The sequence below is a fragment of the Oncorhynchus gorbuscha genome, linkage group LG05 (assembly GCF_021184085.1).
Source record: "Oncorhynchus gorbuscha isolate QuinsamMale2020 ecotype Even-year linkage group LG05, OgorEven_v1.0, whole genome shotgun sequence".
Taxonomy (NCBI): domain Eukaryota; kingdom Metazoa; phylum Chordata; class Actinopteri; order Salmoniformes; family Salmonidae; genus Oncorhynchus; species Oncorhynchus gorbuscha.
The window spans coordinates 20,702,821-20,991,178 of NC_060177.1; the positions used below are offsets into that span (position 1 = coordinate 20,702,821).

The 288,358-nt window shown below is 44.1% G+C and overlaps 1 protein-coding gene and 1 pseudogene across 1 annotated transcript; both read left to right on the plus strand.

Annotated features, from left to right (window-relative positions):
• Positions 1 to 51,557: 51,557 nt before the first annotated feature.
• LOC124035655 lies at positions 51,558 to 182,951 on the plus strand (annotated as a pseudogene).
• Positions 182,952 to 224,550: 41,599 nt separating this feature from the next.
• On the plus strand, positions 224,551 to 277,799 carry LOC124035031 (synaptotagmin-9-like). The gene is made up of 7 exons (XM_046348435.1): positions 224,551 to 225,135; positions 252,210 to 252,714; positions 254,426 to 254,984; positions 271,535 to 271,655; positions 271,903 to 272,074; positions 273,700 to 273,829; positions 275,532 to 277,799. Exons 1-7 carry the CDS (start codon positions 224,988 to 224,990, stop codon positions 275,598 to 275,600), a joined length of 1,704 nt encoding a protein of 567 aa, XP_046204391.1. The 5' UTR covers positions 224,551 to 224,987; the 3' UTR covers positions 275,601 to 277,799.
• The last annotated feature ends 10,559 nt before the right edge of the window (positions 277,800 to 288,358 follow it).

Below are 288,358 nucleotides of genomic sequence, written 5' to 3' on the forward strand. Positions count from 1 at the left end.
GTCAAGTGTTTTTGAAGTGTTGTGGTTGCAGTTGCACTTGGCCTTTTCATTTGGGGTGTTGCTTTAGGCCACCAAGTGCTAACAGTCAGTATCTAAATAATTTGTGTGAAATGCTTGATATTGTATGTGATGTAAACAGAGGTCTACTTTCTTGGGGACCTGAATATTGACTGGTTTTCAACAAGCTGTCCGCTCAAGAGGAAGCTTCTTACTGTAACCAGTGCCTGTAATCTGGTTCAGGTTATTAATCAACCTACCAGGGTGTTTACAAACAATACAGGAACAAGATCATCCACATGTATCGATCACATCTTTACTAATGCTGTAGAACTTTGTTCTAAAGCTATATCCATTCCCATTGGATGCAGTGATCACAATATTGTGGCTATATATAGGAAAGCCAAAGTTCCAACAGCTGGGGCTAAAATAATGTATAAGAGATCATACAAAATATTTTGCTGTGACTCTTATGTGGATGATGTTAAAAATATTTGTTGGTCTGATTTGATTAATGACGAGCATCCAGACGCTGCACTTGATACATTTATGAAATTGCTTCTTCCAATTAACTGATAAACATGCACATGTTAAGAAACTGGCTGTTAAGGCTCCATGAATTGATAAGGAATTGAAAAACTGTATGGTTGAAAGAGATGGGGCAGAAGGAGTGGCTAAGTCTGGCTGTACATCTGACTGGCTTATTTACTGTAAATTAAGAAATGATGTGACTAAACAACAAAAAGAAGAATAAACTTTATTATGAAGCCAAGATCAGTGATATAAAAATGATTGAAAATAAACTTTCGAGTACCTTAAGTTCAATTATGGGCAGAAGACATTCTTTCATCGAATCACAAAATCATTTGATGTTGCCAATTATTTTAATGATTATTTCATTGCCAAACATAGGCAGGAAATGCCCACGACAAACGGTGAGCAATTATGTTCATGCATAAAAAAACAAATAATGAAATAAAAGAAGGGCAAGTTTGAATTTTGTAACGTTAGTGTGGGAGAGGTGGAAAAACTATAGTTTACGATCAATAATGACAAACCTGGCATTGACAACTCAGATTGAAAGCTACTGAGGATGATGGCTGACTCTATAGCCACTCCTATCTGTCATATTTTTAATCTGAGCCTGGAGGAAAGTCTTTGTCCTCAGGTTTGTAGGGAAGCCAAAGTAATTCCGCTACCCAAGAGTGGTAAAGCGAACATTCCTGGTTCTAACCGCAGACCTATAAGCTTGCTGCCAGCTCTTAGCTTGTATTTGACCAAATACAATGCTATATCTCTGTAAACAAATTAACAGACTTTCAGCATGCTTATGGAGAAGGGCACTCAACATGTACTGCACTGATGCAAATGACTAATGATTGGTTGAAAGAAATTGATAATATGAAGATTGAGTGAGCTGTGGTGATAGATTTCAGTGCAGCCTTTGATATTATCGACCATAACCTGTTGTTGAGAACTTAAGTGCTATGGGTTCTCAGCCTCTGCCATATAGTAGATTCAGAGCTATCTAATAGAACTCAAAGGGTTTTCTTTAATGGAAGCGTGTCTAATGGAAGCGTCTCTAACATGTAAAGTCTGGTGTACCGCATGGTAGCTCTCTAGGCCATCTACTCTTTTCTATTTTTTACCAATGACCTGCCACTGGCATTACAAAAAGCATGTGTGTCCATGTATGTTGATGATTCAACCATATACACATCAGCAACCACAGCTAATGAAGTCACTGAAATCCTTACCAAAGATTTGCAGTCTGTTTTGGAATGGGTGGCCAGTAAAAACTGGTCCTGAACATCACTAAAACTAAGAGCATTGTATTGGGTACAAATCATTCCTTAAGTTCTAGACCTAGGCTGAATCTGGTAATGAATGGTGTGGCGGTTAAACAAGTTGATAAATTACTTGAACCAAGATGGTGTAGCAGTGGTTTGTTGTTCTCTCATGTACTACTTGTATTTTGTATTTTTTTTTGTATATTTTTAATTTTATTTTTTAATCTCCTTTCCATTTTTAAATGAAATATACCTTCCGGTAGCCAGCCTCACCCAATGTGATACGGATCCATCGGAAGCTAGATGTCAGAAGCTAATGAGTGAATTATCTACTAGCTATTTAGTCATTGTCAGCCACTGCTAGCGGTCTTCACTTTCCCCACAGACACCAGCCATTTTATAGCCTGGATAATACTTGCCAGCCTGCCACTATCAGACTGTTTTCTCCACTACAACGCCGGATTCCAGCCGTAAAGCCCTGGACCATTACTCCTGATCATCACAGCTAGCTAGCTGCCACCGAGTTACCCAGCCCCGAAGCTAGCTCTGAGCCAGGCCTTCCTCCCGACTCTACCCCAAAACTGCTAGAACCCACTACTCCACCGGATCCTTGCCGTAAGCTCTTGACCTTTGCATCGGATCATCACTGCTAGCTAGCTGCTACCGAGTCGCCATATTGGCTTATTATGCCTCTGCCCCTGAAGCTCGCACCATTTAGTCGCGAGCCAAGCGCATCTCCCGACTAGCAAACAAAATTACTATAACTACAATACCTCTTTCGCCATCTGACCTGGACTCTTTAACACGGCACCCCGCCATACCACCACGACTGGTCTGCCGACAGAACTCCATCCGCAGTGCCCTCAACCAGTCTTTGCCGGACGTATGCGCAGACGCTTCTACTAACCTCGGCCTGCTATCTTTAAACGCTAACTTTAAATCTCCCACGTGCTAGCATAGTAATGACTACCCCGCGGCTTCCCTGTTCCATCTATTGCTGTTCACTGGACCCTATGATCACTTGGCTACATAGCTGATGCCTGCTGGACTGTTCATTAATCTATTTTAGTTTAGTTTTTTGTTCTTGTCAACCCCAGCCTCAAACTCAGGCCCTGTGTGTAGTTAACCGACCCTCACTTCCCATTCATTACCGTTTTACCTGTTGTTGTCTTATCTGATTAGCTGTTGTTGTCTTAGCTTGCTCTCCCAATCAGCACCTGTGATTGCTTTGTCTCAAATCTCCACAACGCACTAGACAAGTATTGATAGCCTTTAGCTGTACCCTCCTCCTCCTCTGTTCCTCGGGTGATGTGGAGGTTAACCCAGGCCCTGCTTATCCCCAGGCACTCTCAGTTGTTGACTACTGTAATTGGAAAAAGCCTTGGTTTCATGCATGTTAACATCCGAAGCCTCCTTCCTACTTTTTTTTGCTCACTGCTTAAGCACCCTCCACCAACCCTGATGTCCCCGCTGTGTCTGAATCCTGGCTTAGGAAGACCAACAAAAATTTGGAGATTTCCATCCAACTACAACTTTTTCCATCACGATAGAACTGCCAAAAGGGGAGGAGGTGCAATCTACTCCAGAAATTGACAGAACTTTGCAGACTAACTTTCCAGGTCTATGCCCAAACAGTTCGAGCTTGTAATTTAAAAAATAAATCTCTCCAGAAATAAGTCTCTCACTGTTGAAGGCTGTTACAGTGGGGCAAAAATGTATTTAGTCAGCCACCAATTGTGCAAGTTCTCCCACTTAAAAATATGAGGCCAATAATTTCCATCATAGGTAAACTTCAACTATGACAGACAAAATGGAGAATTTTTTTTCCCAGAAAATCACATTGTAGGATTTTTAATTAATTAATTAGCAAATTATGGTGAATAAGTATTTGGTCACCTACAAGCAAGCAAGATTTCTGGCTCTCACAGACCTGTAACTTCTTTAAGAGGCTCCTCTGTCCTCTACTCGTTACCTGTATTAATAGCACCTGTTTGAACTTGTTATCAGTATAAAAGACACCTGTCCACAACCTCACAGTCACACTCCAAACTCCACTATGGCCAAGACCAAAGAGCTGTCAAAGGACACCAGAAACAAAATTGTAGACCTGCACCAGGCTGGGAAGACTGAATCTGCAATAGGTAGGCAGCTTGGTTTGAAGAAATCAACTGTGGGAGCAATTATTAGGAAATGGAAGCCATACAAGACCACTGATAATCTCCCTCGATCTGGGGCTCCACGCAAGATCTCACCCCGTGGGGTCAAAATGATCACAAGAACGGTGAGACAAAATCCCAGAACCACACGGGGGGACCTAGTGAATGACCTGCAGAGCTGGGACAAAAGTAACAAAGCCTACCATCAGTAACACACTACGCTGCCAGGGACTCAAATCATGCAGTGCCAGACGTGTCCGCCTGCTTAAGCCAGTACATGTCCAGGCCCGTCTAAAGTTTGGTAGAGAGCATTTGGATGATCCAGAAGAAGATTGGGAGAATGTCATATGGTCAGATGAAACCAAAATAGAACTTTTTGGTAAAAACTCAACTCGTTGTGTTTGGAGGACAAAGAATGCTGAGTTGCATCCAAAGAACACCATGCCTACTGTGAAGCATGGGGGTGGAAACATCATGCTTTGGGGCTGTTTTTCTGCAAAGGGACCAGGACGACTGATCCGTGTAAAGGAAAGAATGAATGGGGCCATGTATCGTGAGATTGAGTGAAAACCTCCTTCCATCAGCAAGGGTATTGAAGATGAAACGTGGCTGGGTCTTTCAGCATGACAATGATCCCAAACACACTGCCCCGCAACGAAGGAGTGGCTTCGTAAGAAGCATTTCAAGGTCCTGGAGTGGCCTAGCCAGTCTCCAGATCTCAACCCCATAGAAAATCTTTGGAGGGAGTTGAAAGTCCGTGTTGCCCAGCAACAGCCCCAAAACATCACTGCTCTAGAAGAGATCTGCATGGAGGAATGGGCCAAAATACCAGCAACAGTGTGTGAAAACTTTGAAGACTTACAGAAAACGTTTGACCTCTGTCATTGCCAACAAAGGGTATATAACAAAGTACTGAGAAACTTGTTATTGACCAAATGCTTATATTCCACCATAATTTGCAAATTAATTAATAAAATAATCCTACAATGTGATTTTCTGGACTTTCTTTTTTCATTTTGTCTGTCATAGTTGAAGTGTACCTATGATGAAAATTACAGGCCTCATCTTATTCTTATTCTTATTCCTCATCTCATCTATTATTATAGACCTGATAGATCTACTGTCTCATTTATATTATGACAGACCAGCTAGATCTCCTGTCTCTATTATATTATGACATTTCAGCTCGATCTACTGTCTCTATTATATTATGACAGACCAGCTAGATCTACTGTCTCCATTTCACTTTGGTCATTGTTGTGGGCCTGCCCTCCGCTCAACAGCCTCAAATAGGCTATTTCATTTCACAAATAATAATTTATATTATTAATTTCAAACAATGGTAATTGGCATGAGAAAAACTTAGCAGTCCAAAAACGATGTCCTCTCCGTTCAAAAAAGATTCCTCTCTTTGGGAATCGCTAAATGAATCGTCCTCCAACAATCTGTCTCATTTTCCCGATCAATTTCTTCTAAAATTGTGTGTACATCTGTATATCAAGACTTAGATTTAGCTTTGCCTGACTTAGTCACCATACTGATTGATATATAAACAGCTGAAGATGCGTTTTACCAAACCAACTCTGCGTAACTCTGCGTTACTCCTTCCGACATGAAACTTCAATGGCGAATGACCCTCTTTATGCCGGAGTTTACTACATGGGTTGGTCTTCCAAAACATAAACATTACATATTGCCGTTTACCTCAACTCATTGGCTATCTATCCAGCTAGATTTCAAGACGATCTGTGGTCATTGGGTTAAAATATAGTCAATCAACGAAACAGCGGTCATATCATTGGTACACAATGATGTCATTACTTGTTGTCTTCAAATCGGTTTCTTTCAGTCAATACGTCCCATGAAATGACCCATCACGTTTGGTTGTGTTACAAACAAACCAGTTGATTGTAATGAAACCAAACATGACTGGAAAAGTCACGTTTCGTGTGTGTATTTACATCGAATGTGTCGTCAAATGGAATGAGACTGAATTCACAATGCAAGCGGTTCACAAAATGTTTTGTGTTAGGCTATAAAAATGGATTTTATCAAACAAAGACCATTCATTGTGTAACAATGAGCATTGGGATTGCAAACAGAGGAAGATTGTCAAAGGTAAACTATTTTATTGCAGTTTGATTTTGTTACGCCTGTGCTGGTTGAAATAGTTGATTTTTTATGGGGCTCTATCCTCAGATAATCGCATCGTATTCTTTCACAGTAAATCCTTTGAATCTGACAATCCAGTTGGATTAGCAAGATTCTAGGCTTTCAAAACATGTGAGACATTTCATGAATGTTTAATATGACTTTATGTAGCGATCACCGTATGTTTGTCAAATTTCATCCTGCTAACGGGTTCTGTGCGCAAAGAAGTTAAAAGTAATTTCCTCACCATCTTAAATAAGCATGCCCCTTTCAAAAAATGTAGAACTAAGAACAGATATAGCCCTTGGTTCACTCTAGACCTGACTCCCTCGACCAGCACAAACATCCTGTGGCGGACTACACTAGCATCGAATAGTCCCCGCGATATGCAACTTTTCAGGGAAGTCAGGAACCAATACCATTACAGTCAGGAAAACAAAGACTAGCTTTTTCAAACAGAAATTTTCATCCTGTAGCTCTAACTCCAAAACGTTTAGGGACACTGTAATGTCCATGGAGAATAAGAGCACCTCCTCCCAGCTGCCAAATCTACTGAGGTAACACTTTCACCACTGATAAATCCACGATAATCAAGAATTTCAACAAGCATTTCTCCAAGGCTGGCCATGCTTTCCTCCTGGCTTCCCCAACCCCGGCCAATAGCTCCACACCCCCCGCAGCTACTTGTCCAAGCCTCCCCAGCTTCTCCTTCACCCCAACCCGGTGAGCAGATGTTCTGAAAGATCTGCAAAACATGGACTCCTACATATCAGCTGGGCTAGACAATCTGGACCCTCTCTTTCTAAAATTATCCGCCGCCATTGTTGCAACCCCTATTACCAGTCTGTTCAACCTCTTTTTTGTATCGTGCGAGATACCTACAGATTGGAAAGCTGCCGCGGTCATCCCCCTCTTCGGAGGTGACACTCTAGACCCAACCTGTTATATACCTATATCCATCCTGCCCTGCATTTCCAAAATCTTCCTAAGCCAAGTGAAAAAACTGATCACTGACCACTTTGAATCACACCGTACATTCTCTGCTGTGCAATCCAGTTACCGAGCTGGTCACGGGTGCACCTCAGCCACGCTCAAGGTACAAACGATATCATAACCGCCATCGATAAAAGACAGCACTGTGCAGCTGTCTTCATCGACCTGGCCAAGGCTTTCGACTCAGTCAATCACCACATTCTTATCGGCAGACTCGACATCTTTGGTTTCTCAAATGACTGCCTCGGCTGGTTCACTAACTACTTCTCAGAGTTCAGTGTGTCAAATCGGAAGGCCTGTTGTCTGGACCTCTGGCAGTCTCTGAGGGTACCACAGGGTTCAATTCTTGGGCCGACTCTTTTCTCTGTATACATCAATGATGTCGCTCTTGCTGCGGGTGATTCCCGTATCCACCTCTACGCAGACAACATCTGTATACATCTGGCCCTGTATACATCTGGCCATTCTTTGGACACTGTATTAACTAACCTCCAAATGAGCTTCAATGCCATACAACACTCCTTCCGTGGCCTCCAACTGCTCTTAAACACTAGTAAAACCAAATGCATGCTTTTCAACCGTTTTCACCCGCCCAAATAGCATCACTACTCTGGAGTGTTCTGACTATGTAGACCACTACAAATCCCTAGGTGTCGGGCTAGACTATTAAACATCTCCAATCCAAAATTAAATCTAGAATCGGCTTCCTATTTCGCAACAACGCCTCCTGCACTCACGTCTCCAAACATTCCCTCGTAAAACTGACTATTCTACTGATCCTCGACTTCGGCGATGTCATTTACAAAATAGCTTCCAGTACTTTAATCAGCAAACTGGATGCAGTCTATCACAGTGCCATCCATTCTGTCACCAAAGCCCCTTATGCCACCCACCACTGCGACCTGTATTCTCTCGTCGGCTGGCCCTCGTTTCATACTCGTCGCCCAAACCCACTGGCTTCAGGTCATCTACAAGACCCTGATAGGTAAAGCCCCGCCTTATCTCTGCTCACCGGTCACCATAGCTGCACCCAGCCGTAGCACGCGTTCCAGCAGGTATAGCTCACTTGGCAACCCCAAAGCCAATTCCTCCCTTGGCCGCCTCTCCTTCCAGTTCTCTGCTGCCAATGACTGGAACAAACTACAAAAATCTCTGAAACTGGAAACGCTTGTCTCCCTCACTAGCTTTAAGCACCAGCTGTCAGAGCAGCTCCCAGATCACTGCACCTGTACATATCCCATCTATAAATAGCCCAAACAACTACCTCTTCCCCTAATGCAGTTATTTATCTCGTTTGCACCCCAGTATTTCTACTTTGCACACTCATCTACTGCTCACACTGTATATATACTTATTTTTCTACTGTATTATTGACTGTATATGTTTTACTCCATGTGTAACTCTGTTGTATGTGTCAAACTGCTTTGCTTTAGCTTGGCCAGGTCGCAGTTGTAAATAAATTAAATATAAAAATCTTACATACAAAAGAAGGCTGTGGAACTATAGTAGTTACAAACACACAGTGCTTCTAACATACAATGATTTCTGCTGAAATATTTTACAAATGTTGATATAGTTGAAGTCGGAAGTTTAAGTACACCTTAGCCAAATACATTTAAACTGTTTTTCACAATTCCCAACATTTAATCCTAGATAAAAATATATGTCTTAGGTCAGTTAGGATCACCACTCTACTTTAAGAATGTGAAATGTCAGAATACGAGTAGAAAGAATGATTTATTTCAGCTTATATTACTTTCATCACATTTCCAGTGGATCAGACATATACTCAATTTGAAATTTTGTAGCATTGCCTTTAACCTTTCTGAACCACCCATCCCAGATCCGTTATATTTGTCACAGCAACGTTGAATAGCATAGTGCCACAGTCAAATAATATTACTAGAAAATATTCATGAAATCACAAGTGCAATATTGCAAAACACAGTTTACCCTTTTCTTAATCCACCTGTCGTCTTAGATTTTGAAATTATGCTTTACAGCGAAAGCAATACAAGCATTTCTGTAAGTTTATTGATCGCTAGACAAAACACAGTAAGTACACTTAGCATCAGGTAACTTGGTCACGAAAAGCAATCAAATGAATAGTTTACCTTTGATTTTTGGATGTTTTCACTTACAAGACTCCCAGTGAGACAACAAATGTTCCTTTTGTTTGGCCCAGCATCGTCCTGGTTAGGGGAGGGTTTGGCCAGCAGGGATGTCCTTGTCCCATCACAGCACCTGCGACTCCTGTGGCTGGCCAGGAGCAGTGCATGCTGACACGGTCGTCGAGTCTACGGTGTTTCCTCCAACACATTGGTGCGGCTGGCTTCCAGGTTAAGAGGGCATTGTGTCGAGAAGCAGTGCGACTTGGTTGGGTTGTGTTTCGGTAGATGCACGGCTCTCGACCGTAGCCTTTCCCAAGTCCGTACGGGAGTTGCAGCTATGAGACAAGACTGTAACTACCAATTCGATACCAAGAAATTGGGGAGAAAAATGGGTAATAATAATAATAACAAGCCATTTAGCAGATGCTTTTATCCAAAGCGACTTACAGTCATGTGTGCATACATTCTACGTATGGGTGGTCCCAGGAATCGAACCCACTACCCTGGCGTTACAAGCACCATGCTCTACCAACTGAGCTACAGAAGGACCACGGGTAAAAATATATATATTTAAGTTGAAACCATCGTATGTTGTGCTCCCGAGTGACACAGCGGTCTAAGGCACTGCATCTCGGTGCAAGAGGAATCACTACAGTCCCTGGTTTGATTCCAGACTGTATCACATCTGGCCGTGATTGGGAGTCCCATAGGGTGCCGCTCAATTCGCCCAGTGCTGTCTGGTGTAGGCAGTCATTGTCAATAAGAATTTGTTATTTTACTGACATGCCTAGATAAAGGATAAATGCATAAATAAAAATTAAAAATGTATGTTTTTGTACCAAGTTGCACAGCCATTTTTAGTTAAGATGCCCAATTAAAGTTAAATGAACACGTAGAGAAACTATTTTAAATGGACTTCATTTTAATTTTTCTCAAGTTGGAGCTAAGTTTGGGCCAACCATTTTTTTTGTTTAGTTCAGGTAACACTTGGACCGAAATATTTAGTAAACACTTACTTCATACAGTTCCTTAATATAAGTAACTGGAACCAGTTAATACAAATGAGTAAAAACAACTCAATTTTGGGGTGTTGTTTTTACAGTGCTGACATTGCACAGAATGGTTAGTGTCTTGCCATTTCTCGCCACTCATAACATCCATATTCTTAATGAAGTTTCCACAAGTGATCATGACCTTTCTCTGTGCCCCTGTATAACCCCTGTACAACGACTGTGGATCTTTAACGTAGCATATGATGACACGCTTTAAGGTATGTTCATGATATAGGAGCCATTGTGTGTTCGTGTGTGTAATACTGGTCACTCATTCATTTCACCTGTTGATAAATAATGAGAGGTCCCTGTTACTAAAATTGCATGGGTGAATGTTGTCAACTGTAGGTTGATCTGTTTCTTAGTAAGGTTCACAGTAAAGGTTATGATGGACTGTATTGTTGGTGTAGAGACACTGAGGGTGGTTTTAATGCATCTGATTTGCTGAATCCTATTGATTTAAGTATGGTTGAGCGGACAGGGAGAGCATGCCATTGATTCTGCTACTGGAACGCTGGAACACTGGCGAGGGTTGAGTGAGTGGGAGAGCTAGAAAGCATGTGGAACAATCTCCATGCACACCAAGAAACCATGCTCAAAGAGACACCGCCTGGCCAGTTTCCAAGCCACACAGACTAAACCATGGAGTGGGTGACGAGTGTTCTGCCCACTTCACCCTTAGACAATTCCCTGTGACCCTCCATTTTTTGCATTTCTAGCTACGCAACATATCCAGTAGTCTCCGTGGAACCCCACACCCCTAGCTTTAAGGGCCATAACTAAACCCTGCACTTCCAGTTCAGCGCTGAGCTGTTCCTCCATTTCCATTCTTTCATTTTTCTGGAAACTTTGTAGTATTTAGATGTACTGAGTATACTAAATATTAGGAACACCTTCATAATAGTGAGTTTTTTTGCACTCAGAACAGCATCAATTCGTCGGGGCATGGACTCTACAAGGTTTCACAGGGATGCTTCCCCATGTTGACTCCAATGCATCCCACAGTTTTGTTTAGTTGGCTGGATGTCCTGTGGGTGGTTCACCATTCTTGATACACACGGGAAACTGAGTGTGAAAAACCCATCAGCGTTGCAGTCCTTGACAGAAACCGGTGCACATGACACTACCATACCCCTTTTTATTAAAGGCATGTAAGTAGTTTGTCTTGGCCATTCACCCTCTGAATGGCACACATACACAATCGAAGTCTCAATTGTCTCAAGGCTAAAAATAATTATTTAACCTCTCTCCTCCCCTTCATTTACACTGATTTAAAGTGGATTTGGCAAGTTTCAAGGGATCATGGCTTTCACCTGGATTCTACTGGTCAGTCTATGTCATGGAAAGAGCGGGTGTTCTTAATGAGTTGTATACTGAGTGTATGTTAACTAATTGTGAAAGTGGAGCTGATAGCTTTCAATTAGGACTAAAGAGAGAAGGATGAAAAGAGGGAGAGGGAGAGAGAAACAGAGAGAAGGCAAGAGAAAGAGGAATAAAGCCGTAGATGAGAACCAGCTCACTTTGGTCCTGTGCCCCTTCAACTCACACACTGTTTTCCTTTCCACACACCTCATCACCTCCTTCCTCCCCTCTGGCACTCTGTTTACTCTCCCTCTGTTACCACTCAGACGGCCCTGTGTCCCTCTCTCTCCACCCTCTCTCCATCCTTCCATCTGAAGCCTGTAGAGCACTAGACGTCTCGCGCTCTGCTCTGAAGCCAAATTCAGGAGATTAAAACCCAACACTCTTCATTGTTATTCAGTGCTGGCAGGGCTCTATGGAGCTAAGTGGCCCTCCACTCTTTGTACCCAATGCCCAGCAGAAACAGAGAGTGATTGAGACCCCTTTGTTTGTGATGGGCCTCCATGGAATTCACTCAGTATGGATATCTGTCTAAGAGTGTGATAGTTATGAATTCTGCATATGCTTTGTACTCCACAGGTTTTCACACTGCTTTGATGCTATAGGCTGGAACTAGCATCCCATACAGCCATACAGCATGACTGTACATATTTCCCCCATTGGTGTGTGTATATGTATCTGTGTATGTGTGATTTTTTTATCAGTGCATCATGAAAACATGAGGCTAATGTAGTCATTAACTCCTTCAGAAATTGTGCCCCTTCAAGACACCCTCTCATCCTCTCTCACACTGGCATTCTTCATTGATCAAAAAGAACAAACTATCTATTTCTCTCTCTCCATCGGACTCATTCCCAATGATCTGGAATAACTGTATATTACGTTTTCACCCTCTCTGGTTTCCCAGATTATTGCCTGTCATTTTTCTTCCGAGCTCACTCCTCCATCCCTGTTTCTGTGGAGATGGGTGGTCTGGGTGTGGGGAGAGTGAACTGATTCAGAGTGTATTAACACATAAATCACCAACTACCATCTGCTGCCATCTAATAAAACAGACTTTTGGTCTCTCTTCAGCTCTCTGAGATTCGCTTTCTCTCTCACTCATCTCTCCCTCTCACTATCTCCCTTTCATTCTATTTTACTTCTGTACAGCCATTTCATATTAATCATCCTTAGTATTGGAATTTAGTTTGAAGGCGTGCCTCAAAGTATGCCTTTTCATTTTCCCTCTTCTTTTTACGATGATTCAGAAACAGTGTCTTGAAAGACATGACCTTAAGAAGAAGTATCCCTGTTCTACTAGATTTATATCTATAGGGCAGAGCAGTGCTTTAAAACATCGATTGGTACACTCTCTGCACTGCAGGCTTCACGCAGCTTACATGACAGGGCTGTACTCAGGACCTGGTGTGTCTGCCTTATATGGTAAGAAGAATGAGACAACCTGTACTCTTTGTCATGTTGGTAGAGGGTAGTGGAGGGTCTACACTCTTAGAAAAAAGGGCTCCCAAAGGGTTCTTCGGCTGTCCCCATAGGATAACCCTTTTTGATTCCAAGTAAAACTATTTTTGGGTCCAGGTAAAACCCCTTTTGGTTCCATGTAGAACCCTATGTATGGAACCCAAAGGGGTTCTACCTGTATCCACAAAAAGGGTTTTAAAAAAGGAGAGTGTACCCTGCCTTGACTAATATTCCCTCTATTCCCTCTATTAGGAGAGATAACATACTTTGTTCAGACCTCCAATTGTATTTCTGAACTAAACAGGAAATAGCATGTAAAGTGGTGGTATGGAATAAAATAAATGTTAGAACATGTGACAGTCTTATACAGTCGTGACAAAGTTTTGAGGATGACACAAATATTAATTTTCAGTCTGCTGCCTCAGTTTGTATGATGGCAATTTGCATATACTCCGGAATGAAATGAAGAGTGATCAGATGAATTGCAATTAATTGCAAACTCCTTCTTTACCATGCAAATGAACTGAATCCCCAAAAAACATTTCCACTGCATTTCAGCCCTGCCACAAAAGGACCAGCTGACATGTCAGCGATTCTCTCATTAACACAGATGTGAGTGTTGACGAGGACAAGGCTGGAGATCACTGTCAAGCTGATTGAGATTGAATAACAGACTGGAAGCTTCAAAAGGAGGTTGGTGCTTGGAATCATTGTTCTTCCTCCGTCAACCATTGTTAGCTGCAAGGAAACACGTGCTGTCATCATTGCTTTGCACAAAAAGGACTTTACAGGCAAGGATATTGTTGCCAGTAAGATTGCGCCTAAATCAACCATTTTATCAGATCATCAAGAACTTCAAGGAGAGTGGTTCAATTGTTGTGAAGAAGGCTTCAGGGCGCCCAAGCAAATCCAGCAAGCGCCAGGACCGTCTCCTAAAGTTGATTCAGCTGCGGGATCGGGGCACCACCAGTACAGAGCTTGCTCAGGAATGGCAGGTGTGAGTGCATCTGCACACATAGGGAGGTGAAGACTTTTGGAGGATGGCCTGGTGTCAAGAAGGGCAGCAAAGAAGCCACTTCTCTCCAGGAAAAACATCAGGGACATACTGATATTCTGCAAAAGATACAGGGATTGGACTGGGGTAAAATCATTTTCTCTGAATCTCTTTTCCGATTGTTTGGGGCATCCGTAAAAATGCTTGTCCCAAGAAGACAAGGTGAGCGCTGTGTCATGCCAACAGTAAACCATCCTGAGACCATTCATGTGTTGGGTTGCTTCTCATCCAAAGGAGTGGTCTCACTCACAATTTTGCCTAAGAAAACAGCCATGAATAAAGAATGGTACCAACACATCCTCTGAAAGCAACTTCTCCCAACCATCCAGAAACAGTTTGGTGATGAACAATACCTTCACCACCATTATGGACCACCTTGCCATAAGGCAAAAGTGATAACTAAGTGGCTCGGGGAACAAAACATTGATTTTACGGGTCCATGGCCAGGAAACTCCCCAGACCTTAATCCCATTGAGAACTTGTGGTCAATCCTCAAGAGGCAGGTGGACAAACAAACAACCCACAAATTCTGACAAACTCCAAGCATCGATTATGCAAGAATGGGCTTCCATCAGTCAGGATGTGGCCCAGAAGTTAATTGACAGCATGCCATGACGTCTTGAAAAAGGGTCAACACTGCAAAAATTGACTCTTTGCATCAACTTCATGTAATTGTCAATAAAAGCCGTTGACCGGTATGAAATGCTTTTAAATATACTTCAGTATTCCATAGTAACATCTGACAATATCTAAATACACTGAAGAAGCAAACTTAGGAAATGAATGTTTGTGTCATTCTCAAACCTTTTGGCCATGACTGTACAGTATCATGTGATTGCTGTTGAACTAATACATCTGTGTGGACAGAGCAGAGTAGAGTCTATACTATACTGCCTTGTCAGTATCTCCTACCGCCTTTATACGTCACACAACCTCCAGCTCACGGTTCTATCAGACACACATCCCTGTGTTCCCCCCATCCCTGTTACTGGGGAGCCCACCTCCCATCCAGCCTGGCGGGGATGAGTAAAGACTCCAGAGGCAGTTACAGCAGGAGGGGAGAGCGGAGGATGTGGAGGACAAGAAAGCTGGTATGGAGAAATAAAGAGGTTGGATGGAAGAGGAGGGAAGGAGAGGGGGTTGTATAGTTGTACTGGTGGATTTATGAGACACACAGAGCTCTCATACACCCCAGAGACCTGAGTACTTACATGTAGGGAAGAGATGGATCTATTAAATCCCCATGATGTCTGAGTGCTGGTGCGTCTGGCATTCAGGAGAGGAAAGTGTCTCTTCAAAAACATCCCCTCCAGTTGGACTTTTGGAGTGCATGGTGAAGCATCAGCCGTAATAAACACAATTATGCCAGGATGTGTCAGTTGGTGCTGAGCGTTGAAGGAAATGTAACATTTTTGTTTAGATTATGTTCATGAACACCACAGAGAGATAATAGTAAGAGATGTTATGCTGAGATTTGGGGTAAGACACTCAAGTCCAGTAGGCCTAGTCCCAAAACTCGTTCCCCACTCCAATACATAAAATATAAAGAAAAACCCCTAACTCTCACACTATAGATGGACGACGATTACTTTCTGTTTCTCTTTTTTATGATCTGTTGTCCCAAGATCTATTTTAAGTGAGATAGGAAAATAATTGACAGTGTGTCTATTTGGAATTCATTACATATGTGTTCTTGAGATGGGCCCAATGTAATTTTGGAGCGACGGTGATGGCGGTGGGAAATTGTGTGGCTCTGCCAGGAGATAAGGAATGTAATTACAGAAGCAGCGAGGCGGAGAGCGTGAAGGTCCGTGTGTCAACACACACCCAAAGCCTGTACTTACTACCTCTCATCATCTCAGCCGATGGGGAACGGACGAGAGGGCAGTGGTAAGGATAAAAGGAAGATGAAGAACGAGAAAGGAATGAGAATGAGAGAGGTGTGTGTGTGTGTGTGCTTGCCTTCCTGCGGGTGTGTGCTTGCCTTCCTGCGGGTGTGTGTGTTTGAAAAGCACCACACAATAACCCACGCCACCTAACATCTCCTTATCTCATTCTTTTAATGAATCTCTGTGTGAGAGGATGCTTGTTTCAGACCACTCACACCACTCTCCACATTGAGCATGCCTGCTCCATATCAAGATGATATCCTGCTGATTTCAGCAGAGCCGCTTGTCGTTGGCACTTCAAATTGGGCCCAAACCTCATTAACCTGGGCAAGGCTCATTATTTTGGCCAAGGGAGCTCGACAGAGACATATGCTGTGTGAGCGGTCCATGACATGGGAAGACATTAGACTTCAATTAGCAAGAGGCCTGGCCACCCACTGTCTGTCAGAGCTGCAATCTACCTGACCCCAATGTCCTGATTACAACGCTTCACGAGAGGAGAGGAGAGGAGAGGAGAGGAGAGGAGAGGAGAGGAGAGGAGAGGAGAGGAGAGGAGAGGAGAGGAGAGGAGAGGAGAGGAGAGGAGAGGAGAGGAGAGGAGAGGAGAGGAGAGGAGAGGAGAGGAGAGGAAAACATGTCCTGTAGTACTCTGGCCTTCATGCACCCACACTTACCACTCACTCTCACAATCTCTCCTGTATTAAAATGAAACTCTGTTCTGTGTATTATTGGACTGACCTTCTCAAAAGCCTGTTCAGAGAGAAAGCACATCAACATTATCTCACTCAAAGTGATGCCTGTGTTAATTAAAAATGAATGTTGTCTGGCACTCCAGGTTCATGGCTGTAATGCCTGCTTTCTACCTCCGCTTTTGATCTCCGAGAGGGTTTGCATGTGTTTTTGTAATTGCAGAGCCAAGCCTTTTGTAGGACGCTTGGAAAGTGGAGACACAAATCGCAATAATGTAAACAAAACTGGAGACACCTTGGCTGTTTTGGAGACGGCCTTCTTTTGCTGGCAAAGAGTGTACACCGCTAACTAATGGGGAAATAACTGACTTGTTCCCCCCACACTTAGCCAAGATGGTTCGCTACAGTTAGCTAGCAATTAATCTACCAATTCCTCTATAGTAGAGTGGGTAATTGGGTAAGGAGTTGTTCACGTATATAACTTTTTTCAGGGTTTATGGAGAGTGATGGATCACTATTCTTCTGTTTAAGTACTTCCCTCTCAGCCTCATCTCACAAACCAAGTATAAAAATGATCATATCAACATTGTCCATCGCTTGATATGACTTCCTTTCAGTAAGTCCTGCATGGAAAACACAACAGATGTAAGCTCTCTCATCCTTCCTGTTTCAACTCCAATCTCCACTTGACTTTATCTCGGCATTGTACACTCAAAGAGAGTGAGTTTTTTTGTTCTGTCATCTTCTTGTTACCTCAAGTGGTATCACTGAACCAAATCACGTTTAACTTAACCAATCACCTTGACAATTTCAATGAGGACTTAGTATTTGTATTGTTTGATATTACCATTTTTTACGTCTTTCATATTTCACTGGGCTGTTGACAGGTAGCTCACAGGTAAGCATTTAATTGCACTGTTTACACCCTGCTGTGTCCTGTGTGTATGAGGCATAAACAATATTCAATTGTGTGCTGGGCAGGGTCAGAATAAATATTATATAGGCCGATAATACATCATGTATCCGAATATGTTTATTTTCTTTCGGATATCATTCTGAATCAGGTGACAATCTTAGGAAATACATACTTTAAATGCATACATGTATTTCACCAGATCTGATGCAGGTAGATTGCTAGGTCACCCTCTGAAAAGAGGTTTTCAGCCTCAATGGGTCTTACAGCCCCTACAGCAAATACCCTTTTATGATTGGAATACATTTTCCAGAGCCGGGGTGGAATACACTAACAAATCCAATGAAAAATACGAGCTTTCTTTTATAATCATTTCAATTAGCTGAGGAAGGAACAGGAGCAGAATTTTGAGTGCAGCATATAGAACCCCCAGCTGCAGCTCTCAATGTGGAGCGTAAAGCTGCAGGATAATGTCACCATACAAATCAGATTCCTGTGCGAGCCTGAACTGCTATTAGACGTTATTGCCACTTAATGTATCCCCAGCTAATCGTCCTCTTTCCACCAACCATGGCTGATTGATAGCGTTTAAAGAGCGTCACCTCTTTAGCCCCATGTGGGATTGGGAGAGGATTTCACCATTACTCGGTTCGCGCTGGAACAAGAGAGATTTAGTTTGGAGATGGAAATGTTGTCAAACTGTGGCAGTGAATTTCACCCTCTGTGTTGCTCTGTTTTTCTCCTGAATGTTCTAGTCATCTCTAAAAAAGTAAACATCAAGCATTGAGTGTATAGCATTTACATTGTTTCAAAGACCATGACTCGCTTTTCAGTTTGTCACTACAGTTAGCATATCCAACCCTCACAAGAAAATAACCTTGATGTTGAGTACAGTGGCTTGCGAATGTATTCACCCCCCTTGACATTTTTTTTATTTTGTTGCCTTACAACCTGGAAGTAAAATGAGGTTTTGGGGGGGTTTATATCATTTGATTTACACAACATGCCTTCCACTTTGAAGATGCAAAATATGTTTTATTGTGAAACAAACAAGAAATAACTTGACCCCTTCCCCCCAAAGTACATACTTTGTAGTGCCACTTTTTGCAGCATTTACAGCTGCAAGTCTCTTGGGGTATGTCTTTATAAGCTTGGCACATCTAGCTGGATGGCTTCTGCTGGTGTACAGTAATATTTAAGTCATACCACAGTTTCTCAATTGGAGTGAGGCCTGGGCTTTGACTAGGCCATTCAAAAACATTGTTGTGTTTTCCCTTAAACCACTCGAGTGTTGCTTTAGCAGTATGCTTAGGGTCATTAAGGCTGAAACAGCTTTTCCTCAAGAATTTCCCTGTATTTAGCGCCATCCATCATTCCCTCAATTCTGACCAGTTTCCCAGTCCATGCTGATGAAAAACATCCCTGCAGCATGATGCTACCACCGCCATGCTTCCCTGTGTGGATGGTGTTCTCGGGGTGATGCGATGTTGGATTTGCGCCAGACATAGCATTTTCCTTGATGTCCAAAAAGCTACGTTTTAGTCTCATCTCACCAGAGTACCTTCTTCCATATGTTTGGGGAGTCTCCCACATGCCTTTTGGCGAACACCAAACGTGTTTGCTTATTTTTTCTTTAAGCAATGGCTTTTTTTCTGGCCACTGTTCCATAAAGCCCAGCTCTTTGGAGTGTTTGGCTTGGTGGTCCTATGGACAGATACTCCAATCTCCGCTGTGTAGCTTTGCAGCTCCTTCAGGGTTATCTTTGGTCTCTCAGCTGCCTCTCTAATTAATACCCTCCTTGCCTGGTCTGAGTTTTGGTGAGCGGCCCTCTCTAGGCAGGTTTGTTGTGGTGCCATATTCTTTCCATTTTTTATAACAGATTTAATGGCGCTTCATGGGATGTTCAAAGTTTCTGATATTTTTTTATAACCCAACCTTGATCTGTACTTCTCCACAACTTTGTCCCTGACCTGTTTGGAGAGCTCCTTGGTCTCCGTGGTGCCGCTTGCTTGGTGGTGCCTCTTGCTTAGTTGGGTTGCAGACTCTGGGACCTTTCAGAACAGTTTCTGAGATCAGAACATGTACTGAGATCATGGGACTCTGACATTGCACACTGGTGGACTTTATTTAACTAATTATATGTGACTTCTGAAGCTAATTGGTTGCACCAGATCTTATTTAGGGTCTTCATAGCAAAGGGGTTGAATACATGTGCACGCAGCACTTTTTCATTTCATTCACCTTTTTAGACTAATTTGTGTATGTCTGTGACATGAAATCCAAATAAAAATCCATTTCAATTACAGGTTGTAATGCAACAAAATAGGAAAAATGCCAAGGGGGACGAATGCTTTTGCAAGGCACGGTATGTTCTATGGTACTGCTGGGTATAAAGACATGCATAGTGCATTCCAAGATCTACCTACTACTACATCAATGGTCTGGTCTGCTGCACTGGTTCTGCTTTATACATAAATGATTCCCCAGCTCGCATCCACTTTATGTTCAGCCGTCTTACTTTGGCCAAACATGGGAGTGGAGGTGCTCCATGTTCTTTACATGACTACTGAGCTGCGGAACGCCACACCTGCCCTGATAAAGGTTCCTGTCAGACGCATTCCACCCCTCCACTGGATAAAGGTTCCTGTAGGACCCATTCCACCCATCTCCACTGGATAAAGGTTCCTGTCGGACCCATTCCACCCATCTCCACTGGATAAAGGTTCCTGTAGGACCCATTCCACCCATCTCCACTGGATAAAGGTTCCTGTAGGACCCATTCCACCCATCTCCACTGGATAAAGGTTCCTGTCGGACCCATTCCATCCCTCTCCACTGGATAAAGGTTCCTGTAGGATCCATTCCACCCCTCTCCACTGGATAAAGGTTCCTGTAGGACCCATTCCACCCCTCTCCACTGGATAAAGGTTCCTGTAGGACCCATTCCACCCCTCTCCACTGGTTAAAGGATCCTGTAGGACCCATTCCATCCCTCTCCACTGGATAAAGGTTCCTGTAGGACCCATTCCACCCCTCTCCACTGGATAAAGGTTCCTGTAGGACCCATTCCACCCCTCTCCATTGCCTGCTTGTCCTGGCTGAGGATTAAGGCTCACAGAGATTGGGGCTTAGACTAGTCCAGGGAGGGGACGTCCACACGTTTAACTAGGCTCACACAGATCTCCCTGAGTACCTCGTTCAAAGCCAGACCCAAAAGCACAGGGTTATTGATCTACTTACTGCTAAACTGCTTCAATAATGGCTGGGTCTGAGACACTAAGGGCTGGTGAATATCATTATACAACAATGAGAATACTTGGGAAAGACAGAGGTGGAGATTACATGACTATTACTATTAGGCAACACAATGTAAATCCACCTGGATGTGGACAGAGGATAGGAGACATGTTAGTTTTACTCTCCCTTTGTGTAGTGCATACCCATACATTAAGGATTTGCAAACAGTGGTAGAGGACTAATTTAGCTTCATTCTGGACAACTTGCTATACACTTTCAACGCATATATTAAAACAAGGGTATGGGTAGAGGTATGGTTTACCATGGCTAATGTGCACACCTTGCTAATAGCATGTACAGCCCCCTCACACGTATTGGCTATTAGCACACATAGATATTAGCATCGGAAGTCCGCACAGTCTGCTGATGGCACGGACACAGGCGTCCTACTCAGCGTGCTATTAGCCTGGATACCCTGCACAGCTGGGCTAGCGCAGCATCCATATCTTACAGCTGGCCCTTGGCACGGTTATAAGTCAGTCAACCAATAACATGGAAGCGCGGCTCCACGCTTGGCTAATTACACTGGAGCTCCCTCGGTGCCACGCTATTCTAGCAGACGGCAAGACCTCATTGCGGCCCTGACCCTGAAATACTTACCCATGACCACTTCCCCGGACGACGGCCAGAGAAACCAGCCATCATCCATCATGGAGCTAACGCTGCAGAGGAGAGAGGGAAGGAGAGAGAGAGAGCGAGGGAAGGAGGAGAGCGGGAAGGAAGGGGGAGTAAAGGGGGGAGAGGAGAGGGGCTGAAGGGAAGGTTTAAGTGAGGGGGGAATGAAGGAAGGAAAGGCGGTAGAGCAAGCAAAGAGAATGTCAAAAGAAGGAAGAGAGGAAGGGGGAGGAGGAAACGATTGGAGGTGGGCTTGTGGAACACTGCCTTGCACTACCTTGCATCTTGGTTCCCAGTAGGCATTACACAAGCACATTGTGAAAAGCACAGCATTGTGAAAAGCACAGTGTATTCTCATCATTGCATCAGCACAAAAATCCAACAGAACAGCTACATCTGTAATTGATTATTTTGAAACGTGTAATTTGTTGCTTGCTCTCTTATCCCCTCCTTATAGCCTGCTCTCTCCATTCTTATTTTCTCTCACTCCCCAGCCTATATTTCCCTCTTATATACGCTCATCTCATATCACTCTCTGACTTCCGTTCTCTCTCCCTCCCTCTCTCTCTCCACGTTTACTCTATATCCCTCACTCCTTCCCTGTGGGAAAATCTCAATTGCATTTTCCTCGTGTCCCCTCTCCTTGTCTCCTTCTCAAAACCCATTGGAAGAGAAGGTTAGAGGGGCAGGACATCTGGCTTTCTCATCCAATGGGATTTGAGAAAGAGACAAGGAGAGAGGACACGAGGAGTGTGAAATTGTGATCTTCCCACAGTTTCTATACTGAATGTAATGAGGTGAGTGTATATACACTGAGTGTACAAAGCATTATGAACACCTGCATTCCATTATATAGACTGACCAGGTGAATACTATGATGCCTTATTCATGTCCACTTCAATCAGTGTAGATGAAGGAGTGGAGACAGGTTAAAGACAGATGTTTAATTATTGAGACAATTGAGACATGGATTGTGTGTGTGCCATTCAGAGGGTGAATGGGCAAGACAAAATAGTTAAGTGCCTTTGAACTGGGCATGATAGTAGGAGCCAGGTGCACCGGTTTGTGTCAAGAACTGCAACGCTGCTGAGTTTTTCACACTCAACAGTTTCCCGTGTGTATCAAGAATGGTCCACCACCCAAAGGACATCCAGCCAACTTGACACAACTGTGGGAAGCATTGGAGTCAACATGGGACAGCACCCCTGTGGAACACTTTCGACACCTTGTAGAGACCATGCCCCCACGAATTGAAGCTGTTCTGAGGTCAAAAGATGCTCAGAAAGATGTAATGGGCTTTTAGCCCTCCATTACACCACAGCTCCTTGTCAGCGAGTAACAAGAAAACAGCCACCCACCCCTCATCTTCCTTCTCTCGGTCATGACAGTCTTGAGAGGAAGACTAGGAGTCGTTTTTCGCTCTCTCCAGTTCACCAGAACTATAAACAAGGCATAGCGTGAGATATGAGTTAAGGTTCAAATGATGTGACCGCTCGTCTTGGTTTGGGTACTCATGCTCAGCGCACTGATTGAGTCAGCCGCCTTAGAGGCTCGCTTCAGGAAAGACTGCAAGGATGGTAGTGGTATTGTGCTGGATGTGGTCCTCGCATTGCACCACCTGCGAATGCTTATTGGAAAGGAGATATTCTAAACATGAATTCTGATTATATTGAATGTGCCTGCATTATTTCAGTACCACCTGAACTGAGAAACTCAGAAAAGTAAAATCCCAGCCACACCAGGTAAAGCAGGGTAGGCAGATGCAATTGGAGTCAATAAACAGTATGTTCACTTGCAGAAACACAGCAAATATTCAGCCCTATACACACATGCCACATTATCTCCCATTGGCACACACACACAAACACACACGACATTAACTCCCAGTGGAAGACACATTACTCAGGTAAGGACAGCGTTGTAGCTTTACCTCCCACACACCCGTCTCACTCAATGGGCTCTGACCGCAGGGTGGAAACACATCCCATGGGCCCGTTATGATAGTAATTATGAAGAGTGAGGTGGTTTACCTGTTTACCTTGAGCCACAAGTACTCTGAATTATAAATATATAAGATTTACTTTGCATCATTGGAAATCTATAATAAATAAATCAATACATTTCTGGTTTGAAAAGTGAAACATTTTTTTCAAGTCTCTGTGCTTATATCACTTATTCTCTCTCTCGAACACAGGTAAGATCCTGCATCCAGAGCCCAAGTGGCTGTGGGTGTTTTGCCTCAAATGTCAAGGAATTCATTAAAAAGCCCATAACGAACGCAACTCACCTGCACAAAGGCAAAAGCAGAGGGATGTAGGGAGAGACGGGGAGAGAGTCTGTGCTCAAAGCAAACCAACTCACCTCTGTGCTTCACTTCTGTGCCATTGGCACCCCCAGGCTACCACGGGCGATCACTGTTGTGGTTGCCGATGGCAATTTACAGATTTATTTATTTGAAATTTTGCAGGACGAAATCTCGTTTTCAAGTCTCCAAACGAAAAAAGCTAAACAAACAAACAATACTTAGTAACAACAATAATATGGCAACTTTTACATTATCATCGACGGGGCAGGCAATATCAACACTGTGCGTTGCAGGGAAGACATCCTCCTCCCTCGTGGTACCCTTCCTGCAGGCTCATTCTGACATGACCCACCAGCATGACAATGCCACCAGTCATACTGCTCGTTCTGTGTGTGATTTCCTACAAGACAGGAATGTCCGTGTTCTGCCATTGCCAGCGAAGAGCCCGGATCTCAATTCCATTGGATCAGAGGGCTTGGGCCATTTCCCCCCAGAAATGTCCGGGATCTTGCAGGTGCCTTGGTGAAAGAGTGGGGTAAGATCTCACAGCAAGAATGGGCAAATTGTCATGTTTTGTCATTTATTATCTTGTCTTGTCCCTGTGCTTCCCATTCTATTCGTTTCCCTCTGCTGGTCTTATTAGGTTCTTTCCCTCTTTCTATCCCTCTCTCTCCCCCTCCCTCTCTCGCTCTCTCTTCTCTCTATCGTTCCGTTCCTGCTCCCAGCTGTTCCTATTCCCCTAATCAATCATTTAGTCTTCCCACACCTGTTCCCGATCCTTTCCCCTGATTAGAGTCCCTATTTCTTCCTTTGTGTTCCGTTCCTGTCCTGTCGGTTCCTTGTCTAGAATTCTCCGTGCTGTGTTTGTGTATCGCCCTGTCGTGTCGTGTTTTCCTCAGATGCTGCGTGGTGAGCAGGTGTCTGAGTCTGTCTGGTTCAAGTGCCTTCCCGAGGCAACCTGCTGTTCACCTGCTGTTCAAGATCGAGTCTCCAGTTTGTCCTCGTCATTTCGAGTGAAAGTTGTGTTTTTTGTTTGTATTTACTTTACTGGATTAAAGACTCTGTTTTCGCCAAGTCGCTTTTGGGTCCTCTTTCACCTGCATGACAGAAGGAACCGACCAAGGAATGGACCCAGCGACTTCAGACGCTCGTTACACTGCCGTCGAGATCCAAGGAGCCATGCTCGGCAGACACGAGCAGGAATTGTCTGCTGCTCGCCATGCCGTGGAGAACCTGGCCGCTCAGGTTTCCGACCTCTCTGGACAGTTCCAGAGTCTACGTCTCGTGCCACCTGTTACTTCCTGGCCTGCCGAGCCTCCAGAACCTAGGGTTAATAACCCACCTTGCTACTCCGGGCAGCCCACTGAGTGCCGCTCCTTTCTCACGCAGTGTGAGATTGTGTTCTCTCTCCAACCCAACACATACTCTAGAGAGAGCTCGGGTTGCTTACGTCATTTCACTCCTTACTGGCCGGGCTCGAGAATGGGGCACAGCTATCTGGGAGGCAAGGGCTGATTGCTCTAACAAGTTCCAGAACTTTAAAGAGGAGATGATTCGGGTTTTTGACCGTTCAGTTTTTGGTAGGGAGGCTTCTAGGGCCCTGGCTTCCTTATGCCAAGGTGAACGGTCCATAACGGATTATTCTATTGAGTTTCGCACTCTTGCTGCCTCTAGTGAGTGGAACGAGCCGGCGCTGCTCGCTCGTTTTCTGGAGGGACTCCACGCAGTGGTTAAGGATGAGATTCTCTCCCGGGAGGTTCCTTCAGATGTGGACTCTTTGATTGCTCTCGCCATCCGCATAGAACGACGGGTAGATCTTCGTCACCGGGCTCGTGGAAGAGAGCTCGCATCAACGGTGTTTCCCTGCTCCGCATCGCAACCATCTCCCTCCTCTGGCTCAGAGTCTGAGCCCATGCAGCTGGGAGGGATTCGCATCTCGACTAAGGAGAGGGAACGGAGGATCACCAACCGCCTGTGCCTCTATTGCGGAGTTGCTGGACATTTTGTTAATTCATGTCCAGTAAAAGCCAGAGCTCATCTGTAAGCGGAGGGCTACAGGTGAGCGCAACTACTCAAGTCTCTCCATCAAGATCCTGTACTACTTTGTCGGTCCATCTACGCTGGACCGGTTCGGGTGCTACATGTAGTGCCTTGATAGACTCTGGGGCTGAGGGTTGTTTCATGGACGAAGCATGGGTTCGGAAACATGACATTCCTTTCAGAGAGTTAGAGAAGCCTACGCCCATGTTCGCCTTAGATGGTAGTCATCTTCCCAGTATCAGATTTGAGACACTACCTTTAACCCTCACAGTATCTGGTAACCACAGTGAGACTATTTCTTTTTTGATTTTTCGTTCACCGTTTACACCTGTTGTTTTGGGTCATCCCTGGCTAGTATGTCATAATCCTTCTATTAATTGGTCTAGTAATTCTATCCTATCCTGGAACGTTTCTTGTCATGTGAAGTGTTTAATGTCTGCCATCCCTCCCGTTTCTTCTGTCCCTACTTCTCAGGAGGAACCTGGCGATTTGACAGGAGTGCCGGAGGAATATCATGATCTGCGCACGGTCTTCAGTCGGTCCCGAGCCAACTCCCTTCCTCCTCACCGGTCGTATGATTGTAGTATTGATCTCCTTCCGGGGACCACTCCTCCTCGGGGTAGACTATACTCTCTGTCGGCTCCCGAACGTAAGGCTCTCGAGGATTATTTGTCTGTGTCTCTTGACGCCGGTACCATAGTGCCTTCTTCCTCTCCGGCCGGGGCGGGGTTCTTTTTGTTAAGAAGAAGGACGGTACTCTGCGCCCCTGCGTGGATTATCGAGGCTGAATGACATAACGGTTAAGAATCGTTATCCGCTTCCCCTTATGTCATCAGCCTTCGAGATTCTGCAGGGAGCCAGGTGCTTTACTAAGTTGGACCTTCGTAACGCTTACCATCTCGTGCGCATCAGAGAGGGGGACGAGTGGAAAACGGCGTTTAACACTCCGTTAGGGCATTTTGAGTACCGGGTTCTGCCGTTTGGTCTCGCCAATGCGCCAGCTGTTTTTCAGGCATTAGTTAATGATGTTCTGAGAGACATGCTGAACATCTTTGTTTTTGTCTATCTTGACGATATCCTGATTTTTTCTCCGTCACTCGAGATTCATGTTCAGCACGTTCGACGTGTTCTACAGCGCCTTTTAGAGAATTGTCTCTACGTAAAGTCTGAGAAGTGCTCTTTTCATGTCTCCTCCGTTACTTTTCTCGGTTCCGTTATTTCCGCTGAAGGCATTCAGATGGATTCCGCTAAGGTCCAAGCTGTCAGTGATTGGCCCGTTCCAAGGTCACGTGTCGAGTTGCAGCGCTTTTTAGGTTTCGCTAATTTCTATCGGCGTTTCATTCGTAATTTCGGTCAAGTTGCTGCCCCTCTCACAGCTCTTACTTCTGTCAAGACGTGTTTTAAGTGGTCCGGTTCCGCCCAGGGAGCTTTTGATCTTCTAAAAGAACGTTTTACGTCCGCTCCTATCCTCGTTACTCCTGACGTCACTAGACAATTCATTGTCGAGGTTGACGCTTCAGAGGTAGGCGTGGGAGCCATTCTATCCCAGCGCTTCCAGTCTGACGATAAGGTTCATCCTTGCGCTTATTTTTCTCATCGCCTGTCGCCATCTGAGCGCAACTATGATGTGGGTAACCGTGAACTGCTCGCCATCCGCTTAGCCCTAGGCGAATGGCGACAGTGGTTGGAGGGGCGACCGTTCCTTTTGTCGTTTGGACAGACCATAAGAACCTTGAGTACATCCGTTCTGCCAAACGACTTAATGCCCGTCAAGCTCGTTGGGCATTGTTTTTCGCTCGTTTCGAGTTTGTGATTTCTTACCGTCCGGGTAGCAAGAACACCAAGCCTGATGCCTTATCCCGTCTGTTTAGTTCTTCTGTGGCTTCTACTGATCCCGAGGGGATTCTTCCTTATGGGCGTGTTGTCGGGTTAACAGTCTGGGGAATTGAAAGACAGGTTAAGCAAGCACTCACGCACACTGCGTCGCCGCGCGCTGTCCTAGTAACCTCCTTTTTCGTTCCTGTTTCCACTCGTCTGGCTGTTCTTCAGTGGGCTCACTCTGCCAAGTTAGCTGGTCATCCCGGTGTTCGAGGCACTCTTGCGTCTATTCGCCAGCGCTTTTGGTGGCCGACTCAGGAGCGTGACACGCGCCGTTTCGTGGCTGCTTGTTCGGACTGCGCGCAGACTAAGTCGGGTAACTCTCCTCCTGCCGGTCGTCTCAGACCGCTCCCCATTCCTTCTCGACCATGGTCTCACATCGCCCTAGACTTCATTACCGGTCTGCCTTTGTCTGCGGGGAGGACTGTGATTCTTACGGTTGTCGATAGGTTCTCTAAGGCGGCACATTTCATTCCCCTCGCTAAACTTCCTTCCGCTAAGGAGACGGCACAAATCATTATCGAGAATGTATTCAGAATTCATGGCCTCCCGTTAGACGCCGTTTCAGACAGAGGCCCGCAATTCACGTCACAGTTTTGGAGGGAGTTCTGTCGTTTGATTGGTGCGTCCGTCAGTCTCTCTTCCGGGTTTCATCCCCAGTCTAACGGGCAAGCAGAGAGGGCCAATCAGACGATTGGTCGCATACTACGCAGCCTTTCTTTCAGAAACCCTGCGTCTTGGGCAGAACAGCTCCCCTGGGCAGAATACGCTCACAATTCGCTTCCTTCGTCTGCTACCGGGTTATCTCCGTTTCAGAGTAGTCTGGGTTACCAGCCTCCTCTGTTCTCATCCCAGCTTGCCGAGTCCAGCGTTCCCTCCGCTCAAGCGTTTGTCCAACGTTGTGAGCGCACCTGGAGGAGGGTGAGGTCTGCACTTTGCCGTTACAGGGCACAGACTGTGAGAGCCGCCAATAAACGCAGGATTAAGAGTCCAAGGTATTGTTGCGGCCAGAGAGTGTGGCTTTCCACTCGCAACCTTCCTCTTACGACAGCTTCTCGTAAGTTGACTCCGCGGTTCATTGGTCCGTTCCGTGTCTCCCAGGTCGTCAATCCTGTCGCTGTGCGACTGCTTCTTCCGCGACATCTTCGTCGCGTCCATCCTGTCTTCCATGTCTCCTGTGTTAAGCCCTTTCTTCGCACCCCGTTCGTCTTCCCTCCCCCCTCCCGTCCTTGTCGAGAGCGCACCTATTTACAAGGTACATAAGATCATGGACATGCGTTCTCGGGGACGGGGTCACCAATACTTAGTGGATTGGGAGGGTTACGGTCCTGAGGAGAGGAGTTGGGTTCCGTCTCGGGACGTGCTGGACCGTTCACTCATTGATGATTTCCTCCGTTGCCGCCAGGATTCCTCCTCGAGTGCGCCAGGAGGCGCTCGGTGAGTGGGGGGTACTGTCATGTTTTGTCATTTATTATCTTGTCTTGTCCCTGTGCTTCCCATTCTATTCGTTTCCCTCTGCTGGTCTTATTAGGTTCTTTCCCTCTTTCTATCCCTCTCTCTCCCCCTCCCTCTCTCACTCTCTCGCTCTCTCTTCTCTCTATCGTTCCGTTCCTGCTCCCAGCTGTTCCTATTCCCCTAATCAATCATTTAGTCTTCCCACACCTGTTCCCGATCCTTTCCCCTGATTAGAGTCCCTATTTCTTCCTTTGTGTTCCGTTCCTGTCCTGTCGGTTCCTTGTCTAGAATTCTCCGTGCTGTGTTTGTGTATCGCCCTGTCGTGTCGTGTTTTCCTCAGATGCTGCGTGGTGAGCAGGTGTCTGAGTCTGTCTGGTTCAAGTGCCTTCCCGAGGCAACCTGCTGTTCACCTGCTGTTCAAGATCGAGTCTCCAGTTTGTCCTCGTCATTTCGAGTGAAAGTTGTGTTTTTTTGTTTGTATTTACTTTACTGGATTAAAGACTCTGTTTTCGCCAAGTCGCTTTTGGGTCCTCTTTCACCTGCATGACACAAATCTGCTGCAGTCCATGAGGAGGAGATGAACTTTATGCAGCTGGTGGCCACACCAGATACTGACTGTTACTTTTGATTTTGACTCACTCCTTTGTTCAGGGACACATTATTCCATTTCTGTTAGTCACATGTCTGTGGAACTTGTTCAGTTTATGTCTCAAGTTGTTGAATCTTGTTATGTTCATGCAAATATTTACACATGTTAAGTTTGCTGAAAATAAACGCAGTTGACATTGAGGACATTTCTTTTACATACATACATACAGGTGAAGTCGGAAATATACATACACCTTTAGCTAAATGCATTTGAACTCAGTTTTTCACATTTTCTGACATTTAATCCTAGTAAAACTTCCCTGTCTTCGGTCAGTTAGGATCACCACCTATTTTAAGGATGTGAAATATAATCAATAGTACACAGAATGATTTATTTCAGCTTTTATGTCTTTCATCATATTCCCAGTGGGTCAGAAGTTTACATACACTCGATTAGTATTTGGTAGCATTACCTTAAACAATTTCAACTTGGGTCAAACGTTTCAGGTAGCCTTCCACAAGTTTCCACAATAAGTTGGGTGAATTGTGGCCCATTCCTCCTGACAGAGCTGGTGTAACTGAGTCAGGTTTGTAGGCCTCCTTGCTTGCACACCATTTTTCAGTTCTGCCCACAGATTTTCTATAGGATTGAGGTCAGGGCTTTGTGATGGCCACTCCATTATCTTGACTTTGTTGTCCTTGAGCCATTTTGCCACAACTTTGGAAGTAGTCTTGGGGTCATTGTCCATTTGGAAGACCCATTTGTGACCAAGCTTTAAGTTCCTGACTAATGTCTTGAGCTGTTGCTTCAATATATACACATAACATTTCCATCGTCATGATAGCATCTATTTTGTGACGTGCACCAGTCCCTCCTTCAGCAAAGAACCCCCACAACATGATGATGCCACCCCCGTGCTTCACGTTTGGGATGGTGTTCTTCAACTTGCAAGCCTCCCCCTTTTTCCTCCAAATATAACAATGACCAAACAGTTATATTTTTGTTTCATCAGACCAGAGGGCATTTCTCCAAGAAGTACGGTCTTTGTCCCCATGTGCAGTTGCAAACCAGTCTGGCTTTTTTTAATGGTGGTTTTGGAGCTGTGGCTTCTTCCTTGCTGAGCGGCCTTTCAGGTTATGTCTATATCGGACTCGTTTTACTGTGGATATAGATACTTTTGTACCTGTTTCCTCCCTGTTCACATGGTCCTTTGCTGTTGTTCTGGGATTGATTTGCACTTTTCGCACCAAAGTAGGTTGATCTCTAGGAGACAGAACGCATCTCCTTCCTGAGCGGTATGTCAGTTGCATGGTCCCATGGTGTTTATACTTGCGTACTATTGTTTGTACAGATGGACGTGGTACCTTCAGGAATTTGGAAATTGCTGCCAAGGATGAACCAGACTTGTGGAGGTCTACAATTTTTGGCTGATTTCTATTGATTTCCCCATGATGTCAAGCAAAGAGGCACTGAGTTTGAAGGTAGGCCTTGAAATACATCCACAGGTACACCACCAATTGACTCAAATTATGTCAATTAGCTTCTAAAGCTTCTAAAGTCATGACATATTTTTCTGGAATTTTCCAAGTTGTTTAAAGGCACAGTCAACTTGGTGTATGTAGACTTCTGACCCACTGGAATTGTGATATAGTGAATTATAAGTGAAATGGTCTGTCTGTAAACAATTGTTGGACAAATTACTTGTATCGTGCACAAAGTAGATGTCCTAACCGACTTTTCAAAACTATACTTTGTTAACAAGAAATTTATGGAGTGGTTGAAAAACGAGTTTCAATGACTCCAACCTAAGTGTATGTAAACTTCTGACTTCAACTATACATACATACATACATGTAAATTTACAAATATCTTCACATGGTGATGTTTCTATTAGTTAAACAGATTGAAACAATAGGGCGTCTTAAAATTCACTGTGTGGTTGTAATGCCCTGATTTCTATTTGTAAATTATTCCAGTAAGTTGGGCCTTTGTATCTGAAAGGTCTTACTCAAACCTCATGATGTATTTTGTAATTTCTGTTGTTGAAAATAGTAGTGTGAGTTTTGCAATGTTAGGTGTTCCTTAATATGTACAGAGAAATGTGAATTGACACATTTCAACATTTAAATATTATGCAGTAGCTACATCAAAATCAGTTTTTTCAATGTGAATGAAATCCGAGACTCCAAGAAAGGAACTTGTGGTCAGAGTTTATGGTACAATGGCATAATCCACAATAAGAGGCAATAGGTGGAATCGTAAGTTAAAGTATTTTTGGGGGTATTTGGTGTTTTATTAGGATAAAAGCAAAAGCAGCAGCTACTCTTCCTGGGGTCCACACAAAACACAATACAGAAAGACGTAATACAGAACATCAATAGACAAGAACAGCTCAAGGACAGAACTACATACATACAAAGTCAAGGTCAGTATTAGCATAGGCAATAGCATTACAAAAGTCCCTTGGCCAACCGCAGCATATAATGTAACAAAGTCCAGTGTGCATGTCATATTCAAGTGTTTTTTTCTGTATTTATATCTCTCTGTAAATGTACCTTGACTTTCAACTTAATCTGAATAAATATAAAAATGTATTATTATAATGACAGATGTTTTACTACAATGTATGTGTGAGGGCTAGGGGGTTTCTTTTTAGAATATAAATGTCATACTGACTGAAAATCTCCAACTGTGCAATTGGATTTTCTTTAGATAGCATTGTGGTATTGTCCTTGTGTTATATAAGCCAGGCTTCGGGCTAGAGAGATCTCTCCGCTATAACACACGCCATGGTTTCTTACTTTTATTTGTGTGGATACATGTGGAGATAAGCATAATATCTTGCATAGCCCAAAACAGTACTGAAACTATAAACATATTTGTATGCTTAATAATTTATTAAGCTATATGACAGATTTTCTTCTCAGTTCTGTGTAACTCTTTATTTACCCACCAGTACGTCCAGTATATGTGCATAAAAACAAGTTTGCAGTCAGCACTCCATCAATTGGGGTGGCGAGGCAGCCTAGTGGTTAGAGTGTTGGGCTCATAACTGGAAAGTTGCAAGTTCAAATCCCCGAGCTGACAAGGTACAAATCTGTCGTTCTACCCCTGAACAGGCAGTTGACCCACTGTTCCTAGGCCGTCATTGAAAATAAGAATTTGTTCTTAACTGACTTGCCTGGTTAAATAAAGGTTAAAAAAAAGCTGTGTGTGTGTGGTAAGGAAAGACACTGTATCACTGACCTTTGTGACATCATTCCCTTATTCAAGGTGAAATTAGGCCTTTGATAAATGTTTGTCTTTTCAAGCAACATTTCTCTTACATTAGTCAGGCCATTTTTGTGAGCATTTAGCTGCTGATTTAATAACAGCATAACAGCTTGAATGGTGATAAAGTGAGATGCCTGTAGATGAGCTACAGAGCACTGTTGCGCCTCCAGGCATGACATTCAGGAAGGGAAAACACGAGTGCGTCTTCACATTAACAAACTCGCCTTCCCAGCGAAAGGTCAGCAACCGAGTGGAAGGCCCAGTTGTGGAGAAAAGGTCAGAGTTGCTTGGAGGGGGTTGTAAACAAAATGGTTGACATTGTGAACAAGTTAAATGCATTAGGACTGATTAGTGATGATCGTGTAGTATGTGCAGTAGGCTGTGAATAATGACATACTGTTTGTTCAATCTGGGTAACAGCGTTATAAAGGGACTGATATGATCCGTGTCACTGAGTTACAGTTTTTCTTAATCATGTACAATAATTTTTGTGAACAATTTTGGCGATTTTAAAAACTGAGTCCACAACACACAGAACTCTGGCCTTTTGCAAAACAGTAAATGCATTTTCAAATTGTAGTTGCCTTCTCAAAACATAAATACATACATCAAAACTATATTATACTCTTAAAATTGCAATTACATTCATCAAAAGAACCCCCATAATTAGGCAATCTCTTGAGTACAAGTAGAAAGTTAGTATGCCTTTAAAAAATCTCAGAATTATGGGCAATTATTCTCCTTTTATGCATATTTCACCAAACAATTTCATACACACACAATCTAATATTATCCCTGATGAAAAATGTAATAAAAAAATAAGCACCTTGTGTGCAGGATTTATTCACACAATCCAATTCCATGTATTTAAAACATAGGTTGGTTTTCTTATAGTTTTGTAGACTTTCTATTGGCCCACAGAAACACAATCCACTATAGTCATAAGGAAAGGTGACCACAATAGAGGAACACAACTAAATCCACACCAAAGCAAAGCTCTAATGGAAGGTCACAATGTTGGAGATGATGACTTAAAAGTAACCCAACTTCATTCTCTGCATCTCTGCAATATTGTAAAAAGAATAATTACACAGTCCCCATTGCCTATATTGTACATGTTCAAATCCTATCCAAAGTACAACAGGTGTGGACTTTACAGTGAAATGCTTACTTAGATGCCCTTTCCCAACAATGCAGAGTAAAAAAAAAACATTTAGAAATTTAGTGCAAGAGAGTCAGTGCCCCCAAAAAAGGGGGGTCAATGCAGATAGTCCGGGTAGCCATTTTATTAACTGTTCAGCAGTCTTATGGCTTAGGGGTAGAAGCTGTTCAGGAGTCTTCTGGTCCCGGACTTGGTGCTCCGGACCTGCTTGCCGTGTGGTAGCAGAGACAAAATTTGACACCGCCTGGTATAGAGGTCCTGGATGGCTGGGTGCTCAGCCCCAGTGATGTACAGTGCCTTGCAAAATAATTCATCCCCCTTGGCATTTTTCCTATGTTGCTGCATTACAACCTGTAATTTAAACGGATTTCTATTTAGATTTCATGTAACGGACATACACAAAATAGTCCAAATTGGTGAAGTGAAATGAAAAAAACCAAGGTGGATGAATACTTTTGCAAGGCACTGTATCATCGGAAGCAGAGTACGCTCTGTATATTGATGTTCGTCTTGCTGAGCTGGCCACAGTGCTTGTGGAAGTGTCCGGAGTGCAAGAGAAGTTCATCTCAACTACCGTATTGCACAACTGCAAGGAGGAGGGAAGTTGCTCATTCACAGAGACAGCTAGCTCGAAATCAGGAAAAGAATGGTCAATCAGGTTGGCTGATGGAATGTGTCGAGATATCGTAACATCTCCTTGGATCGAATTCTTCACCAAGAGGTTTCAAAATGTATTTTTCCCAAGTGGTGCTCCTGACAGATACCCCTCATGAATGACTGTGTTGCAGCTAGCATTAGGGGAAGACAGTGTGGTCAGTGGAGGAGGCACTGTGGCCTGTGACCATACATGGTTAGTTTTCCAATCCATTAGTGGGAGTAACCGATCCATCAAGTCTGCTCCAAGAAGCAGGGCTTCAGATTCGAGGCTGGTAACATACACAGGGTGAACGAGCAATACTTCCTGGAAGTGTAGTTTCAGCATGACTCTCAATGTGAGAGGTGAGGTAGTCTGAGTGAAACCTCAGTGTAGTGTCGCATCATTCCACTTTTTAACCAACGTTTAGTTGGTTTCAAAGCGCTTTTGATATCATCGAACAATGTTTGAGAGATGAGCGATATTTTCACGCCCGAAACAATTACACGGAACCCAAACTGGCTGCGCGGTGTGCCATCATGCGTTATCGTGAATAAATGTATCCCCCCCCCCCCCCACACACCAAGTACTCGTCTTTCAATCACCCACGTGGGTATAACCAATGAGGAGATGGTACCTGCTTCTATAAACCAATGGGAGAGGCAGGACTTGCAGCGCGATCTGCGTCACAAATAGGAATGAGTTCTATTTTAGCCCTTGGCAACGCAAACGCTCGATCAAATCAAATCAAATGTATTTATATAGCCCTTCGTACATCAGCTGATATCTCAAAGTGCTGTACAGAAACCCAGCCTAAACCCCCAAACACCAAGCAATGCAGGTGTAGAAGCACGGTGGCTAGGAAAAACTCCCTAGAAAGGCCAAAACCTAGGAAGAAACCTAGAGAGGAACCAGGCTATGTGGGGTGCAGTCCTCTTCTGGCTGTGCTGGGTGGAGATAACAGAACATGGCCAAGATGTTCAAATGTTCATAAATGACCAGCATGGTCGAAGAATAACAAGGCAGAACAGTTGAAACTGGAGCAGCAGCTCAGTCAGGTGGACTGGGGACTTCAAGGAGTCATCATGTCAGGTCGTCCTGGGGCACGGTCCTTGGGCTCAGGTCCTCAGAGAGAGAGAAAGAAAGAGAGAATTAGAGAGAGCATATGTGGGGTGGCCAGTCCTCTTCTGGCTGTGCCAGGTGGAGATTATAACAGAACATGGCCAAGATGTTCAAATGTTCATAAATGACCAGCATGGTCAAATAATAGTAAGGCAGAAAAGTTGAAACTGGAGCAGCAGCATGGCCAGGTGGACTGGGGACAGCAAGGAGTTATCATGTCAGGTAGTCCTGGGACATGGTCCTAGGGCTCAGGTCCTCCGAGAGAGAGAAAGAAAGAAGGAGGGAATTAGAGAACGCACACTTAGATTCACACAGGACACCGAATAGGATAGGAGAAGTACTCCAGATATAACAAACTGACCCTAGCCCCCCGACACAAACTACTGCAGCATAAATACTGGAGGCTGAGACAGGAGGGGTCAGGAGACACTGTGGCCCCATCTGAGGACACCCCCGGACAGGGCCAAACAGGAAGGATATAACCCCACCCACTTTGCCAAAGCACAGCCCCCACACCACTAGAGGGATATCTTCAACCACCAACTTACCATCCTGAGACAAGGCTGAGTATAGCCCACAAAGATCCCCGCCACGGCACAACCCAAGGGGGGGGGGGCGCAAACCCAGACAGGATGACCACAACAGTGAATCAACCCACTCAGGTGACGCACCCCCTGCAGGGACGGCATGAGAGAGCCCCAGTAAGCCAGTGACTCAGCCCATGTAATAGGGTTAGAGGCAGAGAATCCCAGTGGAAAGAGGGGAACCGGCCAGGCAGAGACAGCAAGGGCGGTTCGTTGCTCCAGAGCCTTTCCGTTCACCTTCTCACTCCTGGGCCAGACTACACTCAATCATATGACCCACTGAAGAGATGAGTCTTCAGTAAAGACTTAAAGGTTGAGACCGAGTTTGCGTCTCTGACATGGGTAGGCAGACCGTTCAATAAAAATGGAGCTCTATAGGAGAAAGCCCTGCCTCCAGCTGTTTGCTTAGAAATTCTAGGGACAATTAGGAGGCCTGCGTCTTGTGACCGTAGCGTACGTGTAGGTATGTACGGCAGGACCAAATCAGAGAGATAGGTAGGAGCAAGTCCATGTAATGCTTTGTAGGTTAGCAGTAAAACCTTGAAATCAGCCCTTGCTTTGACAGGAAGCCAGTGTAGAGAGGCTAGCACTGGAGTAATATGATCAAATTTTTTGGTTCTAGTCAGGATTCTAGCAGCCGTATTTAGCACTAACTGAAGTTTATTTAGTGCTTTATCCAGGTAGCCGGAAAGTAGAGCATTGCAGTAGTCTAACCTAGAAGTGACAAAAGCATGGATTAATTTTTCTGCATCATTTTTGGACAGAAAGTGTCTGTTTTTTGCAATATTACTTGGATGGAAAAAAGCTGTCCTCGAAATGGTCTTAATATAATAATAATATATGCCATTTAGCAGACGCTTTTATCCAAAGCGACTTACAGTCATGTGTGCATACATTCTACGATAACAACATTAGACCATTAGACCATAACAACATTAGACCATTAGACCATAACAACATTAGACCATAACAACATTAGACCATTAGACCATAACAGCATTAGACCATAACAACATTAGACCATAACAACATTAGACCATAACAACATTAGACCATTAGACCATAACAACATTAGACCATAACAACATTATACCATAACAACATTAGACCATAACAACATTAGACCATAACAACATTAGACCATTAGATCATAACAACATTAGACCATAACAACATTAGACAACATTAGTCTTGATATGTTCTTCAAAAGAGAGATCGGGGTCCAGAGTAACGCCGAGGTCCTTCACAGTTTTATTTGAGACGACTGTACAACCATTAAGATTAATTGTCAGATTCAACAGAAGATCTCTTTGTTTCTTGGGACCTAGAACAAGCATCTCTGTTTTGTCCGAGTTTAATAGTAGAAAGTTTGCAGCCATCCACTTCCTTATGTCTGAAACACATGCTTCTAGCGAGGGCAATTTTGGGGCTTCACCATGTTTCATTGAAATGTACAGCTGTGTGTCATCCGCATAGCAGTGAAAGTTAACATTATGTTTTCGAATAACATCCCCAAGAGGCGCGCGCAATAATTTAATAACATGGATTTCTATTATTATTTTGTATATTATTATTATTGTTTTTATTTTGCGATGACAAGTTAAAAGTTCTTTGGGCTAGGCCCCTTTTTTCTCCACTTCCTGTCTGAATGAAGTGCCCAAAGTAAACTGCCTGTAGCTCAGGCCCTGAAGCCAGGATATGCATATAAGTGGTACCATTGGAAAGAAAACACTTTGAAGTTTGTGAAATGTTAAAATAATGTAGGATAATGTAACACCATAGATATGGTAGGAGAAAATCCAAAGGAAAAACCAACCGGAATATCTTTTTTTGAGAGGGACCATTCTCTTAGAAATGCAAGAGAAAGGTCATATTGAACATTAGCTCCCTGGATGCAATTTATATGGCTTCCACAGGGTGTCAGCAGTCTGTGTTCAGGGTTTCAGGCTTGTAACTTCAAAAATGTATAAGAAATATCAGTTTTAGTAGGACACAGTCTTGGAAATTCATGTTTGCATGCGCCATGAAGACATTACGCACCTGCTAAATCGGTTTCCTATTGAACATACTTCTTTCCGAAATATTATAGTTTGAAACAAAGTTTAGGGGTAGATTTTCAGATTCCTTTCTTTGCAAGTTGAATGAGTGGATTACTCAAATCGATGGCGCCAACTAAACTCACCTTTTGGGATATAAAATAATGATTTTTTTTCCAACAAAACGACACTACATGTTATAGCAGGGACCCTTTGGATGACAAATCAGATGAACATTTTCAAAAAGTGAATATTTAATCTTTATATGCAATTGTATGAAACCTGTGCGGTGGATTTTTTTTATGTGGGGTGCCTTCCTCAAACAATTGCATGGCATGTTTTCGCTGTAATAGCGAATGTAAATTGGACAGTGCAGTTAGATTAACAATTTATTTAATTCGATATAAGATACTTATATGTACCTAAATGTTTAAAATCCATAATATTTATGATTATTTATTTGAATTGCGTGCCCTCCAGTTTCACCGGAAGTTGTCCCGCTAGCAGGACACCGATTCTTATTAAGCTTATTAAGCTAGATTCAGTCCTACTCGACTGTTTCCAGGTTTAGATTGGTGTTCAGTGGTCGTTCGCAACGACCTGATGTGCCATTTCTGTTCAAGGTGGAAGCAGATCGACTTTTCAGATTTTGAGTGAGCTTGGCTTTAATGAAGCTTTTGACAATTTTCTTCGCAACCTTTGTATCAGAGTCTATAGGCAAAGTCTGTGGGCTTCTTTCTTGATCAAGCGGGCCCTGGATAGGGTCTCGAGTGAGAGCGGGAGAAATTTGAATTTTAACGTCCTTGCTATGAGTGTTAATTCCTGCGGACCTGGTGTCCGGTAATTCCCTTTCTAGTCCTTCTTGTCTTTTACGCTTTTTCTCAAAATGTTCTCGCTTTAGTGGAACTAGAGTAGTGGAACTTCGGGACTACCCTTGTTACCCTTGTACTCTGACACTTTGTGTGGGTTGGTTGCAGGAAGGTAGCGAACAGGTTGATTGTAGCTGTAGTCGTTTCGATGGCAACGTACTTTACAGTTATTTTTGATAGTGGAGGTTATTGGACTCATGGTTCCGTGGTCGAAACCGTTGTTGTGCTCCATCTCTTAACGCACCAATACTTGATAATGCACCCTCTAACTGGAGTGAGTGCTCCTGGTCAAACTTCAAAACCGAGTGGACAGGGCTCTTAGCGTTGTGAACTTTTGATGCGTCAAAAGCTGTGCTTGCAAGCTCTCTGAGTTGTAAGATAGAAATTCTTATCAAGGTATTCCGCGTCAAGTGGGTGGAGAGGGTTGGCTTCCTCCTGTGGAGAATTTGGGGCCGAAAGTCCAAGAGGATAAGCCAAGCTTTGGCTTTGTTGGCCAAGAGGCGCAATATTACTCAGTGCCAAATGGCCAATAGGAGAAGACTGAGGAAAACATGAGCGAGGCAAAGTCTCAAACCTATCGTCTTTACTCCTTTGAGTACCGGGCTCCGATTGCTTGGATGGGAAGACACGTTGTTATGCGTGATCATTCTGGATTTTTTTCCAGATGGTAACTAAGGGTGTTATTCTGCTGCATTGCAGAGTCCACTTGAGCTCTTACAGTACTAAATTTGGATACGTGAGTGTCGCACTTGCTCCTTTTGGTCTCAAACTTAACTGTCATTGTTTGCAGATAGAGTTCTTGAGTTGAACGAGAGATTCATTGGTGAGATTTCCTCCGCTTGCTTAGAAATCAATATTTTAGTTAAATTCAATGAGACATCAATATCCAGTCAATTGCGATTGGCTGGATATCTTAACCTGATCCACGTTCGGGTGTTACCTAATTTATTTTGAAGAAAATGTACTGGTGATTCTTCACTACCAGGGGGTCACTGATCACAGAAAGTTGAAATCAACAGAAATATAAATGGTGGGACTTCCATCGCGTAAGGTGGAGGGATTTCAACGTGACACAGGAAAAATAAAATGCTGTTTTCCATTTGTAAGCTTAGTATCTCGTGCAAGCTAATCCTACTTTGTACAGAAATCTCACTTCCAAGCAGAAAATAGTGTCCCCTTCACCATGGAAAGGGGGGTTTACTAGTGACATCTCACATTAACCCATTCGGCATACTATTTGCTGGTATTGTATTACCGGGGCCCACGGTACATAAAAACAGATATGCCTGTGGCCTACCCACACTGGTTTAGCGCGGTAGGCGGACAGATAATACTTCGGCTTGGTTACCAAACAGATATATTCTATCATTTCTAACCTTGCTGGTTCTATGCTCTTGCTCTAGAAATTAATATTGACCGACAGAAATAGTACCGTTTGGCCTGGACTAAATCTGGAATTTACAACTCATTGCGCTGACGCTATCAACACACGACCGGAGGCACTTCCAAATAGCTTGTTCAAATGGAAACACACATGCAACCAATAACTTTCTCTATTCGCATACAAACAATTCTGTTTCCACAATTGATAAATACGTAATTCAACAGCAAAGTCTCGTGTAATCTCAGATGCCTCACACGGGGCACAATAATATGTTGTGTCTTTGGCATCATTAACCTCTAGTGACTCCCCATCCCGAGTGCGGGAGTGTAATCATCGACTGACACTAATTAGCATAACGCAACAGACATAAATATTCCTAGAAAATATTCCTATTTATGAAAATCACAAGTGAAATATCTTGATACACAGCTTAGCCTTTTGTTAATCACCTTGTCATCTCAGATTTTCAAAATATGCTTTACAGCCAAAGCTAGACAAGCATTTGTGTAAGTTTATCGATAAGCTAGCATAGCATTTTGTCCAGCTAGCAGCAGGTAACTTTGTCACGGAAATCAGAAAAGCTATCAAATTATATCGTTTACCTTTGAGCTTCGGATGTTTTCACTCACGCGTCTCCCAGTTAGATAGCCAATGTTCCTTTTTTCCAAAAATATTATTTTTGTAGGCGAAATAGCTCCGTTTGTTCTTCACATTTGGCTGAGAAATCGCCTGGAAATTGCAGTCACGAAAATGCCAAATATTCCAAATTAGCTCCATAATATCGACAGAAACATGGCAAACGTTGTTTATAATCAAGCCTCAAGGTGTTTTTCAAGTATCTATTCGATAATATATCCACCGGGACAATTGTTTTTTTCAGTAGGACCGATTGGAATAATGGCTACTTCTTTATTTTACGAGATAATCACTCTGGGAGCCATCAGGTGACCACTTGCGCAATGTAGCCGCTTACGGGTATTCTTCAACATATATGCGTAAAACTGTCACAATGATGTAGACACCTTGGGGAATACGGAGAAAAAGTAATCTGGTTGATAGCCCATTCACTGCTCGATAGGGACGCATTGGAACGCAGAGCTTTCAAAAGATGAGTCACTTCCGGATTGGATTTTTCTCAGGCTTTCGCCTGCAATATCAGTTCTGTTATACTCACAGACAATATTTTTACAGTTTTGGAAACTTTAGAGTGTTTTCCATCCTAAGGTGTCAATTATATGCATATTCTAGCATCTTGTCCTGACAAAATATCCTGTTTACTACGGGAATGTTATTTTTCCAAAAATGAAAAAGGTTGAAGGTGAACCCTGTTATATGATCAAATCAATTCTCTGTAATTATTATTACGTGATTAAATTAATCATGTAAATGTAATTAATTAGGAAGTCGGGGCACCATGGAAAATCTTCAGATTACAAAGTGACAATTGTCCGAATATAACTCTTCAGATATTTAAATATCTGATCAATTAGTAACTAAGATTGCTCTTATTCTGTAGGGATCGATAGTCACAGAGTTGAAACCTTTCCAGCCGTGTAGCCAATGCTCCACGTGGTATGGCTTTCTAGTGTTGGTACTCAAACCTGTGCCACCTCGGCTTACACTGAGGTATGCGTGGTCTGAAGAGGATTTATCTCTTAGCTTATATCCTTCCTGTTTGGCCCTGTCCGGGGGTGTCCTCGGATGGGGCCACAGTGTCTCCTGACCCCTCCTGTCTCAGCCTCCAGTATTTATGCTGCAGTAGTTTATGTGTCGGGGGGCTAGGGTCAGTTTGTTTATCTGGAGTACTTCTCCTGTCCTATTCGGTGTCCTGTGTAAATCTAAGTGTGCGTTCTCTAATTCTCTCCTTCTCTCTTTCTTTCTCTCTCTCGGAGGACCTGAGCCCTAGAACCATGCCCCAGGACTACCTGACATGATGACTCCTTGCTGTCCCCAGTCCACCTGGCCATGCTGCTGCTCCAGTTTCAACTGGCCTGGGCCCTAGGACCATGTCCCAGGACTACCTGACATGAGGACTCCTTGCTGTCCCCAGTCCACCTGGCCATGCTCCTGCTCCAGTTTCAACTGTTCTGCCTTACTATTATTCAACCATGCTGATCATTTATGAACATTTGAACATCTTGGCCACGTTCTGTTATAATCTCCACCTGGCACAGCCAGAAGAGGACTGGCCACCCCACATATGCTCTCTCTAATTCTCTCTTTCTTTCTCTCTCTCGGAGGACCTGAGCCCTAGGACTGTGCCCCAGGACTACCTGACATGATGGCTCCTTGCTGTCCCCAGTCCATCTGACTGTGCTGCTGCTCCAGTTTCAACTGTTCTGCCTTATTATTATTTGACCATGCTGGTCATTTATGAACATTTGAACATCTTGGTCATGTTCTGTTATAATCTCTACCCGGCACAGCCAGAAGAGGACTGGCCACCCCACATAGCCCGGTTCCTCTCTAGGTTTCTTCCTAGGTTTTGGCCTTTCTAGGGAGTTTTTCCTAGCCACCGTGCTTTTACACCTGCATTGTTTGCTGTTTGGGGTTTTAGGCTGGGTTTCTGTACAGCACTTTGAGATATCAGCTGATGTACGAAGGGCTATATAAATACATTTGATTTGATTTGATTTGATTTCCTCAGGAGGGTTTTTTATTTGTAACAATAGAAAAGGCGGTTCCATGATGCCAGATCATGCCTGTGCTCATGGGGGCGTGGCTGGTGACTAGTTCAACTTTACAGGCAATTCAATTCTATCAAAATTAAAGTTTAACATCTCATTACATCATTTCACATTTCAATAGTTTAATCTTTACTCATTAATTTTATACAAGAATTAGATGCAAACCACCATTTATTGAGAAATGTACACATTCAGAGATATAGTTATGTGTGTTTCCTGTCCTTCGGGGGGTCATCAAATGAAACACACTCAACATAACTGTCCCTTAAGTGTCCATAGACCCTTCCCATATCCTCACAAATCCTTTGTTCACTCTGTGGTCTCTCTCTCTGCATGAAAAGGGGAAGAGAGTCTCCGCCAGGAATTTACAACCTGAGATAATAGAACTTGGGTGTAGGAGAGAGTGAGAGAGGGGGAAGCCATGATATACACCCAGAAACACTTGCTTCCTCCAAAGCTCTGACTGATTGAATCTTGATTAGCAACATTAGACGTGCCAACACCAGGGTTAGGCTTAATTATTTTTACATTTCTGTTAATTCAGGAAGTACACTGAAATTCCTATTTGAATTATCTTTAATGCTTTTCAGTTAGGAAAATGTGTATTTGGAATTTATTGTACTTTCGGAATTGAGTGGAATTCAAATGGAATTGATCCCAATCCTGTCCAACACACATTCTCCCTCACACACAGGCACACAAACCCAGACACATACACGCACGCACACACACACACACACACAAACCTATTCCCCCTAAGCTCCTTCTTGCTGTCAAACTGGTAAACAGTGCTTGAAGCTGTCAGTTCAGAGTGTGTGTATCAGTCTGTATTGATCCCTGTCTTCATGTTGTCGCATTCTATCTAACAGAGTGCAGTTCAAGGGCCTATAATGGTGGCTGACGTCCGTGCTGAGCAGAGCTGAGTGTTATGTCTATCTAAATAGCCCAGTCTGATTCCTCTTATCGGCCCCTTTTGTTCAGATAAGTCCTACTCAGGTTGACGTGTGGAGCAGATGGGTGTCTGGGGGAACTCAAAGAGAGCTTAGCCAGAGCTACAGGTTTATAATCTTAATTTGATTACACTGTTACAGGGGTAATCAAATTATAATCCACATAATAATAATTCACATTTCCTGTTGCTACAGGATTATTTTCCTGATGTAGCAAACTGGCTCAAATTAAGATACTATATCTGTTTTTACAACTACGCTGGATGCAGGGAATTGACATTAAAGGTTAAAAATGTCTGGCTGCTTGAAAAATCATGCAGGAGGAATCAAACCTGCTACTTATATCAAGGCTGTCAAACAGATTCCTACAATCCACTCACAGGCTTGGATATAACTTGGTTTAGCCAGCCCCTTTATCACTGCCCAACACTCTCCTTCTCATTTCTCTTTCTTAGCAAACGTTGGCTGACCCTGGCTGCATCTCTGGCGGGGGCTCAATAGCTTCTGACAGGGTGTATGATTTCCTTAGAGTCACTCGGAGACGCCCGAGCCCCTCCGGAGCGGGAGACAGGACCCAATGAGTGACGCCTTAGCGACTTCCCGTACCTGGGGATGTGGGTCCCCCAAATCCCCTCCCCCTGTTCAGCTCCGTCCACCCAACTGACTCTAATCACTTCTGAAGGACCCCATAAACTACCAGCCCTCGAGTGCACACGTTTCACTCAGGCATTTAGACGGACATCAAAACGCATTACCTCAGAGATCAGGAGACGTGTGTGCGTGTGTGTGTCTGTGTGTGAGGCAGGGTGTGGAAATGAAAACATTAACTCTGTCTGCTGACTCGGAGGAACCTGTGTACAGTTCCTGAGTGGCAGAAAAGAGAAGGTTGGTTATGTGTTTATCCTACCAGGGTTATTGAGTACAGCCTGTAGGGAGGTCAGGTAAAAGTAGGCTATAGTTATGATTAAAACATCCTATTGTATCAATCTCTATTTTCATCAACCTTCTGCCTGTCTGTCTGCTGGCATTTCCGTCTAGATTGACATTATTTAAGTCCATAAGTTTCCATAAGTCACATTTACATAGATTTTCTTGGGGTTTATACAGTGGAAGTCAGAAGTTTACATGCACTTAAGTTGTCATTACAACTTGTTTTTCAAACACTCCACACATTTCTTGTTAACAAAGTATAGTTTTGGCAAATCGATTAGGACATCTACTTTGTGCATGACACAAGTAATGTTTCCAACAATTGTTTACAGACAAATTATTTCACTTATAATTAATTCACTGTATCACAATTTCAGTGGGTCAGAAGTCTACATACACTAAATTGACTGTACCTTTAAACAGCTTGGAAAATTCCAGAAAATTATGTCATGGCTTTAGAAGCTTCTGATAGGCTAATTGACATCATTTGAGTCAATCGGAGGTGTACTTGTGGATGCATTTCAAGGCCAAGACCTCAGAAAAAAATTGTAGAACTCCACAAGTCTGGTTCATCCTTGGGAGCAATTTCCAAACGCCTGAAGTTTCCATGTTCATCTGTACAAACAATAGTATGTAAGTATAAACACGATGGGACCATGCAGCCGTCATACCGCTCAGGAAGGAGACGCGTTCTGTCTCCTAGAGATGAGCGTACTTTGGTGTGAAAGTGCAAATCAATCCCAGAACAACAGCAAAAGACCTTGTGAAGATGCTGGAGGAAACCGGTACAAACGTATCTATATCCACAGTAAAACGAGTCCTATATCGACATAAGCTGAAAGGCCTCTCAGCAAGGAAGAAGCCACTGCTCCAAAGCCGCCATAAAAAAGCCAGACTACGGTTTGCAACTGCACATGGGGACAAAGATCGTCATTTTTGGAGAAATGTCCTCTGGTCTGACAAAGGCCCACAGAGAGAGACCGAGGAAATCAAAAAGAAAAGAGAGAGGGAAGGGAAAGATGCAGAGATAAAGAAACTTTAATCAGATTATAACTTTTTTGAAGATAAACTTTTCATAGTGGCAACATTATCTACATTAAGATAAAAACGTTTGATAGTGGCAACATTATCTACATTAAGCGCACACAAGCACATACAAACACACACACACATATTGTACACCTACATAGAGACATACAAACACACATACACACACATACACACATACTGTACATGCGCATACACATGCACACACATACACTCACATTCAGGCATACGCACATACAAACGCACACATTCACACACAGACAAACACACACAGACGCATACACACACACATACACACATACACACACATACACACACATACAGGCATACACTTAATGGGTTAAAACAACAACATAGTCATTAAACAGCAACTAGAAGAACACATATGTCATACATATGGAGATATGTTTCTATAGACAGGCAACACACACAGTCAGTCCTGTCATTAGATGAGCTGCTTCCTTCAGGAGTGGATACCATTGCGACCACTTCATAACCAACCCTGTGACAGTGTTGTGACCGCGGCGTCACCAGCTAGGAAAACACAACACGAGTGTCTGGACCGGAGGCGACCGCGTCGCGTGCCGGTGCAACCACATCCAGAGGCCACATGTGCATTCTCAGAATGATGTCATTTATGGTGAGGAAGGATTACCACCTCCTCCCTCTCTTTTCCTCTCGCTCTCACCACTCTTCATGTTTCGCATCTCCTCTCTCCTTTTTATCTCTCGCTTCATGTTGCACCTCTCCTCTCTCCTTTTCATCTCTCTCTCCATGTTGCGCCTCTCCTCTCTCCCCATCCTCTCTCCTTTTTATCTCTCGCTTCATGTTGCACCTCTCCTCTCTCCTTTTCATCTCTCTCTCCATGTTGCGCCTCTCCTCTCTCCCCATCCTCTCTCCTTTTCATCTCTCTTCATGTTGCACCTCTACTCTGTCCCCAGCATCTCTCCTTTTCATCTATCTCTCCATGTTGCACCTCTCCTCTCTCCCCATCCTCTCCTTTTCATCTATCTCTCCATGTTGCACCTCTCCTCTCTCCCCATCCTCTCCTTTTCATCTCTATCCCCATTATGTTATTTTCTGCCTTTCCCCATCCCTGCAGCGTATGTTACTCAATCACTCTCATCTCTTCTTTCCCCTGCTGACCTCTCTCCTTTCCTTTTCCAATTATCTCCCCTTTCCCTCTCTTTCCCTTTCCAATTAACAGCTGACCACCTCCCACCCGTTCATACCCATGGGATCTTGGTGAACTTTCATCTCTATATGGAGGTGCATCTAACTGGAGGAGATTGAGCTTCCATCTGGCTATATGAGATCCACCCATGATATGAGTTTTCAAAATCAGATCCTGCATGCTACTCCTCTTTCACAATTTTGCTCCCTTCTTCTGTGCCCTCCATCTCTATTGCCTTGCTATTTCATTCCCTCTCACCATTTTCTCTTTATCTTCCTCCCTCCCCCCTTCCACTCTTAGGAAAAAGGCCATCAAACTGTGTGCCATCAGACATTATGTGTCTCCATCCATATCACTGAGTGGAGTCATTCCTAGTAAACAGAAGAAACAGACTAAGCAAAAATAAAAATAAATCATGACTGAATTATGAAATTGAACCATTTTTTTACTGCCCTTGCAACAGTCCCCTGGCTCCTAAAAATAAGCACAGGCTTTGCTGTAGGCTACCATTAACTAGAGACTAGAGGGAGGCTGAGGCAGGGTAAGGCAGTCTAACATATGTGTGGTTGCACTCCCCTGTGTAAAAGCCTATACATGATAATTACAAACACAAACCCGTTGGATCGTAAATAATTTTATTATGCAAGTCTGTTGAGTCACTGCTGTGAGCTGGCGGGGAATGAGTCAATTTGCTTCTCTGAAAAATAATAGATGTGATTGTGTTTGTTCACTTTCATATGCAAACATCAGTAGGCCTACACGTCAGGAAATGCTATGAGGAACACGTTCAGTGTGTTGTCTTTTCTATATGCAAAATGTATGTGTTGTAGTTCTATGCTTTGGACAGGAAAAGTTAGACCTAGACCTACAGTCAGGTCCATAATTATTGGCACCGTTGACAAAGATTGTATGAAATAAATTATACAAATACTGAGCTATATTGCATGCAATTATGTATTATTTTATACTACAAGAACTGCTCAGAGAAATATATTTTGTTTAATAAGTCATATTAAACAAAAACAGGGGTCAATTATTGGTACCCCTGTTTTCAGTACTCCGCATCCTACCCTTGTGAGGATAACGCCACTGAGCCTTTTTCAAAAATGTTTTCTGAAATTGGAGAACACATTGGGAGGGATCTTCGACCCTTCCCTCATTCAGAATCTTTCCAGATCTTTGGATCTTTTCAAACCATAGGTTTTCAATGGGGTTTAAGTCCGAAGTTTGAGATGGCCATTACAAAATGTGGATTTTGCGGTCAATTAATAATTTATTTGTGGATTTTGATGTGTGCTGATGTGCGTGGCCAAAGAGGTCTACTTTCATGTCATCTGACCAGTGCTATGGTCAGATGACATGAAAGTAGACCTCTTTGGCCATGCACACCAGTTGTGGGTTTGCCGTTGGAAAAACAGAAGCATATGCAGAACAGTACCTAATACCTACGGTAAAATATGGTGGTGGATCTTTTTATGGGGCTATTTTACTTCCACTAGACCTGGGGTACTTGTTAAGGTCAACGGAAGCAATATCTTTACCAAGTACCAGGACATTTTAGCCAAAATCCTGGTTGCCTCTGCAAGGAGGCTGACACTTGGCCGGAATTGAATCTTCCAGCAAGACAATAACCCCAAGCACACTTTAAAATCCACAAATAAATTGTTCATTTTCTACAAAATCAACATTTTGCAATGGCCATTGCAGTCTCCAGACTGAACTGAACTGAAAACCTGTGGTTTGAATTGAAGAGGGAAGTCCATAAGTCCATACGAAGGATATCAAGGTTCTGGAAAGATTCTATATGGAGTAATGGAGGTCTAAGAACCTTCCCAATGTGTTCTCCAATCTTTTAACATTTTTAATACTAAATGTCATTATCCTTGCAAAAGAGGAGGGTGCTGTAGTATTGAAAACTGGGGTGCAAATTAATTTGACCCGTTTACCTCTTTCTCTAAGCAACTGTATTAGTATAAAATAATATAATTTCCCAATTTTAGCATATTATACAGCTCAGCATGTGTATAATTTATGTGATAGTCTTCTTTGCTCATCTTTATGATCTTCATCAAGGGTGCCAATAATTATGGACCTGCCTGTAGGCTACATATAGGATCAAAGGAGAGATAAATAAATGTACGTATTGCTTTGAATTGCCTTCTTCAAATATCTCTGAACACAGCACTTTTAGTCGAGGAAAATGTGCATGATATGACCACAGCCTATGTACAAACTATAGGCTGAATCATTATTAGTTTCCTTGTTGAGATAAATGAAGTCATTTTCCCAGCCAGTGTCAAACCTTCCCATCGCAAACGAGAAGGAACAGGAGCAGAGACAAGCATGCTGATAAAAAACTGAAACGTCATTTTCAGCACAGTAAATGCCTGACTGCTATGCTTATCCCCTCGATGCTGCCTTTTATCTGCAGTTTTATATAGTCTACTCTGTGGTTGTGTTGTAGGAGGACGAGCTGGGACCGCAGTGGAGCCTTTCATGACACCTGCTGGTGTTTTGCCCAGCTATCCCTGGCCTTCCCCTCTCCGCTTGCATCTTCTCCGCGTAGAGCACCGCGTACGACCGCATCCATTGGACGGATCGGCAGGCTTCTATATATTCACATCTTACTCCTACGTATTCCTTTGAAGACTGAAATAAACTGCGGGAGATCTTTGAAACAATGTTGCAGAAGATGAAGTAGAATATGTCTCACAGAGTTTATATAACGTTCAATGAAAACGTGTGATTGCTCCAACACTTCCCGTTTATCGATTTGTAGCGTACTTGTTTCTTGTTACACATCTGAGAAAACAACTTCCGCACCTGTTTCAAAAGGCTAATCGAAAATACGCAATTCTTTGACTTTTTTTGTAAACCTCATTAAGATGTATTTAATCCAATCAATGATGTAATCAAATCATGATAGATAATAAAGTGCTGAGATAAATATAGGTCTACAGCATCACTAGCACACCCTGTCCCATGTCCAAGCAAGGCTATTCTTCTCAAAATTTCCAATGGCTCTGAAGCAAGGGAACTAGAGAGGAAAAGGCAGAGGTACAAAGAAATGGGGAAACAAGAGACTATACAGTGTGTGTGTGTGTGGAGGAGGCTGAGGGGGTGAGTGAGATCATTTTAATTTCAAATAAAATCATTTTAAAGCTGGATTACAGTATGCCTACCATAGGAACTATTGACCTATATGGAAGATGAAAGTTCACTGAGGCCCCAAGGGTATTGTGGGTGATACTGAGTAGAATGCATGACAGGGCATCATTACTCATATTGTTGCTATAACAAAGACAGTCCACATATATGATTTCTGGTGTTTTATTCATTGTTGTTTTTCAAGGTCTGTTGTGGTCAGTTATACAGTTGAAGTCGGAAGTTTACATACACCTTAGCCAAATACATTTGAACTCAGTTTTTCACAATTCCTGAAATGTAAAAAAACCCACAAAAAACAACTGTAACATAGACTGCCCCCAACTTGTGAGCATTGTTGATTCATCATTCAAGACAGATTAAAACAATAGTTTATTGATTATTGTGACCATTCTCCTTCTCTGTCAGTGACCATTCTCTGTCAGTGGCAACAGCTGGACAGTGGCTGAAAGAAGCCAATATGAGGTTAAGAATAAAGTCCCTGGAAGCTCGGTCCACATTCCATATTTCTTTAACTTCATTCCCTCTAAATGAAGGGCTTATCGGCCCTGTCTCTCTCTTTCAAACACAGACACACACACACACAATAGACTGTGCAGAAGGGGGGGGGGGGGCATAAAGGAAACCGTTTAGCATACATTATTAATTACTATTTGAAAAACTGTCTGTGTCTGTGCGGTCAGCTTTGGGGGCGGGGGGATCCGCTGCTGAGCAAACACACAGGCAGGTTCCAGCTAGAGCGTCAAACGCGTCCCTCCATCACTGCAGCCATTGGTAGAAATGTCTGTTTCCAGTCTGTTGGCTTGGGTCGTTGGGCTCATAGCCTGCGTCAATGCCTTGGAGACAGCAGCGCTACACTGCTCCACTATTTCCCCTGACCCTGAGTAGGCTCTCACGCTCAGTTAAGCAAACACTAGACCCTCTGATCATCAGACGCTCTTCAACAAATCAGTGTGCGATTCTGCGAGAGCGAGTCCACATCGTAAACTATTCTTTCTTTACGCTCTATATTTCTCCATGATGGATTTACCTTTAGCGGTGACAGCTACCTCGTACCCCGAGTGAGGGGAGTCTTATCAATTGCCAAGTTTCGTCAATTCCTGGAGTTTTGAGTGGGGAAGTAAGCGTTTTTTCCTCTCTTTATCCTCACTCGTATTTCACCACCGCATCAGCTGGAGCGATAGCTGCCGCTTCACGATGGCAGGAGCGGGAATATTTCTGTGCATTCTGCTATTACAGTTTTTTATCTCCACTGCGCTGTGCAACGCCGGATTCATCTTCACGGAGGAGCCCTCGGAGAGAGCTGGGAAGTCAGACGGGTATTGTAGTCGGATATTACGGGCCCAGGGCACTCGGAATGAAGGCTACAACGAGTTTCGGCTCCGAGTCGAGGGGGACCCAGAAAATTATCAGCCTGGGAGCACTTACAGAGGTACTGTATTCCGTCCTATTGCGCGCACATTGTCTGACACCCAATAGGGTATTTTTTGCCTTTACACTATTTCTCTTTTGTGTTCAACTCATGTGAAGATGCAGTGTTGTGGTAATTTATAAGGAAGTGATATAAGTCTAGAAGTCAGAGCTGTGTTATGACAAGTCAAACTCTTGTGGAAAGAGGAGTTGGGCACAGATCAGAATGCCCTCATACTGTAACATCATTGGCGTCTGTTTATGGCTGAAATATTTGGAACTTGTAATGCTCTAACTTCATTTTTGGTGACTCCACCTGCAAACTCATTGGTTATTATAGTTAACATTTTGATTCATTAGTCTAACAAAAGTCCCATTTTGGCTCAATCACTCATCACATCACAGTTTTATTCGAACACATTGTTTCAGGGCAGCTAGTGTATATCAATACAGTAATGACAATGACACGAGTAATGGCAGCAATTGCCAGTTGTTTCAGCAAGTGAAGAGCTAATTTCCCTTCTGATTGATATAGCCTATAAAGATCTCATTCCTATGAGGTACGAATCCAGACGGGTTAGTACTTTAGGATTTTGCAAACCTTTATTAAACCTATCAATCTGTTCCCCATTTGTTTTCTTCACTGACTGTGTGTTTGTGATCCCCAGTGACTCTGTATGCATCCAGTCCCGCTTACTTCAGAGGTTTCACCCTCATCGCTCTGAGGGAGGGCAGGGAAGGAGACAAAGAAGAGGACTATGCTGGCAATTTCCAGGTAAGACAACAATTCAACTTGTCATTATATGTCATTGAAATGATACAAAATGAAAATGTAGATATTACAACATGCATATTTTTTAAAATTGTAAATGACCTTCAGTTATTCAGGTGAAAGTAATGTTATTTCAAGATGCAGTCAGTCATCAGAAGCTAGCAGATTCATTACTTAATGTACCAACAACAGCTGCAAATTCCAATAACACTACATCACGTTTTGAAGTTCACCTTCCTCGCTTTGTCTATCATGAATCTAGCAAATAAGTTTTGTAGGTCAGATTGCAGTATTTATTTGATTTCATAGCACAAACGTTTGTTAGAACATTTCTCACACATGCTTTAGCCAGGTATAGAGCAGGCCTGCCCAGGCAAGTGCAGGGGGTTGCCTAGTAAGATGTGCCTCAGAGGGAGACAATGTCTTCACAGTGCGGCAAATACCCTTGATTTGTGAATCTTTTCGGCCTGAACAGCTAGCCAACAGCTAAAATGTCTTTGAAAAATAAGATTTCAGCTCATAGAAAGAAGTTTATACTAAATAACTATATTAACTACATTATGGCGTTCACTAATCATAAACTATTAACAAATAATATAAATATGGGTACATTTGTGGACATAATTCCTACCTACTCAACCTTTAACTTGTTATGCCTGAGATCCTGTTACCGGGAGCAATATAACAACAACCATTGATAGTACAGGGCGCCATATTCAAAAGAACAGAAATCTCATAATTAAAATTCCTCAAACATACATGTATCTTATATCGTTTTCAAGGTTGTCTTGTTGTTAATCTCACCACAGTGTCCGATTTCAAATAGGATTTACGGGGAAAGCACCACAAATGATTATGTTAGCTCACCAACAACTCACTAAAATACACTGCCAATTTTACCAGCCAAAGAGAGAGAGAGAAAAAGCACATATAGAGATAAAATTAATCACTAACCTTTGATAATCTTCCTCAGATGACACTCATAGGACTTCATGTTACACAATACATCCATGTTTTGTTTGATAAAGTTCATATTTATATCAGAAAATCTGAGTTTACATTGGAGCATTACATTCACTAGTTCCAAAAACATCCAGTGATTTTGCATAGCCACATCATTCAACAGAAATACTCATCATAAATGTAGATGATAATACAAGTTATACACATGGAATTATAGATATACCTCTCCTTAATGCAACCGCTGTGTCAGATTTTAAAAAAAAGAAACCCATGCAATAATCTGAGACGGCGCTCAGAACAAAAGTGAAATTAGCCGCCATGTTGGAGTCAACAGAAACCAGACAATACATGAGAAATGTTTCCTTACCTTTGATGAACTTCATAAGAATGCAGTCCTAGGAATCCCAGGTCCACAATAAATGCTTGATTTGTTCAATAAATTCCGTTAGCTACTTTGGTTAGCGCGTTTGGTAAACAATTCCAAAGTCACAAAGCGTGTCTACGATAACGTGACGAAATGTCCAAAAGTTCCGTAACAGTCAGTAGAAACATGTCAAACGATGTATTGAATCAATCTTAAGAATGTTGTTAACGTACATCTTGAATAACGTTCCAACCGGAGAATTACATTGACTTCAAATGAGCGATGGAACCAAGCTGCCTCTCACGTGAACGAGCGTGGTCACCTCATGGCAGTGGTTACTCATTCCTGTCTCCTTCGGCCCCCCTTCACATTATTCATCAGACAAAGTTCTATTGACTGTTGACATCTAGTGGAAGCCCTAGGAAGTGAAAACTCATCCATATCTCGCTGTATTTTCAATGGGAGCTTATTTGAAAATCTACCAGCCTCAGACAAAATCCAAACAGGAAGTGGAACTTCTCAGGTTTTTGCCTGCCATATGAGTTCTGTTATACTCAAAGACATAATTCAAATAGTTTTAGACACTTCAGAGTGTTTTCTATCCAATACTAATAATAATATGCATATATTAGTAACTATGACTGAAGAGCAGGCAGTTTACTCTGGGCACCTCTTCATCCAAGCTACTCAATACTGCCCCTGCAGCCATAAAAAGTTAATACATTTATCCACAGTGTAAGCACTTCTCAACGGCTGGCCATGCCTTCCGCCTGGCTACTCCAACCTCGGCCAACAGCTCCGCCCCCCCCGTAGCTCCTCACCCAAGCCTCTCCAGGTTCTCCTTTACCCAAATCCAGATAGCAGATGTTCTGAAAGAGCTGCAAAACCTGGACCCGTACAAATCAGCTGGGCTTGACAATCTGGACCCGCTATTTCTGAAACTATCTGCCGCCATTGTCGCAACCCCTATTACCAGCCTGTTCAACCTCTCTTTCATATCGTCTGAGATCCCCAAGGATTGGAAAGCTGCCGCAGTCATCCCCCTCTTCAAAGGGGGAGACACCCTGGACCCAAACTGTTACAGACCTATATCCATCCTGCCCTGCCTATCTAAGGTCTTCGAAAGCCAAGTCAACAAACAGGTCACTGACCATCTCGAATCCCACCGTACCTTCTCCGCTGTGCAATCTGGTTTCCGAGCCGGTCACGGGTGCACCTCAGCCACACTCAAGGTACTAAACGATATCATAACCGCCATCGATAAAAGACAGTACTGTGCAGCCGTCTTCATCGACCTCGCCAAGGCTTTCGACTCTGTCAATCACCATATTCTTATCGGCAGACTCAACAGCCTCGGTTTTTCGGATGACTGCCTTGCCTGGTTCACCAATTACTTTGCAGACAGAGTTCAGTGTGTCAAATCGGAGGGCATGCTGTCCGGTCCTCTGGCAGTCTCTATGGGGGTGCCACAGGGTTCAATTCTCGGGCCGACTCTTTTCTTTGTGTATATCAATGATGTTGCTCTTGCTGCGGGCGATTCCCTGATCCACCTCTACGCAGACGACACCATTCTATATACTTTTGGCCCGTCATTGGACACTGTGCTATCTAACCTCCAAACGAGCTTCAATGCCATACAACACTCCTTCCGTGGCCTCCAACTGCTCTTAAACGCGAGTAAAACCAAATGCATGCTTTTCAACCGATCGCTGCCTGCACCCGCATGCCCGACTAGCATCACCACCCTGGATGGTTCCGACCTTGAATATGTGGACATCTATAAGTACCTAGGTGTCTGGCTAGACTGCAAACTCTCCTTCCAGACCCACATCAAACATCTCCAATCGAAAATCAAATCAAGAGTCGGCTTTCTATTCCGCAACAAAGCCTCCTTCACTCACGCTGCCAAGCTTACCCTAGTAAAACTGACTATCCTACCGATCCTCGACTTCGGCGATGTCATCTACAAAATGGCTTCCAACACTCTACTCAGCAAACTGGATGCAGTCTATCACAGTGCCATCCGTTTTGTCACTAAAGCACCTTATACCACCCACCACTGCGACTTGTATGCTCTAGTCGGCTGCCCTCACTACATATTCGTCGCCAGACCCTCTGGCTCCAGGTCATCTACAAGTCCATGCTAGGTAAAGCTCCGCCTTATCTCAGTTCACTGGTCACGATGGCAACACCCATCCGTAGCACGCGCTCCAGCAGGTGTATCTCACTGATCATCCCTAAAGCCAACACATCATTTGGCCGCCTTTCGTTCCAGTACTCTGCTGCCTGTGACTGGAACGAATTGCAAAAATCGCTGAAGTTGGAGACTTTTATCTCCCTCACCAACTTCAAACATCAGCTATCCGAGCAGCTAACCGATCGCTGCAGCTGTACATAGTCTATAGGAAAATAGCCCACCCATTTTCACCTACCTCATTCCCATACTGTTTTTTATACTGTTTTTATTTATTTATTTTTCTGCTCTTTTGCACACCAATATCTCTACCTGTACATGACCATCTGATCATTTATCACTCCAGTGTTAATCTGCAAAACTGTATTATTCGCCTACCTCCTCATGCGTTTTGCACACATTGTATATAGACTGCCCATTTTTTTCTACTGTGTTATTGACTTGTTAATTGTTTATTCCATGTGTAACTCTGTGTTGTCTGTTCACACTGCTATGCTTTATCTTGGCCAGGTCGCAGTTGCAAATGAGAACTTGTTCTCAACTAGCCTACCTGGTTAAATAAAGGTGAAAAAAAAAAAAAAAGCCAGACATTTTGATTATACTGTATTTCAAGTTTGCATGATACAGGAACAAAAGAAGGCTGCACTCAAAGTTCACAAAAGTAGTGTAGGTTTTTATACCCTATTCGTATTATGGAGTCAGTCAGTCGCTAGGGGCACAGCAGTCCCAGCGAATAGGGAGTGTATTGATGCAGTCATGCGATATACAGGTGCAAGGATATCCTCTCTCCCAGAGCAGAGCAGAGCCAACACACTTAACCACACCTGGCAGAACACTTACATCAACACCATATGCTGCCTGTGCTGGCACTCACCCTCTCCGCTCTGTGTGAGAGAGAACTCCCAACATAATCTGTCCCCTCTCAGACCCCTCATGCCAGAGTCGTTCTGTTTCACGCATCATCTTGGAGGAAGCGCAATTACTTTCACCTCGTTTCCTCTAATACCTCTATTTATGGCCCCCTCTTTATTCCTTGTGTGTGTGTGTGTGTGTGTGTGTGTGTGTGTGTGTGTGTGTGTGTGTGTGTGTGTGTGTGTGTGTGTGTGTGTGTGTGTGTGTGTGTGTGTGTGTGTGTGTGTGTGTGTGTGTGTGTGTGTGTGTGTGTGTGTGTGAAAATGGGAAAAGGAGCCTTGTGCCAGTCAGGGAGAGCCCAGGTGTGTGAAATTGGCAATGCATGCATGTACGGTGCGCACACACAAATCTAGCCAGGTTTAGAGCAAAGATCGTTCCCAGCCTACACAGACAGCTCCAACTGGACTGGAAAAGGGAGGGAGCGAGAGAGGGGGAAGGAGGGATGGGGGAAGTGTTTTCACACTTAGATGTCAGGGGATATTGTAGGACATGTCCCCAGCTCTGATGAGGCCCTCCGGGTTCTAGTGTGGTGAGACATGGGCTGGGGGAGACAGAGGTTTCAGGCCAAGGACACACAGCAGGTGAATTGGCCAATAATATGTTGTGTATAGGTTTTATAACCAGATTGCTGGGCCAGAGGACTGATACTCCTCCCTTACAAACACTATTTTAAACAAATAATGTTATGAAGCCATTTGTTAAACTAGTCACGCACAATCTGACTGAAATCTTTGAGTGATATGAATAAATTAATGAAAACTGAGCTCCTATAATGCTTCGGGAAAGAAAATCTTCTAACAAGGTGGAACTTCCACAATATATATTATATTTATGACCTTATTATAAATCATTTTCGCACCTTGTAACAACGATAAATGTAATAACACTTGTAAGTGTAATAACTCACCTTTTAGACTCTCCAATCCAAAATTAAACCTAGAATCGGCTTCCTATTTTGCAACAAAGCCTCCTTCACTCATGCTGCCTAACATACCCTCGTAAAACAGACTATCCTACCGATCCTTGACTTCAGCGATGTCATTTACAAAATAGCCAATACTCTACTCAGCAAATTGGATGCAGTATATCACAGTGCCATCCGTTTTGTCACCAAAGCCCCATATACTACCCACCACTGCGACCTGTACGCTCTCGTTGGCTGGTCCTCGCTACATATTCGTCGCCAAACCCACTGGCTCCAGGTCAACTATAAGTCTTTGCTAGGTAAAGCTCTGCCTTATCTCAGCTCACTGGTCACCATAGCAACACCCACCCTTAGCACGCGCTCCAGCAGGTATATTTCACTGGTCATCCCCAAAGCCAAATTCTCCTTTGGCTGACCTTTCCTTCCAGTTCTCTGCTGCCAATGACTGGAACGAACTGCATAAATCACTGAACTTGGAGACTTATATCTCCCTCACTAACTTTAAGCATCAGCTGTCAGAGCAGCTTACCGATCGCTGCAACTGTACACACCCCATCTGTAAATAGCCCATCCAATCAACTACCTCATCCCATATTTGTTTCTGTCTTTCTGCTCTATTGCACACCAGTATTTCTACTTGCACATCCTCATCTGCACATCTATCACTCCAGTGTTAATTGCTAAATTGTAATTACTTTGCCACTATGGCTTATTTATTGCCTTACCTCCATACTTAATTTGCACACACTGTATACAGATGTTTCTGTTGTGTTATTGACTGTATGCTTGTTTATTACATGTGTAACTCTGTGTTGTTGTTTTTGTCACACTGCTTTGCTTTATCTTGGCCAGGTCACAGTTGTAAATGAGAACTTGTTTTCAACTGGCCTACCTGGTTAAATAAAAGCAAAACATTTTTTTTTAAATGAACGTTCTATTTGAATAACTTTTCTAAAATTTGGTAACACCCCCGGTACAGTTTATAACTTGCCGATAAACATAATTTTCCTGCTAAATGGAGTAAGTTATTACATTAACCGGTGGTTATTATGTTAACTGGTGGTTTCATGAATAATGTAATGACTTCATCCAATCATGTAATAACATACCAAAATATATATACTTTTGATGTAATACTTCAGTAAATGTGATGCACATACAGTACCACCACCCACTGCCAATTACAACACTAACAAACTCTTGCACATCATACATGAATAGTCATACATAGACACCCACAAGCACACATTGAAATGTACACACACACACACACACACACACACACACACACACACACACACACACACACACACACACACACACACACACACACACACACACACACACACACACACACACACACACACACACACACACACACACACACACACACACACACACACACACACACACACACACACACACACACACACACACACACACACACAGATACAACATACCTGAATGAATCTGTAGGCCCTGGTATTAAACATGTCATCTGCAATATTTCCCCGCAAACAATAATGAATCATTAGGAGGTCACAAAAGTCACCTAAAGTCGCCAGGATGTTGTGTCATGGTCCCTGGAGTTTTTTTTTCTAGATTCCAGTTGGTCCTGGGGATGTTCTTGGAACATTGTGTCATGGTCCCCTCAAGATTTTTTCTAGTTCACAATTTGACCTGGAGACGTCCCAAAGGACGTTGTGTCATGGTTCCCTGGAGCTTTTGTCAAGTTCCCAGTATGTCCCGAGGACAATTTTATTTTGGGACATTGTGTCATAGTCTCCTGGAGGTTTTGTCTAGTTTCCGGTTTGTCTCGAGGACGGTTTTGGGACATTGTATCATGGTCTCCTGGACGTTTTGTTTAGTTTCCGGGTTTGTCTCGAGGACGATTTTAGGGACTTTGTGTCATGGTCTCCTGCAGGTTTTGTCTACTTCCCAGTTTGTTCCGAGGACAATTAATGTAATAACCAAGGATTAATGTAATAACTTTTTGCATTTAGCGTAAAAAGTTATTACATTTACCATGTTTCTTAAATAAAAAATAAAAAATGTATTACATTTAGAAAAGTGCTAACATTTACTGGTGTTATTACATTTACAGTTGTTACACACCTCTCCACCTTACTCTGCTTCACTACACTCCCCTTTGGCACCACATGTTCTTTCACATCACTCTTTTGTTTTTAGACCTTTGAAAAGAAGATTGCAGTTAGTTCAACACATCTCCATTCACTGGTTAAGTGATAAAGGATTAGTGGATGAAGGGCGAAATCTAACTTCATCAATGTGAAGGAAACAGGAGGGTGAGGGAATGCCTCTGTCCCTGATCCATCCCAACTACTGCCAACCAACCTCACTGTGAGACTCTCAGCAGTCAAGTCAATCGCCCCCGGCGCCTTTTGCTTCCCGACTCATCTCCCCTTTTCACCTCCCAAACTTGCTTCTCTGTTTGCACACCAGTCTTGTCTCGCTGTATTTCCTTACCTTACGTCTCTCACCATCCTCCTTTAGGGGAATATTATTCACTCTTCCACTCAACCTCACTCCTTACCACCTGCCCGAGGTCGTATACAGTGATCCAATCAGCAAGGGCTGAATGTACGTGTACAAGCCAGACCTCATCAATTAGAGCCTGTTACATTGGTTTTAAGAGCAACCATAACTGTAGCAGAACTATCACTCTCGTGGACCTTTTGGTTTCATTCCCTTTCCACATAAAGCTGTAGTGGCGACAGCACGGCGTGACAGAGCATCGTAAATGTCACAGGGTGAAACAGGGAAAATGTATCATCCAGTCAGTTCCAATCACTCAGCTCTACACACACTGACAATGCTGCTGTATCTTCTGTGAGATACAAAGGGTAAACTGAAATATCTGCTGTGGTGATACGAGGGGTAAACTGTATCTTCTGTGAGATACAAATATCTGGGGTGATAAAAACTGAAATGAAATATCTGCTGTGGTGATACGAGGGGTAAACTGAAATATCTGCTGTGGGATGATACTGCTGTGGGATACAAGGGATAGGGGGGTAAACTGAAATATCTGCTGTGGGATACGAGGGGTAAACTGAAATATCTGCTGTGGTGATACGAGGGGTAAACTGGCTGTGGGATAAACTGAAATATCTGCTGTGGGATACAAAAACTGGCTGTGGGATAAACTGAAATATCTGCTGTGGGATACGAGGGGTAAACTGAAATATCTGCTGTGGGATACGAGGGGTGAACTGAAATATCTGCTGTGGGATACGAGAGGTAAACTGAAATATCTGCTGTGGTGATACGAGGGGTAAACTGAAATATCTGCTGTGGTGATACGAGGGGTAAACTGAAATATCTGCTGTGGTGATACTAGGGGTAAACTGAAATACCTGCTGTGGGATACGAGGGGTAAACTGAAATATCTGCTTTAGGAATATGAGGGGGAATTTGATTGTTAGTGCTCTTGTAGAGGTCTTGACAAGCACAAGTGCTAAGGCGTAATTAATGACTGTGTTGTGTTTATGTTGATACTAACGTATTTAACAATTTAAATGGGTGTTTATTGTTGTATTTATAGGTTCACAGAATGTAATTATTCAAAACACGCAAACACACTAATACAGTACCAATACCCACTACTATGTGTGGTACGGCACACGGTACACACAGAGTACAATATTGCTCCTCCCCTTTCTTCTTCCCGTCCTCTCTTCCTCCCCCCATTCCTCTGCTGCTCTAGAAGTGTTCCTTTCACTGTCAACCTCAACTACATGCAAACAATCCATATACACACTCACACAAACATGCATGTACACACACACACACACACACACACACACACACACACACACACACACACACACACACACACACACACACACACACACACACACACACACACACACACACACACACACACACACACACACACACACACACACACAGTTCTAATATGTTAGAGCGCCCCTCATCAACAAAGTCCCATTTCTATGTCTTTCTCTGTAGTGTCTTCCCATCATCAGCTAGTCATATTGGAGATTTGACGCACAGCCCCTTTCAAACACAACTATCTGCTCCTGCCTGGTAGGACAGAAACTGTAACGTGTAACAGCACCTGCACAGGATCGGTACATCCGAACATCACACCTGCGGGACAGGTATAGGATGGCAACAACAACTGCCGAGTTAAACCAGGAACACACAATCCTTTCATCAGTGCCCAGGCTGTCCGCAATAGGCTGAGAGAGGCAGGCCTGTTGTAAGGCAGGTCCTCACCAGACATCACCGGCAACAACTTCACCTATGGGCACAAACCCACTTTCTCTGGACCAGATAGGACTGGCAAAAAGTGCTCTTCACTGACGAGTTGTGGTTTTGTCTCACCAGGAGTGATGTTCGGATTCGCTATTATCGGCGAAGGAATGAGCATTATACCGAGACTTGTACTCAGGAGCGGGATCGATTTGGAGGTGGAGGGTCCATCATGGTCTGGGGCAGTATGTCACAGCATCATCGGACTGAGCTTGTTGTCATTGCAGGCAATCTCAATGCTGTGATTTACAGGGAAGACAACCTCCTCCCTCATGTGGTACCCTTCCTTCAGGCTGGTCCTGACATGACCCTCCAGCATGATAATGCCACCAGCCATACTGCTAGTTTTGTGTGTGATTTCCTGCAAGACAGGAATGTCAGTATTCTGCCATGGCCAGCGAAGTGCCTTGATCTCAATCCCATTGAGCACATCTGGGACCTGTTGGATCAGAGGGTGAAGGCTAGGGCCGTCCCCCCTAGAAATGTCTGGGAACTTGCAGGTGCCTTGGTGGAAGAGTGGGGTAACATCTCACGGCAAGAACTGGCAAATCTGGTGCAGTCTGAGCAGGAGATGCACTGCAGTACTTAATGCAGCTGGTGGCCACACCAAATACTGACTGTTAGTTTTTTTTTGACTCCCCTTTGTTCGTGGACACATTATTTCATTTCTGTTAGTCACATGTCTGTGGATCTTGTTCAGTTTATGTCTCAGTTGTTGAATCTTGTTATGTTCATACAAATATTTACACATGTTAAGTTTTCTAAAAATAAACACAGTTGACAGTGAGAGGACATTTCTTTTTTTTGCTGAGTTTATCTGCCTCACTTTCCTGACATCCCCACTTGTTTTGTCATCTCACCCTGCTGTGAAGTGATGTGTAGTCAGAAATCCATTTCCCTTGAAAGTATTGTTGGCAAATCGTGCACACACACACACACACACACACACTTCTAGCTGACCTCCCCAGAGAGCTCAATAAAAAGCGCTTTTCATTGAGTCTGGAGCTGTCCAAAGACAGCTGAGATGGAGCACATTTTCACATTTCAAATGAGCTGTACGTCAAGTAGACGCTGTCGTGTGTGTGTGTGTGTGTGTGTGTGTGTGTGTGTGTGTGTGTGTGTGTGTGTGTGTGTGTGTGTGTGTGTGTGTGTGTGTGTGTGTGTGTGTGTGTGTGTGTGTGTGTGTGTGTGTGTGTGTGTGTGTGTGTGTGTGTGTGTGTGTGTAACGTGTAATCACTTTTCATGTTGGCCCACAATAGTTTGGGCAGAATGTTGTTAAATGTTATTGTTAAAGTCTGACCAGCTGTTGCAAGCAAACAGACTACCTAAAACAGTCTTCCCCTTTCTCTGTTTCTCACATTTATTCTCTCATGCACGGTCTCCGTCACTCGCTCTCTCAAACGCACACACACACACACACACACACACACACACACACACACACACACACACACACACACACACACACACACACACACACACACACACACACACACACACACACACACACACACACACACACACACACACACACACACACACACACACACACACACACACACACACACACACACACACACACATGCAGTCAGAGCCATAGGTCAGTTGAATGGCTGCTGCTTTTCACAGATGGTGTTTAATGCTTTCAATCAGTCAATTAAATGTATTTATAAAGCCCTTCTTAAATCAGCTGATGTCACAAAGTGCTGTACAGAAACCCAGTCTAACACCCCAAATAGCAAGCAATTCAGGTGTTGAAGCATTGTGACTAGGAAAAACTCCCTAGAATGGCCGGAACCTAGGAAGAAACCTAGAGAGGAACCAGGCTATGAAGGGTGGCCAGTCCACTTCTGGCTGTGATTATAACAGAACATGGCCAAGATGTTCAAATGTTCATAGATGACCAGCAGGGTCAGATAATACTAATCACAGTGGTTGTAGAGGGTGCAACAGGTCAGCACCTCAGGAGTAAATGTCATTTGGCTTTTCATAGCCGATCATTCAGAGTATCTCTACTGTTCTTGATGTCTCTAGAGAGTTAAAAAGAGCAAGGTAGCACGTCCGCTGAACAGGTCAGGGTTCCATAGCCGCAGGCAGAACAGTTGAAACTGGAGCAGCAGCACGGCCAGTTGGACTGGGGACAGCAAGTAGTCATCAGGCCAGGTAGTCCTGAGGCATGGTCCTAGGGCTCAGGTCCTCTGAAAGAGAGAGAAAAAGAGAGAGAATTAAAGAGTGAATACTTAAATTCACACAGGATAAGACAGGAGATATAACAGACTGACCCTAACCCCCCGACACAAACTATTGCAGCATAAATACTGGAGGCTGAGACAGGAGGGTTCGGGAGAACACTGGGTTATCACAGACTCCAGTCAGCTCAGTCAGCCCCCACCCCAGGGATGCCTGTCAGAAACCATGGGAACCCAGCAAGGGTTTTATGACCTCTGGGTGTGATTCAGGGGGCTGGATACAGACGCAGCCAGGCCAGTCAATCCCAGAGCTCGCTCTCACACACACATACACACAGTCCAGTCCAAAGTAACCTGATTCATAACATGGCGTGACAGAGGGAATTCTCCACTGACAGCTTTAATGAGTGAGAGAGTTCAGAGTATTTATCGCCCTGATGTCACTTCCGGTCAAATAGAACTTTGGAGAATGTTGTCACAAACATGCACAAACACGCACACACACGCACGCACCCACATGCACACAAAAATACAGGCACGCACCCACACACATGCAAACACACGCACACACACACCAAAAGCAATTGGAGTTGAAAATGCGCACACACACTGAAAATGACCCTTCAAGGACGGCACTTAAGCCCTTCATTAATTTGCCAAGAATTGTTGCTGGCCACATACAGTATGTCTGTGAAATGCGCTATCGATCCTACAGTATAACTACTGGTGCGTGACACAGAGGTTGTGTGTGTGTGTGTGTGTGTGTGTGTGTGTGTGTGTGTGTGTGTGTGTGTGTGTGTGTGTGTGTGTGTGTGTGTGTGTGTGTGTGTGTGTGTGTGTGTGTGTGTGTGTGTGTGTGTGTGTGTGTGTGTGTGTGTGTGTGTGTGTGTGTGTGTGAAAAACTATTATATTTGCTGTACAGCTGTCAATTAGCCACTATAGGATAGACTTATGTATGTATTCAAACACAATATATTACATTGCATACCAGCCAGACATACAGTGCCTTGCAAAAGTATTCATCCCCCTTGGCGGTTTCCTAGTTTATTGCATTACAACCTGTAATTTAAATAGATCTGTATTTGGATGTCATGTAATGGAAAATAGTCCAAATTGGTGAAGTGAAATGGAAAAAAAATATTGTTTCCAAAAGTGGTGCGTGCATATGTATTCACACATAATTAGTTCAATAAGGTCCACACCTGTGTGCCATGTAAGTGTCACGGCAGGTAGCCTAGTGGTTAGAGTGTTGGACTAGTAACTGAAAGGTTGCAAGATTGAATCTCCGAGTTGACAAGGTAAAAATCTGTTGCCCCTGTACAAGGCAGTTAACCATCACTGTAAAGTTCCTTGGCCATCATTGTAAATAAGAATTTGTTCTTAACTTACTTACCTAGATAAAACATGATCTCAGTATAAAGGTTCCAGAGTCTGCAACACCACTAAGCAAGAGGCACCACCAAGCAAGTGGCACCATGAAGACCAAGGAGCTCTCCAAGCAGGTCAGGGACAAAGTTGTGGAGAAGTAAAGATCAGGGTTGGGTTATAAAAAAATCTGAAACTTTGAACATCCCACGGAGCACAATTAAATCTGTTATAAAAAAAAAAGAAAGAAAGAATATGGCAACACAACAAACCTGCCAAGAGAGGGCCGACCACCAAAACTCACAGACCAGGCAAGGAGGATATTAATAATCAGAGAGGCATCAAAGAGACCAAAGATAACCCTGAAGGAGCTGCAAAGCTGCACAGCAGAGATTGGAGTATCTGTCCATAGGACCACTAAGCCATACACTCCACAGAGCTGGGCTTTACCGAAGAGTGGCCAGAAAAAAGCAATTGCTCAGAGATAAAATAAGCAAACACGTTTGGTGTTCGCCAAAAGGCATGTGGGAGACTCCCCAAACATATGGAATAAGGTACTCTGGTCAGATTAGACTAAAAGTAATCTTTTTGGCCATCAAGGAAAACACTATGTTTGGCGCAAACCCAACACCTCTCATCACCCCAAGAACATCACCCACACAGGGAAGCTTGGTGGTGGCAGCATCATGCTGTGGTAATGTTTTTCATCGGCAGGGACTGGGAAACTGGTCAGAATTGAATAAATTATGAATGCAACTAAATATAGGAAACTTCTTCAGGAAAACCTGTTTCAGTCTTCCAGAGATTTGAGACTGGGACGGAGGTTCACCTTTCAGCAGGACAATGACCCTAAGCATACTGCTAAGGCAACACTCAAGTGGTTTAAGGGGAAACATTTAAATGTCTTGGAATGACCTAGTCAAATCCCAGACCTCAATTCAATTGAGAATCTGTGGTATGACTTAAATATTGCTGTACACCAGCAGAACCCATCCAACTTGAAGGACCTGGAGCAGTTTTGCCTTAAAGAACTGGCAAAACACCCTGTGGCTCGATGTGCCAAACTTATAGAGACATACCCCAAGATGCTTGAAGCTGTAATTGCTGAAAAAGGTGGGTCTACAAAGTGTTGAATTTGGGGGGTGAATAGTTATGCACGCTCAAGTTTTCTGTTTTTTTCTTCTTGTAGGTTTCACAATAAAAAATATTTTGCATCTTCAAAGTGGTAGGCATGTTGTGTAAATCCAATGATACAACCCCCCCCCCCATGAATCCATTTAAATTCCACGTTGTAAGCCAAAAAAATAAGAAAAATGGCAGGGGGGGGGGGGATAGTTTCGCAAGCCACTGTATCCACTGAGTCATATTGTAGAACGACACAAGGAGCTTAAAATGGATCAAATTCATTTAATTGAAAATCATTTGTGAAATGCAAAATGTACCATTACTTTGCAATGAACAGATGCTGCTAATGAATTAGATAATGTCTAATTGAAGCGTTCTAATTAGGCCTGGTAATGGGAGCTAATGGCAGTTAAATGAAGTTGCACTTGAACTCACATTGAGAGAGGGTAACATAGTAATGAAATGTATGGTATAATACCGAGAGAACATGAGGTACAATGCAATTACTATTACATTATCTTTCCTCATTTGCTTGTCCTTATTTAAATCGAATCCGTGCTGTGTGTGTGTGTCGTCTGTCTGTCTGTCTGTCCGTCTGTGTGTGTGTGTCTGTTTATATGTGTTATACAGATCATCGATGAAGAGGACACCCAGTTCATGATCAACTGTCCCTCGGCAGTGACAGAGAGCACCCCTCGGAGACGCACCAGGATCCATGTGTTCTGGACAGCACCCCCCAGCTCCTCTGGTTGTGTCACCCTCAAGTAGGTACATGTACTTGGGGCTCTCTGAAGAATCCTAAAGTAAGGATCTATATGGCTGTGTCCCCATTTTCCACCCCTCTCCCGAAGTGTGCACTTGTCCTGCATACTCCCCATTATGGATGCAACAACAGTGGAAACTCCTTCCAGCCAATGCTTACATCAATCCAATGTGCAAGTGCACACTTTGGGAGAAGTGTGGAGAATCGGGATGCAGCCAAATGTGATCACCACCCGTGGTACTGGAGAGCTACGGTGTTTAGAGGCTTTTATTCCAGACCAACGGTAATATTATCTGATTCAACGAATCAATGTTTTGATGGCTTGGTGATTAGTTCATCCAGGTGTGTTAGTGCTGGGCTGGAACAAGATATTCCCAACCTTTAGCTTGTGTATAGGACCAGAGTTGGTGACCATACTATGACACAAATCCAGTGTGTGGTTGATTGTATACTGTGAATAAGAGGCTGTATGTGGACCACTCAGGCATGTTTACATACAGTGTCGTACTCACATGTGTCAACCAGTGTGTACCCAGTGGGGGGAGAAGAGAGAGAGGAACAGAAACATAGGGTGGTGCCCTACATGGCATGCTAATCTCTGCATTATTAAAGAGTTCAGTTGGCCTGTCACTTTCTCTCCTGCCCCGTTTAAATCTCTCAATGTGCCGTTGTTATGTGTGTAGGGGCGTAAAAGAAGGCTTGCATTTCTTATTAATGCACGTTATTATGTGCCTGTCAGAGTGAGTGATGAGATGTCCTTGCCTTCGTCTCTGTCTCTGAACTCCCCCTTTCTTTGGCTTTCTTCCTCCCTCTCTCTACTCTCACTCACTCTTCTCTCTCTTGTCGGTTTCTCTCTCTACTCTCACTCACTCTTCTCTCTCCTGTCGGTTTCTCTCTCTACTCTCACTCACTCTTCTCTCTCCTGTCGGTTTCTCTCTCTACTCTCACTCACTCTTCTCTCTCCTGTCGGTTTCTCTCTCTACTCTCACTTCTCTCTTCTCTCTCCTGTCGGTTTCTCTCTCTACTCTCACTCACTCTTCTCTCTCCTGTCGGTTTCTCTCTCTAATCTCACTCACTCTTCTCTCTCCTGTCGGTTTCTCTCTCTACTCTCACTCACTCTTCTCTCTCCTGTCGGTTTCTCTCTCTACTCTCACTCACTCTTCTCTCTCCTGTCGGTTTCTCTCTCTAATCTCACTCACTCTTCTCTCTCCTGTCGGTTTCTCTCTCTACTCTCACTCACTCTTCTCTCCTGTCTTTCTCTCTCTCTCTCACTCACTTTCTCTCCTGTCGGTTTCTCTCTCTCTCTCACTCACTCTTCTCTCTCCTGTCGGTTTCTCTCTCTACTCTCACTCACTCTTCTCTCTCCTGTCGGTTTCTCTCTCTACACTCACTCACTCTTCTCTCTCCTGTCGGTTTCTCTCTCTACTACACACACTCTTCTCTTCTCTCTCCTGTCGGTTTCTCTCTCTCTCACTCTCTTCTCTTCTCTCTCCTGTCGGTTTCTCTCTCTACTCACACTCACTCTTCTCTCTCCTGTCGGTTTCTCTCTCTACTCTCACTCACTCTTCTCTCTCCTGTCGGTTTCTCTCTCTACTCTCACTCTTCTCTTCTCTCTCCTGTCGGTTTCTCTCTCTACTTTCTCTCTACTCACTCACTCTTCTCTCTCCTGTCAGTTTCTCTCTCTACTCTCACTCACTCTTCTCTCTCCTGTCGGTTTCTCTCTCACTCTTCTCTCTCCTGTCTTTCTTCTCTCTCTCTGTCTTCTCTCTCCTGACTTTCTCTCTCTACTCACTCTCTTCTCTCTCTCCTGTTGGTTTCTCTCTCTACTCTCACTCACTCTTCTCTCTCCTGTCGGTTTCTCTCTCTACTCTCACTCACTCTTCTCTCTCCTGTCGGTTTCTCTCTCTACTCTCACTCACTCTTCTCTCTCCTGTCGGTTTCTCTCTCTACTCTCACTCACTCTTCTCTCCTGACGGTTTCTCTCTCTACTCTCACACACTCTTCTCTCTCCTGTCGGTTTCTCTCTCTACTCTCACTCACTCTTCTCTCTCCTGTCGGTTTCTCTCTCTTTCTCTCTCACTCACTCTTCTCTCTCCTGTCGGTTTCTCTCTCTACTCTCACTCACTCTTCTCTCTCCTGTCGGTTTCTCTTCTCTCTCCTGACTTTCTCACTCACTCTTCTTCTCTCCCTGTCGGTTTCTCTCTCTACTCTCACTCACTCTTCTCTCTCTCCTTCTCTCTCTTCTCACTCACTCTTCTCTCTCCTGTCGGTTTCTCTCTCTACTACTCTTCTCTCTCTGACTCTCTCTACTCTCTTCTCTCTCCTGTCGGTTTCTCTCTCTACTCTCACTCACTCTTCTCTCTCCTGTCGGTTTCTCTCTCTCTCTCACTCACTCTTCTTTCTCTCTCTCTCTCACTCACTCTTCTGTCGGTTTCTCTCTCTACTCACACACTCTTCTTCTCTCTCTGTCGGTTTCTCTGTCTTTCTCTCTCTACTACACTTTCTCTCTCTGACTTTCTTCTCTCTCACTCTCTTCTCTCTCCTGTTTTCTCTCTCTACTACACACACTCTTCTCTCTCCTGTCAGTTTCTCTCTACTCTCACTCACTCACTCTTCTCTCTCCTGTCGGTTTCTCTCTCTACTCTCACTCACTCTTCTCTCTCCTGTCGGTTTCTCTCTCTACTCTCACTCACTCTTCTCTCTCCTGTCGGTTTCTCTCTCTACTCTCACTCACTCTTCTCTCTCCTGTCGGTTTCTCTCTCTACTCTCACTCACTCTTCTCTCTCCTGTCGGTTTCTCTCTCTACTCTCACTCACTCTTCTCTCTCCTGTCGGTTTCTCTCTCCTGACGGTTTCTCTCTCTACTCTCACTCACTCTTCTCTTTCCTGACGGTTTCTCTCTCTACTCTCACTCACTCTTCTCTCTCCTGTCAGTTTCTCTCTCTACTACACACACTCTTCTCTCTCCTGACGGTTTCTCTCTCTACTCTCACTCACTCTTCTCTCTCCTGTTGGTTTCTCTCTCTACTCTCACTCACTCTTCTCTCTCCTGTCGGTTTCTCTCTCTACTACACACACTCTTCTCTCTCCTGACGGTTTCTCTCTCTACTCTCACTCACTCTTCTCTCTCCTGTCGGTTTCTCTCTCTACTCTCACTCACTCTTCTCTCTCCTGTCGGTTTCTCTCTCTACTACACACACTCTTCTCTCTCCTGACGGTTTCTCTCTCTACTCTCACTCATTCTTCTCTCTCCTGTCGGTTTCTCTCTCTACTCTCACTCACTCTTCTCTCCCCTGTCGGTTTCTCTCTCTACTCTCACTCAGTCTTCTCTCTCCTGTCGGTTTCTCTCTCTACTACACACACTCTTCTCTCTCCTGACGGTTTCTCTCTCTACTCTCACTCATTCTTCTCTCTCCTGTCGGTTTCTCTCTCTACTCTCACTCACTCTTCTCTCTCCTGACGGTTTCTCTCTCTACTCTCACTCACTCTTCTCTCTCCTGTCGGTTTCTCTCTCTACTACACACACTCTTCTCTCTCCTGACGGTTTCTCTCTCTACTCTCACTCATTCTTCTCTCTCCTGTCGGTTTCTCTCTCTACTCTCACTCACTCTTCTCTCTCCTGACGGTTTCTCTCTCTACTCTCACTCACTCTTCTCTCTCCTGTCGGTTTCTCTCTCTACTCTCACTCACTCTTCTCTATCCTGACGGTTTCTCTCTCTACTCTCACTCACTCTTCTCTCTCCTGTCGGTTTCTCTTGCTACTACACACACTCTTCTCTCTCCTGACGGTTTCTCTCTCTACTCTCACTCACTCTTCTCTCTCCTGTCGGTTTCTCTCTCTACTACACACATTCTTCTCTCTCCTGACAGTTTCTCTCTCTACTCTCACTCACTCTTCTCTCTCCTGACGGTTTCTCTCTCTACTCTCACTCACTCTTCTCTCTCCTGTCGGTTTCTCTCTCTACTATACTCACTCTTCTCTCTCCTGTCGGTTTCTCTCTCTACTCTCACTCACTCTTCTCTCTCCTGTCGGTTTCTCTTGCTACTACACACCCTTTTCATTCCTTCCCCTCTCTCTCTCCTTTTCCGCGTCACTCTTTCTGCCTTTCTCAACCAGGGCGCAGTTCTGTTGTTCCCACAGCACACTAACCAGACAGGCAGGCATCTTCCCCTACTTTACCTCTCAGCTATCTTGTATCTATTGGGAGAAAGGAGTTGAGACAGAGAGTGGGGGAAAGAGGTAGAGAAAGAGGTAGAGAGAACAGATGAATGGAAAGAGAGCGGCTGCATGTGAGATGAGGAGAGAGTGAGATATAGTCACTTGTGGAGGTTGGGGAGTGGCGATGTGATACTAAGGTATGTCCAGTAGGGAAGCTTGTTTTTCACTGTAGAGTGATGACACCAGGCGAGGACAGGTTCATAGTTGAGTGTTTTTGTGTTTTTTGGAAACTGGAAAGTTGAATTACTGGGTGATCACACTTATTAAAGTTTTGTCAGTGAAGTGGGGCAGGTGTACCCCTAAACATCATACTGATTGATTATTATTGAGAAGCTGTTGTATATCTGTAGCTAGATAGAGCCCAAGCAGCAACAGCCTCTTTCCAGTCTCTTCCTAAACAAATGAAAACACATATTGGTCATCTACACACAACATACACATTCCTGCACACACACACACACACAAAATATGGTTAATGCCAACAGGCGTTTTTATGTTACACCGCACGGGGTAATGGGGAGCTGCACAAAACAACCAACCTAGCCTGAACTAGCTGGCCATAAATCACAGTACAGCAGGAGGTATCTCCCCAGAGATATAATCACCAGAGAAAGAAAATGGGTCTCTCCCCATTCGATATATCCCCACAAACCTACGGCTCCCCCCTCTTCTATTACCATGACAACCCCATATACACTGAACGTGACTGGTGCTGCCAGCCTGGTGGAGTGTCTGCCCACCTTTCCTTAGCTACAATAGCATTTGTTTCATCAGAGAATGGGGGATTTCACTATTGATACAAGTTTTTAATTTCAACGCTCTCAGCCAGCCTGTCTGCCTACCTGTCAAATAACCTGGTTAACTCAGACACCTCTGGCAATAACTATTATGGAAAAACAGACTGGGCATGTGTCTGGTGTCTGTGTGTGCGTTTGTGTGTCTTTACATGTACGTGTGCGTTTGTGTGGGTGTGTGAGTGTGTGTAATGCAGCATAATTGAACATGTGTAGATGTGTACTCTGTGTGTATTACTGTGTATAGTGTCATCATCGCTCAGTGTGTCTGTGTGGAAAGTGATCAGTTCAGAGCATCGTCAGAGTTTTTGAGAGCTCCTCTAGTGCTGTGGCTAGAGAGGCTGTGGTATGACGGCCTCCTCCCTGACGGTTAGCTGTAATTGAGGAGTAGCTGCTGTCTCCTGGAGGCTGGAAACAGTGAGTGTGGTGGTTTGATCTGGCTCACCATGATTATGGGGGTCAAAAAGGAACAGACATTTGTCTGATTTCTGGACCGCACTCCCTGTAGAATCTTTATATTTTTGTTCATTTATACATTTTTCACCTGACATAAAGTGTAGGACAGTTTTGACAGTCAGAACATGATAGTGTCAAAACCTATTTGAAATCTCTAGGAATTTAATGACATGAACACAATGGCAGGTAGATTAAAAAGCCTTCCCAGAGAGAATGGCAGTCTAACTCTGCAGTTATTACATGTGAGATGGGTAGGAATGGTTCAATGAAACTGGTACAGTATGTGCTTTCCCAAAGGAACAAACTGTAAACAAATAGCTATGTTTATTTATCCCTCTCTGACCTGGCCACACACATGCACGCACGCACACACACACACACGCATGCACACACACACACTCCTACCCACCCCACATACCGGAGCGCTTTTGAGGCGATAACCATCGGCGGTGTGGAGCCAGGAAAGTGAGTCTGGCTTTAATAGCATCTCATTGATAGAATTTAAATTGGTTGTTAAATAAGCATTACTGTGCCTGATTGCCTGGCCGGCCCCAGAAAGTGGGCAGCTAGTGAGGCAGTTTGTGAGCGGCTCACTCAGGGAGAGATATCTGAAATTGGGGTGAGATTGAATTAAGGTGTGAACAATTAGAGATATGGTGGCGGTGTGTTTAGGAGCGCCTGGGGTGGGGTTCCCCTGTCACCTCTGTACTTCTAGGTACACCCCTCAGACAGGTTTCTTCATGTCCTGCTACGGTCCCCTTCCAAACCCTTTCCTTGTTTTCGGATGGGATCTGTTGTGTTCTTCTCTTCTTATTTCTCTCTCTCTCTCTCTCTCTCTCTCTCTCTCTCTCTCTCTCTCTCTCTCTCTCTCTCTCTCTCTCTCTCTCTCTCTCTCTCTCTCTCTCTCTCTCTCTCTCTCTCTCTCTCTCTCTCTCTCTTCTCTTTCCTCTCTGTCTGTCTGTCTCTGTCTCGCTGTGTGCCTTGGAGAGTACAAAATTGCTAAAAAAACTAAAGCAAGAGAGAGGGTGAGAAAAAGAGAGATGAAGAAAGAGTTATGTTATGTTAATAGGGGCATATAGCTGTCACTCCGTCACTGTAGAGATACTATCCCTTCTCTGGCCGGCCTGCCTGACACAGCCTCCTCTGCCACTGGTCCTCTGCAACTGGTCCAACCCTTAGGTCATCAAACATAATCCCCTGATAGCCTGCTCTGGAGACAGGCAAGATAAACAGACAGGAGAGTGGTTGGAGGTTTATTTATAATAAAATAAAAAAATGTACTTTTAATCACTTTGTTATGATATCTAATTGGTAGTTATGTTCTTGTCCCATCGCTGCAACTCCCGTACGGACTCGGGAGGGGCAGAGGTCGAGAGCCATGCGTCCTCCGAAACACGGACGTGCCAAACCGCACTGCTTCTTGACACACTGCTTGCTCCACCCAGAATCCAGCCGCACCAATGTGTCAGAGGAAACACTGTACAACTGGTGACCGAAGTCAGCGTGCATGCTCCTGGCCCACCACAAGGAGTCACTAGAGCACTTAGCGACAAGGACATCCCAGCCTGCCAAACCCTCCCTTAATCTGGACGACACTGGGCCAAGTGCCCTAGCAGTAGGAGGCTTGCTTGGGGAATAGGTTGGAATCCCATCAGAATTGAGAGATAATGTATTGTTCCAAAGCAGCTCATCTGAAGTGTGTCCTTCAAGCATAAGGTGAAATGATTTGTCTTCTTTGTCCTTGTCTTGTATCTCTCTTTCTTTGTGCCGTTTCTCCTCCTCACTACCACGGCTTCCTGAGATGAGAATATAGTACATCTCTCTGTCTTTATAACTTTCCTCTTCTACGTCTACGTCTCCTCTCGCTCTTCTCCCTCCCTCTTTTTCTTTATTTTTGTGAATGTGGGAGAGCACAGTGACAGCAGTGGGCTTGGCCCAGCTCGGACTCCTGCTCCATAAACAGTCCAGCTGGACAGGAACCACCTGGACCAGACCCAGAACCCAGACAGTCCAGAGCCTAGAACCTACACCCTGCTGCTACCCTCTGCCCACTATCACCATGGAAACCTGCAGCCTGTTGTGGGAGGCCAAGTCTGATGTAATGCACAGCACCAAAATGGAGTTTGTTTGTGACAGCTTTTGGGCCCTGAAAGTAATTTGGTTGCGATTGTTTCTGGCCCACATGCGGGGCCCCTTTCTGGTCCTTGAATGGGTTTGTTTGTCTCTGATTTGCATGTCAAGGCCCCACTAAGACCTGTGTCCACCCAGCACTCAGTGGCTCTGTCCCCAGACAGCTCTATCAGAACAGTCTCTCTGCCAGGACCCGGAGCAGGACTTTAGCTCTGGGAAACTTAACTTTTGGCCTGTCACTCAGTCTTATCTCAGACACACTGTAGTTTCTCTCGCCTGAGTATGTGTGTGCTCGTTCACTCTTGATCGTTTCTCAAAAGCGAAGCTTACTTTCTGACTTTTTTCTCTCCTTTTTCTCTTTCTCTCTAGGTTTTCAATCTCTTTTCCAACCACATCTCTCTCCTGCTAAATACAAGTCTTTATGTTAATAAATACTTTCTGTAAGAGCTAGCAAATCCCTCCGGTCTGAGAGTGCCTGTGATTCAGCACCCCTGTGTGCTCTAGTAGCTGATCTCAGACCTGTCCGCAATCACATTCAAATGGTGATGAATAACACAGAACCTGCTCTAGTATTTGATCTCAGACCTGCTGGCAGACCTGTCTGGAAGCACAAGAACACTTCCTCCCCAGGTTTTATTCATTCAGACACTCAACACTCATCCTGAGTTCAACATTACTCCAAATGCCCCCCGGTTACTCACTGTGCTGAAAGTACTGTAGGAGTATTTAACTCTTCTCTTCTTTCTCATCTCCTGCTTCTTTACTCCCTTATTCCACCTGCCTTCCATCTCCTGCCTTGTACTCCTCTCATCCTTTCTTGTCTTTTCTCCTCTGTTCATTCCCTATCTCTTTCAACCCTCATCTCCACTTTACCCTCATCTTTTCACTTTTCATCTGCTTTCTCTTTCTATCCTCTTTCTAATCTCCTTTCTCATAACCTGAAACTTCCTCTTCTCCTCCCCTCCTCATTCTTTCTCTGCAGGGCCAGCATTGTCCAGAAGAGGATCATCTACTTCCAGGATGAAGGCTCTCTCACCAAGAGGATGTGTGAGAAAGGTAAGTCCTCCATTACTGAGACTCAGTAAAGGGCGCTACATGTCTTCCACTCCTCCTCTCTCTCCCTTACTATATCTCAGTATCTCCTGTCTTACTCTCTCTTCCCTTACTGGGTCAGGATCTTTACGCTTGTACTGTATCTCCCAAGCTGTGCATGACATTGGATAGAGAATTTATAGAGACTGATCACAAGAACAGCTTTACACCTCCATCCCTCCTTCCCACACCCCTCCCTCCCTCCCTCCCTCCCTCCCTCCCTCCCTCCCTCCCTCCCTCCCTCCCTCCCTCCCTCCCTCCCTCCCTCCCTCCCTCCCTCCCTCCCTCCCTCCCTCCCTCCCTCCCTCCCTCCCTCCCTCCCTCACCCCTACAGCCCCTCCTTCCACCCTCTCCTCCATTAACCTCTCTCTCACTCTCTCTTCTCTCCTTTCTCAGAGTCATTGTATGGGGAGACCACAGAGAAGCCTCTGCTGGATTGCTGTGCCTGTGGAACAGCTAAGTACAGAGTCACCTTCTATGGCAACTGGTCAGAGAAGGTGCACCCCAAAGACTACCCTCGTAAGTACCCCATAACTTCCAAATTACCCAGGCACATACCCCATTTAATCCCAGAAAGACAACTTTAGTTAGTGCCCCATTTCACCCCAGGGCTACACTAGTTGGTGCCTCCATTGCGTGAAAAATACCCCTTTACTCATAAAATTGCAATTCTGTTCAAGTACCTAAAATCACAGTCTACCGAGGACACTACAACCTCCATGGTCACCCCAGGATACTCTCTCCCCAGGGAGCTGTGCCCCTGTCTCATTCTTACCCCAGCTTGGCCCTGGGCTTCAGTCTGTGGTGCTGCACTGTATAACCTTGAGCCTGACTCCTCACCAGGCAGGCAGGCAGGTAGGGTGTGAATGGAGATGAGGATACTGGACTCTTCCCTCCTTCTAAGACACTCCTCTCTCTCACAGCCCAGATCAATATAATGACGACGAGCAATCCCGTATCCGGGATCCTATTTATAGCCTCAAGCTCATTACCATAACGCAAAGTTAACTATTCATGAAAATCGCAAATGAAATGAAATAAATATATTTGCTCTCAAGCTTAACATTTTGTTAACAACACTGTTTCACAAAAACAAGAAAAGCATTCAAATAAAATAATTTACCTTTGAAGAACTTCAGATGTTTTCAATGAGGAGACTCTCAGTTAGATAGCAAATGTTCAGTTTTTCCAAAGATTAATCATGTAGGACAAATCGCTCCGTTTTGTTCATCACTTTTGGGCAAGAAAAAAACCTGAAAATTAAGTCATTACAACGCCAAACTTTTTTCCAAATTAACTCCATAATATCGACAGAAACATGGCAAACGTTGTTTAGAATCAATCCTCAAGGTGTTTTTCACATATCTATCGATGATAAATCATTCGTGGCAGTTGACTTTCTCATCTGAAGAAAATGGAAACGCGCATGGAGCTGGAGATTACGCAATAATTACGACGGAGGACAACGGGCGGACACCTGGTAAATGTAGTCTCTTATGGTCAATCTTCCAATGATATGCCTACAAATCCGTCACAATGCTGCAGACACCTTGGGGAAACGACAGAAAGTGCAGGCTCATTCCTGGTGCATTCACAGCCATATAAGGAAACATTGGAACACAGCGCATTCAAAATCTGGACCATTTCCTGTATGAAATTTCATCTTGGTTTTGCCTGTAGCATTAGTTCTGGGGCACTCATAGATAATATCTTTGCAGTTTTGGAAACATCCATTTTTTTTCTTTCCAAAGCTGTCAATTACATGCATAGTCGAGCATCTTTTCGTGACAAAATATCTTGTTTAAAACGGGAACGTTTTTTATCCAAAACTTAAAAGAGCGCCCCCTATCTCGAAGAAGTTAACATGGAGTTCCACAGTAAGATAAACCTGCAGATCGAGTGACACCCTAATTTATTGGCTTAGGAGAGACAGGAGTGTATGTTTTTGAGAATGTGTGTGTGTGTATCTTTCTGTTTGTATGTCTTTCTGTTTGTGTGGATGTCTGTCTGTGTTACATTTTGTGTGTGTGTGTGTGTCCTGTTTATGCATGCGTTTCCACTCTGTGTCTTAGGAAACCCATAATTGGTTTTGTGGTTTTTATAATTGAGTTCTCCTCACCACCACAAAGTCATAGCCAAGGTAACCATCCCTGGTTGTCATACATACAGCAGATCACCATCTACAACTTCCTCCCCAAGGATCATTAGTATCTGGTATTTATTTGTTAATGTGCCTGTGTATTTTCTATAACTACTGTCAATCAAACACAGATAGAACCATTGCTAAAAGAGGTTTTAGCAATGTTTTTCTCACGCTATCCACGGTCATGATGGTCTGTGAGTGTTTGCTTCTTCATTGCTAGCAGCAGGAGAGTGAGAGAGAGAGAAGAAAGAGAGAGGGAGAGAGAGAAGAAAGAGAGAGGGAGAGAGAGAAGAAGATACAGCACAATGTCACGTCAGGCTGATATTTTTACAAGGCGTCCATTTGTCCTTCAGAGGAGCAGAGGAGAGGCACACGTGAAGGGCCGATGCCATACATTCTGATGTTGAAGGTTACTCTAAAACAGCCTAGCAGGTTTTTTATTCTCCTCGCTCCCTCCATCGTCACATGCACAGCTTTATTTCCCTCTCTGTGTGACTATAGTTAAACAATAAGGCCCGAGGAGGTATGGTATATATGGCTAATATACCACGGCTAAAGGCTGTTCTTAAGTAAGACACAATGTGGATTGCCTGGACACAGCTCTTAGCCGTGGTATATTGGCCATATATCACAAACCCCTGAGGTCCCTTATTGCTATTATAAACTGGTTACCAACGTAATTAGAGCAGTAAAAAAAAAATATATATATATATATATATATATATATTTCTTTTTTGATTTCACGTTTATTTAACCAGGTAGGCTAGTTGAGAACAAGTTCTCATTTACAACTGCGACCTGGCCAAGATAAAGCATAGCAGTGTGAACAGACAACACAGAGCTACACATGGGAGTAAACAATTAACAAGTCAATAACACAGTAGGAAAACAAAACAAAAAATGAGAGTCTATATACATTGTGTGCAAAAGGCATGAGGAGGTAGGCGAATTAATTACAATTTTGCAGATTAACACTGGAGTGATAAATGATCAGATGGTCATGTACAGGTAGAGATACTGGTGGGCAAAAGAGCAGAAAGGAAATAAATATAAACAGTATGGGGATGAGGTAGGTCAATTTGGTGGGCTATTTACCGATAGACTATTTACAGCTGCAGCGATCGGTTAGCTGCTCAGATAGCAGATGTTTGAAGTTGGTGAGGGAGATAAGTCTCCAACTTCAGCGATTTTTGCAATTCGTTCCAGTCACAGGCAGCAGAGAACTGGGATGAAAGGTGGCCAAATGAGGTGTTGGCTTTAGGGATGATCAGTGAGATACACCTGCTGGAGCGCATGCTACGGGTGGGTGTTGCCATCGTGACCAGTGAACTTAGATAAGGCGGAGCTTTACCTAGCATGGACTTGTAGATGACCTGGAGCCAGTGGGTCTGGCGATGAATATGTAGCGAGGGCCAGCCGACTAGAGAATACAGGTCGCAGTGGTGGGTGGTATAAGGTGCTTTAGTAACAAAACGGATGGCACTGTGATAAACTGCATCCAATTTGCTGAGTAGAGTATTGGAAGCTATTTTGTAGATGACCTCGCCGAAGTCAAGGATCGGTAGGATAGTCAGTTTTACGAGGGTAAGTTTGGTGGCGTGAGTGAAGGAGGATTTGTCGCGGAATAGAAAGCCGATCTAGATTTGATTTTTGGTTGGAGATGTTTGAATATGAGTCTGGAAGGAGAGTTTACAGTCTGACACCTAGTTACTTATAGATGTCCACATATTCTAAGTCGGAACCATCCAGGGTGGTGATGCTAGTCGAGCGTGCGGGTGCAGGCAGCGAACGGTTGAAAAGCATGTATTTGGTTTTACTAGGGTTTAAGAGCAGTTGGAGGCCACGGAAGGAGTGTTGTTTGGCGTTGAAGCTCGTTTGGAGGTTAGATAGCACAGTGTCCAAGAAAGGGCCGGAAGTATACAGAATGGTGTCGTCTGTGTAGAGGTGAATCAGGGAATCGCCCGCAGCAAGAGCAACATCATTGATATATACAGAGAAAAGAGTCGACCCGAGAATTGAACCCTGTGGCACCCCCATAGAGACTGCCAGAGGACCGGACAACTTGCCTTCCGATTTGACACACTGAACTCTGTCTACAAAGTAGTTGGTGAACCAGGCAAGGCAGTCATTAGAAAAACCGAGGCTCCCGAGTCTGCTGATAAGAATATGGTGATTGACAGAGTCGAAAGCCTTGGCCAGGACGATGAAGATGGCTGCACAATACTGTCTTTTATCGATGGCGGTTATGATATTATTTAGTACCTTGAGCGTGGCTGAGGTGCACCCGTGACCGGCTCGAAACCAGATTGCCCAGCGGAGAAGGTACGGTGGGATTCGAGATGGTCAGTGACCTGTTTGTTGACTTGGCTTTCGAAGACCTTAGATAGGCAGGGCAGGATGGATATAGGTCTGTAACAGTTTGGGTCCAGGGTGTCTCCCCCTTTGAAGAGGGGGATGACTGCTGCAGCTTTCCAATCCTTGGGGATCTCAGACGATATGAAAGAGAGGTTGAACAGGCTGGTAATAGGGGTTGCGACATAGGCGGTGGATAGTTTCAGAAATAGAAGGTCTAGATTGTCAAGCCCAGCTGATTTGTACGGGTCCAGGTTTTGCAGCTCTTTCAGAAAATCTGCTATCTGGATTTGGGTAAAGGAGAACCTTAGGAAGCTTGGGCAAGTAGCTGCGGGGGGGGCGGAGCTGTTGTCCGAGGTTGGAGTAGCCAGGAGGAAGGCATGGCCAGCCATTGAGAAATGCTTGTTGAAGTTTTCGATAATCATGGATTTATCGGTGGTGACCGTGTTACCTAGCCTCAGTGCAGTGGGCAGCTGGGAGGAGGTGCTCTTGTTCTCCATGGACTTTACAGTGTCCCAGAACTTTTGGGAGTTAGAGCTACAGGATGCAAATTTCTGCCTGAAGAAGCTGGCCTTGGCTTTCCTGACTGACTGCGTGTGTATTGGTTCCTGACTTCCCTGAACAGTTGCATATCGCGGGGAATATTCAATGCTATTGCAGTCCGCCACAGGATGTTTTTGTGCTGGTCGATGGCATTCAGGTCTGAAGTGAACCAAGGGCTATATCTGTTCTTAGTTCTGCATTTTTTGAACAGAGCATGCTTATCTAAAATGGTGAGGAAGTTACTTTTAAAGAATGACCAGGCATCCTCAACTGACGGGATGAGGTCAATATCCTTCCAGGATACCCAGGCCAGGTCGATTAGAAAGGCCTGCTCGCAGAAGTGTTTTAGGGAGCGTTTGACAGTGATGAGGGGTGGTCGTTTGACTGCGGATCCGTAGCGGATACAGGCAATGAGGCAGTGATCGCTGAGATCCTGGTTGAAGACAGCGGAGGTGTATTTGGAGGGCCAGTTGGTCAGGATGACGTCTATGAGGGTGCCCTTGTTTACAGATTTAGGGTTGCACCTGGTGGGTTCCTTGATGATTTGTGTGAGATTGAGGGCATCTAGCTTTGATTGTAGTACTGCTGGGGTGTTAAGGGTTTTCCTACTCATGGTATACGGTCTAATATAGCATGGCTGTCAGACAATCAGCATTCAGGGCTGGAACCACCCAGTTTTTAATAAGTAATACACCACTGAGAAGCTATTCAACCATTATCTGTGGAGAGCGGAGTTAGCCAGCAGGTTTCCTGCTTACCTAAACCCATTCATACACTCAGGAGAGAGACAGGTAGAGAGAGAGAGCCCAGTCAAGATAGCCATGACTGGTACTCAGGTGGCTAAGTGTACAAGATAATTGCCCTGTGGTTTCGATGGATTTGATGTTACATCTAGGGATTCACAGCTCAAATGTCATTTCATGTCTACTATGGATATGGGTTCTCAAAAGCATTTCTACTAGACTCACACAAAGCTGAAATATGAGCAATATGAGCAATCACGTTGCTGTTAAGACAGAACACAGACAAGACCAGAAATTCAGCAAGACTGTTATTAGACTGAGAGAAAGAGAAATAGATGAAAGGAGTTTTTTTTAGAGAATATGAAAATAGGCTGTGGAACATCAGTGTATATGATCGAGATTGGATACAGTTCTGATGTATCTAGAGGGAATAACCTTAGTGAGTTTTGTAGTGACCACTTCCCCTATTTGTGTGTGTCTGTGTACACCCCATCACGCCAGAGGAGTGTTATAAATTGCAAAAGGAAATGAGACAGAAGGATTTGAGTGGTCAGATAGAGAGCCTCCCTTTGCTGAACAAAGACTTTACGATAATATTTTGGACACTGTGTTAACAACCCTCCAGACGAGCTTCAATACCATACAACTCTCCTTCTGTGTCCTCCAACTGCTCTTAAATAGAAGTAAAACTAAATGCATGCTCTTCAACCTATCGCTGCCTGCACCTACCTGCCCACCCGTCCAGCATCACTACTCTGGACGGTTCTGACTAAGAATATGTGGACAACTACAAATATCTAGGTGTCTGGTTAGACTGTTAACTCTCCTTCCAGACTCACATCAAACATCTCCAATCCAAAGTTAAATCTAGAATTGGCTTCCAATTTCGCAACAAAGCATCCTTCACTCATGTTGCCAAACATACCCTAGTAAAACTGACCATCCTACTGATCCTAGACTTTGGCGATGTCATTTTACAAAATAGCCTCCAATACCCTACTCAACAAATTGGATGCAGTCTATCACAGTGCCATCTGTTTTGTCTCCAAAGCCCCATATATTACCCACCATTGCAACCTTTACGCTCTCGTTGGCTGGCCCTCGCTTCATACTCGTCACCAAACCCACTGGCTCCAGGTCATCTACAAGACCCTGCTAGGTAAAGTCCCCCCTTATCTCAGCTCGCTCGTCACCATAGCTGCACCCAACCGTAGCACGCGCTCCAGCAGGTATATTTCTCTGGTCACCCCCAAAACCAATTCTTCCTTTGGCCGCCTCTCCTTCCAGTTCTCTGCTGACAATGACTGGAACAAACTACAAAAATCTCTGAAACTGGAAACACTTATCTCCCTCACTAGCTTTAATCACCATCTGTCAGAGCAGCTCACAGATTACTGCACCTGTACATAGCCCATTTATAATTTGGCCCAAACAACTACCTCTTCCCCTACTGTATTTATTTATTTTTGCTTCTTTGCACCCCATTATTTCTATTTCTACTTTGCACATTCTTCCACTGCAAATCTACCATTCCAGTGTTTTACTTGCTATATTGTATTTACTTCGCCACCATGGCCTTTTTTTGCCTTTCCCTCCCTTATCTCACCTCATTTTCTCACATCGTATATAGACTTATTTTTCTACTGTATGAATTATGACTTATTTATATTGACTGTGTTTGTTTTACTCCATGTTTAACTCTGTGTTGTTGTATGTGTCGAACTGCTTTGCTTTATCTTGGCCAGGTCGCAATTGTAAATGAGAACGTGTTCTCAACTTGCCTACCTGGTTAAATAAAGGTGAAATAAAAAAAAATAAAAAAATGTGTGAGTTGCTCTTGACGAGGAGAGGAGGGAGGGATGAGGAAGTGGGATTTGAGTTTATTATGTAGTAATAAAGAAGACAATTATCCACTCGTAGGTCTTTGACCTTGGGAAGTGAAGAGAGGACAATATATTGCATCAGCAGATCGAATTTTGACTTTATATTTGGAAACTCAGTGTGCTATTTCAAGTTTTTAATGTCACGTGAACAAGTACAGTGAAAGGCCTTTCTTGCAAGTGCTAAACTCAACAACGTAGTAATCAATAACAATGTAACACTAAAAATAACATAAGGTAGAAAAAGACACACAGGAAATAAAAATAAGAACACAAGACAGTAAGTAAGCATACTGTATACAGGTTCAGTCAGTTCCAGTACTGTATTTACAATGTGCAAATGTGCAGGGATACTGGAGTGATAGATGTAGATATGTATAGGGGTAAGGTGACTGAGTATCATGATATAGGTGTAACATCTGCTTCCAACTCACACTCTCAAACACGTAGATCCCCTGAACGCAGCTCACTGTCCAGCTCACAATCTCAAACACATAGTTCCCCAGAACGCAGCTCACCCTCCAGATCCCAATCACCTGAAGTCTGATCACCTGTTCACACACCTGTATGTCATTATCACACACTATTTATTTGCACCCCATCATTGTGAGGTATTGTTTGATTTGTGACACACTTCTATTGGGAGCTCTGGTTTTCTCCTAACGTAATCCTCCCGTGTATGATAGTTTTGGCCTGCCTCACTAACGACGCCTTTTGTCCTATTCCCTGACTGTACTTTATCGGATTTCCTGTTATCAACCTATTGCTTGATCTCCCGGATGACATTACTCGCCTTTTCCCTCTTTGTACTGTTGCCTTTTGGACCCCCTGTGTATGACCTTCTGCCTGCCCCTGGACCCAGCTACCTGCCTCTTCCTGTGGTCATTTAAAATGAAACACCTGCTGCACCCTGCCCTTGAAACCAGCTCTCTGTCTCCCATCGTGTCCATTATAATATGATAAACAGAGTAGTAGCGGTGTATATGATAATTGTGTGGGTGTGGAGTCAGTATAAATGTTTGTGCATATTATGTGTGTGAGAGCAAATGATAAAGTGAGTGTTTGTGTCTGTGTTGGAGTGCCAGTGTGTGTGAGTGTGTAGGGAGGGCACTGTGAGTGTGCAAAAATAAGGGTCAACTCAGAGAGTCCGTGTTGCAATTTAGTTAGCTATTTACTAGTCTTATGGCTTGGGGATAGATGCTGTTCAGGAGCCTGTTGGTGTCAGACTTGATGCACCGGTACCGCTTGCCGTGTGGAAGCAGAAAGAACAGTTTATGGCTTGACTGGTAGGAGACTTTAACAATTTTTCAGGCCTTCTTTTCACACCGAGGTCCTGGATGGCAGGGACCATCCAGGACCTGGGCTGTCCGCACCACCCTCTGTTCGGCCATGCGCTCAAGGACGGTGCTATTGCCATATCAAGCAGTGATGAAGTCAGTCAATATGCTCTCAATGGTACATCTGTAGAACTTTTGGAGGATTTGAGGGCACATGCCAAACATGTTTAGCCTCCTGAGGTGTGTGTGGATCATTTTAAGTGATTTGGACACCAAGGAACTTGAAGCTCTCAATCCCCCCCCGGATGTGATGTTTGCCTACATTCACCACCTCGGGTCAGCCTGTCAGGAAGTCCAGGATCCAATTGCAGAGGGGGGTGTTCAGTCCCAGGGTCCCAACTTGGAAGGGACAATACGCTGAGTGTGTTGAACGCTGAGCTCTAGTCAATGAACAGCATTCGCACATAGGTATTCCTCTTATCTAGGTGGGTGAGGGCAGTGTGGATTGCAATTGAGATTGCTTTGTCTATGGGTCTGTTGGGGCAGTAAACAAATTGGAGTGTGTCTAGGGTGTCTGGGATGATGGAGTTGATGTGTGCCATAACCGGGCTCTCAAAGCAACTCATGATTACAGATGTGAGTGCTACATGGCAGTAGTATATATATATATAAGTCATTGTGGCATGAAGTCTTAGGTGTTCTTAGGAGTTCTTAGGAACAGGGATGATGATAGTCATCTTAAAGCATGTGGATTACAGACTGGGACAAGGAGATGTTAAAAATTACCATGAATATGCCTTGCAGCTGTTCTTCACATGCTCTTAGACCATGCCATGGAATACCGTCAGGTTCCGCAGCCTTGCGGGTTTTGAGCTGATTAAAGACCTTTCTCACTTCAGCCTCAGAGAGCAATGGTGGCGGCACTCACACCCGGCACAATGTTGTTATTGACAAAGCCTGCATAAAATTCATGGAGTTTGTCTGGTAGAGAGGCATTGTTTGGCAGATCACGGTTGGGTCTTCCCATGTAATCTGTATTTTACTGTAGCCCCTGCCACATGTGGCGGGCGTCGGAGCCTGTGTAATATTATTCCACCATATTCCTATATTGTCCTTTTGCTTGTTTGATTACTCTGCGGAAGTCATAGCAGGATTTCTCATATTTGTTCCAGTCCTCAGCTGAAGCCTCAGGGTTGTCTGCGATGTTGATTTATTTTCATTTAACTAGGTAAGTCAGTTGTACGGAGTCATGATCTCATTTGCTGAATGGCGGATGAGACAGGGCCTTGTATGCTTGCTTGTGGGTAGAATAACAGTGGTCTAGGGCTTTATCGCCCCTAGTGGCGCGAAGGAGACTCGTTGATGGAAGTTGGGCATCATGTGTCTTAATGACACGGAGTTAAAACTGCCGTTAATCAGAAAAGCAGCCTCCGGATATAAGTTTTCCTACTTGTTTATAGCCTTGTACAGCTCGTTATTGTGTCTCTCTGAACATTGTAATAGGCTGTACGGACCAATGGCAACCATCGAAAGCCACCAGATTATCGCCAGCTGATCTCTCGTTAAACCATCAATACACACTAAAGTCACCCGCACAACTAATCTCAATTGCAACCAACATTGACCAGTGATTTACCGCTCCCTAACATAGATGTCAAGGTTATCAGACTATTTCACCCTCTGGTTGGTATTATCATCAGAACAACATAGTCCTACTTTATGAGCAGACTAAGGGCGATATTTCTATTTGACAATAATTCTCTACATCTGAAATAAAATATTTCCTTGTTTACCACTGCAAATCTACTGTCTACTGTTTACCAACATGTTGTATGAATGGAAAACTAATGTTGATGGTCTAGCCTACTGTTCTTATACTCAAATCAGTCTTTCTTTACATTCATCTGCCTTTGCGGTTTTCCGATGCTACTGGTCAATATTTCATTGGGGGCAGGAGCGTGATAAATTCTACCTGTTCATTGCAATCTAGCGTAAATGTCTACAGAGAGAGTTAGGTACTGAGCCTCTGAAAAATCTGTAATATAATAGTGTAATTAATGTGTCACGATCTGATATGTACATTACTTCTATATGAATCATTATCTGTTATTTTCAAAGTGAATAAGAAACAGAACATTCCGTAACCTTACATTAATCTTATCTTCTTTTTTTTAACCTATATATATTATGCCTTGCGGAATGGAAATAGGTGCAAACCTTTCACTGGCAGAAATGTTTGGCCAGCCTGCCTCCTGGATTGTAAGAGATTATGATCATTCTGGTGTTGTTTTGTTTCTTAACCTCACCAGGGCGTGCTAACCACTGGTCAGCCATCATCGGAGCGTCCCACTCTAAGAACTACGTGCTGTGGGAGTATGGTGGCTACGCCAGCGAGGGCATCAAGAAGGTGGCCGAGCTGGGATCACCGGTCTCCATGGAGGAAGAGATCAGGCAGAAGGTAGGACTTGGCACGGCCGTATGTACGTACACCTGCTATTGATCCGTATGTACGTACACCTGCTATTGATCCATATGTACGTACACCTGCTATTGATCCGTATGTACGTACACCTGCTATTGATCCGTATGTACGTACACCTGCTATTGATCCGTATGTACGTACACCTGCTATTGATCCGTATGTACGTACACCTGCTATTGATCCGTATGTACGTACATCTGCTATTGATCCGTATGTACGTACACCTGCTATTGATCCGTATGTACGTACACCTGCTATTGATCCGTATGTACGTACACCTGCTATTGATCCGTATGTACGTACACCTGCTATTGATCCGTATGTACGTACACCTGCTATTGATCCGTATGTACGTATACCTGCTATTGATCCGTATGTACGTACACCTGCTATTGATCCGTATGTACGTATACCTGCTATTGATCCGTATGTACGTACACCTGCTATTGATCCGTATGTACGTACACCTGCTATTGATCCGTATGTACGTACACCTGCTATTGATCCGTATGTACGTACACCTGCTATTGATATTGCAGCACATTTTAGGTCCAACGATTGACAAGCCAACACCTTATCCGTTACGCCAAGAGATCTGTATCCCTTGCTGATGTTCTGGGTGTTAGGTTAAGGTCGCCACATTATGTCACTTTTTATCTGACCTCAAATGGAGTCCAGATTAGCATTGTATTCTGAGTGGGGAAGCAATGTTGTTCAAATGTGGTTGAAAACTTGAGAATCCATTATAAACATGTTGGTAGTGCTATTGCTACTGCAGTGGATGATCTATGAGTCTTTTATAAAGGTCAAGGATGGCAAACTCATAAAAATAATTTGAATCTCCATCCCCATTCAAGTCATTGTTCAACTTGCCTTGGTTTGAGGGTCTTTTCCCGTTCTAGTAATTATATATATATATGGGCCAGCCAATGGCTCTACTCTCTGGATAATCCAGGTGGCTGTGGTATCAGTACAGTAAGTAATGGAATTTTCATATCTCAGTGGGCGTTCTGATCGATCCGTGAGCTACAGAGTACTTTAATTAATTACATACAGTAAGTCTCTCAACCTGCCCCTTTATGTGGTTTTATACACAGCTGTGAAATGCATGGTGGACACTGTTGCGTTATCTACGTCCTCTGGATATTCAAAGTAGATAGTGTCTATTTGGTATTTACAGTATAAAGCCATGGAATTGGAACATGGAATGTTTTCCAAAGTGTGTTGAATTATTCCATCCATTATTCCATCCATTCCACCTAAATGAGAGAAACATCTCTACTATAAGGATCATTGCAAATGTTGGTTAATGGTCTGCTTAATTGTCTACAGTAGTTCCTCCTTTAAAAGTTGCGAGCTTGCACCGCGGGACTTAGAGGTACCCAGCATCACGGCTTCATTGCTCCAGACCACCACAAGGGGGAGTTAAAGCATTCATTATGCATATGGGTCCCAAGGTTTTTATATGACCAATCATATCGGGTGGTTCCAATGACGAATAATAATAATAATAATAATACTTTTGATGCGAGCCACCCGTGCCTGGTAGCGTTCTTCAACAAAGATGGCTGACAAAATAATACGGTGGAACCAAATGTAAGTAGTTATAACGCCATCATGAGTCGAGCAAAAATATGTACAATTGAGAGGAATATGTTAGGTAATGTAGAGACAAACATTTGTGCATATTTTTTGGCATTAAGTCCATTTACGAAAATTGCTATGTAGCAAGTTATCTGTCTAGCTAACATTAGCCAGCTAGCCCATGTTAGGAGAATGTCCCTTGCAACTGGTGATGACCTCAAATCCTAGGAAGTTCACATTCATGCAAGGTTAATAGATGTTCGTAGGTACGAGAGCTTCTCTCTTGTTCAAAAATATTAAATATGAAAATATAGTTTAGCAGTTTTACCTCTAGTAAAAATATTCCTTTATCACCATATTTCTGTCTTTGCATGTCTTTCACACTCTCTCCCACTCCCTTTGTTACTTTTTCCATCTCTCTCCCCAAACTCTCTTCTCCAAACATCTCCTCTTTCTGTACTCTCTCTCTCTCTCTCTCTCTCTCTCTCTCTCTCTCTCTCTCTCTCTCTCTCTCTCTCTCTCTCTCTCTCTCTCTCTCTCTCTCTCTCTCTCGCTCTCTCGCTCTCTCGCTCTCTCGCTCTCTCGCTCTCTGTGTGTGTGTGTAGCAGATGGGCCCATAGAGTGTAATATTGAAGACCTGGAGTCATGGCACATAATGAGAGACATAATGAGAGCACACTGTGAGAGCTGGGCTCTGTGCGTCATCACTGCCACCTATCCACAAGGCTGTATTATCCACAATACTGTCTGCTATAGTATCTGTATTAGTCCTCCTGGACCTTCTCCAAACGATTAGAGCAAATAGAGGATTTATGGAGAGACGCCCACAAAGCAAGGTTGGTGTCAGTTTTAACCCTACAGTGCAGAGTAGTTACAGTACTGTTGAGTGACAAGATAATTGATGACATAAAATGGTGGATAGTTCTTTTCACCCACTTGTGTCAGCTATTACAGTAGGCTTACATTGATATTCTAGGTAGCTGATCCAATCCCCCCACCCACTGAACAGACCTCAATTTAAACCAGGTAGAAAGCAACAGGATCAAACCATTACCTTCTCCTGGGGGAGATGTGAAAATATTACATATGGAATATTGCACAGTACTCTACATGGCAGAGGAGAGAGAGAGATGATTTCTGTAGCCTGGGGTTTTCAGTGGAGACTGCTGGGGAAAGTAAACGTGATGTGCTGTCACCAGATCCCATGGTGATAATGGCTGCCACTTAAGCCTTGTTCACACTGCAGGCCTTAATGCAGCGCTTTAATACATGCGCTTACCAGATGTCAGGTGTCTTCACTGACATTTTCAACCTTTCCCTGACCCAGTCTGTAATACCTATGTTTAAAGCAGACCACCATAGTCGCTGTGCCCAATAATGCCAAGGTAACCTGTCTAAATGACTATCGCCCCGTAGCACTCACATCTGTAACCATGAAGTGCTTTGAAAGGCTGGTCATGGCTCACATCAACACCATCATCCCAGACATCCTGGACCCACTATAATTAGGATACCAACCCAACAGATCCACAGATGGCACAATCTCTATTGCACTTCACACTTTTGCACTTCACACTGCCCTTTCTCACCTGGACAACACCTATGTGAGAATGCTGCTCATTGACTACAGCTCAGCATTCAACACCATTTTGCCCTCCAAGTTCATCACTAAGCTAAGGACCCTGGGACTGAACACCTTTCTCTGCAACTGGATCATGGACTTCCCGACGGGCCACCCCCAGGTGGTAAGGGTAGGCAACAACACATCCACCATGCTGACCCTCAACACTGGGGCCCTTCAGGGTGCGTGCTTAGTCCCCTCCTGTGCACCTGGGGGTGCACCTGTGTAATGATCATACTGTTTAATCAGCTTCTTGATGTGGATTATATTGACAAAGGAGAAATGCTCACGAACAGGGATGGTAACAAATGTGTGCACAAAATATGAGAGAAATAAGCTTTTTGTGGAACAAAATTTGAAACATTTCTGGGTTATTTTATTTCAGCTGAAACAGGACCAACACTTTACATGTTGCGTTTATGTTTTTGTTTGGTATATTTCCTTTTTTTAGCAAATTTTTCTTAGTTTTTAAATCTGCTTCGTTGGTAAAGGGCTTGCAAGTAAGCATTTCATGGTAAAGTCTACACCTGTGGCATTCGGCGCATGTGAGAAATAAAATAACATTTGACTTAATATGAATGCTCAAATCAGTTTTGTTTTTAAATCTGTTTATGAATACTGACTGTCCGAGATGAAAATGTAATGAATTGAAGGTTATTTGTTAGGCTGTGTCTTTAGATTTGGGGTCGGGTCGCGAGAAATAAAAAAAAATGAGGTTCCCAGAAAAAATTGGTTCCCTGTTAAAAAAGTTTGAACACCACTAGTGGATAAATGAAGAGTCAGATTTGCTGGTTCAAAACATAGCAGCATGGTGATTACCAGCTCATTACCAACTGTCTTGTAAAACAGGTTGGAAGAACATGCTGTATCAAATCAAAAATGCTGTATCAAATCAAATTTGATTTGTCACATGCACTGAACCTTACAGTGAAATGCTGACTTACAAGCCCTTGACCAACAATGCAGTTTCAGTATTTAATCAAATAAACTGAAGTAAAACATAAATGAAGAAAAACGAAAAAAGAAGAAAATAGAAAAATAACAAATAATTAAAGAGCAACAATAAAATAACAGTAGCAAGGCTATATACAGGGTACCGTTACAGAGTCTATGTGCAGGGGCACTTGTTAGTCAAGGAAATTGAGGTAATATACACATGGCTTAAAGAGTGTGTGTGAGTGTCATTAGTGTGTGTGCTGTGGAGGAGATGAGCCTGTAGTCACACACAACCTCTCGTTATGTACACATACACACACAACCCAACACACACGCACTAACTGGTGAGCTCCATACAGTATGTGCTGTGTTAACTAGGAGTTGACAGCTCCATTGCCCTGGGCTGCTTGGCTGTCGCCTGCTGTGTTCCCTTTTAATATTTCTCTGAGAACGCAGACACAGTCTCTCCTTGTCCTTGAGGAAAAGTTAGCCTCTGGGGTGAAGGAGCCGCTCTGTTTTTGAGCAGCGGAGCAAGAAAGCACTCTGTGGTATAAATGCTGACACAAACAAAAAGGCACTTTGCTTTTGTGTCAGGTAGGGTGTGGGGGCTAGCAACCTAGCAATGAAGGCAGTTATAAATTGATATTCATAGAAAGCTGAAATTGATATTCATAGGCAGAGGCTCGACACGAGCCAAGGGGTGCACTGATCTCAATGTTCATACAAAGTTTCATTTGCCGAGCCAAGTAGGCATTGAGTATGCACGCTCACATACTGTACACACACACAACCCAACACACAACGCCCATGGACACACACACACACACACACACACACACACACACACACACACACACACACACACACACACACACACACACACACACACACACACACACACACACACACACACACACACACACACACACACACACACACACACAACCCAACACGCCCATGGACACACGCACACACACACACACACACACACACACACACACACACACACACACACACACACACACACACACACACACACACACACACACACACACACACACACACACACACACACACACACACACACAACCCAGACACACACGCACATGGACGCACGCTCACATACTGTACACATACACACACAACCCAACACACACGCACATGGACACATGCACGCACACACACACACACATTCGTAAACACACACACATGCAGCTCCCCCTCATCACATCAGCACAATGCTGTGCGTGATGGCTTTATGTTTCACTGCCGGGACCAAGATGTACTGTGCCATCTGTCTAGCTGTGTCTCTACGTCGGGTTCCTATTGATATATGGCGTGTGTTCTTAACCCACGATGCCTCTCTCCTGGGGACTGAACAACAACTTTCCAGTCTACATACAGAAGAGAAACCCATATCGATTCAGAAGTGAAACCCACAGTCTCTGTATGAACCAATAGGAAACACGTATCAGTCACACATCGTGCATTAGATACACAGAATGTTCTTTGTGTTTTCACTTCATAACGGCGTCTGTGTTGAAAAGAGTGGTGAAGATACATGCATGATAACCACACTTGGCTGGATTCAATTTGTCCATCCCACACAGCCTGCATGTTTTCACAGCCAGCCAGCCGTATGCTTCTGCCTGGTGAACTCGTTACAATCTCTCCCATGTGACCCGCTGGGAATGAAAATGCGATTGCATGTAAGAGCCTCCTCAAACAGAGCCCTCACCCACATTCTCTCAGCACCCCTACTCCACCATATTGAGTCAGACATGACACAGGGCCACTTAATCACATTTAAATGATCTGTTAGAAAAATTCCAAGGGTCACCATTGTTGCTCTAATAAGAATTTTTAGTGGACGGGTGATTTTTTTGTGGACGGGTGAAGGTGGAAAAGGGTAATGTGTGTGGAATAGAATAGATCCACTTCTTGTGTGTGTGTGTGTGTGTGTGCTTGCGTGTGTGTGTGTGTGTGCTTGCGTGTGTGCTTGCGTGTGTGTGTGTGCTTGCGTGTGTGCTTGCGTGTGTGCTTGCGTGTGTGTGTGTGTGTGTGCGCGTGTGTGCGTGTGCGTGTGTGTGTGTGTGCGCCTGTGTGTGTGTGTGCATCTGTCCACATGATCTGTTCCTGCTTGTGTTCTTAATGTACCGAATGAGAACATTTCCCTCCTCTTTAGTCCCCACGCCATGTGTCTTTACGTTTCATTAGCCAATGCAAATCTGATTTACAGGAAACTTGGTATGATGTAGTGTAACTGAGGCATTGCTGCCCTCTCCCCCCTCCACACACACATACACTATGGTGATTTGTGTATGCGGTCAGCCATTACAAAGGCACTAATGACAGTCTGATAAAAAAATACTCTCCCTCCACAGGTGAGTGGTGGAAACGTGGCGAAGGGACTATGATTTCTCTCGAACGTATTGTGAAATCTGCCAGTATGGGTGCGTTTTGTTACTGCACAGTAGCTTACAGACACCCACAGAATGCAGAACTATATGAAACCACATAGCAGACAGTTACAGATGCCACAGGCTGGACCAATGAGGGATGGCACAACCTGACTTAGAGGAGATGGTCTGGTACTCAGGAGAAGTTTTCTAGGAGTATGATTGGCCTGGGTTTTTTAGTAAGTCATAGATCCTACTTTTCTCTCCAGCTGTTTATCATGCGAGAGTATCAATCAGCCTGCATAATTATAACTGAATTGAAGCCTCAAATAAAGAGACTAGCTACCACCTGTGTGTGGGAGAGGATCAGGACATTTGATCTGGAAGACATGTGAGTGGGAGAACGCAGGTCAGTTTGAGAGAGCAGGTCAGTTTGAGAGAGCAGGTGAGTGGGAGAGTAAGTTTATTTTTTTAAAGTATTGTTTTTATTAAGTGATCATATTCACAAGTGTGTCTGTTTGTGTGTGTGTGTGCGCGCAGTGTTTTTCGTAAGTACATGGCGTTGCCAGCCAAACCGAAACATTTGCCAGCCAGGGAGTTCCGGCATGCAGAAAACAATGCAGAATGAGCTCTATTCTGGTGTCCACTGGTACATTCTAATGCTTTAAGTCCATCCAAAATATACTGCTAAATTATTGAATATTTTAACGACTTTACCTCCCAGATTCGTAAAATGAATTGTGGTATTGCAATTACATGACTTTGCAATTAAAGTTACTGAAAATGAATTAATTCAGTTGTTATTTGTTTTGGATATTGTCTAGGTCCATATTATCAAGACTATTTTCTAAGCAAGATTTTTTTCTAACATTAAACTTCTCTTCAGAGTCACTTCATGATGTTCATGTTTACAGTTTTACTGCAAGATGTGCATTGCCACAATGATTTTGTTCTTCAAATTATGTATTTTATTCTCTCTGCTGCTGTGGAAACTTAGGGTAAGGAAACCAATGTGTAATTTTACAATTTGAATCAACTGTCCCTTTAAAATTTTGCCAAATACAAATGCGCCGAATACAACAGGTGTAGGTAGACCTTACCGTGAAATGCTTACTTACGAGCCCTTAACCATCTATACAGTTCAAGAAATAGAAAATATTGACTAAATGAAGAGTAACACAACGATGAGGTTATATACAGGGGGTACCGGTACAGAGTCAGTGTGCGGGGGTACAGGTTAGACTACTTCCGGCCCCGACAGAGATGGCCTCCTCGCTTCGCATTCCTAGGAAACTATGCAGTTTTTTATTTTTTTACGTGTTATTTCTTACATTAGTACCCCAGGTCATCTTAGGTTTCATTACATACAGTCGAGAAGAACTACTGAATATAAGATCAGCGTCAACTCACCATCAGTACGACCAAGAATATGATTTTCGTGACGCGGATCCTGTGTTCTGCCTTTCAACCAGGACAACGGAATGGATCCCATGCGGCGACCCAAAAAAATTACTCCGTAAAAGAGGGAAACTAGGCGGTCTTCTGGTCAGACTCCGGAGACAGGCACATCGTGCACCACTCCCTAGCATTCTTCTCGCCAATGTCCAGTCTCTTGACAACAAGGTTGATGAAATCCGAGCAAGGGTAGCATTCCAGAGGGACATCAGAGACTGTAACGTTCTTTGCTTCATGGAAACATGGCTCACTGGAGAGACGCTATCAGAGACGGTGCAGCCAGCTGGTTTCTCCACGCATCGCGCCGACAGAAACAAACATCTTTCTGGTAAGAAGAGGGGCAGGTGGCGTATGCCTTATGGCTAACGTGACATGGTGTGATCAAAGAAACATACAGGAACTCAAATCCTTCTGTTCACCTGATTTAGAATTCCTCACAATCAAATGTCGACCGCATTATCTACCAAGAGAATTCTCTTCGATTATAATCACAGTCGTATATATTCCCCCCAAGCAGACACATCGATGGCTCTGAACAAACTTTATTTGACTCTTTGCAAACTGGAATCCATTTATCCGGAGGCTGCATTCATTGTAGCTGGGGATTTTAACAAGGCTAATCTGAAAACAAGACTCCCTAAATTTTATCAGCATATCGATTGCGCAACCAGGGGTGGAAAAACCTTCGATTATTGTTACTCTAACTTCCGCAACGCATATAAGGCCCTGCCCCGCCCTCTTTTCGGAAAAGCTGACCACGACTCCATTTTGTTGATCCCTGCCTACAGACAGAAACTAAAACAAGAAGCTCCCACGCTAGGGTCTGTCCAACGCTGGTCCGACCAAGCTGATTCCACACTCCAAGACTGCTTCCATCACGTGGACTGGGATATGTTTCATATTGCGTCAGATAACAACATTGGCGAATTCGCTGATTTGGTGTGCGAGTTCATTAGAACGTGCGTTGAAGATGTCATTCCCATAGCAATGATTAAAATATTCCCTAACCAGAAACCGTGGATTGATGGCAGCATTCACGTGAAACTGAAAGCGCGAACCACTGCTTTTAATCAGGGCAAGGTGACTGGTAACATGACCGGATACAAACAGTGCAGCTATTCCCTCCGCAAGGCTATCAAACAAGCTAAGCGTCAGTATAGAGACAAAGTAGAATCTCAATTCAACGGCTCAGACATAAGAGGTATGTGGCAGGGTCTACAGTCAATCACGGACTACAAGAAGAAAACCAGCCCAGTCACGGACCAGGATGTCTTGCTCCCAGGCAGACTAAATAACTTTTTTGCCCGCTTTGAGGACAATACAGTGCCACTGACACGGCCTGCAACGAAAACATGCAGACTCTCCTTCACTGCAGCCGAGGTGAGTAAGACATTTAAATGCGTTAACCCTCGCAAGGCTGCAGGCCCAGACGGCATCCCCAGCCGCGCCCTCAGAGCATGCGCAGACCAGCTGGCCGGTGTGTTTACGGACATATTCAATCAATCCCTATACCAGTCTGCTGTTCCCACATGCTTCAAGAGGGCCACCATTGTTCCTGTTCCCAAGAAAGCTAAGGTAACTGAGCTAAACGACTACCGCCCCGTAGCACTCACTTCCGTCATCATGAAGTGCTTTGAGAGACTAGTCAAGGACCATATCACCTCCACCCTACCTGGCACCCTAGACCCACTCCAATTTGCTTACCGCCCAAATATGTCCACAGACGATGCAATCTCAACCACACTGCACACTGCCATAACCCACCTGGACAAGAGGAATGCTGTGAGAATGCTGTTCATTGACTACAGCTCGGCATTCAACACCATAGTACCCTCCAAGCTCTCATCAAGCTCAAGACCCTGGGTCTCGACCCCGCCCTGTGCAACTGGGTCCTGTACTTCCTGACGGGCCGCCCCCAGGTGGTGAGGGTAGGCAACAACATCTCCACCCCTCTGATCCTCAACACTGGGGCCCCACAAGGGTGCGTTCTGAGCCCTCTCCTGTACTCCCTGTTCACCCACGACTGCGTGGCCACGCACGCCTCCAACTCAATCATCAAGTTTGCGGATGACACAACAGTTGTAGGCTTGATTACCAACAACGACGAGACGGCCTACAGGGAGGAGGTGAGGGTCCTCGGAGTGTGGTGTCAGGAAAATAACCTCACACTCAACATCAACAAAACTAAGGAGATGATTGTGGACTTCAGGAAACAGCAGAGGGAACACCCCCCTATCCACATCGATGGAACAGTAGGGGAGAGGGTAGTAAGTTTTAAGTTCCTCGGCATAAACATCACAGACAAACTGAATTGGTCCACTCACACAGACAGCATCGTGAAGAAGGCGCAGCAGCGCCTCTTCAACCTCAGGAGGCTGAAGAAATTCGGCTTGTCACCAAAAGCACTTCTACAAACTTCTACAGATGCACAATCGAGAGCATCCTGGCGGGCTGTATCACCGCCTGGTACGGCAACTGCTCCACCCACAACCGTAAGGCTCTCCAGAGGGTAGTGAGGTCTGCACAACGCATCACCGGGGACAAACTACCTGTCCTCCAGGACACCTACACCACCCGATGTTACAGGAAGGCCATAAAGATCATCAAGGACAACAACCACCCAAGCCACTGCCTGTTCACCCCGCTATCATCCAGAAGGCGAGGTCAGTACAGGTGCATCAAAGCTGGGACCGAGAGACTGAAAAACAGCTTCTATCTCAAGGCCTTCAGACTGTTAAACAGCCACCACTAACATTGAGTGGCTGCTGCAAACACACTGACACTGACTCAACTCCAGCCACTTTAATAATGGGAATTGATGGGAAATGATGTAAAATATATCACTAGCCACTTTAAACAATGCTACCTTATATAATTTACATACCCTACATTATTCATCTCGTATTCATACGTATATTCTGTACTCTATATCATCTACTGCATCCTTATGTATCACTAGCCACTTTAACTATGCCACTTTGTTCACATACTCATCTCATATGTATATACTGTACTCGATACCATCTACTGTATCTTGCCTATGCTGCTCTGTACCATCACTCATTCACATATCTTTATGTACATGTTCCTTATTCCCTTACACTGTGTATAAGACAGTAGTTTTGGATTACTTGTTGGTTATTACCGCATTGTCGGAACTAGAAGCACAAGCATTTCGCTACACTCGCATTAACATCTGCTAACCATGTGTATGTGACAAATACAATTTTATTTGATTTAGTTGAGATCATTTGTACATGTAGGTAAGGGTAAAGTGACTATGCATCAATAATAAACCGATGCATCAATCACTGTGGGTGGGATTGTCAGGGAAGAGGGCAGCATTTTTGTGTCACAGAGTTGGTAGGGTTTCAGACCTGTCAATCAATCAATGTTGGTGGGACTGATGAAAATGCGGTAGATTAGTAATCTAGTCAGAAAAACAAGTCTTGTCTACCTTTTTAATTTATCGTAGCAACAACTAAATCTACTCTTTCAATTTAGTTTATTGTGGCAAAAACCTAAGAAAAGAGGTTGTGTTCTGTCAAGTAAACATGGACTCCCTTTTGAGAAGCAAAATAGAATTGCAGGAAAATGGTTTTAAAAATGCAACTGTCACGGATAGCCAGGAGTGGTGGGTGTGGAGTCAGGCCCAGAGATCAATGCTTCCAATGCATACATTTATTACGCTGGGTCTACAAACAGGCAAAATGACCAATAATCAGTTATGTCCCCAAAACCAGGGAAAATAACAGACAGCAAAATACGTAAAAGCAAAACAATTTCGCCACTGACAGTGAGAATAAGCCCGCAGAAAAGCAGGCGGGCCCTGGAAATATAAATAGGCCATAATCAACAACAAATAAGTAACAGTTGAAAACAATCAAGACAAAACTAACAGAAAATAAAAAGGAATCGGTGGCAGCTAGTAGACCGTTGACGACGACTGCCGAGCTCTGCCCAAACAGGGAGAGGAGCCACCTTTGGTGGAAGTCGTGACTGCAACAGTTTTCAGAGCGAGGAATGCTTACTTACGAGCCCTTAAGCAACAATGCAGTTCAACATGGACTCCCTTTCGGGAAGCAAGTTAAGGGAGTGAGTGTTTTAATAAATCAAATAAACACGAAACACAAACAATGCACCGACATGAAAACAGAGTCAATAACACCTGAGGAAAGAAACAAGGGAAGTGACAGATATAGGGAAGATAAGCAAGGAGGTGGTGGAGTCCAGGTGAGTGTCATGAGGAACTGGTGCGCGAGACGATGTGCGGGATAATCAGCAGCCTGATGACCTGGACGCCGGAGAGGGACTATATGTGACATAGACCTACAGTTGTGATTGAAGAATGAAGCAGGTGTAAGCATGTGCTTTACTGCACAGAAAGCAGCAGTTGACTACTCCATTGTCGACACTAATCAAATCAGTAGTTTTATATCAATATCCTTAATAATACCATATAGCCTAAGAATCATGACATTAGCTTTTATAACCTTCAATCTGTTTCCTTTCTCAGGCTTTCACTCCACTATGTATTATTCCTGCAGTGAGGATTCATAATCTTCTTTGAATATTTTCATAATTTATCTGCAGAAGTAGTCTACCGGTATGCAAATTAGTGAGCCAAATGACCTGCTCTCACCGATTGGATTCTACTTGCTGACATATGGAATTGTTTCAATATGGTCATACCATGAATCATTTTTGAATTTTAGTACCCCTTTATGTATGTTATAAAATGAATTTGGCCTTTACTATTATAGCCCATTAAAACACATTGAATAACATGGCATAAATAACAATAACATGGCATAAAAGATGTAAAATGTATCATAAGGAATAATGTTTTGAACTGTCTGTCCTTTTTTTACCACTATTTCCGAGGGGCACAAAACTACTCCCAATACTTTTTGAAACACTTGTGGGGGTCAAAGAACAAAATGGAGAACATCATAGTGGGGTCATATTAGTATGTAGTCCAGACAGTTTCGACGATACAGACGTTTTTGTCTCCTCGTCTGACAAACACCACTGTAGTTCTGTCACTTTCCACCTCAGATACGGAAGGCGTCAATCGACTCGTAAGGGTGTTTAATGCCATAATAGACTCTGAATGCTTCACTCTCTGTGAAGCAAAAGTACAGGAGAGTGTGTAAAACCATTAGTCCGCTTAATTATAACTGCGAGACAAAATAAATTGAAGCCTCAATTTAAGGCGTTCCGCTAACGGGACAACTTCTGGTGAAACTGGAATTCAAATAAATAATCATACAAATTATGGACATTAAACATTTAGGTACATATAAGTGTCTTATATCGGTTGAAAGATTGCATTCTTGTTAATCTAACTGCACTATTCGATTTACAGTAGTTATTACAGAGAAACCATGCCATGCGATTGTTCAAAATATTTTTCCCCCGGCACAGGTTTCATAAATTCACAAATAGAGATTAAATATTCACTTACTTTTTGAAAATGTTCCTCTGATTTGTCATCCAAAGGGTCCCAGCTATAACATGTAGTGTCGTTTTGTTAGATAAAATCCTTCTTTATATCCCAAAAGGCCTGTTTAGTTGGCACCATCGATTTGAGTAATCCACTCATTCAATTTGCAGAGAAAGGAATCTGATAATCTACCCCTGTTTCAACAAGTCAAAATACATTTCTATTTACTCCAAAGATACCCTAAAATGTAATAAAACTATACTATTTATTACGTAAAGAAGTATGTTGAATAGTAAACCGATTTTAGCAGGTGCGTCCTGTCTTCATGGCACGCGCAAACAAGAATTGTTATGTCCTTCTACTAAAACTGTTATTCCCTATTCGTTTTTGAAGTTACAAGCCTGAAACCTTGAACATAGACTGCTGATACCCTGTGAAAGCCATAGGAATTCCATCCAGGGAGCTAATTTTCAGTATGACCTTACACTTGTCATTGTAAGAGGATGGTCTCTCAAAAAAAATAGATATACCTGGTTGGTTTTTCTCCTACCATATCAATTGTGTTATATTATCCTGCATTATTGTAACATTTTTACAAATGTCAAGGTGTTTTCTTTCCCATAGTATCAGGGCCTTGAACAACAGGCAGTTTACTGTGGGCACATCATTCAGGTGGAAAATGAGAAAAAAGGGGCCTAGCCCTAAGAAGTTTTAATTCAAATCAAATCAAATTTTATTTGTCACATACACATGGTTAGCAGATGTTAATGCTAGTGTAGCGAAATGCTTGTGCTTCTAGTTCCGACAATGCAGTAATAACCAACAAGTAATCTAACTAAGAATTTCAAAACTACTGTCTTATACACACTAGTGTAGGGGGATAAAGAATATGTACATAAATATATATGAATGAGTGATGGTACAGAGCGGCATAGGCAAGATACATTAGATGGTATCGAGTACAGTATATACATATGAGATGAGTATGTAAACAAAGTGGCATAGTTAAAGTGGCTAGTGATACATGTATTACATAAAGATGCAGTAGATGATATAGAGTACAGTAAGTCGCTCTGGATAAGAGCGTCTGCTAAATGACTTAAATGTAAATGTAAATGTATATACGTATACATATGAGATGAATAATGTAGGGTATGTAAACATTATATTAGGTAGCATTGTTTAAAGTGTCTAGTGATATATTTTACATAATTTCCCATCAATTCCCATTATTAAAGTGGCTGGAGTTGAGTCAGTGTGTTGGCAGCAGCCACTCAATGTTAGTGGTGGCTAGTTTAACAGTCTGATGGCCTTGAGATAGAAGCTGTTTTTCAGTCTCTCTGTCCCAGCTTTGATCCACCTGTACTGACCTCACCTTCTGGATGATAGCGGGGTGAACAGGCAGTGGCTCGGGTGGTTGTTGTCCTTGATGATCTTTATGGCCTTCCTGTAACATCGGGTGGTGTAGGTGTCCTGGAGGGCAGGTAGTTTGCCCCCAGTGATGTGATGTGTAGACCTCATGAAGCTGGTTGAGAGAATACCAAGAGTACCGGTCCTTCTGTAGCTCAGTTGGTAGAGCATGGCGCTTGTAACGCCAGGGTAGTGGGTTCAATCCCCGAGACCACCCATACGTAGAATGTATGCACACATGACTGTAAGTCGCTTTGGATAAAAGCGTCTGCTAAATGGCATATATTATTATATTATATTATTATTACCTCACTGCCCTCTGGAGAGCCTTACGGTTGTGGGTGGGGCAGTTGCCGTACCAGGCGGTGATACAGCCCGCCAGGATGCTCTCGATTGTGCATCTGTAGAAGTTTGTGAGTACTTTTGGTGACAAGCCAAATTTCTTCAGCCTCCTGAGGTTGAAGAGACGCTGCTGCGCCTTCTTCACAATGCTGTCTGTGTGGGTGGACCAATTCAGTTTGTCTGTGATGTGTATGCCGAGGAACTTAAAACTTGCTACCCTCTCCACTACTGTTACATCGATGTGGATAGGGGGGTGTTCCCTCTGCTGTTTCCTGAAGTCCACAATCATCTCCTTAGTTTTGTTGACGTTGAGTGTGAGGTTATTTTCCTGACACCACACTCCGAGGGCCCTCACTTCCTCCCTGTAGGCCGCCTCGTTGTTGTTGGTAATAAAGCCTACCACTGTTGTGTCGTCCGCAAACTTGATGATTGAGTTGGAGGCGTGCGTGGCCACGCAGTCGTGGGTGAACAGGGAGTACAGGAGAGGGCTCAGAACACACCCTTGTGGGGCCCCAGTGTTGAGGATCAGCGGGGTGGAGATGTTGTTGCCTACCCTCACCACCTGGGGGCGGCCCGTCAGGAAGTCCAGTACCCAGTTGCACAGGGCGGGGTATATCGTCCTTGACTAGTCTCTCAAAGCACTTCATGATGACGGAAGTGAGTGCTACGGGGCGGTAGTCGTTTAGCTCAGTTACCTTAGCTTTCTTGGGAACAAGAACAATGGTGGCCCTCTTGAAACATGTGGGAACAGCAGACCGGGATAGGGATTGATTGAATATGTCCGTAAACACACCAGCCAGCTTGTCTGCGCATGCTCTGAGGGCGCGGCTGGGGATGCCGTCTGGGCCTGCAGCCTTGCGAGGGTTAACACGTTTAAATGTTTTACTCACCTCGGCTGCAGTGAAGGAGAGGCCGCATGTTTTGATTGCCGGCCGTGTCAGTGGCACTGTATTGTCCTCAAAGCGGGCAAAAAAGTTATTTAGTCTGCCTGGGAGCAAGACATCCTGGTCCGTGACGGGGCTGGTTTTCGTTTTGTAATCCGTGATTGACTGTAGACCCTGCCACATACCTCTTGTGTCTGAGCCGTTGAATTGAGATTCTACTTTGTCTCTATACTGACGCTTAGCTTGTTTGATTGCCTTGTGGAGGAAATAGCTACACTGTTTGTATTCGGTCATGTTTCCGGTCACCTTGCCCTGATTAAAAGCAGTGGTTCGCGCTTTCAGTTTCACGCGAATGCTGCCATCAATCCACGGTTTCTGGTTTGGGAATGTTTTAATCGTTGCTATGGGAACGACATCTTCAACGCACGTTTTAATGAACTCGCACACCGCATCAGCGTATTCGTCAATGTTGTTGTCTGACGCAATACGAAACATATCCCAGTCCACGTGATGGAAGCAGTCTTGGAGTGTGGAATCAGATTGGTCGAACCAGCGTTGGACAGACCTCAGTGTGGGAGCTTCTTGTTTTAGTTTCTGTCCGTAGGCAGGGATCAACAAAATGCAGTCGTGGTCAGCTTTTCCGAAAGGAGGGCGGGGCAGGACCTTATGTGCATCGCAGAAGTTAGAATAGCAATGATCCAAGGTTTTGCCAGCCCTGGTTGCGCAATCGATATGCTGATACAATTTAGGGAGTCTTGTTTTCAGATTAACCTTGTTAAAATCCCCAGCTACAATGAATGCAGCTTCAGGATGTGTGGATTCCAGTTTGCAAAGAGTCAAATAAGGTTTGTTCAGAGCCATCGATGTGTCTGCTTGGGGGGGAATATATACGGCTGTGATTATAATCTAAGAGAATTCCCTTGATAGATAATGCGGTCGACATTTGATTGTGAGGAATTCTAAATCAGGTGAACAGAAGGACTTGAGTTCCTGTATATTGTCGTGGCCACACCACGTCTCGTTAGCCATAAGGCATACGCCCCCGCCCCTCTTCTTACCAGAAAGATGTTTGTTTCTGTCGGCGCGATGCGTGGAGAAACCAGCTGGCTGCACCGACTCCAATAGTGTCTCTCCAGTGAGCCATGTTTCCGTGAAGCAAAGAACATTGCAGTCTCTGATGTCCCTCTGGAATGCTACCCTTGCTCGGATTTCATCAACCTTGTTGTCAAGAGACTGGACATTGGCGAGAAGTATACTGGGGAGTGGTGCACGATGTGAAAGTGGTGTTGGAGTGGTGCAGAAGACTGCTTCGTTGGAATGCATTCTGGGTGACTACCTCATGAAGCTGGTTGAGAGAATACCAAGAGTGTGCAAATCTGTCATCAAGGCAAAGGGTACCTTCTTTGAAGAATCTAAAATATGTTTGGATTTCTTTTATTTTTTTCTCCCCAATTGGTAGTTACAGCCTTGTCTCATTGCAGCAACTCTTCTATGGACGAAGGTCGAGAGCCTAGCGTCCTCCAAAACACAACCCAACCAAGCCTCACTGGTTCTTGATGCAATGCCCACTTAACCCGGAAGCCAGACGCACCAGGAAACACCGTTCACCCGGCGACCGTGTCAGTGCCCAGCCTGCCACAGGAGTCGTTCGTGCGCGATAGGACAAGCCCTCCCCTAACCCTCTCCTAACCGTTGTTGGGCCTCACTTACCGCTTCCGAAGAAACTCGCCAGCGACCTTTGTTTGTTTTTATTAATGTCAGCTAACGTAGCTAGCTAGTACAAAGTTGGTGGGCAACACAGCTCACGCAGACCGTGATGAACTCGCATTACTCAAGTTCCAAATCTGTGAACTGTTGTGGGCGTGACAGAGGTTTTAGAGTGGTGAGAACAGGACCAACAGACTGCACCAAGTGCAATGTAATTACTGCACAAATAGCCTATAATTGTACATCATTATTATTTTATTTTACAGATTTAAAAAAAATATATAATAATTTACCCTTTCCATGCGGCCTGGTAGTATCAATCCACCTCTGAAGATTAAATAATGTTTCTGCTCTGCTGTGGAGAAACAGGGAAGGGTGAGGTGGAGAGAGAGATGTTGAGAGAGAGATAAAGGAGGTATTTACATCGTAAATACGCTATTAAAACCCAAGCAGAACGTCTGCTCAGCTCTTGATTGCTTTATGTGCTGTCTCAGAGCGAGGAATGTATCCCAGATTCCATTGGGACCATTAGCCTGACAAGCACTAATGAGCAATGTGGCCCTGGCTCATTCTCTTCATTCTCTAAACACTTTCATATATTTAGCCTTAATATGTTTGGATCTGCAGCAGTCGACACACACACACACGAGCTTGAGCTTGAATCGGATAGAGGATACCTGCTGCCCCATGTGAAGTTAAAGGTTGTCGTGTATCTGCCTTCAGTCCTCCTGTCCTCCCATCCTCCAGGCTTATGTTTCTCTAGGTAGCATGTTCCTTCAGAGAGTGAAAACTTGTCAAGCAATAGTAATACCCCTCAAAAATCTACAGCAATGGTGATTGTTCATTAAACAGCTTCACCATGCAGTTATAAGCCAGTTAAACCATTTTGATTGCTCATTTAATAGTGAACAGATTGAAACCCGGTATTTACAAACTGCCAGGGTTTATTTTTTAGCACAAACTGATCAGGCAGTTATTCTGTATTATTAAAGTAAATGCCTTTATTGAGGCAGTATGACAAGTGGGTCACTCAAGGGGGTCAGGTTGTGATGGGTTTTGTAGTTAAATGGGGTCAAGATGCTCAGCGGTTTGTAGTTCCTCTCATGAGTGCCCGCCAGCTACATTCTCTCTCTCTCTCTCTCTCTCTCTCTCTCTCTCTCTCTCTCTCTCTCTCTCTCTCTCTCTCTCTCTCTCTCTCTCTCTCTCTCTCTCTCTCTCTCTCTCTCTCTCTCTCTCTCTCTCTCTCTCTCTCTCTCTCTCTCTCTCTCTCTCTCTCTCTGTCTCTCTCTGTCTCTCTCTGTCTCTCTGTCTCAGTATAATAAAGTGGTCCTTCTGTAGCTCAGTTGGTAGAGCATGGCGCTTGTAACGCCAGGGTAGTGGGTTCGATCCCCGGGACCACCCATACGTAGAATGTATGCACACATGACTGTAAGTCGCTTTGGATAAAAGCGTCTGCTAAATGGCATATATTATTATTATAAAGCACCAAGAAGGTAAACCTTGCTCACTACCAACACTCTCACAAAGGCGGCCAGGTAGATAGATACTGTAGTATCTGTGCCTCCAGCACAACTGGCCGTGGATGGGAAATGTAATGTAGCAGGTGTGATAGAATCTGTCATGGTCTGTGATAAATGTACTTAATTCAACCTCTATGTAGCCAGGTAAGTCAATATAACAAGTGATTGCTTGTCCATCTGCCTTTGAATGACTATTTGCTTTTTCTTGAGCAGTACTTCCTTGTGTGTCAGGGTCAACTCTATGATTCCTCCTCTCACAATTGAATGTTTTGAGTGACATAATCACTCTACTACACACTTACAGAGGAAGTGCATTTGAGAAAGTTGCTCAATATTGGTCAATCCTTTCCCAATCAAAATTCCAGAAGGGTGACAATATTGTTTTTCGAAAAGTTTTGGTTTGTTGGACTGACAGAAATAAACTTTTTGAATTATTGGAATGTGGACAGAAATGAGGACACTGGTTTGAAACGTGTGCCTTACACCAATATGAGCCAGAAATATTTTCTTAATCGGTATGAGTACTGGCTCGTGCACTGACAAAAAAACTGAGATGATTTATTTAGTAGACCACGTTTTACTACACAAACCTAAACAGATGAAGAAACTGGTATAATTCTATCTTGATGAATAACTGGCATCCCATCAGTCACTGGCATATGCTGCCAATGGGGACTGTTGTTATTTTGTCAATGTGTTGACATAATGATGAGTGGACCTGTATTCTATGATTGATTGTCCACCATAGCCTGTCTAGAGAGGCTCTCATAGGTCATGTCTCTGTTAGATATTTTACAGAGTGTGACCCGGGAAGCAATAAGTGACCTGGCTGCAGACCATGGTTCTATCTTTCTCTATCTGTCTTTTTATTTATTCATCTCTCACCCTCTCTCTTTCTCTCTAGCCCTGTCCTTCTCTGTACCTCTTTTTCGAGTACTCTAATTCTCCCTTTCAGAGGTCGTCTCTCTCCAGGAGGGCCGAGGTCAACTTGGCCTGAGTGGGGAGCAATTAACCGTAAACGGCCTCCCCAGGGGGTGAGCGCCTGACCCCTATCCCTATGCCAAACCCTGGCTGAACCTCACTGAGCCGTGCCAAATCCTGAGACAAGTGGGCTGAGAACTGCGAGCTGACAGAGAACACATTCCCCAAACTCCTGTCTACAGACAGACAGGTCTTAAGCTAGCTGGGCTTTGGGTTGCTGCCACCACATCCACGTTGCCCATCCCATCCCTCCTACACCCCCTCCTACACCCCATCCCTCCTACACCCCCCTCGCAATGCCACTCTTCTGCCCGCTGAGCCTTTTGTTTGCCTGGTATCCGTCTAGCCCACGTTCTGTTTGCAAAGCGGGCACACGAGTTTTAGCAGGCACAATTGTTTTATTTTAACCAACTGGCAGGTTTCTGGTGGCCTGTCAAGTTGGCTTTGTGAGTCGTGCAGAGATATTCCTGTTTGTGAAAACGAAGAGCTCAGAAAGCCTAATGCTTTCCTGCCTTGGCCAGCAACAGTTATTATCATTGTCAAAGAAGGACAATACAGCCAGAGGCAAGCACATTCTGAGATGTATTGGGGTAGAGAGCTAGCCAATATGTTCATTGCATTGTGTCTGTGTGTGTGGATCTGGAATCCAAATCCTTCTCAGTGCACAGATACCAGAAACATCTCAAGTACGAGAAGGAGATTGTACATAAAGTGTTTTCGTCATACTGTAGCCAGTGAAATGTAATACTGTACGAAGCACTGATTCAATAAGTTGTCTGTAGTCATCACCACAAAGCTAAAGTACATAGGCCTACTTTTAGAGGATTTTACGGATAGAAAGGATGTTAGTGAGTGATTATTTGGAGCTCTGTGCAGTAGTCAGAGTGGTCTGGAGTGCTGACTCTGGAGGTCCGTTTGGTCAGCCTGAAGGGTCCACATCAGGAGCTGCAATGTTCCCAGGATGAAACCTGGATTATTCTTGAATCTTATACATCTTGGCAGAAGGTGTCTTTGATAACACCAGTGCCCAATAGATACCCACTGAAATACAAGACTAGCAGGTACTGATGGGAAGGCCGGCCAAGCGCTAGAGGTCACAGCTGTATCCCATCCCTCTGTTCCAAACACATCACAGTGTGAACCAAATGCAGTGCGTGTGTGTGGGCCGAGTGTGTTAGACTATCTTTTCTGTCAGGCAATGGGAGTTTAGTGGGAATGTGTGAGTTCTTCTGCCAGTGTGTGAGATGAGAGAGGGTGTAACACAGACAGAGCTCAAGCTAATTAACATTTGAATTAATCCAAAACATTGCAATGATTTCAGTGAGGGTTAAATCTGCAGTATCGAGGGGGCAAATGATCCTGTATTATCATTAATCCGTGCTGTTAATACCTTATTAAATATGTGTGTATGTGGTTGTGTGCCCATACTTTCTGCATACCTTGTCAAATCAAATCAAACGTGTGTCCTTGTACATGCGTGTGCCTATGTTTCTGTCTGTGAATGTGTTTGTGTGTCAATGGTCTATGCATTCATTAGGGTTGGCCGACATTACGATAATATCAGATATCGAAGATGATTGACAGCCATCATCAATGGTGAAGACTTTGTGGTGTGACAGATGATGTTTAGCCTATGTTTACTTGACCGGCACCACGCAGTAAAAAGCTGACCGGGCAGCCCATAGGAGGGCCATGCTAAGTGGCCTATTCCTAGTACCTGGAAAACACCCGTCTCAACGTCAACAGTGAAGAGGCGACTCTGGAATGCTGGCCTTCTCGGCAGTTGCAAAGAAAAATCCTTATCTCAGATTGGCCAACAAAAATAAAAGATTAAGATGGGTAAAAGAACACAGACACTGGACAGAGGAACTCTGCCTAGAAGACCAGCATCCCGGAGTCACCTCTTCACTGTTGATGTTGAGACTGGTGTTTTGCGGGTACTATTTAATGAAGCTGCCAGTTGAGGACTTGTGAGGCGTCTGTTTCTCAAACTAAATACTCTAATGTACTTGTCCTCTTGCTCAGTTGTGCAGCGGGGCCTCCCACTCCTTTTTCTATTCTGGCTAGAGCCAGTTTGCGCTGTTCTGTGAAGTGAGTAGTACACAGCATTGTACTAGTTCTTCAGTTTCTTGGAAATTTCTCGCACACACAGACACACACCAACAGGTATAAGCTACTAAAAAAGTTTCAGCTCCAAAATATATTTGGTCAGGATTCCTCTCGTCTCTCTAGTAGCATGCGAGCTCTCGCTAACGACCCATTTTAGCTGTATTTTTTAAATTAAATGTTGTACTAATTTTCTCCAGTGATTTATTTAATTTAATTTGGCCAATAGGGGGCAATACCATCATATATCAAAATGTTTTATTGGTACTTTATCATGATAGGACAAAGGTTGACATTGCCTAACCCTATCATGCATCATACCGTAGTGTGTTTGTCTGTCCATATTTGTTGAGTCTCTAAGAATTCTGCTCAACCGAGCGTGCCAAAATGAAACTCCTACTGCCATGTTAGAAGTGAAGGGAATAGACAGATGGTGGACAGTGATTGGCTAACAGAATGTAGGAAGTGTTCCAGAGACCGACATATAAAGCCCAGAGCAGCAGAGGGAGATGGGTGTGGGCATGGATAAAAGCCTGTTGGTATGACACCATATGCCCGACTCTCATGTTTATCCCACCATCGCTGCACCGGCACCAAGCACCCTCAGAAAGTATTTACACCATTTGACTTTTTTTTTTGTGTTAGAGCCTGCATTTAACATGGATTCAATTGAGATTTTGTGTCACTGGCATACACACAATATCCCATAATGTCAAAATGGAATTCAGTTTTTTTTTTTTTTTACAAATAAATAATAAATACATTCTGTAATGTCTTGAATCCATACGTATTCAACACCTTTGTTATGTCAAGCCTAAATAAGTTAAGGAGTAAAATATGCTTAGTGAGTCACATAATAAGTTGCATGGACATTTTTGAATGATTACCTCATCCATGTAACCCACACATACAATTATCTGGAAGGTCCTTCAGTAGAGCAGTGAATTTCAAACCGCAAAGAACAGGGAGGATTTCCAATGCCTTGCAAAGAATGGCGTCTATTGGTAGATGGGTAAACATTAAAAGCAGACATTAAATATCCATTTGAGCAAGGTGAAGTTATTCATTACATTTTGAATGGTGTATCAATACACCCAGCCACTACAAAAATGCAGGTGTCCTTCCTAACTCAGTTACTGGAGAGGAAGGAAACTGCTCAGGGGTTTCACCATGAGGCCAATTACAGAGTTTATTGTTGTGGTAGTTGTAAACTGAGGATGGATCAACAACAGTATAATTACTCCACAATACAAACATAATTGACAGAGTGAAAAGGAGGCCTGTACAGAATAAAATGTTCCAAAACATGCATCCTGTTTGCACTAAAGTAAAACTGCAAAAAATGTGGCAAATAAATTAACTTGATGTACTGAATACAACGCGCTATGTTGGGGCACTGAGTACTACTTTTCATATATCCAAGCATGGTGGTGGCTGCATCATCGGCAAGGACTAGGGAATTATTGTTTTGATAAAAATCTATGGCAAGACTTGAAAATAGCTATCTAGCAATGACCAACAACCAGAGCTTGAAGAATTTTAAAAGTGTGCAACACTCTTAGAGACTTAAACAGAAAGACAACTGTAATCACTGCCAAAGGTGATTCTAACATGTATTGACTCAGAGGTGTGAATACTTATGTAAATGAGATATTTCTGTATTTAATGTTCAATAAATTAGCAAACATTTATGAAGAACTTGTTTTCACCTTGTCATCATCGGGTATTGTGTGTAGATGGGTGAGGGAAAAAAAGAAAGATTTAATCCATTTTGAATTCATGTTGTAGCTCAAACAAATGTGGAATACGTGGAGGGGTGTGAATACTTTCTAAAGGCGCTGTAAGTCTTTCACTCACCTCCCAGTATGATGAGATGAGGTATTACTCGTTCTCTCCATCCCTTCTCCATTGTCTATATTTTGATTGACCTACTTAAAGTGCATCCACAAGATCTAGGGTATGTTCAAATGGAAGCAATGTTCAAGACCTTTACACATTTGCATAGACTGATTATTGTCAATCATGTCCGGCTACCTATACATTCCATTTCTATGTTTGAGGCTTCAAAGTGAGAAGTTCAGTACTACTCTGGATTCAACTGGCTAGCTTGCTCATTTGCTTTCGATTGTGTGTTTTTCTGAACTACATGAGTCATTGAACTTCATCAGGACTATTTAGGTATCTCTCATACGTCATCTATTTCTCTGAAGAGAGGAGAGGAGAACTCTCAGCTGCTGCGAACTTCAAATGTCTATCAGATGCCAAGCCTCTTGTGATCTCTGAAGCGTATTGCAAACACACGCTCACTAACAAACAAGTTTTTGGAAGCAAATCTCCAAACCGGGAATCGCTTTGATAATGTTTATCTTCTCAGCCGGTTGACAGCCATCGCTGAGAATCTACTGATGACAACAACAACAGTAGACAGAAACAAGCGGGGAAAAAACCTGTGGATATAGATATTCACCAGAAACAGCTCTGAGATATTCAGCCCAGCTGGAGAGACAACCGTTCGCTACAACACCTGGATACTGAAATCGCCACAGAGTTGTTACACTGTTACAGTGGGAAATCTAAAGTGATGTGCTGTCACAGACCGTGCTTCCCCTATAGAATTTATATGCAGTAAACGCCTTTAAATTGCCACCGCTGAGTCACACCGCTCCTCTGACTCCCATACTATTCCGGTGTTCCCAGAAGTCCACTCCCAGCCTAGCAGCATAGGGAAGCAGCATTTCCCTGGATTAACATTCCAGAGATGCCATTTTCTATTTTCTTCCCTTTACGATCTTCATAACATCAAGTGCTGCTAAATACAATAAACCTGTGTAATGGGTGTTTTATTCATGATGGTCTGGCTAAATCTGTTTTCAGTAATGGTCTCCACCTGCCATGTTTTCCCTATGTAAATGAGATCTTGGCTCTAAGGTCCCCATCAGCTCCAACCAGACAATCTCCATATTATTTGGTTGGTTGGATTTTTCCTTGTGATGGATCCCCAGAGGGGCAGCGTCTCGTAGGCACAGGTCACACATAGCGAGCATACAGAGCTTGATAGGCAGCCTGAACCCCAAGTGGAAAATCACACAGTACAATGCTCACATGCTCACACAAACATTCATATGCTGCAGACCATTTTGGCAGTTACCTGTAGCTCGTTTACTTCATTATAATAAATAAGATTTAAGTACCACAACAGCGAAAATCTATTTTCTTTTCAGGTGAAAGACAACGCCCATAGCTTACCCATGATGTTGCACAACAATTTTAGTCAATAAGTCATTGTTTTAGTCAAAGTATGGTTTATGTGGGCTTAAATTGTGAAATCTGAAGTGGGAACTTTGTGGAAATCCGTGTCAATGCCATGTGTTTCTGCTATGAGATGATGTGCAGATATTTTTCAGACTGCGTTTCTTTTCAGGGCTGTATTTTCTTTGAATGTGCCCACTGTTGCTAGATCAAATCCCCGAGCTAACAAGGAAAAAAATCTGTGGTTCTGTCCCTGAGCAAGGCAGTTAACCCACTGTTCCCTCGGTGCCCAAAAACGTGGATGTCGATTAGGCCCCTAGCACCTTTCTGATTAGTCCGAAGACTTGGTACCGACACTGCTCATTATTCTACTCCTTCTAATATTGATTGTGTTATAAGTTGATTACAGTGATTTCTGAGCTCGTTGTTGCAGAAACAGCTCTACTGGACTCCCAAAGTCGACTTTTAATTAAGATTGTGATCAAGACACAAGGATTCATGAATAATAGTGTTTGTCTGTCTATGTAGCTTGTAAGATGCCCCTGATGCGACCTAAGTTGGATGTAATTGCTAATTAAAATGGAAGATTCAATCTCAATGTTATATTGATTGTCTTATTGTAAGACTAGGATTCATGTGGGAGGCAGAATGTTTTAAATGTGTGTTCCATTCTCTATATAGCTAAACAAATACAATGTTATTTGTCGCCAACACATATATAATGGTATGTATAGACAGTATGGACAATACATTAGTAGAAAAGGTGTGTACGACAGTAGTTATATAGGATGAGCCTTGACTAGAATATAGTATAAACACTCAGTGTACAAAACATTATGAATATCATGCCATTTCCATGACATAGACTGACCAGGTGAGTCCAGGTGAAAGCTATGATCCATTATTGTCACTTGTTAAATTCACTTCAATCAGTGTAGATGAAGGGGAGGAGACAGGTTAAAGAAGGATTTTTAAACCTTGAGACAAGGATTTATATGTGTGCTACTCAGAGGGTGAATGGGCAAGACAAAATATTTTAAAGTGCCTTTGAACAGTCACCCTCCTTACCATTTTTCTTATTTTGCTGCCTTACAACCTGAAAGAAAACTTGAGCTTCATAACTACTCACACCCCCAATGTCAATACTTTGTAGAGCCACCTTTTGCAGCAATTATAGCTGCAAGTCTCTTGGGATATGTCTCTATAAGCTTGGCACATGTAGCCACTGGGATTTTTGTCCATTCTTCAAGGCAAAACTGCTCCAGCCCCTTCAAGTTGGATGGTTTCTGGTGGTGTACAGCAATCTTTAAATCATACCACAGATTGTCAATTGGATTGAGGTCTGGGCTTTGACTAGGCCATTCCAAGACATTTAAATGGTTCCCCTTAAACCACTCGAGTGTTGCTTTAGCAGTATGCTTAGGGTCCTTGTCCTGCTGGAAGGTGAACCTCCATCCCAGTCTCAAATCTCTGGCAGACTGAAACAAGGTTTTCCTCAAGACTTTCCCTGTATTTAGCACCATCCATCATTTCAGTTCTGACCAGTTTCCCAGTCCCTGCCGATGGAAAAACATCCCCACAGCACGATGTTGCCACCACCATGTGTCAAATCAAATCAAAGTGTATTTGTCATGTGCGCCGAATACAACAGGTGTAGACCTTACGGTGAAATGCTTACTTACAGGCTCTAACCAATAGTGCAAGAAAGATATTAGGTGAACAACAGGTAAGTAAAGGAAAAAAACAACAGTAAAATGACAGTGAAAAACACTAGCGAGGCTATAAAAGTAGCGAGGCTACATACAGACACCAGTTAGTCAGGCTGATTGAGGTAGTATGTAGATATGGTTAAAGTGACTATGTATATATGATGCACAGAGAGTAGCAGTAGTGTAAAGAGGAGGTGGCGGGTGGCGGGACACCATGCAGATAGCCCGGTTAGCCAATGTGCGGGAGCACTAGTTGGTCAGGCCAATTGAGGTAGTACGTACATATGTACATGAATGTATAGTTAAAGTGACTGTGCATATATGATAAACAGAGAGTAGCAGCAGCTTAAAAGAGGGATGGGGGGACACACAATGCAAATAGTCCAGGTAACCATTGGTTACCTGTTCAGAAGTCTTATGGCTTGGGGGTAAAAACTGTTGAGAAGCCCTTTTGTCCTGGACTTGGCGCTCTGGTACCACTTGCCATGTGGTAGTAGAGAGAACAATCTATGACATGGGTGGCTGGGGTCTTTGACAATTTCTAGGGCCTTCCTCTGACACCGCCTGGTGTAGAGGCCCTGGATGGCATGCATCTTAGCCCCAGTGATGTACTGGGCCATACGCACTACCTTCTGTAGTAGAGGTCGACCGATTAATCTGAATGGCCAATTAATTATGGCCGATTTCAAGTTTTCAACAATCGGAAATCTGTATTTTTTATATACCTTTATTTAATTAGGCTAGTCAGTTAAAACACATTCTTATTTTCAATGACAGCCTAGGAACGGTGGGTTAACTGCCTCGTTCAGGGGCAGAAAGACAGATTTTCACCCTGTCAGCTCGGGGAGCCAATCTTGCAACTTTACAGTTAACTAGTCCAACGCAATAACGACCTGCCTCTCTCTCGTTGCACTCCACAAGGAGACTGCCTGTTACGCAAATGCAGTAAGCCAAAGTAAGTTGCTAGCTGGCATTAAACTTATCTTATAAAAACAATCAATCATAATCACTAGTTAACTACATATGGTTGATGATATTACTAGATATTATCTAGCGTGTCCTGCGTTACATATAATCTGACTGAGCATACAAGTATCTAAGTATCTGACTGAGCGGTGGTAGGCAGAAGCAGGCGCGTAAACATTCATTCAAACAGCACGTGCGTTTTGCCAGCATCTCTTCGTTGTGCATCAAGCATTGCGCTGTTTATGACTTCAAGCCTATCAACTCCCGAGATGAGGCTGGTGTAACCGAAGTGAAATGGCTAGCTAGTTAGCGTGCGCTAAAAGCGTTTCAAACATCATTCGCTCTGAGCCTTCTAGTAGTTGTTCCCCTTGCTCTGCATGGGTAACGCTGTTTATATGAGCTCTATCACAATCCTGTGACTCTCAGGCAATTCAGTGTCTAACCATGAATTCTCTGAGTGCCCCTTCCACATTTCAAATGAGGTCCTTTATAGAAAAGACACACATAGTCAGACAGCATAGACATAATTCATCATTCAGCTTTGTCTCCTTTCTCAAACCCCAGAACCATAAACCAATCCTCCATATCAACAGGCATATATCAAATTGTCATTTAGATACAACCAACTCTAAATACAACCAATCCTGGACAAGATCACAGAGACACACTGACTGGCACACAGACATTGTGGAGCAAAAGACATGTTTACACATGTGACACTTTGACCTCCCCTCTCTGCGGCCCATGCAACTTAGTCTTGACATAGAACAGATAACTGAAACCTCGCCACAGTATTATACAAAAATACCATTCTGATGAGAAGTAACTTACACACATTTGATGAATATCTTACATATGTTACCAACAAATTCAGATTCTTCCTCTTCTACGTTGTTGGTGATCAGGCCTATCAAGGTTGTGTTGTCAGCAAACTTGATGATTAAGTTGTTCACATATTGGAAGACAGTGTGTTTTATTAGGCCGGTTGCACTTCATTTTGAAAGATAAGGTAGGATTTAGTATTATTTGTATTCACCACCTCTCATTGTTTGTGTTGGGAAGTGACAGTCATTCAGATTGCTTGGCTGCATCTTGACTTGAGTGTGTCATTATGCATCTGTCCATTCCCTGTCAGTGTGTATTGGGCATATGGGGTTGACTGACTACAACAGTTCAGCAGCCTGTCTCTAGCCCGCCTTCTTTGCAGTTCATTGCATTCCATACCACTGTTTTACTGCAGATGCTGTAACAGCATGCAAGTCTATCAGCACTGTAAAACCTGTGTGAGCAACCCAGAGCAATCACATCTACAGCCAGTCAGTCCAGAGGACCTTTCCTGCTGACCTGCGATTAAGACAGAGTCAACAAGGCACTGAAACATGTCAGTATCAAATCAAATCATTTTTGGGGCTTGCATACACAGTTTGGCAGTCAATATACTTATTTTAACCAAATTCCTAAAATACCCTTTGGCATAGGCTAGATGTTTGACATTCGTTTTGGAGTCCTTTATTTTGTAATACAATCAGTTTTTGTGTTTTTGGCATCTACGTATGCTCAAAAGTGAGAAGCTTTCAAAACAACACAAGTATGTCTTCTGCCAGGGTTGGCTGGCTCTCCTGAGAAGTGATGTGGTGCTTTGATGAGCATCTAAAAGCTGGTCTTTGACATTTCAACTAAAGGAAACTGAAATAATGCTGTGAAGCGAAGTGTGTGTTGGGTGTGTGTGTGTGGTTGGTATCTGAGCGAGTAGCCTCATTCAGCCTGAATTGGGTCTGGCCTTGGTCTGAGATAGTGGAGCAATCATCAGTCGCTGGTCCCCACGGTGTGCTGCAGACCTCCCACAGCGTATCACTGCACACCAGGTCTTAATAAACACTGACCTCCTTAAAGAACAACGGATGTGAGGGGAGAAATAAAAAAGAATAGAACTGAAGTGGCCTGGAGAGGGAAAGAGATTGAATTGGGTCATCAGAACCAGTTACCTTAATAATACCCCATATCCCCCTCGTCCCTTGCCCCTGGTTTCTGCTGAAGCTGCCTGTGTGTTGTCACGCCTTGGGCTGATGAATGAGTGTGCCAGACAGCAGCAGTGGATCCAGGCTGCGCTGCCTGGCTTACCGATAGCCTCTCAGGACGTCTATGGTCAGTCAGCAAATCAATTTACAGCCCTACTGAGAAGCAGCGGCGGACGCTCTCAGAAACTCATCGTTCCTAAACACGGAAAACCTTTTGTCACCGCGTTGCTTCCCCCCTCACCTGCGGTTTGGATTCTGTTTCATGGGAATATTTATACATACAGCATGTGCCTGCTGTGGTGTTACCTACCAACACAGTATCTGGGCTGCAGATTTTCCATCCTGTGGGCTGGGAAGGCAAAATGTCAATGGAGATTTAATGAACACCTGAAGGCTGTGTAAAGCTACGCTAGCGTGCAGATAACATTGTGTCCCTTTGGAATTCCAAAGACATCTTTTCTGTCTATTAATAGTTTTTAAGGATGTACTGGGACAGTCCAATATGAGATGCCAGAGCAGAGCTTTGATTACAGCATCACAGCAGCTCCTGGCTCACCTGGGGAATGGGCCTTGCTAGAACAGTGAGAGAGTAAGGAAGGAGTCACTGCCTCTCAGGCAGAAAACAGCTCTTAATTTGATGGTCTCCCAGGGAATAGGTAGTAGGCTTGGCCATCGTTTGTTAATGCAGAATGAAACAAATGGTATGTTCACTGCCACATATACTTACCCTATTAAAGTACTGTACCTCTGTGTTTTATTCAGTTTCCTTTCCATGAGATTTGGGTTGGTAGCATTGATTGTGGTGTTTTTGACACACATATAGTTTGTTCCTGTTGCACACACATTAGTTGAATGTGATAGCTACACCGTAGGACAGTCACCATGAGATCCCAACACATTAATCCCATCCCACTGCTCCTTTCATTGTAACAAATACAGAAGGCCCTTGTTGCTAAGCCACCACGTCACATTACTTCAGCAATAGAGGAAGTGATTGACTTATCTGCATAGTTATGTGCTCCGTGGAAATAAGCTTTCCTCTTAATATGAATGGGGTGAATAAATAACAGAGGTATTTGCATGGTAATTAGTGCTAATGACTTTTTAAGCATGATGATTAGCTTAGCACATGCAGCTGGGATTCAGGGGGGCTCCAAAGAGGCAGCAGCTCCAGCTGTTGTTGCCTAGCAAGGTTTTTGTTTTCTCTCTAGCGGCCTAGCGCGTGGTGAGGATGCCTAGCTGCCACAAACTGTTAGCAATGACATGCAGGAGCCATATTAGCATAGTAGCCTTTTTCTCGTAGGTAAAAGCTGTATAGTGATGTGGGTTTATTCCATGGGGTATACACCATGTCTGCTGTCCTTTTTGTCACTGTCAGACTAGCATAGTTAACAGAGAAAGTGGCCAGATAACTGGGATCTGCCTCCAGTGATTACACTGGCCAATAGACAGTAATGGGAAACATGTGCATCATTATTACATTGTCTGATTTGTCCCAGGTATTGTCTGGTATCAGAGAATGTTTAATGACTATCGACCTATAGTCAAATTCTGTACAGTTTGAACATGCGTACACACGCGCACACAGCCATAATGTCATGCTCAAATAAACGTGGATGTGTGTGTGTGTGTGTTTTTGCCATGGTTTCTGTGATAACCTTCTCTTTATAGCCAGGAGACATGATGATTTGCTAGTGCATGCCTGTTAGCTGTTGTGGAAATGTCCTCTATTTACCAAATCATGGGAGCAAACCACACACACAAGTCAGAGTTAGTTATCAAAGTCCATCTTTAATTATATGAGCTCTATCACAATCCTGTGACTCTCAGATAAATTCAGTGTCTCTCAATGAATTCTCTGAGAGCCCCCTACACACTGCAGCTGAGTTCCTTTAATAGCAAAGAACACACATAGTCAGACAGCATCGGCATAATTCATTGTTCAGCTTTGTCTCCTCTCTCAACCTCAGAACCATAAACCAATCCTCCATATCAACAGGCATATATCAAATTGTCATTTAGATACAACCAATTCTAAATACAACCAATCCTGGACAAACTCACGGAGAGGAGAATGAGGCTATAGGTTAAGATAGAAACAACATTAGAGGGAGCATAGAATGATTCCAGACACTGCAACCCTCCTTTCCCCACTGGGAAAGGTAGGGAGTAAAAGATATGTTTACACATGATGACACTTTGACCTCTCCCCTCTCTGCGGCCCATGCAACTTAATCTTGACATAGAACAGATAACTGCAACCTCGCCACAGTATTATACAAAAATACCATTCTGATGAGAAGTAACTTATTTGATGAATATAAAACATCTTACATATGTTACCAACAAATTCTGAATCTTCCACGACATAGCCGAGTCAAGTTTATTTGAGCATGACATTTGTTAGAATATCCAGTAATTGTTCTGGATTTTAATTGTAGTCTGGAACATTGTGTTAAACAAATCTCTGGGCTGCTCATCCATCCAACACAACACCTCTGAAAGAAGCAGATATACTATGGCTGTCTTCCCACTCATCCGCATACTAAATCATAACAAGTGTCATCGGAGCAAGGAGGCGATATTTAAAGATGTTAACAATGTGACTCCATTCCTAACTTTTCCAGTTTGTAATGATGCCAGTTTAAATGTCGGTCCTCGCCTAACGGGAAATTAGAGAAGCTAAATCAAGCATTGCAAATGAAAGTTCACTGCACTTGTCAGCGCTAGATGGAAATTATTAATGCAATGTAAATCTTTTCCCTCCAAGATGAGTGTCATCTATGTTTCCTGGTGTATTTCCTCTGACGGATAAAAGCAGTTCCGTGTTCCAGAAATGTCTCTGCACTGACAAGTTTGACAAATTATGATTTTTTTTTCTCACAATTTAAACTCATTTGTGTGTAGCCCTTTACACTCGTACCCTCAGGTTGAAAAATGCAGATTTGGCAGTGGCTGTGGCTATACAGTAATATGCTATAAATGACTTCAGAACTCAGGCTCAGCACTTAACAGTGCTGTATGGCTTTTGACTGACAGCCGTTTTGAACTTGAGCACTGCGTGCGACAAGAAGCTGACCCCATCCAACCTGCTAATTGGGGAACTTTTGCAAATGTTTTCTCATCTGAGTGAGGGAAATGCAGTAAATTAAGAGGACTCAGTGTATTTAAATACCTCTTTAATGTCATACAAGCAAGACAAAAACAGCCATGACTCCAAATGTGCACTGTGCACTTCACATTTGCATATGCTATAACTCATGTCATTCCACAGGAGGTTGGAGGCATCTTAATCCGGGAGGACGGGCTCATGGTAATGGCTGGAGCAGAATTCATGGAATGGTAGCAAATACATCAAACACATGGATGCCATTCCATTCACTGCGTTCCAGCCATTTATATGAGCAATCCTCCCCTCTGCAGCCTCCACTGTGTCATACAGTATACAGTGCCAACGTTTATGTTCATTATATGTTATGGAAAGTTACAAGATGACGTGGCGTTATACCCTGGGTTGTTCTGAACAGAATGAGCTTATGTTTGTCTAAAATTGTCTGCGGAACACACACCTGAATACACACATTACTCTTTTCTATGCACAACAAAATTATGATTGGTTTCTCTGAATTGCCCTGTGAACGCCCTACACTGTAAGATCATATTTTGTAACTTAGCTAGTCAGGTTGGCAAATAGAACAAGCTTTCAAATTATCTCCACCTGACCCAGATTGAAATTTATAATGGGGACGTTTATGGATTGCGTAAACAACAATAGTAATTGTGTGATGGCGGGGATGCAGGGCTGTGTTCCAAACAAGACAACTGCAGGGCTGTGTTCCAAACAAGACAACTGCAGGGCTGTGTTCCAAACAAGACAACTGCAGGGCTGTGTTCCAAACAAGACAACTGCAGGGCTGTGTTCCAAACAAGACAACTGCAGGGCTGTGTTCCAAACAAGACAACTGCAGGGCTGTGTTCCAATCAAAACAACTGCAGGGCTGTGTTCCAAACAAGACAACTGCAGGGCTGTGTTCCAAACAAGACAACTGCAGGGCTGTGTTCCAAACAAGACAACTGCAGGGCTGTGTTCCAATCAAAACAACTGCAGGGCTGTGTTCCAAACAAGACAACTGCAGGGCTGTGTTCCAAACAAGACAACTGCAGGGCTGTGTTCCAAACAAGACAACTGCAGGGCTGTGTTCCAAACAAGACAACTGCAGGGCTGTGTTCCAAACAAGACAACTGCAGGGCTGTGTTCCAAACAAGACAACTGCAGGGCTGTGTTCCAAACAAGACAACTGCAGGGCTGTGTTCCAAACAAGACAACTGCAGGGCTGTGTTCCAATCAAAACAACTGCAGGACTGTGTTCCAAGCAAAACAACTACAAGTGTGTTTGCTCTAGCTTCTAGCTGCACAGCTAGGAGAGCTCAAAAATCCCCTTGTAGTTGAAGACTTCTTTGAGTCATAGAAGTGCATAAGATAATTACTTAGAATCTTTGCACACTTTGGAGAGGTGTGTGGCCACATGGGAGACACTACTCCAACATGGGAGACAATACTTAGTGCTTTCTGTCAAACCCTGGTCAGTGTGTTGTCTTATGTTGCAGCTAACCCACATTATCCAGGAATATTCTTATCGTGTTACTGAATGTATTCTGAGTATTTTCAGATTTCGTTATCAACAAATGTGGCAAAAAGTACAGTAAATGTAAAATGCACATAACATCAACAGTGTAATGTTAGGATTCAGTCTTGTGTCAGGTGAACTGTTTGTCTAATAATTGTCCTATGACCTTCAAACTGTTCCCGTTCCATTACTACAATGCTTATTAATTTTCATACTTCTTCTGCAAGAAACATTTAAATTTACCCCATTCCATATAGGCCAATTTCCAGGAGTGTAAAGGGTTAACCGTGACTAGCTAGATAAGTGTGGTGCGAGGACTATTAAAATGAGAGCACATCAAATCAACCCTCAACTGTAGGTAAATGTGTTCATATTAATCTCACAACTTGGTTGACAGGGATGTACAGTACCAGTCAAAGGTTTGGACACATCTACTCATTTACTTAATTTTTTACTATTTTCTACATTGTAGAATAATAGTGAAGACATCAAAACTATGAAATAACATATATGGAAACATGTAGTAACTAAAAAAGTGTTAAACAAATCAAAATATATTTGAGATTTGAGATTCTTCAAAGTACCCACCTTGAGAGTCACCTGGAATGCATTTCAATTAACAGGTGTGCCTTGTTAAAAGTTAATTTGTGCGTGTGAGCCAATCAGTTGTGTTGTGACAAGGTATGGGTGGTATACAGAAAATAGCCCTATTTGGGAAAATACCAAGTCCCTATTATGGCAAGAACAGCTCAAATAAGCAAAGAGAAACAACAGTCCATCATGACTTTATAACATGAAGGTCAGTCAATGCGGAAAATTTCAAGAACTTTGAAAGTTTCAAGTGCAGTCGCAAAAACCATCAAGTGCTATGATGAAACTGGCACTCATGAGGACCACCACATGAAAGGAAGACCCAGAGTTACCTCTGCTGCAGAGGATAAGTTCATTAGAGTTACCAGCCTCAGAAAATGCAGCCCAAATAAATGCTTCACAGAGTTCAAGTAACAGACACATCTCAACATCATCTGTTCAGAGGAGACTGTGTGAATGAGTCCTTCATTGCTGCAAAGAAACCACTACTAAAGGACACCAATAAAAACAAGAGACTTGCTTGGGCCAAGAAACACGAGCAATGGACATTAGACCTGTGGAAATCTGTCCTTTGGTCTGATGAGTCCAAATGTGAGATTTATGGTTCTAACCGCCGTGTCTTTGTGAGATGCTGAGTAGGTGAACTGATGATCTCCGCATGTGTGCTTCCAACGTGAAGCATGGAGGAGGAGGTGTGATGGTGGGGGGGGTGCTTTGCTGGTGACACTGTCAGTGATTTATTTAGAATAAACAGCATTCTGCAATGATTTGCCATCCCATCTGGTTTGCACTTATTGGGACTATCATTAGTTTTTCTACAGAACAATGACCCAAAACACACCTCCAGACTGTGTAAGGGCTATTTGACCAAGATGAAAAGTGATGGAGTGCTGCATCAGATGACCTGGCCTCCACAATCACCCAAACTCAACCCAATTGAGATGGTTTGGGATGAGTTGGACTGCAGAGTGAAGGAAAAGCAGCCAACTAGTGCTCAGCATATGTGGGAACTCCTTCAAGAATGTTGGAAAAGCATTCCTCATGAAGCTGGTTGAGTGTGCAAAGCTGTCTTCAATCAAATCTATCAATCAAATGTATTTATAAAGCCCTTTTTACATCAGCCGATGTCACAAAGTGCTATACAGAATCCCAGCCTAAAACCCCAAACGACAACAATGCAGATGTAGAAGCACGGTGGCTAGGAAAATCTCCCTAGAAAGGTATAAACCTAGGAAGAAACATAGAGAGGAACCAAGATCTGAGGGGTGGGCAGTCGTCTTCTGGCTGTGCCAGGTGAAGATTATAACAGTATATTGGCAAGATGTTCAAACGTTCACAGATGAACGGGCAGGGTCAAATAAAAGTCACAGTAGTTGTAGAGGATGCAACAGGTCAGCAATCACTGAGCAACAGACGTTTTGTTACAGTTATTCTCATCCCCTGACTGTAGAGTGGGAACAGATGGGTTGTTCTCTGCCAGAAAGTGGATAAGGACCATTGGTAGATTCCATTCAAGGCACACATCCAATGGATCAGTGGTTCACCTTAATAATGTGTGTGTGTGTGTGTGTGTGTGTGTGTGTGTGTGTGTGTGTGTGTGTGTGTGTGTGTGTGTGTGTGTGTGTGTGTGTGTGTGTGTGTGTGTGTGTGTGTGTGTGTGTGTGTGTGTGTGTGTGTGTGTGTGTGTGTGTGTGTGTGTGTGTGTGTGTGTGTGTGTGTGTGTGTGTGTGTGTGTGTGTGTGTGTGTACGTACTGCACAAGCTGTCAGCTCCCATCTTCCTATGATGCAGATCTGCATGGTGATCATTTGTGTCTGCTAACCATGATGGTCAGTGACTCAAAACAGTCCACACTTCAATCAAACAAGTTTAAAGAGTTTTACACTTTAAATTCCAATAACGCAGCAAGGCAGAAGTTAGGGGAGAGCTCGCCTCTGAAGCCCAGGCTTACTCACGTTAACGCTGAAAGCCTGTTAGAGGTTCTCTTCAGAAAGCAGTCTCACATGGGTGGTGTTCGGTAGATTCTAGATGGAAACTAGGAACGCATTGCCACTTATCAAACCAATCAAACATTTCGGATGGGCAGAGTTCCAAGGAGACGTGTTTCAAAAAAAAAAAAATTGGACTTTCAACAATCTAGCAGGCACAAGATGCAAAGGAATATGGCATAGGTTACTAAGAGACGGACAAAGACCCGGACAAAGTAAGAAAGAAATTAAAAACAAAACACAAGAAAATGCCTCTCCTGGAGTGAAATGTAATTTCTACTCAAGGCCCATGAGTATGTGTTGAATGACACTGTTCTCATTTAAACTCAAAATCCAAACGTGAAATTCGCCAGACTTCCAACTCGCCAGACTCCAATAGAATAAGACAGGAGGCTGGCCACGCAAGATTAGGGGAGGGCTACAGAAGTCAGGGAATGACATTTCTAATTTATCCAAAATGGCTGTTCATGCTGCTGTCACATTTCACATCGATTCCCTCTGTCTGTGCTTCAACACATACATCTCCCAAGGGAAAAGCTGTTCTCTCTCGCCAGCTGCTTGAGAAGCCCTGCAGACGGTGAAGCAACCTGTCCTGCTCACTGGCAGCTCACTGGGAGCTCACTGGGAGCTCAGAGACATACCACTGCTGTTAGCAGGCTCATACCTCACCTCAGCATGGGACCTAGCCGGGCTTGTCTCATCTACCAATACTTTGACAGAACCTCAAACAGACAGGGGGAATCAGTGTATCCCCATGCAGATTGTAAACTAACACCATGTAAGTGTACAACCTCAGTCCAGAGCTCCAAATGGATGCTTAATGGTTTTGGCACTTTGCCGAACACAGAGTAGAAACTGTGGGAGCGAGAGAGAAAAAATACAGAAAATGCTGTGAAATTCAAATCCTCCTCCTCCGCCTCCTCCTCCTGCCCCAGTAATGACACCCTGAGAAGAAAGTGAGGGAGAGAAGAGAGTAGAGAAAAAAACTGTCATCTGCTTCCTTCCTAAGGCTCTCATTTATTTGATAACCCCCTCCTCCTTCTATCTACGCTCCCTTATCTGAACTCCCCAACTCCCTCCCCATCAAACTTAGGCCTGTAAGAAACCCAAATCTCCAGTAATTTCGGCTGCCGATAAAGCGAGGCAGGAGAGGATGGATGGATATAAATGATTTGATTAGATAACTGATCTATTCAGTCATTACTCAGAGAGGAATTTTGTCCCTAATGAGATACGGGCTTATGAATATGTATTGCGACGCCTGCAAGGCGATAAATGGAAATCACTGTGGGACAATGGGAGTTTTGTTTGGAGAACATTGGTGGAGGAGCTCTCACACAAGGCCACGCACCTGTTGTTTTGTTTGGCTGGCAGTGACATCACATGGTGGTGGCTTAGAATCAATTACCCAGAATTCCCAAGTGTGGATATTGGGTGAATAATGAAATCGTAGTTCTGAATTAGCGAGGATGAGCCTTGAGTCGTGTGTGTGTGCGTGCATGCGTGAGTGTAAGAGTCTGCAGATTGTGCAGCCAGGGCTATGCTGCTTGGGTGTGCATATCCAACCAAAACAAGGAGATTAAAAGATCTGGGAGACAGATTGGAGTCGAATTGGGACACTGTCCCTATCCCATCCTTAGAGAAACAAAAAATGCGCCTCTAAGTTTTGATTAAAGGAAAATGTGTTTTTTTTTGGAATGGAACAAAGAAAAGACTAAAGAGAGGATGAGCTTGAGGTTTTTGCTGAACTTGAAAGAACAAGAGATCATCCTGAATTGTTAGGTGTGGAGTAAGGTTGTAGGTGTGGAGTAAGGTTGTAGGTGTGGAGTAAGGTTGTAGGTGTGGAGTAAGGTTGTAGGTGTGGAGTAAGGTTGAGGATGGAGGTAGGTGTGGAGTAAGGTTGAGGATGGAGGTAGGTGCGGAGTAAGGTTGAGGATGGAGGTAGGTGTGGAGTAAGGTTGAGGATGGAGGTAGGTTTGGAGAAAGGTTGAGGATGGAGGTAGGTGTGGAGTAAGGTTGAGGATGGAGGTAGGTGTGGAGTAAGGTTGAGGATGGAGGGTGTGATGGAAGATGGAGGTAGGTGTGGAGTAAGGTTGAGGATGGAGGTAGGTGTGGAGTAAGGTTGAGGATGGAGGTAGGTGTGATGGAAGATGGAGGTAGGTGTGGAGTAAGGCTGGGGATGGAGGTAGGTGTGGAGTAAGGTTGAGGATGGAGGTAGGTGTGGAGTAAGGTTGAGGATGTTAGGAGGATGGAGGTGGTGGGAGTAAGGTTGAGGATGTTAGGTAGGTGTGGAGTAAGGATGGAGGTAGGTGTGGTAGGTTGTAGGTTGAGAATTGAGAATAGGTGTGGAGTAAGGTTGAGGATGGAGTGAGTGATGGAAGATGGAGGTAGGTGTGGAGTAAGGTTGAGGATGGAGGTAGGTGTGGAGTAAGGCTGAGGATGGAGGTAGGTGTGGAGTAAGGTTGAGGATGGAAGTAGGTGTGGAGTAAGGTTGAGGATGGAGGTAGGTGTGGAGTAAGGTTGAGGATGGAGGGTGTGATGGAAGATGGAGATAGGTGTGGAGTAAGGTTGAGGATGGAGGGTGTGATGGAATGGATGTGATGGAAGATGGAGGTAGGTGAAGTAAGGTTGAGGATGGAGCTAGGTGTGGAGTAAGGTTGAGGATGGAGGTAGGTAGATGTGGAGTAAGGTTGAGGATGGAGGTAGGTGTGGAGTAAGGTTGAGGATGGAGGTTGGTGTGGAGTAAGGTTGAGGATGTAGGTAGGTGTGGAGTAAGGTTGAGGATGGAGGGTGTAATGGAAGATGGAGGTAAGTGTGGAGTAAGGTTGAGGATGGAGTTAGGTGTGGAGTAAGGTTGAGGATGTTAGGTCGGTGTGGAGTAAGGTTGAGGATGGAGGTAGGTGTGGAGTAAGGTTGTAGGTGTGGAGTAAGGTTGAGGATAGAGGTAGGTGTGGAGTAAGGTTGAGGATGCAGGGTGTGATGGAAGATGGAGGTAGGTGTGGAGTAAGGTTGAGGATGGAGGTAGGTGTGGAGTAAGGCTGAGGATGGAGGTAGGTGTGGAGTAAGGTTGAGGATGGAAGTAGGTGTGGAGTAAGGTTGAGGATGGAGATAGGTGTGGAGTAAGGTTAAGGATGGAGGGTGTGATGGAAGATGGAGGTAGGTGTGGAGTAAGGTTGAGGATGGAGGTAGGTGTGGAGTAAGGTTGAGGATGGAGGGTGTGATGGAAGATGGAGGTAGGTGTGAAGTAAGGTTGAGGATGGAGCTAGGTGTGGAGTAAGGTTGAGGATGGAGGTAGGTAGATGTGGAGTAAGGTTGAGGATGGAGGTAGGTGTGGGGTAAGGTTGAGGATGGAGGTTGGTGTGGAGTAAGGTTGAGGATGGAGGGTGTAATGGAAGATGGAGGTAAGTGTGGAGTAAGGTTGAGGATGGAGTTAGGTGTGGAGTAAGGTTGAGGATGGAGGGTGTGATTGAAGATGGAGGTAGGTGTGAAGTAAGGTTGAGGATGGAGGTAGTTGTGGAGTAAGTTTGAGGATGGAGGGTGTGTTGGAAGAGGGAGCTAGGTGTGGAGTAAGGTTGAGGATATAGGGTGTGATGGAAGATGGAGGTAGGTGTGGAGTAAGGTTGAGGATGGAGGGTGTAATGGAAGATGGAGGTAAGTGTGGAGTAAGGTTGAGGATGGAGGTAGGTGTGGAGTAAGGTTGAGGATGGAGGTAGGTGTGGAGTAAGGTTGAGGATGGAGGGTGTGTTGGAAGATGGAGCTAGGTGTGGAGTAAGGTTGAGGATGTAGGGTGTGATGGAAGATGGAGGTAGTGTGGAGTAAGGTTGAGGATGGAGGGTGTAATGGAAGATGGAGGTAAGTGTGGAGTAAGGTTGAGGATGGAGGTAGGTGTGGAGTAAGGTTGAGGATGGAGGTAGGTGTGATGGAGGTAGGTGTGGAGTAAGGTTGAGGATGGAGGTAGGTGTGGAGTAAGGTTCAGGATGGAGGTAGGTGTGGAGTAAGGTTCAGGATTGAGGTAGGTGTGGAGTAAGGTTGAGGATGGAGGTAGGTGTGGAGTAAGGTTGTGGATAGAGGGTGTGATGGAAGATGGAGGTAGGTGTGGAGTAAGGTTGAGGATGGAGGTAGGTGTGGAGTAAGGTTGAGGATGGAGGTAGGTGTGGAGTAAGGTTGAGGATTGAGTTAGGTGTGGAGTAAGATTGAGGATGGAGGTAGGTGTGGAGTAAGGTTGAGGATGGAGGTAGGTGTGGAGTAAGGTTCAGGATGGAGGTAGGTGTGGAGTAAAGTTGAGGATGGAAGGTTTGAGGATGGAGGTTGAGGATGGAGGTAGGTATGGAGTAACGTTGAGGATGGAGGTAGGTGTGATGGAAGATGGAGGGAGGTGTGGAGTAAGGTTCAGGATGCAGGTAGGTATGGAGTAAAGTTGAGGATAGAGGGTGTGATGGAGTTGAAGATTTGGGGAACTGAATTCATGGAAGTGGGGGAGTTTTTCCCCTTTTTCCCATTGTGTGTGGATGGTTTTTGGCTTCAAGCATCTGTCAGTGTGGCACCTGGCAGCTGCTTTTGATTTTTTGGGATTTAGATGCTTCCTCCCTAATTTCCTCTGTGTTCTTAGACAGGTGTGGAGAAGGAGCCTGCCAAATGACTGGCTTTAAGTGCTGTTTATATTTAATCTGCAGACACTTCTTCTGTTTCAGGAGATGAGATGGAGATGGGGATGCTGTTACCTTGTCCAGCTCATCTGCTTATTCCCTGATTTTGCCCTATTGCACTTTTAGCTGAATGGTCTCGAGTGAGAATGACAGTGAGACGAATAGGAGGCGTCATTTGATTGTAACACCGATTTTAAATTGAATTTGGGTAATAATTAAACGTTAGGTAATTATTTGATAAATAGCATGTCATCACATTAATGATAGTCACGTCACAACACCCCCCTCACAAAGCCTTTCCAAGCCAATCATTAATCACACGCTAGCATTCATGCGGTGATGGGGTTTACCTCAATGCTGTTATTAACAATGGTATTCATCATAATGACGTTTGTCTTTTCCTTTGGCTTTGTTTAGTGTCTCTGCCCACCCTGTTGTCTCTGCCAACCTGTTGTCTCTGCCCACCCTGTTGTCTCTGCCCACCCTGTTGTCTCTGCTAACCTGTCTCTACCCTACTATTGGGTGAGGCTAGCATATGGCGTCCTGACATGCATCACACTCCTCTAGCTAGCTAGTGTACAGTACAGTAGCACTTAGTCTCTGTAAGCTGCTGTACACAGCCTGCCTCCTGTCTCCTGCCTCCACTCTCATCTGTTTGTCTAATTTTAACAGAGCTGCATGTGGAACAGATTAATACAGACGAGATGACAGGACACACATACATTATACACCCAGATGTTGAGTGTGACAAGGTTGGCATTTGACAGCAAATTAATGCACAAGTAAGCACACTCACACATTGTCATGCACACAGGCACAAGTGGGGATACACACAGATGAGCATGCACACACACACACACACACACACACACACACACACACACACACACACACACACACACACACACACACACACACACACACACACACACACACACACACACACACACACACACACACACACACACACACACACACACACACACACACTGCACACATACTTACACCCAATGTCAAAAACAATTCTTTGCCTCCCACGCTTAGAGGCTATTTGTGAAAACTCGCCCTTGTCATCTATGCTAAATAGATTTTAAGCAAAGAAATTCAATGTGCCACGAGAGAACGAGTGTTGCAGAGTTAGCTGCAAGACACTGTTTCTTACCAGCTAAGGGAAGAAGAGGGAAAGTCTGGTCATGAGAAGTAGAGTTGAGAAGAGAGGCAGTCAGGAATGTAAAAGAAGATAATGGAAGTTTGTTTATGAACCAAAAACGAAGCCATTCACTTTCTAACATGCCAAAGTCAAAACTAGATAACTGCTTTCAAGCAGTCACTGAAACCGATGGACCCTCCCATTATGAGAGGAGCACAATATGTGTCCATTGTTTTCCCCTTGACCCTGCTGACCTGAGAGGCAATATTTAAACGCCTTGAACCAATTTCATGGCTGATCTCCCCAAACGGAGGGCCCACGACAGGCCAATTCCTTCCCGGATGAGAAGCTTGGCCCTGGGGTCCGGGGCCTCTGACAGTGGGCTCACATCCAACACGTAATGTCCCTATTTAACAGGTCAAGAGCAAATTCAAATGGACCTCAGGGAGAAGCCTAATCTAGAATTAACAAGCCGGTAACGGCGTTATAAATATTCATAAGTGTCCTTGTGAATTGAGAAGTGCATCTGTATTATAACTGTGAGATCAGATCTCCTCCTCCTTACCTTTGTTCAAGGATGAAACAAAAGAAAGTGAAAGTCTGTTAAGCCAGGGCTATCATGCAATTAACCAGAGATAGACAGAGTAAAGTCTTCTGTGAGCACTATTGAGCACTGTCATCACTAGCTGGGAAAATTCCACATTCAGAAGTGAGATTCAAGACATGAAAGTAAAAGTGGAAAAAAGAGGAAGATTGGAGGAAGTGCACAGAAAATAACAAAAATAAATATGTTTGGATTCTGACAGACAGACACAGGGAGATGGCTAAATATGAATATGTTACAGAGGTCTTGGTTTAGGAGTGTAGGCAGATGGTGACATATGTTAGCCTTGGTTGTCTTAAGTGTATTCATGGGAGCATTACGTTTGGACAGGAGTTGTCATTGTTCAGCCATGAGAGTAGAGAACTCCACTGAGTAGACCTCAGACATGCACACATGCAAGTGTTCACACACACACACACACACACACAAACACACACACATGCAAGTGTTCACACACACACATGCCAAGTACCTATGTGAATGTTATGCTCAGTTGCTTCTCTTCCCCGGGTCACCAAACTCTCTAACTGACGTATAGCACCTGTTTAAAAGTATTAGACTACACTTAGGAATTATATGAATATTTCATGTAATTAATATTTACTGTTGTTTCTAGTGCTATTAATCATTACAGCCAATTATATCCATAATACTCCATCCTGTCAAGCTATTTCCCACAAAAATTTTGTGTTAACCTGGCCCACCATCTCTAAATGAAATCTAATTTTGCTGCAACATGGAAAACTAATTCATTGGAGTGATTTCCGTGCACAGAAAATGCCAAAATTCAGGACGGAATTGCATGCTTGGCATTGACAAATGCGCCTTTTGCTCGCCACGCTGGACTACAGTGAGATAATTAATTTGGAGCAGATGTTTTGTTACCGAATAGCATATTTTAATCAGGCCCACGTTTCTGCCTTTCCCTGGAGTAGCACTGTTTCTGTCCGCTTGGTCAGACCTGACTGGCTGGTTTAGGCTGACACTGATTAATGAGATAGAGGGACTGTGACTCACCGTAGTACGCCCTAACCAATGCTGTCTCAATGCAGTCTAAGACCATGAAGATTGGGATGACAAAGAGATGGTTTGTGGTGAAGAGATAGAGAACAAGGTCTGGTTGTACACACTTTTTCCCTCTGAAATGCATTAGTAATAAGCATGTAAAAAATGTATTCAAGTATTTTTATCTACTTCTTGCACAGTAATTTTTGGATATTTTACTGCACTTAATTATGTGCTTGAATATGGCATCAAATGGGACTTCCATATATATTTTTTCAATGTACTCAACCAAAAGATCCATAAAGAAAATAATTCATTGAAAGTTGAGTGTAGAGCCAAGCAAAGCTGATTCTGAATGGCATTAGTATGTATTTATTCTGCGACAGAGAGCAGAGAGAAAAGGTGGCGGCTGTGTTATTATTAACTAATGCCGACTCTTATTAAAGTGAATGCTTGATCTCTCTCTCTCTCTCTCTCTCTCTCTCTCTCTCTCTCTCTCTCTCTCTCTCTCTCTCTCTCTCTCTCTCTCTCTCTCTCTCTCTCTCTCTCTCTCTCTCTCTCTCTCTCTCTCTCTCTCTCTCTCTCTCTCTCTCTCTCTCTCTCTCTCTCTCTCTCTCTCTCTCTTCTCTGTCTCTCTCTCTCTCTCTCTCTCTCTCTGTCTCTCTCTCTCTCTCTCTCTCTCTCTCTCTCTCTCTCTCTCTCTCTCTCTCTCTCTCTCTCTCTCTCTCTCTCTCTCTCTCTCTCCTATTGAATTAGTCTGGGGGAAACAACTGACTCTCTGAACAGCTAATTGGTGGGTATCTGTGGTGGGAGAACCCAGGGACCATGTCCTGTTATGTAGCTAATGGGGGATCAGTCATTAAGTGTCCTGTCATGGGCTCTGATATGCCCTCCCTCTGTGGAGACTGTTCTTAGACCAGGATACAATACGGCCCTGGTGGAATACTTTAAACAATGAATTCATTACTTTCTTGAGGTAAAGACTGTTCTGTTTGGGATAAGAGAGGTGAAAGTCTAGGTTTATAACCTATTGCTTTCCCAGTATTCTGAGCAGAGAGATGTGAATTAGATGGTACTTTTGAACCTCTATCATAAGGTTAATAAACTGTTACTAAACTTACATAACAAACGTAATTTGTAAGTCGCTCTGGATAAGAGCGTCTGCTAAATGACTTAAATGTAATGTAATGTAATGTCCTTACTGCTAGTGCAAGATAATGGCAACTTCACTGCAAATGTGTTTGGAGCTGACAATTATAGTCTATGAGCTGAAATTGATCCAGTCAATTGTGTCTACACCAACTTTGTGTGTATGAATGCTTCTCTATAGCTTGTCTGAGTGTTAATGCTATGCCTGCTATTGTGTCAGAGAAATCACTTCTAAGTAAACATGCATTGCTAAAGCACAAGTTTAGAATGTTGTTGTCCTCTGAACCATCCCAAGTTTGAAGCCTTGACCACCTCTGCCAAGAAGAAAGCCCTATGGGCTTTTGGTGTGAAGCCCAATCCCCTTTTCTGCTGATTCGTCAGTCTCCAAATGCAAGAGATCCCTCCTTCCTCTCCTGCCCTGAGAACAGCCTAGGAATCAGAGCAAAAATGGGCAATCTGTGCCACTGTATTTACCTGAACACCGTAACCACCTTATCCCCTTATCTGTGTGTGTGTGTGTGTGTGTGTGTGTGTGTGTGTGTGTGTGTGTGTGTGTGTGTGTGTGTGTGTGTGTGTGTGTGTGTGTGTGTGTGTGTGTGTGTGTGTGTGTGTGTGTGTGTGTGTGTGTGTGTGTGTGTGTGTGTGTGTGTGTGTGTGTGTGTGTGTGTGTGTGTGTGTGTGTGTGTGTGTGTCCATGGAGTCGGAGTGTCTGTGTCTGGCAGGTAAAGCGGCCAATTCACTTTCATGTTTTTCTTTCCAGTAGCCTACAGTACCTACTACTATAAAGAACATGGACCTCGTCCTTTATCGACTCACATTAGGTCTTTGTTGTTTAATGCTGTTAACTTATGTAACAGGCATGGGGGCCACCCCTCATCGCTGTCAAATACTGTTTAAACGGGGTTGTGTGAATCCTCCATTAATGCATTCACTTGATAGCAAAAAAAAGCATGACTGTTTCCCTTATTGCTTCCATTCTTTGCTGAGGAAAGGTATGACATGTTTATTTATCCTGGAGAGGTACATTCTCAGTTTCTCCACAACTACATGAAATGGCTACTCTGTAACATCTGTAAATGTACTGTAATGTTATTTCAAGGCAGAGTTGACATCTGTGTTGGTTCTCCAATAACTTTTTTCTGCTACCACTTCAATCATAGTTAATCCAGAGATCCTGTGTTTTATCTTTATTTGTGTTTCCGTATTAAACTGTCATAATAATCATGTTCAAGTTAGACAGCAAATATGACTAACCTACCGTCGCGGCTGCAGTGGCAGCAGGCGGAGATTCTAATGTGTTCATTAAATTGGAAAGCAAACAAATCGGTGCGTGAGTGGTTCCTGTCATTAATTGAGTAGTGTAGGCGGGGGCTGCAGCTTGCGTTGCTAAGGTAATGATATGTGGCGCGTGTGTCATTAAGCCAATAAATCCAGGTGTTACCGGTCACTAACCCTAACGGCAAAGTGGTGTGAAGCGGCACAAGTGGCAGGGGTTTATTTATGGCAGGCTACTGTGGTGTTTGCGGCAAACTTATCAACTTAGCGCCATAGCTAATGAACAGATTGGACTCAGTGTTGCCAACACACGCACTCTCTCTTTCTTTCGCTCTCTCTCGTTCTTTCTCAGGATGACGGAGAAGAGATTCAGCAGGGATGGGATGTGAGGAGAGAGAGCGGTGGATGCAGAAAAACAGGCTAGATAAAGTCTCATGCACTTTCAAAATTGTGTTTTAAATCAACATTTTCATTTGTTCGTTTTTTTTTTCTTGATTGGTGCCTTTAAAATCACTTCTAACTCATGGCTTCATTATTCCAGGAGATAAGACATGACATTCAGAAACATATGAATCACATCAGGAAAGGAAATATGATTGCCTTGCTGGGAATGTTGCGTGGAGGGGGGTACTGTATGATGGCCTGTGGGAGGGATACCAGTGGTAAGGACTATATAATGGAAGTAGTGCTCTCTCAGTATCTGAGGGAGCAGATTGACACACTCTCGAATCTCAGAGAGCCCCATAAATCTATTTTTTATGAACGGAGCAGCCCACTGATGACGTCATTCACTTTTAAATTCAATTTCTGAGTTGATGAGCGGCTGATTGAGACCCTACACTCTGGGGAGGCTGTGACAGAGCACTCTGTCCTGACATAGAGGGAGAGTGGCTCAGAGGATGCGGAATGGAGAGTGCCTGACACTGTGGGAGAGTGATTCGTACATAAGGGGTCTGTACTAGTGGGGAGGGTGATTTTAACATAGGGCAAAAGGAGGTCTGTACATGGGTAAACAGTAGATCTATGGATGGGGAGAGAGTGATAGAGGTTCTGAGGATAGTGGTGGAGGGTATCTGACATAGGAGAAAGTGGTTCTGACACAGGGCTCTGAAGGGACCATCACAATCCCCGATCAGTTGCTTTCATCCCAGTCAAGTGACCTTTCCCATTCTCTTCCCTGGAAAATATAGAACAACTCCTCCCAGGAAGATCATCCATGTTGTTGGGAGTTTGTGGAAATCATAGCTGTGACCTTCCATAATGTATTCCCTCTGGATGACAGTTACATAATGATGGGTGACACACTGACACATCACTCTGCAAAACACAGAAGAAAGCTGGGAACACTGAATGACCCTTGAATTGATAGATCTGATTGGATGAAGAATCCATCCACTTCTCATCACAGTCTGAAATCTGCTTCTGATTAGAATGCAAAACATAAAACTAGAAGTGGAATGGGAAATTCCCTTTGGAATCACTTTACAGCAAAACAAATTACACAACATAACCTAATACCTACATGCAAGGATAAGAGCATGATATACAAGCTGTATTACAGGAATATCTAGACACATCTATTTAGTAGGCCTGCAAATAAACAGTTTCTTCCCTTTAAGTCTAAAAAAAGGTAGAGAGAGAGAGAGATAGAGATGGGGGGGACACAGATGGCAGCATGAAACCACCCAACACCACCACACAACCATAAGCCACTGTCAAACCTCATGCTCCGGCGCTTATAACATGCAATGCAACTGTTGTCTAAATAACAAACACTGTTAACATGTTCTCCCCATCAGGTTCCAAGGGAATCTGTATTCCAAAAACTAACAGCGGATTTGACAGCTCCGGCAGCAGCAGCACGTCCATATCCAAAGCTGACTGAGGGTTGAGGGTTGATTTGAAATATGAACAGGAAGAGAGAGTTTGTACTGTAGCCTATCTGGGCCTCTAGATTAAATGGTGCTATTCTATAACATTTGATGAAAGTAGAAGCCGTGCAGTGTATGAGGCCCTGCTAAAGTGGATAGGGCATTAGCTTTCTGTTCACTCTGCCCTAACCCCAATCAATAACGTAATCCAATGAACCTCTGTTTTAGCTGTTTACCCATTGTTGTCTTACCTGTTGTCTTAGCTCTCCCAATCAACACCTGTGATTGCTTTATGCCTCCCTCTAATGTCAATATGCCTTGTATACTGTTGTTTAGGGTAGCTCTCATTGTTTTGTTTTACTGCGGAGCTCCTAGTCCCGCTCTACCTGCCTCGGTTAGCACCCTTGCCCCACCCCTCACATATGCTGAGACCCCACCTAGCTTAACTGGCGCTTCCAGAGATGCAGCCTCTCTCATTGTCACCCAATGCCTAGGTTTACCTCCACAGTACTCGCACCATACCCTACCCTGGTCTGTGCATTATGCCCTGAATCTATCCTACCATTCCCAGAAGTCTGCTCCTTTTACTCTCTGTTTCCGATCACACTAGACGACCAGTTCTTATAGCCTTTCGCCGTACCCTTATCCTACTCCTCCTATGTTCCTCTGGTGATGTAGAGTTTAGCCCAGGCCCTGTGTGTCCCCAGGCACTCTCATTTGTTGACTTCTGTAACCGGAAAAGCCTTGGGTTCATGCATGTTACCATCAGAACATTCTGAAAATTCTGAAATTTCCATCCCCAATTACAATATTTTCCGTCAAGATAGAACTGCTAAAGATGGCGGAGTTGCAATCTACTGGAGATAGCCTGTAGAGTTCTGTCCTACTATCCAGGTCTATGCCCAAACAGTTCGAGCTACTACTTTTAAAATCCATCTTTTCAGAAATAAGTCTCTCACTGTTGCCTCTTGTTATAGACCCCCCTCAGCTCCAAGCTGTGCCCTGGACAGTGAATTGATTGCCCGCCATCTATCGTCAGAGTTTGTACTGTTAGGTGACCTAAACTGGGATATGCTTAACACCCCGGCCGTCCTACAATCTAAACTAGATGCCTTCAATCTCACACAAATTATCAAGGAACCTACCAGGTACAACTCCAAATCCGTCAACATGGGCACCCTCATAAATATCATCCTGACCAACTTGCCCTCTAAATACACCTCTGCTGTTTTCATCCAGGATCTCAGCGATCACTGCCTCATTGCCTGCGTCCGTTATGGGTCTGCGGTCAGACGACCGCCCCTCAGCGCTGTCAAACACTCCCTTAAACACTTCAGCGAGCATTCCTTTCTAATCGACCTGACCCGGGTATCCTGGAAGGATATTGATCTCATCCCGTTCGTAGAGGATGCCTGGTGGTTCTTCAAAGTACCTTCTACACCATCTTAAATAAGCACGCCACTTTCAAAAGATTCAGAACTAAGAACAGATATAGCCCTTGGTTCACTCCAGACCTGACTGCCATCGACCAGTACAAAAACATCCTGTGGCGTACTGCACTAGCTTCGAAAAGTTCCTGCGATATGCAACTTTTCAGCGAAGTCAGGAACCAACATACACAATCAGTTAGGTAACCTAAGGCTAGCTTTTTCAAACAGAAATGTGCATCCTGCAGCACTAATTCCAAAACATTTTGGGACACTGTTAATTCTTTGGAGAATAAGAGCACCTCCTCCCAGCTGCCCACTGCACTGAGGCTAGGAAACACTGTCACCACTGATAAATCTATGATAATCGAGAATTTCAATAAGCATTTCTCTACAGCTGGCCACACCTTCCACCTGGCTACCCCAACCCAGTAAACAGCTCTGCACCCCCCCACAGCAACTGGCCCAAGCCCCCCCCCCCCCCTGCTTCTTCTTCACCCAAATTCAGGCAGCTGATGTCCTGAAAGAGCTGCAGAACCTGGATCACTACAAATCAGCTGGGCTTGACAATCTGGACCCTCTCTTCCTTAATTTATCCGCCGCCATTGTCGCAACCCCTATTACTAGTCTGTTCAACCTCTCGTATTGTCTGAGATTCCTAAAGATTTGAAAGCGGCCGCGATCATCCCCCTCTTCAAAGGGTGAGACACTCTAGACCCAAACTGTTACAGACTGTTATATCCATCCTGCCCTGCCTTTCTAAAAGTATTCAAAAGCCAAGTGAAGAAACGGATCACCGACCATCTCGAATCCCACCGTACCTTCTCCACTGTGCAATCTGGTTTCCGAGCTGGTCACGGGTGTACGTCAGCCACACTCAAGGTCCTAAATGATATCATAACTACCATTGATTTAAAAAACAGTACTGTGCAGCCGTCTTCATCGAACTGGCCAAAGCTTTCGACTCTGTCAATCACCACATTCTTATCGACAGACCCAACGGCCTTGGTTTCTCTAATGACTGCCTCGCCTGGTTCACTAACTATTTCTCAGATAGAGTTCAGTGTGTCAAATCGGAGGGCCTGTTGTCCGGACCTCTGGCAGTCTCTATGTTGGAGACTTATATCTCCCTCAATAAGTTCAAGCATCGGCTGTCAGAGCAGCTTACCAATCACTGCAGCTGTACACAGCCCATCTGTAAATAGCCCATCCAACCTTCTACCTACCTCATCCTCATATTTGTTTTTTGTTTTTACTGCACATCAGTATTTCTATTTGCTCATCCTCATCTGCACATCCATCACTCCAGTGTTAATTTCTAAATTGTAATTATTTCGCCACTATGGCCAATTTATTTCCTTACCTCCTTACTTAACTTGCACACACTGTGTACAGGTTTTCTATTGTGTTATTGACTGTACGTTTGTTTATCCCATGTGTAACTCTGTGTTGTTGTTTTTGCCGCACTGCTTTGCTTTATCTTGGCCATGTCGCAGTTGTAACTGAGAACTTGTTCTCAACTGGCCCACCTGGATAAATAAAGGTGAAATAAAAATCTTGCGATACTGAGTTGTAGAGCCAGTGTATTACATTACAATATTATATTACATGAACAAATTGATCTTCTACAGGTGTCCTTTGTCCATCTGTCCGTCCATCCATATGTCTGTCTCACTCTGCCTTTCTTTCTTTCTTTCTCCTCTCCCGGTCTATCTCTCTCATTCTCTCTCTTCCTGTCTGTCAGATTGCCACAAATTGTGGCCAAACACTATTGGAGTTTCTTCCCCCCTCACCAGTCTGTCAAGGGCCCATTAGTGATTATGTGCGTATGTTAAGCCGGGCGTACACTACACATTTTTGCCGCTGATTTAGCTCTCCCAGACAGGTTTTTGAGATTGTACATGAATCCCCATGTTGTTGCCTATTCTTGCCTATCACAACGTTCATTTAATATGCGCTGGTCAGATACACAATCTGAGGGCTACCGATCTCGTCTTTCAGCCATCTCAATATTTTCAAACATCCCATTGGGCAAAAAGTGTTTGAATCATCCTTGTTTTCACATCATTTAACCCCCCCCAAAAAAAAAGCAATGTAAGGACGTTGAATGAACGTGGAAAACTAATTTGATTTGCAAAAAGGCTTGAATGTAAGGGCATTTCATATGTTTTTACCTAAATACAATGACATTGTGAAATAAATGTAAATAAAATGTAAATAATAACTAGACTTTGAACTGTCTGTGCCTATGGGTTCTTTGGTTTTATCCTCACAAAATCTTCAACTCTCTTGTAGTTTGAGAACTGTGATCAGCAATACCCAATGATATGATGACGTTGCTTCGCATCACCCAGAATGTGCAGACTCTCGAGCAGGAGCGATGACTACTACTAGCATGCGTTTGTACTTGCTTTTAACCAAAGCCAAAGTGTGAAATCGTTACAGCTCTGAAGTTCACAAGCATTGTTATTCAATTATTAATGTATTGGCTAGATATTTCAACGCTGTATGACAATGTCTTACTGAAAACATTTATGAGGCTGCTTTGAGCCAGAGCTCGGTTTAGCTCCGTTAACAATCTAATCACATCATCACGTCATTTATTTTTTACGAGACAGCGTGGTATCGAGAATGCATTTACAGACGTAAATCACAAAGCTTGTAAGTCACAAAACGTTAATTAGTGTGTGTGTGTGTGTGTGTGTGTGTGTGTGTGTGTGTGTGTGTGTGTGTGTGTGTGTGTGTGTGTGTGTGTGTGTGTGGGTGTGGGTGTGTGTGTGTGTGTGTGTGTGTGTGTGTGTGTGTGTGAGTGTGTGACCTGCAGTTAATGTATCTGCGACGAGTCGATTACTAAACACACACTCACTTCTCAGTTGAAGTGTTTTGTCTCCAAATCACTGCATGTCGGATGTAGAAGCCTTAGAGAAAACTTGAACAGAGATTTGGTATAAAGCCATCGACAACTCCTGTCGATTCTCTCTACGAAGTACCACTCTTTCACTTACAGTAGACTCTCTTATTGTTTTCATTAGACGTCTTTCTCAACCAGATTAGAGAGTGTGTGTGGGAAGCTTCTATTTCCTGCTCACCAGCAAGTAGCATTTTGGCATTTCTCTCTGCGTTGTACTTAGGCTACCACATTTATCTTCACAAACGTGTGCTATCTGCTGGTCCCCATCGCAGCACTGTGTTTCGGTCACAAATTCCACTGCTCACTGTTTGTCATTTTGGTAGATTAAGTACACTGTAGTCATTACTGACAAGGGTTGTCGTGGACATTTCCTTAATTACCAAATGATTAGAGAGCAAATCACACACCAGTCAGAGTTATGCTTAATCTTCACCTTTAATAATATTAAGCTTTTGCAATAGCATTTTGATTTTCAACAGTTCAGTATCTCTAATGAAAAGTTGAGAGTCGTCAACATAATGGCAAATGGGATCCTTTATAGCAAAGATCCACCCCCCCCCTAGACGACATGACAAACCACAGGTCTTAGGAACTTACACAAAGAAAGACTTTACTTCAGAGAGGAATATCCCCTAGCCAGACAGAGTTGGCTATAAATTATCGTTCAGTTTGGTCTCCTAAACAAAGCTCTTATTTCGTCCTTGGTACAAAATGGTACCATGACATTACACCCACCCTATGATATGTATCAAATTGTCATTTAGATACAACCAATTCTAAATACAACCAATCCTGGACAAGCGCACAGAGAGGAGAGTGAGGCTATAGGTTAAGATAGGAGCAACAAAAGAGGGAGCATAGAATGATTCCAGACACTGCCATCCTCCTCTCCCCGTTGGGAAAAGTAGGGAGTGACTGGCACACAGACACAGTGGAGCAAAAGATATGTTTACACATGATGACACTTTGACCTCTCCCCTCTCTGCGGCCCAAGCAACTTAGTCCTGACATAGAACAGATACTGCAACCCCGCTACAGTATTATACAAAAATAACATTCTGATGAGAAGTAACTTACAAACATATGATGAATATAAAACATCTTACCTATGTTACCACCTAATTCTGATTATTCCCCAACAGGGTTTATTTTGTTTCCTTGTCTCTTGACATCGCTCTTGGTCATTCCCACTTTCCCTCTTACAATTTTAGGCTAACTTCTTGTATTTCTTGCTTCTGTCTCTCTTCTTCCCCTACACCTCAATCTCTATCTCCTTCTGACCCCTGTTCATATTCTACAGGGTATGTTAACCTTGGGTCTCTGGATCTCTTGCTTTTTCCTGATCCCTCTGTCAAGGGAGGAGAACTTTTGAACCCTTCCCTCCACATCATTAAGACTAAATAACATTAAGTCTGGGCTGCGTGGGAGCCAAGCTGTCTCTTAAAGCCAGGTGGGAGCAGGTTCTCCATGCTCCACCTCAAAGAGTTATGGCTCACCTTTTACCGCCTCCTCCTCTCCTCCCTCTCCTCCTCTCCTCCTCTCTCACTCCACTTCAAGTGCTACAAGTGAAGGAGTGAAGAGGCCAGGAGTCATCTCTCTCTTTTCCAGGACCTCTCTGCTTCCCTGCCAAGCCACACCTGTGCCAAGCAGATTGTGTGTATCAGGAAAGATCTCTTGAACCCAAAGTGACAGTGCAGCGCCGTGAAGGGACTGCCATCGGCTCCGCCAGCATCAACTTTTATACTATAGGCACATTTACAGAGCAGTCAAAGCCAGTTGCCACTAAAAATGAAATAGAATATGTTTCCCCCCCTGTATGCAAGGCAAGTACAGTGTGGCTCTAGTGAGGCCTCTACATCAAACGTTTCATTATGGATTAAAAGCATTGGGCCAGAGAATGAGGCAGACAGGGCTACTGCTTGCACTGACCGTGATCAGATAGACAGACTCCAGACCGGCCAATTAAAAGGCCACATATTCAATTTCCTCTCTGCATATGGACTGCGGATGAGATGAGACCACTGTGAAAGTATGAACCTTTTAAAGCACACAGCCTTTCACTAAGTGTTATTTATCTTAGTGGTGGAAGAATAGAAAATGGTCTGCTGTGCTGGTTTATTAGAGAGCCTGTTGAACTTGATCAAGTTATCAAGCGAAACCTGTTTGGCTACCACTAGCTAGAACTTAACAGGTGGGAGGCATTGCCATGTAAATTCTACCTAGCCCACTGGTTTAAATCTATGGTAATTACCAGGTTAAAATAGTCTGGACGAAGTGGCACTCTATCAGGCAGACAACTAATGTGTTCTGTCGAGGCATGGTCCATTTGATGATCGAGAGATGGGGATAAAGACAGAGCACCTCTGAAGACACTCTTAGGGTAAAACCACCAACATTTATTTTTTTCATCTGTGTCCTTCCAGAAGCCATTATTGCAATCTGATGGCTTTAGAGAGTGTATGTTCAATGTGTTGGTTCTAGTATAACCACGGCAAGGAAATATCTAGCACTATTGTGTGATTTGTAGTCTCCTGACAATGACATCTTTGGGATGCATTTTGTGTCGACAGTGTGGATTAGTGGTATGTATGCTTGTCAGAAACGGTCTACAATAATGCATGTTTTATGGTTGATCCTTGTATACCTTCCACCAGTCATTGTGTGTCAATCCCACATACATGCAATGCAAGTTGTTTAAGTAGCGTTATTTACGGAGGTCTGTGAAATTATCCTTAACTTTCACAGTTGTACCTGTCTGTACTGTATATTGAACTCTGGTGTTTGTTTCTATTAAGACCTACTGGTTAGATGTTGCCTGTAAACTCCCTGTGCAGCAGATCAGCTTGGCCTCTCCTAGAGGAAGGGATGCTATAAATTCCCTCCCAAGGTTTTTATGGTAACGAGCAAGGCCACAGTGAGCAGAGAAGACCTATAGAAGGAAGGTCAGACACAAAGGCAACTATAGAAATTTGAGGAAAAAGCAGACATCTGTCCGAGCATGCAGAACACTCACATGCACAAACAGTTATGCACACACACACACACACACACACACACACACACACACACACACACACACACACACACACACACACACACACACACACACACACACACACACACACACACACACACACACACACACACACACACACACACACACACACACACACATCCATCTAACCTTAGCAAAAAAAGAAACATCCTCTCACTGTCAACTGAGTTTATTTTCAGCAATCTTAGCATGTGTAAATATTTGTATGAACATAACAAGATTCAACAACCTGAGACAATGTCTGTGGAACTGAACAAGGGATGGAGGGCTTTAAAAAAAAGAGAGATGGAGGGCTTTTAAAAAGAGATAACCTTGTTATTTTGTGCTGAAATTAAAAGAGTTCATTTGTTTGTCAGGTTTGTCCCACTCCTCAGTCTGACAATGAGAGGAACAGAGACAAATCTAAGCTCTAGACAACAACACATTTTACAATGCCAATGCAGCTTTCCCAGATAGTCAGTTTACATGTATTAGAAAAGACCACTGCCACAATCAACAGTCTCCGGTGCTATTCTAGCATGTCAGTAACACACTCACTCAGTATGAACTCATACGTTTATTGACTATTGTACCATTCATTATAACAATAGCATCATTACACTATTATCTGTCTATCAACTTCACTACATATCCTCCCTACAGTTGGCTTGCTGATGTTATGTTAGCATTCACAACACGCTGAGTGGGTGTTACAATCATTAGCACAGTGGTGTCCAATCAGAGACTTCCCAGGTGCTACCCTAGGATCATGTTCATTATCTATTGTATGAGATTTGAGAGTGTCATCCCAGAGAGGAATTGAGAGAGAGAGTGGAAGAGAAAAAGAGAGTGCTGAAGAGGGGAGAGTAAGAAAGGGGTAGAGAGAGGGAGAATGAACGGGAGGGAGGGAGAGAGGGAGAATGAACGAGATGGAGGGAGAGAGGGAGAATGAACGAGATGGAGGGAGGGAGGGAGGGAGAGTGTGGAAGAGAAAAAGAGAGTGCTAAAGAGGTAGAGAGAGGGAGGGAGGGAGGGAGGGAGGGAGGGAGGGAGGGAGGGAGGGAGGGAGGGAGGGAGGGAGGGAGGGAGGGAGGGAGGGAGGGAGGGAGGGAGGGAGGGAGAGTGTGGAAGAGAAAAAGAGAGTGCTAAAGAGGTAGAGAGAGGGAGAATGAACGGGAGGGAGGGAGGGAGGGAGGGAGGGGGAGGGAGGGAGGGAGGGAGGGAGGGAGGGAGGGAGGGAGGGAGGGAGGGAGGGAGGGAGGGAGGGAAGTGAAAGAATCACCAATTTGCTATTAAAATCAAGTTAGAAAATTATTTCCCTGAAAAAAAGGGACCATGATCCCAAGTGATTGGGCGGCTAAATTGCTTATAGCATTCAAACACATCTTGAATGCATTTAGTTGTGGTAAAAATGAAAAAACGAGAGAAAAACGAGAGAAAAAAAGTAAAAAGCTAATTCTTCTCATCCTTGCCGCTTTGTGATGAAAAGCCTGTTTCGGCGTACTCTTTTGACGGCGTCCTGAAAGTGGTGGAGGAATAGGCTACCTTAAAGATCCGAGCCAGAGGACTACCTGTGGGTGGTTCAATTAAATCAATTGTATTTTAAAGTGACTGGGGAATGGGGCTGGCTGTCATGTCATAGAATGCAGGATGTTCTGAAGTGGATTGAGTGTCCCGCAAAAATCTGTCCCCCTTCTATCTCTTTGTTCCCTGGAGTGCCTTTTGAAGCAGACCACACACACACCACACATACACTGCCATCCACATCCAGAGATCTGTCCGTGTGTTCCTTCTGGGTCGGTGAGAGGAGAGAACAGATCCTGTTGGAACCACCCTCTCTGCCTTAGTAGTAATGCTATAATGAAGCTCTTTGGGGGCTGGAGTGGAGTATTGGAGTCTGGAGTAGAGCAGTGGTGTCATTAGACATGGTCTGTGTGAACCATAGCTATCAGCACACGTCCCACTACAGTGGCTGCCTCATTCTCCCTCTCTCTTTTTCTCTTTCATCCCCTTTTTAGGGACTTCTGTCTCTCTCTCTTCTCTCTTTTGCTCTCTCTGTCTGTCTCTCAATCTCTCTCTCGCTCTCTTTCTTTTTCTATATTCCTCCATGCACCATGAGTGGAGAGTTAAATTAATCTATTTCCCTGATGTTTCCTTTCAAGTCCAAATCTAAAACACAATCATCAAGCCGACAGAGCTATTCTGAACAACACTGGGCTATTATGTTTCTTTGGCAACAAAGCACTTGTCTGAAACAAAACATATTTTTTCGGATGCGTCAGAGAGGCATAGACTTGCAACAATAGACACAGCGGGAACTGAAGAGCAGTCTTGGCGGGTGTATGTTCAAATGAGCAAGCCTTAGTACATCAGTTTGTTTTGCTATACTTTCTGGTACAGACTAACCTGTTATTTGACACTGAGGTGTTCCACAATAGGGGATTTCCTTACGAAACTAGAACAAAACAGGACCATGATCTTTTTAATTTTCACGAAATTGTATCCATAGAAGGGTCCTTTGGTGGAATAATTGTTGACATTTGTAACTTAAAGCATAATCAAAATATATATATTTCTCAATATTCATATATTACTGTAAGAGAATTGTTATTGCAATAAACGACTAATCACAGAGCAAGCGGTGAAGCTTCATATGACAAATCTTTTATTTCTGGCACTTACAGATGAAACATTATGGTGGTTAAGGCCAAAATGTTCCAACTTCAATTCATTATTTCGAATTATGCTTTAAGATACATACAGCAAATGTATGTCAACAATACGTCCTCCTGTTACGCGGAGTGGAACATGGGAACCCAAGAGCAGACTCAGACGAGGAGACTGGGAGAAGTAACCGAGGTATTTATTGAAACACAGGCGGAAGATGGAGTGCAGGTCAGGGGAAGCTCGGGCGGGTTACTGGAAACCAGGTGCTGAGGCTGGAGCGAGAGGGGTCGAGACAGGGTAAGCAGGTCCGGAGGGGAATCCAAGGGAGTAGTAGAGCGGGAATCCCGGACAGAGTAGCAGGATGACGAGATGTGGGACTGGAGACAGGGACCAGAGTCAGAGCGGGCAGAACTGTAGCGGAGAGGAAAACAGTGTCAGGCAAGGAAAAAAGGCACAACAGGATAACAGGATCTGAATAGTAACAAACGGCTAGAGACGTAGATTGACTGAGCAGAGATTACGATCTGGCAGCATAGAAGTGGCTGAGTATTTGTAGAGGTCTTGATTATGAAACAGGTTGTAGCTGGTGGGGATCTGCTCTGACTCACACACATACAGAGAGAGAGAGAGGGAGAGAGAACTGGGGGAGTGATGGCCGGTCAAGGAGACACAGGATGAGCAGTAGAGGGTGTTGCAGGAGCAGATGTGACACCTCCAAGGTACCCTTCAATGGACAAAGGGTTCTTTGGAGGTGGGTTATTTGTCGCCACCTGGTGCCCGACCAGGCTTATCTGGGTGTGAGGTATAGAAATCCCGAGGGAGGGGTCCAGAATGTGATGGGCGGGGCAGCCAGCAGTGCTCCTCAGGCACATATACCTTCCAGTCCACCAGGTACTGCCAGCAACGACCCCGACGGTGCACATCCAAAAGCTGCCGGACAGTATAGGCAGGATTGTCATCGATGAGCCGAGGGGGTGGAGAAGCTGCTGCAGGAGGAGACAGGGGACTGGAGCAGACAGGCTTAATCAGGGATACATGGAAGGTAGGATGGATCCTGAGAAAGGTTGGGAGTTTCAGGCGCACCGCAGAGGGGTTAATGACACGGTCAATTTCAAATGAATCAAGGGGAAAGTTTCTTCAATGCCACCTTCAATGGCAGGTCTTTCGATGGAGAGCCATACCTTTTGACCCGGGGTGTAGACTGGAGCAGAGGCACGGCAATGGTTGGCTTTTTAAATTTTTATTTTACCTTTATTTAACCAGGCAAGTCAGTTAAGAACATATTCTTATTTTCAATGACGGCCTGGGAACAGTGGGTTAACTGCCTGTTCAGGGGCAGAACGACAGATTTGTACCTTGTCAGCTCGGGGGTTTGAACTCGCAACCTTCCGGTTACTAGTCCAACGCTCTAACCACTAGGCTACACTGCCGCTTAGGACTGGGTCCTGTCGGAGGCACGAAGAAGGGCATCCCAGGCTTCCCTCCAGGTACGGTGACAACAGCACAGATGGTCCTGGACAGAGGGTACCGCAACCTCAACCTCTTGGGTGGAAAACAAGGGGGGTTGATAACCCATAGCACACTCGAAGGGTGACATACCTGATAAGGCGTGTTGGGTGTTGTGGGAATATTCAACCCAGGGCATCTGAGCGCTCCTGGAGGAAGGTTTAGCAGAAGTCACGCAGCGGAAGGCAGTCTTCATCTCTTGGTTGGCCCATTCGGTCTGGCTGTTGGTCTAGGGGTGATATCCAGAAGAAAGACTGACATTGATACCAAGAGCTGAACAGAAGGATATCCATACCTGGGAGTTAAACTGGGGTCCCTGTTTTCCTTTACAATGTCAGTGGGGATGCCATGCAGATGAAGAACATAGGGTACTAATAGGTCCGCAGTCTCCCTTTGAGTACGGGATCTTGGAGAGGGGAATGAAGTGAGCCATTTTGGAAAACCTGTCGATAATGGTGAGGATTACGGACCAGAGGGCGGAGTAGACTGGAAGTGGGTTTAGTGGAGGTTTTGTTCCGGGCACAAACCGAACGCCCTGAGACAAACTCCCGGACATCTCTCTCCACGGTGGGCCACCAAAAGCGCTGATGCAGGAAAGCAAGATTCCAATTCATACCAGTGTGACAGGTGAGATGGGTAGAATGGCCTCACTGAAGAACATCAGAGTGAATACAATCTGGAGCAAACAGAGCTTTACAAGGACTGTTACCAGGGTCAGGCTGGTACTGCTGAGCCTGGCGGATACGGGACTCGATCTCCCAGGTGATGGCGGCAATGATGCAGGTGGATGGCACAATGGCTTCTGGTTCGGTACCTGTGTTGTCGGTGATTAACTGGCGAGAGACGGCATCAGGCTTGGTATTCTTCGAACCAGGGTGATAAGTGAGTGTGAAATTGAATCTACTGAAGAACAAGGCCAACCTGGCTTGCCGGGAGATCACACGTTTGGCGGTCTGGGTGTAGGATGGGTTTTTATGGTCAGTCAACATGAAGAAGGGGGTTACAGAGCCCTCCAGGCAGTGACGCCATTCCTCCAGAGCCAGCTTAACTGCCAGGAGTTCCCACTTTCCGATGTCAAAATTGCTCTCTGGAGGTGAGAGCATATGGGAAAAGAATGCAAATGGGTGGACCTTCTGATCAAAGGGGGGATGTTGAGACAGAACAGCACCTACCCCGGTGTCAGTGGCGTCCAACTCCACGATGAACTGGAGTTCAGGGTCGGGCTGAGTAAAGACCAGAGCAAAGGTGAAACAACGCTTGAGTTCCAGGAATGCTGCCTCTGCCTCAGGAGTGGAGTGTGTTGCTGGTGAAAAAAAATCAGGATGTCAAAAACAAAGCGTCCAATCACCTCCCTCAGCACGTCATTGACTAGGTTCTGGAAAACAGCAGGGGCGTTAGTAAGACCAAAAGGCATGACCAAATACTCAGTGACCAAGTGGTGTGTTGAATGCAGTCTTCCACTCGTCCCCCTCTCTTATGTGGACAAGGTTGTAGGCATTCCGGAGGTCGAGTTTGGTAAACATCGTGGCACCATGGAGGGGGGAAAAAGCAGAGCTGATGAATGGCAAAGGGTACTTGTTCTTAACAGTGATATTATTCAGCCCACGGTAGTTTATGTGTGGTTTCAGTGACCCATCCCCCTTCTTCACAAAGAAAAACCCAGCACCCACCGGAGAGGAAGATGGCTTGAGTCCTGCAGCCAGACAATCCTGGATGTACCTCTCCATAGCCTCTTGCTCAGGGTGAGAGGTGGTTAAACAACTGGGTACTGGGAAGAGGAGCCCCAGGCGCAGTTGTATGGCCGATGAAGCGGCAGAAACAGGGTGTGGTGCTTGCTGAACACAGGAGCTAGATTGTGATCCTCGGGAGGAACTGATGACAGGTTCAGAGGTTATGGAATTAACTGGGGCACAGAGAAGGCAGGGGAGGGCAGAATGTAAACAATTAGAGTGACAAAATGAACTCAGAGTGGTTACTTTTCCAGCAGTCCAGTCAATCTGTGGATTGCGTAGCTTTAACCATGGATGACCAAGAACCAGGGGAGAGTAAGGACACGGATCTTTCCTTGGTGATTTCCAGAGAGACGGAAGATGACAGGGACTGTTCTCACAGACACGGGCGAGGAGCTGTCTATTGAGAGTGTTGGCATTGAGGGGTGAATCGAGTGGGACAGTGTCCAGGCCCAACTGGGTAATGACACTTCAGTCCAGGAAGCTCTCGTCGGCGCCCGAATTGAAGAGAGTAGACAGAGGAAAAGCCTGGCTCTGCCACACATGGTTGCCTTCAAGCAGGGGTCTGGGGGAAGATGGGCAGGCGATTTGGCTCAACAATATATCCCCCACGACTGCCAAGCCCCCTCTTTTTCTGGACGCAGGGAACAAGTGGAGACAAAGTGACCAACCTGGTCACATTATAGGCAGCTCCTAGCGCCGATTCGTCATTGCCTCTCCTCTGGAGAGAGACAGGCCCGGCTGAGCTGCATGGGTTCAGGATCTGGATGAGTCTGGGGATGGGATGCAGTCGGAGAAGGAGGACAAGGCACTGAAGCAGATGTTATGGGACATGCAACCCTACCTACCTTCTCTGTCTGATGCTCACGGAGACGGTTGTCGATGCGGATAGCAAGAGAGATGAGTACAGCAAGTCCATCAGGGACTGTCTCTCCCACACCGCTGTGTCCCAGGAAAGCGCTGCTCCACCGAGGCAGCCAATCAGAAGGGAAATCTTGGCCCATTCGCTAGCATAAGAGTAGGGCTGTTGCTCAACCTCTAGTAAACATTGTACCAAAAAGGCTCTGCCAGCTCCAAGGTTTCCATCTTAACTTCTTGCGGATCAGTGGGACGCTAGCTTTTCGACAACTTCCGGTGAAATTGCAGAGCACCAAATTCAAATTTAAATGACTATGAATATTATTAGACTTTCATGAAATCACAAGTGCAATACATCAGAATAAAGCTTAACTTGTTGTTAATCCAGACGCCGTGTCAGATTTCAGGAAGGATTTACGGCAAAAGCAAACCATGCGATTATCTGAGGACAGCGCCCAGCTCATAACAAATAATTTTCAACCAGGGAGTTGCGACACGAAAGTCAATAATAGTGATATAATATATGCCTTACTTTTGAAGATCTACTCCGGACAAGGGCACATCGCGCACCACTCCCCAGCATTCTTCTTGCCAATGTCCAGTCTCTTGACAACAAGGTTGATGAAATCCGAGCAAGGGTAGCATTCCAGAGGGACATCAGAGACTGGAACGTTCTCTGCTTCACGGAAACATGGCTTACTGGGAAGACGCTATCCGATGCGGTGCAGCCAACGGGTTTCTCCACGCATCGCGCCGACAGAAACAAACATCTTTCTGGTAAGAAGAGGGGCGGGGGCGTATGCCTCATGACTAACGAGACATGGTGTGATGAAAGAAACATACAGGAACTCAAATCCTTCTGTTCACCTGATTTAGAATTCCTCACAATCAAATGTAGACCGCATTATCTTCCAAGAGAATTCTCTTCGATTATAATCACAGCCGTATATATCCCCCCCCCAAGCAGACACATCGATGGCTCTGAACAAACTTTATTTAACTCTTATTAAACTCTTTTAACTCTTTGCAAACTGGAAACCATTTATCCGGAGGCTGCATTAATTGGGGATTTTAACAAAGCTAATCTGAATACAAGACTCCCAAAATTTTAACAGCATATCGATTGCGCAACCAGGGGTGGTAAAACCTTGGATCATTGTTACTCTAACTTCAGCGACACATATAAGGCCCTGCCCCGCCCCCCTTTCGGAAAAGCTGACCACGACTCCATTTTGTTGATCCCTGCCTACAGGCAGAAATTTAAACAAGAGGCTCCCACACTGAGGTCTGTCCAACGCTGGTCCGACCAAGATTCCACACTCCAAGACTGCTTCCATCACGTGGACTGGGACATGTTTCGTATTGCGTCAGATAAAAATATTGCCGAATACGCTGATTCGGTGTGCGAGTTCATTAGAACGTGCGTTGAAGATGTCGTTCCCATAGCAACGATAAAAACATTCCCTAACCAGAAACCGTGGATTGATGGCAGCATTCGCGTGAAACTGAAAGCTCGAACCACTGCTTTTAATCAGGACAAGGTGTCTGGCAACATGACCGAATACAAACAGTGCAGCTATTCCCTCCGCAAGGCTATTAAACAAGCTAAGCGTCAGTACAGAGACAAAGTAGAATCTCAATTCAACGGCTCAGACACAAGAGGCATGTGGCAGGGTCTACAGTCAATCACGGACTACAAGAAGAAACCCAGCCCAGTCACGGACCAGGATGTCTTGCTCCCAGGCAGACTAAATAACTTTTTTTGCCCGCTTTGAGGACAATACAGTGCCACTGACACGGCCTGCAACGAAAACATGCGGTCTCTCATTCACTGCAGCCGAGGTGAGTAAGACATTTAAACGTGTTAACCCTCGCAAGGCTGCAGGCCCAGACGGCATCCCCAGCCGCGCCCTCAGAGCATGCGCAGACCAGCTGGCCGGTGTGTTTATGGACATATTCAATCAATCCCTATACCAGTCTGCTGTTCCCACATGCTTCAAGAGGGCCACCATTGTTCCTGTTCCCAAGAAAGCTAAGGTAACTGAGCTAAACGATTACCGCCCCGTAGCACTCACTTCCGTCATCATGAAGTGCTTTGAGAGACTAGTCAAGGACCATATCACCTCCACCCTACCTGACACCCTAGACCCACTCCAATTTGCTTACCGCCCAAATAGGTCCACAGACGATGCAATCTCAACCACACTGCACACTGCCCTAACCCACCTGGACAAGAGGAATACCTATGTGAGAATGCTGTTCATCGACTACAGCTCGGCATTCACCATAGTACCCTCCAAGCTCGTTATCAAGCTCGAGACCCCGGGTCTCGACCCCGCCCTGTGCAACTGGGTACTGGACTTCCTGACGGGCCGCCCCCCAGGTGGTGAGGGTAGGCAACAACATCTCCTCCCCGCTGATCCTTAACATGGGGGCCCCACAAGGGTGCGTTCTGAGCCCTCTCCTGTACTCCCTGTTCACCCACGACTGCGTGGCCACGCACGCCTCCAACTCAATCATCAAGTTTGCGGATGACACAACAGTGGTAGGCTTGATTACCAACAATGACGAGACGGCCTACAGGGAGGAGGTGAGGGCCCTCGGAGTGTGGTGTCAGGAAAATAACCTCACACTCAGCTTCTATCTCAAGGCCATCAGACTGTTAAACAGCCACCACTAACATTGAGTGGCTGCTGTCAACACACTGTCATTGACACTGACCCAACTCCAGCCACTTTAATAATGGGAATTGATGGGAAATGATGTAAATATATCACTAGCCACTTTAAACAATGCTACCTTATATAATGTTACTTACCCTACATTATTAATCTCATATGCATACGTATATACTGTACTCTACATCATCGACTGCATCCTTATGTAATACATGTATCACTAGCCACTTTAACTATGCCACTTTGTTTACTTTGTCTACATACTAATCTCATATGTATATACTGTACTCGATACCATCTACTGTATGCTGCTCTGTACCATCACTCATTCATATATCCTTATGTACATATTCTTTATCCCCTTACACTGTGTATAAGACAGTAGTTTTGGAATTGTTAGTTAGATTACTTGTTGGTTATCACTGCATTGTCGGAACTAGAAGCACAAGCATTTCGCTACACTCGCATTAACATCTGCTAAAAATGTGTATGTGACAAATAAAATTTGAATTGATTTGATTTGTTGGCACTCCAAAATGTCCCAGTTACATTACAAATGTTCCTTTTGTTCGATAAAGTCCTTTCTAAATATCCATAATAACTCAGTTTAGCTGGCACACTTCAGTCAAAAATGCATGCAAAATGAATCCCAAACCTTACCAATAAACTTATCCAAACATGACAATCAACATTTATACTCAAACCGTAGGTACCCTAATACGCAAATAAACAATCAAATTTAAGACAGAGAATCATTATTGTCTTTACCGGAGAAAAATACCAAAGAATGCGCTCTCATTCACTCGCTTGGAAACACTACAGCCAAAATGGGAGCCACCTAGAAAAACAACAATTTCTGGCTCATTTTTCCAAAAACCAGCTTGAAACTCTTTCTAAAGACTCTTGACATCTAGTGGAAGCCCTAGGAACTGCAATCGGGCACGATTTCGCACTGTTATAAAAGTGCCAGCCATTGACATCAGTGGTAGGATGATTTTTTTTGGGGGGGGGGTTTGTCCTCGGGGTTTCGCCTGCCATTTTAGTTCTGTTATACTCAAAGACATTATTTTAACACTTTTAGAAACTTTGGAGTGTTTTCTATCCAAATCTACCAATTATATGCATATCCTAGCTTCTGGACCTGAGTAGCAGGCAGTTTACTTTGGGCACGCTTTTCATCCGGACGTTAAAATGTCCCAAAGAAGTTAAGGCTTGGGAGTGGGAACAAACAGCTCCCGGAGCGGAGGAGAAGGACTTGGAACTGATTTTGAGCTTTGAGCGAAGGGTCAGCCCTGTAGGTCAGACAGGCTTCAGGGCTTGGTCATGTTGCTCGAGCAGGGCGCCTGGGTTCTGCTGGGTTCATCTCTTTGGCCAGATCATGCTGTTACGCAGAGTGGAACAGGGGAACCCAAGAGCAGACTCAGACGAGGAGACTGGGATGAAGTAACCAATGTATTTATTGAAACACGGGGAAGATGGAGTACAGACCAGGGGAAGCCCGGGTGGGTTGCTGGAAACCAGGTGCGGAGGCTGAGGCTGGAGCGAGAGGGGTTGAGACAGGTTAAGCAGGTCCAGAGGGGAATCCAAGGAAGTAGTAGAGTGGGGAATCTAGGACAGAGTAGCAGGATGACAAGACGTGGGACTGGAGACAGGGACCAGAGTCAGAGCGGGCAGAACTGTAGCACAGAGGAAAACAGTATCAGGCAAGGACAGCAGGATAACACGCTTGGTTAACAGAGATTCTGCGAACATCAGAAGGTGGGGGGAAATTAACTATATTCTGGTAAACCGACCAATTGAACGGTGGTACTTAATGAATATAGTGTCAGTTCGGTTGTCATCTGAGACATTCTCATCAATGATAAGATGACATAAACTCTACAGTGGAAAGTCTACACATCAGAGTTATCGGATTCACATGGAATTGTTGTTCAATTTAAATGTTTGAATATGAAATTACTTGTGATGGGATGAAATGTGATTTTAGCTTCTAAAATGTGAGATTTGGGTTTTCATAAGATAAGGCTCTGCTCAATCAGTGGCCCGCCCCTGTGAAGGGACATGGGCTATAAAACATTTCAAATACGCCCTCCTCTCTCTTCCTATATAAAGCCTTGACGACAATATAACCTTGTGTTCCGAGGATGTGAGGAAGACGGTCCGATGTCAGAATGGTTCAGTTAATAACTACAGAATGAAGCCAACATCAGCGTGAGCTTTGGTTGCGAATGGTATGAATTTTGAACTTTTATTCACTACAGAAGTGATACCTCCTAGCCGTTGCGTCAACAACAGCAGCTGCAAACGCAGGTTAGGAAGGAACATACAGAGTATCCCGTCTACCACACTACAACGTTACTACAACGTATTCAATATACCAGCAGATACATTCTTCAAAGGACTCGGTTCGGCAACATGGCCTTCCATCTACCACCAACCTACTGAAGCGCAGCTCAGAGTAAATATTTATTGCATTTTCCTTTTCCAAATGGGCGGTAATTTAGAATGCATAAGATACTGTATTTACGATAGCACAGCTTCGCCCTTTGTTCCCCAGTCTTCCCGAACTTTCACTCAAACCCAGCCCCTTTTCTTTTGTGTAACAAGCTGTCATATCTGTTCTGCCCGCAAGGGACGTTTTCCTCTATGACGTAATTTGTAATCAAGTTATGATTAATTATTGTATGTGTGATTAGTTAGGTATTTAGTAAATAAATAATGAAATCCAATTTCGTATTGCTGATTCAACTTGTTAGCCAGGGTTCGTGAAGATAACCAAGAATTTAAAACTTTCAGATGAGACTGAATTAAGGTGACGAGTAATATTGACTGCTAATGATTTACAATATTACTATGTCTTTAAGAGTTTATTCAGAAGATAACAGTTCTATAAATATTATTTCGTGGTGCCCCGACTCTCTAGTTAATTACATTGACATGATTAGCTCAATCAGGTAATATTAATTACGGAGAAAGGATTTTATAGAATAGCATGTCATATCACTTAATCCAGCATAGCCAAAGACACGACAGCTCTGTATGACTGGGATCACAGCCTTTTACTAATAATTATCTTACAGGAAATAAATCATTAAAAAGTTATCACCCAACACACAGCAATGGGACTGGATGGTACTGGAACAGAATCCTCTATTGGAAACATTAATTGCTGGCTTGTAAAGCAATGATCTGGCATTGGATACTTAACTTTGATCTTTATAGACGCCACAGGTGCAAACATGCCCGGTGGCAGATGTCTGATAAGATGTGCTGAGCTGCAGTTTTGTTTTCTTCTGAGGACTTGTGTCCTTGGTCATTGTTCATTGGGACACAGGGTTTCCATTTATGTCACCATTTACAGTCTCGCCCAAATTATAGCTTTATAATTGCTGTATTACATATGAACCAATATATCCATGTTTTCTAATGTGCTTTATCTACACCATTGTGTAAAGGCATCAAAAATGCCCAGAGGAGGGTTTGGTTCATCGCACATATGGCAGAATGCACTTTTCATTCCATTGTACATCACACAGTCTCTCTCATTTATAGCAATACAAACAGAATGTTCTAGTCAACTGCTAGCCACCTATTCACAGCCAAAGAGCCATTACTGCCACAGTGTGATGTCATAAATCACAGCCGTAATGAAAAAGTCTGGGCGCAAATGAGCCAGTGTGGTGCTCAAACACTTTTAATTATGTCTTTTGCTATCGCAGTGATCCTATTGTGCTTCAAGTGAATTGCGCTTAAGAAATATGATTTCCACTTGGAATGGGCCAGAGTGTATATTGCTGTTATCCAAGATCTATGTTTAATGTTGAACATTAAAACTGATTATATAGTCCATATAATAAATACAGTTTGATTTGATATAATATTTTCATGTCCACACCACATTTCTATGATATGGACAGGAGAAGTATTATTTCACAAGCCAATCCAGTAGAACGGAAGAAACGATGTTGATTAAACATTTTCTCACAAGTCTCAAGGCTTCTCCTTTGTTGTGATTGGATGTCGATGGAGCTGTGTCTCTCTCAGGTCTGAGTTCAGTCTGAGGTTAAATCCTGCTCTATGCGTTGAGTGTTTTATCTGATCATGGGCCAGCACAGAGACATTCCCTCTCTCTCAGGCAGTGACACAAAGAACCCTGCGGTGTCCAGAGCTACTGATTAAATATTTATGCAGGTTTTATGAAGTGGTGATGCCGGCGCTCCATCTGAAGTGACGCACGCTGTATTCATCACTCCTTTGTCTCAGAGAGAAAAAGAGAAGAGGGGAAATAAATGACCATCATCTGTTCTCTCTCCTCATCTGGAAGTGTAATGTGGTGAATATGGCTGGGCCTCCATCTGTCAGACGACATGTACATTTAATTCTCTCTCTCTCTCTCTCTCTCTCTCTCTCTCTCTCTCTCTCTCTCTCTCTCTCTCTCTCTCTCTCTCTCTCTCTCTCTCTCTCTCTCTCTCTCTCTCTCTCTCTCTCTCTCTCTCTCTCTCTCTCTCAGGGTGATGACGTTCTGACAGTCATCAAAATGAAGGCTCAGTGGCCTGCCTGGCAACCCTTGAATGTGTGAGTAGTCCAACAGTAACCTCCTCTATCATCCCTCTCTCTCTCTCTCTCTCTCTCTCGCTCTCTCTCTCTGTTTCTTTCACTCTCTCTTTGTCTAACTCACTCACACTTTCTCTTGAGGGATTGACCCATCCTGCAGCAACATTCTTTTTCCTTCCTCTCTCTCCTTTCTGTATGCCATCCTCACCCTTCTTCTTCTCTCTCCTTTCTGTATGCCATCCTCACCCTTCTTCTTCTCTCTCCTTTCTGTATGCCATCCTCACCCTTCTTCTTCTCTTTCCTTTCTGTATGACATCCTCACCCTTCTTCTTCTCTCTCCTTTCTGTATGCCACCCTCACCCTTCTTCTCCCTCCTTTCTGTATGCCATCCACACTCTTCTTCTTCTCCCTCCTTTCTGTATGCCATCCTCACTCTTCTTCTTCTCCCTCCTTTCTGTATGCCACCCTCACCCTTCTTCTTCTCCCTCCTTTCTGTATGCCATCCTCACCCTTCTTCTTCTCCCTCCTTTCTGTATGCCATTCTCACCCTTCTTCTTCTCCCTCCTTTCTGTATGCCATCCTCACTCTTCTTCTTCTCTCTTCTTTCTGTTTCCCACCCTCACCCTTCTTCTCTTTCCTTTCTATATGTCACACTCACCCTTCTTCTCACCCCTTCCATTTTTCTCTCTTTTCACAAATGCATGAGTTACACCACACTGCAAGGTCTTCTTCATCGCTCATCTACTCACGTTGAATCATGCCTTGCCTCCCTCTCACAGAAATGAGATATCACAACTCATCCAAAGTTATGCACTCGACTTGTTGCTTTGTGCCATGGAGCCAATTAAATGCACATGGCCTGAATCTGTGAGCTCATCTCCACATGCACCAAGCTGATCAGTGTGACTAGGCTTACTTTAGACTCCTGCATGCATAAACCTTAATTTAATCTCTTATTTAGGACAAAAACAAGGAGCTAGTTAGCCCAGGTAGCGCAGAGAGACGCATCCTCAATGTAAAAAACACTCTCACAGAGGATCTGAGTGTGAGACTCCAAAGAGAGCTTCCAGAGGCAGCCACGGCTGGGGACAGAGCCAATCAAATACACAGAGGGTAATTATCTCAATATCTTGTTTATATGCCAGAAAATTAATTGTATCATAAAGTGGTTGTGTAAATGCAGAGGAAATCAAATCAACTGGTTTAGGGGATGGGTGGTAGGAAAGGGAGGATGAGAGGAGGGGAAGAGGAGAGGAGGAGGTGGAGGTTCTTGCTTGTAGTGTGATGTGGAAATGCACACATTCTGTTTGTACATTAGGTTTTATTCCTTGAGAGAGAGAGAGAGAGAGAGAGAGAGAGAGAGAGAGAGAGAGAGAGAGAGAGAGAGAGAGAGAGAGAGAGAGAGAGAGAGAGAGAGAGAGAGAGAAGAGAGAGAGATTGATTAATTATCAGTGGTTAGACAACCAGCTCATTATCACGTCTGAATGATCCAAGGCAGATCTTTAGAGATGGAACTGCAGGTTCAGGGATATCTGGGATCAGTGTTGGGTTTGGAAGAACTATCATAATGGGACCACGTGTAACCACATATTTCTTTACCGGTCTCTCTATGCATCTTCCTTTCTGGTGCCTTTGTTCCCCATTGATCACTTGTACTGATTACGAACTAAAGTGGTCATCTTGAGAGAGATGTGGTGGCTGGAGCAAAGGGAATGGAGAGTCAGAGGAGGGTGAAGAGGGAGTGAGGGAGGTGGGTGAGCGGAGGGGCGCAGATATGACAGCCATTATTACACACAGCAGAGCTACAGCAGTCTGTCTCCTGAGACTCATAACATGTTCAAGGGAGAGGAAGAGAGAGAGGGAAAGGGAAAGATGGACACGGAGAGAGCAACAGAGAAGGAGATGTGGTCAGAGAGAGTGAGGGAGGAAGAGAAAGTAATGGAAGGAGGAATAGAATTCCACCAGCGCCGTCTCCAACCAACCAACCAACCACTCCACGCCGCCACACCAAGGTCAGCATCATGGTGTTCATGGATTTACGAGGCTTGCTGGACCTATCGTTGAGGGAAGCTGGCCTAATTAAAAACACTGCGGCGCACTGATGAAATTACCCCCTGCCCGCCTCATTTGCATACACACCAGGGGATTAGCCGGGCTGGACTTGGAAGGAATCAATTTCCTTTGTGTTGTGTTCAAGTTCCTCCTACTTCGCTTTGGCCGTGTTTTATTGACGTGCAAACACATCCTTCTCCCTGCCTGTCGTTTTCACAATGTCCTTTTAAATGACAGGTTTGCTTTTGCCCTCCCCAGCTGGATTGATGAGGAGTACATTTTACACAGTAAACTGGAGACTCAGGGGCGCTGCATCTCCTTTCCCCTTTGAGTTTGAGGTCTGTCTGTCTGTCTGTCCGTCTGTCCGTCCGTCCTTCATGGGTAAACCACGTTTGAGAGGATGTCTGGTTTCATCTGGTTTCCCTCTCAGTCCCACTGGTCTACCTGCACTTCTAGATAACCTGACATAATTCGCTTTAATGTTTCTCTGGGAATATCTCTATCTCACGCATACACCTGTCCCCTGTACACACGCATGCACGCGTCTGAGCACACACATGCACACACACACATGCACACAAACACACCACTCGTATGGTCAGGTGCTACGAAAGGGACCTTGGAAAAATACAATTGGCTCAGAACAGGGCAGCACGGCTGGCCCTTAAATGTACTGTGGGAGATAACATTAATAATATGTATGTAAATCTCTCATGGCTCAAAGTGGAGGAGAAATTGACTTCATCACTACTTGTTTTTGTAAGAAGTGTTGACACACACGCACAGTTAACACAGCTGTTCTATAATATACAATTTATTCAACTGTGCGACCAAGACACTATCCACTTTATATTTGTAACATAGTCATACTTGACATAGCACATTAATCATGAATACTGTATATCCTATTGTGTAGATATCAGTCTTATTACTATTATGCATACGACTTCCTCTAATGACTTGTTCATTTTCATTGACATCTGATGAATATTGTTTGATATTGTAATGCCATGTTGAGGGGCTATAGCACGCAAGTATTTCACTGCACCTTTTATACCTGCTGCCAACTGTGTATGTGACAAATAACATTTCATTTGACACACACACAACAACGGTGTCACACAATGTGCTAGTGACACACAGAGAGCAATCTTCTGTGGGAATCTTTGTTGCTGGGCGGTGTTCTCTGTCACTGTCACAGTACAGAGCCATCCCTCTCTCAAACACACATTCGGACATGAAGGCAAGCATGCACACACACCCTCCAGAGTCCTAATGTACTCAGACGGTCCACACAGAAGACAGTCTACACCCCTCATTTTCTCACCATCTTCCTCTCTTTGTTCTGCTCTATCTGACCCCACTCACACACCTCTCTCTCTCAGAACAGGAATGGCTGTGCCTGAGTCAGCTACAGTTACCTCCATGATGTCCAGTAGTGAGTCCCTCGTCTTTTTAAAGCACGCTATACGTCTCATCAGACCCTTTCTAAAGACAGCAGGACTACCCCAGCTCTCTGAGGCTTCCAGCTGATTAGCACTGTGCAGACAGACAGACAGACAGACAGACAGACAGACAGACAGACAGACAGACAGACAGACAGACAGACAGACAGACAGACAGACAGACAGACAGACAGACAGACAGACAGACAGACAGACAGACAGACAGACAGACAGACAGACAGACAGACAGACAGACAGAAACAGAGAAATAAGGGGTTGTCAATGAAAACACAGCTCTTAATGAGCTAAAGGGTTTGTCTTTGTCACTCAGAGACAGCGTGTTTCCTGGGGATGTGGGTGGTGGGAAAGATGGAGGGAGGGACAGTGTCAAAGTCACTGAAGAGAGAAGGAAAAAAGGGAATTAGAGAGAGAGTCTAATCAGATATACTGTTGTCAATGAATTACAGGATATCTATCCAACTGTCCCAATAGGTGAGGGACAGTGATGTTCACTGTACTTAGCCTTGAACAGATTAAAGGATAAACATTTGAAAGTTGAGATCTGGGCTCTTCGCTGGCCATGGCAGAACACTGACATATCTGTCTTGGTGAGACAAAACCGCAACTCTTCAGTGAAGAGCACTTTTTTCCAATCCTGTCTGGTCCAGCGACGGTGGTTTTGTGCCCATAGGCTATATTGTTGCCAGGGATGTCTGGTGAGGACCTGTCTTACAACAGACCTACAAGCCCTCAGTCCAGCCTGTCTCAGCCTATTGCGGACAGTCTGAGCACTGACGGAGGGATTGTGCGTTCCTGGTGGAACTCGGGCTGTTGTTGCCATCCTGTACCTGTCCCGCAGTTGTGATGTTCGGATGTACCAATCCTGTGCAGGTGTTTTTACACATGGTCTGCCACTGTGATGACGATCAGCTGTCCATCCTGTCTCCCTGTAGCTCTGTAGCTCTGTATTAGGCGTCTCACAGTACGGTCATTACAATTTATTACCCTGGCCACATCTGCAGTCCTCATGCCTCCTTGCAGCATGCCTAAGGCACGTTCACACAGATAAGCAGGGACCCTGGACATCTTTCTTTTGGTGTTTTTCAGAGTCAGTAGAAAGGCCTCTTTAGTGTCCGAAGTTTTTATAACTGTGACCTTAATTGCCTACCATCTGTAAGCTGTTAGTGTCTTAATGACCGTTCCACAGGAGCATGTTCATTAATTGTTTATGGTTCATTGAACAAGCATGGGAAACAGTGTTTAAACCTTTTACAGATCTGTGAAGTTATTTGCATTTTTACTAAATAACTTTGAAAGACAAGGTCCTGAAAAAGGGATGTTCCTTTTTTTGCTGAGTTTAGAACCATAGAGTAGATCATATTTCCCAGCATGCTCTATTGCATGGTGATTTTCAGAATTGTTTATTTTAATGTGTTTTTGCATGGACATTGATTGATTGATAAATGGTATGCTACACAAAGATAAATAACGTACATGTAACGGCGTTCTTCGTTTGTTGAAAGAGAGTCGGACCGAAATGCAACGTGGTGGTTACTCATGTCTTCAATGAATTAATCGCGGTACATGAAATAACTGATACAAATACAAAACAACAAAACGGAACGTAAAACCTAATTACAGCCTATCTGGTGAAACTACACAGAGACAGGAATAATCACCCACGAAATACAAAATGAAACCCAGGCTACCTAAGTACGGTTCCCCATCAGAGACAACAAGAATCACCTGACTCTAATTAAAGAAAACACAAAATACTAAGACCAAGGCGTGACAGAACCCCCCCCTAAGGTGCGGACTCCCGGACGCACCTTAAAACCATAGGGAGGGTCCGGGTGGGCGTCTGTCCATGGTGGCGGTTCCGGCTCGGGACGTGGACCCCACTCCATTAATGTCCTAGTTCCTCCCCTTCGCGTCCTGGGATAATCCACCCTCGCCGCCGACCATGGCCTAATAGTCCTCACCCAGAACCCCACTGAACTGAGGAGCAGCTCGTGACTGAGGGGCAGCTCGGAACTGAGGGGCAGCTCGGGACTGAGGGGTAGCTCGGGACTGAGGGGCAGCCCGGGACTGAGAGGAAGCCCAGTACTGAGATGAAGCTCAGGCAGGTAGTAGGCTCCGGTAGATCCTGGCTGGCTGGCAGATCTGTAAGATTCTGGTTGACTAGCAGATCTGGAAGATTCTGGTTGACTAGCAGATCTGGAAGATTCTGGTTGACTAGCAGAACTGGAAGAGACTGGTTGACTGGCAGATCTGGAAGAATCTGGTTGACTGGCAGATCTAGAAGATCATGGCTGACTGGCGGATCTAGCTGCTGTATGCAGACTGACAGCTCCTTGCAGACTGGCAGCTCTTTGCAGACTGACAGCTCTGGCTGCTTCATGCAGACTGACAGCTCTGGCTGCTTCATACAGACTGTCAGCTCTGACTGCTCCATGCAGGCTGACAGCTCTGACTGCTCCATGCAGGCTGACAGCTCTGACTGCTCCATGCAGGCTGGCAGCACCTTGCAGACTGGCAGCTCCTTGCAGACTAGCAGCTAATTGCAGACTGGCAGCTCTGGCTGCTTCATGCAGGCTGACAGCTCTGACTGCTCCATACAGACTGACAGCTCTGGCTGCTTCATGCAGACTGACAGGCAGGAGGCTCCGGCAGCGCTGTAGAGGAGGAAGGCTCTGATAGCGCTGAACAGGCGGGAGACTCTGACAGCGCAGGAGGGAAGGAAGGCTATGATAGCGCTGAACAGACAGGAGACTCCAGCAGCGCTGTAGAGGAGGAAGGCTCTGATATCGCTGAACAGGCGGGAGACTCCAACAGCACAGGAGAGGCGAGGCACACTGTAGGCCTGATGCGTGGTGCTGGCACTGGTGATACTGGAGCGAGGACACGCACAGGAAGCCTGGTGCGGGGAGCTGATACCGTAGGACTGGTGTGTGGAGGTGGCTCTGGATAGACCGGACCGTGCAGGCGCACTGGAGCTCTTGAGCACCGAGCCTGCCCAACCTTACCTGGCTCGATGCCCACTCTAGCCCGGCCAATACGAAGGGCTGGTATGAACCGCACCGGGCTATGTACCCGCACTGGAAACACTGTGCGCTCCATAGCATAACACAGTGCCTGCCCGGTCTCTCTAGCCCCCCGGTAAGCACAGTGAGTTTGCGTAGGTCTCCTACCTGGCGTAGCCATACTCCCTGTAAGCCCCCCCCCCCAATAATTTTTTGGGCCTGCTTTTCGGGCTTCCATCCTCGTCGCCGTGCTGCCTCCTCATACCAGCGCCTCTCCGCTTTTTCCGCCTCCAGTTCTTCCTTGGGACGGCGATATTCTTCAGGCTGAGCCCAGGGTCCAGAAGTCCTTTGATCGCTGCTCCTCACGATTAACAGGGAGAGTAGGCTCAGGTCTGACTCCTGACTCTGCTACTCTCTCCCTGAGCCCTCCCCTAATACATTTTTGCGGGTGACTTTCGGGTTACTTTCTGCGCCGTCGTGTCTTTCTCTTCGACTCCATTCTCCTATAGCCCTCTTCGCACTGCTCCAGCGAATCCCAGGCGGGCTCCGGCACTCTCTCTGGGTCGACCGCCCACCTGTCTATTTCTTCCCACGTAGTATACTCCATACCTCTGCTGTCCATAACGTCCTCCCTTCGCTGCTGCCTGTTACCACGCCACTCGGTCCGTGTGTGGTGGGTGATTCTGTAACGGCGTTCTTCGTTTGTTGAAAGAGAGTCGGACCGAAATGCAGCATGGTGGTTACTTATGTCTTTAATGAATGAATCGCGGTACATGAAATAACTGATACAAAACAGCAAAACGGAACGTGAAACCTAATTACAGCATATCTGGTGAAACTACACAGAGACAGGAACAATCACCCACGAAATACAAAATGAAACCCAGGCTACCTAAGTACGGTTCCCCATCAGAGACAACAAGAATCACCTGACTGATTGAGAACCGCCTCAGGCAGCCAAGCGTATACTAGATACACCCCTAATCAACCACAATCCCAATGCCTACAAAAACGCCAATACGACAATACAATAACCCCATGTCACACCCTGGCCTGAACAAATAATTAAAGAAAACACAAAATACTAAGACCAAGGCGTGACAGTACATTTTTTGTTAACTAAACCAATTTGTTAATTATTTGACTCCTTGCACCCATTACTGAGATGGTTGTTCCAGTTTAGACCATTGAGGTAGTATCAGTTTTCCATTTTCCCTACCATGGCAGTCATTCTCAATGCAAATTGCAGGTGATAAAAACATCCATTTGTTGGATATCCTAACTCTGGCTGGATTCCAATAGGAATTGAACATCACTTTGCAAGCCAACATAATGTGACTTGCAAGCCTGATGTGGCCTGTAAACAAGGAGTTTTCTAATAACACTGTTTTTGGGTATAACATGGCCCTCAATGAAAAGTGTTATGATATACTGTATGGTTCTACATAGCACCTTCTAAGACTGTACGGAAGCTCAATTGTCACCTGAAACGATTATCCCTCCTGCTATTCTCATGTCACTGTTCTGTTCTTCATCTGCCGATAAATCCATCAGATTTTCTATCACCACACACACCTCAGCCCTGTCCTGTCCTCCCATACACAGTAATAATCACCTCTAAGGATGTGTAAGAGCTCTAATCCTCTGGGAACACACAGCAGGCTGCCAGCCGTCCCCTCTTCCCCCTCACCGTGTGTCACCACGTCCCTTTGCTCAGCTCAGCTTTGCTGGAGGCCTTAGGTTTATTTCTGACGGCCACATTGGACCCAACACAAAGCCGACTTGTAATTGACAGGGTGGCAGGAGGGATAGGGTCTAGGAGGGTGTAGGAGGGTGGGAGGTATCTATCAACCCCTGATAAATGTTTATTAGAAGTGCTGTGGTTTGGTACTAGGAAAAAGTATTTCGGAACAGATATTTGTGCATTATTGTGCTTGTGACTGTCTGTGAACTAGCGCACACATCTCTTTGGGTGTGTGTGATCTCTCATCACAACATTATCTGTTGCACACACACACACACACACACACACACACACACACACACACACACACACACACACACACACACACACACACACACACACACACACACACACACACACACACACACACACACACACACACACACACACACACACACACACACACACACACAGACACACAGACACACACACACACAGCTCTCTGCCACCAGTAAAGTGTTTAAGGGTGTTTATTACTCTTTACCTCTGGTTGGCGGCTCTGTGTTGAACTGTTGTAGGGGGTGAGCTGGATGCGCAGGGCATGCCTGAGGCAGTAAAGAAACTTCTCTACATCTCTGTGGACTTAAGTACCGCTTCTATCATCCTTTCCTCATATAGTCATCATCTCCCTTTCCTTGCTATCCCTCTTTTGCTTTTTCATGCTTTTTAGGGACTTCAGTCAGTATTTCTGTTCTCTCTCTTCCTCTATACTCTCTCTCTTCTAATTTTCATATTTAGTCATTTAACAGGCACCCTTATCCAGAGTGACTTGCAATCAGTGCATTGATCAACTAAAGGTAGGTAAAACATCACATATCACAATTATTGCAATTGTGACTTTCTTCAAAATAGTCCGTTCTCTCTGTCCTCCAGTCGTGCTGCCCCGTCAGCTGAGTTCTCCGTGGACCGTACCCGTCACCTGATGTCCTTCCTCACCATGCTGGGGCCCAGCCCTGACTGGAACGTAGGGCTGTCTGCAGAGGACCTCTGCACCAAGGAGTGTGGTTGGGCCCAGAGGGTTGTCCAGGATATGATCCCGTGGGATGCAGGCACCGACAATGGGGTCACCTATGAGGTCAATGACCTCCTCAAAATGTCACAACTACACGCTCTAATATTCACACTCTCTCTACCACAGTGATTCTAACTATAACCCTGGAGCGCAAGCCTCAGACATCACTCACACCACCTACTGTATAAAATCACACTTCTTATAGGGTTGGGAGTTCCCAGGGTCCTCACAATACCATATTATCACGATACTTAGGTGCCATTATGATATCTATTGCGATTCTTACTATTCAATACTGCAATGCGATGTTCCAGTATTTAAAAAGAAGATGGAGAACAAGCTATGAAGGAAAAATACTGGAATTTGTGCCTGTACAGCCGACTAGCACAAAAATAATATGAAGATATTGTCAAAACGTATATACACTGAGTGTACACAACATTAGGAACACCTTTCTATGATTGAGTTGCCCTCAGAACTGCCTCAATTCAACGGGGCATGGATGCCACAAGGTGTCGAAAGCTTCCTACATTTGTGTCAAGTTGGCTGGAGGTCCTTTGGGTGGTGGATGATTCTTGATACACATGGGAAACTGTTGAGCGTGAAAAACCCAGCAGCATTGCAGTTCCTGCCACATTCAAACCGGTGCGGCAGGCACCTACTACCACACCCCGTTCAAAGGCACTTAAATATTTGGTCTTTTCCATTTACCTTCAGAATGGCGCACACACACACACAATCCATGTCTCAAGGTTTAAAAAATAATTCTTTAACCTGTCTCCTCCCCTTCATCTAAACTGATTGAAGTGGATTGAACAAGTGACATCAATAAGGTACTATAGCTTTCACCAAGATTCACCTGGGCAGTCTGTCATGGAAGAGCAGGTGTTCCTAATGTTTTGTACACTCCGTATATATGTCAATATATTATTTTTCCATATGGACAGACTGGTTGAGGAGAGTCTATGACTGTGCTGTGCTGTGTGAGCTCACAGACAGACCTTTGGCTGATCCCTGGGAGTTCACAGACAGACCTTTGGCTGATCCCTGGGAGTTCACAGACAGACCTTTGGCTGATCCCTGGGAGTTCACAGACAGACCTTTGGCTGATCCCTGGGAGTTCACAGACAGACCTTTGGCTGATCCCTGGGAGTTCACAGACAGACCTTTGGCTGATCCCTGGGAGTTCACAGACGAACCTGTTGAACTGTTACTCCCCTGTTTGATTTGGCTCGCCCCACCAATGACCTTACTCATATGAAATGTCTGGAGCCTCAGACACACTTACGGTGTACTTCGGTGGAAGAAAGAACACGTTGTGTAAGAACCGGTCAAGAGTTATGAAATGAGGTTGTAGAGTGTTTTATTATTGAACGGTGTCTATACATTTTAGTGGTCTCTGTTGTTTCAGGAAGCCTGAAGTTGACGTTTGGAGTTGTTAAAACAGCTCCTGGTAACCTCCTGTGGTGTTCTCTCTCACTGTGTGACTCTGCTCTCCACTGGTGTGAAACAGTAGGATATTTGTAGTGATGTAGCAACTGCATTCTGTACATTGTAATTGAATCAGAAGTTCACAGGTGTCACAGATGTTGATCACCATAAAAAAAAAATAATAATAATTTTTAAAAAAATAAAAAAAATATGCCATTTAGCAGACACTGTTATCCAAAGCGACTTACAGTCATGTGTGCATACATTCTACGTATGGGTGGTCCCGGGGATCGAACCCACTACCCTGGCGTTACAAGCGCCATGCTCTACCAACTGAGCTACAGAAGGACAACAGCACTTTTACGAAGTGACATGTCAACCCTTCATGTTCAGACTAGTGGATGGCTTGTTTTCCCTTCAGAAGCCCTGTGGCTGTGTTTGCTGTGTTAGCCCCCTGCTAGCAGACGTTTGCTGCAGACTAATGACAACAGTTTCACCACATAACCCCATAACTCACAGTGTCCCTCACCAAGATCGATGGATTCATGTTGTTTTAGTGGATGTGGCTTTGTGACTTGTATAATCTAGGTTTGCCAGTCTTAGGAGGACGTATGTTTTTTTGTGCTGGGACGAGACTTTATTATAGATGTGTTGTATACCTCCATAGTTACATGAAGAGACCTATTGCAACCTTTCAAGGTTATCTGCAAATACATATTTCATCACTGACATCATAACACTGTTCCTCAATACTACAATGGAACACATTGACATGAAAAGCAAAGTCATGTATCTATGTTGACTCTTCATTTGTGTGTGTGTCTTATGACCTCCAGTCTCCCAACAAGCCCACAGTCCCTCAGGAGAAGATCCGCCCCCTGACTAGCCTGGACCACCCTCAGAGCCCCTTCTACGACCCTGAGGGGGGCGCCATCACCCCCGTGGCCAGGGTAGTAGTGGAGCGCATCGCCCGAAAGGTCTGTTCATCCAATCATCTCTCTCCATTTCTTCCATTCCTTTGGCTGCTATATCTCTCCCACTTTTGTTGCCTCGATCCTCTTTCTTTGCTCACTTCAATTCCTATTTCCATCCTCTTTCTGTCTCATGCTCTACTCACTCCTCGTGTTCTTTCCCTCCATCTGTCACCAACACAACCTGATTTCATGCATGTCAAGGCATTGTTTGAGGTTCCCTCTAAGATCTCAAAGCGGTTACAAACGTTTGATTATGTGCCTGTGTTCATAACGTTGTTTCGGTATACGACTCGAAATGAGAAGGTAAACAAACAGCACAATGGAACATATTGGTGCATTGAACTAGAGATGTCAACTTTAAAGCTTCAGACACTGAGAGGAAGATACATCTTTTTCAGTCAGAAGAAAGTAGCTTTATTTGAACTCCCTCTGCATTGTTCCAGTGTCTAACTGAAGACGTTGTGGGTCAATGCAGCTGGAGATATAGATGTTAGTTGTATAGGTGCAGTTTGAAGAGAACAGCTGTTGAACATTGAGGTAAATGTCAGTGGACTATAGCATTCACACAGCATCCAACCTGGCAGACTCAACTGGAATCTCTCCATCTACTCATAGTCTTTATCAATATATTGATCCTCACACACTGAAGCACAATCCTACAATGCCCTCCTACGTACCATCAAACAGGCAAAGCGCTAAGATTGATTCGTACTACACCGGCTCCGACGCTCGTATTATGTGGCAGGGCTTGCAAACTATTACAGACTACAAAGGGAAGCACAGCTGCAAGCTGCCCAGTGACACAAACCTACCAGACGAGCTAAATCACTTCTATGCTAGCTTTGAGGCAAGCAACACTAAGGCATGCATGGAAGTATCAGCTATTCCGGATGACTGTGTGATGACGCTCTCCGTAGCTGACGTGAGTAAGACCTTTAAACAGGTCAACATACACAAGGCTGCGGGGCCAGACGGATTAACAGGGCGTGTGCTCCGGGCATGTGCTGACCAACTGGCAGGTGTCTTCACAGACATTTTCAACATGTCCCTGATTGAGTCTGTAATACCAACATGTTTCAAGCAGACCACTGTAGTCCCTGTGCCCAAGAACACTAAGGCAACCTACCTAAATGACTACACACCCATAGCACTCACATCCGTAGCCACGAAGTGCTTTGAAAGGCTGGTAATGGCTCACAACACCAATATCCCAGAAACCCTAGACCCACGCCCAAACGGATCCACAGATGACGCAATCTCTACTGCACTCCACACTGCCCTTTCCCACCTAGACAAAAGGAACACCTACGTGAGAATGCTATTCATTGACTACAGCTCAGCGTTCAACACCATAGTGCCCTCAAAGCTCATCACTAAGCTAATGACCCTGGGACTAAACACCTCCCTCTGCAACTGGATCCTGGACTTCCTGACGGGCTGCCCCCAGGTGGTGAGGGTAGGTAGCAACACATCTGCCACGCTAATCCTCAACACTGGAGCCCCTCAGGAGTGCGTGCTCAGTCCCCTCCTGTACTCCCTGTTCACCCACGACTACGTGGCCAGGCACGACTCCAACATCGTTAAGTTTGCAGACGACTCAACAGTGGTAGGCCTGATCACCAACAACGACGAGACAGGCTATAGGGAGAATGTCAGAATCCTTGCCGGGTGGTGCCAGAACAACAACCTATCCCTCAACGTAACCAAGACTAAGGAGATGATTGGAAAAGGAGGACCGAGCACACCCCCATTCTCATGGACGGGGCTGTAGTAGAGCAGGTTGAGAGCTTCAAGTTCCTTGGTGTCCACATCACCAACAAACTAGAATGGTCCAAACACACCAAGAGAGTCGTGAAGAGGGCACGACAAAGCCTATTTCCCCTCAGGAAACTAAAAAGATGTGGCATGGGTCCTCAGATCTTCAAAAGGTTCTACAGCTGCAACATCGAGAGCATCCTGACTGGTTGCATCCCTGCCTGGTACGGCAACTGCTCGGCCTCCGACCGCAAGGCACTACAGAAGGTAGGGGGCCTCTACACCAGGCGGTGTCAGAGGAAGGCCCTAAAAATGGTCAAAGACCCCAGCCACCCCAGTCTTAGACTGTTCTCTATAGTCTAGGACCAAAAGGCTTCTCAACTGCTTTCACCCCCAAGCCATAAGACTCCTGAACAGGCTTTTGGCATCTCCCCCACCCCCTCCCCCAACCCCTCTTTTAAGCTGCTGCTACTCTCTGTTTATCATATATGCATAGTCACTTTAACCATGCCAACATGTACATACTACCTCAATTAGCCAACTAACCGGTGCCTGTATATAGCCTCGCTACAGTTATAGCCTCGCTACTGTTATTTTTCACTGTCTTTCTACTGTTGTTTTTTTTATTTCTTTACTTATCTATTGTTTACCTAATACCTATTTTTTACTTGAAAATTGCACTGTTCGTTAGGGCCTGTAAGTAAGCATTTCACTGTAAGGTCTACCTACACCTTTTGTATTCGGCGCACGTGACAAATAAACTTTAATTTGATATGGAATCGCACACACACAGCAACCCCCCAGCCCCACACACACAGCAACCCCCCAGCAACCCCCCAGCCCCACACACACAGCAACTCCCCCAGCCCCACACACACAGCAAACCCCCAGCAACCCCCCAGCCCCACACACACAGCAACCCCCCAGCAACCCCCCAGCCTCCCACACACAGCAACCCCCCAGCCCACACACACAACAACCCCCCAGCCCCACACACACACAACCCCCCAGCCTCACACACACAGCAAACCCCCAGCCCCACACACACAGCAGCCCCACACACACAGCAATCCCCCAGCCCCACACACACAGCAACCCCCCAGCCCCACACACACAGCAATTCCCCCAGCCCCACACACACAGCAACCCCCCAGCCCCACACACACAGCAATCCCCCACCAGCCCCACACACACAGCAACCCCTCAGCCCCACACACACAGCAACCCCCTCAGCCCCACACACACAGCAACCCCCCAGCCCCACACACACAGCAACCCCCCAGCCCCACACACACAGCAACCCCCCAGCCCCACACACACAGCAACCCCACCAGCCCCACACACACACACCCTATCACTCTGATCGTTTATCACTTGCCCTAAGCAGACCTCTGTTGTTATGACAGCTGAATGCCATTATCAGCATGTCCCCATATCACCTTAATTAAATAACTAAATATGCTAGCTAGATAGCGACAACGTGTATCTGTGAGCTCCAGCGAAGGTGAGCGGATGCATCAGCTGACCTCCCTGTTTACCCCCTTCTTTGTCTGATAGCCGCCAGAGGCAAACGGAGGACCTTATCACAAAAGAGTAGTATGTATTCCACAACGCAGGCCTGTGTTTGTCTGTCCGCAGGGAGAGCAGTGCAACGTCGTGCCTGATAACGTGGATGACATTGTGGCTGATATCGCCCAGGAGGAGAAAGAGGAAGGTCTGTGTCTCTTTTTATCTCTCTCTCCCCTCTGTGACCCTGTATCTCCCCAACTCTGCCAACAAAGGTTGTAACAGAGGTTGTATCTCTCTCTCTCTCTCTCTCTCTCTCTCTCTCTCTCTCTCTCTCTCTCTCTCTCTCTCTCTCTCTCTCTCTCTCTCTCTCTCTCTCTCTCTCTCTCTCTCTCTCTCTCTCTCTCTCTCTGATTTGATCACTAGTGGCATTTTCAATAAATCAGTAATGCTGCATTTGAGATTGTTCCAATTGAACTTTCACTCCTTAACATTTTCCAGGAACAGAGATGTTTGATTTGAGTCAGATCAGTGTTTCAATAGCACATCACTTAGTGAATAGGGGCTTAGGCACTCAACACACACCTGAGGAAACACATAACTAGTTATGACTTTGAACGTTTGTGTTTGTGGCCTTCATTTGATTGTCCTTCTCCTCCCTCTCTCTCTCTCTCTCTTTCTCTCTCTCTATCTCTCTTCCTCTCTCTCTCTCTTTCTCTCTCTCTCTCACTCTTCCTCTAAACCCTCCCCTCCTCTGCCACCCTTTCTCTCCCTCCATCCCTCTCTCTGTCTTGCGGTCTCTCTTGTTCCCACTTTCCCTCCCTCCAGACGACACTCCAGAGACATGCATCTACTCCAACTGGTCTCCCTGGTCAGCCTGCAGCTCAGCCACCTGTGACAAGGGCAAGAGGATGAGACAGAGGATGCTGAAGGCCCAGCTGGACCTCAGTGTACCCTGTCCTCACACCCAGGACTTTGAGCCCTGCATGGGGCCCGGCTGCAGCGACGAGGGTCAGTATGTTGGATGTACTAAGCAGCTCATGAGACATGGCAGGGTTTTGAACAAAGGTTAACCTCAGATTTACAAGCTGATATATTAACCACCCCCGTTACCACCCCCGTTACACAAATGTATATTGACATGAACTCATATAGTGCAATACAATCTAGGATACAATCTGGAAATGTGTATTTCTTGTTGCTGTCTTGGTGTATAAACACCCATCCAAAAACAAACTTCAACATCCGACCAAGTCCCTCTAGGAGCTTTATTAGTGTTGACGTCATCTTTGTTAGCATTTCATAGGTTATTGTAAAGAGTCAGACAGGGAAAGGTAAAATCTGGTTTACTGTAGGTCTTTATTGGTGTTGGGTCATCGATAAAGCCCCCAGCTCGTTTGTAGCTCAGCCAATAAAGTTGTAGCAGCATAGAGGTGAGAGGGACACTGTGTTTCTGAGACAAGCCTATAAAATGTGTAATGGGCTAAAGCTGCTGGGAGGCCACAGTGGATACTAAGGCTTTATTAAAAGACATATAACAAGTTATGAGAATACACACAGGGGGCATCACGTCTTTGCTGCTTGCAGTGAAAGACTAATGAATAATAAAATAGGCTTGGGATGTGTGTGTGTGTGTGTGTGTGTGTTTGTGTCTGCATCAGTGTGTGTGTGTGTGGTGGGGGGGGGGGTGTGTCCCGTACACACACACATGGGCTCTTATTCGGGGCTCTTATTCATGATATGCTTATTAATAATGATTCATTAATGATTTGCTCATCTTATTAATGATGAGCTGCTTTATTGAGCAGAATTGAATGAGTCTTTCAGTCTAGAGAGGGAGGATTTTAGATATAAATCCATGTGAGTCTCACCCAGAACAACTCTTATCCTCCCTCCCTCCCACCTGAACATAATGCAACAACAGCAGGGGGTTGTTATTAATGAGGAGAAACATTTCTGTTGCATAAATGTGTTCACAGCTTATGCATTTTCAAAGCTCTTGGGTAACACTGTAGGTACAGGCGTACTGGTACAAGCTCTTGGGTAACACTGTAGGTACAGGCGTACTGGTACAAGCTGTAGGGTAACACTGTGGGTACAGGTTTACTGTTACAAGCTCTTGGGTAACACTGTGGGTACAGGTGTACTGGTACAAGCTCTTGGGTAACACTGTGGGTACAGGCGTACTGGTACAAGCTGTAGGGTAACACTGTATGTACAGGCGTACTGGTACAAGCTGTTGGGTAACACTGTGGGTACAGGCGTACTGGTACAAGCTGTAGGGTAACACTGTATGTACAGGCGTACTGGTACAAGCTCTTGGGTAACACTGTGGGTACAGGCGTACGGGTACAAGCTGTAGGGTAACACTGTATGTACAGGCATACTGGTACAAGCTGTAGGGTAACACTGTAGGTACAGGCGTACTGGTACAAGCTGTAGGGTAACACTGTATGTACAGGCGTACTGGTACAAGCTCTTGGGTAACACTGTATGTACAGGCATACTGGTACAAGCTTTTGGGTAACACTGTGGGTACAGGCGTAGTGGTACAAGCTTTTGGGTAACACTGTGGGTACAGGCGTACTGGTACAAGCTCTTGGGTAACACTGTGGGTACAGGCGTACTGGTACAAGCTTTTGGGTAACACTGTGGGTACAGGCATACTGGTACAAGCTCTTGGGTAACACTGTAGGTACAGGCGTACTGGTACAAGCTCTTCGGTAACACTGTGGGTACAGGCGTACTGGTACAAGCTTTTGGGTAACACTTTGGGTACAGGCATACTGGTACAAGCTCTTCTAATGGCCATGAGCTGACATGGAAGCTCATAGACTCCTACTGTCTTATTATGATAAATGAAACTAACAGAAGGTCCCATGATGTAGATGCATTATACACTGGTTGATTATATAAAGTATGATGTGGCTACTAACACTGTAACGACATTAAAATCCTGAATGCAACTCAAATGCCATAACTGACTGTGACCTTCTGCACTTTGCCCCCGACCTCTCAGAAGGGTCCACCTGCACGATGTCAGAGTGGATCACCTGGTCTCCGTGCAGCATGTCATGTGGGATGGGCCTGCGGTCCAGGGAACGCTACGTCAAGCAGTTCCCTGACGATGGCTCTGTGTGTACCTTGCCTACTGAGGAGAACGAGAAGTGTATTGTGAACGAGGAATGCAGTGAGTAGCTTTAACCCCTAAAACAATGGTTCAAAGTCATTTATCACAAACATTGCTGCATTTACCAAAGTTTTAGTTTTGAATCAAGTAAACAAACATTTTCTGTGGTATAGGAAACTTTTGATTAATCTGTGTATGCACTTTTCATACAAACAAATCTATGTATTTCTATGCTGTAGATAAATGAGGCTCATTGTGTGCATCAATTCACAGTGGAAGAGCATCTGCTAAATTATTCAAATGTACTGTTCAAACTATTAGGATGATGTATAATTATGCCTGATTACAGGACAAAGTAATGCATATGTGGATTAAGTTCTGTCTCTCCCATTGAACACACCCACTCCCCTTCTCTTCCTCTCCCCCACCTCCTCCTCTTCCCTCTCCCTTTCTCATTCCCTCCTCCTCTTCCCTTCCCCCTCTCTGCCTTTTCCCCTCTTAACTGTCTGATCCCCCCTCTCCCTCTCTTTAGCCCCCAACAGTTGTCTGGTGACAGAGTGGGGTGAGTGGGACTCCTGCAGTGCCACCTGTGGGCTGGGTATGAAGAGAAGGGAACGCATGGTGAAGATGCCTCCCCAGACGGCTCCATCTGTGGGGCTGAGGTGCTGGAGGTGGAGAAGTGCATGATGCCAGAGTGTCGTGAGTAACACACACACACGCACTCACACATACGCACTCACACACACACATACTCGCACGGTCACTCACACAGATAAGCATAAGCAGGCTTATACAAACAAACATACACTTGCACACACACGCTCATCTGTACACACACCTGCACACTTACACACACCACATCAAATGCCAACGACATGAAATCAGATAGACACTGTGTGTGACACTGATTCTGTGTTTGCACAGACACCATTCCCTGTATGCTGTCTCCGTGGTCTGACTGGAGTGACTGCAGTGTTACGTGTGGGAAGGGCATGCGGACGAGGCAGCGCGTGCTCAAGTCTCCTGTGGAGCTGGGAGAGTGTATAGAGGACCTGGAGCAGGTGGAGAAGTGCATGCTGCCAGAGTGTCGTAAGGAACACACACACACACACACACACACACACACACACACACACACACACACACACACACACACACACACACACACACACACACACACACACACACACACACACACACACACACACACACACACACACACACACACACACACACACACACACTGGTGCGAACCTACTTTATTCATGTGTGGACACACCAACTGAAACAGTACTGCACATGTGTAATTCATGATAATGCTGATTAGTATCTTCATTGTGCAACCTAACATCCATCTGCTTATAATACTCTCCCTATCATATCCAAATGCATACACACTTAAAAGACACTTGGCTTGTTAGTGTGTACACATCTGGTTGACATCTGCGTTAGGAGTGCCTATAGACTCATCTCCAGCCCAAACTCTCCCAGATAGGGTTATCATGGGAATACCCTGGTGGGTTATTAGCTGGTTTATATGAGAGGGAACAGCTTCCTCAAGCTGCTCCTCCATTGGAACCCAGAAGTGCCCATGTGCTCTTACATTTCAGCCTGACTTAATCGGTTATATACAGTTGAAGTAGGAAGTTTACGTACACCTAGGATGGAGTCATTAAAACTCGTTTTTCAACCACTCCACAAATTTCTTGTTAACAAACTATAGTTTTGGCAAGTCGGTTAGGAGATCTACCTTGTGCATGACACAAGTAGATTTTCCAACAGTTGTTTACAGACAGATTATTTAACTTATAATTCACTGTATCACAATTCCAGTGGGTTTACATACACCAAGTGCCTTTAAACAGCTTGGAAAATTCCAGAAAATGATGTCCTGGCTTTAGAACCTTCTGATAGGCTAATTGACACAATTTGAGTCAATTGGAGGTGTACCTGTGGATGTATTTCAAGGCCTACATTCATGGGAAAATCTAAATAAATTAACCAAGACCTCAGAAAATAAATTGTAGACCTCCACAAGTCTGGTTCATCCTTGGGAGCAATTTCCAAACGCTTAAAGGTATCACGTTCATCTGTACAAAGACTAGTATGTAAGTATAAACATCATGGGACCACGCAGCCATCATTCCGCTCAGATGAACGTTCTTTTGGTGCAAAAAGTGCAAATCAATCCCAGAACAACGGCAAAGGACCTTGTGAAGATGCTGGAGGAAACAGGTTCAAAAGTATCTATATCCACAGTAAAACCAGTCCTATATCGACATAACCTGAAAATCCACTCAGGAAGGAAAAGGCCACTGCTCCAAAACCGCCATAAAAAGCCAGACTACGGTTTGCAACTGCACAAGGGGACAAAGATCGTACTTTTGGGAGTCCTCTGGTCTGATGAAACAAAAATAGAACTGTTAGGCCATATAATGACCATCATTATATTTGGAGGAAAAAGGGGGAGGCTTGCAAGCAGAAGAACATCATCCCATCCATGAAGCATGGGGGTGGCAGCATCATGTTGTGGATGGTGCTTTGCTGCAGGAGAGACTGGTGCACTTCACACAATATATGTCATCATGAGGTAGGACAATTACATGGATATATAGAAGCAGCATCTCTAAACATCAGTCAGGAAGATAAAGCTTGGTCGCAAATGGGTCTTCCAAATGGACAAGGACCCCAAGCATACTTCCAAAATTGTGGCAAAATGTTCTATGGACAACAAAGTCAAGGTATTTGAGTGACCATCAGAAAACCCTGACCTTAATCCTATAGGAAATCTGTGGGCAGAACTGAAAATGTGTTCGCGAGCAAGGAGGCCTACAGACCCAACTCAGTTACACCAGCTCTGTCAGGAGGAATGGGCCAAAATTCACCCAACTTATAGTGGGAAGCTTGTGGAAGGCTACCTGAAATGTTTGACCCAAGTAAGACAATTTAAAGGCAATGCTACCAAATACTAATTGAGTGTATATAAACTTCTGACCCACTGGGAATTTGATGAAAGAAATAAAAGCTGAAATAAATCATTCTCTCAACTATTATTCTGACATTTCACACTCTTAAAATATTGTGGTGATCCTAACTTACCTAAGACAGGGAATTAATACTTGGATTAAATGTCAGGAATGTGAATAACTGAGTTTAAATGTATTTGGCTAAGGTGTATGTAAACTTTCGACTTCAACTGTATATTCTAGTCAGGTACGGGACTGGCAGACACATTACCATAGGAAAATACTCTCTTTCTCCTCTCCTTTCTCCTGTTCCCTAGAAAATGAGGGAGCTAATTTAAGGTCTGTATTGTGAAGAAAGGGATTAAAAGGCAGAAATAACCAGCTTTAACTTCGGCACACATGTCATTGTATTAGGGTGAAAAAGCTTGTTAACTGGTCTTCCCTCAGTCTTAGTGAGGGGATAAAGCTGGCCGTATTATTCTGGCCAGCCCTAATCATCCTTGCAGTTCTTTTAGAATGTTCCCGTTATGGGCATAAGTCAGAGAATCTGTTTCCAGGAGATTCATATTGTGTTATGTTTAGAACAAGGAACACTAATGCAAAGTCATGAGGTGTATCTACAAGCTTTCTTCCTATATTAACTCTTCACCTTTCTTACTCCACGCTGTCCCCCTCTTCATTATCTCCCATCCCCCCCTCTCTTCTGTCTCTCTTACTCCCTCTCTCTCTCTCTCTGTACAGCGACAGACTGTATGGTGTCAGAGTGGACGGAGTGGTCTGAGTGCAACAAATCCTGTGGTAAAGGTCACATGATCAGGACACGCATAGTGAAGCTGGAGCCCCAGTTCGGAGGGGACTCGTGTCCCGATACAGTACAGAGGAAGAAGTGTAAGATCAGGAAGTGTAACCGCGACGATGGCCAGGGCCAGGCCAACAGCGACGAGAAGAAACGACGCAAGGAGGCGAGGGAGAAGAGGAGGAGCAAACAGGGGGGTCCACAGGGGGGAGGAGACCACATCACCCGCTGAACACCCAGGTTGGCGGGACTCATTATCACCACCATAACCATTGTTAGCAGCAGTGTTATAGTCATTATCATTTGCATCATCATCAACTATGTAATCATCATCACTGTCATCACATATCATAGCAAGCTCAATTATAGAGTGTGGATACATGCACACAATAATGTGATTATTGTGGATAGTCAGGTTAATATAATAGTTTGATTAAAATGTTTACATGCAATGCAAGAAGAACGATTGGACACATCTGAATTTAGGCTACCTGATGGCACTTTGATAAATGTTTTAAAAAATACATTTAAAAAAGTTCTACCACGGTGAACATGTTATTTGTGAGAAGCATATTTGATTCTGAGTTGGGACATATAAAGTTTGTATGAGAAAAGTACTTCTAACACGTACATTCAGTTGTTCCGAACACACTTTACTTCCTCTAAAGAGGGAGGCACTCGGCTGGTGCTAATCACATTCACAGATCAAATAAACCGCTGGCACGCCGATTAAGGTGTTTACATGTCCTAATAATGACTTATTTCTTTTGACCTTTTACCCCGATTAAGATGAGCAGAGGAAATTGTTTACATGACTATTGAATATTCTGCCAACTGCCATAATCAGTTTAATATGTGTGCATATTGCATTAGTGTGCATGTAAATGTACTAATAGAAAACTAAATCACAGTCAGTTTTGATAGTCAGTATCTTCAATATGATCATTGCTATTCTTTAACATGGAACAATTTTCAATGAAAATGTATAAACTCTCTCTCTCTCCTTCTCATCAGGCTGTAAGATGAGGCCGTGGTCCAGCTGGACGGACTGTACCAAGCTGTGTGGCGGGGGGATCCAGGAGCGGCTCATGACAGCCAAAAAGAGGCTTAAGAGCGCCCAGCTCCCCAGCTGCAAGGACAGGAAGGAGATCCGAGCGTGTAACGTGTACCCCTGCTAGATGGACCAAGGTGGGCAGGACGGGGATGGGATGGGTACGGAGTGGGTGGAGGTTGCCCATAAACACTGGTGTGAGCTCAGTTGTTTTCCCCTCTGACAGTTCAGGTTAGGATTGGGGATTGTAAACTGGTCCTAGATCTGTGCCTATGGGCAAGTTGGTTATGGGACGGAGCGTGAGGTGGCATAGTGTCACTCAATGATCCAATGCACTCTGTTTAGGACTGGCACGGCCCTTAATCTCTCTTGGTTTAATCCAGGGCTGAGTCTGAAGATTCTAGATTGGGGAAGGTACACTGGTTCTGTATACACCTCTAGTCAGAGGTTGGAAAGAGTTTGGCTAATTCTGAAATGAACCATCCTTCCAGGTCAATGGTCATGGGTTATTTTACAAGAAGGAAGGAAGGAATTCCCTTGGTCTCTTCTCGAGCCTAAAACAAACAGCCATTTTGAGAGAGGATCTAGGCTTCCCCAAATAACGCCTAGCCTCTGATGAACCTGACTGATTTCCCTCTGTGTGTACAATAAACTAGCTCTGTTACATATAGAATTCTTCTGCAAGATTACTGTAAACTTGTTGTGGTATAATATTCTTGAAAAATGATAATGATGAAAACACCAATTGATTTAATAAGCGATAGTACTGTTAGGCTATATCCTGTAGTATCCTCTTTGGTAGTGTATATTATCCCAGAATTTAAAGCACAGTTACCCAGCCATTCCAGCATTTTATAATCCTTCAGAAAAAAATACATGTTTCTAGAATCAAGAAATCTCCTGTAGGACTTTTTACTCAGCTGTACTACTGTTCATGTAGACACACCGCAACGGAAATCTCTATGATTTTGTGCATTGTTATTATAAGATCTTTTTTTTTTTTTTGATAACGATATCACCCAAGAGTCTTACCCAAGAGTCTTACCCAAGAGTCTTACCCAAGAGTCTTACCCAAGAGTCTTACCCAAGAGTCTTACCCAAGAGTCTTACCCAAGAGTCTTACCCAAGAGTCTTACCCAAGTCTTGTGTAGGTGTTTTTTACGTGTATTTTACGTGTCTTTTTCCTCTGCTCCTCTAACATATTAATATTTTGGAATATATCATCTTTACAATAAAAGTAAATGTTAGAAATTGTCATCTGGATGTTTATTTTTGTTTGAATACCATTTAGATTGAGGTAAATGTTTACCTACAATACATAAACCAATGCAATTCATACTCTTGGCCACTAGATGGAGACTATAAGCTGATTAGAAGTGAGTTCTTTTTGGTATGACAGGTGGAGTCAGTACACCAGTAGGTGCCATCCAAGCCTGTGCTATTTCAATACACTTTGGTCATACATAGTACTGTAACAGCTTGATTATCATGAACATTTTTTCTCAACCCATAACCAGAGATATGTGAGTGTCTAGGCAGGGAGCTGCATAAGCAGCACAGTAACACTGGTCTGCAAAAGGGTGCGCTTCCCAGTGATGCAATACATACACACATTTTTTTTATTTTACTAGGCAAGTCAGTGAAGAACAAATTCTTATTTACAATGACGGCCTAGGAACAGTGGGTTAACTGCCTGTTCAGGGGCAGAACGACAGATTTGTCAGCTCGGGGGTTTGAACTTGCAACCTTCCGGTTCCTAGTCCAATGCTCTAACCACTAGGCTACCCTGCTGCCCCACATCGACCAGACGGTGGCAGAAGATACCTACTTAGTGTTGAGGGTTTTATTTATTTTTGCCTTCGGGCAACACTGTGATTAGTGCTGAGTGTGTGTAAAAGGTCCACATATTAGGCCACTTCACTCTGTCAGAAATGTATGGAAATCCAACATCAGTCTCATACAGTGAGACATGTGCCTCGTCCCATCAACGTTTGGACCTAGACACAGTCATGAGGGCCATGTTCACTATCCAAACATTAGGAAATGCTGTAGATAGAAATGTCATGAGGAGAGCTGATATGATTCCTTATTCTATATGTCAGAGAGGCATGTTTGTTCTACATGCTATATTTCTACATGCTATCTGAAAGTTGTACAACGATGTGCCTTGCTGAATGCACCCAGGTTGCTCATAGTCTGAGCTCATCTTCTAAAGATATTCACAGTGACACAATCAGGGACAGTTAGATGCCAGCTTTGCTCATTAAAGCAACATGCTTTGGTTTCAATTTGTGTCTCCATTAAGTAGTATTTCACTTAAACCAAGCAGAGTAAAGAGGGGAAATAATTGAACAGAGATGTCATGCACTGGCGGCCATCTTGAGGAACATATTCAAATTAGTCTGTTTCGACCTTTGACAGTCTGAGGGATATGATGGTGTCCTATGGGTGGTGGAATTCAGAGGGAAAAGGTGAATAATGCAACACAAACACACTTTACAATGATATACACAATGCCATTGCCATAACAACCACACATTAGGTTCACACTGCAGCTTTGGGAGATTTCCAACATGAATTATCAAGGTGATATCTGTTGAAATATACATTAAATATCCATGGTGGTAGTGGCTAAATGGGAGAAGAGAGAAGTGAGATAAAGAGTTGCATAAGATCGTTGATGCTGGTGATGTGTGTGTGCGCGTGTGTGCGTGCGTGTGTGCATGTTTGCATGTATGTGTGTGTGAGTGAGTGAGAATGCAGCACACGGCGACTCGTCTCAAAGCGCTGCCCCCGGACCTCATCAGGCGTTGTTTTTTGCATTCACTGTTGCCACAGCAACCACTCACGGCAGATCATAAGCAGCTCTCCAGGACTTGCCACTGCGGGCCTATTTGAAACGTTGCCCACAGTAAATAGGGGCGGTGCTACAGCTTTACACACACAGACTGGGGGCAGTGCACTGGTCGACTGTGTGGGAGTGTTCCAGAGTACCCATAAGGCATCCGTCAACATGAACTGTCTCTTCTCTGACAGAGGGCCGGCTTGCTGGCTTCTCTCCACCTTCTCTCCCTGTTGGCAACAAGACAGGATAGGTGGGCTCAAAATAGATGTGATGTCTACCTCTCTATCACAGACTGTCTTTAGGCTACTGCTGGTGAGATCTTAAGTCGACTGATGAAAAACTTTGAGTCCAATGAGAAGTATTTCTTCGGTATGTTAAGTGCTCTGTGATATAAACATTGATAAAGCCACTAGTAGGAAAAGCCTCCTTTGTGCTGCAATGGCACTGCATAATGTATGGTGAGACTCTATGCATTCCTCTGCATTCCTTTGCATTGAAATGTGCATTGACTGTGCATAGTGTGAAGTTGGCATGAATAGTTTTACATTTATTAACAGTAGAGAGACTGAAACTGCCATGTGGAAATGGAGCTGGAAGAAACAAAATAGTAAATCTGCCCTAACATCATGATGCTGTACTGTAATTGATGACTTATGGTGATATATCATCACAGAGTAATCTAAAACATTCATTATGAGGCATTTAATATAAAATACATATCTTTCCCGGGGACTTTTGGTGTTATTTGAATCATTATTGTGCACATTGAGATGCAGGTAATAAAGTGTTTCGGTCCTGCATTTGTTTTCTTTATCTTTCCCAAAAACAAATCTACATAAACCCAACACTTGCTTTAAAACACAGCAGGTGGCTGCTCGTACATATGGAGCTTGTACACATGCTTGTACAATTCCTCATATGGATTCAGTCAGAAAATGTCAAAAGCCCTAGAGCTGAAAGAAATAACTGTTGCTATAGGAGCTGTGATTTTATTTAACTACCACACAAAGCGGAACCTAGTAGATAAGCAATGGAATTCCAATTTGTTCAATCACATTATGCAAATGTTGCATGCTTTCAGTGAATATTAATGTGAATACTAATTTATGACCAAACATGGCTATTCTTATTGGGTACTTGTATGAGCTCTGGTCCAATATATCATATGACTGGAAACCTAATATTACGGGTATTTTACAGTATAGCACCTTATACCCTCTCATTTGGCAAACATGTCTTTCTTTCATTCTCATGTAATGGGTGTCTGAATTCTCTTTTTAGCTGCAGTGATCAGAATCGCTTGAGCAGCAGAAGCAGGGCATGGAAAGGGTTAACCACCTACACATCTCAGTGTAGCGGCTAAAAGGATAGATGTGTCTCTGAGATAATTGCCCTGTGATGTGCCTGACACTCAAATCATCCCAGTTGCTGACAGACTGCTGACAGACTGCTGACAGACTGCTGACAGACTGCTGACAGACTGCAAGACGAAAGAGAAAGAAAGAAAAGGAGAAGAAAAGAACAATAACTTGATTTTCAAACTGCATTGGGAAATACAGCAGCTCCTTCTTTCCCTGGCCAGTCTCTCTATCCGTCTGACAAGGAGTCAGAGGAAATATAACATTTCAGAAACCAGGCTAGTAAACATCAATATGAAGACCAGACATCCAGAAGCTCTTTTCCACAAATGTACAGACCTCAATTGGGCTCCATGGCAGTGATACATTCGTATAGGGAGGGGAGGTGACGGTGGGTAGGACTGACTAAGGCTATTTTCTACTCCATACATTTTCCTTGACACCGAAAAGTACATTTTGAATGCTTAGCAGGACAGGAAAATGGTCCAATTCAAGCACTTATCAAGAGAACATCTCTTGTCATTACTACTGCCTCTGATCTGGTGGACTCACTAAACACAAACGCTTTACTTTTCAAACTTAGGTATATTTTCACTTTTACATTTACTTTTGATACTTTTAAGTTTATATAAACCAAATACGTTAAGACTCACGTAGCATTTTACTGGGTGACTTTCACATTACTTAGTCATGGTTTTGTTTATCCATGCTCTCTGGCCCAGCTTATTACATGTATATATTATGCAATTGTCTCTGCTGGCAGGTGTCATACAGAGGCTAAGTCAGTCAATATCATGGTTGAGTATAATTTATCATTTACTATGGATAGTTTGTTTAGTCTTGTCTACATTTTTATATACATTTTAGTTTTATTTACTGTCTTTCTTCCCCCATTGCAGAAAGAGAAAAGAAAACCCCAGCCTGGCGATAGCAGAAAACAAATTCCCTATCATGTTATCTTGCTGTTGCTTGGGAAACGCATTTCACGGGAATTCACCACGCACTAATCAGAAATTGACTGCCGTTCCACAGCAATGCCAAAGGACTCCAAACAATGTGGCGGTTGCCTTGGTAGCCACTGGTCATTGTTTAATTAAAGCTAGAGGAACGGATGAGTTCAGAAATAATAAGAGTGTTTAATAATGTATTAAATAATAACGAAGATCGTTAGACATAAAATGTCTGGCGTAACCTAAACCCAAACGATCCTTTACTCTCCCTCAAGCCTCAATCAAATCTAATGAGTTGTTTCCTCTCCACTCAATATTTGTTTGTCTCTCACTCTTTCTATTAGCCATGATATCAACAAAGTGGAGATCCATGAAGTCCACAAATATAGAATATTCCATATCTTATTGGACCAGAGAAAACCCAACATGTGGGTGGTCAAGCCTGAGAAAGAATGTATCTGTTAGCCTGAGGGTGTATCCATATGTTGGTGTGTTGGATTCTTCCCCCCGTGGTGTGACACCTCCTGCTCTCTCTCTCTCTCACACACACACACACACACACACACACACACACACACACACACACACACACACACACACACACACACACACACACACACACACACACACACACACACACACACACACACACACACACACACACACACACACACACACACACACAAAAACTAGAAACCCACATGTACAGTCATGGCAAGAGTACAGACACTCACACCCATTCCTCCTATCCTCCTATCTCCCACACTCTAACATTCATCCATCTGCTCTGCTGCATTTAGATAAAGAGTGGTTGTTATGTGGCTCTAGGATTTCTGCCTTACAGACTCTCCCCACACTTATACATAGCCTCACACTCTGCTGGCTCACCTCTCTTATCTCAACAGCCCAACACTTATAACTCAAACACCTAGGAGGGTGTCTATGCCCACCACACATGCTACTTTGAGGGGATCTGGAAAAACACAACTATTCAGACTGAAAGCCTAACATAAGATTGTAATGGTTTGGCCTGCATATACAGGTATATGATAGATAGATCAATAAGATAGATGGCATTTTTCTTATTGTGTTGCCTTACAACCTATAATTAAAATTGATTTTGGGGGGTTTGTATCATTTGATTTACTTTGAAGATTAAAATAGTTTTTTATTGTGAAACAGGCAAGAAATAAGACAAAAAACAGAACATTTGAGCATGCATAACTATTCACCCCCCCCCCCAAAGTCAATCATTTGTAGAGCCACATTTTGCAGCAATTACAGCTGCAAGTATCTTGGGGTATGTCTCTATACGTTTGGCACATCTAGCCACTGGGATTTTTGCCCATTCCCAAGGCAAAACTGCTCCAGCTCCTTCAAGTTGGATGGTTTCCGCTGGTATACAGCAATATTTAAGTCATACCACAAATTCTCAATTGGATTGAGGTCTGGGCTTTGACTAGGCCATTGCAGGACATTTAAATGTTTCCGCTTAAACCACTCAGGTGTTGCTTTAGCAGTTTGCTTTAGGGTCAACCTCTGGAATCTCTGTCCCAGTCTCAAATCTCTGGAAGACTGAAACAGGTTTCCCTCGAGAACTTCCCTGTATTTAGTGCCAATTATCATTCCTTAATTTCTGACCAGTTTCCCAGTCCCTGCCGATGAACAACATCCCCACAGCATGATGCTGCCACCACCATGCTTCACTGTGGGGATAGTGTTCTCGGGGTGATGAGAGGTGTTGGGTTTGCACCAGACATAGCGTTATCCTTGATGGCCAAAAATTGTAGTCTCATCTGACCAGAGTACCTTCTTCCATATGTTTGGGGAGTCTCCCACATGCCTTTTGGCAAACACCTAACGTGTTTGCTTTTTTATTTATTTAAGTAATGGCTTTTTTTTCTGGCCACTCTTACGTAAAGGTCAGGTCTGTGGAGTGTACGGCTTAAAGTGGTCCTATGGACAGATACCCCAATCGCCGTTGTGTAGCTTTGCAGCTCCTTCAGGGTTAACTTTGGTCTCTTTGTTGCCTCTCGAATTAATGTCCTCTTTGCCTGGGGAGAGCTCCTTGGTCTTCATGGTGCCCCTTGCTTGGTGATGCCGCTTGCTTAGTGGTGTTGCAGACTTTGGGGCCTTTCAAAACAGGTGTATATATACTGAGATCGTGTGACAGATCATGTGACGCTTAGTTAAATAAAGTCCATCTATGTGCAATCTAATTATGTGACTTCTGAAGGTAATTGGTTGCACTTTATTTAGAGGCTTCCTAGCAAAGGGGGTGAATACATATACATGCACCACTTCCTTTTAAATATATATATTTTTAATTAAACAAGTAATTTATTTTATTTTATGTATATCCATTACATGAAATTCAACTGAAATGCAACAGGTTGTAATGCAACAAAATTGTTAACACGTGCAAGGCACTGTAGATAGATACCTATATGTACAGTACTAGTCAAAAGTTTGGATACACCTACTCATTCCACGGTTTTTCTTTTTTTTATACTATTTTATACATTGTATAATAATAGTGAAGACATCAAAACTATGAAATAACACATACACATGTAGTAACCAAAAAAGGGTTTTTAAAAAATGAGATTCTTCAAAGTAGCCACTCTTGGCATTCTCTCAACCAGCTACACCTGGAATGCTTTTCCAACAGCCTCGAAGGAGTTCCCACATATGCTGAGCACTTGTTGGCTGCTTTTCCTTCACTCTGCGGTCCAACTCATCCCAAACCATCTCATTTGGGTTGAGGTCGGGTGATTGTGGAGGCCAAGACAGCTGATGCAGTACTCCATCACTCTCCTTCATATAGCCCATACAACCCAGAGGTCGGTTTTGGGTCATTGTCCTGTTGAAAAACGAATGACAATCCCACTAAACGCAAACCACATGGGATGGCGTATAGCAGCAGAGTGATGTGGTAGCCATGCTAGTTAAGTGTGCCTTGAATTCTAAATAAATCACAGACAGTGACACCAGAAAAGTACCCCCACAAAGTACCCCCATGCTTCACGGTGAGAACCACACATGCAGAGATCATCCATTCACCTACTCTGCGTCTCACAAAGACACGGCAGTTGGAACCAAAAATCTCATATTTGGACTCATCAGACCAAAGGGCAGATTTCCACTGGTCTAATGTCCAATGCTCATGTTTTTTGGCCCATGCATATCTCTTCCTTTAATGACCGTTTGTAGTGGTTTCATTGCAGCAATTTGACCATGAAGGACTGATTCACGTGGTCTCCTCCGTATTGAAATCTTCCTGATTAACTGACCTTCATGTCTTTAACTTTAAATAATGATGGACTGTCGTTTCTCTTTGCTTATTTGAGCTTTTCTTGCAATAATATGGACTTAGCCCTATTTGGTAAAAGACCATCTTCTTTATACCAACCCAACCTTGTCACAACACAACTGATTGGCTCAAAAGCATTAAGCCAATCAGAAGGAAAGAAATTCCACAAATCAACTTTTAACAAGGCACAACTGTTAATTGAAAAGCATTCTAGGTGACTACCTCAGGAATCTGGTTGAGAGAAAGCTAAGAGTGTGCAAAGCTGTCATCAAGGCAAAGGGTGGAAACTTTGAAGAACCTCAAATACATTTAGATTTGTTTTACACTTTTTTGGGGTACTACGATTCCTTTTGTGCTATTTCATAATGTTGTTTCTCTCTCTCTCTCTCTCCCTCTCCATCTCTCGTAATGTATAGTTTAAAAAGTAATGTATAGTTTAAAAAGTAATGATTGATCACTTGACATTTCTTCAATGTATTTTATGTGGAGTATAACCCTTTCATACTTAGTTTGAATGTGGTATATTTGATTGAACGCACCCCACATATCTCTAAATCATATTTTGACCACTGTGCTGTGTTTAAGACAAATTACTGACTCAATTCCCCTTGCCAACAAATCTACAATCACATAATCTGAACTGATATAGGACAGGCCTATGATCCATACTGTACTTTCTCAGCCAATACAAAACAGTTCCCATCATGTGCCAACTTGGGGTTGCATCTTTCTTTCCATCTAAATGTTATTTAACCAGGACTTTAAGGTCTTGACTGTTTCACAGCTGGTTAGAGTGGTCAGGTGTAGAATGATTCATACGTACAATTGGAGAGCTTTGAGATTCTTAAATTCCGTTTTTATTCCATGAGAACATAACCAGTGTTATACTGTGTCATATCCATGTAATTAAGCACGGTACATGTTCCATGTGGCTCAGTTGGTAGAGCATGGCGCTTGCAATGCCAGGGTTGTGGGTCCGATTCCCGTGGGGGACCAGTATGAACAAGTATGAAAATGTATGCACTCACTACTGTAATTCGCTCTGGATAAGAACATCTGCTAAATGACTAAAATGTTGTGCAAATATAATAATCAGGCACTCATCTGCAGTACTTTTCTGAGAAGTCACCCTATATTAATACAATCATCTGCAGTACATTTCTGAGGGGAACCTGTATGTTAATACAACTTCACATTCACGCATTATTCATAACAAGTGTAAAATGAGTCCTGTCCAGAATAATTACATTTTAATAATTGGATCTAGCTACTCTATAACAAAAATGTAATTTATGTAATATTGTGATTGCATTTACAATTTGAGTCCAACCCAATCATGGACTTTCTCTGAGGGAGGCTGAACATCCATTGTTGTAAGACATTGCATCAGTTATGAAGACATTACACCATGCATCTCCCATCAGTCATCCTGTTATGTTGTGATGAATGTCTTCTTTTCCAACTGATTCATGTTCCTGAGAATCATGTTGTCTTGAGCGTACTGCACAATCAAACAAGCCCAGCTCTCCCCTGCGGCTTGCACCCCTTAGTTTGTGTTTCCGTGGCAACAGCTTCCCTCATGTCAGAAATTGCGAGTGTGTGTGTGTGTGTGTGTGTGATTGAAGAACACATCTCCGTGTGCACTATTCCACACAGAGGGAGTGTTGGAATCCCACACACCCATATGGAGGCATCGATCGGCTGCTTCTTACAGGCCGGGCTGGCATAGTTCTGAGACAAGGTCACAGTGAATCCGTCCAGCTCAGAGTAGGCAGGAGAGAGAGAGGAAACCAGAACACACGCATCCATCAAACTGTGATCCACTTAAATGGAACGGAAAGAGAGGGTTAACCTCTTAACTGGCCCCCACGGCCTGTAGTGAAGCCATAAAAAGACATTATCATGGTATCGTCCCTCCTTCGATAGATTACTGTTGCTGAGGAAGATTAATAATTTATAATATTAATACATTGAAGGAGGTGGAACTGTCTCCAAAGTTAAGTTACCCTAGGTCATTTGGAAACTTCAGTACTGGGATTCTGCTTACCCTTTCCATCTTTTCTTTCCATTCACCTGTGTCACAAACTGCCAGGCTCAAGCTCACACTCTCTGTACTGTCTTTGTAAGGTAAATAAAGGTAAAATGTGTAAGTCACAGAACACTCCAACAGGGAACTAGCTACAGGACACTACAGAGACAGCCCTTGGACAGAGTATCACTCCACCATGCTGTTACTGTACTATTCTCTATTAGTCATAAAACACACTCTATATGCAATAGAACACACTCCCTATGCAATAGAACACACTCCCTATGCAATAGAACACACTCCCTATGCAATAGAACACACTCCCTATGCAATAGAACACACTCCCTATGCAAGACCTGTTTCTCCCTCTCTAAGTTCTCCCTGGTTGTGTTCCCCATGCTGTGGTTCTCTCCTTTAGGTTGCCTCTTCCAGTATCCCCTGTCTCCATAGTGTTTCCTCCATTAACCCGTAGTCTCTGCATACTGCTCCCGACACCCCTAATGTCCCCTACTTTAACCCAGCCTCACCTTGCCACCTCAGCCTCCCTCATCCTCCCCCAGTCTCCTCAGTCTCCCCTACTGTTCTCCATTCTTCCCATGTGTCCCACTAGCATCCTCCTGTCTCCCCTAACCTCACCAGTCTCTCCCAGCTGGGTAGAGACCCAGCACCCCTCCTTACCTCACTACCAGCATAGTAGCTGATCTATGGAGCTGTGTAGGGAATGGCAATGGCTGTGTCTCATTGACCACAAGATCACCTGAAGAAGGCTTTCCTAGTTAGATGAGATATGTGTAAAGAGTTCAGCTTTCACCCGCCTACAACAGTCTCTCCCAGCCTCCCCTTTCCCAGGCTGGGTAGAGACAGACGGATGAAACATGGGCCATGACAGCTAGTGCCAAATTAGATCATGGCTCTGTCAATGTGGCTGGCACGGGGACAGGAACGGTACCACACACTCAGCAGGTAGTCTACTGAGTCTACTCCTTACCTCACTACCAGCATAGTAGCTGATCTATGGAGCTGTGTAGGGAATGGCAATGGCTGTGTCTCATTGACCACAAGATCACCTGAAGAAGGCTTTCCTAGTTAGATGAGATATGTGTAAAGAGTTCAAATGAGGCATTTTGGAGTTTGGGGATTTTGAAATACATTTCTGAACAAGCAGTTATACTGTACCTGGCAGCCTGTTTATGTGATGGTGCTTGATCATGAATGAACACATTTGCACGAGTGTTTTGTTACAGTGAAGGTTTTGTGTCTATGTTAGTAGGAAGCATATTCAATTCTTAATGAAAACCTAGTTAATGAAAGCGCCAGCCACAGAAAAGTTAAAACAGCTGGTTACGATGAAGATTTAATCCTGTAAACATCAATGATTCTCGGGCAGAGTAAAGATCCTGTCAAGGTTCAGGTCATTGGAAAAACGAATGTCCACTTCTCAGGTCAAAGGGTGCTTACGCTAAATCTAAGCCTGCTGCGTTAGCTGCACCTGTTCCACATCAGTTCATTCTTGACTCATCCCCCTTTTCTGCTTTCCAATTGTTCTAATAGGTTTGAACACTGGTGAAGGGTGAAGTTGTTGTGGGGGTGCGTCCTTCATTGCCTATTGAGGGTATCGACGTTATCCTTGGGAATAACTTAGCAGGTGAGCGGGTATGGCCAGTTGTGTTTCCATCTCTAGTTTTTGTTGGGATTCCTGATGAGAGTGTACAGAGTTTCCCAGAGGTGTTCTCTGCGTGTGCAGTGACACGTTCTATGAGCCGTGGCAACTGTCACTGCGCCGACTAATGATAATAATACAAAGTATGTCACTGTTTTCCCTGTTATCCCGTTATCTGTAACCCGCTGATCTAATCAATGCTCAACGGGATGACCCCACGTTGGAAGAGTTGCGTGATCAAATTGTGCCTATAGAACAGTTGGGAGATGTCCCCATGGCTATTTTCTCCAAGAGGATGTCCTGATGAGAAAGTGGGTGTCTCATGATAGTGTTTTTCTGGGGAGGCAATTAGTCAGGTTGTTGTACCAGTTAAGCTTCGTGAGTTGGTGTTGGAAACTTCTCACAGTGACGTTGCTGGACATATGGGGGTGAGGAAAACCTACAATCGCATATTAAGACATTTCTTTTGGCCTAGATTAAAGAGGGATGTTTCTGATTTTATCAAAACTTGTCACACCTGTCAATTAACTGGTAAGCCTAATCAAGCTATTAAACCAGTACCATTGTTTCCTATTCCTGTACTCAGCCAACCTTTTGAGTATCTAATTATTGACTGTGTGGGTCCTCTGCCTCATTCTAAAAAGGGTAGCAGTTACCTGTTCACTGTGATGTGTCAGACCACTAGGTTTCCTGCTGCCTATCCTCTCCGATCTATCACGACTAAATCGGTGTTAAAAGCTTTGACTCAGTTTCTCTCATTGTTTGGAATCCCTAAGGTCATTCAGAGTGATCAAGGATCTAATTTTACCTCTAATCTGTTTGGTCAGGTTCTTCAACAGCTTCATATTAAACACAATGTGTCTAGCGCCTATCACGCGCAAAGTCAAGGAGCACTGGAACGTTTCCATCAAACACTTAAGTCTTTGTTGAGAGCTTATTGTACTGAGATGGATAAGGATTGGGAGGAGGGGTTGCCTTGGTTACTGTTAGCCGCTAGGGAAGTTTCACAGGAGAGCACAGGTTTCAGTCCAAATGACCTTGTGTTTGGACATAGGGTGCGTGGACTTTTATCTGTTCTCCAGGATGACTGGAAGTCTCCCGAGCCTCCTCAGTCCCTGTGTTCGTATGTGTGTGATTTCCGGCGACGGCTGTATGCCGCTGGTGAAATGGCTAAAGAGAAGTTATCATCTTCACAGGATAGGATGAAGGGCATATTTGATCGCCGAACTGAGCCTCGTCACTTTAGTCCAGGTGACCAGGTTCTTGCTCTGCTGCCAATTGTTGGTTCTCCTTTTCAAGCCAAGTTTCAAGGTCCATATACAGTGGTGCGCCAGTACACTGAGCAAAATTATCTAGTTGCCACTCCAGAACGGAGGAAAGCACACCAGCTGTGCCATGTAAATCTGTTAAAACCCTATTATGCACGTTCCTCTGAGACTGAACAGTGGGATTCTACAGAGGACGGTAAACCTGTTCTTTTGGCTGATACCGTTGTTTCCTTGGGTTCTTGTCGTGCTAGATCTGTGCATGAGGAGGAAGATGTTCCTGGTCCTGACGATTGTATATTGCAGGGTAGATTGAAAAATTCAGAAACACTGGATATTTTAGACAGTCTTCTCACTCACCTACCTGTTGATGAGCGGAAAGAGATGGTTGGTCTGATTCAGAGATTTCCAGGTTTATTTTCTGATACACCTACACGTACAAACTTAATAGAACATGATATTGACATTGGAGGTGCTGACCCCATTCGTCAGCGGTTCTATAGAGTTTCTTCAGAGAAACTACGTTGTCTGGATGCTGAGGTCAAGTACATGCTGGAGAGTAAGATAGCAGAGCCTTCTTTCTCCAGTTGGGCTTCTCCCTGTATCTTGGTCAGTAAACCGGATGGAACAAACCGTTTTTGTACGGACTACCGTAAGGTAAACAGTGTCACAAAGCCAGATTCATTTCCTCTTCCTCGGATGGAGGACTGTGTTGATCAAGTCGGTGCAGCTAAGTTTGTGAGCAAATTTGACCTGTTAAAAGGCTATTGGCAGGTGCCACTGACCACGTGAAATCTCTGCCTTTATTACACCCTTTGGTCTGTACTCGTATTCAGTTATGAGTTTCGGTCTGCGCAATGCACCTGCCACTTTTCAGCGACTTATGAACAGGGTTGTCGCCGGTCTGACCGGGTGCGCTGTTTATTTGGACGATGTAGTGATCTATGCAGATACTTGGGAAGAACATCTGTCCCGTATTCAAGCCTTGTTTGAACGTCTGGCTGCAGGTCGCCTCACAATCAATCTGGCAAATTGTAAAAAACACGTAAACCCTCATCAATTTGGGGCACAGAGGCCTGTGTCAATTTGGGGCGCAGAGGCCTGTGTCAATTTGGGGCGCAGAGGCCTGTGTCAATTTGGGGCGCAGAGGCCTGTGTCAATTTGGGGCGCAGAGGCCTGTGTCAATTTGGGACGCAGAGGCCTGTGTCAATTTGGGACGCAGAGGCCTGTGTCAATTTGGGACGCAGAGGCCTGTGTCAATTTGGGACGCAGAGGCCTGTGTCAATTTGGGACGCGGGAGGCTGGTATGTTGTTCCGGGGTCCTTGTTGGTCCCCGGTTTTATGGGGGAATGTGACGACCTCCCACTCTGTCTGCCGTATTCTGTCTTTGTTCTTGTTTTCTTATTAGGATGCCGGTGGGCGGAGTTGAGAGGGTCGTCAGCTACATGGGAAACACCTGGGCCAGGTGTCTCCCAGGATAAATAGACCTCTTCCACATTCATGGAGGAGACTCTCTCCATGCAGACACCCGTTGTAGATTGTGTTGTGGTTCTTGGTGGCCGTTTGTTTGTTTGCTTTGGCACCTTTCATCACCCTGCATTATCACATTCATGCATGCAAAACACTCACTTACACTACTGATTACTGATTACACACACCATTGTATATTATATTTAGTTACTTCTTTAATAAATATAGATTTTGCTACTCCTTATCTCCACGTTGTCTCCCTTTGTTACGGGCTTTGAGCCGGTTCGTGACATCAGTAAATGTGCCATGGAATAGAAATTATAACCCTTATTATGTAAACATCAATGGGGTTAAAGATCCATCCCTTTAGACTGTGTAAAGGATTTCTGTTTAGCGTTTACATACATGAGACTTAATAGAAAATGACTTATAATAGGTTGGTTGCTATACAGTTATAGTACAGTCCTTAAGTTCATAGTCTGATTTGGAAAGTTCTGGATGTTCGACTACATGTGCGCCTGGAGGGAGGGAGTGGAGAGAGATTATCTGTAAATCAAGGTGCAGAGCTCTGGGGAGGAATCAACTATATTTACAAAATTACACCAAGGTGAGAGCTATAGTAATTAACTGAAATGTGTGAGTCACACCAGAGAGGATGAGGTGAATCGAGAGTGATAACTGGGCCCAAAGTCTGTCTTCTCCAGAAGGTGGCAGTTTTTTTGGGTCACGTGACCTTGAGTATAGGCAGTGGGTTAGCTAAAGAAACTGCAGTTGCTGGCCCAGCAACATCTGCCAGTTAATCAAGCTTTTATATGGCCCACTTGAGCCAGTAGGCTACATTTTCAAACTTCAAAATAAATATATTTGTAATTAATCCTTCAGAATCTCCCTGACGTCTGATACTTCACACTTGTTATCAACCAGCATTCTCTCTCAAGTGAGCCCCGTCTCCAAAAGATTGGCCGCTTCGTGGGTGTGTGCGTAGGCATGAACCATTTCATGTAAGTAAATGTATTATTAGCTAGCTAGCTACAACAGGCTAATGAGCTGCTAGCTAGATAGCTAGCTAGCCAACTTTACATACTATGGCTGTCACGCCCTGACCTTAGAGATCCTTTTATTCTCTATGTTTGTTTGGTCAGGGTGTGACAAGGGTGGGACAGTATATGCTTTCTGGTTCTTTGTTTTTGGCAGGTTATGATTCTCAATCAGGAACAGCTGTCTATTGTTGTCTCAGATTGGGAATCATACTTAGGCAACTTTTTCCCTTTCTCATTTGTGGGTTGTTGTCTTTGTTTAATGCATATATAGCCTGACGGAGCATCATGTTCATTTTTGTTGTTTATTGTTTTATAATAAAGAAAAATGTACGCTCACAACGCTCACCACGCTGCACCTTGGTCCGGTCATTTTCAAGACGTTCGTGACAATAACTAAGTAAAATGTCATCAGCTAGCTAACTACATATTAGCATGTTATCTTGACGTAAGCCTATTTATAGTTGTAAATTATAAACACATGATCCGAATGCATTTGTAGATAGCAACAATGTAAAAGGGTGAAAGGATTTGCTGCTCCAGCTGTCAGAAAAGGAGGTAGGTGTACTAGTTAGATAGGGCAGGTTGTGGGATGACATTATGAAAATATTCTCGTCCATATAGAGGAAAACTATGAAGACAAAGAGAGATAATTGTCAGAGCTGGCTAATTGTAATTGTACTTTTTTTGGTACTTTGTTACCCCTTTTTCGTGATATCCAATTGGTAGGGATGAACTCGGGAGAGGCGAAGGTCGAGAGGCATGCATCCTCCGAAACACGACCCTGCCAAGCTGCATTGCCTCTTGACCCACTGCTTGCTTAACCCGGAAGCCAAATCCTCCCCTAACCTGGACGACGATGGGCCAGTTGTGCGCCGCCTCATGGATCTCTCGGTCTCGGGCCGGCTGCGACGCAGCCTGGGATCAAACCTTGGTCTGTAGTGATGCCTTTACCACTGTGATGCAGTGTCTTTTTCCTTTGTGCCACTCGGGAGGCCTGTCTAATTGTAACATAATGAAGCCTGTTTCTTTGTGATGTTGTCTGTTATCATATATTGAGACCTGCGTAAGCCTCTCTGCAGATGAATTGGTCACAGTGAATGCCCCAAAAGACTGCTGGCACATCCTTTTATGCAATGGGCTGTATGTGTGCATTCGGAAAGTATTCAGACCCCTTGACTTATTCCACATTTTGTTACATTACAGCCATATTCTAAATTTGATTTTTTTTAAATATCCCTCATCAATATACACACAGTACCCCATATTGACAAAGCAAAAACAAGTTTATAGAATGAAAATGTATAAAAAATAAATAACCCTTTATGCATTACTTTTGTTGAAGCACCCAGTCACTGCCTCTGAAAAAGGAATGGAATGGTGCCAGGTTTCCTCCAGACGTGACACTTTGCATTCAGGTCAAAGTGTTCCATCTTGGTTTCATCAGACCAGAGAATCTTGTTTCTCGTGGTCTGACAGTCCTTAAGGTGCCTTTTGGCAAACTCCAAGTGGGCTGTCATGTGCCTTTTACTGTGGAGTGGCTTCCGTCTGGCCACTCTTCCATAAAGGCCTGATTGGTGGAGTGTTGCAGAGATGGTTGTCCTTCTGGAATGTTCTCCCATCTCCACTGAGGAACTCTGGAGCTCTGAGTGACCATTGGGTTCTTGTTCACCTCCCTGACCAAAAGCCCTTCTCCCCAGATTGCTCAGTTTGGTCGTGCGGCCAAGTCTAGGAAGAGTCTCGGTGGTTCCAAACTTTTTCAATGTAAGAATGGTGGAGGCCACTGTGTTCTTTGGGACCTTCAATGCTGCAGAAATGTTTTGGTACACTTCCCCAGATCTGTGCCTCGGCACAATCCTGTCTCAGAGCTCTACAGACAATTCCTTTGACCTCATGGCTTGGTTTTTGCTCTGACATGCACTGTCAACTGTGGGACCTTATATAGATAGGTGTGTTCCTTTCCAAATCATCTCCAATCACTTGAATGTACCAATGGTGGACTCCAATCAAGCTTTTAGAAACATCTCAAGGATGATCAATGGAAACAGGATGCACCTGAGCTCATTTCGAGTCTCATAGAAAAGTGTTTTATTTTTTTGTCTAAAACACTGTTTTTGCTTTGTCATTATGGGGTATTGTGTGTAGATTGATGAGGATTTTTATTTATTTAATCAAAAACGCTAACAAAATGTGGAAAAGGGGAAGGGGTCTACGAACTAGAGCTAGCTAGCTATATGTTCTCAATTTAAAATGATACCAGAAGATCATGTATATGAAGCTAACCATGAGCTAGATTTTCTACATGATTTTTCTGACATATTACATTGTTTAGTGCAAATCCAAACCTTGTATTCTAGGTACTGTACTGTACATGGAAATGAGGAGCTGACAACTTGTAGGATAAAATTACAACAAAGAAAATAATGGGGCGTGGGGAGCGTTGTAATTCTACCTCGTTTATTTGCTGAGAATGATTTTTAGAATAGAGACAAAATCAGTAGGTCAATAGGATGGAGGAGGATTGCAGATTGTTAGTGTTGATGGTGCGTGAAGAGAAATTTGCACAACAATGTTTGCAAGTCAAACCACACATTCCTTTACCCAAAGTACCCATTCATGTGCATTTTACATGCAGGCTTATGTATTTTACAGGAAGTGAGCTATATTCATCAATGTCATGACACAGGTATAATGAAAGAGCCATTACATTTACATTTACATTTAAGTCATTTAGCAGACGCTCTTATCCAGAGCGACTTACAAATTGGTGCATTCACCTTATGACATCCAGTGGAACAGCCACTTTACAATAGTGCATCTAAATATTTTAAGGGGGGGGGGGGTGAGAAGGATTACTTTATCCTATCCTAAGTATTCCTTAAAGAGATGGGGTTTCAGGTGTCTCCGGAAGGTGGTGATTGACTCCGCTGTCCTGGCGTCGTGAGGGAGTTTGTTCCACCATTGGGGAGCCAGAGCAGCGAACAGTTTTGACTGGGCTGAGCGGGAACTGTACTTCCTCAGTGGTAGGGAGGCGAGGCCAGAGGTGGATGAACGCAAGTGCCCTTATTTGGGTGTAGGGCCTGATCAGAGCCTGGAGGTACTGAGGTGCCGTTCCCCTCACAGCTCCGTAGGCAAGCACCATGGTCTTGTAGCGGATGCGAGCTTCAACTGGAAGCCAGTGGAGAGAGCGGAGGAGTGGGGTGACGTGAGAGAACTTGGGAAGGTTGAACACTAGACGGGCTGCGGCGTTCTGGATGAGTTGTAGGGGTTTAATGGCACAGGCAGGGAGCCCAGCCAACAGCGAGTTGCAGTAATCCAGACGGGAGATGACAAGTGCCTGGATTAGGACCTGCGCCGCTTCCTGTGTGAGGCAGGGTCGTACTCTGCGGATGTTGTAGAGCATGAACCTACAGGAACGGGCCACCTCCTTGATGTTAGTTGAGAACGACAGGGTGTTGTCCAGGATCACGCCAAGGTTCTTAGCGCTCTGGGAGGAGGATAATTAGATATAAGAGAATCATAATGTTAAAATACCATTATCCAATTGGTAGCATGTTGCATGGGAGTTGTATGCTTAATGTATAATTTTCAATGTTATGTGTGATTTCTATCCTTTGGTTGCCACAATTTCATTTAGTCAACACAATGGTGGCTTTGATCGCAGTTTTGAGGTTAGCGTTGATTGACGTTCATATCTAGCTAGCAGCACAAGCAAATCTCTCTTCACCCATCATCAAGAACAACAATCTCTGCAATCCTCTTCCATTCCATTGACCTTCTGATTTTGTCTCTTTATTCTAGCATAGCGACATTGATGCTTTTCATCAATATGTTATTGGGCTCATCATTTCTGGAGGGAATATTAGATTTTAAACAGGTTAATATAAGCTATATGTCGACATTGAGAGGGGGAAGGTTTAATCTTTGCTTTCCAACCAATCAGTGTAAATATCAGATTTGATGGTTTGATGTAATAATATAATGTAGTTGCCCAGACTGTAAATGAAACATGAAATCAACCACGATTGAAATTCTGTGTGCATAACTTGCTGTGATCTTGGCCCAGGCCAGTCATTTTCTGGTACTGGCCTGGTGTGCCACTGGCAAATTTACCTGAATGTCAAGCACTGGATTGGTACCCAAGCAAACTGCCTTCCATTTTTAAAGACATTTATTTTCATTGTTAGAGCGACCATTTGCGTATCTGGTCAATATAATAGATAGTCTGTGGTCACACATGATAGTCACACGTGTTATCTTAATTGGGGGGGGGCTGAATCCTTCGTGAGGGACGATATGTTACCTCTCTCTTTCTCTATCTAGCTCTTTCTTTCTCCCTCTCTCTCCCTCTCTCCTCTTCTGCACTTACTTAATGTACATACTGTATTATATATAAACATTTTACAGTTATTATTGATATCCTTTTTTTATGTAATTATTTGGTTGTGTAATGAAATTCTTTATCTACTTTTTCATTGTTGGTGTTTTTATTCCTTGAATAAAGTTGAAGTTAATGCCTCTACACAATGGATGGCCCTCAGCACCCACTCATGTTTATTGTTTATTTATCTGGAGTTACGATTTGTCACTTTGAGGGTTGGTTATTAACAGGAATTAGGAAGTCTGTGTGTGTGTGTCGCGGGCGTCGTAAGAACTGGACCAAGGTGCAGCGTGGCGAGCGTACATATTCCATTTTATTAGAATGTCGCCAACAAAAACAATAAACATGTAACGGGATTCTTCCGTCGAGGGAGAGGAGGACCAAAATGCAGCGTGGTTGAAATTCATGTTTGTTTTTAATAAGAAAACTATACATGAATAAACTACAAAAACAACAAAAACAACAAACGTGTAAACCCGAAACTGTCCCGTGTGGCACAAACACTGACACAGGAGACAATCACCCACAAAACCCAACACCAAACAGGCTACCTAAATATGGTTCCCAATCAGAGACAATGACTAACACCTGCCTCTGATTGAGAACCATATCAGTCCAAACACAGAAACAGACAAACTAGACACACAACATGCCCACTCAGATCACACCCTGACCAAACAAAACATAGAAACATACAAAGAAAACTATGGTCAGGGTGTGACAAAACAAAGAAACGACTGAAGCTTACTAGGGCTATATTGCCACTAACAAAGTCAACTACCCACCAAATACAAAGGAAAAAAGGCTGCCTAAGTATGATTCCCAATCAGAGACAACGATAGACAGCTGTCCCTGATTGAGAACCATACCCGGCCAAAACAAAGAAATACAAAAACATAGAAAATAGAACATAGAATGCCCACCCAAATCACACCTTGACCAAAACAAAATAGAGACATAAAAAGCTCTCTACGGTCAGGGCTTGACAGACTGTGGAGGAGGCACAGGATGAACCAGGCTGAGAAGACCTACTGGAGACCTGGTCCGTGGAGGAGGCACAGGATAGACCGGGCTGAGAAGACCTACTGGAGGCCTGGTCCGTGGAGGAGGCACAGGATAGACCGGGTTGTGGGAGAGCACTGGAGCTCTGGTGCGTAGACTTGGCACCACTCTTCCAGGCTGGATGCACACTCTAGCCCGGGACCTCCAGAGTGCAGGCACAGGTTGAACCGGGCTGTGGGGGGGGGGGGCATTGGAGCTCTGCTGCTTAGCACTTGCACCGCTCCTCTTGGCTGCATGCCCACTTTAGCCCGGCACGTGCAGGGAGCTGGAACAGGCCACACTGGGTTCTCCTGGCAAACCAGTGCTTAGGGAAACCGTGCTTAGTGCAGGCACAGGACTCACCAGGCTGTGGAGGCACACTGGAGGTCTGGAAGGCCAAGCTGGCACAAGACGTGCAGGGCTGGGGAGGCGCACAGGAGGCCTGGTGCGTGGGGCTGGCACAGTCTTCACCAGACGGCTAGCACGCACCTCAGGACGAGTATGGAGAGCTGACTCAGGTGACATCGAACCGAGGACACGCTCCGTAGGGCGAATATCGTGCCTCATGCACCAACAAAGCAGCTGCTCTCTCATAGCTCTCTCCTCCAATCTCCCCATCAACTCCTTCACTGTCTCCCCTCCAAGTTCACTGGCTCTGGTTACAACCTCGGCTCCACCGACCGTCCCGTATGCCCCAAAACATTTTTGGGAGGGGCTGCCTCTCCTGGCCACGCTGCTCTCTCCTTTGGTGGTGGGAAGTTCTGTCATGGGCGTCGTAAGAAGTGGACCAAGGTGCAGCGTGGTCAACATGCATATTCCTTTTATTTTAAAATGTTGCCAACAAAACAACAAACGAAAAAAAGAAACAACCGTGACGCTTACAGGGCTAAGTCCCACAAACAAAGTTAACTTCCCACAAATAAGAAAGGGAAAAAGGCTACCCAAGTATGATTCCCAATCAGAGACAATGATAGACAGCTGTCCCTGATTGAGAACGACCAAAACAAAGAAATACAAAAACATAGAAAATAGAACATAGAATGCCAACCCAAATCACACCCTGACCAAACCAAAATAGAGACCTAAAAAGGTCTCTAAGGTCAGGGCGTGACAGTATGTCTGTTTGTGCGTGTGTGCACGCGTATTTGTGCGCGCGTGTGTGTGTGAATGTACGTGCATTCCAGTGGAAATTCAGTGTTTGCCATCCTAGCCCGAGGGCAAACTATTTCCTACTATACCCACTGGGGAGTCTGTCACACACAGGTCAATGTGAACTGGAGAGGAGTTAAGCCAGGGTGTTGGGCAAAATGTCATACAATCCTCTCTCCATCCACTGACTGTCCTCAGATCAGTTGTAATACAGTATTAATGCCCTGTGCCTGTGTGTGAGGCATGCTGCCTAATGTGTGCTGTGTACAGGAACGTCGCCAAATTATTCATAGGCCGATGTGTGTCTACAGAGATATACAGTGGCATGAGATATGCAGTATCATCACATGATAAGGGAAGTGCATGAACCCTGGCAAAAGGGCGGCATGTAGCCTAGCGCTTAAGAGCGTTGTGCCACTAACTGAAAGTTTGCTGTTTTGAATCCCAGAGCCGACTAGATGAAAAATCTGTTGAGGTACCCTTGAGCAAGGCACTTAACCCTACTTGTTCCTGCTATGTAAGTGGCTCTGGATAAGAGCATCTGGTAAATGATGTAAATATAAGGATACAGGGAAAGGCTAGACGTTAATTCAGTGTCAAACTCAAATGTTGCCTGACCGTTGTTTCGTGGTTGCTTCAGTGTTACACTATTGTTGTTGAATTAATCAGACACAGCACATCATGAGAACGCCACCTGAACATACAGGTTGTCTTTGTTCGTCAAAGCAAACTGCAGTGGCCTTCTGTTAGGTGGATCTGTGAAGGTGTGTAAGGACAAGGACACATTGTCTTGCCTTCATCCATATGATTCTCTCATCTTTTGCAATGTTTTGAGAAGAGTGTGTATTTTTACATGCTATGTGATGTTAGAAACATAAGGCTTGTTGTTTAGAGGAATGGTTCCTTTAGTTCCTTTATGAACATAATTGGTTTCCGCCAAATGTATCAATGCTCTGCATGTCAATATTCAATGTCCCTAATTGATTTGTGTGTTTCATGCTTTTTCCATCACTGCATGTAGACTATGTCCTACTGTATGTGACTATAACTAATCCATTGGGCCTAACAATGGAAAACACACACAAACACACAACTTCACAATCACCTGACATTTTACATTTTGCCAAGCAGTCTCAATAGCAAGGGAGCCCAAGTAAAAGCATAGTTTTAAAACAATTACCTGCTCAACTCTTGCACTTCTTACACAGCCAGGCATGGCTTGTACCGAGCCCACACTATTCCATAACACCATGGTTGGAAACATATTATAGAGACAATCTCAGACAGTATGATTTTATCAGTGAACACCTCTCAACTTCAATCTCATATGGTGCCCATTCCTGAGCGTTCTGCATCAGTGGTAACTTGTGTCTATCACTTAGAGAGCGGGCCAACAATCAATACCTTCAACTCGGAATGGAATGAGACAGGCTTTACTGGGGGGGGGGATCTGGGACAGTGAGTGAGGTGCCGATGGTGGTAGTGGTTGCTGGGTTGCTATGGCAACAAGAATGTGGGAAACGACATACAGCTGTATATGGAGCTTTACATGGGGTGTTTGAGGATATATGTGACTCCACTACACTCTTAGAAGAAAAGGTTCCAAAAGGGTTCTTTGTCTGTCCCCATAGGAGAAGCCTTTTTATTTGTTCCGGGAGAACTTTATTTGGTTCCAGGTAGAACTTTTGGGAATTCTTTGTAGAACCCTCTGTGGAAAGGGTTCTACATGGAACTCAAAAGGGTTCTACCTGGAACCAAAAAGGGTTCTTTAAAGGGATCTCCTATTGGGACAGCTGAAGAAGCCTTTTAGGTTCTATATAGTAAGCATTAGTAAGCAAGAACCCTGTTGTATTTGGCGCATGTCACCAATAAAATTTGATTTGAGACAGCAGCTTTTTTTCTAAGAGTATACCTTATTGGTGGTAAAAAAAAACGGGTTTATTTTTTTCTCCATTATTTACCCCCAAATGTGTAGAATTTGGCCAGTATGGTTTTCAATTACCCCTTCTCAGTTCCATAGGAGCTGAGGTCCAGGGTTGGAGAGGGACACTGTCACACTAAAACTAATCTCCCAAACTGATTAATAATTGATGCTAGCCATGGGGATAATGAATAGTAATTGATGCTGGCCATGGGGATACTGAATAATAATTGATGCTGGCCATGGGGATACTGATTAATAATTGATGCTAGCCATGGGGATAATGAATAATAATTGATGCTGGCCATAGGGATAATGAATAATAATTGATGCTGGCCATGGGGATACTGATTAATAATTGATGCTAGCCATGGGGATAATGAATGGTAATTGATGCTGGCCATGGGGATACTGATTAATACTTGATGCTAGCCATGGGGATAATGAATAGTAATTGATGCTGGCCATGGGGATACTGATTAATAATTGATGCTAGCCATGGGGATAATGAATAATAATTGATGCTAGCCATGGGGATAATGAATAATAATTGATGCTAGCCATGGGGATAATGAATAATAATTGATGCTGGCCATGGGGATACTGATTAATAATTGATGCTGGCCATGGGGATAATGAATAATAATTGATGCTAGCCATGGGGATAATGAATAATAATTGATGCTAGCCATGGGGATAATGAATAATAATTGATGCTGGCCATGGGGATACTGATTAATAATTGATGCTGGCCATGGGGATAATGAATAATAATTGATGCTAGCCATGGGGATAATGAATAATAATTGATGCTGGCCATGGGGATAATGAATAATAATTGATGCTGGCCATGGGGATAATAATAATAATATAATAATAATGAATAATAATTCATACTTTTTACAGACAGTTCCAGCATACCTTAAATCCTGCATTGATACTGGTGAGAAGATATAATTGTTTTTGAGGCTCATGGTAGCATGTGTCATGCAAGGACACGCACACCAAAACGTCCATTGAATACGGCACATATTTTATATAGCCAGTAGACCAACGGACACCAGCTTGATTCATGGGAGCTAATGGGCTCATCCATCCCGAACAAATCAAAGCCACATAATGAAAATGATGTGAATCTATATGAAGTCATATTTAGTAAATATCATGTGAGACATCTAGTTCATAGTAAATCAGCAGGGCCAGTTTAAGGGACAGACAGTATATAGCTGTGTACTCCCTAATTACACCATTATGTCATGTCCCAGTAGCTGAACTGTTTTGTTGATGTAGCTGTCTGTGTATCCTCCTCTAAGGTATACTGGCCCATAGGGACACATAGCTTCAATTCATTTAATTATTACTGATACATCAACACACGCACACACACACACACACACACACACACACACACACACACACACACACACACACACACACACACACACACACACACACACACACACACACACACACACACACACACACACACACACACACACACACACACACACACACACACACACACACACACACACACACACACACACACACAAATACATGGATGCACAAACAGATGTATATCCATAAACAAATAAACACATACACATGTACACAAACATGCACACACTTGCAAACTCGCACACACAAACATACACACAATCGTACATCTAGCTCCACAGCCCATCCACATGAGGCCATTTAGAATGCTCTCTGAGTCAGAAGCCATGAGCCCAGTGATGTGGAGCTGGGAATGTGTCAGACTAACTGAGAGGAGTGTAACTGCACCACTCAGACTACTAACCATCCATAGGATGAGAGTCTTACTTTCTGTAATTAACCACATACACATGCACACACACAAACACATACAATCTTCCTATTTCCGGTTAAGTTTGCACACACGCATGCATGCACACATACACACAAAAACACACACACAGTGGGTGGCAGGTAGCTTAGTGGTTAGAGCAATGGGCCGGTAACTGAAGGGTTTGTAGTTTGAATCCCCGAGCCGTGAAATATCTGCCCATCTGCCCCTTGAGCAAGGTGTTCAACACTAATTGCTCCAGGGTCGCCATCAATAATGATTGATCTCTGGCTGTGTCCCCATTCTCAGGGACATGCAATTTCCATTTCACACCACACACTTGTAAAGGTCACCTTTACTGACTTTATTGTCTCCATGGAGAAATGTTGTTGCAGTGTCATGTAAACGTTTAAAGTGGTGTTTAAAAAAAAAAAAATGGACAATATAACTTTCATAATAGTTACATACCAACAAAAAGATACTAGCCTTCTGGCCTTACTGGGTTGATAGGAACATTAGCCCGAGCTATTTAGGAGGGATTTCACACCTGGTACAAATTGTTGTCTAGTTCTGTTTTTCCTGCTGAGGGGTGCTGATATCTGCACCCAGAGGGGAGTAGTTCAAAGTCCGGGTACAGCGGGTGGCTTGAGTCTAAAATTATTTTATGAGCCTTGTAGTCTGACGTGATAAAAGAAATCTGAGCAACAGGTAACTCCTCCAAATGGATTCATCCTTCAAATCGATGCATCCCCCAAACCTTCCCAGCACCTCATCTACAAAGGGCCAATGTGATACTTCAATAAGTGACGTGGCCTTTATGAATGATGCATTCATTTGTTCAGTGAAATATACATAGGCAGAACAGTTTTGTTTACTGTCGCATTTTAGCCCTGAAGAAAATGACGAGGTTGACATCCTGCATCTTGTTCCAGTCTCATGCTCTCTAAATGGTTCTGCTTTTAGAGAACAGTAAACAATACCTCCATAGAACTAGAGACCATGAGCTTCTAGGGCTTTCTATCAAAACTAGCTGCTAATTAGCTACAAATGTGTCCAACATACAGTGCCTTGCGAAAGTATTCGGCCCCCTTGAACTTTGCGACCTTTTGCCATATTTCAGGCTTCAAACATAAACATATAAAACTGTATTTTTTTGTGAAGAATCAACAACAAGTGGGACACAATCATGAAGTGGAACGACATTTATTGGATATTTCAAACTTTTTTAACAAATCAAAAACTGAAAAATTGGGCATGCGAAATTATTAAATTATTCAGCCCCCTTAAGTTAATACTTTGTAGCGCCACCTTTTGCTGCGATTACAGCTGTAAGTCGCTTGGGGTATGTCTCTATCAGTTTTGCACATCGAGAGACTGACATTTTTTCCCATTCCTCCTTGCAAAACAGCTCGAGCTCAGTGAGGTTGGATGGAGAGCATTTGTGAACAGCAGTTTTCAGTTCTTTCCACAGATTCACGATTGGATTCAGGTCTGGACTTTGATTTGGCCATTCTAACACCTGGATATGTTTATTTTTGAACCATTCAATAGTAGATTTTGCTTTATGTTTTGGATCATTGTTTTGTTGGAAGACAAATCTCCGTCCCAGTCTCAATCAGGTTTTCTTCCAGAATGGTCCTGTATTTGGCTCCATCCATCTTCCCATCAATTTTAACCATCTTCCCTGTCCCTGCTGAAGAAAACCAGGCCCAAACCACGATGCTGCCACCACCATGTTTGACAGTGGGGATGGTGTGTTCAGGGTGATGAGCTGTGTTGCTTTTACGCCAAACATAACGTTTTGCATTGTTGCCAAAAAGTTAAATTTTGGTTTCACATGTTTGGTGTGTCTCCCAGGTGGCTTGTGGCAAACTTTAAACGACACTTTTTATGGATATCTTTAAGAAATGGCTTTCTTCTTGCCACTCTTCCATAAAGGCCAGATTTGTGCAATATACGACTGATTGTTGTCCTATGGACAGAGTCTCCCACCTCAGCTGTAGATCTCTGCAGTTCATCCAGAGTGATCATGGGCCTCTTGGCTGCATCTCTGATCAGTCTTCTCCTTGTATGAGCTGAAAGTTTAGAGGGACGGCCAGGTCTTGGTAGATTTGCAGTGGTCTGATACTCCTTCCATTTCAATATTATCGCTTGCACAGTGCTCCTTGGGATGTTTAAAGCTTGGGAAATCTTTTTGTATCCAAATCTGGCTTTAAACTTCTTCACAACAGTATCTCGGACCTGCCTGGTGTGTTCCTTGTTCTTCATGATGCTTTCTCCGACCTCTGAGACTATCACAGTGCAGGTGCATTTATACTTGATTACACACAGGTGGAATGTATTTATCATCATTAGTCGTTTAGTTCAACATTGGATCATTCAGAGATCCTCACTGAACTTCTGGAGAGAGTTTGCTGCACTGAAAGTAAAGGGGCTGAATAATTTTTCACGACCAATTTTTCAGTTTTTGATTTGTTAAAAAAGTTTGAAATATCCAATAAATGTCGTTCCACTTCATGATTGTGTCCCACTTGTTGTTGATTCTTCACAAAAAAATACAGTTTTATATCTTTATGTTTGAAGCCTGAAATGTGACAAAAGGTCGCAAAGTTCAAGGGGGCCCAATACTTTCGCAAGGCACTGTATTGTCCACAAATTCATTTTCACAGCTTGAGGAACACAACGAGACGCATGAGAAACAACAACCGGCAATTTTCCCACAAGGCATTTCAGCATTCCAAGTAGAAGCAAACAATAATGTTCCAAATGATTCACTGCATCTAAAATTCCTACGTGGGCCATATTGCATCAGAGATATCCATATTAAACCGAAAGCATAGACTAGAAACATGTCCCCTGACACTGATTTATGTTGTCATCTGGTATCACAGTCTGTTTCCAGTGTCAATGATTACTTTTGTATTGACATGTCGAGGTTCAGAGATCCACAGTTAAGACACTGAAGCCTCCAGCCAGCAACTCCAGGCTCTCCTCAGGATTACAGGCTAACCACTCCACTGCAGCCTTAGGTACCCCCACAGCGAGACTAAGACCTGAGTCAATGTGAAGAGATACAGTAAACAATTGTCAAAACGAGTGAAGTGGAAGATGAGGTGTGAGCAGAATATCCTTTACTGTAATCTTTAGCAATGTTTCCTCACTCCATAAGAGACGGTTTCTTGCTGTTTGTTATCTGCTGTTTGTAGAGATGCCGTCAACCGGGGGAGGGGAGTTCCCTGAGACAGAGGATTGTTGCTTAATGCTTTGAGGTAAGGTATAGCAAACACCTATTCATGTACACACACACACACACACACACACACACACACACACACACACACACACACACACACACACACACACACACACACACACACACACACACACACACACACACACACACACACACACACACACACACACACACACACACACACACACACACACACACACACACACACACACTCCCCCAACACACACTCCCCCAACACAGCTTTATCCTGTATCCTCCCATGAGGGCCAGGTTTCTGCAGGTCTAACAGGTGTGCACCAGTATCAGCAGGGTTCCCTAACCCCCGTCAAGGCTGCTTCCCCCTGGGGTAACACCTAGCCTAGCAGAGCACCATGCCTCACACCTTCAGCGGCTCTCGTTGCGTCAATCACCTAGGTGGAGCCAGGAGCCAGTCAGAGGGATGGGAGAGGGAGTGTCTTCCTCACTCAGTTTGACAGCTGTGGGACTCCCAGAGTGGATTTGAGGTAAGCCAGTGGAACAGTTTCAGTTTCTGCTCCTATTCAGGCTTTCTCATTAGCATATTCCCAAGCCAATACTGACAACCACGCACACACACCACGTGGGCTAGCAAGTATAAAGAGAATACATAGTCATTATGGGTATGAAGACGCTAAATGTTTTGGGACAACTCCATTTGAGTGCTGAACAACTCATGTCTGTATAACTCACAGTAATCAATCTGCTGGAACTGCATTCACCGCTGTAATATGGATGGACACTCAAAAGGTTTGGGCCAGAGCAGAGGAAAGGAAAAATCATCCCCAGGGATAGGTTTCCATTGTCCCGTCTGCTGTTATGATATAGAGTTGAGTCCAGTACATTACAGTTCAGTAGCGGATGTAATAGTGACCTGGACTTCCTGCTATGTCCCCTGGCTTGTTCACTCGATTATTTAAGAGAGGTCACTATCTCTGTTATGTCAAAGTGTCAGAGGACACACGGCAGCCTGAAAACAGCCTGTTAATAGTATCAGTCTCCTATTTCACATTAGTCAGAGAGATGGAAGAGTGGACACATGCATGCCCATATGCAGGTAGGCAATCAGACTGACAGGATACACACACTCACACACACTGAAACCATTATACACGGGTAACATTTGTTTGACTAATGGATGTTTATTTATTCTCTTATCACCAAGGGGATGATATATGCCATAGAATTTAGTCTTTGATTCCACCTTGCAACACTATTTAGCTCCATTCATCACAGGCCCATTGATACCGTGTGGAGGTATCAATGGTAGGAATGGAGAGTCATCTAAATGGTGTGTATCTCTATCAGGTAATGGCATTGAAAGGAGTGATCTAAGGCAAGATTTGATATTACACACTATCTAATTATCTCTGCTTGTTCCACAGAGAATAAAATACGCTGGGTCTATTTTTAGCGTCATTCAGGCCCTTTCCTCCGCACTGCGACCTGAAGATACTACTACCATGTGTGAAGAATGCTTCCGTTCAATTAGCATTGGGCTTTTCAGGGTTGACGGCAGTTCACGGCTCCAAGTTAAAATTGCTTATTTTTTATTTGCATCTTTGGTGCTTCCACGTTCCCGTGTTCCCATCCCCTCCCTCTAGCAACCCCATTCTCCTGAAAATCTGATAACGAGGGTTTCATTTGGTGCTTCCACGTTCCCGTGTTCCCATCCCCTCCCTCTAGCAACCCCATTCACCTGAAAATCTGATAACGAGGGTTTCATTTGGTGCTTCCACGTTCCCGTGTTCCCATCCCCTCCCTCTAGCAACCCCATTCTCCTGAAAATCTGATAACGAGGGTTTCATTTGGTGCTTCCACGTTCCCGTGTTCCCATCCCCTCCCTCTAGCAACCCCATTCTCCTGAAAATCTGATAACGAGGGTTTCATTTGGTGCTTCCACGTTCCCGTGTTCCCATCCCCTCCCTCTAGCAACCCCATTCTCCTGAAAATCTGATAACGAGGGTTTCATTTGGTGCTTCCACGTTCCCGTGTTCCCATCCCCTCCCTCTAGCAACCCCATTCTCCTGAAAATCTGATAACGAGGGTTTCATTTGGTGCTTCCACGTTCCCGTGTTCCCATCCCCTCCCTCTAGCAACCCCATTCTCCTGAAAATCTGATAACGAGGGTTTCATTTGGTGCTTCCACGTTCCCGTGTTCCCATCCCCTCCCTCTAGCAACCCCATTCTCCTGAAAATCTGATAACGAGGGTTTCATTTGGTGCTTCCACGTTCCCGTGTTCCCATCCCCTCCCTCTAGCAACCCCATTCTCCTGAAAATCTGATAACGAGGGTTTCATTTGGTGCTTCCACGTTCCCGTGTTCCCATCCCCTCCCTCTAGCAACCCCATTCTCCTGAAAATCTGATAACGAGGGTTTCATTTGGTGCTTCCACGTTCCCGTGTTCCCATCCCCTCCCTCTAGCAACCCCATTCTCCTGAAAATCTGATAACGAGGGTTTAATTTGGTGCTTCCACGTTCCCGTGTTCCCATCCCCTCCCTCTAGAAACCCCATTCTCCTGAAAATCTGATAACGAGGGTTTCATTTGGTGCTTCCACGTTCCCGTGTTCCCATCCCCTCCCTCTAGAAACCCCATTCTCCTGAAAATCTGATAACGAGGGTTTCATTTGGTGCTTCCACGTTCCCGTGTTCCCATCCCCTCCCTCTAGAAACCCCATTCTCCTGAAAATCTGATAACGAGGGTTTCATTTGGTGCTTCCACGTTCCCGTGTTCCCATCCCCTCCCTCTAGAAACCCCATTCTCCTGAAAATCTGATAACGAGGGTTTCATTTGGTGCTTCCACGTTCCCGTGTTCCCATCCCCTCCCTCTAGCAACCCCATTCTCCTGAAAATCTGATAATGAGGGTTTCATTTGGTGCTTCCACGTTCCCGTGTTCCCATCCCCTCCCTCTAGAAACCCCATTCTCCTGAAAATCTGATAACGAGGGTTTCATTTGGTGCTTCCACGTTCCCGTGTTCCCATCCCCTCCCTCTAGTAACCCCATTCTCCTGAAAATCTGATAACGAGGGTTTCGTTTGAATTTTTTAAGGGGCATAGTTTTTAGCAGAGAGCCGAGGAATTGTGTGTTGCTCACTCTAACAAAACTACAGCATGAGAATGATGGGGGAGGGATTCTTTGTGTGTAACTGTGGCTGTAACACTGGGGCATATCCAAACACTTTCTTAGTGTTTAGTGTGGGTCCAGCAAACCCCGGTCTGTTATGAGGGTATTGTGTCTGGTACATGGCCAGGAGAGGAGCTGGCCTGGGGGACTCATAGATTAAGCCTTACAATACAGTGGTAGTCATCTCAGAATGGAAATGAGGCAGTTTTCACTCAAGGGACGCTCTCTGTTCATAGCCATCTGAAGCCTGGGTTAATTTGAGCCTCTTCTCTGATTTCTCAGCTCTTGTATAGGGTAGTGAAATGCCTGTTGGATATTTCAAGATGGTTGTGTGTGTATAAGCATGGTACGATGCAATTAATATACACATCTCACAATAGATATCTTCATCATTTTGCTATACATTATTAATCAACTTGTTACACATCCATAGTGTATTGAGAGGTATGTATACTTGGTGTAGAAGTGTAAGCCTGATATACAATGGAGTAAACACATAAGCTACTCTGAATGGTGAAGGTTGCGAGATGAGAGAGTGTACCGATCTGACACATCTCAGGAAGATGGGATAACGAGTGGGCTACAGGAAAGCTCAGGCCATCCAGACGATTACCGAAAGATTACAGAATGCTCAGAGTGCTTTACTGTAGAACACAAGGGAGCCATTTTACATCTCTCAGTCTCCTGCTCGCTAAAAAGCCTAGCGCTGGAGATGTGAGTGAAATGCAAACAGGTTAGATGAGACGTGAGGTGAGATGCTAGATAATGTTTTTATAGAGAAATAGTCATCAGTTTCCACCAATGGGGGAGCGACTCATACATGGAGGAATGACTCATACATGGACGAATGTGATGGAGTGATGTTTGGTTTGCTGGAAGTAATAGAGGTTTCATTCAAGATATGAACTCTGAAGCGAAAAGGTTAGCTAAAGCTTTCAGGGATGCAGGTCTCTGTCATGCATACTAACTACAAACAATACAGCACAGTTATCACAAGCCAAATCAGTAACAAACAGAAACAGCTCTTGATGAAGTCTCAAAGAGACAGCACTGTCTTTCTTTAGGGCTGAGATACAGAGAGAGGTATCTGCCTACTCATTTGCTTCAGATGTAAATGAAATTCACGATTGTCTGACACATGAGTTCGGATTGCCTCAGAGAAGTGTTTGATGTGGTGTTTTACACAAGGGGATTCGGGCAAACACACAGAGAGGAGGAAGTAGAGCCTACTGTGCAATGCTCTCTCCTCTGGAGCAGATAGTAAAGTGTTCCTCGTCGCAGCTTCGCTACTCCTTCTCTCGGTCTCTCCATTGAATACGTTGATGAAAATAAATATGTTTACGGCTAAAGCTCTTTGGTTGTGTGTGTGTATTCCCTGGGGTTCCCGCTTTAGTGTGCTGTCCTTCTGGAGGGAGAGAGCAGACGAGGCAGGTGGCGCCAACACACGCTTGTCAAAACACCCTCAGTGAGACTTCTTAGTCCTAAGCCACAACGCATGTTTCATAAATCCACAAGCACACATATATACATACACGTAAAGACAAACAAACACGCCTTTTGAAATGTATTGGCATATAAAAAGGGATTTAGCACCTCGGAAGCTGGCATGTCCTGAAGCCTACTGTGTCTTTATCCTTTATCAATGTAACTGATAACAGACGTTTGCACGCTGGCCCTATGCATGTGGCATAGAGTGAAGGCTCTGAGACCAGCAGGAATTAATGGTAGACTATATTTGTATGATTTTCCATTCTGAGTTTGGGAGATAGCCAGGTGCGATGTCGGCCAGATACTCTGAATGGCGATTGGGAGCAAATCACTCAAATGAACTGCAATTACGGCACTGGCACTGCCAGGTGAAGGTCTCATCTCCCTAGTTAATCAGGCAAGAGGGGTTGTGGCGAAATGACCATAACGCCTCTAGCCAGTGGGCTCTAAGCATGGACATAGTCATGACCAGCTGTGGTCAATGGTTAATGACTGCCTGCTGCCAGATCAGTGGTCCCAGGCTAAGCAGAACAGGTTACCTGTGGACGTCTTCTCCACATATAATTCTTGTGATAGAGAACCTGGTGGTTGTGTAACACCAGCCTTTGTTTTAAGACATGGAGTTAAGAGGCTTGGGCATCGCTTGTGAGGTTCTGCTTCCAATCAACAGTAATGAATCATCTGAGTTATGAGATACAGAACCATCTCTCTCTCTTCTCACTCATCCCCCTCCCCCTCTATCCTCCCTGGATATTGCAGATTGGCAGAGGGTCTATGGGAGGCTTCTAATCATCCTCTCTTTATTAGACTGAAAGATAAGAGGAAAGCTCAGTCAGGCTCTGACAGCGACACCTTTTCATGGCATCCAGAGATGCTTCTCTTAGTCTGCCATCCAAAACATTTACATTTCTCCATTTGACATTTCAGAATCCCCTCACTCTGTCCTACTTCTGACAGTGATGGCATAATTGTGTACTGCACAGAACAGTACAGCCATTTTGGATAAACTTTGTATTTGGAGGGATTTTTTTTATGTATAATTATCCTCTTTCTGCAATTTGCATTTATTTTGGGCACTCATGTTTATTTGATGCAGTGATGTATCAGAGTATTTAAGATTGAGCACTTAAAACCATACAGACCAATTGCAACAGAAAAGAGCCAGAGGCACGATTCAGCCTAGCTTCCCAGCGTAACACACCTTGAAACGCTTATAGTGCTCAATAGTGCTTAAACCCTATACACCACAGGCCCACAGGATACGATAGAAGGAAATCGAAAAGGAGACAGATCCATAAAACAATATCAACCACTCATTACAGAACATCGCCATCGCAGAAGAATCAATCAGAAAGTGTTTAGAGATGGGCCTGGGGAGCCAGTCTATTGGATTAATGTTACAATAATCAAAACACAGGGTCAAAACACTACAGAAAGAGCCATATATCCTGGTTGTATTGTGGCACTGATTAATTTTGAATTTGCTTTGTTTTAATAAACAAACACCAATTGAACTGCACAATCTGTACATGTATATAATTGATACAGTAGGCTGAGCTTTGATCTAAGCTGTAATCATATGATTACAGCTTAGATCATCACTTTCTATATTGGCTGGAGCTATACGCTTCCAGTGCCCAGAGTTATCTCATACAGTATGAGACTACAGTATGAATGTGGGTTTGAGGGTTATTCAGAAAAATACATTCCAGAGACTTTATCCTGTATTACTCCATTTCTTATACCTTCCCCATTGCTGGGGTGGGCTGGAGTGAAGCGGTGATGAGGATGGGGATGCAGGCTGTGTGTGCCCAGGGGCTCTGTGATTTTGTGTGTGTGTGTGTGTGTGTGTGTGTGTGTGTGTGTGTGTGTGTGTGTGTGTGTGTGTGTGTGTGTGTGTGTGTGTGTGTGTGTGTGTGTGTGTGTGTGTGTGTGTGTGTGTGTGTGTGTGTGTGTGTGTGTGTGTGTGTGTGTGTGTGTGTGTGTGTGATTGTGTGTGATTGTGTGTGATTGTGTGTGATTGTGTGTGTGTGTGTGTGTGTGTGTGATTGTGTGTGTGTGTGTGATTGTGTGTGATTGTGTGTGTGTGGTAAGGCTCTGTCGGTGCATTCCACCAGCCTTTTATCACTGTGATGCCCCATTGAGCTGCCTCTCAGCTACAGACTGTAACACACTGCCATTACTGGAGCAGGAGAGAGGGATGGAGAGTGAGAGAGAGAAGTAGAGATATGGATACAGATGGGATTATGGGTAGGAAATAATTGAGGAGGAAAATGAGACAATGTGGATGATTGAGCCATAGTATAACTGGAGGGATGAAGGGAGAAGGTGCATAGGGATAGATTGAATAAAGAGGCGGGGTAGAGGAGGGAAGGTAGATATCGAGAGGAGCAAGAGTAGAGGAGGCAGGGTAGAGGAGTCAGGGTAGATATAGAGAGGAGGCAGGGTAGATATAGAGAGGAGGCAGAGTAGAGGAGGAAGGGTAGAGGAGCCAGGGTAGATATAGAGAGGAGGCAGGGTAGATATAGAGGAGGCAGAGTAGAGGAGGCAGGGTAGATATAGAGAGGGAGCAGGGGAGAGGAGGGAGGGTAGATATAGAGAGGAGGCAGGGGAGAGGGAGCAGGGTAGAGGAGGCAGGGGAGAGGAGGGTAGAGGGGGCAGGGTAGATGTAGAGAGGAGGCAGGGGAGAGGAGGCAGGGGAGAGGAGGCAGGGTAGATATAGAGAGGAGGCAGTGGAGAGGAGGCAGGGTAGATATAGAGAGGAAGCAGGGGAGAGGAGACAGGGGAGAGGAGGCAGGGTAGATATAGAGAGGAAGCAGGGTAGAGGAGGCAGGGTATATATAGAGAGGAGGGAGATATGGGAGTAAGGGATCATGTGCAGAATATGCTGTAGAGGAAAAGAGGAGGGGGAGGAAGAGAGGGTAATGGAAGATGGAAGGGAGAAGAGCTGGATGAGAGGATGGAAAACAGAAAGTAAAGTGGGAAGAGGAGTGGGAATGGGAGGGTAATTCCCCACTTGAGCTACCTCATTTCCCTAAACCCAACCATCATATTGTCTGAACAATAAGGGAGGTTAAGTAGATTACTGTAACAGACATGCACATACACATATTTTCAGTGAAACAGAGAGACAGAGACAGAGAGACACTATAGAAGAAGAGACAGACAGAGATTCACAGAGAGGCACAAGTGTCTCTTAGTTGCCATGGACACCAAGAAAGCTGACTTGAGGCTGTGCAGAAATAATTTTTCACAATTCACACACACTAACAAACACATACACACAGCACCATTGTCACCACCCACTTTTCTCTTCAGCTTTCTCCCTTCCAACTGGGATGGTGGAGTTTAGACACAGAAAAATGCCTCTATGAGAAAGAGAAAATGGTATAGAAATGGTGTGCTTCTAACAGAATGACTTTGGTAATCGGTGCACAGTTGTCTGGTGTTGTTGTGTGATAAGTATATATATAAGTATGCATTGTAGGATAAAACTGTTCTTTATTGAATGCAGGTGTGAAAGCACAGCACGCATTTCGAGAAGCGGAGGAGGATGAAAGCGGGAACGCGAACATACTGGTTACAGTTGACTGTGAGTCGTGCATGTCTTTGATGGCATGAGTTCAGACTCGAAATTGAGCTCATGATAATCCTTGATGCTTCTACAACTGGATTGGCGTCCACCTGTGGATGAGTTCCAGAGTTATTCTGTGGAGATGGGAGAACCTTCTAGAATGACAACCATCTCTGCAGCACTCCACCAATCAGGCGTTTATGTCAGAGTTGACAGACGGAAGCCATTCCTCAGTAAAAAGCACATGACAGCCCGCTTGGAGTTTGCCAAAAGGCACCTAAAGAACTCAGATCATGTGAAACAAGATTCTCAACTCTTTGGTCTGAATGCCGAGCGTCACGTCTGAAGGAAACCTGGCACCATCTCTACGGTGAAGCATGGTGGTGGCAGCATCATGCTGTGTGGATCTCTTTCAGTGGCAGGGACTGGGAGACGAGTCAAGATCGAGGGAAAGATGAATGGAGCAAAGTATAGTGAGATCCTTGATGAAAGACCGGCTTCAGAGTGCACAGGACCTCAGACTGGGGTGAAGGTTCACCTTCCAACAGGACAAAGACCTTGAGCACACAGTCAAGACAATGCAGGAATGGCTTCGGGACAAGTATCTGAATCTCCTTGAGTGGCCTAACCAGAGCCCGGACTTGAACCCGATCAAACATCTCTGGAGAGACCTGAAAATAGCTGTGCAGCATCACTCCCCATCCAACCTGTCAGAGATTGAGATGGTCTGCAGAGAAGAATGGGAGAAACTCCCCAGATACAGGTTTTCCAAGCTTGTAGTGTCAAACCCAAGAAGACTCGAGGCTGCCAAAGGTAGCTTCATCTGTTACGAACCAGCTCGAAGCCCGTAACAAAAAGGGAGACAACGTGGCGATAAGGAATAACAAAAATATATTTATTAACTGAGGTAAGCTATATACGTACAAATAAACCTATATACAAATGGTGTGTGTAGTCAATAATCAGTAGTGTAAGTGAGTGGTTGCGTGTATAGATGTGATATTGAGGAGTGTTGAAAGATGCCAAAGCACGCTAACAAAACAGTCACAAAAATGCCACAACCAAAATTCAACAGTGTGTCTGCATGGAGAGAGTCCCCCCATTGAATGGGGAAAAGGACTATTTAACCCAGTACACACCCGGGTCCAGGTGTGTCCCATTTCACTGACGACCCACCCAGCTCTGCCCACCGACACCAGAGCAAAGAGAAAGAATACGGCAGACAGAGTGGGAGGGTCGTCACACGACAAAGTACTGAGTAAAGTGTCTGAATACTTACGTACATTTTTTATAAAACATGTATAAGCCTGGGGTATTGTATGTAGATTGATGAGGGGAAAAATGATTTAATACATTTTAAAATAAGTCTATAATGTTACAAAATGTGGAATAAGTCAAAGGGTCTGAGTTCTTTCCGAATGCACTGTATATGACAATGTTCCATTGAAATGTTGGGGCGGCAAGTGGCCTAGTGGTTGAGTGCTGGACTAGTAACCAAAAGGTTGCAAGATCAAATCCCTGAACTGACAAGGTCGTTCTGTCATTATGCCCCTGAACAAGGCAGTTAACCCACTGTTTCTAGGCTGCCATTGAAAATAAGAATTTATTTTTAACTGACTTGCCCAGATAAATAGAGGTAAAATAAATATATATTAAAATAGACTTGGATCATGGGAATAACCAAACCCTGGTTTCTCTTCAAATGAATTATACGAAACAAAGAAGTCTATGAGTTCACTGAATGACGAATACATATTTTTTTTTGCCCTTTGGTGCAATTTTCACTCTTCGTACAAAACTCAAAACAGATCATCAAAAAGGCAGTTGTTTCAAAACTCTTGAGTACAATTTCAATTGCCAAAGTACAATACACAAAATCATACAGTTACTTTTTTTTACCTAGAAACACGTTTGACATCCAATACATGTTAATTGAAACTAAATGCTTTTCACAATGCAGTGATCACATTACTTTTGATATGATTATATTCTCTTTTGTTAAAATACATTTTACTATTACTTAAACCGACTGCTTTTAATTGCTGATCACTTAAACGTTTGGTAAACCTGTAAATTTTTACAGGTAAACTGGTTTGTCTAATACAGATTTTAGAAACTACATAATGAAAATGTCTGTAAAGTAGGGGGGGGTTATACTGATTTACTAAAATTGCATTGGCCATGTCGTCCAAAAAGCTATACTATTGACTCATCTGTCCATAGAACATTCTTCCAAGTGTCTTGATGATCATCCAGGTGCTTCCAGGTGCTTTTTTTTTGCAAACTTGAGTTAACTTTTTGGACGAGATGGAACCATTGTCTGGTGAAAACCAAACACTGCATTACACAGTAAGAACTTCATACCAACGGTCAAGTATGTGTGGTGGTTTGGAGATGCTTTTCTGCCTCAGGACCTTCACGACTTTGGAATTCTGCTCTGTATCAGTGAATTCTACAGGAGAATGTCAAGCCATCCGTCTGTGAGCTGAAGCGCAATCAAGACGACATGAAAATTGTTAAAAAGCAACAAATTGGACGTTTTGGAATGGCCTTGTCAAAATCCAGATCTAATTACAATTCTGATGTTGTTGTGGGACTTGAAACGAGCAGTTCATGCTTAAAAACCTCAAAATGCCAGTTTTAAAGCAGTGCGGCATGCATTTCTGGAAGGCACAAAATGTGACATAGTGTGACCCCAATGGCCTGAGCCTGATCTAATAGCCCAACCTCCTGCATTTCTCACATGCCCCTGGTTGATGAATGGTTCAAGATGTGGCCCGTAACCCCATCCCCATCCTTTCAGTCAAAACCTCTCTTCACTCTCCCATCTCCTTGCTCCCCTCTCCCTTCTACTCCAGCATCTTCTCTCCCCTCCACGGTGTTGTGGGAGACTGACCAACAACCACAGGAAGCATTTGGTTGCAGTCATTGCAGCTATAAGTGGCACACACTTTTCTTCCCCTATTTTTTTTATTTCACCTTTATTTAACCAGGTCGGCCAGTTGAGAACAAATTCTAATTTGCAACTGCGACCTCGCCAAGATAAAGCAAAGCAGTGCGACACAAACAACAACACAGAGATACACATGGAATAAACAAGCGTACAGTCAATAACACAGGGGAATTAGATGTTGCATAACTTTGTTAATTAAATAAGTCAAATATGTATCAATTTTTTTGTTGTTATTTGTAAACTCAGGTTCCCTTTATTTAATATAAGGTTTTGGTTGAAGCTCTGATAACATTCAGTATAAACAAATATGCAAAAATGGAGAAAAATAGAATGGGGGAAAATACTTTTTCACAGCAATCTATACCATTTACGCAGCAGACATTTTTGACCTTTTGGTATGTGTCCCCAGTGGGAATCTAACCCACAACTCTGGTGGTGCTAATGCCATGCTCTCGTCAACTGAGCCACGCACAAGACCACTACAATACATGTTTACAATGGAAAATGTATGATTGCCATCCCCATGAGAGTAACAGCCTCATTCAGGCCATGGATGAGATATGCAATGACTTAAATCCAGACCTACAGTATTTAGGCTTGGATTCACCATGCCAAAAGGTTTTTCCCCAGGTGCATGAACAATGAGGATATTTACTGTGATTTCAATGACAACCTATGTCCAAATGCTCAATACAGGCTTGATACAAACAAATGCCTTAAAACACTAGGTTTCTTTAATTTGTTTCATTTGATGACATTGTAAAGAGGTCTTCAATGGTCACACCATTGACACACATGGGGTAGAAATGTACATTTTATGTTTAGTCAATTTGAATGAGTAGTGGAAGAATTTGTACTGTAATATAGCATATAGCATCCAAAGAGCAATTTAACTTAAAAGTTTTGCTTTTGGATGAACTGGTTGTTAAAATAATGACATTGAGAAGATATCATTATGTTGTGTTTTGGTGATTAAACCAATGTACTCATTATATTTCACATTAAACATATATTTTGGATCAATGGTTGTTAAGTGAATATAGTACCAAAGACACAAAATAATGTTAACGTGTCCAATGGTGCTAAGCTTTATTTAATGTGTTGCTCTTTATGAGGTAACCATGCCCCCCGGGATGGAAAGGGTTTGCTCTCATTCATTATGGAGTCTGATTCGACTCCTGTATAAGGCTCTATGGGGCTGGTAGCTTTAGCTCCATTGTGCTGCTTAAATAACTATTTGGTGAACAGGCTGTTTTCATTCATCTTTACAAAACTGTCTGGACAGGAATGTATTACGTACACCTCAAGTCCCCTATAGTTCCATCTTTAGATCTATAGATCAAATACATATTCTGTACACACACACACACACACACACACACACACACACACACACACACACACACACACACACACACACACACACACACACACACACACACACACACACACACACACACACACACACACACACACACACACACACACACACACACACACACACACACACAGTAGTGGTCCTGTGTAGCTCAGTTGGTAGAGCATGGCGCTTGTAATGCCAGGGTAGTGGGTTCGATCCCCGGGACCACCCATACGTAGAATGTATGCACACATGACTGAAAGTCGCTTTGGATAAAAGTGTCTGCTAAATGGCATATATTATTATATATTATACTGTATATACAGTCAATCACTGAAATGGACTGAGAAATTATTAAATTGACTGCACAATAAAAGAGGTGCTTACTGATCAATTGTGCAAATCTACAATATAATTTGTTATCAATCAGCCTCACCATGCAGCCCTTAATGGCATTTGACATACTGTATATCCCAAGATAAATAGGTAGAACTACAGTCCTACCTGGCCACTATTATGTTGCACTCTCTCTAACATGTCGAAAGTTATAACCAGAACAGCATAGAATATAACTGAGAAAAACAATAAAAATAATAAATGCAGTAGCAGAAAACATGCACAGTCAACACGCCTAATTAGTTCTTTCTCAGGGCCAGTTGTATGGAAAGCCAGTTGGGCGTCAGTCTTGACGTGCATTTGAATGCCAGCCCAGGGGTCTCCGCGCAAAGTGAGCATTGGGGGTTTAGTGTTGACGGCGCCGTTACTAAGCGGAGCGCTTTGAACGGTGGAGAGTCGGGATCGCGCTCGCTCATTGCGTTGATGGTGCGCGGCGCCGGTCATTCACGCATCGAGAGAGCGCATGCACTTTTTCAACACCAATTGAGTGTGGACAGCGCACGGCGCCTCATAGCCTGTGAGTGGTCGGACATTCAACCTGTGGCTAAATTGTACGATAGAATACTTTTGATGGGGAAAACCCCACAATTGCATACTACACACTCGAAAGGGATGCCCGACGTTTGGAAAGAAATAAAGGAATATTATGTTTTTTTGACCTAGTACTTACCCGTTCCTCCTCCGCTACCCTGGTTGGTTTTTCAGACAGCCAGAGTGGTGCTGAGCTGCTGGGTGTTGGTGACTCCGCTTCGGGTGGAGTGGTGCGCTGCTACTAGGGCTTCAGTTGACTCTCTGCCGGGAGGATTAGTGTGATTCTGCGGGGGCTAGTCGACTCTCTGGTGGGCGGGGTGGTGTGGTGGTGCCATAGGAGCCCCTCCATTCAGAAGGATGCTGGTGGGAAATGCCTGGCGACAGAGAGGACGAGATTTGTCAAAAAGCACTAGAACTACTGTCTGATCTGTGCTCTAAAGGGGAAGTACAGAATGAGAACTGTCTGGATTTCATTTACCATTTCCGGGACCTCGCCAGACCACGCTACACGGACTCAGGTATTAATGCACCGGTCAATCGTATCCAATTAATCGACCCTGAAAGCAGTGTGTGTATGCAATGCGTGTGCGCTTTTCAGTTTGAATTATACAAAGATGTAACTTTTTTTTTCATGTGCTCTGAAATCTACATAACACTTTGATCTGAATATATTTTTCACACATTACGAGATAGGGTTCAATTTCTGCACAGAACTTGTTGCATGGAGATTAGGAGTGGGGGAATTATTTTATGCAAGATTTTGCAGGAACATTTGTTTGATAAAAAACAAAAGTCAGTTGGCTATTTTCAACCTGGCCAATAAATGTAGTGTGGGATATGTGCGCGCCATGGATCTTGTTATATGTGCCTTTATTTCTGGTGCACCTGAGGTGGATGGGGGATTGGGAGTGGAGGGTAGTGACTGGCGCTAGTTTGCGTAGTCCTTGGTCGCATTCATTGAAGCTTGAGCTCGCGTGATTCCCAATGCTATCTCATTTTTTTGCATTGGCACATGCGATACAATACTCGGCCACACTAAAGATCTCAGCGGATTCGTTTTGTAATCCCAGACACATTCATCAAGGGTGAGCGGTGAGTGCATGCGTATATGTGTGCTAGCCTCCGCAAGAGAGGGAGGCAGTGCTTATTTATAGTGGAGCGAGAATTTTGGGGAACCTAGCACGCCGAGCAAGCGCGTCTGGAGACGAGGGATGAGTACATTCTTAGTAATACAGTATCACACTAACCCACGCGAACTGTTTGTGTGTGAGTGTGTGTGTTCCACTCTACACACTGATCCATGACTGCCTGTTGCAGACCCTGGTGATTACTAGAAGGTTCTCTGGAGGTTTCTGGAAGGCATAACATGTGACATTGTGACCCCAATGGCCTGAGCCTGATCTAATAGCCCAACCTTCTGCATTTCTCACCTGCCCCTGGTTGATGAATGGTTCAAGATGTGGTCCATAACCCCATCCTCATCCTTTCAGTCAAAACATATTGTCACTCTCCCATCTCCTTGCACCCCTCTCTCCTCCCCTTCCCCCTATACCACCTCTACCTTCTACTCTCTGTCAGTCCCTGCTCCTCTCCCCTATGCACCATTATTTCTCCCTTCAGCACTATTCTCTGTGCACTCTCTCTCCTCTCTCCATTCTCCCCTCTCCCCTCTGCATTGACAGCCAGGTGGAGTGTATGGTGGGGTTATTGAACTGCGATCAGAGGCAGGTTTCCATGAGTCCACAGTCCCTGGTTTTATTTACATATCCAGCTGAGCCATGTCATCCTGTCCTGGATGACTGGCACCTCAATAAAACCAGAGAGAAATAAGGATGAAAGCGAGAGGGGAAAAAGATATAGGAAGATTGACAAGTCTTTTTGCATTTGTCTCTGGCATTCAAAGATAATATGTGACCCAAACGAAGAGGAGTGTGTGTGTGTGTGTGTGTGTGTGTGTGTGTGTGTGTGTGTGTGTGTGTGTGTGTGTGTGTGTGTGTGTGTGTGTGTGTGTGTGTGTGTGTGTGTGTGTGTGTGTGTGTGTGTGTGTGTGTGTGTGTGTGTGTGTGTGTGTGTGTGTGTGTGTGTAGGGTTAAAAACCAACCATGGCTAACACATTAGCAGTGTTTGTACAGGCCAAGCGACTGCTTCACACCAGATCAGGTCAAAATGAATGTCTGCACCTTACTCAATGTTATTGCCGCGGTTAAAGCTTACTATTTTAAATCATCTGGAGAATGAAAAAAAAATATATATAACTTACATCAGATCTCACCTTTACCAAAATAACTTCACAGACATCTGCCAGCTGTCTATACATTAATGTAGTGCTGAGCATGTTGCTAAGCACTCAGACCCATTATGCACAATGGTGTGATTCTGGGTTATATGTATAACATATGCCATGTTGAGTCCTCAGTAATAGCAACCCCGGGGGAAATTAAGCTACTCTATCTTAAGCCAGATCATGGCCGTACAGAGAGTGGCTGGGGAAAGAGAGTTCCCCTGCTGTGCTCACCTTGTAGACTTGATAGACTGAGAGCAGGACTTCCAGCTAAAGTGTCATTGCCACAGTATTATCAAACTCTACTTATAGATAATGTCTGGGATATATGCCTGTGAGGTTTTTGGTTGGCAGCAGCTCACTCACATTCACATACAGTAGCTAATCTACACTGAGTGTACAAAACGTTAAGAACACCTTCCTAATATTGAGTTAAAGATATGTTGTCTTGCCCATTCACTCTCTGAATGGCACACATACACAATCCCTGTCTCAATTTTCTCAAGGCTTAAAAATATTCCCCTTCAGCTACACTGATTGAAGTGGATTTAACAAGTGACATCAATAAGGATCATAGTTTTCACCTGGTCAGTCAATCTATGTCTTGGAAAGAGCAGGTGTTCCTAATGTTTTGTAAACTCAGTGTATATTGACTGCCATTGCTGCTTATGACCTATTGAGGAGAGGTGTGGGTAATCTAGATGATTACATATCAGTTTTGAGGGGCTCACTAAATAGTGCTTCCTAACTAATCTCTCACTAATTTCTCAACATCAAACAATCTGTAAGGCACCTTAGAGAATCACGAAGGAATACTACTGTAGGTCCAAGGTAATGCTTAACAATTGGCAGTACCCCCCCCCTCTCTTTCTGTTGGATGTTTTTGTTAGCTATCGGGTTCATTTGAGTCTTTTCAGATATACTATGAATCTCTACCTCAGGCATCCTGCCAAGTAAACCACCACTAGGCCTCTGGATCAATGTGCTCTCAGGCTATCACCCTCATCTCTGCGCTCAATAGCCACTGTCCAATCAGATGCCACAGTGTGATCTAAACACAACTCACCCCTGGTGTACCATGTCTTTGGTTGGTTATGCCACACAGGTGACAGGAGTGTCTTTCCACATTTTGTCTTTAGACAGTTGTGCATCATTTTTTACTGTTACTGATGATTGCCAAACAGCTGTCTTCACTATCTTCACCCCTGTGGAGGTACAGCATGTAAAAGGCTATGATAATATTTCATTAAGATGTGGTCACTGAGATCCAGAGAAACATGGTATCTCACAAATCCAGACCTTGTTTAAGACAAGATAACATCCCGAGTGTTCTCTTGCATAGCCCTGTCTGTGCTTAGTCATTTAGCATATATATATATATATATATATATATATTTTATAACTCCCCCAGTGGATTAATTAGACAAATCATAATTTAATATGCCACAATTGATGTAAACCCACAGGGTTTCATAAACAAACGGACAAACAGGGCTGGAGAATGGGACAGCATATGGAAAAATATGGTGAACGACATGGTACAATACTGTATGATGCACAACAAAACAATGAGGTCTGTTTTGTGAATGCCTCTAGAAAATCTGACCATTTTACTCCCATAAAGATAGCTAGGCAAAATGCCTCTGCAGGTGTGTCATTATGTGTAGTAGTGATAAGTGCTGATTTACTCTGCAGTTCGGAAGGTGTACGTTAGTTAGGTGTCATGCATTGTGTTACATTGACCCTCCAAGTTCAAGGGGTGACAGCTGTACCCAAATTATGAATTCCCAATGAAACTGATTAATCTCTTTGAAGATCTTTGGCGGCACTTCCACCTCTTCAGAAGAATTCCCAGAGAGTGATCTCATCATCACTTCACTTCCTGGGATTTCTTTGGAGGCGAACTGCAAGATGAATCAGAAGGCACTTTGTGACTGGGGACCCTGTGCCAGTGTGAATAAGCACACTATTATTCATCACAACATCTTGAAATCTTAATATTTTATTTGTGATATTTCAGGCTGCAGTGATATGGCCAAAACGTGCCTGCAACCAATGTTGCATGGAAACACAGTAAACCCTTAACAGTCTCTCCATCTCATTCTGATTGTGAGCAGTACTGCGGGGCTCTGTAATTATGATGAAGTTGACACACATGTCACATTCATAGGACTGACACTGCTTCCTACAAGACCGTTATGGGGACAACAAAGTGCAACGCATCAATAGCATCATCAACATACAACATACAAGTCATGCTCTAAAAGCTGTCACATTAAAATATATTTACAGGATTACTTGCAGGATTTTCACAAGGCTTCTCACACTGTATACATACATGTAGTATCTTAGTTTAAACCGTGTAGAGGATGAGGACCAACCTAGATATAGTTAGATTCTCCATTGGGCACAAGTCCATTCTCTCCTCAACTCCTCCTGACCTGGAAACCGGTAAGTCGTTGCCATATGTAGGAGAATATAAGGACACAAGGCGAGACACAAATGCAGACACAGGAAGCAGATGGATTACTAAATAGGAGCTCAACCATGGGGTAGGCAAAAGGTAGGTCAGGGACAGGCGAGAGTTCATAAACCGGGACAGAGTCCAAAACAGTACCAGACAAAGGGCAGTCTCGAGGTCAGGCCAGGCAGGGGTTTAGAAACCAGATCTGAGTTCAAACAGTACCAGACGAAGGGCAGTCTCGAGGTCAGGCCAGGCAGGGGTTTAGTAACCAGATCCGAGTTCAAACAGTGCAAGGGGATGGGCAGGCTTGAAGACAGAACAGGTAGAGTGGTCAGGCAGTCAGGGTCGGAGTCAGAACAGGTAGAGTGGTCAGGCAGTCAGGGTCGGAGTCAGAACAGGTAGAGTGGTCAGGCAGTCAGGGTCGGAGTCAGGACAGGTAGAGTGGTCAGGCAGTCAGGGTCGGAGTCAGGACAGGTAGAGTGGTCAGGCAGTCAGGGTCGGAGTCAGAACAGGTAGAGTGGTCAGGCAGTCAGGGTCGGAGTCAGAACAGGTAGAGTGGTCAGGCAGTCAGGGTCGGAGTCAGAACAGGTAGAGTGGTCAGGCAGTCAGGGTCGGAGTCAGAACAGGTAGAGTGGTCAGGCAGTCAGGGTCGGAGTCAGAACAGGTAGAGTGGTCAGGCAGTCAGGGTCAGAGTCAGAACAGGTAGAGTGGTCAGGCATTCAGGGTCAGAGTCAGAACAGGTAGAGTGGTCAGGCAGTCAGGATCGGAGTCAAAACAGGTAGAGTGGTCAGGCAGTCAGGGTCGGAGTCAGAACAGGTAGAGTGGTCAGGCAGTCAGGGTCGGAGACAGAACAGGTAGAGTGGTCAGGCAGTCAGGGTCGGAGTCAGAACAGGCAAGTGTCAAAACCAGGAGAACTACACAAAAGAGACTGGGGAAAAAATAAGAGCAAGGAAAACTGATGGTTGACTTAGCAAACAAGACAAACTGACACAGAGAGACAGGAAACACAGGGACATATACATCAGGGATAATACGCGACAGACGGAGGGGGTGGAGACAATCACAAGGACAGGTGAAACAGATCAGGGTGTGACGGGAGAATATCAATTTGTTAATAGGTGAACAAAGGAGTTTGCTCCTCTCCTCGATAGCCTCTTCCGGCCGAGAATTATTACGTATATCCTACCGGATTCCTACCAGGAAGAGTTTTGTAATCTGCCACATCCCCTTTGAATCAACAGTTTATTTCTCAGAGAAGAAATGCATGCACACATTTTAAAACCCCCAATTTTAATCTATAAAATGTCTGGTACAGCTAGCAAAATGTGTTTGTACCACGTTATACATAGTTTGCCTAATGATGCACTTGTGGAGGAGAATCTCATTTCATTCAAGCGCATTTGTTTCCACTCAGTTACATTGACATTTTTCAAAAGGAGGCAGAAGAGAATGGAGGAGAGGATGCATCCTTGAACAATTCACAATTTCTTTAAAAAAAAGTTGAAATTGAAAACATTGGTGTTCACATGTGTATTTCATTGATTTACAACTGCACAGGACCCCTTCAAAGTCCAAAAATGGCATGGACAAATTATTAAAAATTCGAACTAATTTGGTTGGAGGCAAGTGATTCTCAGCAAGTGTAAATTACCCCACCTGTGCCAACGGGGCAAAAATAGCCATTAACCCAGCCATTCAACCAGTTGAGTTGAGATCTAGTGACTGAGACATCCATGGCATATGGTTTACATCATTTTTATGCTCATCAAACCAAATTAACTCAGGATCCCCACTCGTGTGGAAGCTCATGATTTCAAATCATTTGTATCCCCCATTTACTTAAGTGTTTCCATTATTTTGGCAGTTACCTGTATGCTGTGGTTAGTTGGTACGTAAAATACCTATCCAGGCATAAGATCTGGCATGCGTCAGCAACCCCTGGGCAGAGGAGCGTGCCCTTTACCTGCAGCAACAGCTCTCCTTGGATGAGGAGAAGATGTTGGGCATTGGTAAAGGACCTGGCATAAACCATTCAAATCTCTTGTTACGCTCGTTAGATGAATTAGACCAAGATGCAGCGTGGTAGGCGAACATCTTACTTTATTAAAAATGAACACCGAAAAATAACAAAATATCAAACAAACGTAAAGTTCTGCAGACTACACAGCACTGCCTAAGTATGATCCCTAATCAGAGACAACGATAGACAGCTGCCTCTGATTGGGAACCATACCAGGCCAAACAAAGAAATAGGAAACTAGAATGCCCACCCAAATCACACCCCGACCTAACCAAATAGAGAAATAAAAAGGATCTCTGAGGTCAGGGCGTGACACCTCTAAACAGGTATTCTGTTCTCTATGAACATAGCCTTGGTTAGTACAAACCTTTATACTGAATACACGGTCTATGTCTATGGTATAAACATTAGAGTTTCCAATACTAAGGCTAAACATTTCAAATGGAATTATATTTTAAGAAGACATACTTGCCGTTTCTTATTTTATATTACCCTACAAGCATAAGGTTTTATGTTGAATTAGATATAGCTGGTATGTTTGTGGCAAACAATTTAGCAAACAATGAGTTCTGTGAGGAGAAATGAACAGAAATGTCCGACGTCGTCACACCATTTTAAACTCTTACAGAGGATCCATCACATACTTTAATCCCCCAAAATAGCTGTTAAATATCACCTGCACGCCAGGTGTATCTAAATATAGATGATTTTAGCATGACAAGGGGCTTAGAACCCAAGATGGGTCAATAGATTACCATAGAATGTTTCCCCACAACACATTGACTTGCTCTATTCTTCTCAGTCAAGGACAGTGGATTACAGCAGCGCCACCATCAGGACCATGGCCTCATATGGGACTCCAGAGGAGATAATTAAACAACTTCGGATAATTCCTAATTAAGTTTGTCACGCTCTCTTTATTTTTTTCATAAGGGAGGATAAGAAAAGTTCCTGCAAGCCATGTTTTTTAAATTAGTGCACAGTGATTTAATTAGTCTTATGCCGTTCCTTGTGGTGTGTCTTTAATGGCACGCAGCTAGAGAAGCACACAGGCAAACTATGACTTATACGGTACATGACCAAAAATATGTGGACACCTGCTTGTCGAACATCTCAGTCCAAAATCATGGGCATTAATATGGAGTTGGTCCCCACTTCGCTGCTGTAATAGGCTCCACTCTTCTGGGAAGGCTTTCCACTAGATATTTGAACATTGCTGCGGGGACTTGCTTTCATTCAGCCACACGAGCATTAGTGAGGTCAGGCACTGATGTTGGGAAGTTAGGCCTGGCTTGCAGTTGGCATTTCAATTCACCCCAAAGGTGTTCGATGGGGTTGAGGTCAAGGCTCTGTGCAGGCCAGTCAAGTTCTTCCACACCGATCTCGACAAACCATTTCTGTATGGACCTCGCTTTGTGCATTGTCATGCTGAAACAAGAAAGGGCCTTCCCCAAACTGTTGACACAAAGTTGGAAGCACAGAATCGTCTAGAATGTCATTATGTGCTGCAGCGTTAAGATTTTCTTTCATTGAACTAAGGGGCTTAGCCCGAAACATGAAAAACAGCACCTAACCATTATTCCTCCTCCATCAAACTATGAATTGGGGCAGGTAGCGGTCACCTGGCATCCGCCAAACCCAGATTTGTCCGTCAAACTGCTAGATGGGGAAGCGTGATTCATCACTCCAGAGAACGCGTATCCAATGCTCCAGAGTCCAATGGCAGCGAGTTAGAAATGTTGTGAAATTATATATACGTTTTTTATTTTTTTACTTGTCCTTTAGTTAACCAGGTAGACCAGTTGAGAACAAGTTCTCATTTACAACTGCGACCTGGCCAAGATAAAGCAAAGCAGTGCGACAAAAACAACACAGAGTTACACATGGGATAAACAAATGCACAGCCAATAACACAATAGAAAAAGTCTACGTACAGTGTGTGCAAATGTAGTAAAATTAGGGAGGTAAGGCAATAAATAGGCCATAGAGGTGAAATAATTACAATTTAGCATTAACACTGGAGTGATAGATGTGCAGGTGATGATGTGCATGTAGAGATACTGTGGTGCAAAAGAGCAACCAAAAACAAATAAACAATATGGAGATGAGGTAGTTTGGTGGGCTATTTACAGATGGGCTGTATACAGGTAAGCTGCTCTGACAGTTGATGCTTAAAATTAGAGAGGGAGATATAAGTCTCCAGCTTCAGTGATTTTTGCAATTTGTTCCAGTCATTGGCAGCAGAGAACTGGAAGGAAAGGCGGCCAAAGGAGTTGTTGGCTTGGGGATCACCAGTGAAATATACATATCAAATCTTATTTGTCTCATACACATGGTTAGCAGATGTCTTTGCGAGTGTAGCGAAATGAATAGTGCTTCCAGTTCCGACCATGCAGTAATATCTAACAAGTAATCTAACCAAACAATTTTACAACAACTACCTTATACACACACGTGTAAAATAATGAATAAGAATATGTACAGAAAAATATATGAATGAGCAATGGCCGAACGGCATAGGCAAGATGCAGTAGATGGTATAGAGTACAGTATATACATATGAGATGAGTAATGTAGGGTATGTAAACATTATATAAAGTGGCTAGTGATACGTTTATTACATCAAATCAAATCAAATCAAATCAAATTTATTTATATAGCCCTTCGTACATCAGCTGATATCTCAAAGTGCTGTACAGAAACCCAGCCTAAAACCCCAAACAGCAAACAATGCAGGTGTAAAAGCACGGTGGCTAGGAAAAACTCCCTAGAAAGGCCAAAACCTAGGAAGAAACCTAGAGAGGAACCGGGCTATGTGGGGTGGCCAGTCCTCTTCTGGCTGTGCCGGGTAGAGATTATAACAGAACATGACCAAGATGTTCAAATGTTCATAAATGACCAGCATGGTCAAATAATAATAAGGCAGAACAGTTGAAACTGGAGCAGCAGCACAGTCAGATGGACTGGGGACAGCAAGGAGCCATCATGTCAGGTAGTCCTGGGGCACGGTCCTAGGGCTCAGGTCAGTTGAAACTGGAGCAGGAGCATGGCCAGGTGGACTGGGGACAGCAAGGAGTCCTCATGTCAGGTAGTCCTGGGACATGGTCCTAGGGCCCAGGCCAGTTGAAACTGGAGCAGCAGCATGGCCAGGTGGACTGGGGACAGCAAGGAGTCATCATGTCAGGTAGTCCTGGGGCATGGTTCTAGGGCTCAGGTCCTCCGAGAGAGAGAAAGAAAGAGAGAAGGAGAGAATTAGAGAACGCACACTTAGATTTACACAGGACACCGAATAGGACAGGAGAAGTACTCCAGATAAACAAACTGACCCTAGCCCCCGACACATAAACTACTGCAGCATAAATACTGGAGGCTGAGACAGGAGGGGTCAGGAGACACTGTGGCCCCATCCGAGGACACCCCGGACAGGGCCAAACAGGAAGGATATAACCCCACCCACTTTGCCAAAGCACAGCCCCCACACCACTAGAGGGAAATCTTCAACCACCAACTTACCATCCTGAGACAAGGCCGAGTATAGCCCACAAAGATCTCCGACACGGTACAACCCGAGGGGTGGGGGGAACCCAGACAGGCCGACCACAACAGTGAATCAACCCACCCAGGTGACGCATCCCCCCCCCAGGGACGGCACGAGAGAGCCCCAGCAAGCCAGTGACTCAGCCCCGTAACAGGGTTAGAGGCAGAGAATCCCAGTGGAAAAAGGGGAACCGGCCAGGCAGAGACAGCAAGGGCGGTTCGTTGCTCCAGAGCCTTTCCGTTCACCTTCCCACTCCTGGGCCAGACTACACTCAATCATATGACCCACTGAAGAGATGAGTCTTCAGTAAAGACTTAAAGGTTGAGACCGAGTTTGCGTCTCTGACATGGGTAGGCAGACCGTTCCATAAAAATGGAGCTCTATAGGAGAAAGCCCTGCCTCCAGCTGTTTGCTTAGAAATTCTAGGGACAATTAGGAGGCCTGCGTCTTGTGACCGTAGCGTACGTATAGGTATGTACGGCAGGACCAAATCAGAGAGGTAGGTAGGAGCAAGCCCATGTAATGCTTTGTAGGTTAGCAGTAAAACCTTGAAATCAGCCCTTGCTTTGACAGGAAGCCAGTGTAGAGAGGCTAGCACTGGAGTAATATGATCAAATTTTTTGGTTCTAGTCAGGATTCTAGCAGCCGTATTTAGCACTAACTGAAGTTTATTTAGTGCTTTATCCGGGTAGCCGGAAAATAGAGCATTGCAGTAGTCTAACCTAGAAGTGACAAAAGCATGGATTAATTTTTCTGCATCATTTTTGGACAGAAAGTTTCTGATTTTTGCAATGTTACGTAGATGGAAAAAAGCTGTCCTCGAAATGGTCTTGATATGTTCTTCAAAAGAGAGATCAGGGTCCAGAGTAACGCCGAGGTCCTTCACAGTTTTATTTGAGACGACTGTACAACCATTAAGATTAATTGTCAGATTCAACAGAAGATCTCTTTGTTTCTTGGGACCTAGAACAAGCATCTCTGTTTTGTCCGAGTTTAATAGTAGAAAGTTTGCAGCCATCCACTTCCTTATGTCTGAAACACATGCTTCTAGCGAGGGCAATTTTGGTGCTTCACCATGTTTCATTGAAATGTACAGCTGTGTGTCATCCGCATAGCAGTGAAAGTTTACATTATGTTTTCGAATAACATCCCCAAGAGGTAAAATATATAGTGAAAACAATAGTGGTCCTAAAACAGAACCTTGAGGAACACCGAAATGTACAGTTGATTTGTCAGAGGACAAACCATTCACAGAGACAAACTGATATCTTTCCGACAGATAAGACCTAAACCAGGCCAGAACATGTCCGTGTAGACCAATTTGGGTTTCCAATCTCTCCAAAAGAATGTGGTGATCGATGGTATCAAAAGCAGCACTAAGGTCTAGGAGCACGAGGACAGATGCAGAGCCTCGGTCCGATGCCATCAAAATGTCATTTACCACCTTCACAAGTGCCGTCTCAGTGCTATGATGGGGTCTAAAACCAGACTGAAGCATTTCGTATACATTGTTTGTCTTCAGGAAGGCAGTGAGTTGCTGCGCAACAGCCTTCTCTAAAATCTTTGAGAGGAATGGAAGATTCGATATAGGCCGATAGTTTTTTATATTTTCTGGGTCAAGGTTTGGCTTTTTCAAGAGAGGCTTTATTACTGCCACTTTTAGTGAGTTTGGTACACATCCAGTGGATAGAGAGCCGTTTATTATGTTCAACATAGGAGGGCCAAGCACAGGAAGCAGCTCTTTCAGTAGTTTAGTTGGAATAGGGTCCAGTATACAGCTTGAAGGTTTAGAGGCCATGATTATTTTCATCATTGTGTCAAGAGATATAGTACTAAAACACTTGAGCGTCTCTCTTGATCCTAGGTCCTGGCAGAGTTGTGCAGACTCAGGACAACTGAGGTTTGGAGGAATACGCAGGTTTAAAGAGGAGTCCGTAATTTGCTTTCTAATAATCATAATCTTTTCCTCAAAGAAGTTCATGAATTTATCACTGCTAAAGTGCAAGTCATCCTCTCTTGGGGAATGCTGCTTTTTAGTTAGCTTTGCCACAGTATCAAAAAGGAATTTCGGATTGTTCTTATTTTCCTCAATTAAGTTAGAAAAATAGGACGATCGAGCAGCAGTAAGGGCTCTTCGGTACTGCACGGTACCATCCTTCCAAGCTAGTCGGAAGACTTCCAGTTTGGTGTGGCGCCATTTCCGTTCCAATTTTCTGGAAGCTTGCTTCAGAGCTCGGGTATTTTCTGTGTACCATGGAGCTAGTTTCTTATGAGACATTTTTTTAGTTTTTAGGGGTGCAACTGCATCTAGGGTATTGCGCAAGGTTAAATTGAGATCCTCAGTTAGGTGGTTAACGGATTTTTGTCCTCTGGCGTCCTTGGGTAGGCAGAGGGAGTCTGGAAGGGCATCAAGGAATCTTTGTGTTGTCTGTGAATTTATAGCACGACTTTTGATGTTCCTTGGTTGGGGTCTGAGCAGATTATTTGTTGCAATTGCAAACGTAATAAAATGGTGGTCTGATAGTCCAGGATTATGAGGAAAAACATTAAGATCCACAACATTTATTCCATGGGACAAAACTAGGTCCAGCGTATGACTGTGAGAGTGAGTGGGTCCAGAGACATGTTGGACAAAACCCACTGAGTCGATGATGGCTCCAAAAGCCTTTTGGAGTGGGTCTGTGGACTTTTCCATGTGAATATTAAAGTCACCAAAGATTAGAATATTATCTGCAATGACTACAAGGTCTGATAGGAATTCAGGGAACTCAGTGAGAAACGCTGTATATGGCCCAGGAGGCCTGTAAACAGTAGCTATAAAAAGTGATTGAGTAGGCTGCATAGATTTCATGACTAGAAGCTCAAAAGACGAAAACGTCATTTTTTTTTTGTAAATTGAAATTTGCTATCGTAAATGTTAGCAACACCTCCGCCTTTGCGGGATGCACGGGGATATGGTCACTAGTGTAGCCAGGAGGTGAGGCCTCATTTAACACAGTAAATTCATCAGGCTTAAGCCATGTTTCAGTCAGGCCAATCACATCAAGATTATGATCAGTGATTAGTTCATTGACTATAATTGCCTTTGAAGTAAGGGATCTAACATTAAGTAGCCCTATTTTGAGATGTGAGGTATCATGATCTCTTTCAGTAATGACAGGAATGGAGGTGGTCTTTATCCTAGTGAGATTGCTAAGGCGAACACCGCCATGTTTAGTTTTGCCCAACCCAGGTCGAGGCACAGACACGGTCTCAATGGTGATAGCTGAGCTGACTACACTAACTATGCTAGTGGCAGACTCCACTATGCTGGCAGGCTGGCTAATAGCCTGCTGCCTGGCCTGCACCCTATTTCATTGTGGAGCTAGAGGAGTTAGAGCCCTGTCTATGTTGGCAGATAAGATGAGAGCACCCCTCCAGCTAGGATGGAGTCCGTCACTCCTCAGCAGGTCAGGCTTGGTCCTGTTTGTGGGCGAGTCCCAGAAAGAGGGCCAATTATCTACAAATTCTATCTTTTGGGAGGGGCAGAAAACAGTTTTCAACCAGCGATTGAGTTGTGAGACTCTGCTGTAGAGCTCATCACTCCCCTAACTGGGAGGGGGCCAGAGACAATTACTCGATGCCGACACATCTTTCTAGCTGATATGCACGCAGAAGCTATGTTGCGCTTGGTGATCTCTGACTGTTTCATCCTAACATCGTTGGTGCCGACGTGGATAACAATATCTCTATACTCTCTACACTCGCCAGTTTTAGCTTTAGCCAGCACCATCTTCAGATTAGCCTTAACGTCGGTAGCCCTGCCCCGGGTAAACAGTGTATGATCGCTGGATGATTCGCTTTAAGTCTAATACTGCGGGTAATGGAGTCGCCAATGACTAGAGTTTTCAATTTGTCAGAGCTAATGGTGGGAAGCTTCGGCGTCTCAGACCCCGTAACGGGAGGAGTAGAGACCAGAGAAGACTCGGCCTCTGACACCGACCCGCTGCTTAATGGGGAGAACCGGTTGAAAGTTTCTGTCTGCTGAATGAGCGACACCGGTTGAGCGTTCCTACAGCATTTCCTTCCAGAAACCGTGAGAAAGTTGTCCGGCTGCGGGGACTGTGCCAGGGGATTTATACTACTATCTGTACTTACTGGTGGCACAGACGCTGTTTCATCCTTTCCTACACTGAAATTACCCTTGCCTAACGATTGCGTCTGAAGCTGGGCTTGCAGTACAGCTATCCTCGCCGTAAGGCGAGCACAGCGGCTGCAATTAGAAGGCATCATGTTAATGTTACTACTTAGCTTCGACTGTTGGAGGTCCTGACGAATCGTGTCCAGATAAAGCGTCCGGAGTGAAAAAGTCGAGGAAAAAATAAATATATGAACGGTAATTAAAAAGTGAAACCCGTAAAGTTGTCAGGTAGCAAAATAGGTTGGCAACAAAACGCACAGCAATTTGAAAACAAGCCTGATAAAGACATCAGCACACAGGCAGTGCTATTGAGGCAATCAAGTTTCCATTATTAAAGTGGCTGGAGTTGAGTCAGTATTTTGGCAGCAGCCACTCAATGTTATTGATGGCTGTTTAACAGTCTGATGGCCTTGAGATAGATGCTGTTTTTCAGTCTCTCGGTCCCCGCTTTGATGCACCTCTACCGACCTCGCCATCCGGATGATAGCGGGGTGAACAGGCAGTGGCTCGGGTGGTTGTTATCCTTGATCTTTTTGGCCTTCCTGTGACATCGGGTGGTGTAGGTGTCCTGGAGGTCAGGTAGTTTGCCCCTGGTGGTGCGTTGTGCAGACCTCACTACCCTCTGGAGAGCCTTACTGCCGTACCAGGCAGTGATACAGCCCGCCAGGATGCTCTCGATTGTGCATCTGTAGAGGTTTGTGAGTGCTTTTGGTGACAAGCCAAATTTCCTCAGCCTCCTGAGGTTGAAGAGGCGCTGCTGCGCCTTCTTCACGATGCTGTCTGTGTGAGTGGACCAATTCAGTTTGTCTGTGATGTGTATGCCGAGGAACTTAAAACTTACTACCCTCTCCACTACTGTTCCATCGATGTGGATAGGGGGGTGTTCCCTCTGCTGTTTCCTGAAGTCCACAATCATCTCCTTTGTTTTGTTGACATTGAGTGTGAGGTTATTTTCCTGACACCACACTCCGAGGGCCCTCACCTCCTCCATTTAAGCCTTCTTGTTGTTGTTGGTAATCAAGCTTACCACTTTTGTGTTGTCTGCAAACTTGATGATTGAGTTGGAGGTGTGCATGGCCACGCAGTCATGGGTGAACAGGGAGTACAGGAGAGGGCTGAGAATGCACCCTTGTGGGGCCCCAGTGTTGAGGATAAGCTGGGTGGAGATGTTGTTACCTACCCTCACCACCTCGGGGCGGCCCGGAAATCCAGGACCCAGTTGCACAGGGCGGGGTCGAGCTTAATGACGAGTTTGGAGGGTACTATGGTGTTAAATGCTGAGCTGTAGTCGATGAACAGCATTCTCACATAGGTATTCCTCTTGTCCAGATGGGTTAGGGCAGTGTGCAGTGTGATTGCCATTGCATCGTCTGTGGACCTATTGGGGCGGTAAGCAAATTGGAGTGGGTCTAGGGTGTCAGGTAGGGTGGAGGTGATATGGTCATTGTCTAGTCTCTCAAATCACTTCATGATGACGGAAGTGAGTGCTACGGGGCGGGGCGATAGTCATTTAGCTCAGTTACCTTTGCTTTCTTGGGAACAGGAACAATGGTGGCCCTCTTGAAGCATGTGGGAATAGCAGACTGGGATAAGGATTGATTGAATATGTCTGTAAACTCACTAGTCAGCTGGTCTGCGCATGCTTTGAGGACGCAGCTGGGTATGCCATCTGGGCCGACAGCCTTGCGAGGGTTAACACGTTTAAATGTTTTACTCACGTTGGCTGCATTGAAGGAGAGCCCGCAGGTTTTGTTAGCGGGCCGTGTCAGTGGCACTGTATTGTCCTCAAAGCGACCAAAGAGGTGTTTAGCCTGTCTGGGAGCAAGACATCGAGGTCCGTGACAGGGCTGGTTTTCCTTTTGTAGTCCAACAAAATTGAGTCGTGGTCAGATTTTTTGAAAGGAGGGCAGGAGAGGGCTTTATATGCGTCACGGAAGTTAGAATAACAATGATCCAGAGTTTTGCCAGCCCGGGTCGCGCCTTCGATATGCTGATTTTTTTTTAGGGAGCCTTGTTTTCACATTAACCTTGTTAAAATCCCCAGCGACAATAAATGCAGCCTCAGGATATGTAGTTTCCAGTTTACACACTTTACATAGAGTATACCTGCTGGAGCACGTGCTACAGGTGGGTGTTGCTATGGTAACCAGTGAGCTATGATAAGGCGGGGCTTTACCTAGCATAGACTTATAAATGACCTGGAGCCAGTGGGTTTGGCGATGAATATGTTGCGAGGGCCAGCCAACGAGAGCATACAGATCACAATGGTGGGTAGTATATTGGGCTTTGGTGACAAAATGGATGGCACTGTGATAGACTACATCCAATTTGCTGAGTAGGGTGTAGAAGGCTATTTTATAAATGACATCGAAGTCAAGGATTGGGAGGATAGTCAGTTTTACAAGGGTATGTTTGGCAGTATGAGTGAAGGGAGGATTTGTTGCAAATTTTACATTTTGGAATGGAGATGCTTAACAATCCCGATCGATATGACAACAGCCAGTGAAAGTGCAGGTCGCCAAATTCAAAACAACAGAAATCTCATAATTAAAATTCCTCAAACATACATGTATTTTATACCGTTTTAAAGGTAATCTTGTTGTTAATCCCACCACAGTGTCTGATTTGAAGTACGCTTTACAACGAAAGCACCACAAGCTATTATGTTAGGTCACCACCAAGCCACAGAAAAACACAGCCATTTTTCCAGCCAAAGATAGGACTCACAAAAAGCTCAAATAGAGATAAAATTACTCACTAACCTTTTAGGATCTTCCTCAGATGACACTCAGAGGACTTCATGTAACACAATACATGTATGTTTTGTTTGATAAAGTTCATATTTATATAAAAAAAATCTGAGTTTACATTGGCTCGTTACGTTCAGTAGTTCCAAAAACATCCAGTGATTTTGCATAACCACATCAAAAAATACTCATCATAAATGTTAATGAAAATACAAGTGTTACACATGGAATTATAGATATACCTCTCCTTAATGCAACCGCTGTGTCCGATTAAAAAAAAAGAAAGCTTCACGGAAAAAGCATGCAATAATCTGAGAATGGCGCTCAGAATTTTTTTAAATTATCCGCCATGTTGGAGTCAACAGAAATCAGAAATAACATTACAAATATTCCCTTAACTTGGATGATCTTCATCAGAATGTACTCCCAGGAATCCTAGTTCCACAATAAATGTTTGATTTGTTTGATAATGTCCATTATTTATGCCAAGTAGCTACTTTTGTTAGGGCGATTAGTACACAAATCCAAACGCTCGTGCAGGTCCAGCCGAAAGTCGGACGAAAAGTTCAAAAAGTTATATTACAGGTCGTAGAAACATTTCAAACGATGTATGGAATCAATCTTTAGGATGTTTTTATCATAAAACTTCAATAACGTTCCAACCGGAGAATTCCATTGTCTGTAGAAAAGCCATGGAACGCAGGTCGCTCTCATGTGAAATGTGCGTGACCAGGACCTGGCTCTCTGCCAGACCACTGACTCAAAGAGCTCTCATCCGACCCCACATCACAGTAGAAGCCTCATTCAAGTTTCTAAAGATGGTTGACATCTAGTGGAAGCTCTAGGAAGTGCAACTTGAACCATATCCCACTGTGTATTTGATAGGGCTCAGAAGGGTTCAAAAACGACAAACCTCAGATTTCCCATTTCCTGTTTGAATTTTTTTCTCAGGTTTTTGCCTGCATTTTTTTCTCTCAGGTTTTTGCCTGTTCTGTTACAGACATCATTCAAACAGTTTTAGAAACTTCAGAGTGTTTTCTATCCAAATGTATTAATAATATGCATATATTAGCAACTGGGACTGAGGAGCAGGCCATTTACTCTGGGCACCTCTGGGCACCTTATTCATCCAAGCCACTCAATACTGCCCCTGCAGCTTAATGTGAGTCTGGAAGGAGAGTTTACAGTCTAACCAAACAGCTAGGTATTTGTAATTGTCCACACATTCTAAGTCAGAACCGTCCAGAGTAGTGATGCTAGTCGGGCGGGAGGGTGCGGGCAGTGATCGGTTGAAGAGCATGCATTTAGTTTTACTCGCATTTAAAATCAGTTGGAGGCCATGGAATTAGTGTTGTATGGCATTGAAGCTCGGTTGGAGGTTTGTTAACACCGTCTCCAAAGAAGGGCCGGATGTATACAGAATGGTGTTGTCTGCGCAGAGGTGGATCAGAGAATCACCACCTGCAAGAACGTCATCATTGAAATATACAGAGAAAAGATTGCCCTGTGGCACCCCCATAGACACTGCCGGAGGACCGGACAACAGGCCCTCCGATTTGATACACTGAACTCTATCTCAGAAGTAGTTGGTGAACCAGGCGAGTCAGTCATTTGAGAAACCAAGGCTGTTGAGTCTGTCGATAAGAATGCAGTGATTGACAGAGTCGAAAGCCTTGGCCAGGTCAATGAAGACGGCTGCACAGTACTGTCTTTTATCGAAAGCAGTTCTGGTATTGTTTAGGACCTTGAGCGTGGCTGAGGTGCACCCATGACCAGCTCGGAAACCAGATTGCATAGTGGAGAAGGTACGAAATGGTCGGTGACATGTTTGTTAACTTGTCTTCCGAAGATTTTTGAATGGCTGGGCCGGATAGATATACTGTAGGTCTATAACAGTTTGGGTCTAGAATGTCTTCCCCTTTGAAGAGGGGGATGACCGTGGCAGCTTTCCAATCTTTGGGGATCTCAGAAAGAAAGGTTGAACAGGCTACTTCGGGCGCCGACAGAGATGGCCGCCTCGCTTCGCGTTCCTGGGAAACTAAACAGTATTGCGTTTTTTATGTGTTTTTTCTTACATTGGTACCCCAGGTAATCTTAGGTTTCATTACATACAGTCGGAAAGAACTACTGAATATAAGAGCAACGTCAACTCACCATCAGTACGACTGTAACGTTCTTCGTCGGGCGAAAGAGAAGAGGACCAAAATGCAGCGTGATGATTATCCATCTTAATAGAATACTTTAAAAGTGAACAAAAACAATAAACCAACAAAATGAACGAAGACGAACCAGTGCCGTAACGTGAACACACACACAGGAACACAGGAAACAGGAAGAATCACCCACAACCCATAATACAAAACAAGCTACCTAAATATGGTTCCCAATCAGAGACAACGGCTAACACCTGCCTCTGATTGAGGACCATATCAGGCCAAACACACCGAAACATACAAACTAGACATACAACATAGAATGCCCACTCATATCACACCCTGACCATACATAACATAGCAACAAACAACGAAAGCTATTGCCAGGGCGTGACAACGAACAGGAATATGACTTTCGTGAAGCAGATCCTGTGTTCTGCCTTCCACCCAGGACAATGGAATGGATCCCAGCCTGCGACCCAAACCAACGACGTCGTAAAAGAGACAAACGAAGCGGTCTTCTGGTCAGGCTCCGGAGACGGGCACATCACGCACCACTCCCTAGCATACTACTCACCAATGCCCAGTCTCTTGACAACAAGGTTGATGGAATCCGTGCAAGGGTAGCATTCCAGAGAGACATCAGAGACTGTAACGTTCTTTGCTTCACGGAAACATGGCTCACTCGAGAGACGCTAACAGAATCGGTGCAGCCAGCTGGTTTCTTCACGCATCGCGCCGACAGAAATAAACATCTTTCTGGTAAGAAGAGGGGCGGGGGCATATGCCTTATGATTAACGAAATGTGGTGTGATCACAAAAGCATGCAGGAACTCAAGTCCTTCTGTTCACCTGACTTAGAATTCCTCATAATCATGTGTCGGCCGCATTATCTACCAAGGGAATTATCTTTGATTATATTCACAGCCGTATATATTCCCCCCCAAGCAGACACATCGATGGCCCTGAACTAACTTTACATTTCTGCAGGAGGTGTTGAGCTGTTGGCCCGGGCAGGGGTTTCCAGGTGGAAAACATGGCCAGCCAAAACATGGCCAGCCGTGAAGAAATGCCTGTCGTAGATTTATCGGTGGTGGCAGTGTTTCCTAGCCTCAGTGCAGTGGGCAGCTGACAGGAGGTGCTCTTATTCTCCATGGACTTTACAGTGTCCCAAAACTTTTTGGAATTAGTGCTACAGGAGTTAAATTTCTTTTTGAAAAAGTTAGCCTTAGCTTTCCTAGCCGACAGTGTGTATTGGTTCCTGACTTCCCTGAAAAGTTACATATCGTGGAGGCTATTCGATGCTAATGTAGTACACCACAGGATTATTTGTGCTGGTCAAGGGCAGTCAAGTCTAGGATGGACCAAGGGCTATATCTATATATTTAAAAGTTCTACATTTTTTGAATGGGGCATGCTTATTTAAGATGGTGAGGAAAACACTTTTAAAGAGCAACCTGGCATACTCTACTGATGGGATGAGGTCAATATCCTTCCAGGATACCCGGCCAGGTCGATTAGAAAGGCCTGCTCGCTGAAATGTTTAAGGGAGCATTTGACAGTGACGAGGGGTGGTCATTTGACCGCAGACCCATCCGCAGACCCGTTATGGTTGAAGACAGCACGTGTATTTAGAGGGTAAATTGGTCAGGATGATATCTATGAGGGTGCCCATGGCTACAGATTTAGGGTTGTACCTGGTAGGTTCCTTGATAATTTGTGTGAGATTGAGGGAGATTGAGCTTAGATTGTATGATGGCTGGGGTGTTAAGCATATTCCAGTTTAGGTCACCTAACAGTACGAGTGCTGAAGATAGATGGGGGGGGAATCAATTCACATATCGTGTCCAGGGTACAGCTGGGGGCTGAGGGGGGTCTATAACAAGCGGCAACGGTGAGAGGCTTATTTCTTGAAAGGTGTATTTTTAAAAGTAGAAGCTTGAATTATTTGGGCACAGACCTCGATAGTATGACAGAACTCTGCAGGCCATCGCTGCAGTAGATTACAACTCTGCCACCTTGGCATATCTATCTTGTCTGAAAATGTTGTAGTTGTGGATGGATATTTCAGAATTTTTGGTGACCTTCCTAAGTCAGGATTCAGACACGGCTAGGACATTAGGGTTGGCGGAGTGTGCTAAAGTAGTGAATAAAACAAAGTTAGGGGGGGACTTCTGATGTTAACATGTATGAAACCAAGGCTTTTACAGTTACAGAAGTCAACAAATGAGATCACCTTGGGAATAGGTGTGGTGCTGGGTGCAACATGGCGTGAGTTAACCTCTACATCACCAGAGGAACAGAGGTGGAGTAGGATACGGTTACGGCTAAAGGCTATAAGAACCGGTCGTTTAGTGCGTTGGGGACAGAGAATTGAAGGAGCAGAATTCTGTGTGTGGTAGAATAGATTCAGGGCATAATGTACAGACAAGGGTATGGTGGAAGGTGAGTACAGTGGAGGTAAAGCTGGGCATTGAGTGAAAATGAGAGCGGTTGCATCTCTGGAGGCACCAGTTAACCTGTCTAGAGTAGGGGAGATGCTCATGTCCCACCAGGCCAACATCCGGTAAAACTGCAGAGAGCTAACATTTTAAATACACCATTCATTGTATTATACATTCTTGTAAATACATGTATCTTACATCATTGAAAAGATGAACGTCTTATTAATCCAGCCGCTGTGTCAGATTTCAAAAAGGTTTACTGCAAAATCAAACATGCAATTTTCTGAGGACGGCGCCCCACACACACACACAAGTATTACTAGCATTTTTCAACCAAGCATTAGCGTTACGAAAGTCAGAAATAACAATAAAATAAATCACTTACCATTGAAGATCTTCCTCTGGTGGCAATGCCAAGTGTCCTATCTACACAGTGAATGTTTGTTTTGTTTGATAAAATCAATTTTTATAGCCTAACACGAAACATTTGTAAACCGGTTGCGTCGTGATTTCCGTCTCATTCAACTTTGGACGAAGCGTTCGTGATAATTACACACTAAACAAACGTTTATCCAGTCATGGTTGGTTTCATTGCAATCCTCTGGTTGTTACTAACACAACCATACATGATGGTTCTTTTCCCGGGACATATTGACCGAAACAAACCGTTTTGAAGACACCAATCAATGACCTCATTGCGTACCCATGGTAGGACAGGTCTATCGTTGATTGACTGTATTTTGGCCCAATGACCACCGATCATCTTGAACTCTAGCTTGGAAGATAGCCAATTAGCTGAGGTAAACAGGAATATGTAATGGTTATACTGTCACGTCCTGACCTTTATTCCTTTGTTTTCTCTTTCTTTAGTATGGTCAGGACGTGAGTTGAGGTGGGCAGTCTATGTTAGTTTTTCTATATTTTCTATTTTCAGTCTTTGTATGTCTGCACCAGATAGAACTGTTTCGGTTGTCACATTGTTGTTGTCACGCCTTGGTCATAGTGTTTTGTGTTTTTGTTATATATTTGGTCAGGCCAGGGTGTGACATGGGTTTATATGTTGTGTTTCGTATTGGGGTTTTGTAGGCATTGGGATTGCAGCCGAGTAGGGGTCTAGCTTAGGTTGGCTGCCTGAGGCGGTTCTCAATCAGAGTCAGGTGATTCTCGTTGTCTCTGATTGGGAACCATATTTAGGTAGCCGGCGTTTCACTTTGTATTTCGTAGGTGATTGTTCCTGTCTCTGTGTAGTGTTCACCAGATAGGTTGTATTAGGTTTCACGTTCCGTTTGTTGTTTTTGTATTTATTAAGTTATTTCACGTATCGTCGTTTCTTCATTAAAGAACATGAGTAACAACCACGCTGCATTTCGGTCCGACTCTCTTTCGACAAGCGAAGAACGCCGTTACAGTTGTTTTGTATTTTTGAAGTGTTCAGTTTCTTATTAAAAAGATGATCACTAACCACGCTGGGCTTTCGTCCTCTCCTTCTTCCACCGACGACAGCCGTTACATATACTTTCGAAGACCAGCCTTTGTCGTAAACTCTGGCGTTAAAGAGGTTCATTTGCCATTGCAAATCCTACTTGACGGAGCCACGAGTGTTACGCATAGCAGTACATATTCAACAGCATTTTCAACAAGTTTATATATTTAAATTATGGCGAATAAATCAGGAAAAGCTAAAACAAAGTCTAGGTATACAGATTTAACCCAAATTATAGAGGAAATTTATCGAGACAGCGAGACAGAGTTTCTTCAGGAAGATGAATCTTTCAGCGAAGCTAGTCTTGCTAATTTTAACTCCCAGGCGGAAGTTTCTGCACAGCGAGGATGCCATGCTAGATTGGTAAATTCTAATGCTAATGTCATTGTTTGAAATTAATATGAAATATTATTCATTTGAGATTTTTTTGTTGATTTTCTTATTTTATTTGCAATATATAAAGATGTAATCTGTAATGAAATGTGTAAAGTACACATTGGCAATACTGTGTGTGTGTGATATATTTTAAAAATGAATTTGACATAAACTTGGAATGGAACAGCACTTCACCATAGTGATTATGTTCCCTGTACTCTGTATATATCTGTTTATTTTACGTGTTGATACAGGTCTCATACGTGAAAGTATTGTTACTGATTTTTTCAATCTTTCACAGTAGCAGTGATTCTGATTATGAGCCGCCAATGTCTAGGTGTCTATCTCCCTCTGAAGCTGGTTCATCCAGCCGGACCCCCGCTGTGTCCGGCTCCACACCTACCTGGCCATCTAGAGTTGGGAAGTCAGTGACAAAGAAGCGGAGGTGGGGAAGAGAGAAACCTGCAGACAGAGGGCCAGAAGGTCGTTGGCACTCTGTGTTAGAAGATGATGTGGAACCAAATCCACCAGTTTTTAGACACAAAAGGCAGCCAGGACCTCAACTAGACATGACTGCAAAGTACAGCCCCCTTCAACTTTTTCAACTGTTTTTCACCTCGTCAGTTGTTGATTCCCTGGTGTCGAACACCAATAAGTACGGGGCTAAGAAGCAGGCAGGAAAGAAAGAGGCATGGAAGACCTTTTTTGCTACCTTTCAATGGTCATTTACATGGGGCTGGTGAAGTTGAAAACTCTAAGGGACTACTGGAAAATGTCAGCTCTCTATCAACTGCTTTTCCCCATGACTGCCATGTCTTGTAAAAGGTTCCTGACTATCTCACGGGTGCTTCATATCAGTGACCCAGAAGTTGATGGGGAGAATGACAAGAAGAGAGGCACACCAAGGTTTGATAGGCTCTGTAAAATAAAACCTCTCTACCCCATCATCGTTGATGCCTGCAAGACTTATTTTCAGCCCGCCCAGAACCTGTCCACCGATGAGAGGATGGTAGCCACAAAGGCCAGAATCAGCCTCAAACAATACATGCGCAACAAACCAACCAAATGGGGTTACAAGCTGATTGTTTTGGTTGATTCTGTGTGTGCCTACACTTACAATTGTTTTGTTTATGAGAGGAAAAACAGTTTTGCTACCGGTAATGGAGTTATGATTCTGTTATGGAGTTATTGGATTTTCAACTGCTGGGGAAGAGCTACTGTTTGTGGACAACTTCTACACAAGCCTTACCCTGTTTACAGAGCTGAGGAAGTGGGAGGTGTGCCACAAGCCGACCATTTGTACCAACAGGGTGGGATTTCCAAAGACAAAAGTGAACGACATGCCTAAGCGGGCTGAGTGGGGTACCATGCAATGGATCCGTGAAGATGGCCGGCTGTTTGTGAAGTGGATGGATACCAGAGAGGTGGTCATGTGCTCCAGTATTCACAAGTCCTTCAGTGGAGATCACGTCGTCACGTCACCACAAAAAATGTCCCCATTCCAGCTGCTGTGAAGGACTACAACAAGAGCATGGGAGGTGTGGACCTGTCAGATGCGCTGATAGGATACTACAATGTTCTTCACAAGACCATGAAATGGTACAAAACATTTTTTCTATCATTTCATTGACATTGCTGTGGTGAATTCCTTCATCCTCCAGAAGGAAATGGCCAAGAGCTGTGGACAGCCCCCCATCTCACAGCAAGCCTTCAGGGAGCTGCTCATCCAGGAGCTTGGTCCTCTGTAGCTCAGTTGGTAGAGCATGGCGCTTGTAACGCCAGGGTAGTGGGTTCAATCTCCAGGACCATCCATACGTAGAATGTATGCACACATGACTGTAAGTCGCTTTGGATAAAAGCGTCTGCTAAATGGCATATATTATTATTATTATTATTATTATTATTATATTATTAGCTTGCTAGCTACAGCAAGTCCACTGCAGCACCTTCTGCTCCAGCCAGTGGTGTTCACCTGCAGGCATGAATGTGCCACAGGGCAAAAGGGGCACAGTAGGGAGACGTCGTTGTGCCCTTTGTCACAGGAAATGCCCCATCACCTGCACCACCTGTTCAGTAAGCCTCTGCTTTACAGCAGAAAGAGACTGCTATGGGCCATGGCACCAGCAGCACAATATTGTGTAGAGGACTGAGGGTCTTCACAATATTGTAAATAGAAAATGTGTAAATAGTTACCCTTGTATACCCTTATTATTATTATTATTTATTTTTTCATATATATATATTTTTTTCTTTGGGGGGTGGGCTGTGTTAGAATAGCATTTATGTATTTTGTATATAGTTCTTTCCTTCAAAATGTATCACTGTACCAATTCGGCCACTTGGGTACTTTTGGGTACATTTGTGTGGGACACCTGGGTGACTTCATGCTCAATGTCATGTAGCTCACTCATTGTTGAAGTTATCTGTCTATAACTTTGCTCAGCTATTGTTGCCATCTTATTTTCTTCATTCAAACCATCCCCAGCATCCTATTTCTATGTTTGGCTGTTCTTGGTCATTTGAAAGATGATGCAGCAACAATAAAAAACAGAAAACATATGTTTATTTCCTTGTATTATCTTCTACCAGATCTATTGTGTTATATTCTCCTACATTCAATTCACATTTCCACAAAACTCCGAGTGTTTCCTTTCAAATGATACCAAGAATATGCATATCCTTGCCTCTGGGCCTGAGCTACAGGCAGTTAGATTAGGGTCTTTAGGCGGAAATTGCGAAGTACCCCAAAGAGATTTTTAAGCCAGGTGAGGTCTCAGCATGTGTGGAGGGTGCGACAAAGAGCTATCTAAGGCATTTAGGGTGGGGCTGAGGCTCTATAGTGATATAAAACAATAATAACTAACCTAAACAGCAGTAGACAAGGCATATTGACATTAGGCAGAGGCTTGAGTAACCGAGTGATCATAGGGTCCAATGAGCAGCAATAGGTGAGTTGGGGCCATTCGGTAGTCTCTGCTACGCTAGGCGAGCTGGAGACACATTGGGATTCAGAAAGCTAGCGGGCCGTGGCCAGCAGATGGATCTTCGGCGACATTGCAACGGAAAAGCCTGTTGAGACCACCTTGAACGATTACGCCGGCAGACCAGTCGTGATGGATCGGCGAGGCTCTGTGTCGGCAATAAAGGGCCAAGGCCAAAAATAGTTATTGTAGCCTAATAAATAGCTGGTGGACCTTTTCGGCTAGCCTGGAGATGGGCCTAGCTCGAGGCTAGCTCAAGGATAACTGGTGCTTGCTTCGGGACAGAGACGTTAGCCAGGAGTACCCACTCGGATTGCAGCTAGCTAGCTGCGTTGATCCGGTGTAAAGGTCCAGAGCTTGCAATAGGAATATGGAGATGTGGTTGAGAAAAAGCAGTAAGATTTGCTCTGACTTGATATCACGCTGTGCGGACTGGCAGGTATTTACCGAGCTGAGGCTGGCTGGTGTCCGAGTTAACAGTGAAGACCGCTAGCAGTGGCTAACTGACTACTAACTAGTAGCTAGTTAGCTGGCTAGCTTCTAATGTGGGTTCCGATTCTAAAATATAAAATAGCAGATCTGTACCACATTGGGTGAGACGGGTTGCAGGAGAGTATATTCAGTCCTTAGATGAAAGTGAGATTAAAATATATAATAAATATATATACGAAAAAATTAGAAAAACTATTATTTACACAGGACAAGACGGGACAGGACAAAACAGACATCCGACTGCATCTTGGAAAATGTTGATGTGGTGATGATGATTAATTCTCTCCCAAGCCTTTGTCTTGTACATGTGTCATTGAGCTTTGTTTGTCTCACTGTGCCTCTCAGCTCCTTATAACAGTAAAATGACCCTAATAACTGTCTCCCTTTCTTTCCTCCCTCTCTCCCTGTTTACCCCCCCTTCCTGCATTCTGTAGATGTGTCCGTGAGCCTGCTGTCCCTGGTGGTGACAGCCTGTGGCCTGGCCCTGTTCGGGGTCTCAATCTTCGTCTCCTGGAAGCTCTGCTGGATCCCATGGAGGGAGCGTGGCCCCTCCCCCAGCATCAAGGCGCCCACCCATGGGCACCACGATTCCCCCATGGCACCTTTACAACCCTACGTCCCAGCCAGGGAGTCAGTCTACACGGCCGTCGACCCCCCCGTCCCCGCCCTCAACCGCCGTGAGTCACATCGCTGCTCCATTGTCCCTGTGGCGTCTGGGACAGTGACGGGGCCAGTGACCCCCGTATCACCGCCCCCCATAGCGGCCATCATTCCCATCCCAGAGGCGGCCATGAAGATTAGCCACACGTCTCCAGACATCCCCCTGGAGTCTCAGAGTAAAGGCCGCGAGAACGGGGTCCACACCAACCCTCGTACGCAGAGGCAGACCACTGAGCCCTCACCCTACGTCCGGTCAATGTCTATACACACAGAGATTGGGTGAGTACTATATCACAGTCCTCTACTATGATGCAGTCGCTATTGTGCTATGTACTGTGCTTGCATACTGTAGTACTTACTATACCAAGCTCCATTTACAATAAGACTGCTGCTAATACTGCTACTTTGCTTTCACAATACATAGTATTTAATTAGTTCACCACAATGGTTATCACAGTAGGAGTAAAGTTTTCAATACAGTACACCGCCAGTCCATGAGTATCACATTCCACCAGGATTGGGGTTGATTCCACAAATTTATTATAAATTCAATTAAATTAAAGCCAAATTCCAGGTCAATCTTTCAATTCAGAGATAATTCCCATTCCTCTGAATTGTCCAATGTTAGGTTTAAATTCCAAGAATTCCACAAATTCTAATTCAAATTCAATTCCTTCAGGCCTTCAGGCTGATCATGTCACCGTTCAGACAGCCTAGCTATACTGGAAATATTCAAGGTTCAAATTATTACAAATAAAATCTACAGTAAATTTGTTATACTATTTGTGTTCAGTCCTTTAACTGGGTAAACGTAAAAATATTGAATTCCAATTAAATTCCAAAGATTAAATTTTTTTACAATTGCAATTCCATTCAAATTAAACAAGTACAGTCTAATTCCAATTCCATAACTTGAAGATTTTTTTATATTTAAATGTAATTCAATGTCAATTCTCCACCATGAGTGAATTTACTAATTTAATTGGAATTTGTAGTTAAATTAGAATTTACCCCAACTGTACAAATATTTGTACTGTCCTCCTGAAGTAAAGACATCATAATTGTTCGCAAATTTGGTTTGCACAATATTTTCCACGAGTAAAATACACCCTTGAGAGCCCATTCATTAATTTGAAGAAAATGTCTCCAGATTCTTAATTTCACTTTCAGAACATTGTAAACTTCATCCACACTTAGGTAGAAACCATGACTCACACCATGACTCACTCCGGAACTGCAATCTGGGAGGTATTCCATTGATATTCCCATAGACAGCGATTTCAATGAGTGGTGAGCTCAAAGAAAATCTGCATGGATTCTCCTCAGGTTTTTGCCTGCCATATCAGTTCTGTTATACTCACATACATTATTGTAAGTTTTGGAAACTGTGTTTTCTATCCAATACTACCAATGCATATGCATATCCTAGCTTCTGGGCCTGAGTAACAGGCAGTTTACTTTGGGCACCTCAGTCATCCAAACTTCCGAATACTGCCCCCTATCCCGAAGAAGTTAAAGCCCCGTGTGACACAAAAGAGGCAGTTGGGAAGTTCTAGCATTAACCAGGTTTAGAACATTGAACAGAAGCTCAGACATAGCAACCCAGCAGCTGTAGGGCAGCTATCCCACTGAGTCTTGTGGAGTCACGTCCTCTACAGAAAACAATGTTCTGTGAGTAATTCTAACCCCAGACAGTCTTTGTATCAATGAGTTTCACTTTAGCTGTTTGTGTTTGAAGGAAAGTCTATCCACTGCTCAGCATGTAACAGTTACCCACAACTCATCCCTCTTGAAAAACCGAGTAGAGAGAATTTGTTATTTTTGTCAATTGTTGCTTGAGCCGTAATGTTCATATTTACAGAAATCCTTCATCTATATTATTCAGGTACTCTATTGTTCTATCAAATGCACATTTTCTGTCTCTCTGTGTATCTCCTCTCACCTATGCTGACGATGGTAATGTGTTTCTTTCTGTCTGTCCTCTGCACAGGTCTAACTCAATTCGTAGATTATCCGTAAACAGGTCCAACCCGGACTTTAACGTGGCCCAGTTCCAGAGACAGGACTCTCTGACTGGGATGGGCCTGGGTCTGGGCCGTCTCAAACCAGAGCTTTACAAGCAGCGCTCCCTGGAAGGGGATGAGGGGGGCCGGCGGGGCGGAGGCTGTGGACGCCTACACTTCATTCTCAAGTTTGACTGTGACTTGGAGCAACTAATCGTCAAGATCCACAAGGCGCAGGATCTCCCCGCCAAGGATTTATTGGGCACCTCGGATCCCTACGTCAAGATCTACCTACTACCGGACCGGCAGACCAAGCACCAGACCAAGGTTCACCGCAAGACACTCAACCCCGTGTTCGATGAAGTATTCCTGTTCCCCGTGGAGTACGCTGAGCTGCCGACACGCAAGCTGCACTTCAGTGTCTACGACTTTGATCGCTTCTCGCGCCATGATATCATCGGCCAGGTGGTGGTGGACAACTTCCTGGATCTGGTGGACTTCCCTGCAGAGACAAAGCTTTGCCGGGACATCCAGTACGTCTCCACGGTCAGTCAACACATCCTGTTTAATCACTTCCTGTTTCCGGCTTTTAGGGGAATGTTTGTTCTGCTTAAACCTTGTTAGATTTACTAAGATAAATGGTAAATTATAACTATAGCAGGATATTAATTTCAGATTAGCCATTTTTACAGTACTGTCCTCTGGGTGAATGCCTCATATACATTTTTTCAAGATGAGCCACAGTAAGCTGTCAGTGAGTCGCTTCATCTGAAATAGAGACAATAATCTTTATTTTCGGCTGGCGTTAAGGCGGCTCTAGTGTCAAACCTGCGTTCGTTTGCAATTTTGTCATGTAAAAACTGGAGCACTGGCATTTTCCAACCCTAAGGCCGGGTTCTGCAATTTACCTGTCTTATACCAGCTCACTTGTGCTCTGATGAGAGGAGTGGAAATATTTTAGGTGTGTCCTTAAAAACATGATACAAAGTGCTCATTTCAGGCAGCACTTGTAGAGATATGTAAGACCAACCAAACGCTGGTTTTAGCATTAACGCAGTTGGTTATGGCATGAATTTTGACAGCAGAAACGCAGCCTATCCAGCCGTGACAGACAAGAGTAACCTAATGTGCTTTTGGTGCCTGCATATACTTCGTATTTAGAAACAGAAAAAAACATGAATATATATATTTGTTTCATTTTATTTGGTTAGAAACCAAACATAGCCCCACCTCGTCTCAAACGAGGCATAGTCCTGCCCAATGCAATTGCGAAGTAGTCAAGACTCGATAAAGGCTTTGGCTCCTGAGACCGCTTGGAAAACAATCTTCATTACCAGAGCTTTATTCAAATATTAAATTTGAGAGGATTCAAACAGTGAGCTGACATTTCCCTTTCATCTATGCATTGTAGGCAAGACCACATTATGTTAGCCATGCAGGTCCAGTTTGGACATGTTTTAAAAAACACAAATCATGTTGTAGGCTGTGTCAATGCCCATCATGAATAGAGAGATGAGAACCTTGGAGAATACCGGTGAACCTTGTATTCAGAAGTTATCTGTACCTGAAACAATTGCTTGTTTTCCGTTTAATATGTTCAAAACCCAAGCCCTCCCTTAGGCCGACTATAAGGTTCAACAGCAATATGTGTCTTTTATATCCTGGAGATTTTGCATTGATTTATTGTTGTTGTTTAAAAAATATGATTGCTGGTTTTTCGTTTCATTTTATTACAACCAATCTTATTAGAATGATTCACCTGCGTGGTTTAATGGTTACAATGTCCATGGCGGCGTGCCTGCAATGCAACTTCTGGAGATGTGTAAATGGGACCTGATCTGTAAGATGGTTCCGATTATGTTCATAAAACATATACTTCTCCCAAATCGGCCTAACAGTGAATGGACATCCTCCCTTTCTCTTTATATTGGATCTTTGTCCAGCTACTGTGAAAAGTTACGATGTTCCGTAAAACCCTCCATAGTCTGCATTGTTTTGATATTATATGGCCATGGGGAGAAATGATGGTGCCTGTAAGTGTGACATTGTCACGGCTTCTATAAGTAGTGGGTAGAGAAGTCAGGCGCAGAGAGCAGGGTAGTTCACAAGATGTGGATTTTTATTTTCCAAAGACCCAGAGAGACGGTCACACTACACACACAAGGGCGCGTCAAGACTCGGGTCCAAATAACAGGACGAAACTGACCACAAAAATAAATACCACAAAATAATCACACATCATAAACAGAAAAACAAGCCCGCACAAAAGCCGGCGGGCCTACTGGGTTTAAATAGCCCACTGTCATGTATTGTCATGTCTTGTCCCTGTGCTTTCTCTTCTCTTCGTTTCCCCCTGCTGGTCGTGTTAGGTTTCTTTCTCTCTCTCTATCTCTCTGTCTCTCTATCGTTCCGTTCCTGCTCCCAGCTGTTCCCCATTCTCCTAAAAGACCTCGTTTGCTCTCTCACACCTGTCCCCTCTTTTGCCCTCTGATTAGGTCTCTATTTCTCTCTCTGTTTCTGCTTCTGTCCTTGTCGGATTCTTGTTTGCTTTGCCCTTGTTCCGTCCTGTCGTGTTCTGCCTCTTCATCAGATGCTGCGTGTGAGCAGGTGTCTCTGTCCTCTACGGCCCGCGCCTACCCGAAGGGACCTGCAGTCTGTTGCCGCTAGTCCTGCAATTCTCCTCTACAACTAGAGGATTTATGTTTTCCCTGTTTGGACATCTCCTGTAAAGATTGAGGATTTATGTTTTCCCTGTTTGGACATTAATAAACTCAGTTTCTGTTAAGTCGCTTTTGGGTCCTCACTCACCTGCATAACACCCACAATCAAAACCTAAACACAAAACAGGTGCAACTAATCAGACACAACTAAATGAAACAGGAAAGGGGATCGGTGGAAGCTAGTAGGCCAGCGACGACGACCGCCGAGCGCCGCCCGAACAGGAAGAGGCACCATCTTCGGCGGGATTCGTGACAGACATAGCCTATTTAAAACAAGTTGTTATTTCGTTTTGTTTAGAATTTGATTATAATTTTTATTTTTTTAGGCCTTATCAAAAATTCATTTAATCTTGCTTATTGACAAAATGTGGCATATCCCTGCTTAGCCATAATGCAATTTACAGTAAACCTAGACCCTATATAATTGTGAATGCTTTTGAAGCCAAGCAATTACTTAGAACAATGTGGACTGCATATGGGTTCAGGTTAATGTGTTTAGCAAAGATAGGTCTTCATTTTGTTATTTAGTTTCTCGTATCCAAGCTATAACGGACGAACATTGAAATTGGAGTTGATTCCAAGGCAAAAAAACCACAGCCCTTTCGCACCAACGCCAGCAAGTGATTGTGATAGTGATCACAGCAAAAATATTTTGGACACACAACTGAACCTATAGCGCTACCGAATGCACTTAGATTTGCCAGTGTTAGATTTGTTAAAATAGAGCTCAATTGTGTTTCATTTGTGAGAGAAAGAAGTCGTCAGGAGACATCTGATAGTGAAGACCGACCCAAGAAAGAGTGTCTTAACGTGGAGAAAACAGAAATAAATGCTAGCCAGCTCACTGAGCTGACAGTTGGGGAGGAATTAGAGGAGTTACCTGGTGCGTGGAGCGAATGGATGTCCACTTTTTCAAAGAGGATTTCTCTTAGGATGACTTTGTTCTGTCTTACTGTAGTTCTGGTGCTGGTGAGAAGGACGTTTCTTCAACCTGGAGCATAGTATCAGATCATTGTCATGACACTGAGCATAATGAGAGACTCTGTTGTATGATCCTGACAGTTGTGGGGCAATATGAGGTTCATACTGTTGGGCAGATATGTCAGTACCTACAGTAGTCTTGAAATCCGACAAAGGAAAATAGGGGTCATTAACCCACATATCTCATTTCACTTAGCCCACCCTTCATTATGTTTCTTCTCAGATTTTGCCTGCACATACTGTATGTGACTGCTTCCTACTTCAAAAGGGAGCCGTTTGAAAAAAATGGCATGTCGGGAGAAATACAGGATTCTTCCAGGCTAGCCATGATTGGCTGAGATAGTGGAGGGGGCGGAAATGTCGAGAGATGAGTCCTTATCGTTGTGTCACATCACAAGCTTCTGTGTAAAAAAGAAAAAGGAATGGGTGTTCCCCTGGTCAGTAAATAGATAATCTTTTCTACCATAGAGTTTTGGAACAATATATAGGTTTGGACAACTGCAAAAGGGTTGCTAAAGCTCTCAACAACATTGCTGCCCTGAATTTCACTGGTGATATCGATAAAGCTCAGTGGCAGAAAGTTGTGAGAGACTACTTTCTGGAGGACAATGTCATGGTGACTCCCAGGTGTTACATTTGAATTCTTAAAGAGATCGGTGGGGCTAAGGCTTAAGAGGGTGTGAATGATGCTGAATAGCCATAAACAAAGAGGAGCTCACTAGCAAATGTTAAAATCACATCAAAAACTTTGAAGTGCTTTTCTCAAAAGTGGTTAAACAAGTATATCAACTTTCATAGCAGCATTACTTTCTCCAATTGCGGTGTGTGATACACCATTTTGATGCTCCAAGTCTGTACTGTTATAAACTGTATACAATAAACGTTTTAGTGAAAAATTACAATGAGCCTAGGATCGTGTTGCCAGTCACATATAGTAGACTATCTATGGTAATGTGCAAGGTAATGATGGAGTATATGTTCCAGGGCTGTGCACAGAACAGACCTCTGGTGGGGCAGGTGCTCAAAGTGAAAAAAAGGGCACCCCTCCCCCCAACAAAAAACAAAACATGTACCGCAATGATCTGCCCACTCACAGTGGCAGAAAGGCAGGGGAGGGGACTTTTTTTCAAGTTTCTTAAGTTTATGATCAATTATCTAATTTGGATAGGCAGTTGATTTTATTTACAGTTACAATTGTATTTTTATTTAACCTTCATTTAACTAGGCAAGTCAGTTAATAAGTACAAATTCTTATTTACAATGACTGCTTGGGCAAACCCTAACCCAGACCACGCTAGGCCAATTCTGCGCTGCCCTATGGGACTCCCAATCACAGCCAGTTGTGATACAGCCAGGAATCGAACCAGGGTTTGTAGTGAAGCCTCTAGCACTGAGATACAGTGCCTTAGAGCGGTGCGCCACATGGGAGAAGAGAATAGGAAAAGAGACAAAAAATAAAAAGTAATTTGTTTAAAAAAACACCACCAAAATTGGCAGGTGCCCCAGCACCCCTAGGGCTCTAACTATCTCATCTCTCAGTAGTGAAGCATTGTATCCTTCAGGAAGATAACTCATAATCACTTTCTCTGCATTGTTGCATCAAAGTGGATCCTTCACCCCATCTCAGCTACTTTCCACCAGGTCCTAACCTCAGTCAGCATAGCTAAATGGGACCATGGTGATGATGCCTGAGGTCATCAGGAAGGAGTGCTCATCACAGTGCCACGCAAATTAGACAACTGACAGCACTGTGTGTGTTTTTGTGATGTAAAAATCAGTGTGTGTGTGTGTGTGTGTGTGTGTGTGTGTGTGTGTGTGTGTGTGTGTGTGTGTGTGTGTGTGTGTGTGTGTGTGTGTGTGTGTGTGTGTGTGTGTGTGTGTGTGTGTGTGTGTGTGTGTGTGTGTGTGTGTGTGTGTGTGTGTGCATATGTGGGAACTCCTTCAAGACTGTTGGAAATGCATTCCAGGTTTAGCTGGTTGAGAGAATGCCAAGAGTGTGCAGAGCTGCCATTAAGTCAAAGGGTGGCTACTTTGAAGAAACTCAAATATGAAATATATTTTGATTTGTTTAACACTTTTTGGTTACTATGTGATTCCATATGTGTTATTTCATAATTATTATGTTCATGTCATCGCATTGATGGACCAGCGCCTTTCTCAGTGTGTGAGTGTGTGAGCTACAGTAGTTGTGATGTGATCATTGAACCTACATGGAACTGGCGTTTATCAGAGCTCTGCCCTCCCATTGATTATAAAATATGATTCATATTATTCCAGGGAGGTCAGTGCTGAATCAATGAGGCGTAGCTGATGAAGAGAACACCCTCACACACACTGATATATGATGACATTTGTCACAGAGGATTTAACACCCACTCAGAGCATTCCTGTACACACAGGTTTGCGATACAGTCACAGAGCAAGGACAGCATGCAAATGTTGAGTTATGAATAATTCATGAGCTGGTTATTCTGTCCTCTGTGTTGGGGTTCAGGTGATTCTGTACCTTTAATAGTGACACAAGTCTTTGTAGTTTGCCTGAACAGCAACCATTTTGACTTTCATGAGTTTGGAACCCAGGTGACCTGACCATTATTCCTTCAGGATGACTGTGTTAGAGCCCTGTGCCCTCTTGCCTGGAGAATAATAAGGATAGCTAATGACCTGTCTTTCCCTTCAACCCATATCAATGGAACTCAAAGACACTTAGACCAGGGGTGGTCAATCCTACTCTGTCCCTGGCTGTAGACGTTCCAGCCAATGTGGCTAGTTCCATAGTGTAAGTCAGGGCTGGCCAGCCCTACTCCTGCGATGCTATATAGAGGGTGAGCAGACTTTTTTTCCAGCGCTGATTCAACCAATGCCCTGCTGAGTGGTAGAATCCTGTGTTAGTGCTGGTCTACATTCAAATAGGGATTTATTTTATTGCGGCCCTTGGATTTTGGATGTAAAGGTTGGGCCTCAGAGTGTACTCAGTGGTAATTATCTGAACGCAGGCCCTCTGCTGCCTTGTTAACATCAGCCGTCCTCTCCTCTCCTCTCCTCTCCTCTCCTCTCCTCTCCTCTCCTCTCCTCTCCTCTCCTCTCCTCTCCTCTCCTCTCCTCTCCTCTCCTCTCCTCTCCTCTCCTCTCCTCTCCTCTCCTCCTCTCTCTCACTGCTCTACTTTCCTCTCCCCTCTCCTCTTCTCTCTTTTCACTGCTCTACTTTCCTTTCCCCTCACCTCCTCTCTCTCTTCACTGCTCTACTTTCCTATCCACCTCTCTCTCTTCACTGCTCTACTTTCCTCTCCTCCTCTCTCTCTTCACTGCTCTACTTTCCTCACCTCCTCTCTCTCTTCACTGCTCTACTTTTCTCTCATCCCCTCTCTCTTCACTGCTCTACTTTCCTCTCCCCTCTCCTCCTCTCTCTCTTCACTGCTCTACTTCCTCTCCCCTCTCCTTCTCTCTCTCTTCACTGCTCTACTTTCCTCTCCCCTCTCCTCCTCTCTCTCTTCACTGCTCTACTTTCCTTTCCCCTCACCTCCTCTCTCTCTTCACTGCTCTACTTTCCTCACCTCCTCTCTCTCTTCACTGCTCTACTTTCCTCTCCTCCTCTCTCTCTTCACTGCTCTACTTTCCTCTCCCCTCCCCTCCTCTCTCTTTTCACTGCTCTACTTTCCTCTCCTCCTCTCTCTCTTCACTGCTCTACTTTCCTCTCCCCTCTCCTCCTCTCTCTCTTCACTGCTCTACTTCCCTCTCCCCTCTCCTCCTCTCTCTCTTCACTGCTCTACTTTCCTTTCCCCTCACCTCCTCTCTCTCTTCACTGCTCTACTTTCCTCTCCTCATCTCTCTCTTCACTGCTCTACTTTCCTCTCCCCTCTCCTCTTCTCTCTTTTCACTGCTCTACTTTCCTTCCCCTCACCTCCTCTCTCTCTCTTCACTGCTCTACTTTCCTCTCCTCCTCTCTCTCTTCACTGCTCTACTTTCCTCTCCCCTCTCCCCCTCTCTCTTTTCACTGCTCTACTTTCCTCTCATCCTCTCTCTCTTCACTGTTCTACTTTCCTCTCCCCTCTCCTCCTCTCTCTCTTCACTGCTCTAATTTCCTCTCCCCTCTTCCTCTTCTCTCTTTTCACTGCTCTACTTTTCTCTCCTCTGCTCTCTCTCTTCACTGCTCTATTCTCCTCCTCTCCTCTCCCTCATCTCCTTTCTCTTCACTGCTCTATTCTCCTCTCCCCTGTCCTCCTCTGCTCTCTCTCTTCACTGCGTTACTTTCCTATCCCCTCTCCTCCTCTCTCTCTTCACTGCTCTACTTTCCTCTCCCCTCTCCTCCTCTCTCTCTTCACTGCTCTACTTTCCTCTCCTCTGCTCTCTCTCTTCACTGCTCTATTCTCCTCTCCTCCTCTCCTCCTCTCCTTTCTCTTCACTGCTCTATTCTCCTCTCCCCTCTCCTCCTCTGCTCTCTCTCTTCACTGCTCTACTTTCCTCTCCCCTCTCCTCTTCTCTCTTTTCACTGCTCTACTTTTCTCTCCTCTGCTCTCTCTCTTCACTGCTCTATTCTCCTCTCCCCTCTCCTCCTCTGCTCTCTCTCTTCACTGCTCTATTCTCCTCTCCTCCTCTCCTCCCCTCCTCTCCTTTCTCTTCACTGCTCTATTCTCCTCTCCCCTCTCCTCCTCTGCTCTCTCTCTTCACTGCTCTACTTTCCTCTCCCCTCTCCTCTTCTCTCTCTTCACTGCTCTACTTTCCTTTCCCCTCACCTCCTCTCTCTCTTCACTGCTCTACTTTCCTCTCCTCCTCTCTCTCTTCACTGCTCTACTTTCCTCTCCCTCTCCCCCTCTCTCTTTTTCACTGCTCTACTTTCCTATCCCCTCTCCTCCTCTGCTCTCTCTTCACTGCTCTATTCTCCTCTCCCCTCTCCTCCTCTCTCTCTTCACTGCTCTACTTTCCTCTCTCCTCCTCTGCTCTCTCTCTTCACTGCTTTACTTTCCTCTCTCCTCCTCTCTCTCTCTCTTCACTGCTCTATTCTCCTCCCCCTCCCTCCTCTGCTCTCTCTTCACTGCTCTACTTTCCTCTCCCCTCTCCTCCTCTCTCTCTTCACTGCTCTACTTTCCTCTCCCCTCTCTCTCTTCACTGCTTTACTTTCCTCTCTCCTCCTCTTCTCTCTCTTCACTGCTCTACTTTCCTTTCCCCTCACCTCCTCTCTCTCTTCACTGCTCTACTTTCCTCTCCTCCTCTCTCTCTTCACTGCTCTACTTTCCTCTCCCCTCTCCCCCTCTCTCTTTTCACTGCTCTACTTTCCTATCCCCTCTCCTCCTCTGCTCTCTCTTCACTGCTCTATTCTCCTCTCCCCTCTCCTCCTCTCTCTCTTCACTGCTCTACTTTCCTCTCTCCTCCTCTTCTCTCTCTTCACTGCTCTACTTTCCTTTCCCCTCACCTCCTCTCTCTCTTCACTGCTCTACTTTCCTCTCCTCCTCTCTCTCTTCACTGCTCTACTTTCCTCTCCCCTCTCCTCCTCTCTCTTTCACTGCTCTACTTTCCTTTCCCCTCACCTCCTCTCTCTCTCACTGCTCTACTTTCACTGCACCCTCCCTCTCTCTCTTCACTGCTCTACTTTCCTCTCCTCCTCTCTCTCTTCACTGCTCTACTTTCCTCTCCCCTCCCCTCCTCTCTCTTTTCACTGCTCTACTTTCCTCTCCTCCTCTCTCTCTCTTCACTGCTCTATTCTCCTCTCCCCTCCTCCTCCTCTCTCTCTTCACTGCTTTACTTTCCTCTCTCCTCCTCTCTCTCTCTCTTCACTGCTCTATTCTCCTCCCCCCTCTCCTCCTCTGCTCTCTCTTCACTGCTCTACTTTCCTCTCCCCTCTCCTCCTCTCTCTCTTCACTGCTCTACTTTCCTCTCCCCTCTCTCTCTTCACTGCTTTACTTTCCTCTCTCCTCCTCTCTCTCTCTTCACTGCTCTATTCTCCTCTCCCCTCTCCTCCTCAGCTCTCTCTCTTCACTGCTCTACTCTCCTCTTCCCCCCTCTGCCATATTTTAGTCTCACATAATTGGTTGTCTAAGATATTGACCACATGTGTATGTGCCTGACTGTCTCAATGGGGTTTAATTGGATGCTCTGTGACACAACTGAACCCTACCTCCATCCCCTCACCTCCTCTTCCCCCTCTCTCTCACCTCCTTCCTCCCCTCAGCTCTGCCTCCTCCGCCTCCACCTCACCTGTCTGGTAATCGGTTTTCTCTCTCTCTCTGGGTGATTACAGTGAGATGCCGCTGTACCCACCATCTCTGATGAGCTCTAATATAATCTGCATGCTAATGTTAGACAAAATAATAATATGAATACACTCTTAGAAGAAAATGGTTCTACCTGGAACCAAACATTTTTTTATTAGGAGTGTACAGTGGGACACAATGAGGGTGGTAGTAGGCTGGGCAGAGAAATACAAGTATATAGTGGAGGGCAGACTCAGTGTAGGTAGTAATTAATAAATGGCCATTCATATTGGGTCTTTGATAAGTTTAACTGGACTTTCAAATGTCTTTGCCACTTTGATCCAGCCATTATTTAGGAAGAGTACCTAAATAATGTGCCAGTCTGGTAACATGGGTCATTAGCTCTGAGTGTATCTATATTTGGGAAGGACAAAAATATCAGTCTCAAGCTCATGGTATTTCATTTTACCGCAGGCACAAGATTGAGAGTAGTGGTATTTGGATGTGCGCGTGTGTGTGTGCGGGAGTGTGAGTCTGCATGCATATGACACGTGCTTCTGTGGATGTTTATGTTTGCATACACATAGCAGGATGGAGGGCTTCATTTCAGAGTGGAGTGACCGATATCTCGGCTGTTAGTGAGAGGGAGGCAGCTTTGACAGGTTGACATAGAGCATCCATTAATCACTAGAGCCTGTCTAGTGCTGGACTGGGCCTCTCACTAAGTCTGGAGCCCCAGCAACAACAGGGAGCAGCCCTAACCAAGACCATGAAATCATACATCCCTCATGACTAAGACTAGGAGTTTTCCTAACCATGTACCCTGACCAGGAAATACTCTGGGCCTAATTATAGCCTGTAAGTCATACATGTAAAGTTTTTGCTCTTTATATTTTATTTTCACAAAGATATAACAATTGGATTGCAATAGTCTTGTTTGTGTTGAGCTGTCTGTGGTTAGCATTCCTTAGCCTGGGGGCTTGAAGCTCTCTGGAACAGTTCAAACCCAAACCAAACCACACGAGATCTGTCTAAGATGCTCTGTCAGAACAGTTCATAGACCCAGCCCAGTGAAATGACTTTCATAAGCAGGCACATGGCGCCAAACACAACAATTTACTGCAAATGACAACCCGCTCATACAGAGTGTAGCTACAGTATATTATGTACATGTTAACCCCTCACTGTGTACTGTGACATGAATAAACATGCATATCGGAGGAGGTTGTTAGGGTCTTGAAGGTAAAACTGTTGTGGCTGATGAGGGGGCTTGAACCACAGATCCTCCAGTTCTAAGTGACCCATTACCTCCAAAGCTATCATGTAGCCAGCCAGAGTCTGGACCCAGTGAAAAAGGTCAGAACACACTTATATTAGCATATATCAGAAGAAACAAAGAAACCTGACAGGACTACTCTCTAGTGTCTATAACACTCGGTGTCCACCCAATATCTTCCCTCTCTCTGAACCACTAGTCAAGGGGAAAATAGAAAGAACAAAAAACAGAGTGAGATGAAGGGTGAGACAGTATGAAACAACCCCGCTGAAGTGTTACTGAGAAAGAGGGAGGAGTGTGTCTCATAGAGCTGACAAGATCATCTCTCCCTTCTTTCACAACCTGAGGCAATCAGATCCACATCTCCTCACATAGCTGACAGAATCACACAGGCGGATCCTCACTGACCAGCTGTATCAGTGCTCGGTATGATGGGGAAGATATACATGGAAATGGAATGTTATTCTTTACAACATTCCAGTTGCTCTGAAATCTCACGGTTATTGTAAGATAACAACACGCCTCGATTACTTTGAAATTGTAGCAGTTTCTCTGAAATTAACTCCTCATCCCTTTCATCGTTAGCTAGACACAGGCAGGAACCTGACAAAGCAGTTGTATTGTTCAGTAATGTCACAGCCTTTCGGATCTGATGTAAGCTGCGGTTATGTTTGCCAGCAGCGTGTCAACTTCGAATATGTGTAGACAGAGTGCATGTTACTACTGCACTCTGATACCACTGCACACCAAACAGTCATAGCTCCCGAAATAGGAGAGCAGTGACGTTGTTCAATTTATTTAAAATATATATTTTTCACCTTTCTTTAACCAGGTAGGCCAGTTGAGATCAAGTTCTCATTTACAACTGCGACCTCGCCAAGATAAAGCAAAGCAGTGTGGCAAAACAACAACAGAGTTACACATAAACAAACGTACAGTCAATAACACAATAGAAAAATCTATATACAGTGTGTGCAAATGTAGACGATTAGGGAGGTAAGGCAATAAATAGGCCGCAGAGGCAAAATAATTACAATTTAGAATTAACACTGGAATGACAGATGTGCAGATGATGTGCAAGTATAAAATAGAGATACTGGGGTGCAAAAGAGAAAGAGGATAAGTAACAATATGGGGATGAAGTTGGATGGGCTGTTTACAGATGGGCCGTGTACAAGTACAGTGATCGGTGAGCTGCTCTGACAGCTGATGCTTAAAGTTAGAGAGGGAGATATAAGACTCCATATTAAGTGATTTTTGCAATTTGTTCCAGTCATTGGCAGCAGAGAACTGTAAGGAAAGGCGGCCAAAGGAAGTGTTGGCTTTGTGGATGACCAGTGAAATATATCTGCTGGAGCGCGTGCTACAGGTGGATGTTGCCATGGTGACCAGTGAGCTGAGATAAGGTGGGGCTTTCCCTAGCATAGACTTATAGATGACCTGGAGCCAGTGGGTTTGACCTGTTATTTGTGTTGTTGTAGATGAGTGGTCACCATTAACTCTCAGATTCAGGTGGGGTAGTGTGCTGTATCTGTCTGCCTGACAACCAATCAGAGGGAAGGATTCCTGATGGAAGAGGGTAGGAGGGAAATTCAGGGATACAAATACAATAAGCCCGTCCTCAAATAGCTCCTCCCACCATCCTCTATTTCAGTCTTTAGCACATTCTCTCTTCCTTATTCCCTCCTTCAGGTTCTCTACAATCCTTTGGGGAATGTCTAATCCAAGTATGGCCTTCTGTTGTTAGCCAATGCATACACACGCTTATTTGTACATTTTAGTCATTGAGCAGACACTTATCCAGTGCGACTTACAAGAGCAATTACGGTTAAGGGACAGATTTTTCACCTCGTCGGCTCAGGGATTCAATCCAGAGACCTATCGGTTACTGGCCGAAAGCTCTTAACCGCTAGGCTACTTGCCGTCCAGCACATACATTTTTATTAATTTTTATTTCACCTTTATTTAACCAGGTAGGCTAGTTGAGAACAAATTCTCATTCGACCTGGCCAAGATAAAGCATAGCAGTGTGAACAGACAACACAGAGTTACACATGGAGTAAACAATTAACAAGTCAATAATACAGTAGAAAAAAGGGGAGTCTATATACAATGTGTGCAAAAGGCATGAGGAGGTAGGCGAATAATTACAATATTGCAGATTAACACTGGAGTGATAAATGATCAGATGATCATGTACAGGTAGAGATATTGGTGTGCAAAAGAGCAGAAAAGTAAATAAATAAAAACTGTGGGGATGAGGTAGGTGAAAATGGGTGGGCTATTTACCAATAGATTATGTACAGCTGCAGCGATCGGTTAGCTGCTCAGATAGCTGATGTTTGAAGTTGGTGAGGGAGATAAAAGTCTCCAACTTAGCGATTTTTGCAATTTGTTCCAGTCACAGGCAGCAGAGTACTGGAACGAAAGGCGGCCGAATGAGGTGTTGGCTTTAGGGATGATCAGCGAGATACACCTGCTGGAGCGCGTGCTACGGATGGGTGTTGCCATCGTAACCAGTGAGCTGAGATAAGGCGGAGCTTTGCCTAGCATGGCCTTGTAGATGACCTGAAGCCAGTGGGTCTGACGACGAATATGTAGCGAGGGCCAGCCGACTAGAGCATACAAGTCGCAGTGGTGGGTAGTATAAGGTGCTTTAGTGACAAAACGGATGGCACTGTGATAAACTGCATCCAGTTTGCTGAGTAGAGTGTTGGAAATGGAAATGGAAGCAATTTTGTAGATGACGTCGCCGAAGTCGAGGATCGGTAGGATAGTCAGTTTTACTAGGGTAAGCTTGGCAGCGTGAGTGAAGGAGGCTTTGTTGCGGAATAGAAAGCCGATTCTTGATTTGATTTTCGATTGGAGATGTTTGATATGGGTCTGGAAGGAGAGTTTGCAGTCTAGCCAGACACCTAGGTACTTATAGGTGTCCACATATTCAAGGTCGGAGCCATCCAGTGTGGTGATGCTAGTCGGGCATGCGGGTGCAGGCAGCGATCAGTTGAAAGGCATGCATTTGGTTTTACTAGCGTTTAAGAGCAGTTGGAGGCCACGGAAGGAGTGTTGTATGGCATTGAAGCTCGATTGGAGGTTAGATAGCACAGTGTCCAATGACGGGCCGAAAGTGTATACAATGGTGTCGTCTGCGTAGAGGTGGATCAGGGAATCACCCGCAGCAAGAGCAACATCATTGATATATACAGAGAAAAGAGTCGGCCCGAGAATTGAACCCTGTGGCACCCCCATAGAGACTGCCAGAGGACCGGACAACATGCCCTCCGATTTGACACACTGAACTCTGTCTGCAAAGTAATTGGTGAACCAGGCAAGGCAGTCATCCGAAAAACCGAGGCTACTGAGTCTGCCGATAAGAATATGGTGATTGACAGAGTCGAAAGCCTTGGCAAGGTCGATGAAGACGGCTGCACAGTACTGTCTTTTATCGATGGCGGTTATGATGTCGTTTAGTACCTTGAGTGTGGCTGAGGTGCACCCGTGACCGGCTCGGAAACCGGATTGCATAGCGGAGAAGGTACGGTGGGATTCGAGATGGTCAGTCACCTGTTTGTTGACTTGGCTTTTGAAGACCTTAGATAGGCAGGGCAGGATGGATATAGGTCTGTAACAGTTTGGGTCCAGGGTGTCACCCCCTTTGAAGAGGGGGATGACTGCGGCAGCTTTCCAGGCCTTGGGGATCTCAGACGATACATACACGCATGCTCACAGGCACACACACACACACACACACACACACACACACACACACACACACACACACACACACACACACACACACACACACACACACACACACACACACACACACACACACACACACACACACACACACACACACACACACACACACACACACACACACACACACATGAATGCAGAGTCATTGTTATAATTGAAGCATAGACCGCTTGCCTGTATAACTGACTGGGTGCTATTTCATGTTTGTGTTCCTCTGCTCAGGGAAGATGCAGCACCAAGGAGGCAGCAGCATTGTTGCATTTTAATGATTTATAAGAAGACGTCTCTGACAAACACAGGATCCAGTACACTTGTTGTTTGTCTCTAGTGTGAAGGGCCTATACAGTTCAACGGAAGTGCAGCTGTATTCCGCATCTGTGCTGAGGCCATGACCATAGAAGACTCCTTGTATATGTAATTATGCGGTACTGAAACAAAGAGGTATGACTGCACAACTGTAGGGCTCGTTTAGCTTCTCCTAGGCAGAGTAGTAAGTAGATTGTAGATTTCTGTAAGTAGATTGTGTTACCTGAAACCATGGTGCCAGCATTTGGAGCCGTGAGGCGACGTGATGACCAGAGACTCAGAGGAGCACAGTCGTCACCTTCTCCTGCACCCGCTGTTGGCTCCTACACCTACTGCCCCCCCCCCATCTTAAAATGCTATATCCTGCTGGTGAAGGCCCTTCGGGGGGTCCCTGGATGCCTGGAACACGGATCTAGCCCTTCTCATCCTGCTTTCACGCCTGAGCAACCCGATAGGAAGACGATTAGGGAGAGTTGTGTAAATGTCACAGGACGCAGGGACCTCATCACGGAACACCGCAGGGGGTTCTGGGAGAAAACAAAAACTCCCCTTCCCCCCATCAGGCATGGTAGATGGCAGAGAGAGACCTGCAGAACGCACTGCTATTAACTGTCTGAGGGGCATTCTGTTTGTGTTCGCTAATCTAGTTTGGGAAGGAGAAAGTAACGGTAAAAAAAAAAAAATGCACAGCTGCATACGCATCAATATGCCTTAGGAATGTCTAGAGGTATTTACTAGTAGGACTACATTATATAGTAGCAAAACATTTTGTGTTAAGTTTGATAGCGTTTTTATGAAACCTTTCATTGGGTTAATCAATTAAAATCTTGCATAGAAAGTTATTGCTCTCCCATTAAAATGTTCCAGTGGAATTCTCAGTGTGTCAGAGGAGATCTCACTACATCTAGGGAGTTATTTTCAGAACAGGGTGATAATTGAGCTGTTGCTTTTTACAGCCAAACAGAAGTCTTCTCTCTCGTGTAGCATCAATGTTTATTATTGGAAATATGAGAGGGAGTTTTCCAGACCAATGACTGGGAAGCGTTTCAGATACATCTAGCCTGACACCTTTCCTACAGCACCGCTACCTATGAGTGAGCTAGTGATGATACTTATGAGGACATGTCAGTAATGAGTTCTCCTATAAATTAGCAACATATTAGTTATAAAGGGAGCGAGGGAATTTGCCATTGTTAATCTCATAATAAAAAGCTCTGCCCACCCTTCAGCGAAACCAACCAGAGAGTTGCCATAATGGGGTTTTTGATCAACATGTTTGCTCAAGTCCTTGTAAAATCCCAAGGCACTGGTTTGAGATTGATATGGTCAGAGCTTGTTGTGATAGTGTTCTATTCCATCCTTATTCTAATGATATTGGTGTAAGAACAATAAGGATCTTGTCCTTAACTGATCCTGACCGTATATTGATTATTTTGAGATGATTTATTTCGTGGTTGATATAGTGGTGTTGTGTTTCCACCCTGCAGGATACAGTTGTTGATATTGTTAGGTTGTGCTTCCACCCTGCAGGATAATGTGGTTGATATTGTGGTGTTGTATTGTGTTTCCACCCTGCAGGATAATGTGGTTGATATTGTGGTGTTGTATTGTGTTTCCACCCTGCAGGATAATGTGGTTTATATTGTGGTGTTGTATTGTGTTTCCACCCTGCAGGATAATGTGGTTGATATTGTGGTGTTGTATTGTGTTTCCACCCTGCAGGATAATGTGGTTGATATTGTGGTGTTGTATTGTGTTTCCACCCTGCAGGATAATGTGGTTTATATTGTGGTGTTGTATTGTGTTTCCACCCTGCAGGATAATGAGGTTGATATTGTGGTGTTGTATTGTGTTTCCACCCTACAGGATAATGTGGATCTGGGAGACCTGATGTTCTCTCTGTGCTACCTGCCCACCGCCGGCAGACTGACCATCACCATGATCAAGGCCAGGAACCTTAAGGCCATGGACATCACTGGGGCATCAGGTAGAAGTCAACACTACCTCACACCATAACAACACTACCACAAAAACACATAATATCTCACTGTGTATTTCTATTCAGAACATCACTATAACACTGTGTGTTTCTATTCAATACTACCTATCATCAAATTATGCTGTATACAACACAAATAGCACAGCAGACTCTGTCTCAGTCTCAATGTCTCAATGTCTCAGTCTCAATGTCTCAATGTCTCAGTTTGTCACTCTCTATGTCTCTATCTCTCTAGACCCGTATGTGAAGGTCTCTCTAATGTGTGACGGTCGGAGATTAAAAAAGAGGAAAACCTCAACTAAGAGGAACACTCTGAACCCTGTCTACAATGAAGCCATAGTCTTTGATGTCCCACCAGAGAACATTGACCAGATCGGCCTTATGATCGCAGTCATGGACTACGACCGGTGAGTAAATTTAACTCAGAGATCCAGTAGTTTTTAACTCAGTGACTCAGTAGCTTTTAACTCAGTGACTCAGTAGCTTTAACTCAGTGACTCAGTAGCTTTTAACTCAGTGACTCAGTAGCTTTTGAAATTGCTAGCTACTGCCATCATTCAACACCCTTTTGATTATGCAAGTACTTCCTGGTTTGTGGGCTTATCTAAACTTATGAAGGGGAAGCTCCAGATAGCCCAGAATAAGCTGCTCAGGGTGGTATTGAAGGTGAGTCCGCGTACTCACATAGGCAGGAGCTGCATTCAGGAACTAAACTGGCTGCCTGTTGAGGCTAGGGTGTCCCAGATTAGAATAGGGTTGGTTTACAGGAGTATTTATGGTCCTGCGCCCAGATATCTAAGTGATTGTATGCATCGCTAACACGAGGAAATCAATCATAGCACCAGATCAGGTGTTGCTGATGTGTGCTTATACAGGTTCAGGAGTAATGCCAGGAAAGTATGTACTGGAGCCTCAGAATGGAATGAGTTGCCTCTGCCCATAAAAACAACTTCCTCTCTGGGCAGCTTTAAACATAAAGTAAAAATATGTTTGATGTCTTCTGTGCCCATATGAATAACCCCTATGATGTAACTGGAATGATGAGATAGATGTTCTTCTTCTCTGTTTTTGTTTTATTATTTCACTGCCATACTGTGTTTGATCTTGTTTAGCCATCTTGTCTCAAGAGGAGCCAAATGGAAATAAGTCCCAGACTTTATTGTGTGTTATCCTCAATGATTTTATTCATGTGCATGTATGGCTTTTTCAAGTTTTACGTGTGCTTGTTTTTTTAAATGGTCGAATGAATAAATTAAACTAAAAGCTAAATCAGTGACTCAGTAGCTTTTAAATCAGTGACACAGTCGTTTTTAAATTGTGGTTCTTATGTAGTATATACCCATGTGCTACTTGTCAGTCTCTCAGGTTTCTTGTAGCCCCTTGAGCGTGTAGATACCTCCAGTCAAGACAACACTGATTCAGAATTGATGCGAGGCATATAGAGGGTTAAAAAGCTTTCATTGCAGAAGGGAGTGAATTAGAGAAGGTTAGATTACCCCGGAGCCTCCTATCTTGTGGGTAGCAGTCCAACATCTCCTCGTCTTTATCTTCCTTCTATTCTTTCTCTTATCAACTCTCATCTTTAGTACCGCTATGTTTTTCTACCATGGAAAATGTCTCATCATTACTGTGAAGGCAGACATATTCACATGATCACCTAGCTTTGAATGACTGTTCTGTCACACCATGATTGAAAAGATACTCTCATTCTGTCGCAGCATTTAGTTCTGTCACACCATTCATACAGACGCAATGTGAATGTTCTTTCCTGAGATTTCACATCCCATCATACATTTTGGTTGATGCCTTATTTTTCGATGAATTCACACATTTTCAATGATTAATGTGATTCACTTTTAGATCCACACAGGGTTACTGTAATGTTACTTTAATGTTCTGTCTAAAGTTAGGATTAAACTTGTAGGTTTATGTTACTACCCAAATAAACGTTAAGTTTAGGCCGAGACAGTACTCCTTCATCTCCAATCCAAAGTCAGGAGTAATGAAGGCCTCTGTGTGTTTCCCTCTCCAGTGTAGGCCATAATGAGGTCATCGGGGTGTGCAAAGTGGGCACCGATGCAGAGCACCTGGGCCGAGACCACTGGAGCGAAATGCTGTCGTACCCACGAAAACCCATCGCCCACTGGCACCCGCTCATAGAGGTAAAGCCGGTGTTCGTGTGTGTGTCCACATATGTGTCTTGTTTCCAAGTGCAACATTTCCAAGGTTTGCCTCAGCCTAAATAGGTTTGTATTGCATACTGTCAAAATGACTCAAATACCCGACATCTTTGAGCAGACTAGTTTGACCTATGTCTGGTGGTTTCAGACTTCAGACGGTAGTGTCGTTTACCTACCACAGTAACTCATTCATCAAAATGATCCTCCTCTTTTCTAAGGCCTCATTCTTCTCAATAATAAATACCCTAAGAGGCTCTCAACCTCTCTACCTCCAAGCGCAAAAAAATCCTCCATTGTTAAAAACAACCACAGCTGAGGATGCAAAAGGCTTTCAGCGAGTAGGTGTATCTTGATGGCAGCAAGAAGCATGGCAGCAAGTATACTGATTCTTCTGAAGAAGAATCAAGGACTTTCTACATCTCATGTTTACATTGCATTGTATAAGATGTTGCTATATACAAGGTAGCTGAACAACGGTATACATAAAATAGCTGACATTAATTGGAAATATATAATAATACATCTATTATTATGGCGGATAGATTGAGTGGAGAGGAGTGTTGAGGAGTTGAAGGAGAGAGTGTGTGACCTGTGCACTCAGCCTTACATAATGGCTTTATTGTGTTGGCATCAAAGGAGACTGTCTTCCTTTTAGAACACAGCTGAGTGAACCACCAATGTTTAGAGAGGGAGCGAGGGAGAGAAAGAGAGAGTGAGACAGACAGATAGGGAGAGACATACTGTAGATTAAGTGAAAGAGACAGCACGAGAGCAAGAAAAGAGATAGACAGACAGAGCAGGATATGAGAAAAGGAACAATTAAGTGGACTATTCTGTTTGCTTCAGGGTTACTTAGTTACATGTACATTATGTGACAATGCTTTGAAATCCTAATTTGAGCCCTCATCTATTATTTAGCAGTCTGCCTCACCAGCCATTTGAATCAATGTTGTTCTGCCTTCACAAGGCCCTCCCCCCAAAAAATCACATAGTCAAAACACACCCGGGACACACCCATCATTCTCTCCCTCCCACTCTCTTTCTGTAATGGCTTCTGTCTTTTTGCTTTTAAGCCAGCAAACAAAACAATTACTGTCAAGAAGAACTGAACCTTTCACTGCAAAATACATCTGACTTTGATGAGATGAAAAGAGAGGAAGACATTTTGCTGCTTGCTTAACTAACCGATTCTGAGCAGCTAGATGTCTGCAAGTGAAAGAAGAGAATCAATCAAGTGCATTCATGTTGAAGTGCTGGGAGTTTGAGAGAATCTCTGTTTTCACTACGGGTGTTTTAGAGAGTAGTTATGTTTGGCAGTCCTCTAAGGAGGATTCTGAGGCAATAAAGATCATTTCCAAAACATATTTTAGTTTGGCACAGCTTGTTGCTTATCACCTACAATTCGTGAGAGATCCTTGAATTAGTGAGCTCTTATTAATGTCTTTAGGTCACAATTGCTGCTATTAAGCTTTAACTACAGTGCAGTGAACATCACTTTCTAACAGAACTTACAATTTAATTGGTTTATTGAAGTAGCAGATTTGGTCAATACACTGACCCGAAGTCATCTGTTATCTTCTTCCCCTCTACAGAATGTCTCTAGGACTACTAATCTACATGTACACAGCTATCTTTATTGGAGGTGTATCTCTCTTTCGTCTCTCTCTCTCTCTCTCTCCCACAGTACCAAGGCACCACAGGTGGGAGCCAGGCAGGGTCCTGTAATTCTCTGAAGACTCCTCCGTCTCCGTAAGCCCGTAAGCTTAACCGCGGGTCCCTCCTGGAATACTACCACATGGAGAAGAGCCAGGCGGTCCAGCCCAACCGTAGGAACAACGTCCTGCTTGGTGGTCGACATACTGTTATACGTCACGACCGTGTGCGGTCGATCTCATGGCTATCAGAGACCAATCATTGTCAGCTCTGTGTCTCTGGGACAGGGCGTTTGCATGGGGAGTTGGATTGATTCAGTTGCATGTTGAGTGGCCACATAATACGGTTGTTGTCTTCTTTATTCAGTTCTAAAAAGAAAATGGATGACAAAAACAAACCAGGAGGTTTTAACAGTTTGGTCTAAGCCTGAGTTTGAAGTAACCGTTTTTTACATTAGTCTTGCCTCTACCTGTTTTTAATGGGGTGTGTCTGTATTGCACAGTGTACTTAAAAACAACCAGTCGAACTGACATACATATTTCATTTGGAAACGGTGCATGAGGTCATGGTTTTTGGTGGAATATCTTCTCCTCAGTTTCTTTCGGTTTCTGTTCTTGGAATAGAATGTTCTGTCGGATGATCACATGACATGTGCAGTGGCAATTCATTTCTTAGACTTAGTACCTGTACGTAAAAATGTCCTTTCAATTGTTATCAATAAATATTTATTAATAAAAACACAGCTGGGTGGTCAATGTTATAATCCTCACCTGTTGCTAGGACAACTACAGATTCTCTTGAGGCGATAAAAGGCATGCGTGTGAGTCTAAGTGTTTTCTGAGAGATGGAGATGGGGTCTAGTCATTTGTTTTGTACCTTGTCGATGACCAGTTGTTTATTTTTGCAAATTACAAATCCAATCAATGACATTGCAGCCGAGTGAATAACCATGACAGGAAGAAGTGCCTGTATTTGTGAGAAGGTTACTAATGAATCCACATAGAAACCAATGCCAAATGAACATCTACTCGGAACATTCACAGATGACTTATCATTATGGTTTAGAATAATCTGGACACATGCCTAGTTGCTAACTACTGTTTCACTTTATCAGCTGGGTTCAGTGAATAATACTGTTGCTATGCATACCTCTTGGGGATATATGTACTTGTACATTTGACGCTTTGACAGAATATTGATTCCACTGTTTCCTACAGTGTCATACAGGCTCGTCAGCTCTAGAGCAAGCTGATTGGCTATCGAACCATGTGTCTCTTGCGTAGGCTGCATGTGCTGGGGCTAAATTGGTCCTCCGTTGCTCTCCATGGATTAGCTGCCTCCAGTGATGATGAGCTGTGATTTGTCACTGTCAGAGAGGGTGTTTTCAATCAGACATGCCTGCCCCTCACAAAGTGCCAGAAATCAGTGTGTGAGGAAGTTGTACCTACTCCATATGCTGTTCTCAGGTCAATTTAGCATGTTCCTCCTAATGGTAAAGTTATTAGATTAGGAGGGTAAACGGATCCTAGATCTGTGCCTACTACCCGCAGCACTAGAAGTGTGGTGTTCTATTCTAATCAATTGTACCTCGTGTATTGAGCCAGTTTATCAGATATACTTTAGATCAGAAGAGGTCTACCGTGACTGTCTGTTGAATATCCATGTTTCATTATCTGATGCTTTTAGTGATTAATGACTTTGCATGTTGAACTCTACCTGAATGATGGCGCCATTGTATTGACTTTAGTCATGGGAATCATGTAACATTTGTGGTACTCTGGACTTTTAACATTTCTGGAAATCACTCTTATGGCTACTGTGAAGGTTAACCACATTTACCAGCACTACTTCATAGCTCCATACACATCTATAACAAGCCAACATTGTGTACGTTTTGAATATGACAAGAGAGAACATTAGGAACTGGAGCCATCCATTTCTTTTTTTGCTGAGTATGTCATCAGCCGTGGTGTAAAGTATTTAAGTACAATAATAATTGAAATTGAAATTACTACTTAAGCAGTTTTCTTTTGCTATCTGAACTTTACTATTACTTCACTACATTCCATAAGAAAATAATGTACTTTTTACTTTTTACTCCATACATTTTCCCTGACACCCAAAATACTCATTACATTTTGAGTGCTTTGCTGGACAGGAAAACAGTCTAATTCACTCACTTATCTAGAGAACCTCACTGGCCATCCCTACTGCCTCTGATCTGGCAGACTCACTAAACATACATGCTTGGTTTGTTAATTATGTCTGAGTGTTGGAGTGTGCACTGGCTATCCGTAAATAAAATACAAAACTAGAAAATTGTGCCGTCTGGTTTGCTTAACATAAGGATTTTTTTTATTTGGACAGTTAGGTATATTTGAGCAATTACATGTACTTTTGGTGCTTCAGTATATTTAAAACCAAATTCTTCAGTTAAATTCTAACCGAATTTAACTGAAGTAGTATTTTCCGTGTGACTTTCACTTTTACTTGAGTAATTTTCATTAAGTTATCTTTACTTTTCGTATGACAACTGGGTGCTTTTTCCTCCACTGGTCATCAGCCGATACATTCTCTCCCTGCATATGGGACACTTCAGAAGATGACGCGTGACACCGTTTAGATGGTGATGATGATGATGATGCAACGTTCGCTATAAACAGGGCAACTTCCCCGTTCTGTGTAGCCTACATGATGCTTTGGAAATAGAATTAGGAATTAGAACTCTAGAATGGATATGAACCTTCTTATGATGGTCTAAAGGGTCAGCCATTTTGGTCAGGGAGTTGGTCAAACATGATTTGCCAGTGCTGTGATAAGATAGTGTAAAAAAATGAATTTTAAAAAATGATCTGCATTGTAAATTTGTAATAGCCAGCCAGTTTAATTGCAATGATTCCATACATTTTTCAAATTATGCCGATATGCCAACATTCTATTTAAACAATGTGGTCAATCCACAGCTATACACTGGCTGAGAATAGTTGATGATAGGATTTAGACAAGTTGTGAATGCATCAAGTACTGATATTGTATAATATAATATCACACACAGATTTCCAAGAAAATAAAAGTGTTGACAGTATTTATAATTATACAACAATATTTTGGGGTTACAACTGCCCTATCCCATCTGGACAAGAGGAATACCTATGTAAGAATGCTGTTAATCGACTACAGCTCAGCATTCAACACCATAGTACCCTCTAAGCTCATCATTAATCTAGAGGCCCTGGGTCTCAACCCCTCCCTGTGCAATTGGATCCTGGACTTTCTGACGGGTCGCCCCCCTGGTGGTGAAGGTAGGAAACTGAAATTCTGATCCAAGATGGCGTAGCAGTCAGACGTCCTTGTCCTGTCGTGTCCGTTGTATATATCGTTTTACATATTTTTCGTCGCATTTCCTTTAAAAAAAATTGCTAAACCTTATCATCTAAATACTCTCCTGCAACCCGCCTCACCCAATGTGGCGTGGATCTGCTTTTTTTTCCTAAAGTATTTATATTTACTTCGGATCTGGAATCCCTCAACTGAAGCTAGCCAGCTAACTACCCGATATTAGTCAGCAAACCATTGCCAGCGGTCATCAGCTAACCTTCAGCTCGGAAAGCTCTCGCCAGTTCGAACAACGTCACTCTAAACAGAGCATAACGGACCTGCTATTTTTATCCCCGGATTCCTACCGCAAACTGAACATTTTCATCTGGATCTTCACAACCAGCTAACCGCAATCCCGGATGACTACTCCTGGCTAGCTTTTCCATCCCAGAGCAAGCACCAATTTAGCTTGATTCTAGCCCGGCCAGGGCTCCTGTGCTACCACCGAAGCATACTCCTGTGCTACAATATTGGACTGCTAGCTACTTAGAGCTACTTGGAACCCTACTAATTCCACGACTGGTCTATCGACGTCACCGCACGAAGAGGCAAAAACAGACTTACCCCCATCGCTAACTTTCTAGCCCCTGGTATCTGCTTGCTTGCTAACCCGGTCTGCTAACTGCTAGCTTGCCCTGATCTGCTAGCTGCTAGCTTGTTTAGCTCCGACCTACTAACTGTTAGGTTGTTAGCCTGCTAACTGTCTGAATCGCCGTGTCCCCAGTCAGCCCAACCACTCACTGGACCCATATGTTCACTTGGCTACGCATTCCTCTCTCTAATATCAATATACCTTGTACATTACTGTCCTGGTTAGTGATTACTGTCTTATTTCACTGTAGAGCCTCTAGTCCTGCTCAATATGCCTTAACCAACCATGTTGTTCCACCTCCTACATATGCGATGACATCACCTGGTTTAAACATCTCTAGAGACTATATCTCTCTCTTCATTACTCAATGCCTAGGTTTACCTCCAATGTACTCACATCCTACCTTACCTTTGTCTTGACACTATGCCTTTAATCTATGCTATCGTGTCCAGAAACCTGCTCCTTTTACTCTCTGTTCTGAATGTGCTAGATGGCCAGTTTGTATAGTCTTTAGCCGTACCCTTATCCTACTTCTCCTCTGATCCTCTGGTGATGTGGAGGTTAATCCACTCCCAACCCCCAGGTGCTCTCATTTGTTGACTTCTGTAAATGTAAAAGCCTTGGTTTCATGCATGTTAACATTAGAAACCTCTTCCCTAAGTTTGTTTAATTCACTGCCCTAGCACACTCTGCCAACCCAGATGTCTTAGCCGTGTCTGAATCCTGGCTTAGGAAAACCACCAAAAACCCTGAAATCTCCATTGCTAACTATAACGTTTTCCGCCAAGATAGAACTTCCAAAGGGGGCGGTGTTACAATCTACTGCAAAGATAGCCTGCAGAGTTCTGTATTACTTTCTAAGTCTGTACCCAAACAATTTGAGCTTCTACTTCTAAAAATGCACCTTTCCAGAAACAAGTCTCTCACTGTTGCCGCTTGCTATAGACCTCCCTCTGCCCCAGCTGTGCCCTCCATACTATATGTGAACTGATTGCCGCCCATCTATCTTCTGAGCTCGTGCTACTAGGTGACCTAAACTGGGACATGCTTAACACCCCGGCCATCCTACAAACTAAGCCTGATGCCCTCAATCTCACACAAATGATCAATGAACCTACCAGGTACAACCCCAAATCAGTAAACACGGGCACCCTCATAGATGTCATCCTAACTAATTCGCCCTCCAAATACACCACTGCTGTTTTCAATCAAGATCTCAGCGATCACTGCCTCATTGCCTGCATCCGTAATGGGTCTGCGACCAAACGACCACCCCTCATCACTGTCAAACGCTCCCTGAAACACTTCTGCGAGCAGGCCTTTCTAATCGACCTGGCCGGGGTATCCTGGAATGACATTGACCTCATCCCATCAGTCGATGATGCCTGGCTATTCTTTAAAATTGCCTTCCTCACCATCTTAAAATCCCTCTCAAAAAATGTAGAACCAGGAATAGATATAGTCCTTGGTTCACGCCAGACCTGTCTGCCCTTAACCATCACAAAAACATCCTGTGGCGTTCTGCATTAGCATCAAATAGCCCCCATGATATGCAACTCTTCAGGGAAGTTAGGAACAAATATACACAGGCAGTTAGAAAAGCTAAGGCAAGCTTTTTCAAACAGAAATTTGCATCCTGTAGTACTAACCCAAAAAGGTTCTGGGACACTGTAAAGTCCATGGAGGATAAGAGCACCTACTCCCAGCTGCCCACTGCTCTGAGGCTAGGAAACATTGTCACCACCGATAAATCCACTATAATTGAGAATTTCAATAAGCATTTCTCTACGTCTGGCCATGCTTTCCACATTGCTACCCCTACCCCGGTCAACTGCCCGGCAGCCTCCACAGTAACCCGCCAAAGCCCCCCACCATTTCTCCTTCACCCAAATCCAGATAGCCGATGTTCTGAAAGAGCTGCAAAATCTGGACCCCTACAAATCAGCCGGGCTAGACAATCTGAACCCTCTCTTTCTAAAATGATCTGCCGAAATTGTTGCAACCCCTATTACTAGCCTGTTTAACATCTCTTTCGTATCATCTGAGATTCCCAAAGATTGGAAAGCTGCCGCGGTCATCCCCCTCTTCAAAGGGGGTGACACTATAGACCCAAACTGCTACAGACCTATATCTATCCTACCCTGTATTTCTAAGGTCTTCAAAAGCCAAGTTAACAAACAGATTACTGACCATTTCTAATCCCACCATACCTTCTCCAATATGCAATCTGGTTTCAGAGCTGGTCATGGGTGCACCTCAGCCACGCTCAAGGTTCTAAACGACATCATAACCGCCATCGATAAGAGACATTACTGTGCAGCTGTATTCATCGACCTGGCCAAGGCTTTCGACTCTGTCAATCACAACATTCTTGTTGGCAGACTCGACAGCCTTGGTTTCTCAAATGATTGCCTCGCCTGATTTAGCAACTACCTCTCTGATAGAGTTCACTGTGTCAAACCGGAGGGCCTCTTGTCTGGACCTCTGACAGTCTTTATGGGTGTGCCATAGGGTTCAATTCTCGGGCCGACTCTCTTTTCTGTATGCATCAATGATGTTGCTCTTGCTGCTGGTGATTCTCTAATCCACCTCTACGCAGACGACACCATTCTGTATACTTCTGATTCGATTTGATTTGATTTTGATTTGATTTGATTCTGGCCCCTCCTTGGACACTGTGTTAACTAACCTCCAGACGAGCTTCAATGCCATACAACTCTCCTTCCGTGGCCTCCAACTGCTCTTAAACGCAAGTAAAACTAAATGCATGCTTTTCACTTGATCGCTGCCCGCACCTGCTCGCCCGTCCAGCATCACTACTCTGGACGGCTCTGACTTAGAATACGTGGACAACTACAAATACCTGGTTGTCTCGTTAGACTGTAAACTCTCCTTCCAGACTCACATTAAGCATCTCCAATCCAAAATTAAATCAATTCCTATATTGCAACAAAGCATCCTTCACTCATGCTGCCAAACATACCCTCGTAAAACTGACCATCCTACCGATCCTCGACTTCGGTGATATCATCTGTAAAATAGCCTCCAACACTCTACTCAACAAACTGGATGCAGTCTATCACAGTGCCATCCGTTTTGTCACCAAAGCCCCATACACTACCCACCATTGCGACCTGTACGCTCTCGTTGGTTGGCCCTCACTTCATACTCGTCGCCAAACCCACTGGCTACAGGTTATCTACAAGTCTCTGCTAGATAAAGCCCCGCCTTATCTCAGCTCAATGGCCACCATAGCAGCACCCACTCGTAGCACGCGCTCTAGCAGGTATATCTCACTGGTCACCCTCAAAGCCAATTCCTCCTTTGGTCTTCTTTCCTTCCAGACCTCTGCTGCCCATGACTGGAACGAATTGCAAAAATCTCTGAAGCTGGAGACTCACATCTCCCTCACTAGATTTAAGCACCAGCTGTCAGAGCAGCTTACAGATCACTGCACCTGTACATAGCCCATCTGTAAACAGCCCATCTATCTAACTACCTCATCCCCATAATGGTATTTATTTATTCATTTTGCTCCTTTGCACCCCAGTATCTCTACCTGCACATTCATCTTCTGCCGATCTACCATTCCAGTGTTTAATTGCTATATTGTAATTACTTCGCCACCATGGCCTATTTATTTCCTTAACTTACCTCATTTGCACTCACTGTATATAGACTTTTTGTTTTCTTTTGTTCTACTATATTATTGACTGTATGTTTTGTTTATTCCATGTGTAACTCTGTGTTGTTGTATGTGTCGAATTGCTACGCTTTATCTTGGCCAGGTCACAGTCGCAAATGAGAACTTGTTCTCAACTAGCCTACCTGGTTAAATAAAGGTGAAGTAAAATAAAAAATAAAATAAAAACATCTCCACTTAGCTGACCCTCAACACTGGGGCCCCAAAAGAGTGTGTGCTCAGGCCCCTCCTGTACTGCCTGTTCACCCATGACTGTGTGGCCATGCATGCCTCCAAGTCAATCATCAAGTTTGGAGATGACACAACAGTAGTGGGCTTGATTACCAACAATGACGAGACAACGTACAGGGAGGAGGGCACTCAGAGTGTGGTGCCAGGAAAACAACCTCTCACTCAACAAAGCAAAGGAGATGATCGTGGACTTCAGGAAACAGCAGAGGGAGCATACCCCTATCCACGTTGAAGGGACAGTAGTGGAGAAGGTGGAAGGTTTTAAGTTCCTAGGCGTATACATCACAGACAACCTGAAATGGTCCATCCACACAGACAGCGTGGTGCCTATTCAACCTCAGGAGGCTGAACAAATTTGGCTTGTCACCTAACACCCTGTCAAACCTTTACAGATGCCAAATTGAGAGCATCCTGTCGAGCTGTATCGCCGCCTGGTACGGAAACTACAGCGACCTCAATCGCAAGGCTCTCCAGAGGATGGTGCGGTCTGCACAACGCATTACCGGGGGCAAACTGCCTGCCCTCCAGGACACCTACAGCACTCGATGTCACAGGAATGCCCCTCAAAAAAATCAAGGACAACAACCACCCGAGCCACTGCCTGTTCATCGCGCTATCATCAAGAAGGAGAGGTCAGTACAGGTGGATGAAAGCTGGGACCAGGAGACTGACAAACAGCTTCTATCTCATGGCCATCAGACTGCTGAACAGCATTCACTGACTCAGAGAGGCTGCTGTTAACATAGAGACTCAAATCAATGGCACATTAATAAATGGATCACCAGTCACTTTAAACAATGTCACTTTAATAATGTTTACATATCTTCTAGTATCATCTCATATGTCTATACTGCCTCTGCTGCTCAGCCATCGCTCATCCATATATTTATATGTACATAATCATATTCCATCCCTTTAGATGTGTGTGTATTAGGTAGTTGTTGGTGATATTGTAAAATTACTTGTTAGATATTACTGCACTGTCGGAACAAGCACAAGCATTTCGCTACACTCGCATTAACATCTGCCAGCCACTTGTGTGACCTAAAATGTCATTGGTTTGATTTTAATTACACAATTTCTGATATTTCTCATGCCTTTTATTTTCTTGCAGAAGTAAAAACAGGAAATGTATCACTCCACTGCCATTCATTCCAAATAGACTGGTTTGGATTTCTTTCAAACGAAAATAGCTGCCATTATCACTCCATTCTATAACTTTGAGCGATTATGACATAGCCCCTTTAGTAATTTAATAGGATCTCTATGGAGTTGATCACCAGACGACAGGGGCAGATAAACTGTCTTTCTCTGTGTGTGTGTGTTGCATGTCGTATGGAGAGAGCACTACTTTCCTCTTCACAAAACATTGATCAATTAGAGTACCATTGTTGTAGTGTTGCATCTCGTTGTATGACACCACATTCTTTACATCAGCTCTGCTGTCTGGGTACCTCCATGAGCTCTACCACTGTCCTGTCCACCACAGATTAAGATTTCTACATGGCCATTTGGGGCTTCTTCACGCTCCACCTGCCACACAGTGATGATTTCTCTGTTATCTCATCCCAGCTAAGGAGGCCAATGGAAATTTATTTTTTCTTCCATGCTTTTTTTCTGTATCATTATATCAAGGCAAGACATTGCCTTTTACTTCAGGTCCCACATCCCATGGGATATAAAACACACCAGCTCATGGTCTTACTGCTTTAACGCAGCTCGTCAATACTGCTCCTTCACAGGTCATTAACATACGGCTTTTACACAGCCATACACTATGCTGTATAGCACAGAACACTGCTAAGCAGGGCATTGACATGGACCACCATAAAGAGAGAGCGTGTATCACCTCTACCACTAGTGCTGGCAACAGACAGAGACTGGTGCTACTGCACTGTAGAACATCCTCTTCCATATTTGCTCCCCATTACATTCAGCTAGCTGCAGTCTGTTTCTTTTCTATTGTCCATGATCCCTCTCTTCTCCTCTGTCTAGCATATAGCATCACTCAGGCCGTTGATTAGAGTTGCTGTGATGTAGATAAGGCCTCTCAACCCTGAATGATATAAACCAGGCCGTTAGTGTCATGTTTGTCATTTATTGTCATGTCTTGTCCCTGTGCTCCCCATGCTATTCGTTTCCCTCTGCTGGTCTTGTTTGGTTCTATCCCTCTCTCTCCCCCCTCCCTCTCTCACTCTCTCGCTCTCTCTTCTCTCTGTCGTTCCGTTCCTGCTCCCAGCTGTTCCTATTCCCCTAATCATCATTTAGTCTTCCCACACCTGTTCCCGATCCTTTCCCCCTGATTAGAGTCCCTATTTATTCCTTTGTGATCCGTTCCTGTTCCGTCGGTTCCTTGTATTGTATTCACCATGCTGTGATTGCGTTTCGCCCTGTCCTGTCGTGTTTTTTGCCGTGATTGTGTATCACCCTGTCCTGTCGTGTTTTGTGCCTTCATCAGACGCTGCGTGTGAGCAGGTGTCTCAGTCGACTACGACCTGCGCCAACCCGAAGCGACCTGCAGTCTGTGGCCGCTTCTCCAGTTGTTTTCCCCTCTACAAATCTAGAGGATTTCAGTTATTCCGTTTTGAACATTAATAAACTCTGTTTCTGTTAAGTCGCGTTTGGGTCCTCTTTCACCTGCATGACAGTTAGCTAGCAGCGGTGCTGTTCGATGATGCCGTGCTACAGATGAATAATTTAGTTACCATTAGTATGCGCAGTGTCACAGGTCTCTATCTCTCCGCCCTTATGACAGCCAGCCTGATGTCGCCTCTCGTCAGGTTAACAACCGTGACCCATGGACCCGCAGTCCACCTACACCAACCATTACTGTGTGACAATAGGGTGTGTGAGTGTGACGTGTGTGAGAGTGTGCACGTGGTGTGTGTTTGTGCGTGCATACCTGCAAACCTATCATTAGTGGTCTGAGTGAAATTGATAAACTACTGTGATACATCCAGGTGCCTACTGAGGTGTTAGCCTATCATGTTCTGTGAGCTTTTATCACCAATCACCTCTGCTGATGACACACAGAGTAATTATCAGGCTGACATGTAGCACTTAAAAGCTGACACTAACAGGTGCTGAGCCAGGGAGGCTTGCTGTCTCTAATGCTACATGTGGCGGCGATCTGCTTTCAATAGTGCAAACATAGAGGAGGTATGAATAGACGTGTTGCCATGACTCTTACCCACTGGGCTGCATGTATTCAATGAGTCGACTCTTGGACTACAACAACATTGTATTCTGATTGCCAACAGTAGTAGTCTGTTGAATGTGGCACTTGATAATCAACTGTATAATAATACTCATTGCGGAGTGATTGACTTGTGCTCAGCCACTCTCTCCTTGCAACATGATGCAGGCAAATTATGAGAAAATCAACTGCTGCAATAGAATGTATGCACACATGAAGGCAGAGGTTGAATATGAGTACAGGCAGAGAGAGAGAGGAAGAGAGAAGGAAAGAGAGAGACAGACATACATTTATACGAACTTCATTTGATCCAGTTTGCAACAGCAGGAAAATAATTCTGCAGTAACAGGAAATGTGAAATATTATGTGGATTATAATTAATGGAGATATTTTTGTAGGCTTTGATACATTGTTTATTTGGGCAAAACTGGAAATGGAAAATGGAAATTACAAACTTACTAAGCCTTTTGTAATACAAGTTTGCATTTCTTGTTCTGCAGTACAAGTCTCAGAAACAAAAGAGTGATCAAATGAATATCCTAAATCTGTACAGACAGACAGACAGACATACTGACATACAGGCAGACTAGGTCTATAGAAATAGGCTGTTCCAGTGTTCTGGGTGCATATGTGGATAGGTAACTAACTTGATGATGTCACAATGCCCCTTTACCAGGGAAGGAAAACTAGTTGTTATAAGGGAACATTATGAGGTAACATGTTGCCACGGAAACACACTTATGTCATAATCTCAGACCACATTAAAACGGTCAGATAAGCTCAGGTAGAGCGCATTAGCTACATTCGAACGATCTCTCAACCTATAACTGATTTGATTGATTACAACGGTACACTACCTTGTCGTGACATGGGTCAGAGACTAAGTGACCCTGTCCCTGAGGTATCCCATAGGGAGAAACCAAAGGAGACACAGGAACATAAAGATAAACCCAAGGAGAAGAGGATCCCTCAAGCCCTGACCTTTCTTCAGCTGTTTACACTGCTGAGCTGCGTCAAGGTGAAGAAAACACCCTTTGATCCCTCCCAGAGTGGTGATGGGAGAAAGGGAACAACGATAAACGATAAAAACAACAATAATGACTCTGATACTGGTGAGTGTTAGGAGGTGTATATTGATTAGTGCTGCTACATTGTACAATTATCTAGGCTTCACTTGGAAAAAAACAGGTCATGTGTCTTAGAAATGTTTCACTTACAGTCTTGGACTACTCTGCAGGTGACGTGAAAAGGATCAAGGACAAGAGTAAAGGAAAGGTTGGGGGAGGGAAACATAGCACTGAATCTCAGGACCACAAATGCAGAACGACACAGGAAAAAGAAAAAGAAAAAGACATTAAACAAAGACCTAACTCGGTAAGACATTCAACCTTGCTTATAAATGAGGATTAACCAATGCATTTGACAACTGATAAGGAAAACACAACAAATTGTGTTGAATCTGATCCTTTGACATGGCTTGACAAAAGTTATAATGTCACAATGCCCCTTCGGATGGGGTAGGCCCTAATAGTTATTAGGAAAAGTCTAAACAGAATCCATGGAACGTCCCAACTCTGACCTTTGATGTTGAAATTGAAATGGTTAAGGTAAGGGTTAGAGTTAAGGTAGGGGTTAAGGTTAGGGTTTAGGGTTGGGACGTCCCAAGGATCACGGACAGCACTAACCCTAGTTATTACGGGGTAACATTTTGACATGGAAACACACTTAGGAAATAATATTTGTTGCCAATCAAGCAAG

Coding starts and splice junctions, on each gene's coding strand:
- LOC124035031 (XM_046348435.1), top strand. CDS start 224,988: ATGCCTGGCGACAGAGAGGACGAGATTTGTCAAAAAGCACTAGAACTA. Junction 225,136..252,209: donor ACCACGCTACACGGACTCAG/GTATTAATGCAC, acceptor TGCATTCTGTAG/ATGTGTCCGTGAGCCTGCTG. Junction 254,985..271,534: donor ACATCCAGTACGTCTCCACG/GTCAGTCAACAC, acceptor TCCACCCTACAG/GATAATGTGGATCTGGGAGA.